The sequence below is a fragment of the Vitis vinifera genome, chromosome 8 (genome assembly GCF_030704535.1).
Source record: "Vitis vinifera cultivar Pinot Noir 40024 chromosome 8, ASM3070453v1".
Taxonomy (NCBI): domain Eukaryota; kingdom Viridiplantae; phylum Streptophyta; class Magnoliopsida; order Vitales; family Vitaceae; genus Vitis; species Vitis vinifera.
Window position 1 is genome coordinate 2,170,500 of NC_081812.1, and position 268,570 is coordinate 2,439,069.

General features: G+C 35.3%; 7 protein-coding genes and 1 non-coding gene across 16 annotated transcripts in view; 5 read left to right on the forward strand and 3 right to left on the reverse strand.

The window, feature by feature from the left end:
• LOC100267295 (uncharacterized) overlaps positions 1 to 4,765 on the reverse strand; it is a 7,279-nt gene extending 2,514 nt beyond the window's left edge. The window contains exons 1-6 of the mRNA XM_002269732.4: positions 4,546 to 4,765; positions 3,448 to 3,667; positions 1,705 to 1,806; positions 1,257 to 1,426; positions 934 to 1,067; positions 631 to 808 (exon numbers count right to left, since the gene is read on the reverse strand). Coding sequence (XP_002269768.2) covers positions 631 to 808; positions 934 to 1,067; positions 1,257 to 1,426; positions 1,705 to 1,806; positions 3,448 to 3,667; positions 4,546 to 4,685 — 944 coding nt within the window. The 5' untranslated portion in view covers positions 4,686 to 4,765. The remainder of the gene's footprint in view (positions 1 to 630; positions 809 to 933; positions 1,068 to 1,256; positions 1,427 to 1,704; positions 1,807 to 3,447; positions 3,668 to 4,545) is intronic.
• Positions 4,766 to 9,702: 4,937 nt separating this feature from the next.
• Positions 9,703 to 9,904, forward strand: MIR3624 (microRNA MIR3624). Its single transcript, NR_127870.1, has one exon. It is a non-coding gene; the product is annotated as a microRNA MIR3624 (primary transcript).
• Positions 9,905 to 61,084: 51,180 nt separating this feature from the next.
• LOC100243370 (polyubiquitin-like) lies at positions 61,085 to 62,320 on the forward strand. The gene has a single exon (XM_002270097.4). The coding sequence runs from the start codon at positions 61,383 to 61,385 to the stop codon at positions 62,178 to 62,180; it is 798 nt and encodes a 265-aa protein (XP_002270133.1). The 5' UTR covers positions 61,085 to 61,382; the 3' UTR covers positions 62,181 to 62,320.
• A 2,319-nt stretch (positions 62,321 to 64,639) lies between these two features.
• LOC100265692 (probable polyribonucleotide nucleotidyltransferase 1, chloroplastic) lies at positions 64,640 to 165,430 on the reverse strand. 3 transcript variants are annotated; one of them, XR_009466326.1, is made up of 25 exons: positions 165,058 to 165,430; positions 163,201 to 163,269; positions 137,441 to 137,547; positions 137,304 to 137,346; positions 129,198 to 129,281; positions 125,794 to 125,858; positions 125,534 to 125,690; positions 123,353 to 123,409; positions 117,708 to 117,821; positions 107,170 to 107,433; positions 103,673 to 103,747; positions 96,274 to 96,387; positions 95,409 to 95,501; positions 74,357 to 74,535; positions 73,950 to 74,133; positions 73,763 to 73,810; positions 73,470 to 73,542; positions 71,477 to 71,550; positions 71,267 to 71,374; positions 71,088 to 71,182; positions 70,628 to 70,691; positions 70,002 to 70,055; positions 69,880 to 69,921; positions 66,013 to 66,530; positions 64,640 to 65,189 (listed from the first exon to the last, which is right to left on the reverse strand). XR_009466326.1 is itself a non-coding variant. In XM_059738873.1 (24 exons), exons 1-24 carry the CDS (start codon positions 165,319 to 165,321, stop codon positions 66,117 to 66,119), a joined length of 2,841 nt encoding a protein of 946 aa, XP_059594856.1. In that variant the 5' UTR covers positions 165,322 to 165,430; the 3' UTR covers positions 65,721 to 66,116. The 3 variants fall into 3 exon arrangements, 1 of the variants encoding a protein (XP_059594856.1); XM_059738873.1 differs by lacking the exon at positions 64,640 to 65,189 and having other exon boundaries at positions 65,721 to 66,530; XR_009466327.1 differs by lacking the exons at positions 69,880 to 69,921; positions 70,002 to 70,055.
• Positions 165,431 to 167,865: 2,435 nt separating this feature from the next.
• Positions 167,866 to 197,418, forward strand: LOC100853402 (protein EMSY-LIKE 4). Of its 6 annotated transcripts, none has more exons than XM_059738875.1 (8): positions 167,866 to 168,079; positions 170,568 to 170,767; positions 170,941 to 171,050; positions 171,339 to 171,531; positions 180,164 to 180,394; positions 196,443 to 196,514; positions 196,654 to 196,711; positions 196,822 to 197,418. In XM_059738875.1, exons 1-8 carry the CDS (start codon positions 168,052 to 168,054, stop codon positions 196,836 to 196,838), a joined length of 909 nt encoding a protein of 302 aa, XP_059594858.1. In that variant the 5' UTR covers positions 167,866 to 168,051; the 3' UTR covers positions 196,839 to 197,418. The 6 variants fall into 6 exon arrangements, with proteins under 6 accessions (XP_059594858.1, XP_010653183.1, XP_010653184.1 ...); XM_010654881.3 differs by having other exon boundaries at positions 167,893 to 168,079; positions 170,565 to 170,767; positions 196,777 to 197,418; XM_010654882.3 differs by having other exon boundaries at positions 167,893 to 168,079; positions 170,565 to 170,767.
• Positions 197,419 to 225,512: 28,094 nt separating this feature from the next.
• On the forward strand, positions 225,513 to 228,046 carry LOC100246655 (cation/calcium exchanger 1). Its single transcript, XM_002270476.5, has one exon. It carries the CDS (start codon positions 225,752 to 225,754, stop codon positions 227,531 to 227,533), a length of 1,782 nt encoding a protein of 593 aa, XP_002270512.2. The 5' UTR covers positions 225,513 to 225,751; the 3' UTR covers positions 227,534 to 228,046.
• Positions 228,047 to 255,290: 27,244 nt separating this feature from the next.
• LOC100241525 (uncharacterized) lies at positions 255,291 to 261,988 on the forward strand. The gene is made up of 3 exons (XM_002276046.4): positions 255,291 to 255,580; positions 259,080 to 259,341; positions 261,715 to 261,988. The coding sequence occupies exons 1-3, from the start codon at positions 255,428 to 255,430 to the stop codon at positions 261,780 to 261,782; spliced, it is 483 nt and encodes a 160-aa protein (XP_002276082.1). The 5' UTR covers positions 255,291 to 255,427; the 3' UTR covers positions 261,783 to 261,988.
• A 74-nt stretch (positions 261,989 to 262,062) lies between these two features.
• LOC100263795 (protein PNS1) lies at positions 262,063 to 263,978 on the reverse strand. Of its 2 annotated transcripts, none has more exons than XM_059738877.1 (3): positions 263,808 to 263,978; positions 262,508 to 263,657; positions 262,063 to 262,428 (listed from the first exon to the last, which is right to left on the reverse strand). In XM_059738877.1, the coding sequence occupies exons 2-3, from the start codon at positions 263,618 to 263,620 to the stop codon at positions 262,291 to 262,293; spliced, it is 1,251 nt and encodes a 416-aa protein (XP_059594860.1). In that variant the 5' UTR covers positions 263,621 to 263,657; positions 263,808 to 263,978; the 3' UTR covers positions 262,063 to 262,290. The 2 variants fall into 2 exon arrangements, with proteins under 2 accessions (XP_059594860.1, XP_010653185.1); XM_010654883.3 differs by having other exon boundaries at positions 262,508 to 263,667.
• Between the last annotated feature and the right edge of the window lie 4,592 nt (positions 263,979 to 268,570).

The following is a 268,570-nucleotide window of genomic DNA, read 5'->3' on the forward strand; positions in this document are numbered from 1 at the left end:
TCAAAAGAAACTCTGTTTGTCAAATTGTTTTTTGTGCAGTAAACTAGACTTCAAGATCTTTGAAATGGGATACGACCAAACCAGTCAAATTAGTTGAGCAAGGCCAAATTCTAGTTCTTCAGTTGCTTCGGCTCTAATCAAGAGTGACATTTAATCTCTTTTCTAGAACTTATAAGACCATGACCATTCCATAATTACCATCTCTGATGAGTTCAAATATTAACTTGCAAGCGTTTGAAATAGTTACAGCATTCAGCTTAGAGATGAGTTCTTCCTTTTAGTGCCCTTACCCCCTACTGAAGTATGTAAGTTGACAAGTAATCTGTTTGCAAGCTATTATTTTTGTTTTCTCCTCCGTTTTCCATTTTTGGGGCCTGAAATCTATATTAAGTTGGTTAGAACTTAACCCTCATTTCACGTCTAGCCTCTTCTCCTTTGTAGGTTCAACAAGTACAGAAACAAACAAGCAAGAACTCATTACTTTGATATCATGTAAATTATCGGTCAATCCAAAAATTAAGCTACTAAGAATGACCCAACAATATATATCAAGTTGGGTAACACCCAAACATTATGACAGTAGCTGCAACAATGACAAAGTAAACAAAAGTATAGAGTTAGCATCCTTACAACTCAGGGGACTCATAGACGATGGCCTTGTCAAAAAGTGGAGCACCCCATGGGCCAGTGGCACCTGATTTCACATGGTGGTCAATGTCCTTAGAAAGGTCAATTTTGAATGCATCTTCATAAGAAAGTACTCCCATTGCCTCGAAGTAGAGCGCATAGTTGGTTATTGTAAGCCTACCTACAAAAGGATTATAATAAGGATGTGTCAGAAAAAAAAAATTCTCATATTGCTTAACCATATAAAGGATCACAAACTTTAAAACTTCATTTTCACACTTGATCATGTAGATTAGTAGGACAAACCCGGCCAACTCGCTCCTCCAATATGGCGCACAACTCTCTGTGTGCTTGCAGTTCCCTCCACGTGCAATATAAATTCATCATCTGCTAGCTCGACACCCTTTGGGGTTGCTTGCTTTTGCAAATGTTTTATGCACCTAAAAAAATAAGTGTTCCACATAAAGAAAAAAAAGGAAGAAGAAGAAATGGTCCTATTTGAACTGATGTTTAGAAACCGTCAGTTTGATATATTAAATGCACTGTAGTATTTGATCAGCAATATAATTGTCATGTAGATGCTCAAGTAGGGAAAAAAAAAAAAATCAGAAATAGAGTTTGTTCCTTACTTGTCAATTTCTTTTAGAAATTTATCATAAGCAGGAAAATGGAGCCGATTGCCTGTAGGGGCAGTAAGTGTTTCGAAGGTAAATCTCCCATTGACAATATCTGCAACTAATGGAAATAATGATCCCAACCACGCAAATGCATCTTCTCCAATGCTTGGCTCGTTATCAACCTAATAAAACAGTGCACTAAGTATCAGTTCACTCAGATGGCACAAGATTTAACAGTTTTATTATAAAACCAACACTAAATCAACTATATCAATGAGTATTTGAGACTGCTTTCTGTCATATTATCTCATTTCTCGAGTTATAAGATTCTTAGTAAGCCCCACTAGCTTATGCTGGATAGTTCCTGAGCAAAGGCTAATAGTATTCACAGCTTAAAGTAAGCTTGCCAAGGCAGTATACTAGCATCAAAAGATTAGGAGATAACATAGAGTTTCCTTACAAGTAGAGGCATGAGGTCTGAATAGAAAAGCGGGATTTCATCTTGTTCTTCAGTCTCTTTTGGTGGCCTCTTCCTCTCTTCTTTCTCCTTTGCTACACACTCCTGCACATCAAATGGGAAAAATATACAGAGTAAGAAAAAAAACCAAATGTTCATTTCAATTCAAATCATACACGCATAAAAAATTCAAAAAGACCAACTTCAAACATTAATGCAGAAAAAGGATGTGACAAAAGAAATCTCTTGGGGCATTGTTTTGCTCTGTGAAGATGAAGAAAATATAAAGGTGTGCCGTTTCAAAATTGATTAATTGCAATGCTAATGAGCAAAGCAGTGATATGGAATTCAAGCCTAGTAGAACTTTAATTTTCCTAAAAAATCCTGTACCTACATTTATACAGAACTAGGGAACAAAAATGATCTTTGTACTTCATTTTCACCTGATAAAATTTAGTTATTATTGTTAGAGCTGTGTCTTCCCATGTCATGAGATCAGTCAAACCACCCATCAAGACTTCTTAGTTCAGCAATGAAAAACTAGATAAGCATCCAATTTATCTGGAAATTTTCCAGGTGGGAGATAGATAAAATTTTCATTATTCATTCTTCCTTGAGACTTCATTAAGTAACAACTTAACCTTCTTATATAAGCATTTTTTTTTTTTTTTGATAAGTAATTTACTTGTGCAGCATATTGTATGAAAAATGTGTTTGTTTACCCTGCTATGCAAGGAAACAGCTTCAAGAAAGGGCATTTCACACAGTGATTTTCATCATTTTTCGATACTTTTCCTTTTCCCAAAGCAAAAGAAAATGAAATTAAAGGAATACTAATAATTTCTTTTAGGATCACCAAAATAGAAACCTAAAATGGAAATGTATCATGTTTTGAGTCCTTTGACCCCAAACTTGGATAAGGCAACAGATTGAGTTAGAGCAAGGGGTTTGGGTTTTAATTTACTAGTGAGAGAGGTTGGATGCATTTCAACATGTTAGTATAAGGTACGCTTTCCCATGCATAATAGTCATGTGTGTATTACCAATGCAAATTCGGTTCTTATTATTTTCATTAAATTTTCCCTGATGTATTATTACACAAATCAGTAGTTTTTTCACGGATGAATAAAATCAAGAACCTAGATTGCTCTGCATATTTGTTTGCCAACAGTTGGACTTACAAAGGCATGGGCTTTTGCAGACAAACATTTGATGGACCTCGAACAGAAATCAGATGAAAGTCAAAAGATCTCTTTAAGCAGAACTAGAACTCGATCTTCTTTATGGTATATTTGGCTAGATTAAACTTAATGGTTCTCTCTTCTTAACCATTAGAAACTCATTTCTTTTACTGTTTCTGTCGCTTAGGCTCAATAGTCATGTCCTTGTAGCCAAGACCAAATAAACATTTTTAGGATACGAACCCTGCATAATGTATTCATGTCACTAACCCCAATTTTTTCAATTATGTTATTGTCTAAACAGAAAAATTATCCTCAAAACCAGGCCTGATGAATAGAAAAACAGAAGAAACAGAGTCATCAACAAATCATAGCCTAAAACTGAACATAAATATTGCCAATGTAGTCCTAAAACTTCCCATCTCCATGAGATACCTGAATTTTCTATGCAAAGAAGCTGCTCAGTAGATAAGAAATTTATATGCTGAACTAATGATATAGTTCTTTATCAAATGCAGATAACATTTACATTGACAAGTTATTTTGTAAATTAACTGGAGCATACTGTGTGGGAGTCCTCATCAGCAGAGTCAGGCATCTCCCAAGCAAGCATCATGTTGAATGTGAACCGACTCAATGAACCATCACCGAGGACTTTTGAGCACAACTCATTGAGGGCTTTTGAGCTGCAAAATTCCACTAATTTCCTCGAGTAACCGGTTGTTTCAGGCTGCCATCCGGCCTCAAACTCTTCCACTAATCTATCCACAGAAGTGCCTAGTTTCCTGGAAGAAATTTATGGTTTCAAAACAATAGATAAATTACATCATGGCTTCTGAAAAAAAAATAAAAATAAAAAATCCCTCAAAGCATCCAAAATCATTAGATTTAAGTTGATCCATTTCCTAATAGCTCAAGAGTTATGAAATAACCTGTGCACAACACAATTCATCCATTCATAAAGCTAGCTATTATCTAAACAAATAGTTAGCCTAAATCAAATGAAACTTGAGCTTATATAATTAGCTTCCGTTAACCATCTAAAACCAAATGCGGATAAAGTTGAGAATCCAATGGTTGTTCAATTTATTTCATTTCCAATTCTTATCACATTTTTCTCCAATACTTCTACATCTTCTCACATCAATAGGACAACAATGGAGATGAATCACAATACCATGTAAACCTAAGGAATCAAAATCCTTTCGGATTTGGTTTCCATGCTAATGAATTCTTATTCCAAATCAGAACATGTTCATGAATGAGAATGGAATTGATTTCCCATTCCCATTCTCTATACTAACATCCCAAACATTTTTACTTAATGCATGTATAATACCTTTACAAGGCACACAATTTTGATTTGGAAGATGAAGTCGAGGTTTGTTTGGGCATTTCCTCATGTCTCTCGGCTGCGTTTACAAGATTTATGTTTGTATTTAGGTTTTGTTCATTAGACAAGTAATGTTTCCCCACAATGTTTCCAACCATTTCCTAAGTTATGGACCCCTTTCCTATCTCAGTTATTGAACCTATAATTAATGCATCCAAAGCTGGCAAATTAAGAAATACTATTACACAATGATAAATATTTCATGTGAAGATAATAAGAATCCCCAAAATTGACAGAGAGAGAGAGAGAGAGAGAGAGAGAGGAGGTTACAGAGCAGATGTGGAAAGGAGGTCGTTGGCAAAGGCGGAGAGGTGCTTCTTGTGGGTGGTGGCCATGGCGGTGGGTGGAGTGAGAGCCTGAGAGGCGTGAAGAGAGGAGGGGGTTGAGAGCTGGATGTGTTTTTTTCCCATTTTTTTGTTTGTTGATTAGAGAGTGCTACGTGGGAGTCATGCATGCGCCCCTCCAACTCCTCCCCACTCTCCACGTTCCTCTTCTCCTCCCACTCTTCGCATCTTCACACCTGTTCTCCTTTGTTATTTATTTATTTTTTTAAAATTATTTTTAATGTTTATTTTCTTAAAAAAAATATATATATATATACCAATATTATTTTTAAAAAAGAACAAAATATTATTTTGATTATGCAATTATTTAGATAATTAACTATTCCAACTGCAATACCCATCGAAAAAAAGGGACTAATAACAACACATACATATCTAATCTTATTATTTTGTACTTAAAATTAATCCAATTGGTTTATATCTTGATTTTATATATATTTATATTTTTATTTAATAACTTAAATTTCATATTTAACTATTCGAATTTAAAGTTCTATTATTATGGTAACTTAATATTTTTCATACGTGTACGGGCTTCTCCCCTAAATTAATTATTAATTGGTTTTTGTATCATTTTAGAAAAGTTTTAAATACATCCTACTAAACTCTTTTTGCACTTAAGAATAAAATTTATATATTCAATACCCAAAATACCCTCATCTTTAACCTCATCTCATATACAGCTCCAAAACCTACTAATCTTTTTCCCCTCCATTTTCATTTCTTTCCCTATCTTCTTTTTCTTCCTTCATTTTCTTTCCCTTTCTTCTTTTTCTTCCCCATAAAGTTTTTTCATTAGTGGGTAGCGGGCCAGGCTGCTGGCAGTGATGGCAGTGATAGCAGCAGCGCCCGGAGACGCAGCGGTTGTCGGTCACTGCTTCGTGCCCAGGCTGTTGGCGGTTACCCCAAGTGGTTTGCTCCATTTTATTTATTTATTTAAATGTTAAAAAAATAAAAATAAAAATAAAAATTGGGGATGAAGATGTTCTAGTACGGAAATGAAAGGAAAGAGAAGGAAAAAGAAAGGAATAAAACAAAAGAAAAGAGGAGAAGAATTGGATTAAGGTTTGGAATGGTAGGTATTTGAAGGTTGAAGAAGAGGATAATTTGGTCATTTTATATATTAATTTTATTTATAAAATTAGGTGGATGCAGAGAGAAATGAGGTGGATATGTATAGCCCATGAAAATGGGTAATTTTAAAAATCCACGTGGACAAATAAAATAGAATTATGCCTCTTTGCATGCTCTGTTCTCCCATTCACAACACAAACTAAATTCAGAAGAAAGAAAACAAAGAAAACAAATCAATTAACATCAACACATAATATACCCATCCAATACATTTCATTTTCAATTAATTTTGTCCCTTTTAGCAACTTGTAAAATCATACCGAAGTGGAAGGAGTAAAAAACGAAAAGAAAAATCAGAGTGTATAGAAAAACAAAATAATTTTCAATAAAGTTCTCTGAGTTATAAAAAGATATACATGAAAGATGATTATCCACAAATTCCATCCGATAAATTTTCATATTTTGTAACAATGTTTTAGCCTTTTTTTCTTGGTTGTTAATAGTTGAAAAGATAAATTTTAAGCTTTTTTTAATAACTAAATTTTCTTAATTATGTTTATTATTATTATTATTATTATAAAAATATTGATTTCTAATTAAAATTCCTTTGTAAAAAAAATAAAATCACCATTCATCAAATCCATTTATTTCACCTTTTATTTGTAAATAATCTTATTTTTGCAATAATCTTGTACATAAATTCCTAAAATGTTTTGAATGCTCTAATATATATATATATATATATATTTTTTTTCTTATGTGTTCATTTAAAATATTTTGTTAAGGTAAATAAAAATATTTTGATTTGAGTAAAATATTGTTTATAATTAAATTTTACAACGATAGTTATTTTGTAATAAAATTGACCCATTTTATATTATTTTTCAAATATAAATTATTTTTAATTAATAATTAACAAAATTCATTTTTTTTGTGAGTCATAGAATATAAAGTGTTTTTCTAAAAAATACTATAGTCTGTAAGTAATTTTTCAAAATTTTAAAAGTGTTTTCTAAATTTTACTAAACACTTTAATATTTTTTTAAAAATACTTTTTAGATTAAAAACGCTTTATAAAATTACTAACAAACAAACTCTCATACAATACTTTTTTTTTTTATTTAAAATAATTATATATTACTTTTCATACTTTGCAAATTTTCGGGCTTTTAGTGGGCATTGCAGTTGCAATTAGATTGATTTATATCAAACATTTGGCCATCAATACTATCTTATTTTACTCATTATATAAAACTTGGATGAATTAAACTCTTAAAATTAGTCTTAGGTCAGATTTTGATTATCTCATTTGAAAATCAATTGCAATCCAATGCTAGTAAGGTAAGCTTTTTATGACATTCGACCATTTTCATTTGGGTGGATGACCATCCATCGGGTTTAAGAAAAGCTTAAGAACAACATTGTTATGCCTCAACAATCTCTTTCCTAACAAGATACTCTCGTAACTCTAACCCACAACCATGACTCTGATACTAATTATTGGATTGAGTTTTGATCATTTAAAAATTAATTGCTATCCAATGAGGGTAAACTAAATTTTTTATGACATTTGACCAGTGACTTATCCATTGGGCATAGTAGCAAATATTATCACACCCTAACAATTAGACTTATCCCTAATATGCATACATAAAAATATACTTATTTTAATTAAAATCTTGGTTATTGGATTTAAAAAAGCAAGGGATAAGCCATTAATACTTGTTGCCTTTGGTGGGACCATATATTTGATCATGTGTCATTATATTGAATTTAGTTTCCTTGATCGTCATTTTATGAATATTGAAAAATAATCATTTCTATATATCTCACTAAGGTTGAGTAGATTTTGTAGAGAAGTCTTTTTTCTTAAAAATCATTTTAAGATAGCTATATTTTAAAATCATTTTAATGTATGATATGTGAAATGATCGTGAAACCCTAATCTCGAAGCTAATGAAAAAGAATTATAAAAACATTTATTATTATTATTTTAATGAATATTATCATTGTGTTCATGGTAGCTTGTCTTGGGCCTCTTGGCAGGTTGTAGGGAGAGAATAAAAGTAAATTAAACATTGCTTCTCTAAAGCAAAATGACAGCATAATAATGAATTATATTTTCATTTTTGAAATTTATCTATGGAAGTATATAAAATATATCCATCGTCACCACTGTTTTTTAATTGACAAAGTCGGTGGTTTTAGGCAAAAGAAATGGGCTTCCTCTCAACTGCCCACCATGTACACATAGCACTCGCATGCATAGACTTTTTTCTCCTTTCCACACTTAACAACCAACATACTTTACCAACCCAACTATCTTACTTTTCATATAAGGAAATGAGAAATCTTGTCCTATCATGGATGAAAATATTGATAATTATGAATGTATCAGTGCTTCGATTTTATGAATATATCGGATATATCGATAAATATTTTGACACAAAATATCAACAAACCCAAATTGATAAAAATTTATAGATATACTTTTAAAAATAAAATTAAAAGTATAATAGATATTTTAAAGTTGTTTTCTTTAATAAATTGATATATGTATGATATAATTTATCATATTTCATAATAATATTGTATGTGTCCATAAAAAATATAAATTTTATAAATGTACAATTATTATTAAATTATATAAAATATTATTTGATAATAATATTATGATATTTTATTATAATATGTCTAATTTTAAAATATATTTAATATTAAAATTATAATCCATTTAATTCAATTGTATTAAATAATATAAAATAAATGATATATATGTATATATATTTAATATTTAATTAATATATTAATGATATTAAAAACACTATAAAAAAAATTATCATGATAATTTTTATATTTTTGGTAATTAATTAAATGATTTTTTTCATTTTATTATCAAATAATTATAATTAATTTGTTCATTAAAATATTCTTTTAATATATGATGAGTTTTAGTCCATATATATTGGGTGCAGTATACATAACAATGGATAAGCTCGCTCCAGTGGTTGGTTGAGCTGCGTGGTCCACCAAAACATGATATTTTAATCCCTACAACAACCATTCTTCTTTCATGGAAAAAAAACTCTAGTGTGGAACGGGAGAATTTGAATATGATAGAAATGAGAACGAAAAATCATCTTACTTTTCAAACAAGGAAATGAGAAACCTTGCCATAACTGTTCTTCTTTCATGGAAAAAGTTATGGAGTGTGGAATAAGAGAATTTGAATATGATAGAAATGAGAATGAAAGTGAAGTATCTTACTTTTCATACAAACAAATGGGCAGCCTTGACATGACCATTCTTCTTTCATGGAAAAAGTTGTAAAGTGTGGAATGAGAAAATTTGAATATGATATAAATGAGAATGAAAGTGAATTAATTACCCTAAAATGTGGCAGAGAGAAATTAAGAACTTGCTTGGTAATAGTTTTTAAAAATAGATTTATGTTTTTTAGAATAAAAAATAATTTTTTAATTTTAAAAATACATAAAATTTTGATAAAAAATAGTTTTTATTTTATTTTATTTTATTTTAAACATTTTCAATTATTTTTATAAGATGGAAAGTACCCCGAAGATGTTGGATTGAGGATAAGTATTGTGTGGATTAGCTTCATTAAGACTAAGTCAAAAAGATTGTTTTTATATTTAAATCCTCAAGAGAATTTTATTTCGAAAAACAAACAATTGAGAACAAATATTTTAAGAAAACATCACTAAACAAATTTCAAAATTCTTGTGAAAATCAAATTACTTTCGATAGTGATTTTAAAAAGCATTTTTTAATCAAGATAAAAAATTTTAATTATTAGAAATATTTAAAATAGTTCCTAAAATAATTATCAAACACAGATTTAATGAATTTTGGTGTACGGGGAAATAAGTAATTAAAATATAGAGAAATGATATGAATGCCCTATTTATATTCCCTGTTCTAGGGTTATAAACATGTCCCAAAAGTGGCCCAGCTTTCAAGCGAAACAAGAAGAAAAAAGTGCTAATCAGGGTAGTATGCTGCTGTCTTTAGAATATCTGGATGAAGTTTATCTCTGCAAGGTGGCAAGAACATCAAGAGTACTATGGTGGCTTCTCTGCTGGGTTAAGGCTTCTTCTGGGGTGATTTGATATCAATACTCTTGATGGTTTTGCCACCTTTGCAGATCATGAGCTCCATTCTCAGCTTCTCAGGGCAGCAGCATACTACTTTGATCGTCACCCTCATCCTTCAACTTATCAGTCAATGATGCAGCAGGCCTCCAGATGATCAGGAAAAGATGGGATATATTAAACCCCTTTTCCTAATAGTCTTGCTCTATCATTTTAGAATCAAAGATTAGGTTGAATGCATATAACAAATAATTCATGTTAATTATTAATAATTAATATTTTCTTTCATGGTTTTGCAGATTATGAGCAGTGGAGCTAATCACGACATGGAGCATGGTGCTCTCAGCCTCATCACTTCAGAGACTCCACAACTGTTCAGAAGAGCCGCTGTTTCAGATCTCCATATATGTTGGGTGTTAATCAACGGAAATTTAGAAAATTCTGGAATTCGATTTGAATATATTACTTAAATTTCAATTGTTGGATGATGGGATTTGAGTGTTGGAATAAGGTGAATTTGGGTAATAAAAGGTTGAGAATTTATTTCCTAATTAATTGATTTAATCTGGTTGGATATGAAGATTTAATTATTGTATGGTTTGTAAAGGTTTATTAATTAATTAATTTTGTGGGTGGATCCATTTGGGTTGCCTAAGTTGGAAATTAATTGTGGAATTATTGAAGATATATTTAGATCATGTTTGGTTCCTCGAAAATACTTGGAAAAGACAAAAAGTGTTTAGGAAAATGGTTTTTTTATATTTGATTTTATTATAAAAAATATAAAAGAAAATCAAATATAATTAAAATTAATTTGAAATTTATATATTTTTAAATTATTTAATCTTACTATAATAAAGAGAAATAAGAAAAATAAGTTTGAAAAAAATATATAAAAATAATTTATTAAATTTAAACCAATTTTTATTTTTCTTCACTTTTTATTTCCTTCTATTTTTCCTCTTTTATTTTTTTTTTCCTTTGTATTTTTCCTCAATTTTTTTGGAAACCAAACATAGCTTTAAGATTAGTATGAGATGGGTTGAATTAAATTGGGAGTATAAGGTATGATTTTGGATTGATTATATGGGGTGGAAATTAATTAAATAGATAGGAATGGTCTTGATTTAATTGAATGATAAGGGATCAAACATTGACTTTACATAAGACTCTAGGAATTACTCCCAAAATCCCATAAACCTTGGGCTTTTAAAAGATGGAACTAATCACTGAAATAATGAAGTTGGGAAATTGAAAACTTATACTAATAAACAAAAATTAAAATACTTTGGAAAATGTAAAACATAAATGACTTTGAAACTAAGAACATTTATGTTGATTTTGACTTAGACTTAGAAAAAAAAAACAATAAATAAATGACTTTGAAACTAAGAACATTTAGGTTGATTTTGGTTAGAATTAGAAAAAAATAAAATAAATAAATGACTTTGAAACTAAGAGCATTTATGTTGACTTTGACTAGACTAAAATAATAATAATAATAATAATAATAATAATAATAATAATAAAATATACAATAAAACTTAGGTTGAAATCCACATTTAATTGAATCAAATACCAACTAGGCATATGTGGATACCGTACTTCGCTCGATGCGTTCCCATTCGATGGTGAAACTCGCTTTTTATTTGAAAATGATTTATTTTTGAGAAAATGACTTAGTGACTACTTATTTTTGTTTTATTTTTGAAGGGAAAAACAAAATAAGATAGAAAAACTTCAAGTGTGGTTCTTGAAGGAAAAATAGGTCTGTGAAAAACCAAGTTTGGGTCTGAGGGTTAGGTTATCTATTGAGAAGGTATGGTGATGAGCCGTAATACCCCTCTAAACCCCTAAAAATGGGTTTCTACTAAATAAGGTGAAACAAACATGACAATTAACTAGAAAATCAATGGATACTAATGAAATGATCAAATAATAAAATGAATCACGCATAAAAGTAAGCGAAGTGGGAGTGTAACTTGGTAGCAAGTAATAGTGCGCTATCATGGAAACATGATTAGCTCAAGCATAAAATCATCACATGCATATCAAAGAGTAAGACAAAGATCGAGCAATATTTATTAAACTTAACAATTAATAATCAGAAGAGAATGCTTTTATGTAGGGTCCCCACCAAAACCCAATTGATCTTGCGTGAATTAAACTTACAAAATCTATTATTTTAGAATTATGAAAATTGCTTTCACGCTTATTAAAAACAGTGAAAAATGAGGAAAATTATTAAACCAAAGAAAATTGCAAGATGTATGCCTGAATAAAAAATGATAGCAAATTTATTAAAAATTAGGTTTTGTTGAATCAGGATTTGAATGAAGAAAAAAAAAAAAGAAAGAGAAAATAAAATATCGATAATAATAGTAATAATGATAAATAAATAAATGAATAAAATAAAGTAAAATAATAATATAGATAAATAAATGGTTAGATGAGATATGAATATGTAAAATAATTTAATTAGGTGAATAAACAAATTAAATAAATAAATTTAAAAGATTTAAAACCATTTGATTTTTTTTTTTTTTCAAAAATCAAGTTTTGAAGCTTATTTGAAAGTTGAGGTTTTAAGAACTAAATTTGAAAATGGGAATTTTAGAAAAAATAATTTAAAACTGGAAGTCATGAAAGTTGGAACTTGGAAAATTTATTTAGGAATGAGATTTCTAAAAAATTAAATATGAAAATTGGGATTTTGGAAAGTTATTTGGAAATTAAAGTTTGGAAAATTAAATTTGAAAATTGGATTTTTGAAAATTATTTGGAAGGAATTGGAGTTTTGAAAATTGAATTTAAGAATTGGAATTTTAGAAATTAAATTTGAAAACTAAAGTTCGAAGAACTAAAGTTTCGAAAGTTAAACTTAAGAATAAGAGTTTTGAAAATTAAATTGAAAATTAATTCTGGAAGTTGAACTTCAAAAGATTATTTGAAAACTGAAATTTTGGGAGAATTATTTAAGAATAGAATTTCTTTTTTTAACTAAAATAAACCCTTAACATCAAGAGGTAAAGGAAACAAAGAATGGCAGGTGGCTACTTAGTTTGCGTGCCAAAGGTGGCCATGCACAGGTACAGAAATGGGTCCAGGGTCATTGAGACTACTCTATAAGGATGGGCCCAAGGTGGAAAGAAGCCCTTAAGTGATGTTCACGGGCCTTGAGCATCTTGGCAGCCCAAAAAAAATAACATTGCAACGCGTGCGTCATGCTTGCAAGCGCGTACTTTCCCGACAACTTTGTTCTTGGTGCTCCCATTCCACGACCCCCTGAACTGGAAGCGCATCCCTATCGACCCTGACGGCAACAAACGGCGAACCGCCGGTGCCCACGGTGGCTCGAATCTCGATCTTCACCTTTAGAAGACAATAGTTGATGTCCACCTGAGTCGATTCACGGCGAATCAATCAGCTGGTAGTGAATTCCTCGAAGAACAAGCTCCGGATTCTTGTGGATCCTCCTCTTCATGCCTTCCAACCCCTCCGCTATCTTTGGATCCAACATACGGAAAGGCTTCCCCGCTCCAAGCACCGTCAACCTCCGAAGACTCGACATAGTCCTCTATTTCCGGCATAGAAAAGTAGAGCGGTGACGGGATCGATGCTAACGCGTACCGGGTGCTCATGTGGAGTGGATCTCTTGCACAAAGCTTTAATGCAATACACATCTACTCGTTCCAGTTAATAATTTACCCATTGTCCCTATAGGTTTCCTAGCCCTTAGGTTTTCATGCTTCAAGCCCCAAGTTGGCTATTAGCCTTTCATGGAGGTGATGTCACATTCACAATCCATAATAGGGTAAAAATCCATAATTTGAATCAAAAGAAACTAAAAACAATATATTTAATAAAGAAGAAAAAGAAAATAAACCAAAGTTCTCGTCTTCTTCCACCTTCAATGTCAAACTCTCCGGAAAAAGATCCAAGATCCCTAAAACCTAGAATTGAGAGAGTTTATATAATACCATCAATTACCTAACATGTGGCACACTCTCATTGGCCACTTATTACAAAATAATTTCCTAAAAATAATTAAAAATAATAATAAAATGGTGATTTCTAGTCGTGTGGGGTCCACTTAGGGTGGATGAAGTGCTCTAGATACAATTCTCGAGGTAGAGGAGGCGGAACATCAAAGTGGCAGTGGGTGAATTCGAAATTGGTGTCATTTTGAAGTGGATTTCGAATTCATAAGTTGAATTTCAAAATCATAAGTTGAATTTCGAAATCATTTCGAAATGACTCTCCAGCTTGGTGCAGTTGTCTTCAAATGGCCACAACTTCTTTATTTCAGCTTCTATTTGCACACTGTTTGAAGCGTTGGACTCTTGACTTCCTGATCTTCGAAATGATATATAGTATGTGTATAATGGACTCCATAAAGTGCACTAAATTTGTCTTCAAAGTCAAAGTATATAATGCCATCAAAATTTTGAGTTCTAAATTTCCATGCAGCTGAATCTTGCTTCATGCCTCATTTCGCATGATTTCTTGCCTTCTTTCTTACTCCATAATGGTCATTTCTCATATTTCAAACTCATGATATCCTCGTCTTGCCTTTTCTTATGGTCCATGAGTCTTGACTCACTTATTTCCTCATTTAGCCGTTTCTTGATCTTTCAAAATCTAAAGTGATTCAATTTGCACCATTTTCTTCCCTTGAACCTAAGATAAGTCTCCAAAGTACAAATTAAACTCATGGCTAAGGCCTTAGCATTGATTTAGGTCAAGTTGGGTGATTTGAATGCCCTTTGGTGCACAAATCATATTGAATATATGCCATTATAGTATATATTTTGGCTCAAATCACCTATTCTTAACCTCTAGCTCGATCAGAGAAACAAACACACAGAAGGCCTCATACTTGCAAAAGTAAGAGCCAGAATGAAAGAAATGACCAAAACTAGAGGGTTGGAGGTAAGAGGATAGATGTGTAACCCACACGCACAAGCGACATGCAATCACACAGAGGAGAGCGGTCATGCAACATACAGTCAAGCAGAGTACATATAAGCTATGACAATCATGATGAACGGTGACAAAGACAGCATGCTCAAAGATGATCAAGATAATATGCAAGCCAGAGAATCAAACCATCAAGTCAAATGATATACAACATACATGTGAGGTGAGCAGAACAAACATGGCAAAATCAGAGTCACTATGCTAAGACAAGCAAGACAATCAATCAAGTGAATCAACACAATCAACATATCAATGCTCCAAGTGGATACAACAATGAAGCACAGAAAAATCGATACATCAGAATCCTCAATCAAGATAATCAATCATCATAATCAAGCATGTCAATGTCCCAAATGAATATAATAACCAGACATGCATCCAATGATATCAAGAGCTCTTAATGTGCAATCAAGAGTCAAGTAAACCGAAGCTCAAAGAGAGGTGGGTATCCACTGATCGGCTAATCAAACACCACGTTTGATTCATCTTAAGTTCAAGCTTGACTCTTTAGTATTCCCTAGTGGAGTCGCCATTTTGTGGACCCCGTATTTTGATCGATGCGTTCTTACTCGATGGCGAAACTCATTTTTTATTTGAAAATGATTTATTTGTTAGAAAATGACTTGGAGTCGTCACTTATTTTTGTTTTATTTTTGAAGGGAAAAACAAAATAAGAAAGAAAAACCCCAAGTATGACTCTTAAAGGAAAAACAGTCTGTGAAAAACCAAGTCTAGATCTGAGGGTCAAGTTACTTATTAGGAAGGTACGATGGTGAGCCGTAGCACCTCTCTAAGCCCCTAAAAATGGGTTTTTATTGAATAAGGTGAAGCAAGTATGACAATTAACTAGGAAATCAATAGATACCAATGAAATGATCAAATAATAAAATGAATCACGCATAAGAGTAAGCAAAATGGGAGTAGAAACGTACCTTGGCAGTAAGTAATAGTGCGCTATCATGGAAATAGGGTTAGCTCAATCATAAAATCATCACATGCATATAAAAAAGTAAGACAAAGATTGAGCAATATTCATTAAGCTTAACAGTTGACAATCATAAGAGAATGCTCTTATGTAGGGTTCCCACCAAAACCTAATTGATCTTGCGTGAATTAAACTCACAAATTCTATTATGTTGGAATTATGAAAATTGTTTTCACGCTTATTAAAAACAGTGAAAAAATTGGAAAATTATTAAACCAAAGAAAATCGCAAGACGCATGCCTAAATAAAAAATAATAGCAAATTTATTAAAAATCAGGTTTTGGTGAATCAGGTTTTGAATGAAGAAAAGAAAAAAGAAAGAGAGAAGAAAATATTGATAATAATAGTAATAATGATAAATAAATAAACGAATAAAATAAAGTAAAATAATAAAATAGATAAATAAATGGTTAGATGAGAGATGAATAAGTAAAATAATTTAATTAGGTGAATAAATAAATAAATTTAAAAGATTTAAAAGCATTTGAAAAGCAAATTTTTGAAAATCAAGTTTTGAAGCTTATTTGAAAGCTGAGGTTCTAAGAACTAAATTTGAAAATACGAATTTTAGAAATAATTTAAAATTGGGAGTCATGAAAGCTGGAACTTGGAAAATTTATTTGGGGATGAGATTTCTTAAAAATTAAATATGAAAATTGGGATTTTGGAAAGTTATTTGGAAATTAAAGTTTGGAAAATTAAATTTGAAAATTATTTAAAAGGAATTGGAGTTCTGAAAATTGAATTTAAGAATTGGAGGTTTAGAAATTAAATTTAAGAATTGGAATTTTAGAAATTAAATTTGAAACTAAAGTTCAGAAAATTAAAGTTTCGAAAGTTAAACTTAAGAATAAGAGTTTTGAAAATTAAATTGAAAATTAATTCTGGAAGTTGAACTTCAAAAGATTATTTGAAAACTAAAATTTTGGGAGAATTATTTAAGAATAGATTTTTTTTAAAAACTAAAATAAACACTCAACATCAAAAAGTGAAGGAACCAGAGAATGACAGACGACTACTTGGTTTACGTGCCAAAAGTGGCTATGCACAAGTGCAGAAATGGGCCCGAGGTCATTGAGACCACACTATAGGGATAGGCTCAAGGTGGAAAAAGCCCTTAAGTAATGTTCACAGGCATTGAGCATTCTTGTAGCCCAAAAAAAAAAGACATTGCAACATGTGTGTTATGCCTGTAAGCACGCACTTTCCTGACAACTTTGTTCTTGGTGCTCCATTCCACGTCCCCTTGAACTGGAAGCGCATCCCTGTCGACCCTGACGGCAACAAACGGGGAACCACCTATGCCCACGATGGCTCGGATCCCGGTCTTTGCCATCGGAAGACAATTGTTGATGTCCACTTGAGTCGATTCACGACGAATCAATCAATTAGTAGTGAATTCCTCGAAAAACCAGCTCCGGATTCTTGTGGATCCTCCTCTTCATGCCTTCCAACCCCTCTACCATCTTCGAATCCAACATATAGAAAGGCTCCCCCGCTCTAAGCGCCGTCAACCTCCGAAGACTCGACACAATCCTTTGTTTTCGGCATAGAAAAGTAAAGCTGTCACGACCCAAATTCCAGGCGACCCAAAATTTGGCCCGTGACCCCAGGTCAAAGGTTTGACCCTAAGGGTTTCTCCTATTCCATATTGGCAGTCAACTAAAACACTCTGAAATTTTTTTTTTCACATATAAGTCCCACTAGGGTTCTCACCAACTAACAATATTTTAAAACCTTACTCAAACACATCAAGATTTAATAAACATCATTGCATCCCAAAATAAAGTTTCATAAAAATCCCCTTCATCAAACTAAGGTCTTATTACATTATCCATAATTCACTTATTACAAGGTCTCAATACCACAAACACAATAAAAAAATAAAACCTTTCCACTAAACCGCTCCAAGGGCATCCTGAAGTCTTCCCTGTCCCATCTGTGGATCCTTAGGAGTGATATCTGCATCTAAAAAGATATAAAAATGAAGGGGTGAGCATTTCCACATTGCTCAGTAGGGTGCCTAACACCCACAGGGTTAATGGGGGATTACTATATTTTGAGAACCCAAACGCAACAGTTCACCAATATAAATCAAGTCACACAATTTAACATATAACATTAAACTCAATTCCACAACATCTAATCATTAAATGAATGCATATAAACGTATGACACACAATCATACAATGCATTATCGTTCTCAGGCTTTCATCGAAGGATACGCGTCCGCACCCAAATATACTCCCCATTCGGAGTCTTCCCGGGGTAAACTTTTGGGTCTTTCACCCTAGGGATCTCTCTCCCTTCTTAGTTCGCCTCACACGGGCTTTCACTTTTCATCACTATTTTATTTTTTTCCATTTCATACACTTTTCACAATTTTTTTCTTCTTCATACAACCATGATGCAAATGAATGCCACAAACTCCAAAATTCCTTAATAATTTCAACAATTCCAACATTTTCAATAACCCAATAAAATAAAATTTTCACATTAAAATTCCTGAAAATATACCAACGAATTTTCGGAAATTCACACATCAATATACTTGAATTTATATCACAATTTCAGAATTTTTCAATAATTCTAATAATTCCTAATATTTGAAAATAACTAATTTTTTACAATAAAATTGCCGCAAATATTCCAATCAATTTTCAAAAATTCATAAATCACCAGATTTGAAATCTTGTCCTAATTCTGGAATTTTCCTACATTTTTAACAATTTTTAACAACCTAAAATAATTATTTATCAATTACAAAGAATTCTGGAAATTACAAAAGAATCCAGAAAAAATCCCAAAATATTCCAGAAAATTCACCCAACATCACAATTACCTACTTAACTCATAATTATCAGATTTAGGGTTAGGGTCCCCTACCACAAATCTGAGAATTTGGCCGTTAAAAACGAAATCAGCCATCGTAGACTTGTTCCTCTAGTCGAATAGAGTATTTCCTTCGAATTTGAGCCGAAACGGAGATCGTTTGGTCATCCAAACGCCCGGTTAAAGATCTGGCGAGTATCCTAATTTATGCACAAGTAGCCTTTCTCTCTCTCTCTCTCCCCCGCGTGCTGCAGTTTTCAAAAACTCTTTCTTTTCCTTTTTTTTTTTTTTTTTTTTAAACCAAGGCTTCCTACCACCAGCCCATGTCTAAGCCCAACTCCATTAATTTTTTTTTTCTTTTACAACCCATTACCTTAACAACCCATATTCAAAGCCCATTGAATATATTTATTTTATTTATTTTATTTTCTTTTCTTTTGTTTATTCTAATTGTTTTATTTGATTTCCAATTCATTTTTTTAACACACAAATTTATTTATTAACACCAATTAAAAACTAATTTTCTCAATATTATTATTCATCAATTTAATTTAAATTTTCTTAATTAATTCTAATTAATTTTTTTTAATTAATTAATTTTTTTTTCGTTTCCAGAAAATTTCAATTTCTAAAATCCTAAGAAATTTTCTACCCTAAAGCTGACATGACATAAAATTTCAACTCGTTTAATTGACCGACACAATAAAAAGAAATTCACGAATCCGAAATTGACACGTGTTCTCCAAACACTTTTCTTTTTTACTTTTCAACCATCACACAAAATAAGACTTTTCAAACTAAAATTGCTAACGTGGCATAAAATACCCGGTCATTACAAAAGCGACGATGAGATCGATGCCGATGCGTACCAGGAGCTCATATAGAGTGGATCTCTTGCACAAAGCTTCAGTGCAATACACATCTACTCGCTCCAGTTACAACTCCACGTCGTCATGATAGTGAACCGTGGAGTTGACGTCGTGCCTAGCACGGATCAGTTTCTAGAACTTAGCTTCGGTCTAGTTCCCACATTGAGCACTTGGACATGCAGGATTTCATGCATTTTCCAGAGAGAGTGGGGATTTGAGAGTGAGAAAGATGGGTTTTAGAGAGTCGAATGGGATTGGGTTGTGAAGAGAGAAAATGGTAGGCTTGTTATGGGTGATACGTTGAAGGGTAAAAGAAAATGGGTCGAAGGTAGAAAGAGGCCATGTGCATGAGAACTCATGCTTGTGGAGAATGGAGGGGAAGATACTAAAATGGGTTAGGTATGAGGGATGATTGGAAGATATTGAGAGAAATGGGTATGAGGGGTATGCTGATGAAGATATGGGTGGTGATGGGCATTGGTGGGTATGAAAGTTGATTAGTGAAATGACTTATGGGGGATGTGTATATGGGTTCATGAACGATGGGGATGAATGGGCAGGCACGAATCTAGGATTTTGATGGAAGCTTTGGACGGATTATAAGAAACAAAGCATGCTCTAAAATTAAACTAAACTCATTTTCATGTTGTACGAAATGGATACAAGCGGGTGGAACGAACAGTGAACACTTGTGCGATTAAACAAATATCAAATTCTAAGAAAACAATTCAATATCTTACTCATTTATAGGAGAAATCAAAGAAACTAAAAAGAGAACAAAACAGAGCAAGTTTGAAGCAAGCTTAGATTCAACAAGATCCAATCCACAACAAACGATGTTCAAGATTAGCAAAGGCAATGAAGGAAAATAAAGAAATCCCAAAACAAAGGTACCCATAATGGCCATACTCGAGCTCCTCCGATGAAGCTCATTTCTCCAGAATACTCGTAGACCCTCACTCTGCTCGTTTTTTTTAGCCCTGCCCCCAATGTTCTCTTGAAAAAAAAAAAAAAAAAAAAAATCCTTACAAGCAATCCTTTTTCTACTTTTTCGTTCACCCCCGGAGCTAAAAAACAGCTCAACCATCTGTCTTATGGTCGCCCAGAACAGTTCACCCATAAATCTTGTGGCCACCCCGAACAACTCACTTATCCATCGTTTTTCCTTCACCTCCAGTCCTCTTTGGTTGCCCTAGAACGGCTCATTCTCGGGATGGCCAGAAAAAAAATAAAAAATAAAAATCCACCTATCCGAGGGGGTTTACAGCATATTGTCATGTACATTATAAAAAATCATAGCTTGGGTCTCTAAGTCTGATCTTTTACTTTTTTGATATAGTTTTACATGTGGTTGTCACTTGTCTTCATCAACTCCTTCAGATCTAGGAAAATTCAATCTTTATGTGTTAAATTCAGGCATAAATTTCTTATAAAAATCATAATTCAATTTATGAATGGTCATTTAGGTAAAATTTGAAAGTGACATTTCCCTCCATTTTATAAGAAACCTTTGATAACTTCCTCTTTTAGTTAAAACAATTTGATGACCAAGAATACCTTTAATCTCATCTTTCAAATAAGGTTTGGTTGGGAGTGTTGGGTTGGATGACCCATATGTTAAACCTAACAAAGCCCATTTAATATGGGCATTTTATCTTTTGGTGTAGGGTTTTTTTGAGAACCCAAAAAAAGGATTCACTTATCATAATACAAAGTGAGAAGAGTGTAGTTGATGCTTTTGAGAAGAAAAAATAGAGAAGAATAAGAAAGAAAGAAGAAAAAATTGAAGAATGTGAAGGAGTTGTTTTCATCTAATAAATAGATCTCCATGATCTATGGTTCGTTTAAGCCACAACTTTGTTAATTAGTTCATCACTTGTAGCTCTTGATTCTAGATGGTGGGATCATTGATTGGACTGCCTATTTCATTTTATAGTTGCCTAAACAAAGTTGGTCGGAAATAGAATTACTTCAAAGTAGTTTTGATCAATCTTTTTTATATTTGTTTTTCACCGTTAGATTGTGTTGAAATTTGGATAGTAACTTCGTCTCTTAAGCCTCTTGATTTTCATTTGTAGGATCATTGATTGGAGTAGTCAGTTATAAGTTATAATCATTTGAACAAAGAATGACAAAAAAAGAAAGGAGAATATCTCGGTTCTGTGCAATCTTCATTATAGAGCGATATCTCTTTGATCTCTGGTCTAATTAAGGTAAAATTTTAATAGAAGGTTTATCACTCGTGGTTCTTCAATCTGAAAGGTTGGATCATTGATTGAAGTTTTTTGGACAGATTAGTATACCCGAATAGAACATCGAATATGCGATCTATTTCTTTCACTCTTTTACCATTTGGTGTTTATGTTTGTGAAACCATTTTTTTTCTTGATGATTGTTGTTGTTGATGGTCCCTAATTAATGTTGGGATAGATTGTGCACTCTCACTTTGGTTGATAGTGAAGCTTTTTTGAGTGGACTCTAGTCCGTGGTTTTTACTCATATTAAGAAGGTTTTCCACATTAAAAATTTTTGGTACATGTGTATGGTTTATTTTAGTTAATAAATATTTTTGTGTTATTGTGTTGAATTTTCTCCCAACAAAGAGTGAGTGTTTGAACTATCATTTGATGTAGCGGTTTCAGGAATGGAAGAGAAAGTGAGGGTCTTAATGTTGAAGATGTTATTAGTGCCATAATAAGTGAAATACATAAGCTTGGAGCTTATTGCCTTCATAATTTTATAGGACCAACATTCTTTTGGTGGAGTTTTTTTATTGGCACCTCTATGGTATCATTCAAGACTTTTTTCACAAAATAATCATATCACTTTCCACAAATTTCATAAATTTTGTTTTCCCATCAAATTATGTCTTAATAATCTTCATTATTGAGAACAATTTTTCATTCAACAACATACTAAGAGTGCATTTGATAGTGTTTTTAGTAGAGGTGTTTTCTTTGGAACTGTCTTTAGGAGAATCACTTATCAAGTGTTTCTCCGGAAAACACTTTAAGTGATTTTTCAAAACTACAAGTGATTTTTTTTTTTTAAATATTTGTTAAATTTGGTGAAACACCTCATTTTTTTTCTTTATAAAAAGTACTTTTTAGACTAAAAGCGCTTTATAGAATTACCACTAAACGGACTCTAGGTTAGCATGAAAGAACTACTACGCCTCACATATGTAACTTACATGCTTACTAAAAGCATTAGCTTCACTCTAGGTTGTGCCCTTCATTAGTACAGGAAACAAATCATTTATGCCTACTAGGAAGCATTCCAATCATAAGCATAAATGGACAACGATCAGTAGACTTGTTCATGAAGCTATCATATGTAAATTTAGCCATTAGAATGATCTCTTTCCTGCTAATAACATGTTCTCCAACTAGGCATTAAAGTAGATCAACTAAGCTTCAATTAATAACTTCTATTGAAGAAGATGAGGTTGGAGTTAAGAAGAATTTTTCATTCAAGATTAAATCTTTTAGGCCATTTTTGGTTGATCAGATATAAGATAAGATAGAAGATATTAATCATATCTCATGTTTGGTTGGTGATGAGATATATTATTCACACTTTTTTTTATTTATTCATTTTACACGTAATATATTAATCGCATGCTAAGATATGGATATGCATATTTCATGTATCATAAATTTATTTTTTTATCAATTTTTTTTATATACTCATTTTGTAAAATAATTTTTTTATTATAAATTAAATTTATGTTTAAAAAAGAAAAACTAAAAAAATTTATAAACTTATATTAATATATAATATATAAATTTTTTTTATATATTGAATAACATAATTAATTTTTATTTTATTCTATAAAATTTAAATATTTTAATCATGAATATTGTTAAATATAAGAGAAATTTCAATTTTTTTTGTTAAAATATATTATATTATGGGCTCTAGGCCCAGTTAGGTTACTTGTATAGTACTTGTACTATACACTTGTACCGCACAGTACTTGTACTACACACTTGTACCGCTCCCTTGTACTACACCCTTGTACTACACACATATGCCTCCTATATAAAGGCACTGATGTATATTCTTTTAATCATAGAATAGAATACAATTATTCTATATTTCTAACATGGTATCAGAGCCACTGCTCTGAACTTTTTCTTAGCAGTCTTGTCTTCATTAGTGTGACTTCCTTCTTTCACTAAACGCTTCCGTCATCACAACTGTCGCTGTAGCCTCTTGCCGTTGAACCTCCGACGTCATCCAGTCGTCGTCCTTGGGTTCCGGACCTGCAGCCGCCGTCGTTAAGAAGTTTCACACTGCACAGACCACTGCCCTTTGCATCACCGCTGCGAATATTGCTCCGATTTCATTTTTGAAGGTACCACTGAGAATGTCCAGCGCCGATCTACACATCCGTGGATATCTCGCCGCCATCGGAGACCACACGAGCCCCCACGCACCGCTCAAAGATTCTGCGGCGCCTCCACGCGCTGCCACGTCAGCCCTAGCTGCGTCAGCATCCACTGATCTGTTGACGTTATCTCCACGTCATCTTCAGTCGTTGACCGTTGACCGTTGACCACCGTTGACCGTTGACTTTGACCCGTTGACTTCCCAGTTGCCCTTTTTCCCCGCCAGGTTCTCCTTACCCAGTTTTTCGTGTAGATTTCATTTCTACAGCCGGTTTTTGCATATTGTGTCCCTAAATGGATAAGAAGGATGTTTTTCTTCCTCGCCCCATCCATACTGTATTGGAGGGGACTAAAAATTACTTATCCTAGTCTCAAGCTATGCGCAGTTTTCTTAAGAGCCACATGCTCTGGCATTATTGTATTGGTACAATAACTATTCCTGTCAAGGGAGCAAGTGAAGAAGATGCTGCATTTCTTAGTCGCATAATTGAATGGGATAGTCATAACCACATGATCCTCACATGGATCCGGAACACTTCCATTCCCTCTATTTCCAATCTATTGGGTAACTTTGACGATGCAAAATCTGCATGGGATATGTTGACCAAAAGGTACTCCACTACTCATGGATCCATGAAATATCAGTTAGTGGTTGAATTGCATCAACTCAGGCAAGAACCGAGGCAATCCATCGATGACTATTATGATCAGCTTCGCTTCATTTGGGACCAAATTGACCTTTCTGATCCAACTTGGGCATGCTCAAAAGATGCTCAGCAATATGCTTCCATCAGAGATGAATTTCGTCTCTATGAATTCTTGATGTCACTTCACAAGGACTTTGAGCCCATTCGTGGTCAGCTGCTAAATCGCAGTCCTGCTCCCTCTTTTGATACTGCTATGAATGAGTTGGTTAGAGAAGAAGCTCGTCTTGCAACCCTTCAAGCCCATAATAAGCTCAATATTTTGGCTATTACTCCATCTACTCCACTCATAGAGCAACCCTAGCAATTAGATGATTTTTCTGGCTCTAGCAATTGTCGCAAGCAAACCAACAAGAAGTTCTGCAACTATTGCAAGCGTCCTAGCCACACCATTGAGACTTGTTACCGTCGTAACAAATCTACTGCTGCTGTTGCTAATACTGAACCTACTCTGCCAACGGTTTCCACGTCCCAGTCTTCTGGATCTACTATCAACCTCTTCTCCACTGAACTACAGGAGATCATAGCTTAGGCTGTTCATATGGCTGGTAATGCATCTTTTTCCACTGCCTTATCTGTTCTACCTGGTAAGTCTCAAACTTGGCTCTTTGATTCTGCCTGCTGCAATCACATGACACCTCACTCATCCCTGTTCTCCAACCTTGACCCTGCACCACATCCTCTAAATATTCATATAGCCGATGGTTCCACCATGCATGGAAATAGTCTAGGTTTTGTTTCAACCTCTACTCTTTCTGTTCATGGAGTCTTCCACGTACCTGACCTATCCTATAATTTGTGCTCTATGGGACAATTAGCTGAACTAGGTTATCGCCTTATTTTTTACTATTCTGGGTGTATTGTGCAAGATCCGAGGACGGGGCAGGAGCTTGGGACCGGTCCTAGAGTTGGGCGTATGTTTCCCGTGAACAATCTTCATCTTCCACCTGTTGCTCCTATTTCTGTTGCTGTTACAACAGCTGTAGTTTCTTCCTTACCTTCTCTTGCACTTTGGCATTCTCGTCTTGGTCATGCACCATCTTCTCGGGTACAACAGTTAGTGTCTAGAGGTCTGTTGGGTTCTGTGTCTAAAGACAATTTTGATTGCACTTCATGTCAGTTAGGAAAACAACCAGCTTTGCCTTTTAATAACAGTGAATCCATTTCTAAAAGTATTTTTGAGTTAATTCATTCTGATGTTTGGGGACCTTCTCCTATTGCTAGTATTGGTGGATCTCGATATTTTGTTGTTTTTATTGATGATTATTCTAGTTATAGTTGGATTTTTCCTATGAAATCTCGTTTCGAAATTTTATCAATATATAGCAACTTTGCAAAAATGGTTGAAACTCAATTCTCCAAACGTATCAAAACCTTTCGATCTGATAATGCTCTTGAATATACTCAACATGCATTTCAAGCTCTGTTACATTCCTATGGCACTATACATCATCTAACTTGTCCAGGTACCTCTCAGCAAAATGGTCGAGCCGAAAGAAAACTTCGTCATATTCTTGACACTGTTCGTGCTCTACTTTTTTCTGCCAAAATTCCTGCCCCATTTTGGGGTGAAGCTAGTCTTCATGCTGTTCATGCAATTAACCGCATTCCAAGTGCTGTCATCCATAATTAGACTCCGTATGAGCGTCTCTTTGGGTCACCCCCTAACTATCATCACCTTCGCTCCTTTGGATCCGCTTGTTTTGTTCTTCTTCAGCCTCATGAGCACAACAAACTTGAGCCTCGATCTAGACTCTGTTGTTTCCTTAGTTATGGCGAAACTCAAAAGAGGTATAGGTGTTATGATCCTGTCTCTCATCGTCTTCGCGTTTCTCGTAATGTTGTCTTTTGGGAACATCGATTGTTTTTTGAACTCTCTCACTTTCGTTCTTCCTTGACTAACTCCTCTGTTTTAGAAATATTTCCCGATGAGTCTATTGTTCCTTCTACAAATACTTTTGATCCTCGTTTAGACTTCTCTCCAGATATCTTTGATGTTTCTCTTAGACAGGTTGCAGATGAACAGATTAATCACGAGCTACCCCACTTTGAGCCTGGGTCCCCTGCTCCTGCTCTGCCTGAAGATCCTCCACAAGACATTCCACCTCGCCACTCAACCCGGGTAAGATCCATTCCTCCACACCTCCTTGACTATCATTGTTACACTGCCCTTGCTACACTTCACGAGCCTCAAACCTATCGTGAGGCCTCTACTGACCCTTTATGGCAGATTGAAATGAAAGAGGAACTTGATGCATTAACCAAAAACCATACTTGGGACCTGGTTACTCTCCCTCCTGGACAGTCTGTGGTTGGTTGTAAGTGGATCTATAAGATCAAGACTCGCTCTGATGGATCTGTTGAGCGCTATAAGGCTCGTCTTGTTGCCAAAGGTTTTACACAAGAGTATGAGATTGATTATGAAGAGACGTTTGCTCCAGTTGCTTGTATCTCATCTGTTCGTGCTCTCTTAGCTGTTGCTGCTGCTCGTAAATGGGATCTTTTTCAGATGGATGTTAAAAATGCCTTCCTTAATGGGGATCTGAGTGAAGAAGTCTATATGCAACCTCCTCCTGGTCTCTCTGTTGAATCAAACAAAGTTTGTCATCTTCGATGTGCACTTTATGGTCTCAAACAAGCCCCACGTGCTTGGTTTGCCAAGTTCAGCTCCACTATTTTTCGCTTGGGTTACACCGCCAGTCCATATGATTCTGTCTTATTTCTTCGTCGTACTGATAAAGGCACTATTTTGCTTCTTCTCTATGTGGATGATATGATCATAACTGGTGATGACCTTAGTGGCATTCAAGAACTCAAGGATTTTCTCAGTCAGCAGTTTGAGATGAAAGATCTTGGACATCTCAGTTATTTCTTGGGTCTTGAAATTACTCATTCCACAGATGGTCTTTATATTACTCAAGCCAAGTATGCTTCTGACCTGTTGTCTCAAGCTGGACTCACTGACAGCAAAACTGTTGACACTCCAGTTGAACTTAATGCGCATCTAACACCCTCGGGGGGGTAACCATTGTCTAATCTTTCTCTTTACAGACGATTGGTTGGGAGCTTAGTTTACCTCACAGTTACTCATCCAGACATCTCCTATGCTGTTCATCAGGTGAGCTAGTATTTGTCTGCTCTACGATCAACTCACTATGCTGCTGTTCTGCGCATTCTTCGATACCTGAAGGGTACCCTTTTTCATGGCCTTTTCTACTCAGCTCAGTCTCCTCTTGTACTCCGTGCATTCTCAGATGCTGATTGGGCAGGAGATCCTACTGATTGCAGGTCCACTACAGGTTATTGCTTCCTCCTTGGTTCTTCTTTGATTTCTTGGCGAAGTAAGAAACAAACTTTTGTGGCCCGCTCTAGTACTGAAGCAGAATATCGTGCCCTTACTGATACCACATCTGAGCTCCTTTGGCTAAGATAGCTTCTTAAGGATTTGGGTGTATCCACCTCCTCTGCTACTCCTCTTTATTGTGACAACCAGAGTGCCATTCATATTGCTCACAATGATGTTTTTCATGAACGGACTAAACACATCGAGATTGATTGTCATTTTATCCGTTATCATCTTGTCCATGGTGCTCTTAAGCTTTTCTCCGTCTCCTCCAAAGATCAACTTGTAGATATCTTCACCAAGTCTCTTCCTAAGAGACGCACTCGTGATTTAGTTGACAACCTCAAGTTGGTCTCACATCCACCTTGAAGTTGAGGGGGGCTGTTAAAGTATATTATATTATGGGCTTTAGGTCCAGTTAGGTTACTTGTATAGTACTTGTACTATACACTTGTACCGTACAGTACTTGTACTACACACTTGTACCGCACCCTTATACTGCACCCTTGTGCTACACACATATGCCTCCTATATAAAGGCACTGATGTATATTCTTTTAATCACAGAATAGAATACAATTATTCTATATTTCTAACAGAAATGGATTCACTGTTATTAAAAGGCAAAGCTGGCTGTTTTCCTAACTGACATGAAGTGCAATCAAAATTGTCTTTAGACACAGAACCCAACAGACCTCTAGACACTAACTGTTGTACCCGAGAAGATGGTGCATGACCAAGACGAGAATGCCAAAGTGCAAGAGAAGGTAAGGAAGAAACTGCAACTGTTGCAGCAGCAACAGAAATAGGAGCAACAGGTGGAAGATGAAGATTGTTCACGGGAAACATACGCCCAACTCTAGGACCGGTCCCAAGCTCCTGCCCCGTCCTCGGATCCTGCACAATGCACCCAGAATAGTAAAAAATAAGGCGATAACCTAGTTCAGCTAATTGTCCCACAGAGCACAAATTATAGGATAGGTCAGGTACATGGAAGACTCCAGGAACTGAAAGAGTAGAGGTTGAAACAAAACCTAGACTATTTCCATGCATGGTGGAACCATCGGCTATATGAATATTTAGAGGATGTGGTGCAGGGTCAAGGTTGGAGAACAGGGATGAGTGAGGTGTCATGTGATTGCAGCAGGCAGAATCAAAGAGCCAAGTTTGAGACTTACTAGGTAGAACAGATAAGGCAGTGGAAAAAGATGCATTACCAGCCATACAAACAGCCTGAGCTATGATCTCCTGTAGTTCAGTGGAGGAGAGGTTGATAGTAGATCCAAAAGACTGGGACGTGGAAACCGTTGGCAGAGTAGGTTCAGTATTAGCAACAGCAGCAGTAGATTTGTTACGACGATAACAAGTCTCAATGGTGTGGCCAGGACGCTTGCAATAGTTGCAGAACTTCTTGTTGGTTTGCTTGCGACGATTGCTAGAGCCAGAAAAATCACCTAATTGCTGAGGTTGCTCTATGAGTGGAGTAGATGGAGTAATAGCCAAAATATTGAGCTTATTTTGGGCTTGAAGGGTTGCAAGACGAGCTTCTTCTCTAACCAACTCATTCACAGCAGTATCAAGAGAGGGAGCAGGACTGCGATTTAGCAGCTGACCACGAATGGGCTCAAAGTCCTTGTGAAGTGACATCAAGAATTCATAGAGACGAAATTCATCTATGATGGAAGCATATTGCTGAGCATCTTTTGAGCATGCCCAAGTTGGATCAGAAAGGTCAATTTGGTCCCAAATGAAGCGAAGCTGATCATAATAGTCATTGATGGATTGCCCCGATTCTTGCCTGAGTTGATGCAATTCAACCACTAACTAATATTTCATGGATCCATGAGTAGTGGAGTACCTTTTGGTCAACATATCCCATGCAGATTTTGCATCGTCAAAGCTGCCCAATAGATTGGAAATAGAGGGAATGGAAGTGTTCCGGATCCATGTGAGGATCATGTGGTTATGACTATCCCATTCAAACATGCGACTAAGAAAGACAACATCTTCTTCACTTGCTCCCTTGACAGGAATAGTTATTGTACCAGTACAATAATGCCAGAGCATGCGGCTCTTAAGAAAACTGCGCATAGCTTGAGACCAGGATAAGTAATTTTTAGTCCCCTCCAATACAGTATGGATGGGGCGAGGAAGAAAAACATCCTTCTTATCCATTTAGGGACACAATATGCAAAAACCGACTGCAGAAATGAAATCTACACGAAAAACTGGGTAAGGAGAACCTGGCCGGGAAAAAGGTCAACCAGAAAGTCAATGGTCAACGGTAGGTCAAAGGTCAACATCTAGTCAACGGTCAACGGTCAACGACTGAAGATGACGTGGAGATGACGTTAGCAGATCAGTGGATGCTGACGCAGCTAGGGCTGAAGTGGCAGCGCGTGGAGGCGCCGCAGAATCTTTGAGCGGTGCGTGGGGGCGCGTGTGGTCTCCGATGCCGGCGAGATATCCACGGATGTGTAGATCGACGCTGGACGATCTCAGTGGTACCTTCAAAAATGAAATCGGAGCAATATTCGCAGCGGTGATGCAAAGGGCAGTGGTCTGTGCAGTGTGAAACTTCTTAACGACGGCGGCTGCAGGTTCGGAACCCAAGGACGACGATTGGATGACGTCGGAGGTTCAACGGCAAGAGGCTACATCGGCAGTGGTTAACGATGATGGAAGCGTTTAGTGAAAGAAGGAAGTCACACTAATGAAGACAAGACTGCTAAGAAAAAGGTCAGAGCAGTGGTTAATTTTTATTTTATTCTATAAAATTTAAATATTTTAATCATGAATATTGTTAAATATAAGAGAAATTTCAATTTTTTAAATAGAAAATATTGGAATGTGATATAAATTTTATTTTAAACATTAAAAATAATATATATATTTCCCATTATTATTTTTATTCATTTCACAAATTAAATATAAACATAATATAATATAACATATTTCATTGGATATGTTATCTTAGAATGTGATATCCTACATTGGATAGGATAAATTTTTTTTGGCGTTATATAAGTATAAGTTTCTCTTAACCATGTAGACATGTTTTAAAGCCGTGAGGGTCGTTTTAGGTCAAGAGTAGATAATATCTACATGGTTGAGATTAGGTCGTTACAAATGACATCGGAGATGATCCCTGACCCTAGTGTGGGGATTTGTTTTGGCCTCGTGAAGGGTGTCTGTTTGTTTGGTCTCACAATCCCGTGAGACACAATGAGGACATTGTGTCATGAAAAGAAAAAGTTCTTTGTATTATATAAGTACGAGTTCCTTAGATATATATATATATATATACACACATAAACATAGCCTTAAGGTTTTTTTATTTTATTTTTTTTTGGGATTTGGAAAACTTGGAAAAACTCAACCTTTTTTTACTTTCAAATTTTTTTTTAAAAAAATTCAAACAAAATCTCACTCCAATCCTAAACAAAAATAATATAACATAATATATCTCATTCAATATATTACCTTAAAATATCATGTTCATAAGATATGTATATCTAAGGATATCATATCTCATTGATAATCGTATCATAGGATATGTATTTTTTATCTAGTAGGATGTGATATCCTAAAATATACATATCTTATCCTATTATATCATATCCTCCAACACCTTAAGGTTTTTTATTTTATTTTTTTGGGATTTGGAAAACTTTGAAAAACTAAGGGCCTGTTTGGTTGCTGTTTTTGAAAATTGTTCTAGAAAACAGTTTTTGAGAGCAGTTTTTAAGAACAGTTTTTGGTGTTTTTAGAAAAAAAATTGTGTTTGGGAACTGAATTTTGGAAAATAGTTTTTGTTCTCAAAAACAAAAAAAAAACATGTTTGAAAGATGTTTTTTTTTTTCTTTTCCAATTAATAAAATATTTTCTTCAAGTAACTTTATATTATAAATTTATAAATATTTTTAAATACACAGTTTATTTAAATTTAAAAAATTATTTAATTTTAAAATTTTTATATTAGTTGATAAATTAAGATTGTTGACGTATAATGTAGTGTATAAAATTTTTATATAGTGTAGTGTAAAAAATTATTTAAATTAAAATTTTTAAATACCAATAGAATTTAAGGCTATGTTTAAATAAGAATTAAGATCGTTGACGTAGTGTATAAAAATATGAAAGAAAAATAAATAAAAATAAAAATAGATTTGATATTAATTAGATTTTAAAGACTTTTTTTTTTAGTTTTTATAAAACTTGAAGCAAAAATTGGGGAAAAAAATGAAAGAAAAGTAAATAAAAATAATAATAGTTTGATTAATTTTAAAATTAAAATATTTTTTTTATATTTTTTAAAAATAAATCAAACATGATAAAATCATTTTTATTGATTTAATATTTAATTTTATTAAAAATTATAGTATATTCTATTAAGATGAGATAAAAAGTTTTAAAAAGAATTAATTTAATATTTATAACTAATTTTTACCTAACAAGCTTCTAAATAAAATAAATAAGACATCAAAATAAATGCAAGTAAGGAGATGGTCACATCTCTTTCCACAAATTCTTCACCACCCCAAGAAAATAGATGAGTAACATCCAAGAGCTAATCACTGCAGAGTCCGAGTTTAAATCAGACTGCCCAAGTGGATGGAACCCCTAGCCCCACATCTCTTTTCCTCTCAAGATTGACATAGCCCTTAGAATATGCCGATGGGAATCCCTTTGACCGTTTGATTTCAATAATTTTGATTTCAATAATGTTAAAAAATTAATTTTTTAATGTTTGATTTATTACAAAAATATACCATTAAAATTAATTAAAATTTATATATTTTAAATTATATAATCATATGAAAAAATTAAAATAAGTTTGAAGTAGTATATAGAAAATAATTTAATAATTTTGATTTTATTTTTTATTTTTATTTTTTACTTTTTACTTTATTATAATTTTTAAATTATTTTTGCTTTCATGAGATCGGAAGGTGGGAAGAATGGAAGAAACAAAGAGTGGAGGTCCATGGTCATCAATTGGATTTAACTGGCCTTTGGAGTCCGGATGAGAGAGAGAAAGAGCAGATCTAGAGAGAGAAAGAGTTCTTGGTGATTCAACACCTCATCTTCTTCCGATTCTCTTCCTTTTTTCCATTTTCCTTGAGGTGTTTTACCCGTCAAGCCTGGATTTTCCCGTTTGATTTCCATGTCTTTAAGCAAGGTTTTTGTTTTTTTTTTTTTAATAGAACAACTCAAGAAAAATCAAAACGAGAAAAAATCAGGAATTTTTTTTTCTATTTTCATTCTCGTTCCCCACTCAGCATCTAAATAAGAAAATATAAACGAAAAAAAAAAACTAACAACAGGTGATAAAAAAAAAAGCTCAGATCTCATTCGAATAACATAACTGATATCTCTTTACCCAGATCTAGCATTTTTCTCAACAAATATTGCCAAAAAAGCCTGTTTTACTAGATCTATCAAAAATAACTTCAACATATGCGGAAATTACCTTTGTTTCTTGCTATTGGAGATGTTGCGACTGTGCTGGAGAAGAGATGAGAATGGGAAGAAAAAAAACACAGAGAATAGATGGGTTTTTTGTTGTTTAATTTTGTTCTGTAAACAGTAAAAAAAATGGGGAAAACAACATTTTGTTGTTATCTAAACAGTGCCATTTTGAGAACATGAGGAACAACAAAAACAAAAACGACTCTCTCAACCAAACAAGTTTTTGATGTTTTTTTTTTTCAAGAATAGAAAACACAAAAAACTTGTTTGGGGAAGGGGGTGTGTTTTTGTTTTTTTATGTTTTTCGTGTTCTCAAAAACCACTTTTTTAAGAACAATAAAAAAATATTTTCATTGTTTTTTCACTATTCAAAGAATAGATTGTTTTTCGTGTTTTCTCTTCTTCTTTTTTGTGTTTTCTTAGATGCTTTTTGTGTTTCCACAAAGGTGAGCTCCACCCAACCACCACATCCCTACTTGCAAACCCTTTCTTCTTCCTTAAATTATTGAAATTAATATACTTACACATATTACAAAGTCATCATTTGTTTAAAAAAATTATAACTAGTGTAAAAATTTCAAAATAGAATAATTTTTTTTAATTAAATGAATTATGCACATGAAAATTATTAATATATTTATAATATCAAATTAATGGAAGAAAACACTTTATTAATTCAAAAAATAAGTTTCAAACATGTTTTTATTTATTTATTTATTTTAAAAAACTTTTTTATCAACTCAACCAAACATGTTTTTTTTTTTAGAACAAAAATTGTTTTTCAAAATTCAGTTCCCAAGCACATTTTTTTTTTGAAAACACAAAAAACTATTCTCAAAAACTATTTTCTAGAACAGTTTTTTAAAAACAACAACCAAACAGACCCTAAACCTTTTTTACTTTTCTAAATTTTGAATCCCCACATAGAATCTCTCATTGCAATTCTAAACAAAAATAAACTAACATCTCTCATGTGGAATAGTAATAAGAAACTTTTTCCAAAAACATAATAGACTTTCGATTTTACCTCATGTTTTTTGAATCCAAGGAATAATGATCTTAGCATTTTTCTCAGCCAATATAAATCTCAAACAACATTCTTCTCAATCTTTATAAACATGAGGATGTAGGTTCCTAAAAAGATCGAATGAAATGGTTTTTCTTAAGGAATGCAATAAAAAAAAAGTTTGTGTCAAGCAAATAATTTCTTCAATGCCAATATTTTCATCATTACTTGTGTCAAGCTTGTGCGTCTAGTGCAACTAGTGTTTTTTGGGCAGGCCTTGTGCAACCTAAGCATGAAAGGTTGTGCAACATTGCGACTCTCCCAAAGGGGGAAATTAAATTTTCTTCAAATCTTTTACAACCTTCGCATATGCATTATGCATCTTATATAATAAGTATGACTGAAAACCTATTTTGAAGTTCATTTGAATTCTAGATTAATACATTTGATCTTATTTGAAATGATCCTCATTGACCCTTTATAAATCCTTGTGGTTTCATTTGAGAGCAATTTTTAGAATTTATTTAATAAAAATTCCTAGTGTCTCAATATATGATACAAGTTTTGCCAAAAATTAAGAGGGTTTTGTGAAACCTTACTATCAATCCACTGTTCCTATGTTTGACTTAACAAACATTAGAATTTTGATTCATTTTAAATGAATGATATTATAATTCACCTTCATTTTTATCGTGTTCCATCCTATTTCTACATGTTAAACACACCTTTAGTGTAAGCATATGATACACTAAAAAGTAAAGCTCAAATTAATTATTGTTCATTCCCCGTAAGAAGAGAGGTGATGACAGATCGCACTTTGTTTTGAGTATCTGGCAAGTTATTTTTAAAAATATTGTTTTTTAAAAAAAACTTGTTTGAATAATTTTTTTAAAATAATTTTTATATTTTGATTTTGTAAAAGCATTGTAAATTTAATTTATATAAAATTATTTAAATTTAATTTAAGTTAAAAATGATATAATTTTTAAATTACAAATAAATTTAAAAATATATATATATTTCAATAAAATATGGTGTGAACCTACATTTTTCACGTGTGTCCTCACTTGAATGATGCGACTTGCTTTTTTATTTGTGAAAAACTTATTTTTGTAAAAAAAATTGGAGTTGCCACTTATTATATATTTTTTTAAGAAAAAACAAAATAAAAAATAAAACTCTAAAAATGATTTTTTGTTTTGGAAAAGTTTGTCTTTAAAAACCGGAGTCTAAGTTCGGGGTCAGATTATTTATCAAGAAAGTATGGTGGTGACCCTTAGTACCTTTCTAAACTCGTATACATACGGTCTCTATTTATCAAATCAAGAAAATTGTGATAATCAATTAATTACTCATGAATATTAAGAAAATGAATCACACAAATAAATATAAGAGGAAAACAGTAATAAAAACAAATTATAAAAATATACAAAATAAATGAGAAGGGAATTATGCAAATTGATTTATTAAGCTAATTAAATGAGTTTAATAAAAGCAAATTTCAAATTTTAGTTTTTCAAGAGATTTCTAAGGACTTAAAAGAAAACAATTTCAAAGTAATGATTTTAATTTATTTATTTATAAAAAAGTTTCAATTCATTCACGTGTGATTTGATTTAATTTTATTTGTTTTCAATTTTCAAAAAAGTTAATTACGGTCATTATTATTAAAATAATTTATTAAAAACAATTTTTATGTAAAAGAAGAAACATGAATTTGACTTTATTTACGGCAAATGATTTTTATTTACCTTTCTTAGGAAAAAAATAAATTGGGACTTAATCTTCATTTCACGTCCACCTCCTTCTCCTACGGAGGTTATATATAAATTTTATTTAAAAAATTAGGTGGATGTAGAGAGAAATGAGGTGGATATGTTTAACAACTCTCATCATTCTTCAACCCATGAAAATGGGTAATTTTAAAATCCACGTGGACAAATAAAATAGAATTATGCCTCTTTGCATGCTTTGTCCTCCCATTCACAACACAAACTAAATTCAAAAGAAAGAAAACAAATCAATTAACATCAATACATTTCCTTTTCAATTAATTTTGTCCATTTTAGAAACTTGAAATAATCATATACTATATATGTTTAAGCCCCCCCTTTTTTTTTTCTTGGTTGTTAATAATTGAGAAAATAAATTTTAAGGGTTTTTTTTTCCTTGGTTTGAAGTTTTAATAATAGACTTTGATGTTTTGTTATAGTTTGTTTTTAAGGTTAAGTTTTATTTTTTAAAATCTTGTGCAAATATGGGAAATAAAAAATTTTATTTTATTCCAAATTTGAAATTTGAATGATATTTTTTTTTTTTTATCAATTTATATTTAAATATCAAACAAATTCAAACTATAGCAATTTGATCTTGTGCGAGAAATTTGTTTTTGACATAAAATATTTTTAATAACTAAGTTTTACTTAATTAGATTTATTATTATACAAAGATTAATTCTTATTTAAGATTTCTTTGTAAAAAAAACAAAAATCTAGATTCATCAAACCCATTTCTTTCACGTAAATAATATTATTTTTACTCGAAATATCTTTAATTAAAGTGTTTCTCAAAAAGTGTTTTTATCATAATCACCTATAAAGTGTTTCTCTTAAAAAAAAAAAAAAAACTACCAGTGGTTTTTCAACACTACAAGTGATTTTTAAAAAATTTAAAAATGTTTCTTAATTTTACCAAATACCTAATATTTTTTTAAAAACACTTTTAAGATTAAAAGTGTTTTTTAGAATCACTGTCAAACGGACTCTTAGAATGTGTTTGACAGTGATTCTATGAAACGTTTCTAGTATTTTTAACATTTAAATAATAAAAATTTTCAAGTATTAGAAATGTTAGAAACGTTTCCTAAAATTACTACTAAACGGACCCTTAGAATTTCACGTATTTTTTTTTAATTTAAAATAATTATATGTTACTTTTCATATTTTGCAATTTTGAGGCTTTTAGTGAGCATTATGGATGAGTTATATTTATTATATGTATAAGAAACTCTTAAAATTAGTCTTAGACCAGGTTTTGATTATCTCATTTAAAAATCAATTAATGTCCAATGATGATAGGGTAAACTTTTTATGACATTCGAGCATCTTCATTTGGGTGGAAGACCATCCATCAGGCTTAAGAAGAGTTTAAGAATAATATTGTTACACCCCAACAAAATGCTCTTGTGACTCTAACCCACATGACTTTGATATCAATTCTTAGATCGAATTTTGATCATTTCAATTGTTACTCAATGAGGATAAATTAAGTTTTTTATGACATTTGACCACTATTATTTGGGTGACTTATCCTCTATGCTTAGAAGTAATATTGTCCCGCCCTAAGAATTAGACTTATCCCTAGTATGCATACATAAAAATATACTTACTTTAATTAAAATCTTGGTTGTTGGATTTAAAAAAGCAAGGGATAAGCCATTAATACTTGTTGCCCATGGTGGGACAATGATATTTGATCATGTGCCATTATATTGAATCTAGTTTCCTTAACCACGGTTTTATGAATATTGAAGACTAATCATTTCTATATATCTCACTCAGGTTGAGTATATCTTGTTTAAAAGTAGATATTTTTTAATTTGTATTCGAAATAACTTCTGAAATAAAAGACCTATATAAAAGCCCATGTAATTTGGCTTTTTATTTTATTTTTATACAATTTAGAATTTTAAAATTATCAATCTTTGAAAACTTCAAATATACAAACATTTTTACTTCAAAAAATATATACGGGAAGATAAGTCTTTTTGTTTAAAAATCATTTTAAGATAGCTACATTTTAAAATCCCTTTAATGTCTGATATGCATGTGAAATGATTGTGAAACCCTAATTGAGAAGAATGAAAAAGAATTATAAGAAGAAATTTTCTTATTTTAATAAATATTATCATTGTGTTCATGGTAGCTTGTCTTGGGCCTCTTGGAAGGTGGTGGGGAGAGAATAAAAGAAAATTAAACGTTGCTTCTCTAATGGAAAATGACAGCATAATAATGAATTATATTTTCATTTTTGAAATTTATCTATGAAAGTATATAAAATATGTCCATCGTCACCATTGTTTTTTAATTGACAAAGTCGGTGGTTTTAAGCATAAGAAATGGGTTTCCTTTCAACTGCCCACCATATACACATAGCACTTGCATGCATGGACTTTTATCTCCTTTTCACACTCAACAACCCAACCCTCCTCTTCACACTTAACAACCCAACCATCTTACTAGTCATGAAACGGAACCTTGTCACGACCAAGGATGAAAATATCAGTAAAGATATATCAAAAAATATTTTGATACAAAATATCCCAAATTGATAAGAACTTATAAATAAATAAAAAAACTATTAAAAATAAAATTAAAAGTATAATAGATATTTTAAAGTTGTTTTATTTAAGAAATTGATATATGTATGATATAATTTATCATATTTCATAATAATATTATATATATCGATAAAAAATATAAATTTTGTAAGTGTATATTTATTATTAAATTATATCAAATATTATTTGATAATAATATGTTTAATTTTAAAATATATTTGATATTAAAATTATAATACATTTAATTCAATTGTATTAAATAATATAAAATAAATGATATATATATATATATATATATATATATAATGATATTAAAAACTTTATAAAAAAAATTATCATAATAATTTTTATATTTTTGGTAATCAATTAAATGAAAATTTTTCATTTAATTATAAAATAATTATAATTAATTTGTTCATTAAAATATTATTTTAATATTATGTTTATATGACAAGTTTTAGTCTATATATATTTGGTGTAGTATATATAAGAAGGGACAAACTTGCTCCAATGGTTGGTTGAGCTGCGTGGTCCACCGAAACAAGATATTTTAATCCCTTACCACAACCATTATTCTTTCATGGAAAAAGCTCTAGAGTGTAGAATGGGAGAATTTGAATATGATAGAAATGATGAAAGTGAAATCATCTTACTTTTCATACAAAGAAATGAGAAACCTTGCCACGATCATTATTCTTTCATGGAAAAAGCTCTGGAGTGTGGAATGGGAGAATTTGAATATAATAGAAATGAGAATGAAAATGAAATCGTCTTACTTTTCGTACAAGGAAATGAGAAACCTTGTCACAATCATTCTTCTTTCATGGAAAGGGCTTTGGAGTATGGAATGGGAGAATTTGAATATGATAGAAATGAATGAAAGTGAATTAATTACCCTAAAATATGGAAGAGAGAAATTAAGAGCTTATTGGTAATAGTTTTTAAAAATAGATTTATGTTTTTTAGAATAAAAATAATTTTTAAATTTAAAAAATACATAAACTTTTGATAAAAAACAGTCTTTTTTATTGAAAACATTTTTTTAGAATAAATTTGAAACATTTTCAATTATTTTTATAAGATGGAAAGTACCCAAAAGATGTTGGATTGAGGATAAGTATTGTGGAATAGCTTCATAAAGAATATGTCAAAAAAAAATTGTTCTTATGTTTAAATTCTCAAGAGAATTTTACTTCGAAAAACAAATATTTTCAAAAACATTAGTAAACAAATTTCAAAATTCTTGTGAAAATCGAAGTACGTTTGATAGTGATTTTAAAAAACATTTTTAGTCAAAATAATAATATTTAATTATTAAAAATATTAGAAATACTTCCTAAAATCATTATCAAACGCAGTATTAATGAGTTTTTGTTTACCGGGGAATAAGTAATTAAAATATAGGGAAATCAGATGAATGCCCTATTTATATTCCCTACTCTGGGGTTTACAAACATGTCCCAAAAGTGGCCCAGCTTTCAAGCGAAATAAGAAGAAAAAAGCGCTAATCAGGGTAGTATGCTGCTGTCTTTAGAATATCTGGATGAAGTTTATCTCTTCAAGGTGGCAAGAACATCAAGGGTATCATGGTGACTTCTCTGCTGGGTTGATGCTTCTTCTGAGGTGATTTGATGTCAATACTCTTGATGGTTTTGCCACCTTTGCAGATCATGAGCTCAATTCTCAACTTCTCAGGGCAGCAGCATACTACTTTGATCATCACTCTCATCCTTCAACTGATCAGTCAATGAAGCAGCAGGCCTCCAGATCAGGAAAAGATGGGATATATTAAACCCCTTTTCCTAATAGTCTTTCCTCTCAATTTATCATTTTAGAATCAAAGATTAGGTTGAATGTTTATAAAAAATAATTCATGTTAATTATTAATAATTAATATTTTCCTTAATGGTTTTGCAGATTATGAACAGTGGAGCTAATCAAGGCATGGAGCATGGTGTTCTCAGCCTCATCACTTCAGAGACTCTACAACTGTTCAGATGAGCTGCTGACAGCTGTTTCAGATCTCCATATATGTTGGGTTTTAATCAATGGAAATTTAGAAAATTCTGGAATTTGATTTGAATATTACTTAAATTTCAATTGTTGGATGATGGGATTTGAGTGTTGGTATATGATGAATTTGGGTAATAAAAGGTTGAGAACTTATTTCCTAATTAGTGGATTTAATCTGGTTGGATATAAAGATTTAATTATTATATGGTTTGTAATGGGTTATTAATTAATTTATTTTGTGGGTGGATCCATTTGGGTTGCCTAAGGTGGAAATTAATTGTGGAATTATTGAAGAATATTTAGGCAATGTTTGGTTCCTAGAAAATACTAAGGAAAATAAGTATTAAGAAAAATGATTTTCTCATATTTGATTTCACTATACAAAATATAAAAAAATAAAATATAATTTAAATTAATTTAAAATTTTTATATTTTTAAATTATTTAATCTTGTTATAATAAAAAGAAATAAGTAAAATGAGTTTGAAAAAAATGTATAAAATAATTTATTAAATTTAAACCTATTTTTATTTTCCTTCTATTTTTTCTCTCTATTTTTTTTTCTTCGCATTTTTCCCTCAAATATTACGGAACCAAACATAGCTTTAAGATTAGTATGAGATGAGTTGAATTAAATTTGGAGTATAAGGTATGATTTTGGATTAATTGTATGGGGTGGAAATTAATTAAATAGATAGGAATGGTCTTGATTTAATTGGATTATAAGGATCAAACATTGAATTTACATAAGACTCTAGGAATTACTCCCATAAGTGTGGCTGAAAGCTAGAAAGTATTGTGCTTTCTTTCCTTGAATCTTTTACAAGATGGAACCTATCACTGAAAAATGAAGTTGGGAAATTGAAAACTTAGATTAATAAACGAAAATTAAAATACCTTTGAAATTGTAAAACATAAATGACTTTGAAACTTAGAAAATTTATGTTGACTTTGACTATACTTAAACTAAGAACATTTTTGTTGACTTTGACTAGAAGAAAAAATTAAATAAATATACATTAAAACTTAGGTTGAAATCCACATTAAATTGTATCAAATACCAACTAGGCATATTATCATGTACATTATACAAAATCATAGCTTGGGTCTCAAAGTTTAATCTTTTACTTCTTTGATATAGTTTTACGCGTGGTTGTCACTTGTCTTCATCAACTCCGTAGGAGAACTCAATCTTGATGTGTTTAAATTAAGACATAAATTTCTTGTAAAAATCATAATTTAAATAATGAACGGTCATTTATGTGCAATTTGAAAGTGACATTTCCCTCCATTTCATAAGATACCTTTGATAACCTCCTCTTTTAGTTAAAAAATTTGATGACCAATAATATCTTTAATTTCATCTTTCAAATAAGGGTTTGGTTAGGAGTGTTGGGTTGGGTTTCCCTCAAATGTGGAGGATGACTCATATATGTTAAACCCTACAAAACCCACATGATATGAACATTTTTGTCTTTTGGTGTAGGGTTTTTTCGAGAACCCAAAAAAATGATTCACTTCTCAGAATATAGAGTGAGAAAAGTGCAGTTGATGCTTTTGAGAAGAAAAAAGAGAGAAGAATAAGAGAGAAAGAAGAAGAAATTGAAGAGTGTGAAGGAGTCGTTTTTATCCAATAAATAGATCTCCATGATCTATGGTTCGTTTAAGCCAAAACTTGGTCAGTTGGTTCATCACTTGTAGCTCTTCATTTTGGATGGTAGGATCGTTGATTGGAGTTGCCTATTTCATTCTATAGCTGCTTAAATAGAGTTGGTTGGAAATAGAATTACTTCAAAGCAATTTTGATTAATTTTCTTGATCTTTGTTTTGCACCATTGGATCATGTTGAAATTTGGATAGTAGCTTCGTCTCTTATATCTCTTGATTCTGGTTGGTTGGATCATTGATTGGGATAGTAAACTTGTAATGACCAGGTATTTTATGCCACGTTAGCATTTCTATTTTGAAAAGTCTTATTTTGAATTATGGTTGAAAAGTCAAAAAGAAAAGTGTCTGAAGAACACGTGTTAGTTTTGGATTGGTGAAATTCGGTTTATTGTGTTGGTCAATTAGGTGAGTTGAAAATTTTATGCCATGTCAGCCTTAGGGTGGAAATTTCTTAGGATTTTAGTAATTGGGAATTTTCGAAAAAGAAAAACGAAAACAAAAATAAAAATTTAATTAATTAAAATTAATTAGAATTAAAATAATAATAATAATAATTAATTAAATTAAATTCCTTATTAATAAAAATTGAGAAAAATATTAAATTGTGTGTTTTATAAAAATAAAGAGAAAAGAAAAAAAAATGAAAAGAGAGTAATTTGGGCTTGGATGAAAAAGAAAAATGGGAGTTAGTTATTGGGTTTATTTTGAACTTGGATTGGGCTTGAGTGGGCTGATTAAAAGGAAAAGAAATGGGCTTGAGTGGGTTGTTTAAAAGGAAATGAAATGGGCTTGAGTGGGCTATTTGGTAAGTGAATTGAAATGAAAAGAAATGGGCTTAAGTGGAAAAGAAGGGAACAGTAGCAAATCTGGGAGAAAGGGGGCGGCGGCACTGTAGAAAATTTCACCTCGCCGGAGCTTTGACCGACCGCTTGGGTGGTCAAACGACCTCCGTTTCAGCTCAGATTTGGAGGGGGTGTTCTACTCGATGAGGGGAACAATCCTACGATGGCCAATCGTATTTTTAGTGGCTGAATTCTTAAATATGTGGTAGGGGACCCTAACCCTAAAACTTAAATTTTTATGTTTTTCCCTTGAAAAAAAAATTGTAAATATTGTCATTATGAGTTAATTAGGAATTATGAGGGTTGTATGAATTTTTCTAGAATATTTGGAATTTGTTTGGAATTTTTGTAATTGCGGGAAATTGATTTTGATTGATAATTAATTGTTTTGAATTGTAAAAAAAAATTATTGGAAGGGTTGAAAAATTCCAAAATTAGGGTTAAATTTCAAATATAGTGATTTGTGAATTTTTGGGCATTAGTTAGAAAATTTTTGGAATTTTTATGATAGAAAGTTAGTTAATTTCGAATATTAGAAATTATTATAATGGTTGAAAAATTCCGTAAGTGTGGTAAAATTTCAAGATTTTTGATATGCAAATTTTTTATTATTTATTTGGGATATTATCAGAAATTTTAATGTGTGAAATTATTTTATTGGATTATTGGGGAATGTTGAAATTGTTGAATTATTGAGGAACCTTAGAATTGTGGCATTCATTTGCATCATGGTTATGTGGAAAATAAATAAATAAATAAATAAATAAATAAAATTATGAAGATTGTGAAAAATGTATGAAATGGAAAAAAAAAAAATTAGTGATGAGAAGTGAAAACCGTGTAGGGCGAATTAAGAAAAGAGAGAGATCCGTAGGGTGAAAGACCCAAAAGTTGCCCCGGGAAGACTCCGAATGGGGAGTGTATTTGGGTGCGGACGCGTATCCTTCAGTGAAAGCCCGAGAACAATAGTGCATTGTATGACTATGTGTCACATGTTCATATGCATTCATGTAATTGTTGAATATTGTGAAATTGTGTATAAAATTATATATTAAACTATGTGGTTTGATTGATACTGTTGAATTGTTCCTGTGTTGTTGAAGTGTTCTTTTCGTATTCTTTGAAACTTAGTAATCCCCTTAACCCCTTGGGTGTTAGGCACTCTACTGAGCAATGTGGAAATGCTCACCCCTTCCTTGTTACACCTTTTTAGATGCAGATATCTCTCCTGAGGATCCACAGGTGGGACAGGGAGGACTTCAGGATGCTCCTAGAGCAGCCTAGTGGAGCGTGACATTTTCTGTTATTGTGTTTTTGTTTGGATTTTGGGATTTGTTTTAGTAATTATGACTCATGGATTTGTTATGAATCTTTATTTTGATTAAGTCGTTAATTGTGAACTTTTATTTTGGACTATAATGAATATTTATTTGATCTTATTGTTTTGAGTAGTTTTGGGATATTGTGGTTTATGAGAATTCTAGTGGGATGTATATAAAAAAAAAATCCAGAGTGTTTTGGTTGACTGCCAACGTGGAATAGGAGGAACCCTTAAGGTCAAACCTTTGACCTGGGGTCACGGGCCAAATTTTGGGTCGCCCGGAATAAGGGTTGTGATAGCGTGGTATCAGAGCCAAGGTTGCAATAATACCTTGGGGTCAATGTTTGTGGGTGTTTATGTGTGTTGTGATGTTATGATTTTTGTATGTGTTAATTAACAAGTTGATGATTAATTGAATTATGTATTGTGAGTGTATGAAAGTGAAAGTTTTGATAATTGTTGAAGTTGCTAAGTGTGTATATGTGAAATTTATTTTTGCTCACCTTCGTAATGTGATGGAATTAGGGATTGTTAAATTTGAAATGGCGGGAAGGACCAGAGGAGGAAGATCAGAGAGGAATGAGGAGTTGGAGATGGTAAGAAAAGAACTCCGAGAAGTAAGAAGAGAGTTGAGAGAAACTGTTGAATTGATGAGAGGCTAGGGTTCTAGGAGATCAGGAGGTACCTAGGGCCATGAGGATTGAGGCCACTCACATAGGAGGAGCCGCACTAAGAGGCCAGTAATGAGCCAAATGGAAGCAGTGAAGAGGTTCATGGTGATGCAGCCTCCATTTTTTAATGGAGAGCCTAGTGCTAAAGCAGCTGAGCATTGGTTGAGGAGGATGAGAAGAATTCTGGTGGGACTAGACATACCTGAGGAAAGAAGGGTAGGTCTGGCAACATATATGCTTGTTGATAAAGCTGATTTCTGGTGGGAATCAATGAAAAGGGTGTATGACACTGAGGTTATGACCTGGGAGGAATTTGAGAGAATCTTCCTAGGCAAGTATTTTGGGGAGGTGGCTAAGCATGCCAAGAGGGTGGAGTTTGAGCACCTCATCCAAGGAACCATGTCGGTGCTGAAGTATGAGTCACGTTTCTCAGAGTTGTCTCGTTTTGCTTTGAGGATGATCAGTGAGGAATGAGAAAAGGCTAGGATGTTCCAGCAGGGGTTGAGGCCTGCTATTAGGAACAGATTAGTCCCACTGGTAATAAGGGATTATTCTGAGTTGGTTAAGAGGGCTTTGTTGGTGGAGCAGGATATTGAGGAGACCAACCAAATTCGGGAGCAAAGGGGGGATAAAAAAGGGAAACAAAGAATGGGGGAAAGTTCCCAGGGGAGATCTCAGGGCCCGCAGCAAAGACAGAGGACTCAACAATCTGAGAGGCATTCTTCATTTTATGCAGGAGGTGAGCAGAGTGCTCAGAGGGTGGCTGCTAATAGAGTATGTTATGGTTGTGGAGCGGGAGACCACTTATGGAGGGCTTGCCCATTGCGGGGTGTATAGCAGGCTCGACCTCAATCTCAGGGAAGTTCTCAGCAACAACTAGTAGTGTCTTTCTAGCCCCCCCAGTTTCAATTGCCTTACTACCAGATGCCATAATTACCCCCAGCAACGCAGGGAACCAGGACAGCTACTATGAGTAGTCAGAACCGTTCTTCTCAAGGGTCGAATGCTAGAGGTAGGGGAAGGTAGGCAGCAAGAAGAGTTTTTGCCTTGACCCCAACAGAGCCAGAGGAGGATGCCCTTTTGGTGGAAGGTATGATTTTGGTATATAGTACTTGGGTGCGTGTTTTGTTTGATACTGGTGCAACTCATTCTTTCATTTCTGCATCTTGTGCTAATGCATTGGGGTTGAAAATAGAAAGGGTAGAAAATTTGTTACTTATTGAGTCCCCTATGGGTACGAATTCTAAAGTTGATAGAATATGCAAGAGGTGTGTTATTACCTTGGCAGATAGAGCACTAAATGTGGATTTGAGGATTTTGGATATGATTAGGTATGATGTTATCTTGGGAATGGATTGGTTGACAGTGTATAGAGCGGTTATTGATTGTCATCGCCGCATGATAATATTTTGTCTACCAGAGGGATTTGAGGTTTTCTTTGTTGGAGGGAAGTGTGTTAGTTTGCCTTTTTCGCAGTCCGATCCGTGCTATCAGTATGTGTTGAGGAAGGGATCAATAAATTTCCTAGCTTGCCTTCGTGGTAAGGAGAAAGCTCAAAAGGACATTACAGAAATTCCAATAGTGAGGAAGTTTCAAGATGTGTTCCCAGATGAGTTACCAGGTTTACCACCGCATAGAGAGTTTGATTTCTCTATTGAAGTATACCCAGGAACTGATCCTATTTTAGTATTCCCTTATAGGATGGCCCCTCTTGAGTTGAAAAAATTGAAAACTCAGTTAGATGAATTGTTGGGTAAGGGTTTTATTTGTCCAAGTACATCGCCATGGGGAGCCCTAGTGTTGTTTGTGAAGAAGAAGGATGTCACACTAAGGTTATGTATTGACTATAGGAAGTTGAATAGAGTTACTGTGAAGAACAAGTATCATCTTCCAAGGATAGATGACTTGTTTGATCAGTTGAAGGGTGCAAAGTATTTTAGTAATATTGACTTGAGAACTGGGTATCATCAATTGAGGGTTAGGGAAGAAGATGTTTCTAAAACCGCTTTTAGAACGAGATATGGGCATTATGAGTTCTTAGTCATGCCTTTTGGGTTAACTAATGCCCCCGCTGCTTTCATGGATTTAAGGAACAGAGTATTTCGTGCTTACTTGGATCAGTTTGTGATTGTCTTTGTGGATGACATCTTGATCTACTCCAGGAGTTTGGAGGAGCATAAGCAGTATTTGGTGACCACCCTTAGAACTTTGAGAAGACATCAGTTGTATGGGAAGTTGGAAAAAAGTGAGTTTTGGCTTATTGAAGTGAATTTCTTAGGCCATGTGGTTTCTGAGGCAGGAATAGCAGTAGACCATTCCAAGGTGGAAGTTGTACAAGAGTGGCAAAGACCTACTAATGTATTTGAGGTTAGAAGTTTCTTGGGGTTGGCTGGATATTATAGGAGGTTTGTGGAAGACTTCTCTAGAATTGCAGCACCAATGACTTGGTTGACTAGAAAAGAAGTGAAGTTTGATTGGAATGAGGAGTGTGAGAATGCTTTCCAGGAGTTGAAGCGGAAATTGACCACTGCTCCAATGTTAACTGCTCCTATTAGTGGAGAGTTGTTTACAATTTATTGTGATGCTTCCACAGTGGGGCTAGGGTGTGTGCTAATGCAACAAGGCAAGGTGGTAGCTTATGCCTCAAGACAGTTAAAGCAGCATGAGCGGAATTATCCAACACATGATTTGGAGCTTGCAGCAGTGGTGTTTGCCCTTAAGACTTGGAGACACTATTTGTATGGAGAGAAGTTTGAGGTGTACTCTGATCACAAGAGTTTGAAATATATTTTCACTCAAAAGGATCTAAACTCTAGGCAAAGGAGATGGATGGAGACATTGGAAGATTATGATTTTGCTCTTCATTATCATCCAGGAAAGCCGAATGTTGAAGCAGATGCCTTGAGTAGGAAGAGTGTTGGCCAGTTGTCTAGCTTGGAGTTGAGAGAGTTTGAGATGCATGCAGTTATTGAGGATTTTGAATTATGTCTTGGTTTGGAAGGGCATGGTCCATGCTTGTACAGTATATCAGCTAGACCAATGGTTATCAAGAGAATAGTGGAGGCCTAAGTTCATGATGAGTTTTTAGAAAAGGTTAAAGCCCAGTTGGTAGCAAGTGAAATAGATGAAAATTGGTCTATGTATGAAGACGAGAGTGTGAGGTTCAAAGGGAGATTGTGTGTGCCAAAAGATGTGGAGTTGAGAAATGAACTTCTAGCAGATGCTCATAGGGCGAAGTATACCATCCACCCTGGGAATACCAAGATGTATCAAGACTTAAAGAGACAGTTTTGGTGGAATGGGATGAAGAGAGATATTGCTCAATTTGTAGCTAACTATCAGATTTGTCAGCAAGTGCTGAACACCAGAGGCCTGCAGGGTTGTTGCAACCTTTACCTATACTTGAGTGGAAGTGGGATAATATCACTATGGACTTTGTGCTAGGGTTGCCAAGAACTAGAAGCAAGAAAAATGGGGTTTGGGTGATTGTGGATCATCTTACTAAGTCAGCCCATTTTCTAGCCATGAAAACTACTGATTCCATGAACTCTTTGGCTAAGTTGTATATACAGGAGATTGTGAGATTGCATGGGATACCTGTATCTATAGTGTCTGACAGGAACCCTAAGTTTACTTCTCAGTTTTGGTAGAGTTTACAAAGGGCTTTGGGCACCTAACTGAATTTTAGCACCGCTTTTCACCCTCAGACAGATGGTCAATCAGAGAGAGTGATCCAGATCTTAAAAGACATGTTAAGGGCTTGTGTTTTGGATTTTGGAGGAAATTGGGCAAATTACTTACCTTTGGCAGAGTTTGCTTATAACAACAGTTACCAATCTAGTATTGGCATGGCACCTTATGAAGCACTCTATGGGAGACCTTGTAGATCACCCTTGTGTTGGATAGAGATGGGTGAGAGTCGTTTGTTGGGACCTGAGATTGTCCAAGAGACTACAGAGAAGATACAATTCATCAAGGAAAAACTTAAGACTGCCCAAGATAGACAGAAAAGTTATGCAGACAAAAGGAGAAGGCCCTTGGAGTTTGAGGAAGGGGATTGGGTGTTTGTAAAAGAGTCCCCTCGAAGAGGCATATTTCGATTTGGGAAGAAGGGGAAGTTAACCCCTAGGTTTGTGGGACCATTTCAGATTGATAAGAGAGTTGGCCCAGTGGCATACAAGTTAATTTTGCCTCAATAGTTGTCCCTTGTGCATGATGTTTTCCATGTGTCAATGCTAAGGAAGTGTACTCCAGATCCAACTTGGGTAGTGGACTTGCAAGATGTTCAGATTAGTGAAAATACTTCTTATGTGGAGGAACCTTTATGAATTCTGGAAGTTGGAGAGCATAGGTTCAGGAACAAGGCGATTCCTGCAGTCAAAGTGTGGTGGCAACACCATGGGATAGAAGAAGTCACTTGGGTACCTGAGGAAGAAATGAGACGACACTATCCGCAACTCTTCTATGAATTTTAAGGTAAGCTAGTTTAAATTTCGGGACGAAATTTCTTTTAGGGGGTAGAATGTAATGATCGGGTATTTTATGCCACGTTAGCATTTCTATTTTGAAAAGTCTTATTTTGAATTATGGTTGAAAAGTCAAAAAGAAAAGTGCCTGAAGAACACGTGTTAGTTTTGGATTGGTGAAATTCAGTTTATTGTGTTGGTCAATTAGGTGAGTTGAAAATTTTATGCCATGTCAGCCTTAAGGTGGAAATTTCTTAGGATTTTAGTAATTGGGAATTTTCGAAAAAGAAAAACGAAAACGAAAATGAAAAGTTAATTAATTAAAATTAAATAGAATTAAAATAATAATAATAATAAATTAATTAAATTAAATTCCTTATTAATAAAAATTGAGAAAAATATTAAATTGTGTGTTTTATAAAAATAAAGAGAAAAGAAAAAAAATGAAAAGGGAGTAATTTGGGCTTGGATGAAATAGGGTTTTAAAAGAAATGGGCTTAAGTGGAAAAGAAGGGAACAGTAGCAAATCTGGGAGAAAGGGGGCAGCGGCACTGTAGAAAATTTCACCTCGCCGGAGCTTTGACCAACCGTTTGGGTGGTCAAACGACCTCCGTTTTAGCCCAAATTTGGAGGGGGTGTTCTACTCGACGAGGGGAACAATCCTACGATGACCAATCGTATTTTTAGTGGCTGAATTCTTAGATATGTGGTAGGGGACCCTAACCCTAAAACTTAAATTTTTATGTTTTTCCCTTGAAAAAAAAATTGTAAATATTGTCATTATGAGTTAATTAGGAATTATGAGGGTTGTATGAATTTTTCTAGAATATTTGGAATTTGTTTGGAATTTTTGTAATTGCGGGAAATTGATTTTGATTGATAATTAATTGTTTTGCATTGTAAAAAAAAAAATTATTGGAAGGGTTGAAAAATTCCAAAATTAGGGTTAAATTTCAAATATAGTGATTTGTGAATTTTTGGGCATTAGTTAGAAAATTTTTGGAATTTTTATGATATAAAGTTAGTTAATTTCGAATATTAGAAATTATTATAATGGTTGAAAAATTCCGTAAGTGTGGTAAAATTTCAAGATTTTTGATATGCAAATTTTTTATTATTTATTTGGGATATTATCAGAAATTTTAATGTGTGAAATTATTTTATTGGATTATTGGAGAATGTTGAAATTGTTGAATTATTGAGGAACCTTAGAATTGTGGCATTCATTTGCATCATGGTTATGTGGAAAATAAATAAATAAATAAATAAATAAATAAAATTATGAAGATTGTGAAAAATGTATGAAATGGAAAAAAAAAAAATAGTGATGAGAAGTGAAAACCGTGTGGGGCGAATTAAGAAGAGAGAGAAATCCCTAGGGTGAAAGACCCAAAAGTTACCCCGAGAAGACTCCGAATGGGGAATGTATTTGGGTGCGGACGCGTATCCTTCAGTGAAAGCCCGAGAACAATAGTGCATTGTATGACTGTGTGTCACACGTTCATATGCATTCATGTAATTGTTGAATATTGTGAAATTGTGTATAAAATTATATATTAAACTATGTGGTTTGATTGATACTGTTGAATTGTTCCTGTGTTGTTGAAGTGTTCTTTTCGTATTCTTTGAAACTTAGTAATCCCCTTAACCCCTTGGGTGTTAGGCACTCTACTGAGCAATGTGGAAATGTTCACCCCTTCCTTGTTACACCTTTTTAGATGCAGATATCTCTCCTGAGGACCCACAGGTGGAGCGTGACATTTTCTGTTATTGTGTTTTTGTTTGGATTTTGGGATTTGTTTTAGTAATTATGACTCATGGATTTATTATGAAGCTTTACTTTGATTAAGTCGTTAATTGTGAACTTTTATTTTAGACTATAATGAATATTTATTTAATCTTATTGTTTTGAGTAGTTTTGGGATATTGTGGTTTATGAGAATTCTAGTGGGATGTATAAAAAAAAAAAAAATCCAGAGTGTTTTGGTTGACTGCCAACGTGGAATAGGAAGAACCCTTAGGGTCAAACCTTTGACCTAGGGTCACGGACCAAAATTTGGGTTGTGACAAAACTTTAAGTTATAATCATCTTAATAGAGCAGGATGGAAAAGAAGAGGAGAACATCTCAATTCTTTGCAGTCTTCATCAAAGAGTGATATCTCTTTGATCATTGGTCTGATTGAGGTAAAATTTTAACGAATGGTTCATCACTTGTGATTCTTCAATCTAAACAATTGGATCATCGATTGGAGTTTTCTAGACAATTAGTATACCTGAATAGAGCACCAAATTTGTCATCTATTTCTTTTACTATTTTTTAATTTTTTATTTTATCATTTGGTGTTTATGTTTGTGAAGCCAAGATATATATATATATATATATATTGTTGTTGTTGATGGTCCTTAATTAATGCTAGGATAGATTATGTACTCTCACTTTGGTTGATAGTGAAACTTTTTTTAGTGGACTTCGATTCATGACTTTTACTCCTCACATTAAGGAGGTTTTCCACGTTAAAATTTTTTTTTACATCTGTATGGTTGATTTTTGTTAATAAATATTGTTGGGATATTATGTTGAATTTTCTCCTATCAGGGAGTGAGTATTTGAACTATCATTTGATGTAGTGGTTTCAAAAATGGAATAGAAAGTGAGGGTCTTAATGTTGAAGATGTTATCAATGCCATAGTAAGTGAAATACATAAGCTTGGAGCTTATTGTTTTCATAATTTTATAGGGACCAATATTCTTTTGGTGGAATTTTTGTATTGGCACCTCTATGGTATCATTCAAGACTTTTTCACGATATAATCATATCACTTTCCATAAATTTCACAAATTTTGTTGTCCCATCCGTAGTTTTAAAAGGCTCAAAGCGCACCAAGGCGCAAAGTAGTCATGGAGCCTGAGGCGCAAGGCACACCTAAGGCGTGGGCTTTAGTGAAGTGAGACGCACCCTAATTTACATATATATTTGTATGTAATATAATCAAATTTAACAATCATTTATTTGTCCTAACACATAAATCATCAAATATCATCCAAAACTTCAATTTAATCAACAAAAAACATAAAAATAAAGAACTCCAAGCATAAAAACAAATCCAAATCCATATTACTAATAGCCTAATACATATCCAAATCCAAAGTTTCCAAACCAAAAGTTCCAAAACATGAAATTTGTTCACAATTCAAAAACATCATTAAAAAACACTTAAATAACAAATTTGTCCACAATAAGCAATCATCACTCCTCCTCTAAATCAACAAATTAAATCATCATCATCATCATTTCCATCACCACATTTGTAGCCTTCCCCATCTTCTTCATCTGCTGAATCAACCATGTCTCCATCTTCATCTTCATCTATTAGTGAATGCGAAGGCAAAGTTCTAGAACTTGAAGCTATCCCCCTCATTGGTGGTATTATGCTTGAGCTTGCTCTAAATCTAGCTCTAGTATCAAACTTGGCCTCCTAAGCTCCAATAGCTCTAGCAACATCACCCCATGTCAAATTATCATCATCAAATACAAAATCTTCTTGTGTACCTCCATGAGAATCCTCATCTTCCATTCTTCCTATCAACCATTCATTGCTATCATCTATATCTTTCAAAGAAATTGGGTTAATGGTGTTATGTTCATTGTATCTTCTCTTCAAGGCTCAAATATACTTAATGTATACCAAATCATTTAAGCATTGATGATCTAACCTATTTCTCATCTTGCTATGAATATGCAAAAATTCATAAGCTCATAAATATATTTTAAAGTTTTAACTTTTAAGTTACATTCAAAACTCTATTAGACTATTACTTGTAATTATTTTGGTCACTTACATTTTCAAAGATGCTCCAATTCCGTTTACAACCTGATGCACTGCATGTTAAGTTGAGGACTTTCATTGCAAACCTTTGCAAATCTGGAGTTGAAGCTCCATATGCAGCCCACCATTCAGTTGTAGTATAGATATTAACAATTTAGTGAAATAATTCACCTATTTTAGCAAAAATACAATCTAATTATTTAAATAAATAAAACTAAATAACTAACCTAGTGCTCTAGTCTTCCTTATCCTAACAACTAACTCATTCTCGAATAGTCCTTGGGCATTTGTGTACAAACTCACTTCGGCCACAATTTTTTCTTGCTTAGCAAGGTCTCTTGGTAGCCTTAAAAGGCATTTATACAAATCACTCATAATCTCTGCATCATGCTCTATTTCTGTTTTATCATAGAAGAATTCCGGGTTCAAAAAGTACCTTGCTGCATGCAAAGGCCGATGAAGCTAAATCTCCCACCTCTTATCAATGATGTAGAAGATTTCTTTGTACTTTTCTTCATTTCCATTAAAACTTCTCACTATTGTATTCTTAGCTCTATTCATGGCCTCATAGATGTATCCCATGTGAGTTTTTTTTTCACCATCAACCAAACGAAGCACACGAATTAGGGGACCCGAAACCTTTAAGCAAAACACAATAGTGTTCCAAAATGAAGGCATTAGAACTATGTTGGCTATAGTTTTCCCCTTCTGCTCTTTTGCCCATTTACTATTTGACCAATTTGAGCTTGTAAACATCTTCCTCAAGTTGTTTTTTTGTTCATGCAATCGCGATAATGTGATGAAAGCAATTAAAAACCGAGTCTTAGCAAGCCTAAGCAATTCCCTTTGTCCAGTAAACCGCCTCATCATGTTGAGTAGCCCTGAGCGATTATAAATATACCCATTTAGTGATATAGCCCTCTCCAATGTTCTCTTGATGTTTAGTAGTTTTCCAATATCTTCCAACATCAAGTCAAGGCAATGTGAAACACATGGTGTCCAATACAAACACGAGCGCTTTAATTTTAACAACTTCCCTATGTGACATTGTAGATAATAAATTTATATAAGTTCTCAAGATAAATAATTCAAATTTTAAAAGTAAATAAAAATTCAAGAAATAGTATTTATTATCTGCCATCTCATAACTTGAGTGATTATATGTTATAACTTGAATAACATTCTCCTCACCAACTTGTTCTACCCATTTGTCAAGTAACTCAAACATCTTTTCTCTCATCTTAATCATTGAAGAAGCATCAATGGATTGCATGAACATGGTTCCCTTTGAACAATTAACCAAAAAGTTCACCAAATTTCTCTATTTCCTATTGGTCCATCCATATGACATAATTGAACATCCATTTTTTCCCCATTCCACCATATGATCTTTCATCAAATCTTTTGTGAGAGTCAATTCTTTCTTAAGGTTAGTAACTCTTACCCCATGAAAAGTTGGTCCCTTCATACCCACACCATATTGGCCAATAGCCTCAATCATTGGTTGGAAACTCGGATATGTGACTGTATTAAATGGAATAGCAGTCTCATACATCCACCTTGTGATAAGCATACAAACTCTTTCTCTTGCTTCCTTTTTGTAGGCATCATTGGTGGTAGTTTGATTCATTTTCCCACTCCTTCGATTTTGAACAACCATCTCTGCATTAGGAGTGAAAAAAAATGATCCATAGGACCTTTTTGTTTTGGTTTTTTTGAAGAAAACATCCTACCTCCACTTCCTCCTCGGTTACCACCTCCACTAGAAATGTTGGTGACATTCATTCTACTATTAATCTCCTCACCAAAATCTTCATCTTCCAAACCAAACAAATCTTCATTAACATCTTCGCTCCCCATATTCATTTGCTTTTTTTGATTTTTCTTAGAACTCATATACTCTTCCATTTCTTCTCTAACATGTTTCGAACATATTCTACACTTTTTAGCATTTCTATATCCACCAACAAGATGTTGTTTGTGTCTATATATGCCTTCTTTGGTTACTTTATCACAAAAAATGCATATGATGGTGTTTAAATCTTTTTCATTAATAAAACGAGCATATTTCCATCCGGGATCTCTTCTTCCACTTGCACTAGAATCCACTTGAGTTTCACTCTCATTATCCATCTTGCAAACAAATTATCTATACTACAATAAAATAATTATAATTAAATTAAGAAAAAAACTTGAAAAAAAAATGCATATCACATTAAGAAAAATATGCATATGAGTGTTTTTTGTTTATTTATTTTTATTTAGTAAAATTTTCATGTCAAAATACAATATTTATATTTTAAAAAAAAATGTCAATGAGAGTTATGAGATAAGAATGGAAAAAAAATGCAGAAAAGTGAAGAAAATAGAAAAATACCGAGGTCCTGGAAGGTACGTGACTATTTTCCCCCTATTTTTCCTCTTCTTCTTCTTCTTATTCACTTCTCCACTGCATAGCTAAGGATAGGGCACGATTGGGAGTGGTGTCAGGTTGAAAAATACTAGAAAATGAGGCTGCAAAGTAAAACAGGGCCAAAATGGCGTCGTTTTGATCTGTTCCTTTTAAAATTATAAAGGGTCAAAACGACGTTGTTTTGGACCCACAAAGTAAAAAAAAAAAATTAGAGCTCAGCCCCAACCCTCTGCAACCCGACGGATTGAAGAAGAAGAAGAAGAAGAAGAAGAAGAAGGAGGGGTCAAAGGGTGTACCTAGCCGGAGGCAAGTTAGGCGACCGCGTTGCGCCTTGTCAGAGACAAGCGCCTTGCGTGCCTAAGTGTCGCCTTCATGAAAGGGTGTCGTCTACCTTCAGGAGAGGCACCGGAGGATGGCGTCGCGCCGCCCTGAGCCTAGGCGCGCCCTTCACAACTATGGTCTCATCAACGTATGTCTTAGCAATCTTCTTTGTTGAGAGCAATTTTTTATTCAACGACTAAGAGTGCATTTAACAATGTTTTTATTCGAAGTGTTTTCTTTGGAAGTGTCTTTAGGAGAATTATCTAGTTTTTCTCCAGAAAACACTTTAAGTAATTTTTCAATATTACAAGTGATTTTTCAAAATTTTAAAAGTATTTCTTAAATTTTTTTCAAACATTTTTTTTTTCAAAAAATACTTTTTAGGCTAAAATTTCTTTCTAGAATCACCACCAAATGAACTCTAACTTGGTATGAAAGAAATACTATGCCTCATATATGTAACTTACATGCTTACTAAAAGCATTAGCTTCACTCCAGTTTGTGCCCTCCATTAGTTCAAGAAACAAATCAATAAGTCTACTAGGAAGCAATCCAATCAAAAACACAAATGGACAATGACTAGTAGACCTGTTCAAGAAGCTATCATATGTAAATTTAGCCATTAGAAAGATCTTATCCCTACTAGCAACATGTTCTCCAACTGGGCATTAAGTAGATCAACCAAGCTTTAATTAATAACTTCTATGGAAAAAGATGGGGTTGGAGCTAAGAAGAATTTTTCATTCAAAATTAAATCTTTTAGGTCATGTTTGATTAACTGGATATAGCATGGGATAGGATAAGAAATGGGATATTAATCATATCTCATGTGTTAGTTGGTGATGAGATATGATAAGTTCTCCTATCACTTATCCTATTCAATATTCAACCAAACATGAGATAAGATAAGTGATGGAATATATTATCCACACTTTTTTACATATGATATATTAATCACATACTACGATATGAAATATGCATAGCTCATGTATCATAAATTTATTTTTTTATCAATTCTTTTTTTATATACTCATTTTGCAAAATAATTTTTTTATTATAAATTAAATTTATGTTTAAAAAAAAACTAAAAAAAAATTATAAACTAATATTAATATATAATATATAAATTATTTTTATATATTGAATAATATAATTAAAAAAATTATTTATAAAGTTTAAATGTTTTAATCATGAATATTGCTAAATATAAGAGAATTTTCAATTTTTTTTAAATGGAAAATATTGAATTATGATATAATTTTTATTTTAAACATTGAAAATAATACATATTTCACATTATTTTTTTATTCATTTCACAAATTATATATAAACATAATATAATATAATATATCTCATTGAATATGTTATCTTAGAATGTGATATCTTCACATTGGATAAGGGAAAAAGTTTCTCGCACTATATAAGTATAAGCTTCTTTTAACCATGAAAACACGTTTTAAAGTCGTGAGACCCCCTTTGGGTCTAAAGTAGACAATGTTTACATGGTTGGGAGTAGACCATTACAAATGGTACTAGAGCCGATTCATAATCCTGATGTGGGGGTTTGTTTGGCCCCACAATCTTATGGGATACAACGAGGACAATGTGCTTGCATGGAAGGGTGTTTGTGATATCCCACATTGAATACAAGAAAAAGTTATTGATGCTATATAAGTATGAGCTCCTTTTAGTCATATATAAACGTGTTTTAAAGTCATGAATGCCATTTTGGGCCAAGAGTGGACAATATCTATAAGGATCGACATAGCCTTTGAAACAAAATCCAAACACAAAATATCACTCTGATCCTAAACAAAAGTAATGTAACATAACATATTCCATTGGATACACTACCTTAGAATATCATGTTTTTTTTTACCTTTCTAAATTTTGAAAAAAAATCCAAACACAAAATATGACTCCGATCCTAAACAAAAATAATGTAACATAACATATTCCATTGGATATGCCACCTTAGAATATCATTTTTTTTTTTATCTTTCTAAATTTTGAAAAAAATCCAAAAACAAAATATCACTCCGATCCTAAACAAAAATAATGTAACATAACATATTCCATTGAATATGCTACCTTAAAATATCATGTTCATAGGATTTTTATATTTAAGGAGACCATATCCCATTGAAAATTGTATCATACGATATGTATTTCTTATCTAATAGGATGTGATATTCTAAAATATACATATCTTATACTATCCTATCCCGCCAACCAAACATAGTCTTATAGTTATTTATTTATTTATTTATTTTTTTGGGGATTTGGAAAACTTTGAAAAACTCAACCTTTTTTACTTTTCTTCTAAATGTTGAAAAAATACCCCATAGAATCTCACTTCGATTCTAAACAAAAATAAACTAAAATCCCTCATGTGAAATAGTAATAAGAAACTTTTTCCAAAAATATAATAGAATTTCAATTTTACCTCATAATTTCTAAATCCAAAGAAGATTCTATGTAGCTTAAATCATGATCTTAGTATTTTTCTCAGCCAATGTCAATCTTCGACAACATTCTTCTTAGTCTTTATGCACATGAGGATATAGGTTCCCTAAAAAGATTGAATGAAATGGATTTTCTGAACGAATGCAATAAAAAAGAAAACTTGTATCAAGCAAATATTTGTGTCAAGCTTGTGCAACTAGTGTTTTTTTTTTTGGGGAGCCTTGCACAACCTAAGCAAGAAAGGTCGTGCAACATTGCAACTCTCCCAAAAATGGAAAATTTTCTTCAAATCTCATACAATCTACCCGTATGCATTATGCATCTTATACAATAAACTTTAGAAAAGAAGAAAAGAAACCTCCGTTTGTACAATATGCATAAAGAGCTTGTACATCATACTTAAGTATGACTAAAAACCTATTTTGAAAGTTCATTTGAATTCTCGATCAACACATTTGACCTTATTTGAAATGATGCTCATTGACCCTTTATAAATCCTTGTGGTTTCCTTTGAGAGCAATTTTTAGAGTTTACTTGATGAAAATTCCTTGTGTCTCAATGTATGATACAAGCTGCAATCCTAGATGTACTCTGAACTATTAAATGAAACCTTTTTATTTTTTTATTTTTTTAATTTCCCTTTGTGAAAGATCATGTTTAGTAAATTTTTTATTAAAAAATTATTAATATATTACATTTAGTGCATGTAGTTTTAGATTTTAAAGATGTTAGAATCAAAATATCCTAATCCTAGTTTCCGAAATCGATAATAAACCAATACGAATAACAAAGCACAAAAGTATACAAGATTTATAGTGGTTCCCTCTCAATGTAAAAGTTACATCCACTTGTAGCCGCAGTAGATTTTCACTATAATAAAAAGAAAGTAGAACAAAATCTCAAATCGCCACCTTAATTTAAAATACCTTTACTATTAGGATAATAATTAAATTCCACACATCTTAACAAAAGATTCTAAGTTATTAATAATTATGTCATAAAATTCCTTCCAATATGATTGAAAATAATTTTTATAGAATTCTCATTAGACATGAAATTTTATTTGGAAATTCTTTCTATAAGTCCAAATTTAATATTTTCCTATAAATTTTCCTCCATGATCTAAATTAATTTTAATTAAAATATTTTTTAAAATGTAATTTTATGTTTGGAATAATAGAATAGGAAATGAGAATAAGAAATTAATAGTATTTCTCCTTTTAGAATATACATATTGAACATAAATAGGAATAAAGAAATTTATATATCATCGTGGGAATCAAATTGCACTAGCATTAGAATTTTGATTGAAAAAAAAAAAGAAAAAGGAAAAAAGAAAAACTGATAATGCTATTTATATTCGTATATTACATCTTTTGAAAAATAAGTTTGGATTTTAAGGGTCTATTTGGGACATGTTTTCCTATATTTATTTTTTTTTAAATTGTTTTTAACTTAAAGAATAGAAAGAAAATTTTTAATATTTTATAAAAATAAGGGTATTTTAAAAAATATTTTTCAAAAAGCAAAAAGTTTGTTTGAATAAGTTTTTTTTAAATAATAATTTTTCTATTTTGATTTTGTAAAAACATTGTAAATTTAATTTATATAATATTAATTTAATTTAATTCAAATCTTATTAAAAATTAAATAATTTTTTTAATTACAAATAAATTTAAAAATTAATAAAATATGGATAGTAATATTATAACAAAATTATAATTTTTTTTTATAAAAAATACAGAATATTAACATTTTCATAAACCTATCATTGATTTTAAATAAAAATAAATAATAATAATTGTTAATAATACTTTATTTCAAATGAATTTAAAAGTAAATAAAGTTTTAACTTTTTTTCATTATATGCATATATTTAGTATTCAGACACAAGATTGTGAAACACTTTGATTTAATCTAAAATTAATTGGATCAGCTTTTTAAATTTCAAATTTATTAAAAAAATATTAATAAAAATTTAAATTATTAATTATGTCTCACTTAATTTTGAATTTATTTACCTAGTGGAAAAGGCAATATCGATTTTAGTCTATTATTTTATTATAGTGATTAGATTTAATTTTTAGGTTTTAAATTACTTAATTTTAAAATTAGCTTCAAATAAGTCATTGGATGAAAGTGTAAATAATAGTATTTAAGGTAAAAATAATAATAATAATAATAATAATAAAAGGAGATGAGTATATAGAACAAGAGTAAGATACAAATAATCGAGAGTAATGTAGGAGCATAAAGAACAAGAGTAAGATAGAAATAAACGAGAGTAATATACAAAACAAAGCATTTTGTTATAGTCCTAATCCCATAGAAAGCATATTTTTGGTGTAAAGAATGGATGGCCAAGAGTAGATTTGAACGAAATTAATGGCAATAAAATCTGTGATCCAACAAGATCCCATACGATTCTCACCTTTTAACACAAAAATCTTGAGGATTATGTTACCAACTTTTTCTATCTTATTCATAGATAGAACAATATCAGCATCGGATCCTTTAAAACCATCCATGTATAGCACAACCCCATTTATCACATTCACTCACCCAACACTCTCTCTCTCTCTCTCTCTCTCTCTCCTCTTATATATATATAAACACACCCACCCACCTTCACCTATTAATCTGCAATGGACATCTTCTTCGAACCCTTCAGTGGGGAGGGATTCTGCATTGAAGTTGGTTTTTTTGACACAGTTCTTGAGATCAAAGAGAAGATTCAAAAGTACCAAAACATCCCAGTTGCAGCACAAACCCTAATCTTCAATGGCGAGGTTCTTCAAGATGAATCCAATGTTCATTCCAGTGACTTAGTCCACAACTCTTACATACAGCTCATCAGCAGCTGCCCGGAAAAACCAGCAACCAAGGCCGAGAGCTCACCGCCACTGTCCCCGGCGGCCAGCAGAGTCCAGCTCTTGATAAACATTCCAACGTCAAAGTCACAGCAGTTCCCTCTTTGCATGCACAGCAGAGGCACCATAAGAGAGTTGAAGGAGAACATCCATGCAGTCATGGAAACGCTATGTGTTCAACAGTTGGTGCTGTATTCAGATGGCTCAGAGTTGCAGGATCATTGGTCTTTGCATCAGTCTGGGCTTTCGGATGGTTCGGAGATCGATGTCGGGTTTATGGCTGGTGCAATGGGGAGTAGTTGCTTTAAGAAGCTGAAGGTGATGGTGGTGCTGCCAAGATGTGGAGGAAAGAAAACTGCAGTTGAAGTGAACGGGTCAGACAAAGTGAGAGTGCTGAGGATGGAACTGGACAAGTTGCAGAAGTGCCTTCAATTTTATCTCCCTAAGGATGGCTACTACTTCATATACAAGGAGCATGTGATGGACGAGGATCGGTCCTTTCGATGGCACCATGTTGGCCAAGGTGATACCATAGACATCTCCCCTACAAGTATAAGCACCCATTGGCCATGAAATTTATCTTGCTTCGTCTGTTTTGATGATGATCGTGTAATGGCTGCTTGTGTAATTTCATGTAAAAATATAAGCTAAGTAAATAAGAATAGAGTGTAATAATAACTTATGTCTAAAATATACTAATTCTTATATAAAAAGTATATATTTAGCTTATGTTCTTAAAAATTACTTCTAAAATTTTTAAAATTTAGGACACAAAAATAAGTCTCAGAATTCCTACATTTTCAAATAATTTTTAAAAATAAAAACTATTACCTTTTTAAGATAAGTCTCAAAGAACTCTTACATTTTCAAAACGACTGCTAAGTAGTTTAGAGTCTATTTTCTTATTTTATAATAATAGAATCTAAAAAAAATCACCATACTTTGAATGAAATTCGATGGATAGGCATTAAGAACAAAATTTCACTCTTGTTTATTCCTTAAAAGGAGGAAATGAAAAAATGAGAGAAGATAAAGGAAAAAGGAAAGACAATGGAAGTGAGCACACGAATAAAGTGAAACGTGATTTAAGATGGATACCAATTTCATAAAATATGATGCAAAATCTAATACAATTAATCATTTTTTTTTAAAAAAAATAATGAAATTATATAAATTTCAAAATGCAATTAGAAGTTTCGAGAATAAAAGCATTTTTAAAAAATAAAGTAGACGAAACATGTCTCTCCGACAAGGCACATGCCTTAGCAACAAGACATTATAACTAAGGAACGGTTGCGCCTTGGGACTAACACATTTGTAAGTGTGCCTTTTAAAACTATGGGGAAGTTTGGTGATGTCATTAATAAGAAGGTACCATAAGTTGGATGGACTTTAGGATTACAAGGACAAGGACGTTGCCTCTTGTTAAGAGGGACCAACTAAAAGAGTAGCAAGAAAAAGTATAACAAGTGAGTGGAAAAAGCTACATTAAGGCAAAAATCTAGAGAAATTTGGATAAAGGAAGGAAATGCAAATTATGAAGTTTTTTCTCAAAATGACTAATGCAAGGAGGAGAATTCGTATGTCAAGAATTAAAGTAAATGGTATTTGACACTTTGAAGCAGATGAGATATAGGGGGCTCATCCTTTTGTAGCTTCTTTTCAAATTGGGGGAATTGAAGACCTAGCACCAATAAGATGCCCTTTGGATCCTTGAGCAGGGAGGATGCAAGGGGTTTAAAGGCATCACTTTCAAAGCAGGTATTTTCTACTATGTGAGATTTGAGTGTAAATAAAGCTTTAGGGTTGAATGGATTCGATATGGATTCTTTTCAATATTGTTGGGACTGTAAAATATGAAATAATGCATTTCTTTGGGGAGTTCTATACGCAAGGCTCTTAAGAAATGAGGTATAGAGGACTTGAAAGAAACCATACATATAGGCTTGGTGGGTTCTACATAAACTCGTAGCAAAGGTTTTGGCAATAAAGTTGAAGAAAGTGATGGTTAGAGTAATCTCCAACTCCCATATTATCATTTTACTCACGATATTGATTCAAAGTTGAAGAGTTCATCTAGTAGAGTAATCCTGACATTAAAAAGGGCACTATGACAAATCAATTGACGTTTGTTGCTAGCAATTCTTATGCATGCAATCATAATATGTTTATTGTTGCATTCCAAATATATAGTAATTTAGTTATGAAATTAATTAAATATGGATATCTATAATGAATAAAAGCATGTGATAAATTGGCATATATATTGTTAGATTCCTAATTTGTACACATTTCTATAGATACATATTGAATGTAAGTATCAACAATTAATAATACTTATATCTGAAGTAATAAATTAAAATATTTAATATATAACATATAATTTAATATCATAAAATTGAAAATAATATTTTAAATATATTATTTTAAATTGAAACTTGAGAGCATTTAAAGAACAGTACTTGGTGAGGAATTATCGATAAAAAGTCGTGCATGGTGAAATTGTCGATTACCTACATGGAAAAGTGAAAAATGGGATGTGGCATCAACAATCTTTCCATCCTCAAGAAGGCAATTTATCAACAAATGGAGTTAGAGATATCCTTTAGGAAGTAAGCTCTTGGAAGCGAATTATTAATGGGAACTATGGAAAAGAAGGCGGGATTAGGCGGTGGCTTTAGGATAGGGTTGTGGACAATTAAGAGAAAGCGAGGATTAAGAGATGCATGAATAGGACGACGACTACGTCTATGAACAAATTTTGGGATTAAGATAAATGGGACGACTATGTCTAGAGCAAATTTTGTGGATTGGTTGGGTTCTCACTAATAGGACGGTGATATTTTTTTCTCTCTTTTTCTTTGCCCTTCGGCACATTTTGTATACACCAGTGCATTTCAGTGCGCTTCTTTGCTAGGCACTGTTAATAATAGTTTTATTATCAGGCGATATGAAAGAGAATGTTGAAAAACATGCCCATCAGTTGTAATTGATGCATTCAAAACTACAGTGCTAGGGTTAAGGAGAGCCTATTCCTGTAAAAGACTGTACCCCTTGATTCAAACTGAAAATTGAATGCGATTTCCATGATATACAAAATGAACACCCTAGAATGAGCACACAACACAAGTACAATAATGAACATACAACAATGAAGTTGGCTACGCAAACCCTTACAAAAGGGCATGAAGGACCAACAAAAATGCACCTTAATCTTTTGGAGATTCAGTCGAAATGGCAAATAATTATCATGTTGAGAAGGGCAGGATGCAAATTGAATAGGAAAAGCATCCTTGAGATGACAGTCCAAAATCAATTGTTATGAAAGCAGCAAGGGATGAAAGGCCGCACCTCTCTAGCATTCTAGCATGCAAGTTTAACCCCTGAACTGAAAATGGGAGTTTTCTCGTCAAACATTGACCATTGATAAGATAAACCCCTTGCTATGAGCCTTTTTATCCCTAAGATGAACACACCATGAGAGGCTACATTTTATTAGGTTCCTTCTGCTCCAGGTTAATTTTCAACACTATCATTATAATGGCAAGCTTTCAGGGGGGAAAATCATGTAAGAATCCCTTCCTGCAAAAGACAGATTCCATCATCAGAAAATAATTGGAAATATTCTACGCATGTATTAGAGTTTAAAAACATGCCAGTTTTAGCTTGATTCATGAACAGAAACATTTGTAAGCAAGGATTTTCTTCATTTTGGGCAATCAGACTCATAGACCAACAGGGCGATGGTTTAACAGAAAGAATACACAATTAAACATCAAGGTATAAGGACCCAGAATCACAAATGAGGCAGCTTTTTTGGCATGAAAGTTCTGCAGCTGAAGGTTAATCCAATCATCCATGAAATCATTAGTTCACAGGGATGCTGGAAATGCAGACCCTGAATTGGATCTCAGAAGGATCTGCTGGGTCATTACCAAGCATTCAGTGAATAAATTGCAATTGGATCTCAAAAATAAAAGTAAAGGAAATATGTATATACAATATTAACTTATGTTGTTTGGTTATAATAGAAAATGGAAAGTTACGAAAATATAATGAAAATTAGTACAAAATTTATACATTTTGAAGCAGTTTATTTGAAATAGGAAAGAGTGAAGGAAAGGTTTCTTGCATTCAAACTTGCATTTTATTTTATTTTTCTCCTTTTCTTTCCTCTATTTTCTATCAGTTTCTAAGAACCAAAAGGAGCTTTAAGAACATGATAGAAGGAAAATGCACATCATCCTCTGAACATCAGATTCCAAGAATGCAAGTAGGGAGATAAATATTAGCTTCTTATTAGCGAGATGCTTAAGTATAAGGTTATATATAAATAAATACAGAATCATGATGATGCCATCACCAACACATCAATTAAATAAAAATAGGAGTTGGGAGCTCATACCTTTGAGTCCTGTTAGCATGAGGGACCTTCAACCAGCACTCTCTCCGTAGAAATAGGTTCATGCAATTCTTCATCACTAAACCGAGAATGAGATATACTTGGTATCAGATTTTCGCTTCTCCATTCACTAAACTACTTTCATCTTTGTTGGAGACACTGGTAACTGCTTTACTAATGCTCTTCTTTGGCCTCTCTTTGTTAGTATCAGGTTCATCTCTTCCAGAGCTGACTAATCTCTTAATAATCTTCTGAGGGAGTGCATCACCTTCGGCTGAATTAGTTGTATGTGAGCTCACAGGTTTTGGGTTGCTACTTGTATCATTGGACAGCTCTACATTCACTTCTCCTAATCCATCCTTTGGCATGTTCACAGCCTTTTTAGTTGTACCCTTATCAGGAGCTTTCTGTGAAGCAGCATTTTCCTTACTACTTGTACGTTGCTTCAAACTGGGTTTCTCTGGATTTGCATTGGGAAGTAATGCTTTCCGGCTAAGGCGAAGCTGTCCTTTATCATTTATCTGTTTTACACACCAGTAACAATCAATGAGATTTTTTTTCTTTAGTGTACATAATTGAAATCCTATAAAATCAAATTTCAACAGGATGTAAAGTGCCATATAGCTATTGTGCTGGTCACTTTAGCAGTTTGTTTATTCAATTCAAAGGATAAGTTTAATGCAAGTCTAAGAATTAAAAAATAGGGAAAGGGAAATTCAACAAAATTCTTTATGATAAAAAAATGTATGCTTCTAAAATTTCAAAAAGATGTGAGGTGTAATTTAGCCATATCAGTGGTCACTTTAGCAGTATACTTATATGAAGTCTAAACAGCCAGTTGCCGGTACAAAAGACATAGAAAGGTGGTCAATAGGTCCAAATAATTTTTGACTAAATTTCAATTTTTTTCTGATCAATGTCAATAGCCCTAGATTATTTTCATAAATCCTAAAATATCCTGAATTGATTTATTTTAAATTTTATAAACTCTTTCATAATTTAATTGTTTTAGGGCAAACCAATTCAATTAATTAGAATGACAATAAATTTTACAGGGAAATCCTATAAAGAGGGACAACAACCAAGGACCAGAATTAATAGATCATAAAGTCAAAGGTACACACATTCAAAGAACTATTAGAATCCATCTGAACTAATCCGAACCTTCTATCAATGTGCATGATCTATACCATATTACATTCTTGAGTGGGTTACCATCTTACTTGAGTCCAACAAGTTTTCCACCTTCTGTGCATAGAGCCCCATACACTTTGTTTGCTCTGCCCAAGCATTGCATAGCTGTGCCTCCTTGCACCTCATTGAACTTTTCAATTTTTATGAGCACACTCCTATTGCATGTACATTTTAGAATAAAGACACTCAAGATTTTTATGGTAATAAGAATCCCTTCAATTTCCTTAATAAGAATCCCTTCAATTTCCTTAATAAGAATCCTTCAATTTCCTAAAGAAGTGGATTTTTTATGAAAGAATTATCTCTTTTTGATATCTCACTCAAAAGCTCTGACATAACTATGTCATTATCATATAAAATATAAACAAGTCCTTAAACCCATTAAAACCCTTTGAATATTTAAGGCTTAAAACCCAATAGCCTGGAGGTTATAACATCAAAGTTAATTTGCCTCAATAGCATTTTAAAACACTACTTCTTATGGAATTGCTAATACATGATTTTCATTTTATGACAAACCACAAAAGTTATCATTCTTCAAAGTGTTAGCATCCCAAAAATCACACTATAAAAAGAATGAACTAGTAAAAGGTGCTAAAGTGAAGAAAACAAAATTTTTCCCATTCCTTAGGCCCCAACATTGTTCTATAGCTTCTCCTACTTTGTTTTTAAATTACACCATGCAACCAGCAAGAAATCAAAAATTTTTGCCTTTTCAAAATGACACAAATTTGTACTGGAGACTAAAACCTGTGTCTATTCTGGTTAAAGAGGGATCCAAAAGAGGACCAAGCATTGTACCTAAAGATATCATTGGATAAAGCCCGCTAAACTAGAAACACATTGGGGGCTGTAAACCAAATACATGAAAGCATTCGCCCTACTACCCTGACCAAAGTTTTTCCATGGCCCACATATTTTTCCATGACCCACATAAATATTGTTAAAGTAAAAAGAGAGAAACCCTCCTATCTAACAATATTTTTCCACAGTCCACATAAATATTGTAAAGGCATTCCTTCATCTCTCTAACCAAAGTTTCAACCTATTCAAAGATCCCTCTATCATGATCTTTCCAAATTCACCAAGAAATGAAAAGAGGGACACTTCCCACACTGTTTCGTTGCTCTCCTGTGCTGGTTCCATGGCCAGCAAGAGAGCAGTTCACAGTCCTCTGGAACCAGACCGGGAAAATATCACTGACCATAATTCCTGAGCATGCAATAAATCAGAATATGATTTGTTGGTTCCAGTTACCAAGAGAAGGACCCACCCCCTCCTTAAAGTTGATCAATAATGGGATCCTTTTGAATTAAGAGGGAGTCACCACAAAAAATACCAGATCAAAGTTTGAGACACCTCCTCCATCTCTTCCAAATTTTCCCCCAAAGCCTTTTCATATGATCCTTGAACCTCTTCTGTTCACCAGGCCTCCTTTCCCTACCACCACTTTCCTGTTAAAGTCTCCCTCTCCACTGAGATTCACCATAACCATTTCCCTAGCATTGCCCAATTATCTTTGCTCAAGTCTCTAATCCTCCAATCACAATCTCCTCAACACCTCCATTCTCTATCTAAAACTTTTCCAATGTATTCCTCATTGCTGCAGCAAAGATGACAAAGTTGAATGGCAAACATAATAAGCTACTTTGGATGAAAGCCATTTTTGCACTTCAAAAGGTGCTGCTTTTTCCACATAACCAACCTCATGAAGAATATCACAATCACTAATTCCAAAATTGCCCAGCATGAAGAGCTTTACCCCCACCACAATGCCCTACAGACCAAGCTCAAATCTCTAATCCTCTAACCACAACCTCCCCACCAGGCACAGCAAACCACAAACTTACAACCTCAGAAAATCAATAACCTGTCAATGTCCGTGACCTAACCTGATAACACAAGCTCATTTTCATACAAATTAACCTTCAATCTTGAGACTGCCTAAAAAACAAGCAAAATCAACAGCTACTATCGAAATTAATAATTCTGATCTGCTTTGCCGGACAAAATCCTGTCATCAGCATAAAGCAGATGATAAACAGAAGAGCTCAAGCCTCCTGGCAACCAACTTGAAAGCCCCCCACATAATGCCTCATCCACCACCTTTTGAAACAATTCTCAACACCTCCATCATGACAATCGTAGAAACAGAGACAAGGATCTCATTGCCTCAGGCCCCTGGAACTGTTGGAGAAACCTGTCTTTCCACAATCTAGCTAGCAACACCGGAAACTGTACAGTCAGAATGCATATCCTGGTTCAGGCCATCATAACTCCCCAAGTTCTTGCTTTCTCACCTTCCCACTGTATTTACCATATCCTTTTGTATCATCAATAAATCACATACAGAACATGCCTGATTTTACATCTTCAATTATGTTCTTCTTGTAGTCTTTTGGAGCTAGGTTCTTCCACAACAAGGTTTCTTGTCCAGTCAGTATTGAAATGCTTGCTCACATTATAAATTCATAAGTCAATCTAAACCAAGTCCCACATGTAAGATGAAGGTAACACTCCACTTAGGGGTGGATTAAAAACATTAGTAAAAAATAGGAACCTTTTATATAAAATATTTTGAAAAAGAAAAAAAACATTTATGATACAACCCATTTGTAAATGAAGAACATTTCATGCTATAAAAAAAATAAATGGATAAGATAGGAAGCTCCTAACCTCAATAAGTTTAACATCGAGGCGGTCTCCAACTTTAAAAGCCTAAAATGACAATAAAATGGAAAGTTATTTCACCATGATTTCCACATATTACTTGGAAAAATAAAGAATCCTGAACTTACATCTTCCGTCTTTGCCAGCCAACTTGGACTCAACTCACTAATATGACAAAGTCCCTGCAGCCAATTGAATATTTTGAGACAGCTCTTAAGTATCTACCCCATTCCAATACAAGAATACTTTCACTTAGCAAAGTTGCATTAAGCTTAATATAAACTATAGTAAAACATTATACAATGGTGAAAGAAAAGTCTAAATTATGATATTTGGTTCTCTTATCCTGTTGAATCCTTCATTGTTGGAACTTGCAACTTCAAGAACTTATTCCTCATCAGAAGATTTTACTAAAGGAGAAAAAAAACTGGTTGATACAAAAGGATGAACTTCAAAATGGAATAAAATTTCAATTTTTGTAGTAAGAAATAACGAGGTACAATATTAACATAAATAAAACTTTCAATCAAAATTACAATATTTAGTTCTCTTATCCTGTTAGAACCCTTCATTATTGGAACTTGAAACTTCAAGAACTTATGCCTCATCAGAAGATTTAAGGAAAAAAAAAAAACTAGTTGATACAAAAGAATGAAATTCAAAATGGAATGAGATTTCAATTTTTGTAGTAAGAAATAACATGGTACAATATTAACATAAATAAAGCTTTCTGCCACTAGGGATAAATATATACCTCACGGCCTGATGCAATCTCAACAAAAACTCCATAAGGAGCTATTGATTTGATCTCACAATTCCTGAAAAGGCACCAAAGAGTCAAAGAAGTTTCTAAACTTTGTAAACAAACCAAGCAAGCAGAAAACATACAGTTCTGAAGATCCCAGGGAAGATGATATTAAGTATCAAGAATGAGTTGCCCACATCTAAAGAGACTGATGTCTAGTGATAATACAAAAGGTCAGAATATCCAAAGAGCTTAGCAGATTAACCATGGGAAGAACTTCTGATGTATGCAAGACTTTGACTAAAGAAAACTTAATCATGTGACCCTGTCACTCAAATAATTCAGGAATTCACCATGTCTTCCTTAACAGGACAACAATTAAAGATGAAAATTCCAAGTAGAATCTTTCTAATTTAAAAAGCATTAAACAAGAATGAAAGAGAAAAAAATAACTTAGAAAAGAAGTGACCTGTAAATATCACCAACAGTTGGAACCATTGTCAGGCTACTAATAATGGTTTTAGACTTCTCCAGGCTTGTCAAATCCTTTGCAGTGATTTTCACCTGCAAAAGCCATAGACAACTAAAATTGCAGTAGCAGTATTGTCAAACAAATAAATCAAAGTTAAGGTAATTGTCTAATCTTACTATTCCATCATCTTGTGTGTCAATAGCTTCTACTCCAGTTTCTTCAATAATACTCTTCACTTTCTTCCCACCAGGACCAATAATGATGTTAATTTTCTCTGGCTTGACCTATAAAATAGCAATGTAGTAGGTAAAAGGTGCATTTCAAATTCTAGAATGCCAGTTTTAACTGGTCAAGCAATGAAATAGGTACTTTGAAGACAAACAAACCTTCATAATGTGAATCAGGGGAGCATATTTAGAAAGTCTTTTTGCAGGTAGAGGTGAGCATTTTGACATCTCAGCTGAATATTTTGAAGATAAAAGAAGAAGCAAAGTTAATATTTGAAATAAAGGACCAGATAATATAATTTCTATACAAAATGAGTACTAGATCTTTACCCAAATGCTAATTCTAAGACTCCAAAAGACCCAGGAAACTAGGAATTTGAGTGACAGTGTCAATCAGAGCAGAGTCATAAATACAGAACACTTGTAGAACATATCCCTGGATTTAGGTGTGCATTTAAGGCAAGTAAGGAAATCATATCATGCTCAGCAGTGAAATTTTTAATGTCGAAGAATTTATCATCAGCATGGTGGAATTTAACGTTAAAATATTACAAATAGGTTAGTAAGTCATCCACCCTTTATTTGACAGGGCCACCTCCTTTAAAGTGAGGAATCAGAGGCATAAGTTAGACTTTAATTTCAATGAAAAAAAGCTTTCTCTGTAAAGAACACAATATATAGACAAGGCATGGGTGTAATTCTTCCAGACATAAGAACAGGATACAACTCCCCAGAAATATAGTAAGTGGAAGAACCATCCGGAGTGATATAAGATGAGAGGTGGCACAAAAGGCTAAGGGGGTTTACTAACAAGGAGTTCATGGATAAATGATTTTGGAGATTCCCTAGGACCAGCCCTTTTACCAGCATTCTATTGTGTAAGGAAATATGGGTTTCAAACTAATGGTCTGAGATGCCAACTCTAGGGTCAAGATATTTGTCAGAGATACAGGTTTCCCTTCATCATGTCTGATTCAATGTCAATCATAGATCTAAGGTCGGATTTTCAGAGCATATTTTGCAGCTAGATCTTCCTCCGTGCTCTTTCCCAAGGTTTTAGCTCTTTCAAGGTGTGACGAATAGCCCATATCCCCCTTTTCTACCTTCTTCAATGCCCTTAAGGCATTTTGATTGTTAGAGTACATGATATACATTGTGGGTCTAAATCCTACAAATATTAAGCTTTTAGGAAAAGAAGTTGTTCAACACTGATTTTTCTAAAAACCTCAATATTGCAAAATTGCTATTCTGATTTCCTTCTTGTTGTTCCTCCATAATACTCTCTTATTCCCATCTTTCCCGGATGAGAGCAACATAGTTAGACTGACCGATTTTATTTTTCTGAAGCCCTTCTATCTTTTCCCTTCCAAGAAGGAAATGGCAACCAATTTTTTTTCAGTTGGATTTATTCAGACATCTAAAGCTTGTGTGAAACTCAAACCTTTTGCATGGTCAGTGACTCATAATAAAGTGAATGACCAGAACTTGCCTCAACTCAGAAGACCTCACAATTGGTTTTATACACATCCGAGGAGTAAATAATAGGAGTTTCTTCCATCAATGTCCTAACTGGCACTGAAAATAGATAGGAATGGCATTTTCACAAGTATTTGGAACACCAGTACGTCATCAAGATACAATCCTAGCATAAAGGTAATATAGTCTTTCCATGTATTATCAAAGAGGGACTGGGCCATCCGTCAAGTACAGTGCATGTCCATGTGAACAACTACCCTAAATTATAGCAATGAAAGAAAACAGTGATTCAATGGAAAATCTTGAGCCATATTGCTTTTATTAATCATAACAAGGAAGAAATTGAGTAAGATGTTCCCCATAGAATCTGAACTTTTAAAGTAAACTTGATTATGTGATTCCACAGTTAAATCACACAAAGAGGCCAATCAAGTCTTGAGAGAGGGGGGGAGAGAGAGAGAAGGCAACCATAAAAGCCATCATGCTATATGGAATAGAAGATGAAACCTACAAAATAGAAGATTGAGTTATCCATAGCACAGATAAGAATGCTGTAAGAAAGAGTTGAAAGACTAGAAGAGAAAAGGCTTCAGCACATAGGGAGGATTTATTAGCAACCCTAAAATCTGACAACAAGGTCAATAATTTGCTAGTAATAAATGCTAGTGAGCTTTACCAAGAATCTGTTTTCGGCCATCTTTTGCTTGTAGGAGTGCCTGCTTCATAATTGGTAACGTAATTCCCCCTACCTGTCACAGAAGAAAGTACATCAATAATAGCTTTTAACCATCAAAAGCAACTGACCAAAAAGCAAGAAACAAAAAAAATAAAAAATGAAATAATATAAGCTGTCTTCACAGGAAATATGTGAATCATCAAGGACCAAAAGGGGGAAAAAAATAAGACAGAGAAGAAACAACAACAAAAACATATCTTGAACTCATAATATTAATTCATGAGATAGGCAACCTTTATGTCCATCTGAAATGCAGTTATACCATCTTCAGTTCCAGCAACCTGCAGAATTAAAATATTTTATTTAGTATAACTACAAATTTTGCACTCTGCAATGTGGCAGGCTACAGAGTTTGCAGTTCATCTTGACAAAAGAAATATTTGAGGATTTTAAATTTAGACAAAATTAAGTAACTAAGACCTTAAAATCCATATCTCCAGATGCATCTTCAGATCCAGTTATGTCAGATAGAATAAGTGGGGTTCCATCTCCACCAAATTCCTCTGTGTTCAAAACCATACCCATTGCTATTCCAGCAATGGAGTATTTTACTGGAACCCCAGCATCTTGCAAAGCCAAGCAACCCCCACAAACAGATGCCATGCTGTTTAATAATAGAACACAACTTTAGGAAGTAAAATGTTCAGAGCTAAATCACAGAGCAAATGACAAGAAATGCAGTTTGATAAGAAGGGAAAAAAAAAAAAGTATCATGCACAGGAAACCCTACACAAATATTTGACCATGCTCTCAGAGATTTGGAAGATACACAAAATTAACAAAATCTGTTTTCCTTTCTGATTGAGAAACTTAAAAGAATAATTCACCTTGAAGAGCCATTGCTTTCAGTAATAGTGCTCTCAACACGTATAGTGTAAGGAAAATCATCTTCAGAAGGCAAAATTGGCTCAAGTGCTCTCTCTGCAAGCATACCATGACCAATTTCCCTTCTACTGGGTGCTCCCATCCGTCCTACCTCTCCAACACATGAAGGAGGAAATGAGTACTGAAAAATTGAATAAAAGAATACTCAAATAGTTAGCTGCTTTCTGAGAGTTTACTGGAATGAAATAGCATTCTAAGCTTGTAAAACAAGAAAAGAATTTCTAACTAATAGGGTTATTGACATTAGAGCAATCAAATTATAATACAAGAGATGCATCGAATCAATTATCATGGCCAAGTCATTCACAAAGTGAAGCATGCAGACAAGAACACAGGACAAGGACAAAAGAGAGTTCTGTCAAAGACAAGGTTAATCAAATCAAACATGGCATATTAAACTCAGAAGCACAGATAAATTTCTCACCTTAACAAAGCCAACAGATAGAACTTTAGTCAAAAACTTCATATGCCCAGGTCCTATATGAAAATTCTAAACTACAATTTAACTACTGTTTTTTCTCCAAGCTAAGAACCAATCTATGTTATCAAAGTTAACTTTATTTAATCATATTAATCACATATTTCCCCCTAATATTTTAATGATGATGAATTTGAGAATAATTAAATCAGAACGCACATCAACTGCCAATGACAAAATGCTTAGGATAAAATAACATTAAGTTATTGTCCAATAACATGCTGAATGAGATTCCAAAATGTTCCTCACATATTCACCTAGAAATCAACACTTCACTGAATTTTTTTTGCAGAAAACATCTTAAGCATATCTACAGGCATGTTCATGCATACACATCCAGACATGACAGAAAATAAAAAATATTCACATATTCACCTAGAATTTTTTTTTTTTTTTTTTTTCTCTTTTGGATATTCCACAGTTTAGATATTTGGAGTTCCCCCATATGAAGGAACCACATGCAGTGTTTGGTCCCACTACAGAGTTCCAAGATGCAGGGTATCATGAATCCATGGTAATAGCAGTGTCCTTTGTCTTTTTCATGCAGAAAATACAAATAAAAATTAAAAAAAAATAAAAGACAGAAAGCAGGGGGTTGCAATTTTAAGGACCATACTTAGGAATTCAAACCAATCTACCGATATATTTACAGTTGAACGAATCTTTTAAGGCACAGGAAATTTCTTCTGCAATTTAGTTTTTTCATGGCCTTTTTTTTATTGTTTGAAGAAACAAAAATTACAATTTAAATTGCTCCAGAATTAAGTAAAATGTATTTGAATAAAGTTAATCAACATTTTATTTATACAAGCATGTGTCAGAACTGGAGAAGGATATGGAATGAAGAATTCTAGATCCATGAAATAAGATTCCTGGTTCCCACTTAAATTCAAAAATTGACACAGAAAAAATAAAGCTACTCCTATTAAATGTATTGTATGCTCTTGTAAGATTATCAGCTTGAATAAGTTTATCATATTCATGCCAATGTTATATCTTGACTAATTACCTGAAAATAGGTGAAAAGACCTTTTTTAAAAGGTGCCCTTCAGGAAAATAGTGAACTACAGACACAAGAATTTCAGCAAAACTTCTGAGCCTAAACATCAAAAAAGCTAGTAGGAATTCAGAAACCCTGACAAGCCCTTACAGGGAAGACCCCAACTCATTTCTTTTTTTCCTTTTCATTTTTTTTATAAGAAACGAAGATAAATTTTATTGATATAATAAAAAGAGAAGGATGAGGGGTCCTTCTCACACACATACAAAACCTGATAGTAGAGTATACCCACTATACAATGAGAACTACACAAAATAAAAGAAAATTGAGAACAAACTTCTCACAATGTTATCCACCCCCTATGAATTACAAACTGAAAGCCAACTTAGTTGCATAACATTAAATGGAACTCCCTTAAAAGCGACGGAGCAAGAGGCCCAAAGGGAGGAATATAAATGAAGTAGATCCCACAACGTCTCTTATGTTCTCCATCTTTCCTCAAAAATCTTAGCATTCCTCTCTTACCATACAATCCAAATAATCATGAGGCAAGCAATTTGCCAAAGAGTCTTGCCTCTCAATGAATTCCCCACTCATCTAAAAGAGATAATCATCATGTCTCTAATACTCCTTGGCGGCATCCAATCCATAAGGGCCAGCCTAAAGAACTTATGCCACAGCCCCAAGGCTAATGGACAATGTAGAAAAAGATGGTCAACCATTTCTCCACTTCCTTTGCATAAAATGTACCAATGCAAACTAAGGGATTTGTAGAGTATTCTCATCTGTAACAAGTCATTGGTATTTACCTTCTTGTGCTCCAGTAACCAAGCAAAGGCCTTGACCTTTGAAGGGGCTTTTGATTTCCAAACAAAATTGGTTGAAAAGAAGGGAACTGGAGAAAGATTTAACTGAAAATAAGCTAGAGGAGGACAAAGACCATGCCCTTAAATCTGCAGTATTGCAAGACAACCGCATCAAGGTGAGTGAAGACATGCGCCTTTGGAGAGAATCCATTTAACATCAATGAAATTACGGTGGAAATTAAAATTCCAAGGCAAGTTGGAACTACCAAGGACAGCTAAGATGGTGTGATTTTTCATTAGAATAACTCAATAAAGTCCTGGAAATTGGGAACACAAAGGTTGACTCCCCACCATAAATCTTCCCAAAACGTGATTCTCTCCCCAAACACCGCTCCCCCCCACCATAGCGAATGTGTGGGGCAAATTCTTGAAAGACTTATGCAATAGCCTTTCAAGGACATCTGTATGACCATCTAACCATAATGCTGACATTCCATCCATTAGGATGTGTCCCTAAATACTCACAATAACATGATGCCAAATACCACAACTTTCCTTAAGAAACCTCCAAAACCACTTCCTAAAAGTGCACTATTTCTCAAGGAAGTCTTCCCTAACCACAAACCTCCCATCTCCTTTGGCCTACACACCATATCCCAACTAATAAGATGATATCTCTTGCTATCCTGATACAGTCAATACTAGACAATTTATAGCAGTTTGAAAACATAAAGGATTTGCATGGGAAAGGTTTGTTATTAAATTAGAAGTCCAAAGGTCAATTTTTGTTATTAAAAATTAGTTGAGGGTTGTCATTATAAAAAAGAAGAACTTGCTTATTGTAAGAACTTTTGATGATTATCCAAAAAAATATATAAAAAGTGATTAACGAGAAGTTCCTGGTTTCAGCTTTTGCAAAGGGTTTTTCCTATATTTTTCCTTAAGAAATCTTGGCTCTGACGGTGTTTGGAGTAACTTGGTTGTAGTTTACTTGGATAATAGCTCTAATAGCTTTTCAATTTTCATCATATCCCTAGCCCCAAACCAAATAAAGTCCCTTTGCAATTTCTCAATCCTTGAGGCCATTGATGTTGGGATCTTAAAAAAAAAAGAAAATAGCTAGGAATGTGAGTCATATTACCAGTATCTCTTGTTGGTTTCAAACTTATATCCCTTGTCTTGGCAATAAAAAGGTCCGAATTGCAAATGGTAGTCTCTCATCCATTGCAACGAAAGGCTAAATTTGTATTTCAAAAAACATTGTACTTCAATAAGTTCTACATGTTCCTAAACTTACTTGCAATTTGTTGTCTGTGAGTAAATTGTCTAAAGACTCTAATTGTTGCATCGCCCTTTTTTTATTCTCATTGTGAATTTTAGGACCGAAACACGAGGAAGATGATTGGTAATGCTAGGATGAAAGATGGTCTCTATTATTTTGATGAAAAGGTCTTCAAAAATAAACAAGTCCAATGGTGCTAGTGTTAGTTCTACTTCTACTTATGATAGAATAATGCTTTGGAATCTTATACTAGGACATCCCTGTTTTTCCTATTTAAAACATTTATTTCCAGGAATATTTAAGAGGAGTTGATTGTAATTTGCTGCACTGTGAACCTTGTGTTTTATCAAAAAAAATCATTGAACTTCTTATAAAATAAAGGCATATCCTCCATCAAAACCTTTTTATTTAATCTATAGGTGATGTGAGGGGGCCCTCTAAAATTCATAATTTGAAGGGAAAAAGATGTTTTGTGACATTCATAGATGATCACACTCAATTGTGTTAGGTTTACTTAATGAAAAATAAATCAGACGTTGAACAAATCTTCAAAGATTTCTATGCTTTTGTTGAAACACAATTCCAAATAAAAATCAATATTTTAAAAACTGATAATGGTACAGAATATTTCAATGATTGTTTGGGGACTTTTTTTGAAGGAAAAGGGCATTCACCATCAATCCACTAGGAGGGACACAACCCAACAAAACAATATATTTGAACGTTAAAACCATCACTTTTTAGAAGTGGCTAGGGTCCCTCATGTTTTCCATGCATATACCAAAATATTTGTGGGGTGAAATGATTTCAACTTCTTGTTATTTGATCAATATAATGTCTAGCCCTATTTTAAAATATATACACCCCTGCAGTGTTTGCAAAAATTATTCCCTACAAATCAACTTACCATAGAATTATCCTTGAAAGTGTTCAATTACATTGCTTATGTTCACATAACTAGTCATCTAAGGAATAAGTCAAGCCTAGGGATGAAAAATGTGTTTTTGTTGGTTATGCCTTGAATAAAAAGGGTTACAAATGTTTCAATCTAGTAACAAGGAAATTTCATATCAGTATGGATGTTCATTTTGTTGCAAATACCTTTCTTTTTTTTTTTCACAAAACTTCTCTTTAGGGGGAGAGAGAAAATGAAGATCAGTTTTGCCAAATTTCTTCTCCAACAGCAAATATTTCTCTTAATGATACTTGTTTTATTGTTGGGATTGAATTGTTTGATAGAGAAAAAATAGAAGAGCCTAGTTTACGTTAAAGGATAGTGAGTTGCAAGCAGGGGGAGAAACACTCCAAAATAATAATAATCCTATTGAACTACATGTTTATACAAGAAGAAAATTTCATCAAACTACTAGAGACAATCCAGCTGTTCTGGAAGGTCAATCATCAGCCCCACTGATTTCTTAAGGTCCAGGGATATCAGATTCCTCTTCTAATCCTATTCAATTCATTGATCTCGATGTTTCTATTGCTCTTAGAAAAGGAATTAGAACTTGTACCAAACACCCTATTGCAAATTTTTTATCTTACCATAAACTGTCTGAAAATCATAGCACCTTTACTTCTAAAATCATTTATCTGTTTAATCCCAAGAACTTATCATAGAAAAGGAGGAGAGCGAGAGAGAGAGAGGGCTGGAGAGAGAGAGAGCGAGAGCGATGGAGGAGAGCGAGTGAATCTGTGTGCGAGCGAGGGTGCAGAAAGCAACGTCCGCTTGGAGCCTCGAAATAGCTTGAGGAAGAGCAGCTTCGATGTGGAGTCGAAGACCTTCGAGATCGAGGTAGAAAAGAAGAAGGGCAAAGTGCAAGTCATTATTGTGGAAAGGAAAAGAGGGGTTTCTTCATGGGTTAAGCTAGGACCGAAGAGTCTAGGGCTCTTTGTAGAAAGTCCGGTTCTGTGCATTAAGGACACGCGAACTAGAAAATGGGAAAGAAATTGGAAGGAAAGAGGGAGGATCTACTCGTTGCTGCGTGATGAAAACAAGGGGGGATGCTTCATTTGTCTGGGTGTCGTGGATCTGGAGAAGAAAAGGTTCAACATCTTTATCCCAAAAGGAAAAGGAGTGTAAGGGGGCTGGGTTTCAATGGTGGAGATGCTTCGGGGCTTGGGTGTTGCTACCGAGAGGAAGGAGAGTCAGAAGGACGAGGCGATGCCATCAGAGCCCATTTTGGGGAAAACTTTTGCCGAAGTGGTTAAGCTGCAAAGTCGCAAAGGCAGATCAGTGGCTAAGGTGGAAGTCAGCCATAAGGACCTTAGCCGCAATTTAAAAAGGTTGGATCACTACCTCGTTGGCTCTTGGGACCCAAGATCAATGAAGGGGGATGACTTGAGAAGTTGGGGGACCCAAATGGCACAAACTTGGGGGTTGAAGGGCAACTTAGGATTGGCTAAGTTGGAAAAGGGTAAGGTGCTACTGGAATTTGAGATGTTTGTTGAAGCCAAAAAAGCTCTAAACCTGGGAAGAATTTTGGTTAGGGGGATGTTTCTGCGACTGGAGAAATGAAGCCCTAAAACGGGGTGTCTGATGGAAGGAGAGAAGAAGAGTGAGGCATGGGTGAGAATCGTGGGTTTACCCATCTCTTTATGGGATTGGGCCATCCTTAGAAAGGCAGGGGAGAAATGTGGGGGATTTTTAGCTATTGATTCTCAAACGGAGAAGCTGGAAGAGTTGCAGTGGCAAGGTGATGGGGGAAAGCCTTTTAAAGTTTATTCAAGGAAGAAAGGGAAGACCTAAGTAAACTTTAAGTAGGATTAATATAATTAGAATTTGAGTCATGATAGGTTATTAGAGTCCTAGTAGAATAGGTTATTAGAGTCCTAGTAGACTTTGGATTTCTTAGAGAAGCCTATAAATAGGCTAATCAATGTAAATCAAAGGAATGAATTTTGATGAATAATATTATACTTTCTTTCATTGCAAGGTTGCAACCCTCAATGGTGAGACTCCATTGATTTTCTTCTAGGTGAGACTCCTAGAAGGTCTTAGTGAGACTCTAAGATTTTCCATCTTTTCTTCATTGTTTCTTCTTTCTCTCTATTTCTTATCTTATAATTTTCTCTACCATAAAGTTTATTCCTTGTTCCTCTCCTTACACCCTAAAAATAAAACCCTAGCCCACCTACCCTTGAGTGTAGGCAACCATCCTAGGGTTGTCCTACATCACAAGGATTCTGGTGAAGCTAAATGGTGAGGAGATCCCTAGCGTGGTGGAAATTTGGGTCAAAGGGGTGTGTTATTCAATAACCTTGTGGTGGGAGGTAAGGCAAGGCCGGTAATGAGATCGATGCCGACAAAGAAGAGGGGGAAGAACAGCGAAGCAGAAGGAGAGATTGAGGGTGATGTCTCTGCACGCCCGGGCAAGCGCGTGTTGGAGGAGGTTGAAGACGCAAGGATCGAGACCCACTTGCAGTCTGCTGATGGGACGCAAGGGCAGACAAGTGGGTCGGGGCACCATTTGGGTTGGTCTCGGGGCCTTATTGGGTCGTTTGTGGGGGCCCAGGGAGGTCTGCAGTTTCTGGGGGGACCCATTAAGCCTGGCCCTTCTAAGGCCCCTCGAAGCTCTAATCTGGGCTCTGGGCCCGTTGGGCTAGACCCAGTCTTATCCCCTTCTTCTAAGGCTGGGGCATCTTCTCCTGGGCCTTCGTCTTTGGAGGGCACTAAGTGGGTTAAGGCCTTGGAGGCCTTTGGGGCGCCCGGGCCGACTAGGCTGGACGACTGCCGAGGCCCATCCCAATCTTTGGTGGGCAGCTTTGGTGTGGCCCTGCCACTGGTGTGGGCTGGCCCAAGTCCTTTGAGGGGTCCAGACGCTGAAAGCTCCCCTTTCTGGGTGAAGGATGGCCGGCGGAAGCAAATTGAGGAGGAGCTCCAATCCGTGGAGAGATCAAGGACTAACATTGCCCTAATTGAGGAAGCGTCGAGGTATGAGAGTGCTCCTAACCCTTGTGGTTTGTTGGCTTCATTGGGGGAGTATTGCAACTATTCTGGGGACGATAGGGAGACATTCCAGAGAGAAACCCTGTTACGCATGCTCTTCACTCCGGGGCCCATAGAAGAGGAGACTGTCAGTCGCTGGGAACTGACGGAGGTTAATAATGGCCACAATGAAAACTGTGGAAAGGAGTTGTGTTTAGTTCAATCTATGCCACAAGAAGGAAAGGGTTGGGAGGAGGATAGTTGGGAGGAAAGTGATTTGGCCAAATTTAGTAAGTTTTTGGGGTTTCCGACAGAAGGACTGGAGAAAGACATTTTAGATTTTTTGGTTAAAATCCGAAAGAGAAGGGAAAGAGTCCACAGCAAAACCCTTCTGGAAAAATCTAAGTTCAAAAGGGAATTGAAAAGATTAGAGTGCTCAATTAACTACGAGGGGGGAAAAAAACAGAAATGTGGAATGCAAGTAAGAGGGTGTCAGATCAAGAAGGTTAAATGAAGCTAAGACTCTTGAGTTAGAATGTTCGTGGAGCTAACGACAGTTCCAAAAGAAAGGTGATTAAGGTCGTGATCAGAAGTCAAAGGGTGGATTTGTTCTGTCTCCAGGAGACCAAAATTCAGGCAATGATAGAGGGGCTGGTGAGAAGCTTGGGCATTGGTAGATTTCTCGACTGGGGTACCCTGGATGCCCATGGTTCTACAGGAGGTTTATTGATTTGCTGGGATAAAAGGACCCTGGAGGTGCTTGAAATGGAGGTGGGAAATTTCTCAATTTCCTGTAGGCTGAGGAACGTGGAAGATGGGCTAGTTTGGATGTTTACTGGTGTGTATAGGCCTTTCTCTAAAGAGGATAGGGAGTGTATGTGGGAGGAGATAGGGGTGATCAAAGGCATTTGGGATGATCCTTGGTGTTTACGGGGTGACTTCAATGTCATTCTATCCCAGAGGGAAAGGAGTAATCAGGGAAGGCTAATGGGAGCAATGAGAAGGTTTGCCCAAATTGTTGATGAGTTAAAGCTCATTGATCTTCCTTTGCAAGGGGGTGTGTTTACCTGGAGTGGGGGGAGGAATAATCAGGCCTGGGCCAGACTGGATAGGTTCCTAGTGACCCAGAATTGGCTTGATCATTTCAATGGGGTCGTTCAAAGCAGGTTGCCCAGACCTACCTCAGATCACTTTCCTATCTTATTGATGAGGGGTGGGTTAAGGCAGGGCCCTTCCCCGTTTAGGTTTGAAAATATGTGGCTTAAAGCTAATGGTTTCAAGGACCTTCTTCGGGGATGGTGACAGGGGTCTGAGGTGAGAGAGAGGGTCAGTTTCAGCTTAGCCACTAAAATGAAGGACTGAAGCAAAAAATCAAAGTGTGGAATAGGGAGTGTTTGGTAGGCTGGAAGCTAATAAAAACTCAGCTCTTCAACAAGTTGAGTTCTGGGATGGGGTGGAAAGTGAGAGGAGCCTTTCTGAAGGAGAAACAGAGATGAAAAAAGAAGCCAAGGAATCTTTTAAAAAGTGGGTTTTAATGGAAGAGATCCACTGGAGACAATTGTCAAGGGAGTTGTGGCTTAAGGAAGGGGATAGGAACACTGGCTTTTTTCATCGAATGGCAAATGCCCACCGAAGGAATAATTCCCTGGATAGAATTAAAATTAATGGGGTGTGGATAACTGAGGATCAGGAGATGAGGGAGGGGATTGTGAATGCTTTTCAGCATTTGCTCTCAGAAGAGCCAGGCTGGAGAGCTGATATTGAGGGGTTGCACCTCAATCGCCTCAATTCCAATGAAGCTGAAGTTTTGGAGCTGCCTTTTACTAAAGAGGAAATATACTCTGCCTTAATGGAAATGAATGGTGATAAAGCTTCAGGTCCAAATGGGTTCACAGTGGCCTTTTGGCAATCATGCTGGGAGTTTGTGAAGGAGGAGATTGTGGACCTGTTTAAAGAGTTTTATGATCAAAGATCTTTTGCTAAAAGCCTTAATACCACCTTCTTGGTCCTCATCCCTAAGAAATGAGGTGTTGAAGACCTAGGGGATTTTCGGCCTATCAGTCTGTTGGGGGGTTGTACAAGCTTTTGGCTAAGGCGTTGGCGAATAGGCTGAAGAAGGTGTTAGACAAGGTGGTTTCTGGGGATCAAAATGCCTTTGTGAGGGGCAAATAGATTTTGGATGCGTCGCTTATTTTCAATGAGGTGATTGATTTTTGGCACAAAAGAAAAGAGAAAGGGTTGATCTGCAAATTAGACATTGAAAAAGCCTATGATAGCATCAACTGGAACTTTCTCATGAAAGTTTTGTTTAAAATGGGCTTTGGGTCGCAGTGGATGGAGTGGATTTGGTCGTGCATCTCAATCGCCAAATTTTCAGTCATGGTTAATGGGGTGCCTGTTGGCTTCTTCTCGAATTCCAAGGGGTTGCGGCAAGGAGATCCTCTTTCTCCGTATCTCTTCGTATTGGGCATGGAAATGCTAAGCAATCTTATAAGAAGGGCGGTTGATGGGGGCTTCTTGTTAGGCTGCAGACTTCAGGGGAGAGGGGGAGTGGAGATGATAGTTTCCCACCTTCTTTTTGCTGATGATACAATCATCTTTTGCGAAGCTAGGAAAGAGCAACTAACCGCTTTAAGCTGGATTTTGGCTTGGTTTGAGGCGTCTTCCAGTCTCAGAATTAACCTAGATAAGAGCGTCTTAATTCCGGTTGGTGAGGTGGAAGAGATTGAGGAAATGGCAGTGGAGCTTAGGTGCAAAGTGGGGTCTCTACCCACTGTTTACTTGGGGTTGCCCCTTGGAGCCCATCACAAAGCTATTTCTATGTGGGATGGGGTGGAAGACAGAATGAGGAGAAGATTAGCCCAGTGGAAAAGACAATATATATCTACGGGTGGGCGTATCACCCTAATTAAGAGCACACTGGCCAGCATGCCTATTTACAATTTGTCCCTCTTTCGAATGCCTAAAATTGTTGCAAAAAGGCTCAAAAAATTACAAAGAGATTTTCTTTGGGGAGGGGGAAGCTTGGAGAGGAAAATCCACTTAATTAATTGGAAGGTGGTATGCACCCAAAAGGAGAAGGGTGGTCTAGGCATTCGGAAGATTGATCCGTTGAACAAAGCCTTGCTGGGTAAATGGATCTGGAGATTTGCCTTTGAAAAGGACAATCTTTGGAAGATGGTGATTGGGGTGAAATATGGTCAGGAAGGCTTTAGGTGGAGGACTAAAGAAGCCCGCGGGACTTTTGGAGTGGGGGTTTGGAAGGAGATTTGAAGTAGGCAAACTGGTGCTGGGATAGCATAAAGTTTAAGGCGGGGAAAGGGACTAGAGTTAAATTCTGGACTGATCAGTGGTGTGGCAATGCGGCGTTGTCCCAAACTTTCCCCCAGCTATTTGCCTTGGCGGTCCATAGGAATGCAACAGTCAATAAGATGTGGGACTCAAGCCTTGGTCAAGGAGGTTAGAATCTTAGATTTTATAGAGATTTTAATGATTGGGAGCTGAACTTGAAAAGAGGATTGCTTAATATGCTCAGGGAATTCAGGATATCTTCAGAGGAGGACTCACTGCTATGGAAAGGTGGGGGTCGTGGCATATTTGGAGTTAAGGATGCTTATAATTTGCTAGTTGTTCCCAATGCCTGCGCCTTCCCGATTAAATGCATTTGGGTGAATAAGGTACCAACCAAAGCTGTTTTTTTTGCTTGGGAAGCCACGTGGGGGAAGATTCTCACTTTAGATAGGCTTCAAAAACGGGGGTGGCAGCTCGCTAACCGTTGTTTTTTGTGTGGTTGTGAAGAGGAAAATATAAATCACATTCTTTTACACTGTATAGTGGTAAGGGCCCTCTGGGAGATCGTCCTTGCCCTTGTTGGGGTTTAGTGGGTGTTCCCAGAGTCAATTAAAGAGGCGTTACTCAGTTGGAGGGGCTCTTTTGTGGGGAAAAAAAGGAAAAAGATTTGGAATTCCATCCCGTTGTGTATTTTTTGGACGGTATGAAAGGAAAGGAATAGATTAGCTTTTAGGGGGGGATCTTTAGCTATACAGAAACTCAAAAATTCTTTTGTATGTAATTTGTGGAATTGGGCTAGGGTGTATATTGGAGAGGAGTCCTCTTCGCTCTTAGGCTTTTTGGAGTGGCTAGCGGCCACTTAAGGGTGGGTGAGGTTGTTTTTTGCGTTCTTGTTTAAGGCTGCTTTGTATACTCCCTGTAAGCTTTGTGGCCTTTTGCCCTTTAATATATTTGTGTTTATCTATCAAAAAAAAAAAAATCATTTATCTGTTTGTGCCAAGGAATGTTCAAGAAGCTCTTAGTCATTCAGATTGGAGGACAACAGTTTTAGAAGAAATGAACGCCCTTAAAAGAAATGGAATATGGGAGACCGTAGAATTGTCCGAGGGAAAGAAGACTATGGGCTATAAGCGGGTGTTAACAATCAAATACAAAGTTGATGGTAGTGTGGAAAGATACAAGGCACGTTTAGTGGCAAAGGGCTTTACTCAGGCATTCGGGATAGACTACCAAGAAACTTTCGTACCAACGGCAAAGATCAACTTAATTCGGATTCTACTTTCTCTTGCAGTCAAATCAAACTAGCCTCTTCAACTAGATGTGAAAAATGCTTTTTTGAACAGAGATCTAGAAGAAGAGGTATTTTGGACTAGATGTTGGGGTTTGAAGAGAAAGGAGGTAGACAGAGAGTTTGTAAGTTGAAAAAATCCCTCTATAGACTTAAGTAGTCACCTAGAGCTTGGTTCAAATGCTTTGGGAAAGGAATGACGAGTCACAGTTATACCCAGAGTCAAGCAAATCATACGATGGTCTTTAAACATTCTTGTGAAGATAAGATTGCTATCTTAATCGTTTATGTGGATGATATTATATTAACTAGTGATGATAGCTTGGAGATTGAGAGATTGAAAGGGTTGCTTGCTCAGGATTTTGAGATCAAAGACTTGGGAACCTTGAAGCATTTCCTTGGTATGGAATTTGAAAGATCAAGGACAGGAATTTTTGTTTCCTAGAGGAAGTACGTACTGGATTTACTTAAGAAGACAAGCTTATTAGGGTGTAAAGCTGTCGAAACTCCTATTAACTCTATAACTTAAAATTGCAACCAATCAAGACCGAGGATGTTGTTGATAGAGACAAGTTTCAACATTTGGTAGGCAAATTAATCTATCTCTCCCACACACGTCCAGATATAGAATTTGCAATGAGCATGGTTAGTCAATTCATGCACTCACCAGGACAGGAGCACTTCAATCTTGTTTATAGGATCCTTAGATACCTAAAAGGAACTTTAGGAAAGGGTCTTTTATTTTAAGACGGGTCATTTGAGAGTTGAAGTTTACATTGATACTGATTGGGCTAGGAGTGTAACGGATAGGAGATTTACTTCTGGGTATTGCACCTTTGTGGGAGGAAACTTGGTTACATAGTGGAGTAAAAAGCATAATGTAGTTGCTACGAGTAGTGCAGAAGCAAAATTCAGAGCAGTTGCTCATGGTATATGCAAGACCCTTTGGATCAAAAGAATACTTAAAGAACTCAGGGTAACTAGTCTTCCTATGAAGGTGTTTTGTGATAATAAGGCAGCAATTGCAATTGCTCACAATCCTATCCTACATGATAGGACAAAGCATGTTGAGGTTGACAAGCATTTTATGAAGGAGAAATTGGAGGAAGGACTCATTTGTACGTCCTACATTCCCACTGATGAACAAGTAGCTGATATACTCACTAAGGGACTACCAAAGAAGCAATTTGATAAGTTAGTGAGCAAGCTGGCCATGGAAGACATTTTCAAGCCAGCTTGAGGGGGAGCGTTGGAAATCTCGGGAGATCCTAGGAGCTGTTATCCTAGATGCTAGCTGTAAATATTTGTACAGCTGTAAAGATAATTGCTAGTTGTAAATATTTATACTGCTGTAGAGATATTTTCTAGCTGTAAATATTTGTATAGTTGTAGAGATTTTTTCCTATCCATTCTTTCCTTATCTATTCTTTTGTAATCTCCCTATATAATGTATTCTTGTACATGTATTAGAAATATATCACCAGAATATTTTCTTAATTAGCCCAAAAGGGATTCTTTATTTATCATTCTAAGTTCTATCAATAAAGATTTTAACCATATTAGCTCACAAATGCCATGTGCCATTGACTTGAACTCCGCTTTAGCACTAGCTCTTCCCACAACAGGTTGTTTTTTGCTTCTCCAAGTCACTAGATCGCCCCTATAAATGTAAAGTAGCTTGAAGTTAACCTTCTATATACCTTTGATCCTGCCTAATCAGCATCCTTTTCTAGGGGTTCCTTCTAAGTAACTGAAAATTACCATGACCGTGGCTAAGCGGTCTTCATTAGGATTATGCTTGAATTGGCTAACGACTCCCACAACAAAAGCAATGTCGAGTCCGGTGTGAGACAAATAGATTAACTTGCCCACTAGTCTCTGATATCTTTCTCCATCCATTAGAGTCCCTAGTGTGCCAAGATCAAAATTATGACTGGCCTCGATCAATATACCTCCTAGTTTGCTTCCAAGCATACCTATTTCTTTCAATAAATCTAGAACATACTTCCATTAAGAGATGAAAATCCCTCATTTTGATCATTCCACTTCAATTCCCAAAAAGTATGTCAAGTTGCTAAGGTTCTTAATTTCAAATTCAACAGCCAACTTACTTTTTAGACTTTCCATCTCATAAATATCATTTCTAATTAGAATAATATCATCCATATGCACAATGAGAACAGTCATTCTCCTCTCTCTCTCGTGTTTGTAGAACATTGGATGATCCCCTTGGCTTTGTCTATAGTCCAATTTATCCATGGAAATTGTCTATTTGTCAAACCAAGGTCTTAGAGATTGTCAAAGAGTGACTTCTTTAATCTGAAAAAATTTCCTTTTCCCATATATGTTTTAAACCCGTGCAGGAATTGCATAAAAACCTCTTCTTCAAGATCTCCATGAAGAGAGGCATTCTTTACATCAAGTTGTTATATCGACCAATCATAATTTGTTGCAATTGAGAGCAACACTCTTATAGTGTTCATTTTGCAACTAAGGCGAATGTTTCTTGGTAATCAAATCCCCCACGTCTAAGTGAATCCCTTAGCTACAAGTTGGGCCTCATATTTCTCTATGGTTCCATCAACCTTGAACTTAACTGTAAACACCCACTTGCATCCAAATGCCTTTTTCATCTCTTCGAAGTTCTACAATTGCCCAAGTGTTGTTTTTTCCCAGAGCCCTCATCCCCTCTAAAACATCTCTTCACTTTGGATTTTCAAGTGCCTCCAATATATTCTTTGGGATATTCACACCAGAGAGATTAGTAGCTAAGGCTTTACAAGTATAGTTAAAACAACAATAGGACACAATTTTCAAAATGGGTTGTTGAGTACAAGATCTAACTCCCTTCCGGATGGCTATTAGGATATTAAAATCAAATGGAGTAGGAACTAAAATAGGAGAGTTAACACTATTGTTTCCTAAGTTAAGAATTTTTGGAGTAGAGAATTGATTGTGCATTTGATGAATGGTCTCTTTATTCCTTCGAGAATATAAACTTGGAGTTGTGTAGTTTCCTTCTCGGATTGGGACTGTTCTGGTTCTTTCCCAGCTTGCTCAGGGTATCTCATTAGTGAGAACTACAATCCTTCTCAATTGCTCCGCCCCTTTAGAAATTCCGCCAACATTTTGTTCCCCCCCTCTTCAGAAATTCCAGCAACATTTTCACTTTCTCAACAGATTCTAGGAGACGGTTGTAAAAGATTCCACCACAAGTAACACATTCAAAAACTATTCTTCATCAACCTTATTCTTCCCCTGAAGAACAGTCTGGGAGCAATATGGTTGTTATTCAAAGAAAGTGACATCTGTGGACACATGAAGCCTTCTTGTTGATGGATGAAAACACTTTTAGCCCTCTTTTGTTGGTAAGTCCCTTACAAATACACACTTATGAGCTTCTGGGTCTAGTTTACTTTGTCCCTGGCTATGATCATGAGCAAATGCAGTAGAACCAAGCATCTTGGGTGACATTGAAGAAATTAAGAAACTAGCCATGGGAAAAAAACTCTTTGAATGTATTTAAGGGGGTATTGAATTTCAGAACATAACTAGGCATCCTATTGATCAAGTATACCATTGTTAACACAACCTCACCCCAATAGTGTTTGGGAACTCTCATTTGATGCCTTAAACTCCTAGCCACCTCTAGGATATGTCTATTTTTCCTTTCTGCCAATCCACTGGTTAAGAAGTGTTGACACAAGAGGTTTGGTGCATGATCCCATTATTAGCCAAATAGTCCCCTAAAATTTCTAGGAGATATTCTTTTCCATCATCTTATAAAAATTTTCTTTGTTTCATACTTGTCTTTTAGAAGTTTTTTTTTCTTTTCTTTTCTTTTTTTTTGATAAATAAACACCAAATTCATTATAAAATAAAAAACAACCCAAGGATGCCACAAAGTACACAGAGAGTATACAAATAGCGCCTAAAGCATAGAAATTGGAAAAGAACCCCAACAACAACACCCTCCCTAAACCAAAGCCCAACCACTCAATAAAATCAAAGAGAGATGAAGAATCTATCTCTAAGTACAGCTTTATCCAAAAGAAAAAAATCCTAAGAAAGAACATCTTCAAAAAAAGAGCAGAATGCTCCTCATTGTCAAACACTTTGAGATTTCTTTCCTTCCAAACCGTCTAAAAAATATATAAAGGAGCAGCTCTCCAAACCTTTTTCCATTTTTTTCCCCACAAACGCGTCATGCCACCCAAATAAAGCCTCCTTAATTGTAGTAGATTGCACCCAATGGATACCAAAAAGATCAAACAATAACTTCCAAAGCATTCGAACCAATGAACAATGAAGGAGAATGTGGTCTATGGATTCTTCATCTTCCTTGCGAAGAAAACACCTATTTACCAAAGACCATCTGCATTTCTAAAACTAATCTAAAGTCAAAACTTTTCCCCACTACACCTCCCATGCAAAAAAGTTAACTTTAAAAGGTACCCAAGAATTCCAAACTACCCATGTTGGAAAAGAAACAACAACCCTCGGTTCCAAGACGACATATAAAGGCTTAATAGAGAACTTATTAACATCCAAAGTCATCCACACCCTCTCATCTACGCCCTCTCTATCAACTGCCAATCCATGCAACCTTAAAAATAAATCCATAACTTCCTCCACCTCCCAATCATTCAAAGGATGAGAAAAACAAGGGTTCCAATGCCCACTCTCTTCTAACCGAACCTAAACATTCGTCACCCAATCATCTTTTGATACAGCTAAGACAAATAAAGGTGGGAAGGACAACATAACAGTTCGTCACCACACCATTTATCAATCAAAACCTCCACCACCCTTCTCCCATTACACACCACAAAAGAAAAACAACCCAACAAAGAGATTTGGTCCTTCATAATGGATTTCCAAAGCCCAACTCCATACCCATCTTTAACTTCACCTGACCACCATCCACCCTCTTCCTCTCCATCTTTGCCCCTAATCACTCATGTCCAAAAGGCACCTTTATAACAAAGGACGTCAAATCCCTAACTACTCTTGCTCTTCTCCAAACACACAGTGGACCACTTCACAAGATGTATCTTCTTCACTAACCTTCCACCTCCCTAAAGGAAATCCCTCTGAATTTTCTCCAATGGCAATCTGACTAACCTCAAAATAGGAAATAAAGACAAAGTAAATGGGAATGCTAGATAAAGTGCTCTTAATAAGAGTAAGCCTCCCCCCTTTAGGGATGAACTACCTTTTCCAAAACAAAAGTCTTTTATCCCCCATCTTATACTGCCATAGATCTAAAAGGAGCTCCAAGAGGCAACCCTAAATAGGTAGAAGGAAGTGTGCTAACTTTACACCCAAGCACTAAGATCAACTCCTCAACCTAGTCCACACTACCAATAGGAATTAGTTCGCTTTTCTCCAAATTCACTTTCAACCCTAAACAAGCTTCAAACCACATGAGCAACCAACATAAATGAACCAATTGATTTAGGGAAGCCTTAAAAAAAACAAGAGTATCATCAACAAAAAAAAAAATGGGACACCTCCAGCCCATGGCCTCCTCTCCTCCTAACCTTTACCACTTAAATATAACCACCTTTCGTAGCTCTTTGAAGAAAACAACTTAGAGCCTCCATTGCTATAACAAATAAATAAGGAAATAAAGGGTCCCCTTGCCTCAAACCTTTAGAGCTTGGGAAGAAACCCATAGGAGAACCATTAACGATCACAAAGAACATGGCAGAAGAGATACACCATTTAATCCAACCAACCCACCTTTGTCCAAAATTCATCTTCTCAAGGACAACCAACAAAAAGTTCCAATTCACATGATTGTAGGCCTTTTCAATATCTGATTTGCACAAAACCCCACAATTGTTATTCTTGAGCATAAAATCAATGACCTCATTTGCAATTAGCACCGCATCAAGAATCTGTCTACCTTGTACAAAAGCATTCTATGACTGTGAAATCACCTTACCTAATACCAACTTGAGTCTATTAGCCAAAACCTTTGCCAAGAGTTTATACAAACTACCCACCAAACTAATAGGTCTAAAATCCTTAAGATCCTCTACACCCTCTTTCTTTGGGATTAACACCAAAAAAGTAACATTAAGACTTTTCTCAAACCTCTCAAGATCATAAAATTCTCTTACTAAACCCAACACCTCATCCTTCACAAAATGCCAACTAAAATGCCAAAAAGCTAAAAAAAACACATCCAATCTTGGAGCCTTATCTCCATTTAAATCCACCAAAGCACTAAAATCCTCCTCCTTTGTAAACCAACCCTTTAACGCTACAGCATCAAAGCACCTAAAACTTTAAAATCCAGAGCATTGATTCTAGGTCGTCAATTTGGAAGTTTAGAAAGAAGGGAAGAATAAGCTCTAACTATCCCTTCCCTCAACCCATTATCCTCAAAGAACCACTCCCCATTAATTTTAATCCTAGTCACACACTCTAGAATGATCATCCGTAAGAGTAATAAACCATCTAATCCCAGTTAAATTTTTTTACGTACGATGGCCCCCATTAGTCATTATGAATAAGAACAAACGGATTGGATTTTTCATAAACTTGTAATGAAAAAAGGCATGATGATGTTTAGAAATCTCACAAGTATCACACTAAAAATCAATAATCTTTTTATTCTCTAACACAGTTGGAAACATCAACTTTAGGTAAGCAAAACTAGGGTTGACCTAACCTACAATGACACAAACAGATCTCTTCTTCATTAGCTATATAAGCTTAAGGTTTCCTTTCTTCAAACTTCTCATTTTCTTTCTCTAATTCCTCTTCCAAGACATAAAGACCATTCACCTCTACCACTTTTAATCCTTTTCCCTATACAATGGTTCTGAAAGTCGCAATACGCAGGGAAAAATTTCACCACAAAGTTTAGATCATAGGTCAATTTACTCATAAATATAAGGTTGCATGAAAGATTAAGGACATATAATATAAAATTTAGAACCAATTTATCTAAGATTTTAACAAACCCTTGACTAGTAACCGAAGACAACATTCCATCTACTATCTTAGCATTTTTATGAATAAAACACGGTATATAAGACATGAAGAGATTGGACAAAACTATCATATGATCCATGCCCCCTAAATCAATTATCCAAGGGTTGGGTTTTGACGTATGGAAAGCAATGATAAGAAAATTACCGGTTTGGGCGAGATGTGATGAGGAAGGTTGTTTCTAAGATTGACACATGAACTTGTAATGTTGCTACATATATTCCTTTGTGAAGAAAGGCACCTCTGCATCTGTTGCATTTGTTGTTTCAGGAGCACTAGGAGGATCTAGTGTCATTGCTTGTTATCAATAACCACTATTACCTGCATTTTTTTTTAGGCATTCCATGAAGCTTCCAACACATATCACAACTATGACATGAGACAATGATCACACTACAACTTATCTTTTTCATCATTTTTGCATCTTGGTCCTCCAAAAACAACAGCTTCAGATTTCCTAACTACAAGTGTTGAGTCTTCCAACATTGTATTCCTTGTGGTTGGTTGAAAATTTGACTTTCTCACCATCAATTGAAGTCTGCTTGCGTCTTTCCCAATTGTGGCAAAGACTTCTCTCATGGACAGGATTGGCTCCTTCCCCAAACCCCAACTTCTTGCTTGATTGAATTATGGATTCAAACCTTTCAAAAATCCAAAGACCTTATCCTTCTAATGAATAGGCTTAAACAGCACACCATCTTTCACATTTTTCCACTCATAATCTTGGTATGTATCCATCTCTTGCCAAATTCTATTTATCTCGTTATAGTAGGCAGTTACACTCATAGAAGCTTGACGAGTATTGTGTACCTTTCTTTTCAGTTCATACAACTATGCGCCATTTGCCTTATCTAAGTACATAAGTATCACGGCCTCCCAAATTTTTCATCCTGTGGTATAGAACATGTACCCTTGAGTGATGTCTAGCTTGATGGAGTTAACAAACCAAGACATCATCATAGAATTCTCACACCCCATGCTCTAAAATCGGGGTTTCCAAGCTTAGTGATTGGTTAGGATTCATCAAGGAGTCCCATCTTTCCCTTGCCTCAAACAAACATTTCACTAATTGGAACAATGCAGAAAATTAGCACCATTCAATTTACAAGTGGGGATCTGTAGAGAATGGTTGTCATTTGGAACCATCTCCTTCTCAGTTTCTTTTCCATTGTTTCCTGATGTAACCCCAGCCATGGTTTATTATGGGAGAACTAGCAACAAGCTGGTTAACAAACTCAACTATGGTAGTCAAGAGAAAAAGAAGACGTAAAACCTTAGAATGGCTCTAATACAATGAGGAAATTCTGAATTCTTTCCATTGATTTTTTAATGGTGATGGTTACACATGTCTATAGTTACAAAGTCTAATCTAAACTAAGAAATAAAATGAAGTGCAGCTGCACAATTGAATTCTACCTAAGAAGGGGAAAGTCAACAACCAAATTCTATACATAATTTTAGGGAAAGAAAAAAGGAAAAGGAAAGAAAAAGGAAAAGGAAAGTATCTAGAAAACAACATTCAGTCATTAGAAGACTGATTCATGCAATGTTGGTCATTGCAATGTTGGTACTTGAATTTTTCAACAAAAAGAAAGAAAGAAAGAACAAATATATAAATGAAAACTTTAACCACTAATAACAAAAATAGTAACTTATTGACATTGAAACATAATTACACTACAGAGCAAACTTTTCACCAAATACGCAATCAAATAGGAAAGAACAAGTTGCCTACAGTGATGAAGTGATCATGTCAATTATTCTAGAAACAAGTCACAACATAATAAGTAGAGAAATAATAGGTAAGAAACATTCATGTAAAGCATTCTTAGAGCTTTGCTTAAAACCATAAATAAATAAGAAAGGATTTTCACTCCTCTACATAACTAAACAAAAGGAAAATTGCTTTTATAAACCTGAAGATAGAACCTCTTCAATTCATCTACATCGACAAGGTTGTCTATCCTTTGTGCCATTTGTCTATCACCAAGTGTAACCACTGCTAATGACTGTAAACAGGAAACACAAGAGATGAACAAATGTAAGGAACATTCAAAACCTTATTCTATTTAATAAAACTGCATAGCCGGTTCATTTAATCACTAAATACACAAAAATTTCAATTCCCTGAATGTTGGCTGGCAGGTGGTGCCTTTGTTTGTTGACTGGGCTTGAATAAACTTAATAGTGACTGAACAACAAGATGAAACTTCCACAATGACATCAAAAGTGTTGAAGTAGCTGCATGTGGATGACCAAGATATAAACTAAAACCTCCAACATAGTAATTCTGCTATTTGGAAGGGGTAATATTGATAAATTAATAAGTTAGCATGGGATTATACCCTGGTTGAACATGAGCCACCCAATTGTGAAGTGATGAACATATACCAATTAACATTTTTGAGATGAAAACAATGATAAGACCAGGTATGCATATAAGGCATAGTTTTCAGCCGTCAAGAAACATAATTATATATGATGTTTAACAATGTTTAGATTGTCTAGTGGAAAACAGAATAAAGATAAGAAACATGTGTAATTTTAGAGCTGACTGACTGCCTAACAACACCAGTAACTTAACAAGAGTGCCTGGAGATGGGATATTAGTATTTGAAATAAAGAAAAAACTTGAAAACACGTGCTGATAAGAAAGTGGCAACTACTTATCCATGAGACCACAGTTGGAGGAGAGGCAGGCACAAAAAGATAAATAACATGCCTGCAATCGCCTAATCACCATATGCAAGCTTTCTATAATAAATTTAAACTTCATCAAACCTGAGTTTCCCCCCGTGTGAAAAGAGCACTTCCATGTGCTCTAGGAAGTAATCCACATTGCGAGTTGATTAAACGTATCCCATCTGGGGTTCGACCATCACTTCTTTTGCCACCCTGTGGGAGTCACAATAAACACTGAGTATAAGAAATTGACATTCTTAGCTTCATTTAATTAAGGTTCTGTTTGGCTAACAAGAATTTGATTTCACAGTCAAGGAAAAGGTCCATCCCATTCTGGTAGTGTGTATCCTCACATGATTTAATGCTGAACACAAAATTCTTGTGTTAGGTGCTTTTGATATAAGGTTCTAGTAATCAATAAAATTTCAGATAAAAAGTTCTAGTAATCACTGGACTTCCAATTTCCAAAATTTCAGCTAAGTTCACCAATACATTATGCAACACCACATGCACACTGTATTTGTGATTCTAAATTATTATCCTAATAAAGAGTTTGTCCTTTCAGCAGTTTTAAGGTTCGCCTCTTAAAATTTATTGTATAAAGTTTCACTTTTATGAAACACAGCTCAACCAATTTACCATTCAGAAATGAGCAACACAAAAATATAATTGGAGTGCACTGCTCTCATAAATAAATAAATATACCACCTTTTAGCAACTCCTTCTCCTTCTTCAATGAAGCGTTCTTACAGGGAAGAAAGAAAGCTTCATAAATAAATAAATATACCACCTTTTAGCAACTCCTTCTCCTTCTTCAATGAAGGCTTCTTACAGTGAAGAAAGAAAGCTAAGGTGTCACACTTTTCAAGAGCTTGCACGAAAGATCTGCAAAATTTTAAGCAAATCTTGCTGGTCTTTGGGCATATTTTAGGCCTCAAGATAAATTTACATAAGAGCATTCATCAAGAATCAATACTAGTCAAAATCAGATCATAAGGTTGGTTTCCTTACAAGAACATTAAGTGTCTGAGGCCTTTGACCTATTTGGGACTCCCGTAGGAGGGGAACCCTAAGGCTATTATTTTTTGGGACCAAGTGATTGATTGGATTTCTCAGAGATTATATAGTTGAAAAAAAGCTTTCTTGCCCGTAAGGGGTAGAATAACTTTTATACAATCTTGTTTGTTTCCCATCTCTAATTACTTCATTTTGATGTTCAAGATTCCTTTCACTACAGCATTTAAGATTGAGAAATCATAAAGGGACTTTCTTTGGTGATGATGAGAGGGGGATAAGCGAGACCACCTTATATGTTGGGACCAAGTGTGCAAGCCTAAGGAGAAAAGAGGATGGGGCACTAGGTTTAGGCAAGATTTCCTTAAGGAGTAGAACTCTCTTAGGGAAGTGGCTATGAAGGTTTCTTAGGGAAAGCACTGCACTATGGCATATCTACTAGTCACACTCCTTTTTGGCTTAGCCTTTCAACGTCTGTTGTGCATATCTTGTGTACTTCGACGCGCTATTCTTTTTGGTACTTTTAATATCTATTCCCATATCATTTGCCTATAAAAATATTTTAGTTAGGTGATCACATTGTTGTCCTTGGAAGGTCATTGCACAAATTTTCTCATATTTCTCTCACCGTGCTCGATTTTTGGAAGGTGATGTGTTGATACCGCTAAGATTTGTTTGTCAGAAGACTTGTGATGGCCATTAGGTAGATCAACAACTTTGCTCTCAATTCCCAAACCTTTTCAAAGTAGTGACAATTAAAAATTTTATTATTTCATTGATTCTCAATTTCTCCTCTGTCTCAGCACTGTATCTTTTGCAACCTTATTAACTTGGAAATTAAGGATCTTGAAACTCTCATGTCAACTCTCATTCATATGTACTTATCATTGTCTTTTCCAAATGTGAAAGTTTAGTTACTAATGTCCGTAGGCTTGCTTAGAGTAAAGTCTTTCTTCTTTGCTTTATGTAATCCTATGACCCCATCCCATTTTTTCCAAGAAATTTCATTTAGAAAGCTATACCACATATCTAAGAATTCAGCCACTAAAAATACGATTGGCCATCGTAGGATTGTTCCCCTCGTCGAGTAGAACACCCTCTCCAAATCTGAGTTAAAACGGAGGTCGTTTGACCACCCAAACGGTTGGTCAAAGCTCCGGCGAGGTGAAATTTTCTACAGTGCCGCCGCCCCCTTTCTCCCAGATTTGCTACTGTTCCCTGTGAAGGAAGGCTTAAATGTAAGCTCTCAATGTGAAAAAGGTAGCATCTTTCAAAATAAGGGATACTTACTCTGATCCGTAGCAATTTATCTAGTTTGTCGATTTACTTCACGTCTTTATTCACATCCTAGTAAGATCATATCAAGACTTTAGAAAATTCAAAGAGATTTCCTAAGGGGAGGGAGGAAATTGGAGAAAAAGTTGCACTTAGTGAATTGGTCAATCATATAATGAAAAAAGAGAGACACATATCAAAAGCCTTTCTTTGCTTAATAGGCCCTATTGGGAAAGTGGAGTCAAACATTTACCTCTCAAAGAGATGCCTTTCAAAAGCAAGTTATTTAAGAAAAATATTAAGAGGAGGTAAGAGGCTACAGATCTTACATTGTGAGAGGTTAGTATAGAGTCAGGCCTTGGAAAGCTATTACAAAGGGTGGAACCTTATCAACTCTACAGCTTCTTTTGAGGTGGGGGATGAGAGGAGGGTGAAGGTTTGGGTGGATAGATGGTGGCGAGAGGAACCCTTACATGTGTTTTTCCCACCTTGTACGCCTTAGCGTTGAATAAAGAAGCTTGGGTAACAAATGTTTACAAGGAGCAAGGGTAGAAGGGGCACTAGAACCCTTATTTTGCTAGGCATCTAGACATCATGTAGTCGTTTTTCTCAAGATTGCATGGGAAGTTTGTAAAGAAAGGATAGAAGAAAGTTTGGTGTGGGTGGGCCTAAGGATGGTGCTTAATAAACTTTGTATTCTATGTTGGAACTAAGGTGCTCAAGTATTTTGCTCGTAGACATTACTTGGAATTCATAGTCCCAACTAAAATGAGTTTTTTTGCTTAAATAGCTTGCTAAGGGAAGGTTTTGACTTAGAGGAACTTAAGAGGAGAGGTTGGCCCTTAGCAAACAAATGTTACCATTATAAAAGCAAAGTGGAGTCTATTGATTATGTCCTTCTTCACTACCCTAAAGCTAAGGAGCTATGGTGCTTGCTTTTTTGCTTTATTTGGAGTCGTATGGATTCTTCCTTTGTCGATTAAGGAAGCCCTGTTAAGTTGGCATGGCTTCTTTGTCAAAAGAAAGTGAAAGAAGGTGTAGAGAGTTGCCTCAATGTATCTTTCCTGGACTTTGTGGAAAGAGAGAAACAAAATAACATTTGAAAATGTAAAACAATCGGTTCATTCTTTGAATAGTTCATTTATGATTGATCTATCGTCCTAGGTTAGGATGTACATTCCAAAGAACTTTGTTTTTATTTAAGTTTGTAGATTGGATAGGATCTAATTGAGAGAGGGAGCAATTTTTTGTATTATCCCTCATTTTGGCTAGGACTTTTGATTTCCCCTATATATAACTTTTGTACCATAGTGTACAAGCCTTTTCATTAATATATTTTTCCTTTTGCTTACTAGTAAAAAAAAAGTATGCACAAGTAAATTAAATTAAATTATATATAAAACTAAAAAAAATTCATTTATTAAAAAAAATCGAAAGTGCCTTCATAAGATAATCATTTTTATGATCTTGTCTTCTAATGTGTTTTATTGAAGTGAATTCTTATTTTTCATATAATCAAATCTTTTAGTTTTTTTAATCATAATTTAACACCAAAATTATAAAATAACATTCTAGCCACGAATTTTTACCTTCAAATTTTCATATATCAATTTCTCAACATTTCTTCAAAAGAATAAAAATATCATTTAAATTTAAAGAAAAATATGAAATGGAACCCACAATATATTTTAAATAAGAAAACATTTCTTTAAAAATCAAACTTTAATTAAGATAAATATTGAAACCCAAAACTCAATTCCATACATCATTGTTCTTCCAAAAAAAACTTAATTTTAGAATTTCAAGACTAATAGGATTTTTTTTTTTTTTTAAATCATTTTGCTCATACTTGAAATCATTCTTTATTTTAAATTAAAATCTTCTTTCAAAAAGTCAATTTTTAGATTATTCTTGGTATGTAAAATTCAAATTAAGACATGCATTAATTTTGAAATGTAAAATTCAAATTAAGACAAGTGTTAATTTTGAAACCTAAAATTCATAAAATATTTCCTTAAAAAAATTTTATTCTCCATATTCAAACTTACAATCCTTCATAAATGATTTAAAAAAAAAAAACTATTTTAAAATTTATAAATATTTAAAATTTAATATACATATTTTTAGATTTTCATTTTTTCAATTTTTTGTGCTAAATCCTAATTAATAGGTATATTTCTCAAATACACTACAAGATTAGGTGACAAATAGTACCAAAAAAATAAGAGTCGTGATGAACAATTCAGATTTTTCCCTTAGAAGTGATGTTTCCAAAAAAATCTCAAATGTTAAGGCAATATTTTCAATAAAAAAAGGGCCAAAAAATTGATGATATATTGGCAATTTTTCAATCAAAATTGCCCTAGACAATCTAATCTTCTCTTACCACCGATTTACTTATTAATTGTTAATTTTTTTCCGATTTTCACGATTTTTTCTCAAAAACTTTGCAATATGACACCAATTCGATTTTTTATTCCTTATTTCATTCCAATACCCTTTATAGAATCTAAAGAAGAATTGAAAGGTAAGAAAATAAATTTCCTCCTTCATTTTAATTTGTATTGATCCACATATTTATATAAGTATTCCTAACACAAAAAAATAGAAACTTTCCTAACCTAATTCTATCAAATCCCCTTGATTACAGAATTGTTCTAATTCTCTTCTCAATTACAAAAATATACAACTATAAGCTTTCCTAATTACATTCTTCCACACTCCCCCTTAAGATAGTGAATAGATGTTCTCCATTCCAAGCTTCGATACACTTTCTTGAAATATTGTACTGCTTAAACTTTTGATGCGTATATCTGCAAGTTGGCGATCAATAGATACATAAGGAGTACAGATCAATCAACTATCTAGTTTCTCCTTAATAAATTGTTTATCTATATCCATGTGTTTTGTTTGATTTGAACCAGATCATGTGCAATATTGATTGTAGCTTTGTTGTCATAGTAAAGTCTCATTGGGTCATCCCATTTAATCTTCAAATCTTTCAAAATAACCTACAACCATAATAGTTCACAAACTCCTTGGACCATTGCATGAGATTCTACTTTTGCACTAGACCTCGCCACCAAACTTTGTTTTTTACTTCTCCATGTTACCAGATTATCACCAAGAAAAGTGCAATACCCAATGGTTGTTCTTTTGTCAACCACAGATCCAACATAATCTACATCTATGCATGCTTTAAGTAGTAGTCCCAAGTTTCGTTTAAATAGGATGCTCTTTCCTTGAGACCCCTTAAGGTATTGCAGTACTCAGTTACCAACTTCCAAATGAGCCTCTTTTGAGTTGTGCATGAACTGGCTAATCATACTCATAGCATATGTTATATTTGGTCTTGTGTGAGAGAGATAAATGAGTCTTCCTACCAAATGTTGATGCATCTCTCTATCTACAATAGCATCTTCCTCAGCCTCTCCAAGCTTATGATTAGGATCTATTGGTGTGTTTGTTGGTTTTCACACCAACTTCCATGTTTCCTTGAAAAGGTCTATTACATATTTCCACTAAGAAATAAAAATTCTCTACTTAGAATGTGCAACTTCAATTCCTAGAAAGTACATCAACCTTCCTAACTCTTTAATCTCAAATTTCTTAGTCAAGCATTGACTCAAAGTCTATCTCTCTTTTCATCATTTTCCGTCACAATGATGTTATCTACATGTACTAGAAGCGTTGTAACTTCTTATGAATCTAAATACTTGATGAACGATGTATGATCTCCCTAATTTTGTCCATATCCCATATTTTTCGTCACTTTAGCAAACATTCCAAACCACACTCTTAGAGATTGTTTCAGCTCATATAAAGTTTTCTTCAATTTACACACCTTTTTGTTGGTTACGTCACTTCCAAATTCAAGAGGGACTTCCATATAAATCTCTTCTTCCATATCTCCATTCAAAAATGCATTTTTAACTTCATGAAACAAACAAATGGCTTTATTCTCTCCAAACTTAATGATTGAAGGAAAATTAACAATTTCCAATAGTGTCAAAAAGGCGAGCTTTGTTCTCTTCGAACTTTCTTTTCTTTTTCTTTTTTCCAGGACGATTTGGTTGTTATTCTTAGCTTCATGAAACAAACAAATGGCTTATTGACCCCTAACTCCCACCCACTCACAACAGATAAAAAATAAAAAAACACACGCACACAACTTTCATTTATATTTATGGCCAAACTAAAATTTCAATAGCAAACAAAAAAACAAAAGCTCATAAAAAAATTTCAAGCATCCCCATTTCCAAACTTAATTTGTGATTGAGTTTATGAGGTTCATTTAGGAACGTGAGGGAAATGGCATGGAAATCTTTTATGTTGTAAGGATCAAGAAAGTTTGCATCAAAGTGGAAGATTATTGAAAAGTGTCTCAAATTCCTCTATGACTTCACTTTCTAATTCTTTAAAAGTTTCCTATTAGAAGATATTTTGGCAAATGCGCCTTACTATTATTATAAAGGTCTCCTATTGTGAGATTTCTTTATGGTAGTTCGTAATTAAGGATTTAGTTCCCTATAATGTATATCCCTAAGTGAAAAAATATAGAGAAAGATTTGACAAAAAGAGTCCTTCAATGTAATTGGCCTCGGAATTTGAGAATTCGAAATTGTAATCTTATTACACAAGTGGAAATTCTTTGTCATTTTCACATGGATGTAAGCTATTGGGTGAACCAGGTAACTCATTATATAATGTATATTATTAATGTTCTTATATTCTTAATTTCTTCTCCCTAATTATTGTCGTTTGTCATGGTCTGTCACAACATTGCACTTTTTGGTCACTAGGAAGTTTTAAATGTGGTTACTCACCTTGATGCAAGGGCCTTTCCTGTGGAACAGGATTCTCCATTATAATATTATTATATCATGAGCCTCCTTGGGAGACCAACATCCTTGACAGTTTGCCTATTAGAAAAACAGAATTATGCTCTTCTTGAAGATATTGTTTCTGTTCCTAGTTGGAGACTCAGCTAATCTATGGCTAACTTGTCCCAGATCTTGACATAATAACCAACAACACCAAGCACCCTTGATGATTTCAAGCCTTTCACTAATTCACTGCTTTGCATTTTTGCTTATGCTGCCTTTTGTTTTATGCATGTGCGGGTGTGCAGTGTGCACACACAAATGGGGTAGAGTGAAAGGAAAGTTTTCATCTTCTTTTGATTACTTTGCAGGACAAACATTCATACCTCAACAATACGTCTCCGTAGAAATTTGGATGTAACTTCTTTAAATACCAGCTTCACATCTACCTCAGAAAAAAACTGGCAGCACCAATTCATTTGTCAGAACAAAATCCTTAACAGAAAAACTAAAATGGTTATAAATCAAAGATATAGAAACAAATCAATAATAGTTTAACAGACTTAAAATCAAAGCTCCAACATGCAGAATTTTTTACCACAAGTGACCTGGCAGTGTAAAGTACTTGGAATAGAAAACAATGTATGATTGATGAAATTATGCAGCATCAAGTATGAAATTATTTATTCTACAAAATAATTTCCATACTAGGTTCTATATTTTAAGGGCATAATAGTTTTTTCAATACCTTTTCAGGTATTTAGCAAATTTAGAGAATAATTAATTCCATATTTTTGGAAGTACAGAAATTATTCTAGTCCACAAGTTTCAACAGGTATCCTTAAACTACACAATTTGATTGCATGTTGTTGACTTGTGTCCTTGCTGTGACAAGAAAGAAGAAGAAATGAGAATGAGAATCATGATTGGGTAAGATCTTCAGTATTTGTACAACCTCAAGCAAAACCACAGCAATCTTATGATTCCTGTGCTTTTTTTATTAGAAATAAAGATATATTAATTATGGATAAGAGAATGATGAGAGATACTCCTCACAAAAGACAAGAATTTGATCAAAGTATGACAAACCACCCCACTATACAAGGAGACCTACACAAAAAATTTAGTCCACTGAAAGCTATATATCAATTCCAAATAAAACTCCTCTCATTGCCGTCCAGCCCTTTTTTAATTACAAACCAAATGTCAAGTGAGTTGAATAACATTGAGAAGAGTGCCTTTAAATGCAACAATACAAGAGGCCCAAAAGGAGGAATGGAAGTGAAGTAAATCCCACTAACATCTCTACCTTCCTCCACTTTTCCTTAAAGATCCTAGCATTTCTCTCTCATTACATGATCTAAGGCAATGTAAGGCAAGTGATTTGCCAAAGGATCTTGCCTCTAATGAAACTCTTCAATCCTCAATAAGAAATGGTTATTATGGTGCATATACTCCTAAGCAAAACCCAATCCATCATCACTAGACTAAATAACTTGTGTCATAGTCCCAAAGTTATTGAACAATATAGAAAAAGATGATCGATGATCGATCGACTCTCCACTCCCCATATATGAGATGCACCAATCATGACTAAGGGATTTGTAAGGTCTTCTTAACTGTAGCATGTCATTGGTATTCACCTTCTTGTGCACCACTACCTATGTAAAGGCCCTAACTTTAGATAGGACTTTAGATTTCCATACAAATTTGGCTGGAAAGAAAGGAACTAAATTGATAAATTGGACAAAGCCAAAGAGAAAGATTTTACAAAGAATAAACCTAAAGAGCATAGAGAATAAGTTCTTGTGTCTAAGATGGATGGAGACAAGTGCACTAAAGTGAGGACATAAGTCTTTCAAGGTTCTCAATTTCCAAATCTGTGAGGTTGCACGAAAGTTCAGGTTCTAAGAAAGAAAAGGAGAAGAAGAGTTATTAGGGATAGTTGAAATGATGATATTTAACTCTGTAAAGATTTGAAAATTGAGAACATAGAGGTTGATTCCTCCACAAATCTACCTAAAACCTAGATCTGAAAATTAGTGTACTTTTCCTAACAAAATATGAAAAGATACATCTTACAAACTCCTATTGTTGCTTTAAGAAGTAGAATCTTCGTTACAAATGTCACAAGTTATCTGAAGAAAAAACCATCTTTCTGTTATGGGGTGATGCTCAAGCAGATAAGATCCCCATGGTTAGGTTGTTAAACTGATGTGCTTGCAAAGCTACCACCCAAGTTTGATCCGATTTCTTTTAATTTGTTTCTAAGAGGGGTATGATTCAAAATTTTGTTCATGGGAGAATCTCTGGTAGGTATCAACCACTTTGCTGCATTCAATACCCTAGTCCTTTATCGCATTTTGAGGGGTTAGGGTTCACTCTATTTCTCATGTTTTAAGCAGTCACAATTTTCCCTTTCCAGGAAATTTGATTTTCGATGCAATTTATTAGATCAGAAAATTGACAATGTATCTTCTCTTTTTCTCTCTTTGCATATTATGCATCTCTCTTGGTTATTTCTTAATAAGAGAGTTTCGATTTTGGTTCTTCTAAGGTCATTCTCCCACAACACTTCAAATAAATTTCCTTATGTTAACTTCATTTGGAAGTCTAAAGTTCCTCTCCAAGAGAGCCAACACCAATATTTTGATACACAAAAGAAGCCTTTAGAGCTCTTAACCTGAGTGTTGTGTTCTTCATTTGGACAATGGATCATCTCTTTTTACATTGTACTATGACTTGGACCTTACAGAATAGGCTATTTCAAGAGGTGGATTTTCCATGGGATCCCCCTAGAGATGCAGCAAACATGATGTTTAAGGTTTCAGAGGTTTGGAAGACAGTGTTTTGATTGGAGCCATGCTTGCTCTTCTTTAGGTGATTTGTCAAATGGGAATCTTAGGATTTTAGAAGATAATTGGAGGCCATTTGAGTTCTTCTGGAATGCTGTGTAAAATTAGACTGCTTGAGGGGATCACTCTCAATAGAGTTCACAGGCATTCCTATCATCCTGACTGTATTGGATTGGAGGAAGGCATACAACTAAGCATTAGTAGCAAGAACCAAAATGAGGTCAGTGCAGTATGGGAATCCCTACCATCAGCTTTTTTCAAACTAAACTTTGGGGAATACTAACTAAGGAATCTTGGTTAATTGAGCATTGTGGGAGCATTCAGCAATCATATTGCCACTGTGGTTAGAGATTCTTCTAAATCAACAGGACTTGGATAGGCAAAGAGTGAGATACTGACCTTGTTGGAAGGTTTATGAGAAGCAGAGACTATGGGATTATTAATTTAAAATGGAAGAGAATGTGGTTGGTATCTCATGTGTTTCTCAGGGGAAGAGAGGAGCACAGAATTGGACTGTGTAGATTAAAATGATTTGAGAAATTTTAAGACTTAGATTACTTGTTCTCAGTTGGTCAAAAGAGGAGTTATGTTTAACATCTTAGTAATCTAACTCTCAAAAGTTGTCAAATCATTCTAGCCTACACAGTCCAATTCTAAAAAAATTATCTTAAGAGAAAAATATGAAATATTTAATAACAAAAAGGAGCAAGAATCAAGAAAACCTGAACATGATTCAGTACACAAGTTTCATTCTTTATATTGTTATGGAAGTAAATAGTTTAATTTGTGCTTAAAGTGACTAATTATTTCATGGTTACACAGCATGGCAAACAAACTTAAGGTTATTCTCCAGTAATTTAATTACAAGTCAGCAAAAACCTTGACCTTCAAGATCCTTTTAAAAGCCACAGCCAACCAATAAAAGGTGCTACGCACCACCAAATAACCAAGATGCAACAGAAATTACTATTCAAGCATAATCACATAAAATACACATGAAAGTAGTTTACAATTAAGTTAAGCTTTACCAAAGGACTGGATTTCCGTGGAATTGGCTTTATGTGAACATCACCTTCATCTACTTCACCATCCACAACCACTTCTTCATCCTCATCTTCATCCTCAAATAAATCCTGTATTGTTTCGGCAGTTCCCAAGGTTTCATCCTTACTTACATACCCCTCTTCTGTAAGTATAGTTAAAACTTCTTCTTCCAATGATATAAGGGCCTTTCTTCTCGGTATTTTATTCCTAATTTGAAGCACCTTACCCAACTGCTGCCCTGCAATTTCCTGTACATGATAAAAGATTTTACCACTTACCATTATTCCAGAGAAGATGAGATCACTAAGAATAAAGCTCAACAGGGAAATAGGAGTTTCCATAGTTGGAATCACAAGATATAGCATGGTGAACTATGATCAAGGATTTCAGAGCACGAAACTTCCATATTAAATAGTCGTGTGAATTTTATATTGCAGATATTGCCATACTATAGTATCATTGCTTCATATATACCTTCTTATTTATTTATATTATTAGTAATAGAAATTATTACTGATAAATAGGACTGACCCTCTAAATGATTGCAAAAATACTCTGAATAACGAATACCTAACAACTAATAAATAAAATAGCTCTTAAACATAACATACCAAAATAAATCAAACTCTAACAAAGTTAACACTTTAGTCCACATTTCACTGGAATATGTCAACTAACCATCTTTGTTACTCATTGCTCTACAGCTTTAAAGCTATGGCAAAGACTGCACTCTATGTTGATATTAAGTGGGTGTCCGAGCTTTCAGCTGAAGCTAAAAACAATGCGCTGTCTCAAATGAGCCCTACTTCTTTCATTATCATACACGTTGCTGAATATAGCCCTCATGGATGCAACTTTGAAAACCCAACTGTTTCCAAATGAGATTTTTGTTACTGGTGAACATCTAACCATTTTTTGTTGAGTAGATAATGAAAAGTGTTTCTGGAAATGGGGAAAAGAGGAGGGAGTTGCTGGTTTGCAGTGGACTCCAAGTCTTTTGAAATATCTGTGGATGTGTTTGGGAAGAAACTAAAGGGGATTATTGTGGAAAGAAGTAGAGGTTTCACCTCGTGGATAAGGTTTGGAAGGTCCAGTTTGTGCTGGCTGTTGGAGGCAGTGGAGGCAAACTGTAGGGGGGAGTTTGGGCAGAGATTCGTCAAAAGCTGGAAAGATGGAGGAAGGAGGTACAAACTAGAATGTCGAGCAAATGAGGCTGGCAGATTTTTATTGTGTTCAGTGATTGACTCGGATGCAAAGAGACATTGTTTAGTGTTCCCAGAAGGAAAAGGTTTCTTGGAAGGTTGGGCTTTGTTGGCTGAAAAACTTTGTTCACTCGGAATATTGACATGTGATGAGCCTAGGGAAGTTTCTGAATCTTTTAAGACTGAGAGTAGAGATGGGGATTCGAAGGGGAAGAAAGAAAAATCCTACGTTGATGCGGTGAATACAAGAGGAGTTTCAAGAGTGAGAAGGCTAAGGGAAGCAGCATGGCTACAACTTGGAGAAGAAGACGTGTCAAGAGGAAGGGAGCTGCTGGACTGATGTCTTGTTGGGAGATGGGGAGAAACGTTGGTTTCAGTTCCACACCTGTGTGATCTGGAAAGATGGGGAAAAAGTCATTGGAAACTCAAAGGAGGAGTAAAGTTCGCGAGAATGGGGGGCCCCTTTATTTTGATTGAGTTTGAGAATAAAACAGAGGCAGACAAAGTGTTATCAAGAGGTTTCCGATGTTTTAAGGATTCGGTTCTGCACTTGGAAATGTGGGACCCAAAAGTGGGTTGTTCTCAAAGTTGTGAACATCTTAAGGAAGTTTGGGTGAGAGTGATGGGATTACCATTGCATCTTTGGAGCCAGGAAGTTTTTAAGAAGATTGGAGACTGCTGTGAGGGTTTTGTTGCAGTGGATGAAAGCACTATTGCTTTCAAGGAGCTCCAATGGGCCAGATTGCTATTGAAGTCGGAGGGGACGGAATGGCCAAGCTCCCTACAAGTGGTAATCGGCAATCCTTGTTTTGCTTTGCAACTGTGGTGGGAGGTGCTGCCAAGAGTGTCTGAAGTGCTTCCGGCGATTAGAAATGGGTCGGGGAAGGAACAAGAGGCTAGGGAAGAAGAAGGGGGGACTTCACGCACCGGCAGAGTGGGGAAGCAGATGCAGCCAAATGAACAGCCTGAAAAAGGGGTTGTGCCGTCTGAAGATGGTGAAAATCTCTGTAGGACAGACATGGAGGCTCCTCTTTCTAACTTAATGTCGACAAGAGGGGCAGAGGCAGACAAGACCAAAAGATGGCAACAGTCTGATTGGGGGATTAATTCAAAAACTGGGCCTGCAGCTAAAGCCAAGGCAATTTTGGGTTGGGGCGTGGAGCTGGAAGTGGAGAGGAGGCCCATTGTGGAGGGCCTGATTTGATGCAAAGAAGCTTGTGGGCCATCACACTTAAGCCCAATATCTTTCAGGTTGGAGACAAATCTCTAGACGAGGCCCATTAAGGAGGACCATTCAAGTTCCATGGAGGATGGTGGGCTGCCCCAATCAGGCCCATTACCAAACACGCACTTAAAGAGTTGCGTGGAAGTGGGCCGACCCACTCTGGAATCTCATAAAGGCCCAGTTGTGGGACGACACACTGTCGAAGACCCTCTTGAGGCTAGGGCTTGCGAGGGTTGCCGAGAGGAGATATGGGGGTGTCCAGACGAGGCTGATTTGGGACTCCAGCAGGCTTTGTCTCCTCCGATGCCAAAGACTAGAAGGCTCACCAACAAAGCTTTGATGGAGGAGGCGTCCAAGTACATAGGTTCTCTTTCTCGGCCTTTTTTCTCGTTAGGGAAGGGGGTTCTCTCTTCTTCTTCTTCTCTTTCTGGGTTGGATGGGTTGTTTGAAGCCACAGAGGAAGGTTGCAATCGGGATTGTGGATCGGAAATAGCTGGGGGATTAGAGTTGGGTCCTCTTAGAATGATTTTGGCGGTTGGTAGGGAGGCGGAGGTCTCCAGGGTGTCGGGTTTGGAAAACGAGAGGACCGAGGAGGGGACGGAGGTTGTTTTGGACAAGGCTCCTCAAGAGATGATGGAGGAAGGGGACAAAGGGGGTGGGCTGAGTTGGCAGTCGAGTTGTTTGGCTAAGTTTAGCCGATGCCTCGGAATGCCGACGGAGGGCTTTGAAGGGGAGATCCTGTTTCTGCTCAGAAGAATGAAAGAAAGGAAAGTTCAGAAGCGGAAGAAGAGGAAGCTGGAAGGTATGAAAAAGAGAAAATTGGAATCTTCTAAGTTTGAAAGGGAGTTGAGAAAGCTAGAATGGATTGTGAATTATCTTGGAGGAAGAGAATGGGGGGGCAACTGCTCTAAGTTTAGATGAAGATACGTCTTCTTTCTTGGAATGTTAGAGGGGCTAATAATTGTGATAAGAGGAAGGTGATCAAGGCCTTGATTAAGAAGAATAGAGTGGACATGGTTTGCTTGCAGGAAACAAAAATCCAGGAGATGTCAAGGGGTCTAATTAGGAGCTTGGGAGTGGGAAGATTCTTAGATTGGGGAACTGTGGATTCAAGGGGCTCAGCGAGTGCTATAGTGGTGTTCTGGGATAATAGAGTGCTGGATTTGATAGAGTTAGAAAAGGGAGAACATTCAATTTCCTATCATTTTAAAAACTTTGAGGATGATTTTATGTAAACTTTTATAGGGGTTTATGGTCCAACCATGAGGAGAGACAAGGAATGTTTGTGGAATGAGTTGGGGGCCATCTACGGTTTTTGGAATGGGCCGTGGTGTGTAGCTGGTGACTTTAATGCCATCTTAAGCCCTGAAGAGCGCAGTAGAGGAGGAAGCTTGAATTCAGACATGAGAAGATTCTTAGATGTAATAGAAGATTTACAGCTAAAGGATTTGCCCCTGATAGGGGGTCCTTTTACTTGGAGTGGAGGGGTGAATAACCAGTCTTTCTCAAGGATAGATCGATTTTTGGTCAATGAGGGGTGGGATTATCATTTTAGTGGTTCAAGGCAATGTGTCCTCCCGAGACCAGTGTCTGACCACTTCCCAATTATGTTAGAAGGAGGGGGGTTGAGAAGAGGACCATCTCCCTTCAGATTTGAGAATATGTGGCTCAAAGTGGAGGGGTTTAAGGAGCTGTTGAAGGCTTGGTGGGAGGGGGACAATTATAATGGTTCTGCAAGCTTCATTCTGGCCGAAAAACTAAAGGTTGTAAAGTCTAAACTAAAGGAGTGGAACAAAGATGTCTTTGGGAGGGTGGAATATAGGAAGAATATGGCTTTGGATTAGCTGCAGTTTTGGGATGCAAAGGAGAAGACTAACAGACTGTCCTTGGAAGAGATGGATGCTAGAAGAGAAGCGAGGGAAGAATACAAAAAATGGGTTTTATTAGAAGAGATGAATTGGAGACAAAAATCTAGGGAAGTGTGGTTGAAAGAGGGGGACAGAAATACGGGATTTTTCCACAGGATGGCAAACGCTCACAGAAGAAGAAACAATGTGGACCAAATTAGGATTAATGGTGTTTGGCATTCGGAGGAGAATGGGATTAGTGAAGGAATAGTGAATGCCTTCAGATCTTTGCTGTCTAATCCGGGGGACTGGCGCCCTCCTTATTCGGGCTTTAGAGCGAAACGTTGTAGAATTTGGATGTTGATGCTTTGGAGGCGCAATTCACGGAGGAGGAGGCGCAGTTCACAGAGGAGGAGGTGCATGGTGCGCTGTTGGGTTGTAGTGGGGATGAAGCACAGGGGCCTGATGGCTTCACTATGGCTTTCTGGCAATTCGCTTGGGACTTTGTGAAGGAGGATGTGATGAGTTTCTTCAGGGAGTTCCATGATCACAACAAATTTGTTAAAAGTTTAAACACTACTTTTCTGGTTTTAATCCCAAAAAAAGTGGGGCCTGAAGATTTGAGGGATTTTAGGCCCATAAGCTTAGTGGGAAGCCTATACAAGTGGTTGGCAAAGGTTTTAGCTAATAGACTTAAAAAGTTGGTTGGAAAGGTGGTTTCTAAGGCTCAAGGGGCCTTTGTGGAGGGCAAACAAATTTTAGATGTAGTGTTAATAGCGAATGAAGTCATTGACTCGATTTTGAAGAATAATGAGAATGGTTTTATGTGCAAACTTGACATAGAGAAGGCATATGACAATGTGGACTGGTCTTTCCTTCTCACAGTTATGCAGAAAATGGGCTTTGGGGAGAAATGGATAGGGTGGATTAAGTGGTGCATATCCACTGCAAGTTTCTCTGTGTTGATTAATGGAACGTCTAAGGGTTTCTTCCAAAGCTCAAGGGGATTGAGGCAAGGTGACCCTCTATCGCCTTATCTTTTTGTGATAGCCATGGACGTTTTTAGCTCATTTCTTGAAAGGGCTGTGGATGGAGGTTTTATGTTGGGTTGTAAAGTGAAGGGAAGGAATAGAGAAGGGGTTCAAATTTCACACTTGTTGTTTGCTGATGACACCTTGGTATTTTGCCAAGCTTCCCAAGACCAGCTGACTTACCTAAGCTGGTTGCTTATGTGGTTTGAGGCCGTATCAGGTTTGAGAATTAACTTGGAGAAGAGTGAACTCATTCCAGTAAGGAGGGTAGAGAATATCGATGATATTGCCTTGGACTTTGGTTGTAGAGTGGGTAGTCTCCCGTCCACTTATCTGGGCCTCCCCTTGGGTGCTCCATTTAAGACAGTATTAGTGTGGGATGGAGAGAAAGAGCGGTTCCGTAAAAGATTGGCCATGTGGAAGAGACAATACTTATCAAAGGGGGGGAGAGCAACTCTAATTCGAAGCACTTTGTCGAATCTCCCTATTTACTTTATATCCTTGTTGAAGTTACCAAGTTTAGTTAGACGAAGACTAGAGCAAATCCAAAGGGACTTCCTTTGGGGTGGTGGCAACTTGGAGAGAAAACCACACTTAGTAAGATGGAAGGTGGTGTGCTTAAGTAAAAAGAATGGGGGATTGAGGGTCAAATGTCTTTCCATTCTCAATAAGGCTCTCCTTTCCAAATGGAATCGGCGATTCGCAAATAAGAGAGATGTTTTGTGGAATCAAGTGATTAGAAGAAAGTATGGGGAAGATAGAGGGGGTTGGAGCTCTCAGGAAGTGAGAGAGGCACACGGTGTGGGGCTTTGGAAAGGAATAAGGATGAATTGGGAGTTGGTGGGCGCTCGAATCTCTTTTAGAGTTGGCAATGGGAGGAGGGTGAGCTTTTAGAGGGATAGATGGTGTGGGGATTCCCCCTTATGTGAGTCTTTTCCTTCCCTCTTTGCCTTGTCTGCTGAAAAGGAAGCTTGGGTGGCGGATGTTTGGGATCCCTTGGCCGAGGGGGTTTGGAGCCCCTGTCTTTCAAGAGCTCTAAATGATTGGGAGGTGGAAGAGGCGGAAAGATTTTTGGAGCACCTTCACGGGAAGAGAGTGCTTGGAGATGTAGAGGATATGGTGGTTTGGACCGAAACAAAGAGCGGAAAATTTTCAGCAAAGTTTCTCTACCTTGCTCTAGAAGCGGACTACCCTGTTTTGTTTCCTTCTAGCTGTATTTGGAATGGGTGGGTACAACCCAAAATCAGTTTCTTTGCGTGGAAGGCAGCATGGGATAAAGCTTTAACCCTAGACCTTGTTTAGAAAAGGGGATGGTCCTTGGCAAATAGATGCTTTATGTGTCTAGAGAAAGAGGAGACAATAGATCATTTGCTTCTTCATTGTTCAAAAACAAGGGCCTTATGGGAGCTACTCTTTACTTTGTTTGGGGTGTCTTGGGTGTTGTCCTCCTTAGTTAGAGAGACTCTTCTTAGTTGGCATGGTTCTTTTGTGGGCAAAAAGCGCAAGAAGGTGTGGAGAGCGGCTCCTCTGCATATATTTTGGACGGTGTGGAAGACGATAAATAGATTGGCATTTAAAGATGACGAGTTGTCAATCCAAAGATTGAAATATTCTTTTCTTTTCTCTCTTTGGTCTGAGGCTAAATTGTTTATAGTTGAATGTCCTATAACTATAGTTAATTTTATTGATTGATTGGGATCCTATTAAGGTCGTTGTTGGGCTAGGTGACTTTTTGGGCCTCTTTATTTTTCTTAGCTTTTTGGTGGAGGGTGTTTAGGTTTGTATACCTTGCATAGTTCTGTATACCTTGAGTCGCTTTTCTGACGCCTCTTTTTAATGAATTATCTTTACCTATCAAAAAATATTAAGTGGGTGTCCGAAAAAAAAGTTTTAGATATATTGATTATTTCTTTCCAAATTGGAAGCAAACCTAGGAGCAAAACGTCATTGTATTGCATTGTCCTAACAACACTCTGGTTTAATGCCAAGATATATTCAAGGATAAAGAGAAATCAGTAGATGAGATGCAAGATAGTGCTCATTATTAAACAACCTTTTGGGTTTCTATTCCTAGAAGATTCATGTTTGGTCATATTGATGTTATCTTCATGATCTGGACCAGACCTCCTCAGCCATCCCACTCAGTGTGCTTTCCCCCCCACAGACTGCCTCAAGCTCAACGATGGACGCTTGCTCAGACACCCTTAACTGGATGCAAATTAGAGGCTCATTCAGAGACCATAGTGTTGAGATTCTTCACTACTTCTGTGAACTAGCTAGAAGCTATTGTTTTGGACATGAGGCCAAGTTCTTAGCTTTCCTGGAAAGTCTTAAAAAGACTTGTCTGGTAGGGACAATAAATATCAAGGTGGAGGGAAACGGGTTGCTGTATTTTTGTGCACCTTGAGCTGAAAGATGGTCTTGGAGATATGTTCACTGGAAGCACCAAACACTAATCTTTTCAAAAGACATGGATGCTCCCCTCTATGGAAATTAACATCAGCTAACCAGTCATCAGTAAGCTAACAGATTGGTCTGTGACTGATTGTACTGTTACAGGCAGAAATTTCAATAGCAAGATGAAATCATTCTTCAAACCCTGCTCTCAATAAGTTAAAGTCCTTGTTTCTACAATGTATAAGCATCAATCCTCAAGCATCCCATGCTAACCAATCACAAGGTCGATGGACTCAATGATTCACAAGAGGGCCTTTTTCTTTTTCCATTTTTCAATTACAGAATTTTTATTTGTTTATTTGTAATAAAACCTGGAAATAATAATACCCGAGCACAGCACAAACAAAACCTATAAAGAAGGGATAAATTGCCTTCTCTTAAATAAAGAAAATCCCTTCCTCTTGTAAATGAAAAATTAAAAGATGACAAAGTAATAAAAAACATTTTTTTTAAAAAAAAAAAGGTCCAATGCAAAATGAGGCACTTCACTCGCTCCTAGCTGCTACACCAGATCACTTCTTCACCCAAGTTCTCCACCTTAGACATCCTATGTTAACCCTTTTATAGACATACATCAACTTTTCTAGAAACCAGACTTTTTGTTGGAAGATTTGACAAATTATGTTCAGATCTGAATGGCTATAATTTGTTTGTAAAAATTGGATATAAATGCTAACAACCACCTACTTGATCAACATATGTCATCTCCGGTTCTTGCATTCAAATCTCCTATAAATACTCTTTTAGAGTTTCATTTATTCATGTTCATAACCCCTTGAGAAGAAAACTTCATCCGAAGGCTCTCAAATGCATTTTCACGGTATTGTCACACACAAAAGGGATATCAATGCTACCATCCTCCCATCAAAAGGAAATACATCACCATGGATGTTACCTTTATTGAAAACAAACCTTATTTCTCTGAAACCTATCTTCAGAGGGAAGAGTAACAAGATCGTGGAAGATAGACGGTGGGATTCTGGTCAGGTTTTAGAGCAGGATTTTGATTCTGGTTAGGTTGTAGAGCATGATTCTGGTCCCTTTTTACATCACATTTTACCAAGTGCTACATCTTATCATTTGTCTAATCTTTATGATCATTCTCCTTCTAATCCTACTCCAGTCCTAAAAAAATCAACTTGAAGGTCTGTCCATTGAAACTGAACAGAGTCCAAGTTCCAAGTCTTGATCAGAGCTCAAATTCCTCAAAACCTACATTGCAAATTCAGTCACTTGAGACCGAGCACAAGAGACCTGAAGCACCAAATTTCAATGTGTATTCTAGGAGAAAAAGATCCACAATACCTGCACATACTCCAATCTTTGAAACTATTACAGGTAATAGAAATGTTAATCCTAGTCTTGATACTAATAGTGATTTGGATTTAGTCCTAGAAATCTACTGTAATTAGGTTCCTTGATTTAGTCCTAAATTAGCTATAGCCTAGTGAACCTTGTATCCATATACATTGTACTCATCCTTTTTGAGAATCAAGAGCAAGAAATTATTATGTCCTTCACTTTTCTAATTCCTACGCACCTTAAAACTACTAATACCACAACTAAATTCATTTTCCAAGTATGACTACGAAAATGTATTTTAAAATATGACCATTAAAATACCTGACCACATTGACTCTAGACTCATCTAATATCCTATTAACTCTAATAGATAAACTTCACTGTACTCTAAGGTCATTGTCTGAAGTACTTTACCAGACCTATAAAATGGCATTGATCTACTCTAGATCTTCCCTTGAAGTACAGCATGCCACAACTGCTGCCTTTGAAATCCCTTTTGAACCACCAAGTATAGTCTCTCTCCTTCTCATAAATCTTAAAACAATTATTCACTGCATCAGATATGGCTGGTCCTTGTACCAGCTTCAGCAATAATTGTGACATTTAACAACTACATTATAAAGATTTTTTTTAAAATGAACATAGATTGCCCTAGCATTAAGTAGTGGAACAGAATAAATGAATTCTAAGTATGTTGAAGTGGGTCCAGCAATTGACACTAATATTTTAGCAGTGATGGAAGGATTAAAGCTTGCTAAAGTTGAGGGTTCATCCAACCTTCTACTAGAACGGGATTCTGCAACAGTCCTATATAGGGAAAATAAGGAGCAAAGCTCAAGGAGGTTTGATGCATGGCTAAGTCAAATTTTGTACATTACTCTTAAGTTGTCAAATTTAATACATTACTCTTGAGTTAGGATGTTCATTCTGCTGCAGTCCTGGGGCAGCTAATCAAGCAGTGGATATGTTAACAAAATGAGGAGCTAAAAAATAGATTCTTTTGTATGAGATTTTCTAAAGTTTTTGAGTTCATATCTGTAACCATTTTTTAATGTGCACCTCAAACAATATCTAGAGTAGATAGTGTTTTCTGTTTTTAACCATAGCTATGTAGTCATGCTCGGGGGAAGGATTTCTCATCCTGCTTTGTACTTGCTAAATCCATGATATAAAATGTTTGTTTTCAATCAAAATAATAATAATAATGGAATTTCAAGAGACTACACAGTGAAGGCAAATTCAATCAATCCAAAAATAAAGGATTGTTCAATGAAAAGAGAACATAGAGGCATCTTCAACATGCCCATATGCCCAGAAGAAGATAATGAATAAAAACTACACCCTTGCATTAAAAATGGAAGCAAAATAATAAAATTCTAAAAAGGACTACAAAACCAAATACTAATTCAATAAATCCAAATATAAAAGGATTAATAAAAATAGAAGGTGGAGACATACTTCAACATGCCTATATAGCTCTGGAGGAGGTAACTTTATCGCATCAAGCATTTTTGGTTTCCCATATTTCTTAGCCAAAGCCTCCACTTCATTGCAAATTGCCCGTACTGCATCCTGATTTTTCAACAGCCAAAATTTTATGCACCTATGTAGATTTGTTTACTGTTGCAGAATACTCATAAACATAAAAGCAACAATTTTAACTTAGCTTTTGCCAACCCAAGTACACAGTCACAGGATATTCCTAATACAGCAAAGTAAAATTTATCTAAGATTTTTTTTTTCCATTCAAAACCATATTTGTTGAAAGGCCATATGGATGATTTCTTTTGCATCCAAATCACCATAGAACTTAAATTCTTGCTCCCAGCACTGACAGAAAAATCAGTAGTGATGACAACAGAAAATGTAAAAAAAAAAGTTAGATGGAGAGACATGGAAGGAATAAAAGGTATAAATTCTTTTCCATGATCTTTAGCCCATACAAAGACTCTCATATACATACAAAATTCCTAGCACCGAAATTAGGAACCTTCCTAACTCTTTAATCTCAAATTCTTTGGTCAAGCATTGCCTCAAAGTCTATCTTTCCTTTTCATCATTTCTCGTGATGATGATGCCATTTGCATATGCCAAAAGAGTTGTAACTCCCCCTGAATCTAAATGTTTGATCAACAACGTCTAATCTCCCTAACTTTGTCCGTATCCTATGTTTTTCATCACTTTAGCAAGCCTTCTAAACCACGCCCTTGGAGACTATTTCAGCTCGTATAGAGCTTTCTTCAATTTACACATCTTTTTAGTGGCTAAGTTACTGCCAAATCCAGGAGGGACTTCCATATAAATTTCTCCTTCCAGATCTTCATTCAAAAATGCATTTTTAACATCGAACTGTTGTAAATCCCGGTTACAATTTGCTACCAATAATAACAAAATTTTGACTGTGTTCATCTTATTAACAAAGGAAAATGTCCATAGATAATCCATGTCATATGTCTGAGTGTACCATTTAGCCACCAATCTCACCTTGTACCTCTCTAATGTCCCATCCGCTCTATACTTAACAATATAGATCCCACTAGCCTCTTTCCTACAAGCAAACCTACCAACTCCCAAGTTTTATTTTTCTCCAGGACCACTATTACTACATTCATGGCTTGTCTCCAATTTTCATTAAATAAAGCCTCAAATAAAGTGGTAGGAATATAAATATTGTTCAAACCTATAAGACAACTCTTATGGGATGGAGACAACTTTTCGAATGACACAACATGGGAGAGTGGATACAAAGGACATTTAGTGCATTCCCTCGCTCCCTTCCTAATGGCAATAGGAAGATTTTGATCTATAGGTTTGTCAAACTAAAGTTGTGACTCAGTTTGTAAGGAAGGATGAGAGACTATTACCTCATTTCCAAAAGTCGGTTAAGATTCTTGTACTTGTACAAGTCTAAGGGCCACTACAGCTTTCTTCCTTGAGTACACTTTGCCAATCATTTGATTCTCAGGAGTAGGCTTAATGGACAATGACTCAAGTTCAGAGAAAGAGTTACAGATACTAAATCAAACGCTAGACCAGAGACTTTAAGAGGGTTAATGAGAAAGGAATCAATGAAATAGGAATTTTGATCCTTGTCTTCCTCAACGAAATTCACTCCCTGAAAATAAGGAATGGGAAAATAAGACTCACTTTCATTGAAAGTAATATCCACTAAGACAAAAAAAAAATTTGGATGGTGGATGATAACACTTATAATATCCCTTTTGAGTTGAAGAATATTCCACAAAAATATATTTGACTATTTTGGATCCAATTTTCCCTCATTTGGATTGTGAACATACACAAAGGACACACACCTAAATATCTTAGGAATGAGATGGTTTATGGTTCTCATATTAGGATAAAACGATGAGAGTATTTTCATGGGACTTTTGAAACCTAAGACTTTGAAAGATAATTGGTTTATGAGATGTGTGGTTGTTAGGATGGCTTCCTCCCAATACGATTTAGGCGCATGTTTTTGAAACAAAAAATCTCATGTTATATCTTAGGTGACCATTTTTCTACTCAACAACTCCATTTTGTTATAAGTTGTTGGTAGATGATGACTCAAATTATTTTCTCATGTTGAAAGTATGGAGTTAGGACTTGATTGAAATAATCTATGGCACTGTTAGACCGAAACCACTTGATAGTGACACAAAACTGGTTTTTTATCATGTTATGAAAAATTGGAAAAACAAAACTCACATCAGATTTGTGTTTAAGTAAGAAAATCCCAAGAGACCATAGTACAATCATCGATGAAAAGACACAAATCAATTTGCCCCAGATATATATTAGGGATACGAGAAGAGCCCCAAATATCACTATAAATTAGATGAAAGGCTCTAAACTTCTTTTATTATTGGTGGGGAAGGTTGAACGCTTATTTTTGGCAAGTTCACATACATCACAATGGAAGCTCTCAACATTTAATTTCCTAAATAGAAAAGGAAACAATATCTTAAGAGTTCTAAATAATGGATGTCCAAATCTATAATAATCAAGCCAGATTTTTTCTTTATTGAAAAGGTGGTGCTCAGAAAGAAAAGATACGGATGACTTGCTTGGTGTCTCAACATAACATAGCTCGATTCGTTCCTTAGAAAGTCCAATCATCTTCCCCAAGACCTAATCCTAAAATACACAATGAGTAGGGTAAAAGGTCATATTGCAATCCAAATCTTGTGTAAGTTCTTGTATAGAGACAAAATTAGTAAACAACTTTAGAACATGAAGCACATTTCTAAGTGTGAGCGTAGGACTAATTTGAACATCTCCTACACCTATGACAGTGGTTAATGAACCATTTTTTGTGGCTATTTTCCTACTGCTTTGGCAAAGGCTACAGTCATTAAATTAGTGTGATAAATGAGTCATGTGATTTGTGGCACTTGAATCTATAACCCAAGACTTGGCAAAGGTTCCATCCAGGACTTTTAATCCAATGGAAATAGGAAACTTACTTGAAAGTGCAATAAGCAGGTACCTAAAGGTTTCTCAAGAGTTCCCAATAAAGCTCTTAGTTTTTCTATTTCCTCCTAATTGAATCCGCCTTGTTCCTAGGATTTCTCTTCAACTATCTAAGCAAAAGACAAGTTTGCTTTCCCATATTATCCCTCTGCTACCCTCCATTGTAACCTCACTCTTTGCTGGATATGGTTACCTCACCATGAAGTTTCCAACATTTTTCCCGTGCATGTCTAGCCTTCTAACAATAAGTGCACCATAAGTTATCCCTATTATCATGGTTTGAAGCCCTTGACTGATCAATCCTTCTGTCATCAATAGTGTTAGTCTTCTAATCACTACCCTTGTTAACAACCATAGCCAAGCCCTCCATATTTTGAAGTTCAAGCATAACACTTCTCTTGCTTTCTTCTACTTGGATAATAGATATAGTTTCATTCAAAGTTAGAAGCTCTTTGCTAAGTATTTGAACTCTAACTTGGTCAAACTCAGCATTGAGACCAAAAAAGAAATCATCAACTCGATCCTTTTTTATATAATTCTTCAAGATTGTTGCATCCTCAAGACATTTTCTCTCAATGCATTAATAATGATCACGTTCTTCTCATAGACTTTTCAACATATTGGCATGCTCCATGACTGTCTTATTTCCTTGTTTCACTGCTCCAGTCTTAACTTTGATTTCATACACTTGGGTTGCATCTAATGCCTTCGAGTATGTCTGGTGAACAGCATCCCAGATGTTTTTAGCAATTGTTAGGAATCTATATGTGTCACTAATTTCAGGCATCATTAAGTTCCACAACTATTCCATAATCATTGAGTCTTGCTCATCCCAAGAATCAAACCGAGGGTCTCCTCTCCTTTGGTCTAGTTCCCAGGAGGTGACTTAATTTCCTTTTTCCCTTCAAAAAGGTACAAACAAGTTGTGACCATTTTAAATAATTCTTTCCCTTAAGCCCATGTGAGGCTTGAATATTCTGCAATTATACCGTGTTATGGCTGGTAATCACTCCTTTAGATTGAGCGCTGATAGCAGCAGTTTCTGCTATTTTATATTTATTTTTTTTTCTCTCTCTTTCTCCTTTTTTTTTTTTTGGATAACCATACGACTTAAATAGTCAAGCTTAAATACAACTTAAATAACCAAACTCAAAAAAGGAGAGGCTCGTAGTGGAACCCTAAATGAAAATCAGAGGTGGCAGTGTGAGGTTGAGACAAGGGCGCGACAAGAAGGCTAAGAGGATGATAGTGCGAGATCGAGCCAAGGTTGATAGCGAGGCAGAGAGCACAATCTCTATCCCGCAATTTGTAATGTGACAATGACGATGGTTGTTAAGGTCTCTAGCTGCTTTCGTGGTGAGTTCGAGGTCGGGTTTTTGTTGCGTCAATGTAGGGTTGTGTTTGCAATAATAGCGTGATTCCAACAAAAGGAAAACTCTTAAGGTCAACAATGAAGGTCAACTCCAATCTTCAAACTTAGCAATGAAGGCCAAAAAATTCTTCTCTTCCCAAATTCATGAGCTTAGGGCTCTGATACCATGTAGAAGAAGAGAGATGGAAGGAATAAAAGGTATAAATTCTTTTCCTTGATCTTTAGTTTGTAAACTCTGTATAGAGACTCTTATATATGTACAAAATTCCTAGCACCAAAATTAAGAACTTTCCTAATTTAATTACGTCAAATCCCTTTAATTACAGAATTGCCTAATTTTCTCCCTAATTACAAAATCACAACTTTCCTAATTTCATTCTTCCACAGTACTATTTGATAACAATGAATAGCAAGATAGTATTCATTTCCTCCAACACTTCCTCATGAAAAAGCGAGCAAATTATCACACTATTAACTGAATAATTATTAGCCATGATCACAGCACCTATTTGATGCATATCTCACTGCTGTATTTAAAAAATTGAGAATTCATTTGAACCAAAATATATAGATATCATCTTGAAATAACATCTCTGGCATGTCAATCCACTCACATGCAATGTCAAGAAGTCTAGGAAACGTGTACAGTACCTCCAATTATCCAATATTTTTTCCACAGACCACAACTATCAAGAAATACTGGATATCTTCCTCTTGCGATTTTTGTGATAGATGTACTTTAGGCAACTCTTCTTCTTGAAGAGACCCAAGAGGTCATCACTTTTGTCTATGCATAAAGTCTTTTTAAATAATATATTAAGAATTTAATAACAATTACACCCTCAACTAACAAATTTAATATACTCTCAACACAATAGGTACATGCGCATTCACTTTGACCTTTTATTGCACTTAGCCTGCTTAAGTACAACATGACAAGAGTATAGTGTCATTAACTAGTCATATAGAAGTAAATATGCAAAGAAACTATAAAACATCGAACATGGCTGTGATAAGAAGAGTAATAAATATCCAAATACTCAAGAGGACTGGTATAGTATTAAGGAATATACACAAAATATAAAGTTTAAAAAACAATACAAATGTTTCAAGCAGCAGATAATCATCATTCTACATAGTCACAGACTAACAGACAAGATAAAAGGTACGGTAGCAGAAGTTCCCTAATGGAAAAAGATCAAAATTTACACGAATGTGACCGAAAAATAATCAACATACTTCAAAATAAATGAACAACCTGCCCAACTTCTACAGCTTGCAATAACTTTTCTTCCGGGAGAAAATTACAATAACCCTGCAAGCACAGTGTGTTAAAAACAAAGTAGCTTCCAACAGTACAAATAAAGAATTAAGTAGTGTTTGTTAAAGTCCCATTCACTAAGAGCCACTAGTATGGTTTGGGGCTGGGTGTAACTACATTAATGAAATTATACATGCATTTCAGCTTTTTCTGTGTTATATCATATAATGTCACAAAGTATCTCATAGTTTTTTGTATAGCAAGCATGGAAAATATATTTAGAAACTCCAAAATGTACATAACAGCAAAAAGTATCTAATATCTCGTGTAAACAAGCATGCAAACTATATTAAGAATTCCAAAAAAAAAAAAGTATAACTACAGATCAGAGGAAGGATGCAAGTTACACCCAAAATCAGAAAGGGAAAACAACAAAAGATATGTGCAAATATATGTTTCTCGCCTTACACAGACTACATGTTTGATAAAATCTTTCAGCTTCCTTTCTGGGAATTGAACCCTTTCAAAAGATTGCTTCATCTGCACAATCCATATGGTCCATTCCGAACAAAGGAGCTGTCTTCCATATTTTCCTCATGTTTCCTCTAGTGAACTTGCCTTGTCAGCTTGAGAACACCTCCTTCATTGTTCCCAAGGGAACCCATGTAACCAAAAAGCAAAAATATCATCAACCAGAGATCCTTGGCTATTAGGTAGTAGATGAATAGATGAATGATAGGCGTCACATCTCTCTCCGATAGAACAATTTATGAGAAGTCTTCTCTTTCTCATTAACTAATCAATGATGGGGAGGCTTTCCATATTCCTGTAAATAACAAGAAGGTTGCTTTTAGGGAAGTTGGATCTTCTCATATCCCTTTAACTGTGAAGCAGATCTCTTCCACATTTGGCAAAGCCTTGAAAAGCGATCTGACTGCATTCCCCTGCTTGTCTACCTCCAATTCTAGAGAATCTTGCCTGTCTTGTCATGGACTTGGTTTTCCTAAGCAAATCCGTGCAGCACTTAGGCAACCTCAACTCACTTGGGGATGCTAAGTCAGTCTTGCCCAGAAGCAAGCTAGCTATGCTAAACAAACCAAGTAAAGGAAGTTTCAAAGCAAACCAAGGAAAGGAAGACTTAGAAATTTTGGAATGGAAGCTTTGTATTACACTAGATCTTTACAACTTACAAGTGCTTAATTGACTCAAAACTTGGTGTCTTGACCAGATGAGACCATCAACTATTTATAAGCACCCAAAAAATCATCTAGAACCTATGAGGTTTTTGGAAATTTCCATAACCATCCAACAATTATTTTTTGATAAGTCATAACCTTCCAACAATTTCTAACTTAAAATATGTATTTACAATATACAAGGAATACTTTAGAATTCTCTACACCCTTCTAGAGACCTCGGGAGTTCCTTAGGGACCGATTCACTCTGCGTAGAATGTTTCCTGAGAGAGGCCGCCTTCTCTCAGGCCAGCAGTCTTCCTGGGCTCTGCTTGCTCGTCTATGCTCCGACGGGAAAGGGTACTGGCACTAAAGAGATTACCCTAAAGGAGACGACTTATATTAAGATTGCCCGGAAACTGGAACTTCACTCAACTCCAGAGAAACCTAGAGAACTCTTGATTCCTCTAGAAGCTTCCAGAATATTTCAACCATCTAAAGGAAACTCCTGTCTAAAGGGAAAACACATGCAGAAATTAAGCAGCTAGCCTTAAAAGTTGCACATGGTCTTCTAAAGGAGCAGAAAATTCAAAATCAATGTCATGAACATCAACTATATGGCCCACAAAGAAACAGGAGCAATTTTAGAAAGACAAAACTCCAAATTCCATCATGGTTACACATTTAAACTAGAAAAGGCAAGAGGAACTATGTTGTTCCAACAGTCTGCTGTTGCATCTGCTTCACATCCCACATACCATTACAATTATGAAACAGTATGACAAAGGAAAGTTAAAACTGGTATTACTCTCAAAAAACCACTAGAAGATAGAACAAAAACTTCAAAGGATGAGATACACATAATCATTTAAGTATTTAACCAAGCAACTATTATATTCTTTGTGTGACAAAATGAGTGTGAACATGCAGGTACATGCTTATACATACATCCACAGATAGAGAGATAGATCGACAATTGGTAAACAAAGGATGAAGAGTTGACCTCTATCATCAATATTGCACTATCTGTCCCTGCGACCAACAAATCCAACTCTGAGTCCTCCATCTCCTTGGTTGTTGGGTTAATGATAAACTTATTCCCGACCATACCAACTCGAACTCCTGCAACTGCTTTTGATATTGGCAATTCTGAAAGAGCTCTGTGGTATTTATAATTATGAATGAGAACAGATATCTCAAATAGTATAACCATGAGCCCTAATTGCTTCACAGAACTATGATGGAAGAAATTGTCAGACTTACACTGCTATTCCAGCTGCCGTAACTGCTAAAGAATCAGGGGAGTGCAGTCCATCATAGCTCAAAACCTGTAAAAATAAGGTGAAGGCAGAAATTTTTAGCAAGATGAGATAAAAACCAGTAACAGAATGACACATCGCTTATTAAGAAACAAAAAAAGACTTGGAGCAAGCATTTTAAAGAAAAAGAATGCAAATATTTATGAACAGGTTCATTTAACAGCACCAGAGCACACAATGTGGAAAATGATAGTACAAATTCATAGTCAGTAAGAAAAAGTTGATTAAGTCCATGGTCACAGAGGATTGGACAGTGTTAGAGAACCAAGATCATATTTTTCACTCTGATTAAAAGAAAATGTATGTTTGAGGAGTCCTTAAGCTTTTTATTTATCCCCATAAAATGCCAAGTGGCTAGTCCTTGAGGATCAATGATTTGAATATGTCCGAGGAAGAAATAGGCTGTATCTCAAATGGATAAGAAAAAACACGTCTCATATGGTTTCTCTGTAACTTTTTAGCAAGAATATTTGCCTATGAAATAGGATTTTTTATTTTTTTTGGCAGTTTCTAAAACAATGGGATCATAGTTACAAGCACAACTGTTCCCATTATCGCCCTTGTTACCAAGAAAGCAAACATTACAACTAATTCAGATTTAAGCAAATTAGTTCGGTGACCAAGCTCTGTAAGATCTCTCCAAGCTTCAAACAATTTCAGCTGGAACTACATGAACTCTTTAATCTTCACAAAGAGCTTTTGATAAGGGAATACAGGTCTCCGATGCATTGTTAATCATTCATGAGCTGGTGGATGAAAAACTAAACTCAAGAGATAAGTTAGTGCTGCTTAAAATTGATTTTGAAAAAGCATATGATATGACCATGTTAATTGGGGTTCTCTGGATCATGATTTGCCCAGAAAAGGGTTTAGATCCAAATGGAGGTTATGGATTCAGGTTGCTTGTTTTTAGTTAGTTTTGGGCTGATAGTAAATGGTTGAGAGAAATGTTGGTCCAAGGTGTCTCAAGGGCTCAGGTAAGAGGATATACTTTCTCCCTTTCTATGTACAAATGTGGCAGATGTATTGAGTAGAAAAATGCCAAGAGAAGAACAGAGAGGTACCTCCAAGGGATTCTTGGTAGGACAAAGCTGCATCCAAGTGTCTTATTTCTAGTTTGTAAATAACAACATTTTTTTCTCTAGAACCAAGAGAGGAAAACAGTAACCTTGAACTCATTCTTTTAGTTTTCAGTGGAGTGTCAAACCTTAATGCACACCTAGAGGGTGTCAAACCTTAATGCACACCTAGATAGAAAGCACCCTTGTTTGGTATTAATGTGAATATTGATCATCTTCATAGGGTAGCCTCTCTTTCAGGCTACAGGAGTTCAAGTTGACTCTCTCTCATCTGGGACACCCTTTGGAACTGAATCCGGTATTTTTCAATTTATTAGATCCATTTTGGAAAGGATTTCAAGAAGATCATTTTCTCCAAAGAACATTTAGGAAAACAGATGGAAGAAAGTCTAGCTTCCCTTAGATGTAAGAATCACATTGGTACGGTCTCATTAGCTCATAATCCCACATACTTTTTATCCACTTTTCAAATCTTGACCAAGGTCCCTTCTAGGATTGAGAGAATCTAGGAAACCTTTCCAAGGTTGACCATCCAAGATGGCATAAGCCTCAACTGGGTGATGCTTAAGCCTTGATTACCTTATGTTGAGGCTATAGCCTGAAGACTAATTTACATAATCTCACCATGAGGTGAGCCTCAAGCCATAAGCCTAAATAGCCTTTTAAAACACCGGGGACATCAATGCTTTATGGCATAGGGTTATCTTAAGCATTTATAGGTCACACTCTAATGGTTTGAATGTCAACATTATAGTTAGATGTGACACAAATGACCTTAGAAAGTTATTTCTCAAGTTTTTCTTTTTCTTTTTCTTTTTTTGATGAGAAACAACAATGTAATATATTAAATAAGGATTGAAAGGTATAAACAAAGTATGAGAAATCCTCCCAAAACAAAGAACTTAACAAATGGGACCTCCAAAATACTAAATAAACCTATGCATCATATGGAAAGACACAAAACAACCTCTCCTTGCTAGCCCACACCATTGAACCTACACATCAACATTCAATCAAGTTGAATCAAATTAAGGGAAATGCCCTTAAAATTTGTGGTGCAAGAGACCCAAAAGGAAACAAGGAAATAAATTGTATTCCAAAGAACCTTTTAAGTCCTCGTCGTATCCCCAAAAATTCTGGCATTTCTTTCCCGCCACACAACGCAAATCAAAGTCAAACAAGCATTTCTCCACAATACCAATCCTCTACTGGAGCTTCTCAATCCTTATATGCAATGGTCATCATGTCACAAATACTCTTAGAAGGAACCCAATCCAACTTAGTCAATCCAAATAATTTGTGTCACAACCCCACAATCAAAGAGCAATGTAAAAGAAGATAATCTACCGATTCTTCATGCTCCATACACAACATACAAACATCAAGACTAAGGGCTTTGTAGGATCTCTTCAGTTGTAGCATGTCATTGGTGTTTACCTTCTTGTGTGCCACTAACCAAGCAAAGGACTTGATCCTAAGAGGGACTTGAGATTTCCAAGCAAAATTAGTAGGGACGAAAGGAACTGGTCAAAAAGACTGGACAAGGCTACAAAGAAAGACTTTACTGTAAATAAACCTGAAGAAGATAAAGACCATGCTCTCGCATCTAGAACAGATGGAGATAAATGCAAGCGAGTAAGAAAGGACATTAATCTTTCTAGATCCTCTATCTCAAACTCAGAGAGGTTATAACGGAAGTTAAAATTCCAAGAGAAAGGATAAGAAGACCCACGAAATGATGAGATGGGAAGGTTTTTAATTATGACAATTTTGAATAGACTTAGGAACAGAGAACCCAAAGGTTGATCCCCCCACCACATTAGTCCTTCTTTTGTCTTGTTTTCTCCTGTTATTTTTATATTTTTAAGTAATAAGTAAGATTTGACTATGTTCTTAGGGAATCATCTGAAGGAGGTTGGGACAGAACCTGCTCAAACATGCTCAATTCAGTGTCAGCTAATGTTGGCAGCAACACCACACAATAGAAGTTAGTATTTGAAAACCTTCCACATGCCAAACAATCGTCTGCCCACCACAAATGTTTCCAACAAATTCTTGAGCAATTACCCAACTAAAACAATTAAAACAAGCAAAGACATGAGATCCATAGGAAATAGCTTCCCCTGGAAACTGGTGAGGACCACCTGCTTATTGGAAATCTTTTATCCCTTTGAACTACCAAAACATCGGAGACCAAAAACAATTTATAGAAGTAACAAGAGAAAGATGAGTAATGTAAAACTTCAAGAGGAGTACATGAGGACCGTACCCAAGATAGTATCTGAGTTTCATGGTAGAAGCCCTTAAGCATAGTTGGGCGCAAAGGCCTGTCAATCAATCTACAAATGAGAACCTATACACAACAAAGAATCTAATTTCAGAAACATAAAGAAAAAGATTGAGTTGTCAAAATGAATAAAGCACAACATATATTTATTAACAGAACTAGATGACTTCTTTGCTAAATTAACCAAGTCAGACAGCTGCTTTAGGTGTAAAATAAAATTAAAAAGATATTTTGTGAACTTATCCTAGCTGATAAGTTTATCAGATAAAACAGGATAAGAAAATAATAGACATTAAAAAAATAATTAGCATCACATGAATCTCAATAGAAGAACAACTAAATTAAGAAGACCAACCCAACATCTGCAGAGCAGAAATCTGTGAAAGAGAGTGTGTCAAAAATGGATTGTAGGTAGTAAAAGATTATAACCATATTTGTAACTGCACATAAGCCCATTTATCCAAAAGAAAAAAATCATATTAAATTAATGCCCAGTTATTCAAAATATTGTATATCTATACAAATAATTACACAAGGACAAGCAGCTTCTGTCTGTGTTTTAAACTTCAACTTACTTTCTTCAGCTCTCGTCTTCAATTTCATAAAGTTCTTTCTTAGAAAGTCACATGGATTAGGGCAATGCTAGTACCTTTAGTTTAGGTCCCTGATTTATGTATTGTTACAATTTTATCTTTTGTGTTTTTATTATGGTGCTGCAATGTTGAAGCATCTGTATGTTAGGGCTGTGGTGAAAATAAAGAACAGCTCATCCTCTTCTTATTGTTTTGCTGAGGTGGTTACACTTATCGTATGGGTTTTTCATAGTTTAGAGTGGATCAGTTCATCCTTCATGTGGTAGTTACCAAGCTTTTCATTTTACTTTTTCTTTTTCTTTTCTTAATTAGAAACAAGATAAATCATTACATTGAACTTGGTAAGTACAAAGAATACAATGAAGGATGAGAAATATTCAGAAGATCTAGAAAAGAGAAGTGATCAAAAAGGAAAAAGTACTTGTATACCTGGAAAAGAAAGCAAAACAAACTGCATATCTGATAAAGAAAACCAAAAAAGTCCCCCACAGAGTACTACATGTTCAGCCCTTTGCTTGGCTATCCACTTCTTAGTTAGCAACATGTGAACTTCGAGAATAAGAACATTTCAAGTTGCTCAGAACATCAATAAGTTGTGGGATCCACCCATTATACTTTGATGGGCCTCTTTCACCCCTAGGCACCAATGAAAGGACAATACCAGAGTCATCCTTAACCCATAAATCTGAAAATCTCAAATCATCACGGGATCCAGAGATACATGGAGGAATATTCTAAACCTTGTTTAGATTCCTTAAAAAAAAAAAATTCTATTTGTCATGAGATTGCTTCAACAGGTTAATAAAAAAAAATTTTGATCAGAAACAAAATATATGTTATACTAAAAGGTACAAGGATGAGAGGTCCTTCCCGCAAAATACAGAGTCTGATCAAAGTAAGAAGACACCCCTCTATACAAAACTATATACAAAGTAACCCCCAACTATCTCAAACTTTTGAATCACAAACTGCAAGTCAGTTGAGTTGTATAACACTAAATGGAACTCCTCTAAAAGCAATAGTACAAGAGGCTCACAGAGAAGTGAAGTAAATCCCACAACATCCCTTTTGATCTCCCCTTATCCTCAAAAATCTGAGTGTTTCTCTCTTGCCACACAATCCACAATAAAGTGATGCAAGCAATTTGCCAAAGAGTCTTGCCTCTAATTGAATTCCCCAAACCTCTAAAAGTAATAATCATCATGTTTCCAATACTCCCTAGTGGAACATAATCGAACCTTACTAGACAGAAGAGCTTGTGTTGTCCAATATTTAATGGGCAATGTAGAAAAAGGTGGTCGATCGATTCTTTATTTCCTTTGCATAAAATGCACCACTGAGGACAAAGGGATTTGTAGAGTCTTCTCAACTACAACATGTCATTACTGTTTACCTTCCTATGTGCTACTAACCAAGTAAGGGCCTTAACCTTTGAAAGGGCTTTTAATTCAACAAAAACTTAGTCGAAAGAAACAAGATAGGATCTCAGAAATTGGACAAGGCCAAAAAAAAAAAAATTACAATAAACAAGTCTGAGGAGGATAAAGACCAAGCTTTTGAATCTAAAGCAGACAGAGACAAATGCACTGAACTAAGGGAAGACATAAGTCTCTGAAAGAGTTCAATTTCTATATCAGTGAGATTACGACGAAAGTTAACATTCCATGAGAGTGGACAGGAATTGCCAAGGATAATTGAGACAGTAAGGTTTTTCACATAAATAACTCTATAAAGACCCGAGATTGTAAGTACAAAGGTTGGTCACCGATGCCAAAGACCACTCCTTTTCCTAAGGAACCTTCAAAGTCGCTTCCCTAAAAGAGCATGATTTCTCAAGGAAGTCTTCCCAATCCCCAAAACTCTCAACTCCTTTGGCCTACAAATAACATCTTAACTGCTAAAATGATCTTTCTTTCCTTTCCTCGCCCCTAACCAAAGGACATCCTTTTGCTATTTCTCAATCTTTAAGGCTATTAATAATGGGATCTTGAAGAGGGAGAAGAAATAGCTAGGGATGTGAGACAGACTTGATTGAATTAAGATAATACTCCCCCTCTCCCAGTGACAAAAAGGCATCTTTCCACTCATCCAATCTCCTCGAGATTCTCTCAACCATCGGATCCCAAAAACCTATCGTCTTTGAATTCCCTCCTAAGGGAAGACCCAGATAAGAGAAAGGTCACTATGACACTCTACAATCAAGGATCGAAGCCAAACTAGATAACAACTCCTGGCTTGTATTAACAACGGATAGGGTGTTTTTTTCTAAATTGATTTTCAATTTTCATACTTGCCTAAAAACCAATAGGATTAACTTAAGGTTTTGTAGATGTCCCGGAGAGACTTTAGAGAAGAAAATGGTGTCATTTGCAAACTGTAGTAAAGACACTCTAGTCCTATCCCTTCCCACAATGAAGCCCTCAATTAACCCACTTTTTTCCTATCTGATCATCATCCTACTTTAAACATCTGCTACTAAGGTAAAAAGAAAAGAAGAAAGGGGATCTCCTTGTCTCAAACCTCTAGTGGCCTTAACCCAACCTTTAGCATTTCAGTTAACAAAGATTGCAAAACTTGTTGAAGACGAGCATCCCCTCATCCATGATCTCCATTTTGGGCTGAAACCCTTCCTTTCTAGCACATGGTCCAAAAAGCCTCAATCTACATGATCATAGATCACCTCAAAATCAATTTTAAAGACCACCCCTTCCTCTCTCAACCTCCTTTTCTCATCCACCACTTCATTGACTATCAACACAACATCCAAAATTTGTCTTCCTTCAACAAAGGCTCCTTGAGAACTAAAGATTATTTCATGGAGGATTCTGCATAATCACCCTGATAAGACCTTAGCTACTATCTTATATAAACTTGTAACCGGGCTAATAGGTTAGAAGTCTGATATCTTAAAGGTTTGACTCTTCTTGGGCACCAAGGCAATGAAAGTGGTATTAGTACTTTGATTTATTATCCCATTACTGTGGAACTCTGGAAACACCCTCATAAGGTCCTCTTTGATCACATCCCAACACTCTTGATACATTGCAATAATAAACCCATCAGGGTGCATGGGGTTTTTTCCTTATTCAATTGGAAAACTGTAAGGAGTACCTCCTCTTCAAAAAAGGGTCAATCTAGCCAATCAGCACTCTCTCCAGAAACAAGGAACCAATCTAAACTTTCAACCCTCCAAGAAACACCTGCGGATTTGGAGAAGAGCTTCCCAAAAAATTTACCATCTCCTCTGAAATAATTTCAATGTTGCTTAGAGTCACGCCCTCCTCAGAAACCAATGACTTTATGAATTTCCTGTTTCGCCTTCCATTGGCCACTCTGTGAAAGAACTTAGAATTACAATCCCCTTCTTTTATCCACTTAACCCTTGATTTTTGCCTCCACTGGACCTTTTCCTTTAACAACAATTCCTTTAACTTCCTTCTTCTTAAAGTCCTCTCAGATGACAGATCATGATTCAGATTCTCTTCTTGTTCGCTTAGATCAATTCTACCTATGTCCCAAAGAATCAAATTTTTCCTCTCTCTTAAATCTCCAAAGGCTGCTCTATTCTAATCTTTCAACTTTGATTTAACAAACTTTAGTTTCCTCATGAACCTATGACCTTCCCAACCATCAACTTCACACTCTTGCCACCAAGCACTAAAATTGTCCTTAAACTCAAGATGGAGCAGCCACATATTCTCAAACCTAAAAAGAGTCGTGCCCCACTTAAAAGGATTAGTCTCCAAACAAATTAGACTATGATCTGAGGTCCATCTAGGAAGCGCCTCTTGGAGACTTTGAGAGAAGAAATGGTCTCACTCAATTGACAACAACAATCCGTCCAACCCCTTGCAAATAAGAGCATCTTGCATGTTTGACCAAGTAAAAGCCGCATTTCTGAGAGGGGGATCAATCAACTCAGTCTCTCTTATAAACTCATCAAAACACCCCATGTTCAAGGTTAACCTAGAAGCACCTAATTTCTCGAAGATCCTCCTTATTTCATTAAAGTCCCCTACTACACACCACTTTGGGAATGTTAGACCAAATAGGTCTTGTAGCTCCATCTAAAAATCCCTTCTCCAAATAGGCTTGTTCAGAGCATGAACTAAAGTTAACCAAAAGGAACCATCTTCATCAAAATTCAACTCCACAATTAACGAAAAAGACCCTAACACCTTCTTTGTACACTTGAACTTATTTGAATCCCATAGGATCACAATGCCCCCCGATGCCCCACAAGCTAGAAGATCAACCCATTCTTTGTTTCTTCCTTTCCAAACACTACCCACAAACCTCCTATCCCAAGTTTCTCTCTTTGTTTCACAAAGCATCACAATATCTAGTTCTTGAGAACTCACAAAACCTTTGACAATCCTCCTTTTTCTTCTTAAAACCCAACCCTCTTGTATTCTAACTTATGATCTTCATGTAAATAGAAAAGAGCCCGAAAAAAACCTCAACAAACCTAAGCCTCCCCCTAGGTTCCGCAAAAAGTCTTTCTCTTCCTTCTGAAATAGACATTGTCTGCAAGTTAAACACTCCTACTCTCCATTGCCAAACCTTTCTCACTTTCTTTGACAATTCTAATCCTCAAACTCTCCAACACCGAATGTACCTTGACCATTTTCCTAGGCATTAGGCCCTCAACATGAAAACCTTCCAACGAGAGAGGTTCTAGATCTTGGGACAAACCTCCACCTGAGACACAACACTCCTCTAAGCTACTAAGTGGTGTCTTATGGAATAAACAATCTTTTAGTTTTTGGTTAAAGACTACTCTAAGGGAATCCACACCTTCCGAAATGGGAATGCCAACAATAAGGCTAGACTCTGCACCAAGAAATTTCATTTGGGGAACAGCCTAAGTAGCTAGGCTTGACTCCAATGAGTCCAACGAGAGAGGCCGATATCGAACAAAGTGAACAGTAGAAACAGAAGAGATGGGAAGGGAGTTTGGAGCAAAACCCCTGACCAAAGGTTGGCCCTTCACAAAGGTTTTTGAGCTAAGAAGACACCTGATTTGACAAACTGCAATGCGAAAGCTCTACGCCTCCCCCTGTCTCCACGATGATTACTTGGGAAATTTCTTAGAGAGAAAACTTATCACCCTAATTGAAGACCAAAGTGCCTCAACCCTTTACTAGACTTGCTTCAGTCGAAACAACCATATCCATTTTGCCCTTCAACACAGAAGACGACGCCTTAAGGTGCGGAAGCCAGCATTTTGTTCAGCGCCTCGTGACAATTAGGGATGCTCTTCTCTTAGACACAATTGAAAGGATATCCATTGAAGAAGAATTTGAGCCCTAACATTTTGGAGACAAAGGCTCTGATGGTCCACCCTTGGAAGACCCAATTGTACCCCTTTCTGTCTCATGGGCTTGTTTGACAACTGCATTAGCAAGAGACCCAAGACCAACTTCTCCACATAGGCTCGCTCCATTCTGGGCCCTAACCGAAGACTAGACCTTTTAATTTATAGCTAATGGCTTAGTGGGCCTAGATGGGCTTCCCACCATTAGGCCCCTCTGATTCCCTCTTAGACCTTTCGTTCTTTTTAAAACACCAGACATATTTGAATTTGAAATTTGAGAAGGGGAGAGAGAAAGAGGCTTACAGTTGTAGGCCTCATTCACTCTTGTGATGCCCCGTGTCCCCACTACTTGTTTAAGCCTAGGAGAAATGCCTCCTCCTACTAAGTCAAACTCACCCATAGTTTTAAAAGGCTCAAGGCGCACCAAGGCGCAAAGTAGTCCTAGAGCCTGAGGCGCAAGGCGCACCTAAGGCGCGGGCTTTAGTGAAGTGAGGTGCATCATTCACAACTATGAACTCACCTCTACTACGAGTTGACTCAAAGTCCTCAAATGGCGGTTTTCTTCATCTTCTCTGATGACTGTAACTATAACCATGAAAGTCCAAGCTCCATCTTCCACCTTCGTCCGCGCAGGCAACACGACATTTAGGTGCATTCCACCCACAACTTTACCTTCAACAAATCTACAAGCCTAAAAAAAGCCCGCACCACCTCCATTACCTTTCCCCAATTCTTCATAATGTAGCACAACTTATTCTCATTCCACAAATGAAAATGAAGACCCCTTAATTCTATCTAACCCCTTCTGCATCATCTCCATCAAAACTCCCCCTTTTTTTTTATAGGTCTCAATCAATACTTGCCTTCTTTCTTTCTTTTCCTCCAAGGTCCAAATTTTTTAGTTATTATAAAGTTTTCAAATGCTAAAGTTTAAACTTGTCACTTAAAAATCTCAATTTTGCTACACCGCATCTCTTACATAAAGAGAGCTTAAGAGTTTATTCCTCTCACCACAACTCCTCTAAAAATGGATCATCTATCTCCCACAATAAGCCAAATATAACAAGTAAGATCACAAGTTCATGATAACTCTAAGTTATAGCTTATCAGAGACTTCAATGCAAAGCTCTAGTCATGATGTTGGCTTTCCATTTATTATTTTTTACAAACTGTCAATACTCTTAATCACCCAATGTCATAATTAGTTGTTCTCTTAAGGGAACCATCACAACAATTTTCAAATGAAACCATTCCTTATAGAAATTCCTCATAAGCCCCAATTTCGCAAATTTAGGCCAAAACACATCCTTAAGTCTAACCAACTGGTCTTCCCAACCTTTTCAAACACTAAACAACAAAAAGTGCTAGTAAATTTTCATGATTGGCAATGTCAACCCAATAGATTCTATAGCTAGATAGGTAACAAATTTGTCTATCTATTAAAAACTTCATTCCACTTCCAAGATAATATCAATATTTCCAATATCCCTAAATATTAAATCTTTCTTTCTCTAAGATCTAAAGATTCTTGTCCCACCTTTAGACTTTGATCTCATCCTATTACCCAAAATCTCTTTTTCAAAAGTTGGATGTTGTTGTCACATATTTCCAAAACATAACAAGAAAGAGTCTTTCTTTGATTCCAAAGGTTCAAAAAACCTCCCCCTCATATCTTATGTTGGTGTTTGCTTTGGCACCAAGAAAATGTCAAATTTGAATGTTATTGTCAAAATTGAAAACATACAAAGATCCTAAAGTATCAATGTGGGAAGCAAAATGAGTGTGATTAATCGCAAAACTCTAGAAGGTAAATTCAGAATTCTTTACACTCACAATGCAAGGCATGCACAAAAAGTATATACACATACCTCTCATTGAAAGTTTCATTAAACTTTTTACATTCATGCTTCTAAACAAATTATGGTAGCCAATCATAAAAATAATCTAATTCTGCTACTTTCATTCTTAGAGCATAATTCTTTTTGGAGACTTATGAAAGCAAACCCTTCTAGGCTTTCCAACACATGGTGATTATCAGAAAAATAAATTCATTAGAATGAAGTGGAAAAAACAATCCCATGAAAACATCTCAGATTTATTTCCACAGTTTTGCAATATAACTTCTGCTGTCAAGTAAGATTAAGGGTGTTCTCATACTCAAATGGTTGTGAATCGTACCTCATGATCTTTTGTCCTCCCTTCTCGTTTGAAAAATCCCCCACTGGATCAATGGCAAACAAAAGCATGAACCAAAAGCTTTTGATGGTAATTAAAAAAATAAATTATAAAAGAAGGGAAAAAAATGGAAGGCATACCTAGTCCGACCTGCTGCCGAGAAGCGTTCTTGATAATTTACGGAAAGAGGGAAAAAATCAGAAGGCTCGCTAGGAACATCAGCCAAGCAAACAGATGTATAGACAATCTAAAAGAAGAAAAATAAATTTGTTATTTCTATATAAGCATAAATGCCCAAGGTCATTTACAATATATCCTACTCACAATTTTTTTTTATCGGAAACAAAATATGCATTGATATAGATAAACAATACATGTGAAGGATGAGAAATCCTCTCCAAATTTACACAACACACACGCACACACTTTCATCAAAATATAGATGACTGAACCCCCTTCAATACAAGGAAGACCTACACATCAAAGTAGTACCATATGAGGATATACAAAAACAATTCATCACTTTATAAAGGTTAACACATCTCCTTCAAAAAGAAACCGAATCAATGCTCCTGTCCTTGTTATCCAAATCCTTTTGATCTGCATACTGCATATCAATCGAGCCAAACAACATTGAGAGGAGTGCCCTTAAAGGTTATGGTACAAGGGACCTAGAAAGATGAAGAGAAATGAATTAGATTCCATAGTGTCTCTAAAGTCCTTGTACTCAAAAATTCTTGCATTAAACCAAACCCCCTCCATGAATGTTTTTATATATAAATTTTCTCTAGATCTTGGATTTATGGAGCCCTAACCTGACCTCCAACAAAGTAACACAATTTAGATATAAGGTTAGGTTGGTTTCCCAATAGCTTGTACAACCTATAGGATTGAAAGTGGAGTCCATGAAATAAAGAATTCTATCTGAATGTTAAAAGGGGCAATGATGAGGAGGTAACCAAGGCTCTAATTAGATCCCAAAGGATTGATCTTGTTTGTTTGCAAGAAACAAATGTTTAACAAATGAATTCTCAGTTTGTGAGAAGTTTGGGGGTGAGCAAATTTCTAAAATGAGGAATTGTGGAAGTCGGAGTTTTAGCTAGAGTATTCTAGTTTTCTTAGTCAACAAGGTGCTTGACTTGATTGGCATGGATGTGGGTACTTTCTTTATTTCTTGTCATTTCAAAATTTGTGAAGAAGGCTTCATTTGATTGTTCTTAAAGGTGTACAATCTAGTTCAAAGCAAGGGGACAAAGAGAAGTTTTGTGCAAAGTTAAGAGCTATAAGAGGGCTTCGAAATGACCATTGGTGCTTATGAGGTATTGTAATTATGTTAAGTTCCTTTGGGAAAGAAGAAATTGCTCAAGAATGTCTTTAGAAATGAGGCACTTATAGAAAATCATTGAAAAGATGAACTTGTGGGATCTCCCACCAGCTAGTGGGCCCTTTACTTGGTGTGGAGGTTAGTCAAACCAATCTTCTTCAAGATTGGACCATTTTTGGGTTCAGAGGAATGAGAGGATCATTTTTCGTGCCTAATCCAAAGTATTCCACCAAAACCAACTTCTAACCATTCCCTTATTATGTTACATGGCGGTAAGTTGAGGAATGGCAAGTCTCTTTTCATATTTGGGAATATGTGGCTTTAAGCTGAAAGTTCAAAGACCTAGTGAGGACCTGCTAGATGGGTTATAACTTTAGAGGCTACCACAATCAAATTCTCGCAGCAAGGTCAAAGGCCCTCAAGTAGAACCTCAAAAAAAAAGAACAAAGAGGTTTTTGGAAATTTCAACGCCTAAAAGGTGAGACCTAAAAGCAAATCAACTTTTAGGACTCCAAAGAAAGGGAAGTTGCTCTCTCCATCAATGAGTTAGAAGCTAGAAGGTCAACAATGAACGAATTTAGCAAGTGGGCTACGTTAGAAGAAACTATGTGGAGACAAAAATCGAGGGAATTGTGGTTAAGGGATAGGGATAAAAATACCACTTTCTTCCATGAAATGGCCAATGCATGTAGACAAAGAAATTTCTTAGTCAAATCCAGAGTAAAAGGTGTTTAGCTTTCTAAAAAGGGTAACATAAAGAAGGGGATGAATAGAGCTTTTCAAAGTCTCCTGTTCAACACTAACATCAATTGAATGAGTTTTGAAGCAATGAGGAGCGAGGAAGCTACAAGCCTAGAGACTCCATTCGCTAAGGAGAAAGTTTGGACCATTCTATCTAGCTTGTGTGGGGATAAAGCCTCAAGGCTAGATGGCTTCACCATGGCATATTGGTGGCTTTGCAAGGACTTTGTTAAGCAAGAAGTGATGGTTTTTCAGGCAGTTTTTAATAATAGTTCCTTCAAGAGAAGTCTAAATGTCACTTTCCTAGTTTTGATCTAAAAGAAAGGTGGAGTAGAGGACTAGAAAGATTTTAAACCAATTAGCTTAGTTAAGGGGGCTCTATAAGGTATTGGTGAGAGTCTTAGCTAAAAGACTCAATAATATGGTGGGAAAAGTAGTAACAAACTATTAGCACACCTTATGAAGGGTATACAAATCCTAGATGTAGTTCTCATAGCTTAAGAGGCCATAGATTCAAGGATGAAAAGCGTCAATAGTGGAGTTATTTGCAAAATCGATATCGAGAAGGACTATGATCATGTCAATTGGAATTTCCTAATCACAATCTTGAAGAAAATGGGTTTTAGCAAAAAGTGAATTAAATGGATCAAATGATTCATTTTCTCGACTAAATTTTCAATTCTAGTCAATGGGACCCCATCTAGATTCTTTAAGAGCTCCATACGGTTAGGACAAGGGAATCCTCTTTCTCCTTATTTATTTATATTAGTCATGGAGGCACTTAGTCAAATTCTAAGGAGAGTTACAAAAGGAGGCTTCATCTCGGGCTTGAAGGTGAGTGGTAGAAGTGGTAAGGGTTGGAAATGACTCATCTTCTGTTTCGTAAGTCACGAACAGTTGGAGTATCCGAGTTAGTCTGTTATGTGGTTTGAAGTAATATCCAAATTGAAAATTAATATGGAGAAAAGTGAACTTAATTCTAGTTGGAAGAACTTAAAATGTGGAAGCTCTAGCCACTGCTTTGGAATGCAGGGTGGGGCATCTACCCACCACATATCTAGGCTTGCCTTTGGGAGCTCTTTTCAAAGCAGTGATGGTTTAAGACAGGGTATAAGAAGGATTCCAAAAAAGCTCACTAAGTAGAAGAGGCAATATATTTCCAAAGGATGAAGATTCACCTCGATAAAAAACACTTTATCAAGCCCACCAATCTACTACTTGTCTTTATTCATCATCCCAAAAAAGGTGAGTCTCATATTGGAGCAGATTCAAAGGAACTATCTCTGTTGTGGGGTTACATTAGTGAAAACATCTCATCTTGTTAATTGGTCCATAGCTTGCTCAAACAAAAAGAATGGGGACCTTGGCATTAGAAATCCCACTACTCTAAGTAAAGTATTCCTTGGCAAGTGGAGTTTGAGATGAACAACCAAGACGAAAAGTATTATAGGACAAAGGTTTAGAGAAAGAAAAAAGGGCATGTTGTTCAAAGGTTGTAAGGGATGACTATAGGTTAGGCGTGTCAAAGGCCATTAGAAATGGGTGGGTGTCCTTCATGAACAAATCTTGTTTCATAGTTGATACTGGAAAAAGGGTCAAATTTTGGAAAGATGGATGGTGTGGTGACTCATCTTTGTTAGAGTCCTTCTTAACTTTATTCTTTACAGCCAACAATGAAGACTCATGGACAACAAAGGTATGGGAGCAAAAAAGGAGAGGGAGGTTAATGTAGTCCCCGCTTCTCTAAACAATTTCATGATTGGGAGATTGAAGGAGTGACGATATTTTTACGAAATTCACAAAAGAGCCCAGTAAGGAGTGAGTAAGATGACAAAATGGGGTAAAAGGAGTTCAAGAGTGGTAAGTTCTCAATTAAATCCTTCTACAACTCCTTAGTCCGAGAAAGAAGTGAACCTTGTTCAACAACCAATTTTCATAAAAGTTTAAACTTGTAGGATTTGAACCCACAATTATATTATACACCCTAACACCCTCCCTCACATGTAACCTTCCTTTTTAGGTTTACACGCAGGCTTAATAAATTGGAGAAATAAAGTAGCCTCCTATGGGCTTAATAAATTTGGGAAATAAACATGCGATGTGATTTGAATACACAACCTCCTACCAAATGAGGTTTTGATATCATGTTGAACAACCAATTTTCCTAAAAAGTTAAGTTTTTAGGATTTGGGCCATAATATACATCATGCACTCTAACAACCCTTTTCCCTCAAGCACAATTAGAAATTCATGGGTACCTATGAAGATGGGATTCTTTGCATGAAAAGCAACATGGAGTCCGATGTTAACGTTTGATCGACTTAAAAGGGGGAATGGACAATGCCCAACTGATGTTATTTGCGAAAGTTGAGGAGGAATCAACTTATCATTTGCTTCCTCATTGCTCTAAAGCAAATATCCTAGGCGCAATTGTTTTCTCTATGTTTGGCATTATTTGGGTGATGCACTATAAAACAGGAAATTTGTAAAGTTGACATAAATTTTTTAAGGCAAAGAAACACAAAAAAAAAAAAAAGGCTTGGAAGGTTGCCCCTTTGCGTTTGTTTTATATGTTGTGGAAGAAAAGAAATCGTCTTTTCTAGAATGGGTTAGAGTGTACATAAATAACCATTCTTTGTCTATAATAGGCTTTGTTGATTGGCTTAGCTCAAAGTAAGGAATTAAAGCTTTTTTTTTTTTTATCAATGAATTAAAGCTTGTTTTTTGTTATTCTCTTCTCCTCAAGCGTGTTTTTTTAGGCATCAATTATATACATCGTGTATATTTTGTTGTGTCACTTGCTTAGGCGTCATAAATATTTATATTATTTGCCCATCAAAAAAACAACCTAACTCATTCCACCCAAAGTCACAGTAAACCAATTGATTTTGAACTTACAAGGAAAACTACACTCTTTCTAAGCTTTTCACAACTCCCATTTTATTTGTGAGTTGCAATGTCTTGGTGAAAAAGTATCTCAAATTTCCTTTTAGACCTATTTCTTAATTTTTGATATTTTCCTATTTGGATAATATTTTATAAGGAATTTTCCTATTATTACAAAGGAAGGTTTATCCTAATATAAAATATTTAAAAATAATATAAGATGATGTTTAGACAAAAAATGATTCCCTTTGGGTATAATTAAGACTTTTCAAATTAGAGAGCTTTAAGATTGTAATTACTTCTTCAAGTATAGCAAATTGATTTCCCTTTTTCCTATGGATGTAGGTCAATATCAATGACTTGCTACAAGTGGCAAGACCATACAAAGCACTTAGGCCTACCCTTTGCTCTATGTATATGGGGAGTGAGGAATTGATTAACCATCATTTCTTAAATTGTCCTATGACTTTAGGGCTATGGCACAGGCTTTTCAAACTAGCTACGCTTGATTGGGTTCCTCCTAGGAACATAGGTGGCATGATGACTATATCCTTTACCAGTTTGGGAAGTACAACTAGAGGCAAAGTTTGGTGGCAAATTGTTTGTCTCACTCTAATTTGGATAGTATGGAAAAAAAAATGCAAGAATTTTTTTTTAGATAGGTGAAGAACTACAAAATCCATATGGGACCTAATTTATTTCTATTCCTTTTTTTGAGTTTCAGCAACAACAGCTTTCAAGGGGACTTCCCTTAATATAATTCAACTCAATTGGATTTCAATGTGTGAATCATTAGGGTTAAATAGCTAAGCCTAAAGCATCGCTTCAACTTAGAGAGAGTAGAGTAGCCTTTCCTTTTTCTAGTCTCTTTTGGAAATATATTAGGTATAAGTCTTGTTTTATATTAGGGAAATTTATCCATTCGTTCGATTTGATCAAAGTTTGTATCTTCAAAAAGGATTCCTCATCCTTTATATGTATTTTTTTCTTTTTTTTTATGAGAAACAATAGTTAAGTATATCAAGATAAGTAAAAATAAGTACAAAAAAAGGATGAGAGATCCTCTTAAAGGAACACAAAAAGAAAGCAAAAAACCTTCAAAGCCCAAGAATCTATACACGTATGAGAATCAATAAACTATGTCTCATGCAGGAATATACATAAATAATCTATCCTTGCTAACCCCCACCCTTGGAACGACACACTAACCTCCAATCAAGTTGGATCAAATTAAAGGGAACGCCCTTAAAAGTTGAGGTGCAAGATGCCCAAAAGGAGGCTAAGAAATGAATTATATCCCAAAGACCCTCTAAAGTTTTTTTTTTTATAAGTAAAAGTATTGTATAAAAACCACCAAAGCAGTGGAAAAAGAATTACAAGAAAGAACACACCCCCCACTCCCTAGCTGAAAGCCAAGGTCAGAGGAGCAGCCCAACACACACCCTTAACGGGTTCCCACCCAACCAACAAAATCAACTAAGGTCGAGGGACCATCTTTTATAGACAATTTCGTCTCTGACCAAAGAAAATATACAAACGAATACTTAAGCCTTTGAATAGATAGCTCTTCTTCCTCAAAGACAATTTTGTTCCTTGCCTTCCAAACCATCCAAAAAAGACACAAAGGACTTGCTCTCCAAACACCCTTCCTCTTTCTTCCCACAAAAGACCCATTCCACCCCCAAAAGCATCCCCTTAACAGTGGCTAGCAGCACCCACTGCACCCTGAACATAGAGAAAAGCAACGCCTAAAGAGTCTTTGTCTATACACAGTGGAAGAGAATGTGATCTATTGATTCTTCATGCCTTTGACATAGGTAACATCTGTTCGCTAGAGCCCATCCTCTCTTTTGAAGTTGATCCAAGGTAAGAGCCTTCCCCCAAGTTGCTTCCCACCCAAAAAAACTCACTCAAGGCTGCACATAGACTTTCCAAATGGTTGATGAAGGGAAAGAGGCTGGAGGGCCTGATACTAATGTTTTGTAAAGAGACTTAACTGAAAACTTCCCACATTTAGTCTCTCTCCAAATCACCCTATCATCCACTGCTTGTTGAACTCTCTTTCCATTTAAGGCCAGAAAAAATCTGCAAACCTCATCCAACTCCCAATCATTAAATGGTCTAGAAAAAACCGGGCTCCAACTCCCCCCACCCTCATTGCTACACCACACATCTTTAACCCAAGCATCCTTGAAAACAGCCAAAGCAAATAAGAAGGGAAAAGAAACGCAAAGAGGTTCGTTCCCACACCAAAAATCTTTCCAGAATTTTACCCTTTGTCCATTCTCCACAACAAAAAATAGTCTACTTCTTACAACATCCCAATCCTTCCTAAGAGATCTCCACAACCCCACACCATACCCCCCCCTCCTCCTTTGCTTGCTTAGAACACCATCCCCCTTATTTCTCCCCATACTTTCCCCTAATCACTTAATTCCAAAAAGCCTCTCTCTCTCAATAGCAAATCTCCAACTCCACTTACACAAGAGAGCCTTATTGAGAATAGAAAGGCACTTTACCCCCAACCCTCCATTACTCTTCTCAAGGAAAACCAAGCTCCACCGAACAAGATGAGGCTTCTTTTCAAGGACCCCACCTGCCCACAAAAAATCCCTTTGAATCTGCTCTAACCTCAATCTGACTTTTCTGGGTATAGAGAGCATAGACATATAGTAAATGGGCATACTCGCCAACGTACTCCGAATCAACGTGATCCTACCTCCTTTGGAAATGTATTGGCTCTTCCATCTAGCCAATTTCTTCCTCATTCTCTCCTCCACTCCATCCCAAACAGCCAACGATCTATGAGGCGCACCTAATGGCAATCCCAAATAAGTGGTCGGAAGACTTCCAACCTTACAACCAAGAGCTGCAGCCAACTCCTCCGCATTTTCGACACTACCCACCGAAATTAGCTCACCCTTGTCCAAATTAATTCTCAAACCCGACATGGCCTCAAACCACATTAAAATTCAACTTAAATACAGCAATAGCTCCTCGGAAGCCCCACAGAAAACCAAAGTGTCATCAGCGAACATAAGGTGAGACACCTGAACCCCCTCACCACCCCTAATCCTCGCCTTGCATGCTATCACCTACTGCACTCTTTAAGAGACTACTAAAAGCTTCCAAAATTATTACAAAAAGGTACGGAGCCTCTAGAGCTTTGAAAGAATCCTAAAGAAAACCCATTGACCAAAACAGAAAAACCGGTTGTGGAGATACACCACTGCACCCACCTGATCCATTTCTCCCCAAAACCCATCATGCTCATGACTGAAAACAAGAAGGATCATTCCACATGATCACACGTCTTTTCTATATCCAGTTTACACATCACCGCCTCTTCATTGCTCTTTAATATTAAGTCAATAACCTCATTAGCAACAAGGACAGCATCCAGAATTTGCCTTCCTTCCACAAACGCATTTTGAGCCTTAGAGACCACCTTTCCCACCACCATCTTTAATCGATTGGCTAGAACTTTAGCCAACCACTTATACAGTCCTTCCACCAAACTAATAGGCCTGAAATCCTTTAAATCTTCTACCCCCCCCCCCCCCTCTTTCTTTGGAATCAAAACAATGAAAGTTGCATTCAAACTTCTAACAAACTGGCCATGGTTATGAAACTCCCTAAAAAAACCCCATGACCTCCTCCTTCACAAAATCCCAAGAAGCTTGCCAAAAAGCCATAGTAAATCCATCAGGCCCAAGCGTTTTATCCCCACAAAAGCCCTTAAGAGCTTCCAATACCTCCTGCTCCGAAACGGCTCCTCCGGCCTAGTTGTATCCACATGCTCCAACATCTCAAAAGACATCCCCCTAATGCTAGGTCTTCAACCTTCAACAACAAACAACAATAATTTAAACTCATTCACCACCCCATTTCTAACCACATTCTCCTCTGTTAACCATGAGCCATTTATTTTGACTCGGGATAACAAGTTCCCCCTCCTGTGAGCATTAGCCATCTTATGGAAGAAACTAGTGTTCCTGTCCCCCTCTCTCAACCAAACTTTCCTTTATTTCTATCTCCACGAAATTTATTCCAATAAAACCCACTTTTTAAAATCCTCCTTTGCTCCACTCCTTGCATCCACCTCCTGAACAGAAAGAGGCCGGGTTAATTCTACTTTGTCCCAGAAATCCACCTGATTCAAGCCCATAGCCTTATTGACCTCCACTTTACCAAATTCCAATCTATTCCAATCTTTTAACAGCAGCTTCAGAGCTTTCAGTTTAGCTACCAACACAAAGCTAGCAAACCCACTAAAATTGAGCCCTACCCACCACACCTGCACCTTTTCTTTGAAACCCTCTTCCTTCAACCACATATTTTCAAACCTAAAAGGCATCGGACCTCCCCTTACTCCTCCCCCATCTAAAAGAATTAGGAAATGATTCGAAACCAGCTTAGGTAGGACACTATGCACAGTCCTAGAAAAATCTTCCTCCCACTCATTCGAAACCAGAAACCGATCAATTCTTGAATGAGATTGATTATTCAACCCACCCTTCCAAGTGAAAGCGCCTCTGTGCAAAGGCAGATCCCTCAACTCTAAATCCTTAATAATCTCCGAAAATCTCCTCATTGAATAAGTTAATCTATCTCTCCTACTGCTTTCCTCAGGGAACCTCACCACATTAAAATCACCTGCCACGCACCAAGATCCACCCCATAACCCTCTCACCACACCTAATTCAGCCTAACAAACCTCCCTCTCTTCCTTCAACGTAGGCCCATAGACCCCAGAGAAATTCCAACAAAAATCATCCTCACAGCTTTTGAATCTGCACAACACCGAAAAAGTCCCCACTTCCGCTTCCAATAATTGTAACACCCTCTTATCCCAGAACACCAGCACACCACCAGAAACTCCCCTCGAGTTTAAGGCCCTCCAATCCAAACATCTTCCCACGCTAAGGCTTCTAACTATCATCATTGACATCTCCTGCATCTTAGTCTCTTGTAAGCACACCAAATCCACCTTTTGACCCTTAATCAACGCCTTAATCACATTTCCCTTCTCACAATCATTAGCCCCTCTAACATTCCACAATAAAATTCTTAATTTCATATCACCAACCTCGAAAATCCCCTCTCAACTCCCAGAACCACCAAAACCCCAACTTCAGTTAACAATCTGAAGTACCCCCGCACTTCTCCTAGCACCACAGTAATTCACTGAACTCTGCAGTTTTTTCAATTCTCTCTCTGATCTAGAAACCTTTTGAAACTTCCTTCTTTTTCCTGTCGCAACACCCTTAAGATTTTTCCTCTCTTCCATTTTTCTCAACGGCTTCAAAATTTCCCCCTCAAACCCCTCAATAGGCATACCCAGACATCGGCAAAGTTTCACCAAATTACCATTCATCCACGAACCCAAAACGCTTCTATCTTCCTCCTCTAAAACTTTTTCCACAACTTTTGTCGGCATCTCTCCCCCCTCAAACTCCTTAACTCCCTCCTCCAAAACAATCGGAGCTTCCCTCTTCCTCCCATCTGCCCAAATAACCCTCAAGGGGTCAATCGACCCCTCTCCGTTCACAACAGAGGGCCCCTCAAACGCCACCAATTCCCGATTAGCAACAAACACATCTTTTTTTTTTTTGATAGGAAACCACGCATGAATATATTGATAGAAAAAAATAGAACATAAGGAGGATGAGAAATCCTCCCGCCAAAAGAAAAACTAAACAACACAAAAAAATAATAAGACACTACACCGTCCCATTGGAACTACACACTGCTAGCCAATCTAGTTGTAAAACATTAACGGGAATGCCCTTAAAACCCGCTAAGCAAAAAGCCCAAAACAAAGCGAGGAAATGAATGGAATCCCAAAGATTCTCTAAATTCCTAGCTTTGTCCTTAAATATCCTAGCATTCCTTTCCCGCCACACAACCCAAATTAAAGCTATGCTCGCGTTTTGCCACAAAACCAACCCTCTCTTGGACTTGCCAAAACCTTTATAATTGATGAACATCATATTTGAAATGCTTTTCGGACGAACCCAATCCATCTTGGCTAGTTAAAATAGTCTGTGCCACAACCCCAACATCACAGAACAATGAAGGAAGAGATGATCTGCTGATTTTCCTTGCCCCATACACAACTTACAAATGTCAAGGCTAAGAGCTTTGTGGGGTCTCAATTGTAGCAAGTCATTGGTATTTACTTTCTTGCGTGCCACAAGTCAGACAAAGGCCTTAACTTTGAAGGGGACTTGAGATTTCCATACAAACTTAGTGGGGAAAAAAGGAGATGAATCAGGCAGTTGGGACAAGGCTATAAAGAAAGACTTGACTCTAAACAGTCCTAAAGACAACAGGGACCAAGATCTCGCATCTGAAGCGAAGGTGGATAAATTCATACAATCAAGAGAGCGCATGAGGCGTTCTAGATCTTCTATCTCATAATCGATTAGATTACGACGGAAATTAAAGTTCCATGAGAAAGGGCGAGTCGAACCGAGAATTAAAGATATAGGAATATTTTTATCCGGTACTACTCTAAATAGTCTTGGATATTGGTCTTTGAAGATTTGGTCCCCCCACCACAAATCTTCCCAAAAGCGAATTCTTTCCCCATCTCCTATGACAAACCGAGTATACTTGGAAAAATCCTGAAAGACTTGTGCAATGGCCTTCCAATGACAACGATGTGACCACCTGACTAAAGTGTTGGCATCCCAACCATTTGAGTGTCCCTCGTAGATGCTAAGAATGACCTGATGCCACAGAGTTGTACTCTCCCTAGGATACCTCCACAACCATTTCCCTAAAAGAGCACGATTTCTTAAAGAAATCTTCCCAATCCCCAAACCCCCTTTTACCCTCGGCTTACACACTGCATCCCAACTAACAAGATGGTCTCTTTTACCTTCCCCAACCCCTAACCAAAGAATGTCCATTTGCATCATCTCAACTTTTGCAGCCACTGAAGCAGGAATCTTAAACAAAGAAAGAAAGTAGCTAGGGATATGGGATAGGCACGAGTGTATGAGAGTTATCCTACCGCCAAAAGATAAGTAAGCATTTTGCCACCCGTCTAATCTCCTAGAGATTCTCTCAATCACTGGATCCCAGAATTCACAAGCAGTTGGATTCTCTCCCAAAGAAAGACCCAGATAAAGTATAGGCCAATCTGAACCCTTGCAATCAAGCAACAAGGCTAACCTAGAGAGATGATTCTGATCAGGGTTAATGCCAAAAAGATTACTCTTGTCAAGATTGACTTTAAGCCCAGAAACTTGACCAAACACTAACAATAAACTCTTCAGAGTCTGCAATTCTTCCTCACTAGAGCTAGCAAAGAGGATGGTATCGTCTGCGAATTGCAGATGGGACACCCTACACCTATTTCTACCTACCCTGAAGCCCTCCAGCAAACTTCTTTCCTCAACTTTCAACAACATTCTACTCAACACATCTGCACCAATAGTGAACAGGAAAGGGAATAAAGGGTCACCTTGCCTTAATCCTCTAGATGCCTTGACCCACCCTTTAGCATTACCATTCACTAGAATAGCATAAGAGACCGACGACAGACAACCTCTCATCCATTTCCTCCATTTAAAACTAAATCCCTTCTTCTCCAACACATGATCCAAAAAATCTCATTTAACATGGTCACAAGTCTTTTCAAAGTCTAGTAAGGAGAGAGCCCCTTCTTGTTCATTGGCATCAATGTTAGCTATTTCATCCAAGATGGTTTTTTTCCTTTCCTTAAGCATTCCAAAAGTATTCTTATTCCAATCTTTCAATTTTGCCTTAACGAATTGTAACTTCCTCATGAACTTGTGAGTTTCCCAACCATTTCCTTCAAATTCTCTCCACCAACTGCTAAAGCACTCTTTGAAACTATGATGTTGCAACCACATATTCTCAAACCTAAAAGGTGTTGGACCCCACTTGAAAGGATTGGTATCCAATACAATCGGCCAATGATCTGATGTCCATCTAGGAAGAACTTCTTGAAGGCTTTGAGGAAATGAAAGCTCCCACTCATTTGAATAGAGAAACCGATCTAATCTCTTACACACCGGTGACTCTTGCATATTTGACCAAGTAAAAGAGGCATTTCTTAATGAGGGATCATGTAATTCACATTCTCTTATAAAGCCATCAAAATCCCTCATGCTAGAAGTGAATCTAGAGCCTCCCAGTTTTTTTGATCTTCTCCTTATAACATTGAAGTCACCTCCCACACACCATGAAGGAAAAGTAAGGCCAAAAAGGTCTAATAGCTCCACCCAAAAATCCTTCCTAGTTAAGGGACTGTTTGGACCATAAACTACGGACAACCACAAAGGTCCACATCCATCCAGCAAGAACTTGACTAAGACAGAAAAATATTCAATTACCACGTCCTCACTGCTCATTTTCTTTGAGTCCCAAATGATTAAAATCTCTCTTGATGCCCCGCACGCCGGGAGAGCAACCCACTCCTTATTCCTAACCGACCAAACACTTCATACAAACCTTCTGTCGCACACCTCTCTTTTTGTTTCCTGAAACATCACTACATCTGGATTCTGAAAGTGCAAAAAATCCTTAACCACCCTTCTCTTTTTCCTAGATCCCAACCCCCCGATATTCCAACTTATGATCTTCATAAAAACACCTCACTAACCCTATACCTCCTAACCAACGTCAACAAAACTCAAATGTCTGTGGCAATTCTGTTCTTTCGCCTTGAATACAACTTAATATCCAAGGAGCTTAAGACCTCACAAACTTTAGCCATTTTTCTAGGGGAAAGACCTTCAATTTGGAACCCACCCATCTGGGAGAACTCAGTGTCTCCCTGGCTAACTAACTGTACCCAGAATAGGGGCCCCATGAGGCGAGCTGGGTTTGGTCTTATCATAATTAAAGCTTTCAGACAAAAGATTCAATTTAGCCAGCCGGGGCACCGCAACATCACGGTTAGGAATGCCAACAAACCCAAGACGATAAGTCCCAACGTCATCTTTTTTTGAAAAAATTTCAGGTAACACTCGATTTTTCGTAGGAAACTGGGATTGAAAGGCTGGAATGGAGAGATCGATAGCAAAAGAACTCAGGTGTGGAGGAGCCACGCCAAAGAAAGGAGAATGAAAAGGCAAAGAAGGCTGAGAAAAATGATGAAAAGATACCTCGAAAATTTCCACTTCCGTCATTCCACAGTACCCCTCAAAGTTGAGCCCTTTTTCTTTGGTTGCGAGATAAGAAAGATGATCCGTGACTGAAGATCCACTATGAGAACAACCCACAAAACCCTTAAAACCTGCTATGTCTCCTCCTTTAGCAGTATTGCGCATTTTCTCCTTCCCTTTTGACTGAAAAGAAGCCCTAAGAAGATTCCTTTGCTCCGCTTTTTCCTTTGTCGGCGTCGTTCCTTCCTCGGAACACCCTTGAACCAACTGTATTCCCGCTTCGGGGACGTCTTCCAATGGAAGAGTATCACTGACTGGCGTCGATCTCTCAGTCGTGAGTGGCTCGCTTCGGCTTCGATCCCCTTGTCGGCATACAGAACTTGATGGAAACAGAGCATTTCACAGCTTCCTTGAACCGCACTTCATCGCGGAGCCCCTCTGTTGATTTTTAGGATCCTCGTGGCCTATCTTCGCCTTCCCCTTTGCAGAGAGAAAAACTCTGTGAAAAGGGCCCTTCGAATATCGAATATCTGTCTTGATTGATTGGTATTGATTGAGCAAAGGATTCTAGAACCATTGCTGCACCAACACAAGCTTATGCTGAGTGCAGTCTGCTTTGCTGTTCGAACTGGCAACACGTTCTTGGGATCATTAATGTGAGTTATTTTTTTATTCCATTATGAGGGTTCTTGAGAGGAAGACGGTAAAGGTCTTGATTGAGAGGAAGACCTTCTTGATTAGGCTGGAAGGTGATCAAGGAGGTGAATGGTGTTCGATGACAGAGATAAGTAGAGGCTTGGTTTTTGCATTAGGATTTGAAAAGGAAGCAGTTGGGTGGTTGGTTGAATACTTGAAGAAAGCCATAGCATTGAAGAGTCATATGGGGTTCAACAAAAAATTCAGGGGAAAATGCAGGGCTCATCTGTTGGAAGTTGGCTTCAACAATCATGGAAGGTTCATAAGGATCTCGGAGTTTGCTACCAACAGAAAACCTTCCGTTCTGATCATTCCTGAGGGCGACAAAGGCAGAGGTTGGGAGAGTCTCAAAAAAGCGTTAGATACAATGCTGGTGGTCCCCTATCCGTATGCAGAAGAAAAAGGAAGGAATTTAAGAGGGGAAAGCTGGCCTCACTACAAAGTGGGCTCGATGCACAGATCCTACGCGAAGATAGTTAGTGACGAAGGACCAAGAGGAGGTGGTCTAGTTCCAGTGGGGAGGTGGGCGCGTGCTGTGATATGTGAAAGCAAGTTTGACAGGGAGAATTGGGCTGAGGTTGGAAGATTGGTGGCGAGAAGCTTAGGGAAGAATGGAGTTGTAACGATCGTACCCTTTTCAGCTAGAAAAGGTGTATTTTTTGTTGAAACAACCAAGGAAGCCTTATTCCTCCATGATTTGAGGAAGTTAAGGGTTGGGGAAAGGAACATTATTCAGCTGCGAAGATGGTCGCCGAAGGAAAATGCGGAAATAGACCGGAAATTTAGAGAAGGATGGATCGAATTAAAGGGGTTGCCATTTCACCTATGGTCGGAGGTTCACCTGAAGAAGATTGTGGAGCAATGGGGGTCTGTAAAAGAAATTGATTGGCGGACGCTGAAGTTATTCGATCTCAGCAGGGCGAGATTAAAGATTGTAATGAGGGATAGGGCAATCCTTCCAGCCATGTTAGAGGTGACGGATGGGGATTGGGTGTTCACAGTCGTCGTGGTGGTGGTCGGAGATGAAGAAAGACGGAGAGGTAGCGAGAAGGGTGAGTCGACTCGGGTGGCTGTCGCTTCTCACATGGAGACAGGTGGAGGAAGGCGAGGGGAATGCGGCAGATCAACGGAGAAGGGAAGGTACCATGTCGGGGAGGATAACAGACTTTGGAAGGAGGGAAATAGGGGTAAGGGCTGCCAGATCCCGTCACAGTCTCGTTTGAAAGCAACAGATGGGATGGACGGGATTGGAGAAGGAGGAGTTTGGGCCGGAGAAGATGAGGATATTGCTGATGTGGGCTGTCGGGCCCGAGAGAGGAAGGCCCAGCTGATGGTAAAGACTGATCCAAGTGGAGATGTAATGGGCTGCAAGATTAAAGACCTACTGGGCTTGGGCCTAAGCCCAGATGAGGTTACCCCAGTCGTGACAGTGGCGTCGTCACGCGAGGAAGAAGAAGACGCATCTTCTGCAAACGAAAAGGTGAAATCAGCTCCTGGACTCCTCGAGTTTCAGTCGAGTAGGTTAGCGGAGAAGAAGGTGGTGCATGGTTCAAGGAAGCGGTGGTCAACTTTCTTTCCCCCAAGCTCAGAGCATCGACAAGGTATCCGGAGCAATAGCGAGTCCATTTCGCGCGGAAAAATCAAGGTGGACAGCGAAGAGGACCCAAAGACAGATGATTTAGGAGCCGAATCTCAGGCAAACAGAGGACTAAATGCAAGCCCTCTCTTTTCTCCGTGTTTATCAAGGCCGCGCAAGGAAAATATAGGGGAAAGGGACTCGTCGACAAGAAAGGAAGCAGATCTGGAAATGTTTTCATCCAACGAAGATATGGAAGGTTCTTTGGGCCGAGTGGGGTCTGATTCTCGTGGCTCAGCAGCCATGGTTAAGCCTTCTTCGCCAGAAACCAGAGGCAAAGGGCCTAGCTTGATGGGGAACTGTGTTCCGAGGGTTGCGGAAAATCTGGAGGTAACGCCTTCATTTTTTAATTCCATCCACCCATTTATACCCTCTTCTAGTGGCTTCTCTAATTCCCTCTTGAATCCTCCCGTACACATTCAGTGTCCCTCTACCCCCATGTCCCCTGACTCATCTTCTCAATCTCTGGCACCCATGGAAAATCGAGTAAAATCTAAATTTTTTTCCAAAAAAGGCAACGATGAAGGTCATTTTCCGGTTGATATTCCTAGTTTAGAAATGGAAACGGAGGTGATCCAGCCTGCTGATCCTTACCAGATGTCTGAGAGTGCCAATTCTCTCTCAGCTAATTTAAGATTGCCTTGCAAGGAGTCCAGTAAGGCTACAGTCCACTTGGGAGGTATTGCGGGCTCTCCTTCGGGCGAGTTCCAAATAGAAGGACTATCTCCTAGGAAAATGGCAAAAGTTCGTGAGGTTTTAAAAACTCTGGATATCAAGGTATATTCAAGGAGGAAGAGCAGATGCTCCACAGGATTGTGAGACTATCTGGTTTTGGTTCGGAGATTAGGGTCACAAAGTTTCACATGAAGATAATCAGTTGGAATACCAGGGGTTTGGGTTCAAAGAAAAAGAGAAGGGTGGTCAAGGATTTTTTGAGATCAGAAAAGCCAGATGTAGTGATGTTTCAGGAAACAAAAAAGGAAGAGTGTGATAGAAGATTTGTGGGTAGTGTTTGGACAGCCAGAAATAAGGATTGGGCAGCCCTTCCGGCATGTGGGGCTTCGGGTGGAATTTTGATCATATGGGATACTAAAAAATTGAGCAGGGAGGAGGTAATGTTAGGTTCTTTTTCGGTCTCAATCAAGTTTACATTGAACGGTTGCGAATCTCTGTGGCTATCTGCAGTTTATGGCCCAAACAACTCAGCTCTCAGGAAGGATTTGTGGGTGGAGCTTTCAGACATTGCTGGGCTGGCTTCTCCGCGCTGGTGTGTGGGAGGTGACTTTAATGTCATAAGGAGAAGTTCAGAAAAATTGGGCGGTTCTAGATTAACCCCAAGCATGAAGGACTTTGATGATTTCATAAGTGATTGCGAACTGATAGATTTACCTTTAAGGAGTGCATCATTTACTTGGTCAAACATGCAAGTGAATCCAGTTTGCAAGAGATTAGATCGTTTCCTGTACTCAAATGAGTGGGAACAAACATTCCCTCAAAGTATTCAAGGAGTACTACCAAGATGGACATCGGATCATTGGCCGATTGTCTTGGAAACTAATCCGTTCAAGTGGGGTCCAACGCCGTTCAGGTTTGAAAATATGTGGTTGCAACATCCTAGTTTTAAGGAGAATTTTGGAAGATGGTGGAGGGAGTTTCAAGGAAATGGGTGGGAAGGGCACAAGTTCATGAGGAAATTACAGTTCGTTAAAGCCAAATTGAAAGTGTGGAATAAGGCTTCTTTTGGAGAGCTAAGTAAAAGGAAAGAAGATATATTATCTGCTTTAGTTAACTTTGATTCATTGGAGCAAGAAGGGGGCCTATCCCATGAACTTTTAGCCCAAAGAGCTATAAAAAAAGGGGAGTTAGAGGAGTTGATTTTGAGGGAAGAAATACACTGGAGACAAAAAGCTAGGGTGAAATGGGTAAAAGAAGGGGATTGCAATTCAAAATTTTTTCATAAGGTGGCCAATGGCAGGAGAAATAGGAAATTCATTAAGGAGTTGGAAAATGAAAATGGCCAAATGATGAATAATTCAGAGAGCATAAAAGAGGAGATTTTAAGGTATTTCGAAAAGCTCTACACGAGTCCTTCTGGAGAATCTTGGAGAGTGGAAGGCTTAGATTGGTCCCCTATATCTGGTGAGAGTGCGGTTAGGTTGGAATCCCCCTTTACTGAAGAAGAGATTTGTAAGGCTATATTTCAGATGGACAGGGATAAGGCTCCGGGGCCGGATGGCTTTACCATTGCAGTGTTTCAAGATTGTTGGGAAGTGATAAAGGAGGATTTAGTGAAAGTGTTTACAGAATTTCATAGGAGCGGAATTATTAATCAAAGCACCAATGCTTCCTTTATAGTTCTGTTACCTAAAAAAAGCATGTCTAGGAGAATCTCAGACTTCAGACCTATTAGCTTGATCACTAGTCTTTACAAGATAATAGCCAAAGTGTTAGCAGGGCGTATAAGAGAGGTACTTCATGAGACCATACACTCTACTCAAGGAGCCTTCGTACAAGGGAGACAAATTTTGGATGCAGTTCTCATAGCCAATGAGATAGTGGATGAGAAAAGAAGATCGGGGGAGGAAGGAGTTGTGTTCAAAATTGACTTTGAAAAGGCGTATGATCATGTGAGTTGGGATTTCTTGGATCATGTGATGGAGATGAAAGGGTTTGGTATTAGATGGAGGAAATGGATGAGAGGTTGCTTGTCCTCGGTTTCTTTTGCAGTCCTAGTGAACGGAAATGCGAAAGGGTGGGTTAAGGCATCTAGAGGTTTAAGACAAGGAGACCCTTTATCACCGTTCTTGTTCACTATAGTGGCAGATGTGTTGAGTAGGATGTTATTGAAAGCTGAGGAGAGAAATGTCTTGGAGGGTTTCAAGGTGGGTAGGAATAGAACAAGGGTTTCCCACTTACAATTTGCAGATGATACCATTTTCTTTTCCAGCTCTCGGGAGGAGGATATGATGACCCTTAAGAATGTCCTGCTAGTGTTTGGGCATATTTCCGGTTTGAAAGTTAATCTTGACAAAAGCAATATCTATGGTATTAATCTTGAGCAGAATCACCTTTCTAGGTTGGCCGAGATGCTTGACTGCAAGGCTTCTGGGTGGCCTATACTTTACCTCGGTCTTCCTCTGGGAGGGAATCCTAAGACGAGTGGCTTTTGGGACCCTGTGATTGAGAGGATATCAAGGAGATTAGATGGGTGGCAGAAGGCATATTTATCTTTTGGAGGCAGAATTACTCTCATTCAATCTTGTCTCACCCATATGCCTTGTTATTTTCTCTCCTTGTTTAAAATTCCCGCCTCTGTGGCAGCAAAAATTGAGAGAATGCAAAGAGATTTTTTATGGTCAGGCGTAGGGGAAGGCAAAAGAGACCATTTGGTTAATTGGGACGTGGTGTGTAAGCCGAAATCGAGAGGGGGATTGGGTTTTGGAAAGATATCTATAAGGAATGTCGCTCTTTTAGGGAAGTGGTTGTGGAGATATCCTAGAGAGGGTTCTGCTCTATGGCATCAGGTGATTTTAAGCATTTATGGATCACATTCCAATGGTTGGGATGTCAACAACATAGTTAGATGGTCTCATCGTTGTCCTTGGAAGGCTATTGCACTAGTCTACCAAGAGTTTTCCAAGTTTACTCGGTTTGTGGTAGGTAATGGGGATAGAATTCGGTTCTGGGATGACCTGTGGTGGGGGGAACAACCTTTGGGTGTCCAATATCCAAGATTACTTAGAGTAGTCACGGATAAAAATGCTCCTATTTCATCAATTCTTGGTTCTACCCGCCCTTTCTCTTGGAATTTCACTTTTCGCCGAAATCTTTCTGATTCTGAGATAGAAGATCTAGAGGGCCTTATGCAGTCTTTTGATCGTCTACACATTTCATCTTCGGTTCCAGATAAGAGATCTTGGTCCTTATCTCCTTCAGGTCTTTTCACAGTCAAATCTTTCTTTCTGGCCTTATCCCAATATTCTGAGTCGCCTCCAATTTTCCCTACCAAGTTTGTCTGGAATGCTCAAGTCCCTTTTAAAGTCAAGTCCTTTGTCTGGTTGGTGGCTCACAAGAAGGTTAATACTAATGACTTGCTACAATTGAGAAGACCTTACAAAGCACTTAGCCCTGACATATGTAAGTTGTGCATGAAGCATGGAGAAACAGTAGATCACCTATTCCTTCATTGCTCTTTGACGATAGGGTTGTGGCACAGATTATTTCAATCAGCAAAGATGGATTGGGTTTCCCCAAGGAGCATCTCTGACATGTTAGCTAGTAATTTTAATGGTTTTGGTTTTTCCAAGAGAGGGATTGTTTTATGGCAAAACGCGTGCATCGCGTTAATGTGGGTGGTGTGGCGGGAAAGAAATGCAAGGATTTTCGAGGATAAAGCTAGGAATTCTGAGTATCTTTGGGATTCTATTTGTTTTCTTACCTCCTTTTGGGCTTTTTGTTCTAAGGTTTTTAAGGGGATTCCTCTTAATATGCTACAACTTGATTGGTTAGCGGCGTGTAACTAGAGTGTCTACTTTTCTCTTTTTGCACTTTCTTATATTTGATTTCTTGTAATCTTGTTTTTCTTTGATGGGAGGATTCCTCATCCTTCTTTTGTACCTTCTTTTTATCAATATTTTCCTTTGTCGTTTCCTATCAAAAAAAAAAATATCTGTCTTGATTGTCTCCCATCTCTTGGCCCAACAACTAAATCGGGCCTTTCCCATGGACTTCCCTCTTCCAGCCCACGTCAATTTCAGACCGTGGGCTAGGCTTACTAAAACGATGGGCTCTTGTCAAATATTTGGAGGCCTGAAACCCATCCTAGCGGGTTGGCTGGGCTTTGACCCCTCCAGCCTGCTTTGGCCCAGCAGATCCATCTCTCTGCCTTTTTGAATTCGAATGCAGTGGAGGTTGGGACCAGCTGTTTCCCACTGACATCTTGTTCTTTCCACATGTCCTCCCAGGAGCGTTCTCGGCCTTTTAACCACCTCTCCACTCCATTGTTCTGCCAACTGCCCCAACAAAGAACCCCTTTCCAGCCGTTGATCTACCTTCCTCTTCCCTCTTTCTGCCAACTGTTCCCATGTGAGCTTCAGCCAATTGTCGAGTTGACTCACCCATCTCTCTAACTTGCCTACCGTCTTCCTTCACGACTACTACGACTAAAACTGTGAAGTCCCAACCCCTATCTAACACCTCAATCAAAGTCGGGAGAACCGATCATTCTTTCATTACCACTTTCACCCTCGCTTTGCTTAGATCAAAAAGTTTCAATGTTCGCTAATCGATCTCTGTCACCGTTCCCCACTGTTCCATAATTTTCTTCAAGTGAACCTCAAACCATAAATGAAATGGTAAACCCCTTAAATCTATCCAACCTTCCTTGAATTTCCCCTCTACTTCTGAATTTTCCTTTAGCGTCCATCTTCTCATCAAGACTGTAATTCCACCCTTAATCCTGATGAACCTTGAATCGTGTAGTGATAAAGCTTCCTCAAGGTTTCTACAAAAAACAATCCTTTTCCTCTAGCGAATGGGACGATTGTCACCACGCCTTTGTGCCCTAGCCTTCTCGCCATGGCCCAGCCGACCTCAACCCAGTTAACAGCACCATCTTGACATTCGCACACCACAGCCCTCACCCATCTCCCAACTAGAATAAGGCCGTCTTTCCTCGGACCTTCGTCTCTGACTACATTCGCATAGGACCGTTGCAAGGGACCCGCATTTTTGTGCAAAATCCTTCCTTCCCTGCTCTACCTTCCCTTTTCATCAAAACTCGAGGAGGGGACTACCAACATTGAATACAACGCAGACTTTAAAAGTTCCCATCCCCTGCCATTATCTCCCTCAGGTATTACTAGAAAGGTTGACTTCCTGTTGGAGGCGAACTCTGATAATCTTACAAACCTATCATGAACATTGAAGCAAACCTCCAGTAGATGTACTCTGGTCTTTCCTCTAAATTTTCTGTTGAAACCCATAAAAATCTTCATCTCAATGGCCTTTGTCAACTGTTCTATCAACCAACTAACCTCCTCCTTCTCAAAGGCTAAGACAAAAACAGAGTCTTTACTGTGCTCTGTTATCGAACACCATTTTCCTCCGACCTCACCCTCTAACTTGACCCAGAAGGTCTTCCTTTCCACAGAGACCTTCAAGGTCCTTACCATTTTTTCTAATGCTTCTTTTTCCCCCCACAAAAAGAGGAAGAAGAAGAAAGACCCCGACCCCAAAAGCTAAGGAAAGAGCAGGTTTCGAAATGGGGGTACCTGGAAGCTTCCTCCAACAGGGCCTCATCTACTCCAATCTTCCCTCTTACTGCAACCAACGACGCAACACCGACGATGGCCTCAACGAGTCTCGGCTCCACACACGAAGAAACAGGAGCCTTAACTCTCTTTAATCCTTCAATGTTATCCAACTAGGCCAAGCCTTCTTGACAAATGGGCTAGCCCGAAACCCTAAGCCCACCGTCCTCTAAACCCCCCGAAGAAAGACGTTGGCCCTTTTGGGCCAAGGACTCCTTCAAGCCCACAACTCGCTAACAGACTTCATAGGCTCCCAACAACTTAATGTTTCCCCCCTTAACTAACTCGGCCCAACGCACACTAAGCCCATTTCCTTTCCCCCTTAAAACCACACCCTCTAAACCATCTCCGGACACCTTATCTACTCCCTTCCCTTTCCCATCATTTCCTTCACCTACCTCGGTACCCCCTGCCATACCCAAGCCATACTCAACAAAAACAGCTCCAACTTGCTCAACTCTGTCTTCCTCAACTGCTCCTTGTACCCCCGAATGTCCCACGCTGCTTCCCACATGTGAATCCATGCATCCTTTGTCACCCTTCGACCACCCCCTTCCTTGCACCGCCACCGCCACTGAGACCCAAGGTAGCACTTCCCACCATAACTGGATTGCGAAGCATAATGAACCCACCACCAGATGTAACGACCCGGGTAAATCCTTCCCATCCGTCTTCATTAAAAGCCTAGCCCACTGAAGTTGTGTGAAATTAGCTATGTCACCATCTACAGCAACCAACCCTCCACAACTATACCCCAATTTCCTAAACACCTCCTGGTTCCAAAAATTTAGAGAAAGCCCCACTGCCCTCACCTAGCATTGATCTGCATGAACTCCAGGCCGGGAACAACCTACTTTGGGTCCCCATCTCTCTAGATGAAGAATCCTATCCTGAAAGCGTTGATTCCCCCTTCGCAGCACTCTTTCAGCTTCCTCCGCAACCTCAAATTCTGCAAGAAAAAAGCCTCCTCCCAGAAACGAAAAACACACTCCCCCTTTCAAATTCCATAGCCTCCTCCCCCAATTCCTTAAACAATCTAAATCCGGACACCGGCCATCCTCTGCTTCCCACCTTCCCACAAGACAACGCCCTAATTGCTCCTCCCTGCTTCTCAAAGCTCTGCCCCCAAGTTGAAGCCACACTGCATCTCCTATTCTTCCCACCTTTGCCTTTGCTACTTCAACAAAAGACTGATTTTTCTCCTCTTCCTCCACCTGTGCTTCATCTCTCTTTCCTTCCTTGGCACCTACAATGCCTAAACCCACATTGTCTTTAGAATGTAGAGCAACACCTAGATAACGAAGCTTGTCTGCTAGCAAAACCCACTCCCCTAATATCACTCTTCCCTCCGAAAACACCAAACTGAACCTTTTCACTTCCAGATCACGTACAGAGCAGATAATGAACTTCCCCGCCTCATTAGCACGTCTTTCCAGCCTAAATCTCCTCCCTTCCTCTTCCCAACTTTTAAGAACTTTCCCGAACTTCTCCTCCCTACAACAAGCCTCCACTCCCTCCAACAAACACCTCAAACTAGAATCTCCAAACCTAATCCAATTGGAAAAACCTTTACTTCTCTCCAAAATGGTCCCATGAAGCTTCCCCCTAATAGAACTGATCGAAATCTCGAAAGATTTCGAGTCCACAGCAAACCAACTTCTACCACCTCCCCTTTTCCCCTTCTCCATGCTTAAAAACTGAGAATATTTGAGAAAATCCCACCACAAGATGCATCCCAAAGACCCTCTAAAGTTCTCACATTGTCCTCAAAAATCCTAACATTTCTCTCCCGGCACACAACCCACATTAAAGCAAAACAAGCAAACTGCCACAACACCTTGCCTCTCCTGGTATTTCCCAATCCTTTGTATGAAATAATCATCATGTCACATATACTCCTAGGAGGAACCCAATCCATATGAATCAAGTTGAATAGTCTGTGCCAAAGCCCGAAACTAAATGGCCAATGTAAGAAGATATGATCCATCGTTTTACCACTCTTCATACAAAACAAACAAACATCAGAACTAGGGGCTTTGTAGGATCTTCTCAATTGTAGCATGTCATTGGTGTTTACCTTCTTAAGTGCCACTAACCAAGCAAAGGATTTGACCTTAAATGGGGCTTGTGATTCCAAACAAAATCAATGGGAAATAATGGAGTTGAATCAATATGATTGGACAAAACTGAAAAGAATGACTTTATTATGAATAAACCTGAAGAAGATAAGGACCAGGCTCCCAAGTCATGAGCAAATGGAGATAGTGCAAGTGTGAAAGAGAGGACATGAGTCTTTCAAGATTTGAAAGATTACGATGGAAGTTTAGATTCCAAAAGAAAGAATTAGTGGACCCAAGAGCTAATGAGATAGTGAGGTTTTTAACTATGACAATTCTAAATAGACCTGGGAATTGAGAACATAGAGGTTGATCCCCCAACCACAAGTCTTCCCATAACCGAATTCTTGTCCCATCTCCCACCACCAACCAAGTGTATCTAGAAAAATTTGGAAAAACCTGTGCAATGGTCTTTCAAGGACAACAATGCGACCACTTGACCATAGTGTTGGCATCCTACCCATTAGTATGTGCCCCATAAATGCTTAGGATAGCCTCATGCCAAAGAGCATACCTTTCTTTAGGAACCTCTAAAGCCATTTCCCTAATAGAGTACACAATTCCTTACAAAAATCTTCTCAAACCGTAATCCCCCTTCCCCCTTAGCCTTGCACACTAAGTCTCAATTGACGAGATGAAATCCCTTCGCAATTTCTCAATTTTCAACGCCACTGAAGAAGGAATCTTGAACATGGAAAGAAAGTAGCTAGGAATATGAGATAAGCACGAGCAAATAAGAGTTACCCTCCCACCTAAAGACAAGTAGGCTTTTTTCCACCCATCCTTCATAAGTATTTTCAAGTCCTTATCCATGAATTTCATTTCTGATCAATATATACAAGTATATATGCTTGGGCATATTAAAGACCTTTGGAATGTACCAAAAATAAAATAAGTTGCATGTGGAACTCAATTGAATAAACAGGTTAAAGCATGACAAGGAACTCCACTCAAAATGTTGGCTAACCAATTGAAATAAATTTACAGTTTCACCATCTGCTACTGTAATAGGTAGAAATACACTTCATGAGGGATACAAAACTTACAGTTTCACCATCAGTTACTGTAACAGAGCCACTAGCTTGTCTCCCTATATGACCTGTCTCAACTAAGATCTGTAAAAAAATCAAAATAAAAATTAAAAAATTAAAAGAAAAGATCAAATAAAAATAATAACAACAAAATTACATATTTATCCAAATGAGCATAATTTAATATAGCACTTGATCCCGTCAAAGGGCATTCATGCCACAAGTCTACATGTGGAATTAACCAATCAATAACAAATTCCTTGAAATTAAGGACTTTCTTTCCAAAACTTTGTACTCAAGGAAATGCATCTAGAGGAAGAAAATTGTAGTAGACTATAGAAAGCCTTTGTTAGGAGCCAAAGTGCCATTTGTTAACCATAAAATTGTCGGGACCTTTTTGCTATTCTACTTATAAAAGTAATCAATGAGGATAAGTTTGCTTTCAAGAGAAAGCAATATGGGACATCCCTCTCATATCAACTTTCCATCTATTGATGTCTAGTGAAAGTTGATTCAAAGTTCAAACCATACAAATTTTAAAATAATAAAAAAGATTCTCATTCAATATAATACTCATTTTTTTAGCAACCATGCGCCTTACACGATCCATAAGATCATGTAGATTCTACCACAACAGAACATAGGCAAACCAAATAATCCTATAGAAACCCACTAAAATCATGAAACTTAGGAATTTCTAAAAATGAAATACCATTAGATTAGTTAGCAACACATGGATAACAGTACTATAAGACATCAGCATCCATTTGAAATTTTCCTTAATAGATTTCTCAAAGGACCATTAGAATGTGATGATCAAGGGTTTCTTGGGGGATACCAAATTTTTGGGTAGTACTTAGCCAAAAAATCAAGCTGATTTATTTTGTGTCCCTGAGTCAATGAGCAAATAGTTTTCAGAAACGATGGCACGGTCCATACCCTTCACTCTGTTTGAATAATTTTTTAGATGAAAACCTATAGGCTTAATGAGTGATGGAAGGAGTGACTTTGTTCAAGTTGAATGTCCTACGTGAACTGGAGGAGAGCCAATTAATTATCAATTGAAGCCATGAAAAAACAAATAATGATAGATGATTTAACAGAACATGCTATGCAAAAAAAGACTCAGGTACCCGACTAAAAGAAGATGGGTTGACTTGTTTGTTTTTCCTGCCCGATGGGCCTTGGCTGAAAGTGCAAGAAGGTATTTATCACTTTATCATAGCATGTTTTGCATAATAAATTCATTTCTTTGTAATTTCTATCATTTATGTGACCCCAACCCTCTTCAATTTTCCAACTATCCTATGTAGCACTGGCCAGATGAGCATCCAAATTCTCGTAATTCTTATCATACAAAACTCAAAATGAAAAGCAAGATCCCAACTTCACACACAAACTCGAAGATGAAAAAAAATGGAGGATAAAAATGAATTCAATAAATTTTCCTATATTCCTTAGTTTTACTCCCCTTTTTGTGGAGGATAAAAAATTTGAATGTGTAAGTTATTAATAATTTTCGTTATATTTCATTTCCTCTGTGTTTCACATGACAAACTAAACAGCAAAATTCGGACATTCCTTCCTAATTCTTTTTCCTCGCCATACTACTTCCCCAAATCCAAATGGAGTGTTAGAAAATTACAGTCAAAGTTCACCAAAATGGGTCTGAAAACCCATAACAATATCAGAAAACGAAAACTACCCATCATTCAAAAGCAATATATATGCATATTTTGACAATTTATGCATATTTTTTCATTTTCCGGCAACTTCCGAGTGTTAATAAATTAACAACCAAAATTCAACAACCCCGGAAATCCATCCAAAACGCAGAAAAAACATGGAAATACAAATAACACCGCAACTCACGTGTCGATCGCCGACCGGAATTTTCACTGAGAAGGGCTGAGCAACTCCCGGCGGCGCCTCGACCGATGAAGGATTGATCTCGGAAGCTTGGGATTCGGCCAAAGCCCTGACACCAAAACTGCAGGATTTTGAAGAGAAAAGCAGAGAAGAGGAACTGCGTGGGGCCTTTTTGGGGCGGAGAGAGCGGTGGAGATTGCAGGAGAGAGGGAGCCTCCACCGATTGGTGTGAAGCAATGGAGCGTGGATGCTAGGGTTTGCTAGCATTTCTTCGCCTCCTGTTGAGTAAGGACTGGTACTGAATATGATGGAGAAGAGCGGAAAGAGAGAGAGGCTTTATCCGTTTTTCTCTCTCCAGAGCTCAGATTTTTGAGCGTTTGCGTTATTATTATGGCGCGGTGTGATAAATGAAATGTTTTGGGTTCTAAGGTTGGGCTTCGTCAATGGGCCTCCTCCCCTCGCTCTACGGGTCACCCACGGGTCAAATTTGCCATACAAGGGTCATCCTTTTTTACGGTTTGCAAAATATACAAAAGATAAAAAATAAGTATATCCTTCCCTTTTTCACTTTATTTTTATTTTATAATTCTATTATTATTATTATTATTATACAAATATAAAAAGTTATTATATATTACCTATCAAATAATAATAATATTGATATACATATAAATAATATAATAATTAATTTACAAATAATAAATATAAAAAATATTATATGTAGCATATCCAATAATAATAATAATAATAGTACATAATATAATAATTTCACAAATTATTATTTCATTCTTGTAATTAAAAAAAATTAAGTTATAAACTTTATCAAATTTGAATTTTTTAACTTTACAATGTAACTATTAAGAAGATATTATAATAGAAATTTGTTAAATCACAAAACTCCCAATAGAAATGACATCCCAATTACCAAAATAAGTAATTCCTTCAATTAGGAGGTAGTGTATTATGATCTTTTAGTGCACTGTCCAATTTCATTAATTGACTGAAAAATACTTATCATTCTGTTAAAAACTCATAACTTTTATTTAATGCTAATATAAGTAATTAATGCAGAAAATTTAATCTTCACCATATTCCCCGTGCACATGCTATTATTACATGTTGATACGAAAACATATTATGCTATACTATGTGCTCTTAGTAATACATGAATTGAAATTGATAAGGATAGGGTAATTTTTTAAGATATTCGTGCTAAAGTTATATTGCCACCTAAATTTAACAACCGATAAATGAAATAATTTGTTCAAGTGGAGAGGATAAGAACGCATAATGTTATGGTTGTTGTGGTGATTATGAGCATAACAAAAAAGCATAGATGACCAATCCCACTACATCCTAGGGATGACAATAGTTATGTTAATAATATCGAGAGCAACATTTGTTGGCATTTTAGGTACGACACAATAAAAGCCATAATAATTAAAAATTAGACATTTGACGTTAAAAAAACTATACCTTCGAGTTTTGATGTTCCCATACCTTATTTTTCCAAATTGGTAACTCTTAAAGACCTTATGTGTCTTCCACTTAGTCTTCTCTCCACGGTGAAGATGGATATTAGAGTTATTTTAAAATGTATAAGAGTGAGAATTAGTCTGACCTTGAATTATAAAAGGGTTTATAAAGATTAATTATGGATTTAAGTGACTACAACACCAGGCATAGATTAAGGTCACATTACATAGTTCATTGAGTCTTATTTAATTAACTAGCTCATAATATAAGGTATAATTAATTAAATAGCCCAAATAAAAACAAATAGTCTATTTATGCTAGAGTGTAGCCTTGTGCAACTTAATGTACATGATATAATTAATTTTATTAAAATATTATTTATTCAACAATAAGTGTTATCAACAGTATGAATTTGATTGGAGACTATCGAAACTCATAGGAAGTGCTAACTCATTTAAAATTATAATTAAAAAATTGACTAATTGTTCCACTAAAAATAGTTAATGAAAATAATGTATTAGAGATGTGGGCATAGTTTATAACTGTCATCTTAAATTATAAGAATCAAACTAAAATATGGTGAGAATACATATAATTTTTGTAAATTCACTTCATTAAGTTCAATTTATGAAAAAGTAGGTCTCATTATGATACCAAATTAGTAAATATGGAAAAACATGATCAATCAAATCGCAACATTTGTATATTTAAGTCTCATTGCTTTGTATCGAGTTTACCTCATTATTTTGTGCATTTGTTTTATTATTTATATTTGATCCTACTTTTTTTTTTAGCATGATCCCATTATTTGTACTTCCATCAAATGATCCGATTTTACCATGCACTCTCAATAGTTCAAATTACATGTTCAATAAGTATTGATATGGTAAACAAATGTTAGGAAAATACTCGAGTATCGAATTGATACCTACCAAACTTTAAATCCGAGCCATTAAAAATGTACGTTAATATTTGGACCATTGAATAAATGTGCAAATATACAAAAACATGATACAAATAAAAAAATAAGGTACAAATAAATAAAATTAAAATATAATGAGATGAATCAAAGTACAAAATAAGTGACTTTATTATTAAATAATGAAATATGAGCTATACATGTGTTTAATAATTGATTGCTTTTGTTTTTTCCTATCGGTTTTTCTATTTGTTTTAAAAAAAAATGTCTATCATGGTAGGATTTAAGAGTTTGTTTGACATTATTTTTGAATTTTTTTTTAATATAAAAATATTTTTAAAGAAAAATAAAATATTTAATAAAATTTAGAAAAGATTTTTAAGTACTCAGGGATAGATATTTTTGCCAAAAAAAAAAAAAAACTTCAAAATATTATTTCAATTGAAAACACTTTCCATAAAACACTCTAATGAATGTTACTGACTTTGAAAATGATAAATAAAACCAGTAGAAGCAAAAGGCTGGAGACGACCGCCGGAAAATTGAGAGGATAGGCGTTGCTAACATAGTCACCGGAGGGCGCCGGAGTGCCTACTCTTCACATGGATTACACCGGGCACAATGCCCTAGGTATGTTCTATCTTGTTTGGTTCCCGATAAAACTAAGGAAAACTAGGTTTTGGCGTTCTTCAAATTTTCTCTACAACTCAGAAGTTTTGAGTCTTGGGAAAGGAAAGGAAACATGCCTAAAAGTGATGTTTAAGTTTTTTCCTTTGGTTTCTCGTTACTTGTTACGACCGGAATAAAGGATCCTAGGATCCCTCATCCCTAGGATTAGTTTATATTTTATTTAGTTTCTATTTAGTTTAGGGAATAAAGGATCCTTAGTATTAGTTTTTATTTTATTTAGATTCAATTTTATTCGGTTTCTATTTATATTCAGTAGTCTATATAAAATAGGGAGTATGTAATGGGAAAGGGATAGAAAATTGTTCTCAATAAGAAAATTGCATCTTCTCTTGGGTCTTGGTATCAAAGCACGGTCTTGGCATCAATCATGGCAGAAGGGACTAGAGGGCACGAAAAATATATTCTTGAAGGTACTGTTAAACAGTTGAAGGAATCATCGGATAAACAAGCAGCCACCTTATCAGAACTGTCGAAAATGGTTGCAGCCACAAACCTAAAATTTGAACACATGACTTCAAGAATAGAGGAATCATGTAATGGGAACAATGCTTCAATCAATAGAAGTGGGACAAACTATCACTCATACTGTACAAGCTCCTTTCAAACTAAGTTTTCCAAACTCAATTTTCCAAATTTTGAAGGTGAGAATTATAGTGGGTGGATTTACAAATGTGACAGATTTTTAAAAAATTAATGGAATTGGGGACCAAGAGAAGGTAGGATTGGCTTCCTTACATTTAGAAGGAAGGGCCTTGGAATGGTTTTAAGGGTACGAGGCTAGTAACAAGGAAATCAATTGGACACAGTTTTCTATAGATGTTGTTTTTAGGTTTGGCCCCTAGTGTCTATGATAGCCTTATTGGGCAAAAAACCAAAATGAAATAGGCTTCTACGGTTAGGGCATGAGCAGTTTGAAGCGTTGATGGCCAGGAATTAGCGGGTTGTCAGAGGTAATTTATTGTTCAATGTTTCATTAGTGGCTTAAAATAGGCAATTAAAAATCAAGTCACCATATTTTGACCGAACACACTAGCCCAAACCATTGGGTTAGCCTTGTTGTAAGAAGGGACAATGGAGGCAATTCTCAAGGAAGTCAAGGATTCTAACGAAAGTAGGGGAGAGTACAGTGAACTCTATGGAAATTATAATGAATTGGAATAACCAATTACCACCCATTAAGAGGATTTTAGCTAGGGAAAAAAGGCTTTGTTATTATTGTGATGAGAAGCATGAACCTGGTCATAAATGTAAAAGGAAGCAAATTTTTTTATTAGATGGTCATGAAAGTGAAGTGGACGTGACATGTGAAGTTGAAAATAATATCAGGGAGGCTTGAGAAAAATAAAATCGAAAAGGAACAATAGAACCGTTGTCCAACTTGCTTCTAAGAGACGCAACATGGGAAGATGCTTACAAGATTTAACAAAAGTTTCCACAATTTTAGTCTTTATGACAAGGCTTCTTTTGATGGAGGAGGGAATGTTACTACTTGAATAAAGGATCCCTAGGATCCTTCAATCTTTGGTTTCTATTCCTAATTAGTTTAGGAAATAAAGGATCCTCAAGATTAGTTTATATTTTATTTAGTTTCTATTCCTAATTAGTTTCTATTTAGTTTAGGGAATAAAGGATCCTTTGGTTTTTATTTTATTTAGATTCTATTTTATTAAGTTTCTATTTCTATTTTGTAGTCTATATAAAATGGGAGAGTGTAATGGGAAAGGGATTCGAATTTGCATCTTCTCCTTGGGTCATAAGATTTCTTTCATTTGCTTGGAAAATGGAAGTGGAATAAAACACGAATCAACACTCAAAGTAAGCCTTATTTTGATATTTAGCTTGGTGGAGTTAGGTTTTTCATTTATCTTTGGGAAAACAGAATCTACAGCAGAAAGGGTGTTTTGGCAGGGTTTAAACAATTATAACCCTTTCAAGAATGGAAAATTTAAGAACATTGTTCAGAAATGAGAACAAATTTAAAAAAAATTAATTCTCGTTTTGCTACCAATCAGCCTTTGATGTTTAACAATTTGGGTTTGTTTGGCTGCAGAAGTGAAAATAGATTTTTGAAGAATGTTCAAATTTTTGAGAATGAAAACTAAGAACATGTTCACTTTTGGATCATCCTCAGTTGTTAAAAGGGCTGGCATTTTTTAAAATAGGAGAAATAGTATCTTGACTCTTAAATGATTTATTTTCAGGAACTGTTTCTTAAACATGTTTTTAGAAATAATTCCTGGAAACAACCTAGCAAAAAGGTTTTCCATGTCATTTTTGAAATTTCTATTTCAAAAACTGGAAGGGGATTCTGTTTTCTGCTGCTGAGCAGGCTCCCTAGCAACTCAAAATGTATTTTTTAGCTTCTTTTGTTATAATTTACATAAGAATTTCTTAAAAGCATTAGTTTATATTGTGGTGTGTTCAGCAGGAACCTGCAAAGGTCTTCAAATGCAACGTACTAACAGTTCCAGATGCCATCGAGCTTATGGAAGTACAAAAATGGCTAGAGTAAAAGAATCACATGGAAGGGATAATATGGACGTGACTTGTGAAATTCATAGAATGGAGATGGAAGCATACAACGCTGTCTTGAGGGCTTTCATTGCTCAATCTAGTGTTCTTTCCTGGGTATGCTTCAAGCTTTTTTGATTGGCATTTTCCCAGTATTTTTAGTGATTTCAAAAGAGGGCATGGAGTTAATTCTAGCAGTTAAAACTTACTCCTTTTCAGGTTTGTTTAGGTTACACGGGTAGCATTTTGGATATTACCTCACTTGTAAAAAAATCATCCTTGATTTGCAGGGTAAGGAAGGGCTTATTACGGAGCTGCGGAAGGAGCTCAATGTTACAGATATAGAACATCGAGAACTCCTTATGAAAATAGATTCAAATGAATCCATCAGAATGATAAGGTGCTCATAATTCTATTCAGAGCAGTGCTATACAATTATAAAACCATGTTCTTTCATTCCAAAGCAGAATGAATAATGTTATCCTATTAATTGGAAAAATGTTATCCACATACCATTCATTTGAACTTTTATATAAACTCATAAGAACATTGTTTTCCTTATATTTTGTTATCTTATAAATCATATGGCCTCCTTTTAATATCTTTCATTCAGGAGGTCCTAGTTATGAGGGATGATGTCTCTGTACAAGGATTTTACTTATTACCTCTTTTACTATATATGTTACAGGGAATGGCGGAAGGGTACTTCCTACGCTCAAGAACCACCCCCCTCTAAAATGAACACTGCTGGTATTGTTCCTAGTTCAGAAAGATATGCTGCACAGAAAAAACTGAAGACTTCACATACATCTGTTCCAATGTCTCAGAAATATATATCACACGGTCAGCCTTCTTCACCAGCTGATCCTGCTTCTGTGCCGGTAAATAGAAAATCATGTGCTCTAGATGAATTTTTATGTTGCGCTATCATTTCTTCCCTTTCTGTAGAATAGCTTCAACTTATATGTATAGTTGGGAGGGTTAGCTGGATTGGAAGATGAACGCGAACTAACCTATGCATGCGATATTGCTACAATCATACTAAAAACTACTTTCTTTTCTCTATGTGAAACCTAAGAATGCCTTGAACCATATTTACATAGTGCTACTTAGTACTATATATATTTTTTGGGTTAAATATACTTTGCGCCCTCAACCTTTGGCGCGTTTTACACTTTACTCCTTCACATTTAAGACCCAACATTTTGCCCCTCAAGTTTGCTAAAGAGCAACACTTTGCCCTCAATTACAAACTCTCCATAAAATTATAAAAGAGATTGCTCTTTTTTGTGTTCAAGTTTGAACACTGGTTCGAACTTAGATAGAATTAGTTTTGAATTAGCAACTTTGAAGTGAAATTTCTCAAATGCTTTCAAAATATGATAATCAACAGTTTTGATTTTTGTTTTTAGAGAGCTGTTCACACGACTCTTCTTGATTTTCACATGTAGCTGTGAAGTGTGACAACTTCGAATTTGGACTAGTATTTTTCTTTGTATTTCAGCTTTGTTTTTTTTGACTTAACAAACTGCTTATTGACTTTTAAACAAGTTTAGGGGATAAAGCGTTGCTCTTTAACAAGTTTAGGGGGAAACGCGTTGGGTTTTGAATGTAAGGGGACAAAGTGCAAAACATGCTAAAGGTTAAAGGGGTAAAGTATATTTAATTTTTTTCCCCTTTACAATTGCATTCCTCTATATATTCCTTGTCTCTATTTAGACAATGTGTTTGTCTCTTTGATCAATATTCAACATTTTGTATTAAGATTCTCAAATCCCGTGTGATGTGTTCAACATGTGTTTATACGTGTTTGATTAGAAATGGCCTTTGATAGGACACATGTCCTCTGTTGAACTGTTCTTGTAGCATAGGTTGTAATTAATGCTAATACCCCCTAATTGGTACCAATCCATGTTCTGAGATGACTAATTGTTTTTGCTTCTTAAAGTAACCTTCATTAGTCATTGTCTAGATTTTAGCCAAACTACTTTGTTTTCTGCCTAAATAATGAGATCAATGAAATTAGTCCCTAGCAAACTGGTAAAAGGAATTTGGATGGGTAGGGCGGGTCTTGATTGTAGTTTTTTTATATTGACCAAGAAGAAAATTTTGGTCAAGTTTTCTGGCCACATCATAAAAATGTTTCTCAAACATTGTTTGCCATTTTAATCCGTATCCTAAGGAATTTCAAGTATGGTTTGGAATTGAGTTGAGTTGGACCACTATAAAAATTAAAATCTCCTTTTTGTGTCCTAATTGGCATATCTTTGTCTAAATGCCAATTTGATAAAAAAGAGATGCTTGTTTGAAAATTTTGAAATCCTGATTGGAATTTCTAAAATCAACAGAACCCCCATACTTTGTATCAAAATCCACTAACTCTCTTAAACAAAGAGAATGAGAGCCTCCAAGGTTTAAATTTTAGTTGTTGAACTTATCTTCTTACTCTTTGCACATTATAAACTCATTTTTAGTGTGGTCTTAAAAGATGCATCACAAGTTTAGATTTTGAACTGCCATATCTGCCAAATGCTAACAACTAGAATAGTTGTCATCTTAAGAAAACTAGACTAGGGAGGTTTTCTATTTCTGCACACTAAGGTCAAGTTTGGTTCATTGGACATGATATAGGATAGTATAACAAGTGAGATAGGGTATTCTATTTCATATTTGGTTAACAGTAAGATAGGATAAATGAAGAAATATGAGAAGGAAAAATGATTCTATTTTCCAGTTCTTGAGAAGAAAATACATTGCTATTCTATTTCATATTTGGTTTACAATGAGAAAGGATAAATGAAGAAATATGAGAAACAAAAATGATTCTATTTTCCATTTTTTGAATGGAGAAGAAAATACACTGCAATGAATAATGGAGTGGCTGAAAATACCATCCCATTATTCACAAGATACAACTACTAACTTACCTAGAAAGACTCACAAATTTTAGGAAACAATCTGCCTATGAGATTAGGTAACATGCTACTAGAATCTCCTTATTATAGAAAATATTAAGCCAAATAAAAGCAACCAATTTACAACTGTTAAACTCCTAGAAATTAGAACAATAGCTGAAAGATTTCCACACTCCCCCTTAAGCTAGGTTCTAGATGTTGATCAAGCCTAGCTGGGTATTAAAATCTTCAAAGTTGATCCCCAATAGAGCTTTGGTGAGGATATTTGCTATTTGAAGGCATGTTGGTTTGTCTACCAACTGAATTATCCCTTTATTTTTTCCTTTATGAAGTGATGATTTGCCTCTACATGTTTCATCTTGTCATGATGAATTGGGTTCTTAGCAATGCTTATAGCAGACTGATTGTCACAAAACATCTTCATAGGTTTCTCAACTGAGATACTTAATTCTCTTAGTACCCTTCTCAGCCTCATTCCTTCACACATGTTGTGTGCTATGCCTCTAAAGTTAAATTCTGTACTACTCCTTGACACAACAATTTGTTTCTTTCTTCGCCATGTAACTAGATTTACCCACACATAGGTCCAATATCTAGATGATGATCTACGGTCAGTAACTAAATTGACCCAATCAACATCAATGAAGTTTTCAATATCTTTGCTTGACGTCTTCTTGAAGTATAAAACCTTCCTTGGTGTCATCTTTGGGTATCTTAGGATTTGATGTATAACCCTCCATGTGTTCTTTGGTTGGATTGTTCATGAATTGACTTACCACACTAGTAGAAAAATTGATGTCGGGTTTAGTGTGAGAAAGATATGAGTTTTCCCATTAGTCTTTGTATCTGCCTTTGTCTACATGTGCACTGTCTTCTTTTGCTCCTAGTTTAGTTGTTCAATCCATCGGAGTATTAGCAGGCTTGCACCTGAGCATCCCTATTTCCTTTTGTAAGTCGAGGACATACTTTAGTGATTCAACTTGAGGAATTTGAGAATAGGGTTAGTGTATGAATTTGAAGGATTGTGAGACAAGTTTGGAATATTGGCTTCAATATCCTAAAGCTGGTATTCCTGTGTGTAATTCTCCCCCTGATTATCAGATTTGAGATAGTAAGGTTGTTCAAAAAATGTGACATTCATAGAGTTGTAGTATTTTTTTGTGATTGGTGAATAACACTTGTACCCTTTTTGATTTGGAGAGTACCTAATGAATATGCACTTGATTGTTTGGATCAAGATTGTTTCGGTTTTGTTGATGTATGTGAACAAATGTAGAGTACTCGAACACTTCCAGGGTGGAAATAATTCGAGTTCTAGGATACAAATTGAGAAGAACTTGGCAAGGATTTTGGAAGTTTAAAACTCGAGAGAAGGCATTCTATTTATAAGATAAGCTACTGTAAGAACTGCCTCACCCTATAAATGTTTTGGAACATATGTAGAGAACAGTAGTGATCTAGCAACTTCTAGAAGATGTCTATTTTTTCTTTCAACGACCCCATTTTGTTGAGGAGTATCTACACAAGAACTTTGATGTACTATGCTCTAACTTAAGAGATAATCACCAATGATTGATTTGAAGTACTCTTTTGCATTGTTAGCTCTTAACACTTGTATTTTGGTTTGGAATTGAGTTTGAATCATATTGTTGAAAATTTTAAAATTCTAACCAGCTTTTGATTTTTCTTTCATGAGAAATAGCCATGTAATCCTAGTGTGATTATCAACAAAAGATATCAACCATCGAGTTCTGGTGATATTTTTGATTAGAGAAGGCCCCCACACGTCACTATGGATCATTGGGAAAGGACAAGACACTTTCTATGGTTGATTGGGGTAGGAATTATGGACATGTTTTGAAAATTGACAAATTTCACAATGAAAAATTTTGGACTTTTATTATTGAATAATGAAGGAAAAAGTTTCTCTAGGTATAAGAAATTTGGATGACCTAACCTATAGTGCCGCAACATTTCTGCACTATCATTATCAGAATTATCAACTGAAAAAGAGCTTTTATGAAACTGACCTTTTTAAGAGTTTGGGAAAAATTTAGTAACACAACTGAGTTCTCAAGTGAGTTTGCTAATAGACAGTAGATTACAGTCCAAATTTGGAACATAAGGAACAGAATCCAGGGTTAGATTCTTTGAAATAATAATAAAGCCTATACCAACCACCTTTGAGAGAGATCCATCTGTTATCCTGATAGTAAAATTTTCATGTCATGGGCTATATTTGTGGAAAATATTAGCATTTCTAGTCATATGGTTTGATGCTCCTGAGTCCACAATCCATGGACTCATCTTCTCTTTATTAAACAGTTAAGGCATTTAAAAAATTACCTTTTTGTGCCAAGGACCTAGTTCCAATTTCAGAGGTGACACGAGCTTGTTGTGATTGATTGAACGTTTTTTGCAGAACTTTCAGTTGTTCTTTGCTGGAAAGACTAGGTTTAGATGGTGTGGAGTTCCCATCAATTGAGACCAAATTGCCATGACTTTCTTTGTCAATAGAAGGACGTGTAGGCTTCCAATCTGCTGGTTTACCATGAATCTTCCAACAGGTTTCTTTGGGGTGTCCAGGTCTGTGATAGTGATCACACCATGATCGTCCTTTTTTTTGCCAATTATCATTGCTATGGTGCTGAATCCCTCAAGCAACAAGGGCAGAATTTTCTATGGTAGGTGTGGCATTTTGTGATCCCGTCATTTTCTTTTATCGGCTCTCTTCTCTGTGGACTTTTAAGAAGGTTTCTCAGATAAGGTAGAAGCTTTGATCCCAACAACGTCCCTCGAACTTCATCAAGATTCTTAATGAGTCTCATAAAAAACTTGAATCTTTTTCTCTTTTTGATGATCTTCTTATACCTGATTCCATCTTCTGGGTAGTCCCAATCATGTTCTTTGAACATGTCCAACTGTTGCCAGTGACGTGTGAGTGTGTTGAAGTATTGAGTGATGGACATGTCTCCTTGATATAGGTCATGGAGAATACTTTCAATTTCAAACAATTTTGATGTATTTTCATTGCTGCAGTAGGTCTCCTTAGCTGTATCCCATATTTCCTTCGTAGTTCCATAGAGCAAAAAGTTTTCTCCTATATCATTGATCATGGAGTTGATAAGCCAGGGCATGACTGTGTTATTTTTTGATTTCGATGATTTAAATTTTGGATTTCTTTCTTAGGAGGAACTACAACCGAGATGATCATCTTTCCCTTTTCCGCAGATGAACATCATGACAGATTGGGACCACTGGAGATAGTTGTGCATATTCAGTTTGTGTCCTGTAATGGGAAGATGATTGCCATATGATCCTCCATTGTTGTTTGAGACGGTGACTTCATTATTGGAGGTGACTTTGGAGATTGAGCGTTGCCTTTCTGTGGCCATTTCGTATTTTGTCATTTGGAAAACTAAGGTTTCAGAGGAGGCTCTGATACCATGAAGAAATATGAGAAGGAAAAATAATTCTATTTTCCATTTCTTTAATAAAGAAGAAAATACACTACTATAAATAATGGAGTGGCGGAAAATACCATCCCATTATTCATAGGATACAGTTACTAACTTACCTAGAAAGACTCACTAATTTTAGGAAACAATTTGCCTATGATATCAGGTAACATGTTACAAGAATCTCCTTACTATAGAAATTACCAAACCAAATAAAGGCAACTTATTTATAGCTGTAAAACTCCTAGAAATTGGAACAATAATTGAAGATTTCCACAATAAAGAATGAGATAACTTATTCAACCTTTCTCTGATATACCTTCTACATGAGATTTAATAATTCCATGGAAGTACACACACACACACACACACACATGTATATCCATTGCTTCCATCTTGAGGAAAGGGTATGAGGTGAAGCTATCAAATGTGGGTGGGAAGACTTTAAGAGTAGAATAGTTTTCAAAGTGGAAAATGGGTAGAGGGTGGAGTTTTGGATGGATAAGTGGTGTAGAGATGGACCTTTAGGTGTGACTTTCCCCGTGTTATTCTTAATAGTCACCACTAAAGATGTTTGGGTAGTTATGGGAGCAGAATGGGGAGGATGGGTGTTGGAACTCTAAATTCACAAGACTATGATTGGGAAATAAACAAGGTAGAGGTTTTTTTCAAGAGATTACAAGCATAGTCAATTTTTGAGATATGGAGGATAAGATGGTTTGGTAGAACACAAGATGTGACAATTTCTTAGTTAAATCTCTTTATTCCTTCTTATACATTGAAAGATTTGTGGCATTCCCTATAAGTATGGTTTGGAATCCTTGGGTTCTGATGAGGGCGGGCTTTTTCATGTGGGAAGCTACATAAGGGAAGATATTGACGTTGTATTGGCTTAAAAGAAGGGGATGATGAATCTTAAATAGATGCTATTTGTGCAAAGGAGAAACACAAACCATTGATCATATCCTCCTTTGCTAATCAAAAGCAGTTATGTTGTGACAAATTGCTTTTTCTTTATTTGGGATTGAGTGGGTGATGCACTCCATAGTAAGAGAGACCCTCTTAAGATGACTTGGATCTTTTGTGAGGAAGAAAACTTGAAAAGCTACTCCTTTGTGCTTATTTTCGACCATCTGAAAAGAAAGAAACAGGAAAGCTTTTGAAAATTTTGGAAAAGAGGACTAAGTTATCAAGCAATCGTTCATGTATATTTTTTGAGGGTGGGTTTGAGTGTATGTAGGTGATAGCTCTTTGTCCATGTTGGACTCCATTGATTGGCTGAGCTCCAAGTGAGGTGGGGGAGTTGTTTTTTGTTTATCTCTCAACTTAGTTGGCCTTTTCGTGCCTTTGTACGCAAAGTGTATAATTTTGTGTGCCCTTTTGTTAGGCACTATTAATATATTTTATCTTTCCCTATCAAAAAAAGAAAAAAAGAAAAAAAGTTCATTGCTTCCATCCATTCTCTCTCACTTTAGATTTTTTTTTCATGTTAATCACTCCTGGAAACAAAAAGTTTTTAATTAATATATATATACCACTTAAAATAGTTTTAATTCATATGTCATTTAATATCTAGAAAAAATGCTTTAAATATATTATTATTCAACACAATGTGATATTTTTATTTATAAAATTTAACATAAAGTGCAGAGAGCTGTCCATATAATGCTAAATAGGAGAGGGATTTAACATTTTTTTAACACCAAAGATTAAGATGCTAGAAATAATATCATAGGATGTGTATATCCTATCCTATTAGTAAACATAATATGGTCTAAGGCTTGTTTATCAAGTTGAGCTTGTAGGATTCATTTGAAGCTTAACAGACACATTTGAAGAAGTTGAAAGCTATCAAATTTTTGTTTTTACTTTTTGAGTTATCTAGTCTGTGAATTTGTCTCATTTTTCCTCTCCCTTTTCCCTCTTCCTTTTATAGGCATGAACCTTGATCAAACTTGAATTTTGACTAATTTCCTTAATAGCATTGGAATCATGTAGTCAACAAATTACATTAGAAGTCAATAAAATTAGTTATGTTTTCTGTCTACACCCCTTCCTTCAGGAAAGGGACATCAGCCTATAGGATCTCCATCTATCACTGTGGTCTATATGTGATTTAATTTGGTTCAACTTATAATTCAACTTATGTAGTTCTAAACTGTTTCAAATTAGGTTCATGGCTTTAGTGAATGGAAATCCAATTTTCCTCTATCGAATAAGAATTTGAAATTAGAATTTTGATCTATGAAAGGTTATGTTCAGATTTAGATCCTTGTATTCCTTATTGGGTTGCAATCCACATATTAATCCCTAGATATCATGTGATCCCTTATTGTTTCAGTCAAGAAAGTCCCATGATGCAGGAGCTTGTCTATGTTAGATTTTATTGACTGGTTGAGTTCTGGTTAATAGGAGGTGCTGTTTTTATTTATTTATTTATTCCTTTCTGGCTTTGGGCGCCCTTTATACACTTCCCATGTTCCTGGGTTGCACCACTTCTTTTTTTAGTTGCATATTAATATATTTATCTTTGCATATTGCAACAACATTAATCTGTAGATATAATTTAACCTAAAATTTGGATTTGGAGTCTTTGTTATTAAAATCCTGTCGAACTTTTCTCTCTCTCTCTCTCTCTTTTTTTTGGTTTTTGTTGATATTCTAAACATCAGGATTGTTATGAGAATAACAATGACCTATAAGCCTATAATTTCTTTCTAAATTGACGTTCTTTCATTTAGGATATGCCAATCATTATGTATGTTTTAGACTTGTGAGCTTTATGAGTTCCAGTGGTAACTGATTTTAAGATTGGTGATTGTTACCTTTCTCCCATAACCTAATTCCAAAATTAGTTCTAATAAGGTGCTTTCTTGGAGTCAATTTGAAGCAGCCCTTAGTTTATATGTTCTAATCTTGCTGCCAATCCGGGTGACCTTTTTGGTAAGGATTCTGTATTTCTGAAACAGTAAAAAGGCTGAATCTTTTTGTATCCATACACGGTTGCTTATTTATATCCTTTGTTGTATATTTGTATAATTATCAGATTTGTGCTCAGTGCCTTCATTAGTTCATTAAGATTTGGAAAAAACACATTTTGTTTTTGCTTGTAATGTCAGATGTCCCTTGATTATGTCTAGGCAAAATTGAAGGATGGTGAAAACCACAGAGAATTGGTTGTTTTCTCCAGTGGGAATGCTGGGCTGCCAATGAATGCAGTTGGTCATAAAATTCAGGCTCCATCTTCAATCAAAGGTAGAGCTACAGGGGCATCACAAACAAAGATGGCTTTTCATGCTCCTGATGGTGGTAATTTCAAGAAAAGATATGATCTTATTGAAATCCGTGAAACAGATAAGCTAATTCAAGAGGTGAGACTAGATTTTTCTAGTTTTATATATATTTCCATTGGATGCTGAAATATTTGAACTTCTATTGAAGTTAGATGCTGAATTGCAGATAATTAAAAGGCTAATTAAACTGGCACCACTTGGATGTAGAATTTATGTGGTTATTATTTGGGTATTGATGGACTGCATTACCTGAATCCTCGAATCCATTCTATCATAAAACTTTGTTAAGCTTATGTTGTTCATAGAAGGCATGGCTACACCAAGCTCAAATAATTTTTATTAAATACAATTGGGAATGCATAATGTTTTTAAATTGAAGTAGAACAACAAAAATGTGCAAAAATTCTTGGTTTTGCTTGGGAGATGCTTCATGTATGAGGTTTGTTCCATTTTGCTTGGCTGATGCTTGATGTATGTTATACATTGGAATGGTGTTTAGAATGAGAAAAAAATTATAGTAAGTTTGATTGACAGAAATATCTTTTACTTTTTCATAATATTGTGTGCTATTTCTCTAACTTTTATGCTTGGAAAAGTATGAAATTTGGACTTTACCCATATCCATGCAAGGCTGATGTCTCTTATTGTTTGTGCTCACTTGTGAGGGCAATTTTCAAAAGTATAGAGAGGATGCATTGTATCACTTTCCAAATATTTTTAATGCTATTTGTGCCATAGGTGCATCTCTAAACTATATATTTTCAAACCTATTTTTGAGTAATGCTAGGAATGGTTAGTGGCCCATCAACCTTGTTTTATCAAGAAAAATTGATTTTTTTTTTCTTCATGTTTTAGAAGATTGTTTAAATCTATAAGAATCAAGGCTAAGGCAAAATAATTCTTTGGAAATTTTCATAGTAGCCTTCTAGAAAAATTTCCTTAATAACATTTCAAGAAGTTTCATGACTAATATTTTGGTTCCTAATGGTGCATTATAAAGGTTTTTGTTCTAATTAAAAGATCTTTTAAGGAGATCTAACCTTTTAGAAATATTTTATTTTGTTTAACCTATTAGGAAATATTTTTTAAATTGTTCCAAATAAGACTTGTTTGTTCTTAAATAAGAAACAGAGAGGGTTATTTTAGATATTATTTATGTGGGGTCTTAATTATTGTAGGCCAGACACGTCTTATGTTAGGAGTGAACCAATAGACTTAGGAGTTGAAGTGACGTACAAGAGTAATGGCAAACCAAGTTTTGGAGTGACCATCTTAATTGAAGTCAAAACAACCTTAGTTCTTTCAAAAGCTTGTTGATATCTAGATTGTGTTTGTCTTCAATAGGTTATAGACATGGGAAAAACTCAACTTATTTTTTTTTTTTTTTGATAAGTAAACAAGATATGCATTAGAAAAGGCTAAACGCCACAAAGCATACAGGGAGTATACAAGACGGCTAAAGCCTCAAAAAGAGAAAAAGGACCAAAAAGAACTACCTCCCCTTAAGTGGAAGCTATCCACTCCAAAAAACCTATAAGGGAGAAAGACTCCTCACCTAAATACACTTTGGCCCAATTCCACAAGTTACAGACAAAAGAATTCTTTAATTTCTGAATATTCAACGCACCCCCCCTAAAGGCTAATCTATTCCTCTCCTTCCAAACCGTCCAAAAAATACATAACGGAATGAATTTCCAAATCTTTTTTCTTTTCTTCCCTACAAATGAGCCCCTCCAGGAGATTAAAGTCTCCTTTACAGTTTCTGGGAGGACCCACTTAACATCTATCAACCCAAAAATAATATCCCAAAGGGCTCTAGTCACTATACAGTGTAAAAGAATATGATTTACATTCTCTTCTTCACAACCACACAAAAAGCAACAATTTGGGAGTTGCACCCCTCTTATCTGGAGTCTATCCAGAGTGAGCACCTTCCCCCACGTAGCCTCCCAAGCAAAAAAGCAGACTTTAGTTGGCACCCTATCCACCCATATTCTCCTTGCGGGAAATACTGTGGCATTAGGCTTGTCTAGTAGCCTGTAAGCTTCTTTGACTCTGAAAAGACCATTTCTTCCCTGCCTCCACATAATTGAATCATCCTCCAAGGAGGGCCTATGACCCCTCAAAGTATGAAGCAGCTCCCCAACCATATCCAACTCCCAATCATTGAAGTCCCTCACAAAAACGAGATTCCAATCTCCTTGGCCCGAATCCTGGTCCCACATCTCCTCAATCGTAGCATCCCTATGCATGGCAAGGACAAAGAGGTGATTGAAGCATTGGGACAACGGAGTGTCAGTGCACCAACTATGTTTCCAAAATTTGATTTTTGAACCCTTCCCAACTATAAAGGCCAAATTTTCCCAGCACCAATTAGATTCTTTCATAATCTCCTTCCAGACCCCTACTCCAGCCGCCCCACTAGCCTTCTTTGACCTCCAACCATAATCCTCTTGCCCATATTTCGTAGTGATCACTTGTTTCCAAAGGTTATCCTTTTCACAAGCAAACCTCCAAATCCACTTGCCCAGCAAGGCTCTATTCAGAGTGGCTATTCTCCTTAATCCTAGCCCTCCCTTGTGTTTTTCTGTACAGACTGCGTCCCATTTAACTAAATGAACTTTTCCCTCCTAGTTTCCTCCCCCCCATAGGAAATCTCTTTGGGTTTTCTCCACTCTTTTAGCAACAGACTTGGGCATTCGGAAAATAGACATTTGGTAAGTTGGCAAGCTAGCCAAGGTGCTTTTTATGAGAGTGATCCTCCCCCATTTGGAAATGTACTGTCTTTTCCAAAGCGCAAGTCTCCTCTTGATCCTCTCTTCCACTCCATCCCACATAGAAGTAGCCCTATTGGGAACCCCTAAGGGGAGGCCCAAATAATGAGAGGGCAGAGACCTCACCCTGTACCCTAACTCAGCTGCCAACTCAAGAATTTCCTCCACTTCTCCAACTGGAATGATTTCGCTTTTGGCTAAATTAATTCGAAGACCCGAAGCCGCTTCAAACCAAAAGAGAATCCTGCTTAGGTGAGAGACTTGCTCTTTGCTCGCCTCACAAAACACAATTGTGTCGTCAACAAAAAATAGGTGGGAGATATTCAAGGAGGTTCTATTACCACCCCGAATGTTGCATCTTGAAAGATATCCCCCCTCCACCGCTCTCCTGATAAGGACATCCAAAACCTCCATTCCCATAACAAAGAGGTAAGGGGATAGAGGATCCCCTTGACGAAGCCCTCTAGTGCTAGGGAAGAACCTAGTTGGCACTCCATTAACAAGAACAGAGAATTTAGCAGAGGACACGCAGCTCCACATCCATCCCACCCACTTGGTCCCAAAGCCCATTTTTTGAAGGACCTTCATTAAGAAATTCAAATTGATGCTGTCATAGGCTTTTTTTATATCCAATTTGCAAATAAGACCCTTTTCTTTTCTCTTCTGCCACAAATCTATCACCTCATTAGCAATTAAAGATGCATCCAGAATTTGTCTTCCCATTACAAAGGCATTCTGAGCAACAGAAACCACCTTACCAATCACTTTTTTGAGCCTATTAGCTAAGACTTTAGCCAAAAGTTTATAGAGCCCCCCCAATAGACTGATAGGTCTAAAGTCTCCAAGATCCTCAGCCCCGCTTTTCTTAGGTATCAACACCAAGAAAGTGTTGTTAAGGCTCTTAACAAAGGAATTATGCTCATGAAATTCTTTAAACATCGCCATGATCTCCTCTTTGGCAAAATCCCATGCGTTTTGCCAAAAGGCAACAGTAAAACCATCCGGGCCAGGGGCTTTATCCCCATTCATCTCCATCAGCGCCGAGTGAATCTCAATCTCTGCAAATGGGATTTCCAGACTCTCTGCTTCTTGCTGGCTGATGCAACCCACCTGAATTCTACCAATATCCGCCTGCCAACCCATATCTTCAGAAAGCAACTGCTGAAACGAATTCACAACACCTTTTCTCACCTCCTGCTCCTCTACTAGCCACTCCCCATTAACCTTAATTCTGTCCATAGCGTTGTTTCTTCGATGAGCACTAGCCATTCTATGGAAGAACCCCGTATTTCTATCCCCGTCCCTTAACCAAATCTCCCTTGAGTGCTGTCTCCAATGGGCTTCCTCCAACAGGACCCATTTCTTAAAGGAATCTTTAGCTTCCTTTTTTAATTCAGCTTCCTCCATAGACAAAATTCTCTCACTTTCCACCGATCCCAAAACTCTACTTGTTGTAAGGCTGAAGCTTTATTAGTTTCTAGCCTCCCAAAAACCTCTTTGTTCCACACTTTCAGCTTCTTTTTAATTTCCTTCATTTTAACAGCTAATCTATAGCTAGCGCTGCCCCTGACTTCAATTCTCTGCCACCAGGTTCTAACAATGTCATTAAATCCCTCAACCTTAAGCCACATATTTTCGAATCTAAACGGGGTTGGGCCTCTTCTTATTCCACCCCCCTCTAACACGATTGGAAAATGATCAGAAATTGGCCGAGACAACCTGCTCTGAGTGACTCCACTAAACTGATCTAACCAGCTAGGGGAAACTGAAAATCTATCTAGTCTCGCCCACGCCTGATTATTAAGCCCCCCATTCCATGTGAACTCTCCCCCCTGAAGGGGCAGGTCCACCAGCTCTAGATCTTCCACAGTCTCTGCAAATCTCCGCATGGCTGAGTTGATTCTTCTTTGGCTGCTCCTTTCTTGTTGAAACAGAGTGATATTAAAATCCCCACCGAGACACCAGGGATCATCCCAAAGGCCTCTTATTGCCCCAAGTTCTTCCCACATACCCTCCCTTTCCACTTTGGTAAAAGGACCATACACTCCTGTAAAGACCCAAGTAGCCTCATTTTCTGTGGTCTTGAATCTACAAGACAAAGAGAACTGACCCTCCTCCCAATCCAAGATATCCAAAACCCGCTTGTCCCAGCATATCAAAATGCCACCTGCAGCCCCCTCCGCATTTAGGGCTCTCCAATCTATGAATCTCCCCGAACCCAGACTTCTCACAATACCCTCCGACATCTCCTGAATCTTGGTTTCCTGAATACACATTAGGTCCACCCTTTGGTTCCTTATATAGTTCTTAATAATTTTCCTCTTAGAGCTGTCATTAGCTCCCATCACATTCCAGGTAATAATCTTCAGCTTCATTGGGCAACTATCAACTGGTTCCCTTTGCCCTGTGAAGGACCTTTCTGCTTATTCCCCCCCTCGTAATTGACAGAGCATTCCAGCCTCTTTAGTTCCCTTTCAAACTTGGACTTTTCCAAAAGTTCTTTGCTATGAATCTTTTCCCGCCTCTTTCTGATTTTAATCAAAAAATTCAATATCTCCTTTTCCAGCCCCTCTGTAGAGAATCCCAAGAATTGGCTAAATTTTTCTAGACTACATTCCTCCCATAGATCCTCTTTCTCATTTTCAGTATCTTGAGAACCAGAGACACCAGTGTTCTCCTCCTTGCCCCTAACCTTGTCTCTGTTTTTGTTGTCCTCTCCCAGCTTCCAGGATCCATTTTCATTCTCAACGTTCCCCTCATAGACTGTTAACCAAGTTGACATATCCCCCCTTAATTCCTCCTCAATTCCCCTTGGGCGATCAAAAGACTCCCCCTCCGGAGCCCGATCAGAATTAGAAAAGAGAAGAAGAGGTGCTCCCATAACCCGTTTTCCTTTAGGATGGGAAAATAGGACATACCTTTTAGCTTCTTCTTCCAGCGCTCGGTCAGTCATTGAAAAACCATCATCCCTCTGTTCCCTTCTAAGTTCCTCTGACACCCAGCTCGTCAAAGGATCCTCTGAAATGGGTCCTTTTCTGGAGCTAAAGCGGCCCAGAAATCCAACCTTCTCTAGGGGAACAGTTGGGCCCTCCCTTTCCAAGCCTTCCACCTCAATTAAATGATAGCAGCCCAGTTCAGCAGCCCAACTACTAGACGATGGGCCTGCCTCTGAATCGCCAGCCACCTTTGACTTATTTTTTAACTTTCGGCCCAAAGGCCCTTCTATTTTGGTCAGCCCACCATCCTTCTCCAACCCATTAAGGCCTATATTTGGGCCACATGCGGTCGACCCAGCCACTCTACCATCTGAATAGACCCAATCCCGGGTTACCGGGCCATGGGTCTGGTTCCTGGGTGCTAGACCCGGCCCATTCTCCTGCAAAACACTCCCATCATCTGGCAGGTGCAGTTCCTCGTTTCCCGCGTCTACCAGTTCCTTTCCCACGCGCTTCTCCGCGCGTGAAGACGAGTCACCCCTGACCTCATTTCTCCTTCTGTTTTCCGTCGTAGAGGAGAGCCGTCTCACCACCGGCCTAATCTCCCACCACAAAGCCACAGTGTATACCTCTTCCTCTACCTCAACTTCTAACATACTCGGTCTAAAATCACCTCTTATTTTGACCAATATCCTAGCCCATTGAATCTCCCCCATCGACCTTGTGCGCTCGTCAATATCTACAAAGCCCCCACATTCCTCCCCTATTTTCTTCAGAATCCCTGGGCTCCATAGCGAAATTGGAAGGCCGAAGATTTTAACCCAAGCTTCCTATTCCATCTCCTCCTCTACCCGACATCCCGTCTTTGGATTCCATAGATTCAGCCCTAAATGGGCTCCTCCCATCAGTCTGCTCCTCGAGGAGACCACACGGTGTGCCTCTCTTAGATCTTCAAACTCCAACAAAGCGTTACCTCGTTCCAACTTGGCCAGCCCTAGCTTGCCTTTTAGGCCCCAAGAATTCGCCCAGAGACTTCCCATCCTCTCCAAGTTGTCTTCTTCCTTTTTGTTGGGCTTCCAGCTCACGACAAGGCAGTGCTGCAGCTTCTGTAAATTACCAGCAATCTCCTCCCTAGTGACCTTCATCTTGATTGCGTTTAAGCCATCCCGATTTGTTCTCATGACTGCTTCTGCGTATGATTTCGCCGGAGTAACTTTTCCAACGGTCCTTACCTCATGCAACTCTGTTCTTCTACCAGCCAGCTCTTCCATTTGACGAACCATCTCCACCATAGCCGTCCATCCTCTTTTGTCCCTCCTACCTCTCGGTAAGAAGATACAAAACCTTTTTCGATCTAGATTCACAACCCCCAACCTTAAAAAACCACCCGCTCTGTTGAAACCCCGAACCAAAGTATACAGCTTACCTCTTTCTTTCCACTCCTTTTCCCATCTCCCTTCTTTTTCGTCTCGTATACAATGGATTAATCCCTCCTTGAAGAGCCCTAAGCTTTCCAGCCCTAATCGAACCCATGTCGAGACCCCCCGCTTCTTCTCCACAATGCGAATCTGGCGTTTCCCTTTCCTATCATCCAGGGCAAGCTCAAAAGTCTTGGATTCCACAGTGAAGCTTTGCTTTCGACTCGCCTCGCCGATCTCCTCGTCGTCGCCGTTGCACGCGCTCTCACGCTCCCTCTCGCCCTCTCTCTCTCTCTCACCCTCTCTCTCTCTCTCTCCCATTCCAATCACCTTTTCACCTTCTATGGAAAAAAAAAAAAAAAAAAAAAAAAACTCAACTTATTGTTATCCAAGGGAAATGAATCATGGTAAAGACAAGATAGACTTTGACCAAATGTGCTTGGACTTTTTTTTTTTTTTAACTCCTTTTTTTTTGGACACTCCTTCACCACCTGTAAGGTACATCTCACACCTATGGGCTGCTATAACCATCCAAGAAGACATTTAAAATTGGAAGGATAAACAAATCCACATAGTGGACTATCAAGCTACAAGTCCTACGACATAGGAGCAAGATTCTCTCAAAACCAAGGTGTTTCCTTAAGTAATGGACCAAAAAGCGCAAGGGTTCAAGATAAAGCAAGTATGAAGCAATGCATCTAAGATACTTTGCCTAATGAACTTTTTAATTGCTCCTGGATCCAAGGTGGAGGCATGTCTATGATGCCTTGGCTTTAGATGGGTCAATGTCTATATGATGGTGGTCTACCACAAAACCAAGGAATATATATATATTTTGATAAGTTACCACAAAACCAAGGAATATTCTCATAGTTAAACTGAATTTGAGTGGATTAATTAGAAGTTTGTACTAGTAGCAACCATCCAAGGCATGTCTCAAATAAGAATCATGGTCATGAGAACAATCTCACTTTGCTACAATGTCATCAACATCATATTCTAGAATTTTGAAAAGCATATAAATGGAAAGAGCAGTCCTCATTTTTTGATAAGTGGTCGTGGAGTTCTTAAGTTTAAATAACATGACTCTATAATAGATTTTGGGTTTTGAACTTTCTTAAAAGCTTAACTTGTTAAGATTTGGGTCGACAATGTATATCATTCTCCAACACCCTGGCATGTGTGACCCTATGCGTACATGTGGGAGGCACATATAATGCTAGTAGTTGACAAATTGCAAATTTGTGATCACAAATATAAATTGATCAATAGATGGGGGGAGAACTCAAACTTGAAACCTCTAGTTAACAAAAGCTTTGGTACCCTATTGAGGTATCAACACTCTTAAAAGCTTATATTGTTAGGATTTGGGCCTATAATATATCAAGTTCCAAAAATAGAAATTTCAAAGTATTGTTTGAAAAGTAGTCTTTGGTGTATGTTCCATTACCATTGAATAGGGTTTTAACCATTGAAACCATTTGTGAAGAACATTTCATGCCTTGTTGTGGCATTAACTAATGTGTCAATGTTTGGGAGAGGGAATCCATTTTGCCCAAAAAAAAGAGAGAGGAAATTCATCCTATGGGCATGCTTTGTTAAGATTAAGAAAGTCCATGCAACATCAAATTTGACTGTTCGTTTTTGTAGAAACCATACTAGTTAGCTAAGTTGGATACTAAATTGGCTTTGATAAACCCTTCCTCTGAAAGTTTCTCAAATTTTGCTGTTGTTTTTATTTCCAATTTAGGTGAAAAGGCAAGAGAAGGTTGCCAACATGGATTGGTGATCATGGATATACTTAATTTATAAGAGGTAATGAAAGGGTTAAGATTTGACATCTTAGAATGCTTATAAGCAAAAATGTCAATATATGTCTTTTGAGAGATGAACCTAATGCACTTAAATATTTGATGATAATTGTTTGTTCATGTAAATTGGTCAAGCCCATATCCTAGCCTAGAGAGATTAACTTCTTCAGGTTCTTCCTTAAAGAATCTTGGAAGGAATAAAAAGAATGAATTTTTCCTTGACTTCAATCTGCACAGAGTGTTAAATCCCTTTTATTCCTTCAAGGAAAGAGGCTTATTGTTGGGATGGAGGATAGAGTGTTGTGGAATGATTCTAAGAATGGGATTTTCTCTGTAAAATCCCTTTACAATACTCTTGATTCTAGTGGTGCAGTCCCGTTTCCTTGGAGAATCATATGGAGCCCTTGCGTGCCTACTAAGGTGGGTTTTTTTTTGCTTGGGAAGCTTCTTGGGGGAAGGTGCTAACCCAAGATCAACTCAAAAGGAGGGGCTGGATTTTAGCAAACAGGTGCTTCTTGTGTTGTGATGATGAGGAGACAATAAACCACATCCTTATTCATTGCCCCAAGGCGAGGGTGTTGTGGAATCTTGTGTTTTCATTGTTTGGGGTTAATTGGGTCTTTTTGCTTAAGGTTAGAGACACTCTCCTTGGTTGGTCTGCTTCCTTTGTGGACAAGAAGCGTGGAAAGACTTGGCGGACAGCTCCCCTTTGTTTATTTTGGTCGGTTTGGAAAGAAAGAAATAGGATAGTTTTTGATAATGAGGCTTTATCGATCCAAAGATTGAAAAACTCCTTCGTTTGTAATCTTTTCTCTTGGTCTAAGACTTGTTTAGATGGAGAACCCCGCTCCTTAATTAACTTTGTTGATTGGTTGGGTTCTAATTGAGGGTTGGTGAGTGTATGCTTCCTTGTGTTTTTTGTTGTGGGGCTTCTCGTGTATACTTCCTGTATGCTTTGGGTTGCCTTCTTGCTCCCTTCTTTTAATAAATTTTCTGTGTTTATCCATCAAAAAAAATCTGCACAGAAACACATATATAATACAATTATTCCTAGCACCAAAAATAGGAACCTTTTTGACCTAATTATATTAGATCCCTTTGATTATGGGATTGTCCAATTATTTTTTTAATTACAGAATTATATGTATGGAATCTCGGATTTCTCCATTCCCTGTCCCAAGACCAGGTTAGATGCATGAAAACTCCCTAAGGCTTTTAGATTCTAAGCAACGAAAGCAAAAATAACACTTTTTAACAATCAAAGGATCTAGATGTGTGCATTAGAAAACTTTACCTTTGATTTGGATGTTCCCAAATCAATTCCTTTCAATGAATATGCAAATCAAAGTAGTTGGAAGCTTTGTAAACCCATGATCTTTGGTCCGATAACTCAACCTCGAACCTTGGCACTCAAATGGTGGAGTGTTTAGGAGGGTGGAGGCTAAAGCTCTCTACTCTCTGGATGATGGAAGACGACTAACTAGAAACCCTAACCCTTAAGAGGGTATTTATAGGGTTTCTTATTGGGCTTAATTGACATGAACTCGTTAAGGGCTTAGGTCACTTATTCTAACCCCAAAAAGGTTATAATTGATTAATTGATCCAACAAGGCTATCCAATTAATAAATTATAGCTTAATCTAGAGATACTATTCACTAACCCTTGTTCAACCTTACAGAATTACCAAAATGCTCTTATGCACATAAAGTGAACCTAGAGCTTATCCAACCTTCATAGATTGTGCCATATAGGTATATGAGCTCAATTGGGACCACTAAGATCTATAGGACAATACTAACTCCCTCAGAATTTAATTCAATATTCCACTATAAAAAATCAATTGCACTCTAGAATCTTATGTAAATAATAATGAGATGAAACTTGAGTCCATGACCTACTATCCATTATATGAAGACTCCCCATGAATTGGTGTCTACAATGTAATAAGGTAGCACTATCACCTATCAAGATTATCTCTCAAATCCTTGAGTTATAAAATTCTACCTATTATGTGATCAATTGACATACTCTAGCTCTACGGAATATATGTCAAATTTACTAAAGGAAATGCCATGATCATAGTCTTCTAGATCACATATATATATATATATATATATATATATATATATATATTTTATGGGTAAAAGCAACTAGATCACATATCCTTTGGATCATCCAAAGGAACACATTGTCTCAATCCTATGAGATGTTATGGGGCCTATATTGAGAATACTTGTTACCATTAGCCTTCATCAATAGTGACTCAATCCACAGAGATATTGACTACCTTAGGGTCTCACGCATCGATCAAAGCCTCCTATTGATTTTGACACAGATTCAATACCCTCTTAAGATTGAAAGTCTATACAGTATAGTAATTTGACGAATCATGATAATTGATAGCCTTGCGTCATGATTCATTGTAGGTCTTATCTTATGTGTTTGTACACACCAGTGCACTCGCCATAGGAAACTCATCTTGACGGTCAAGACAAACCATTTCTCCAATTAGAAAGTAGCACATTACAATCTCTACTAGGTTGCCTAAATTCATGAACTGATTGTGAACAACTTATCAACTTACAAGGAACCATGACTCGTATCTGCTGTGCAACTCTTAATGCACTTAAGTGATGTACAATGTAAGTGATATGAGTGTGTATGCTTAGATGTTCAATTAATGCATATGTGATAACAAAGGGAAACCATAAGAAACATAAACAAATAAATTTATAAATGAATCTCTATTTGTTACATCATATCATGCTTTTTAGGCTCAATCCCAACATTATACAACTATAACCTCCCTAATTTAGCCGATTTGCTAGCCTATGTACAAATTACATTCTTCCACATTCCTATTGTAGCCTTGACCATCTTGTAGGGCATTTAAGAGCTACCTGTGCTTGTGCTAAGGGAAACAAGGTGTGGTTAAAGAATGGGTATCAAAAGTGGTGACAAACTTGGGTTGAGTATTGAAGATGTTGGCCCTAAGAAGTAGGAGTTCAACCCTTGTGCTTTCATAAATGATACGCTACCTTCAAATATTGGTGAGATCCTTTAATTATAGTGTTAGGCTCAACTTGTTTAGTTGGTATTGTCTCTTTTATATGGAGATCACTATCCTTCTTCTTTAAAAGGGGTGTTGCAATGATTCAAATGGAGTCACCTCACCTTCAAAGGTGACCCTCATCAAAGAAAGTTGACTTGTCATATAAGTTTCATGCTCTTTAAAAGGAGATGTAGAGATTGGTATTATAACAAGTTCATTGTTCTAGATAATCTTCATGTGTTGATGGAATGAAGATGGTATGACTTTATATTGATGAATCCATGGATGCCTTAGAAGAACATGGTATGAAGTTTGTACGTCTATCACATAGAATAGGGTATAAGACTTAACGGGACCAATAAAATGATGAAGATTAATATGATCCTTGGAAAGCTGTCCTCCATTAGCAGAACCTGAGATCTAAGCAGGTTGAGAGTGTATCTTGTGAAGAAAGATGCCAATCACTTGACGAGTGGAAAAGAGCATGATTTTCAAAGAGACCATTAGAGCCCACTTCACCTCTATATAACATTAATGGTAGCTGAAACATAGTATGTTTTGTTCTGGTTCAGGAAATGTGAATCCAAGTTAGAATTGAATGTGAGAATGGTGCTATTTTCTCGAACATTGCAACACTCCTCATAACACGCATGAACCATTTGGATAAGTGCCTATGTTACCTCACAATACATGTATTTGGAGTGAACCCAAGAAGATTGAAAAATGCTCAAAAATTTGAATTTTCCATTACCTTAGTGGCCTGAGACTATAATATTTAAGCTTCTGTGGTTCTCTACTGAGGGGATGTATGACTCTTTGAGGGAAGCACCGGTCAAAACTTGAGCCTTCCTTTTGTCATGTCAGGATAAGGTTCAAGATTGACATTAGCATCATGATAAGAAAGAATTTCAAGTTCTCCACTCTTTAGGTTTTATTAGGAAAGTTTATTGGGAGTTCAACAGTTTTTTTATGGGATGCTTGACATAATGGTGAAGATGACAATCATTATGGTGCGTCTTCTCTTCTATTGTTGGCTCGCGAGCTATAGGAGGGAAGGTCACCACTCCATCTTGGATTCATTAATCAAGACTGAGAAATGCTTCCTTTGGAAAGCCCTTACCAAGACCTCTTGATTGATGGGTTCCTTCAATGGTGGTAATGCTGCAACATTATACTTTCTATTGCAGTTTCATGAGTCTTGAGTCTGGGGTGTTCTGGATTCAAGCATGGGTTCAATGCTGGAATGCTGAGTAATCTTTCAATGGACAGTTTCAAGAGCTTGTATCGACGAGGAGACTTAGACATCCTTCTTGAGGAGACTGAGAAATCCTTCTTTGGAATCACCCCTAACAAGAGCTCTTGATTGACAAATTCCTTCAATGGTGGCAACAATAGATTGTCTATTGCAGTCTCATGAGTCTTGCCTTGGGGGTCATTGGATTCAAGCATTGGTTTGATCAACTTCATAAAGCTTTTAGAATATGGAATAGGAATGTTCTTATGGTGAACCTTGTAATAAAATATCATTTGTACAACACAAGTTCCAGCCTATGTATCTTCAGAAATGGGCTCATAGCACACTCCATTGTTCGCTCATTGAAAATTTTAAACATAGACCATAAGGTCCTCCCCATGACATTGATGCTTTTATGATAATGCAACAGAAGTCAAACATGATAATACAAGAAAGTCCATTTTGTATGAGAAGCAATTGGATGAAAATGCTTGGTTTTTCTTTGGAGCTGTACATACATGCCATTTAATGTAAAAGATTCGGCTTCTTCTCACTTTAATGTAGTTCAAAAGATTGAGTTTGGCATTGAAGAGTTTTTTCTTGTCATGTCATGGTAGATAACAAAGCTTCATTAAGTATGAAGATAACCATGCTCCCAAAGTGCTTGGATTATGGTTACAGACTTCAGAGAACTCAAACTTGAGCTATATGAAAGTATATAAACCATCTAACTAGCCAAAATTGAGTTTTTTCACAACTAAGGAATTAGAATGAAGCCCTTAAAATTATGCTTATAAAAGAGAAAAGTGGATGGACTAATGGGTTCCACCAAAGTTGGCACATGTTCGAGGGCTGGATGTGGTGAGGTATAGTTGAATTTACTTGTTCTAGCCATGGGTCTAGGGAATTTAACAATTTGAGAGTCATTGGTATTTAATAGTTTTTCTAGATTTACCTGTTAGGTTGTTTGGTTGCAGAATTTGTAGCATTTGGTGTGGGGTTGATTTGTTCTTAATTTGGGTACTATGTTTAGTCATAAATGTATCTGTTAGAAGTTGTCATTAGGTGTGCAGTGTATCATCTAGTTCAATGCCCATAAAAAAAGAAGCATATTGTCTAGTTTGACATGTGCAGGTTTAACATAGACTTCAATGTTCTCTGCTTATATGAATCACCAATGCACTGGCCTCAGCAGATGCAGCCATGAAATGACAATTGTTATAATTATTATCAGTACTTACTAGTGAAACTATTCATTTCTCATTCTGTCCTTGTCTTGTCACTCATTTTCCTCAGTATCCTCATATCAGCTACTTATTTTATGAGCATATTTCTAATAATGCCCCTGAACCATGGCTAGCTTTTAGGTCCTAGTACTTGGGCATGTGCATGACACTCTAGTTTGTGTACAAGTGTCACTTGGTAATTCCTGAACCTTGGGACAAGGACACTGCTGAATCATTGAAGTTTCTACTTTCCATTCTTCTATGGCTTATAAAAAAAATGAAACATATGTCTATACAGTGCTTGTCTTGTCAGAGTAGTTCACTATGATGAGAAGTATTCTACATGAAATTTTAGGGAACTTGTACTGACAAGGAAGATCTTCCTCTCCTCTGTTAGAAATCTGATGTCACATATGCAACTGGTATTTAGGGTCCATATCAATATCCATGCCTATGTTGTCTCATGTCTGGGACATGATATATGGGTATGGTTGTTCATGTGAATGCTTAAAAAACCTGGCCTTGAAGAGCTGGAAATGATAATCGCAAGTATAATTTATGGGCAAAATCATGTTATGGCAAAATCAAGGTATATTTTAGGATCTTAGACTATTGCAAATTTTATCACATAGGTTTCCATTATATGGCACCACGGATGAAAATATCGGTAATCACGGATATATCGATACTTGGATTTTACGGATATATCGGAGATATAGCGGCGGATATTTTGACACAAAATATCGATAGACCAAAAATTCGTCAAAACTTATGAAAATATAAGAAAAAACTCTTAAAAATGAAATTAGAAGTATAATAGACATTTTAAAGTTATTTTGTTAAAGAAATTAATATATGTATGATATGATTTGCGACATTAAATTTAATTATATAGTGTCGGTTGATAAGAAATGTGAATTTTGTAAATGTAAACTCATTATGAAGTTAAATTATTACAAATATACTAATTATGTGATTTAAATATATTACTATGTTAAGTTAATTTACTTACCTCTATTGAAACTATATTAATTAATTATAAAAATGTACTAATTTAAATTCAATGTTATACTAAGTTAATTTATTCTCAATACATTATCATTACACTTGAATATCAAAATAAAATAAAATAATTAATTTAAAACTAAATTATTGCAAATGTACTAATCATGTTATTTAAATATATTTATGATTTTTATTTAAAAATATTGGTACATTTTGATACAAAATATTTTTATTTAAAAATATTGATAATTTTATTTATGATTTTATATTTGTTTTATATTTAATTAGTATACAAAATAAATTATAAGATAATTAAAATTAACTTATTTATAATAATTTAATTTTTTATCAAATTTTCACCAATATATTCAATATATCTCCAAAATTTCAGCGATTTTTTTCCCATTTAGGACCGATATTTTGCTTATATCATCGATATATCCGTGATTACTGATATATCGCAGATATTTACCGATATTTCCGTCAAACGATATATCTTCATCCTTGCATGGCACTATATTCAGTGGAATTTTCATATGTTCGGGGGATCTAGTGAACAATCATGATATTTCTTATGAGTTTCTAATAGTTTTTTTAGCATAAGAAACAACTGTTGATTCTTGCAAGAAGTTCTTTACTGTAGCTGTTTTTGAACCTGTTGTTTGGCAGGTGGAGAGGATGATCTTTGGAAGAGAGAACTCTGATCTATATCGACTTGAGAGTGCAAAATCAATCCTTCGAGTAAGTTTTACTTCATTCTTTGATGCGTTGCACAGATTGCTTACTGTTTGTGTCATGTTCTATCAGTATGATATGTGGTGGAATTTGTATTTGTTAGATTCTAATTAAATATGGCCAATATCTTGCTATTTTGGAGTAGGAGCATGAAGCAGCCATCCTTGAAGCACTTGCTAAACTGGCTGAAGTGTCAGATGCTGGTGAGTATATTATCTTTGTAATCCTTATGTTTTTCTGCTTTGGCTCATTTTCCTGTGAATCTTAGGGACGGATATTTCATCTTCCAGATGATCATCCCAATCATTTGCAGCATCACTTCTCCCATGATGAGCTTCCAGGAATTGAGCAGCAAATGGTGCTACGGAACAACTTCTATGGAGGGCACATGGATCGGCTGAATGGCTATTTTGGTGAAGGTTTTGTTCAAACTCATTTTGATAGATTTGGAGGACATTGCAACAACAATTTGCAAGATGATGAAGACACTCTTTGATGGGGCCTGACTAATTTACCACATGCAAGCTGATGTAGATATGAAGAAATGAAGATAGAGCATATCTCAGTTGTACAGGTTTCCACAAGGGAAGGTTGGTACAGTTTTCCCCCTTGTTTTGAGTTTCTGCTTTCATTTTGTAGGCAGTGGAATTTGGGTCCCTAACCTATAGCTTACTGTTACCAACTGAACATTTGATTTTGATTCTTCTGATCCTTCAGAAATTGCTTTCCGATCATTAGGGAATTAAATTACTTAGTTTTGTGTATCAAAGGCAACTGAGATGTGCTTTAGCTGACATTTGCTCTAGGTTTTTCTCTTTCGAGTGTATATGCTCCACTGGTTTGTGATAGCATCAAAATTAAATCCAACAGTGATCCTAGAAATGGGTTTGCCTAGTTGGGATTGTTTTCAGGTTCTGATACCTAGAACAAATGCTTCACAATAGCCTCTGGGTCGGTCTGTGGAGTGTTAGTGTTAATCAGTGTACTGCTTTAGCATGCCTGGAAACATGTTAGGCATCCCTGGGCATGTCCAGGATTCTGCTTAAGTAAACTTTAAACACTCTACTGCTCATATAGGTGATATGCATCAAACATGCATTGACCACGCTCTCTTTTACTATAGAAAATAAGCCAATGTGGTAGGAACATGCATGTAGGATGAGGCAGGAAACCCTAAAGCCTTTATTGTTAAATGTTAAAGAGTGTAGGCACAACTATACTTTCATCACTCCCCTTCGAGTTGGTTCATGTATATCTGGAATGTTCTAACTTGCCTAATGCCTAGTAAAATGTTCAGAGACTTGAGACTTCCTTAGGCATCCTTTGGGATACATTTTTGTTTTTTGTTTTAACTATACATTGAAACTGAAAGTTAAAGTTAAAATTTTTAAAGGACAATACAGGTACCATAAAAGTTTTATTAAATATGAAAGAACTTTTTGTAGAAACCAAAATAGGATTTCTACAAGAAGTAGCATTTTTTTGGCTTTCGTACTAAATTCTTTTTTAAATCATAAGCTTTTTAAACAAAATTAGGTGAAGAGTTATAAAAGTTATTATTAAACTGAAAAAAGAGGCTTGTGACTTATTAGAAGTGAACCAAACAGGGTTGTAATAGATGTCTATACAAGTTGATGCCTGAATTTCACAAATTAGAGTCAAGTTGTACGTGCCTAGATCTTTCCTTATCTTTCCTTAATGATAAAGTGTTGGTCCATTTTAACATGCACAGTCCTCCCAATATTGAAGAAGAATGTTCAGCTTCATGAGAGTAATAGTTATTGTTTATAATTGGCCTATATGGTAGAATCAGTTGCCTTGGTCCACGACATAGACATGCATAAAAGATTAAAGACGATTAGACATGTAATAAAGGTATACATACATAGCTTAGAGTCAATTGCACCTACCATATAGTTTTGTGGATATTTTTAATCTCTAATACTATTAATAATTTTTTTAAAGACTATTAAGAGTGCGTTTGAGAGTGATTTTAGAAAACATTTTTAGTATTTTTAACATTTAAATGATAAATTTTTTTAAGAATTAGAAATATTAAAAGCGCTTCCTAAAATCACTACCAAACAGACTCTAAATAAGTTATGGTTTGAGCACCTATCCAAGTCATAATGCATCCATCATGAAGCTCTCCATAATTTAATTTGCCAATTTTAACTTGTCATTGGCCTCCTAATACTAATCCTCCCATAATAATGTTGGGGCTCATTTTGGAATGATTTTAGTAAAAATACTTTTATTAGTAATATTTTTATAAAAAAAAAATGCTTTTATGAAGAATCCATTAATGTTTGTATATAAACTTAAAACAATGTTTTTATTTATTTGATAGCTAATTTTTTTAAAATCGTTATCTTTTTAATATAAGCTTTTATGAGTTCTTACATTTTATATTAGAGCTATTATTTTCTTGTTAAAGACAGAAAATGAGAAGTGTCTGTTTGGATACATGTCCTAATTTTTATTTTTTAAAATTAGAAACTTTTATACAAAAATATTACATCTTTGTATAAAAGTGTAGATTTATCTAAGAATCACTTTAAAAAATTTTAAAATTTGAAATATTAAATTTTTTTTGATCTCAAATTTTTTTAAAAATAGTTTTTAAATAATTACTTTTTCAATAGTGTAGACATAAAAATTTAGATGGATTAAATTATCACTAAATTGATTATCAAAATTGTGATTCCTTAATTTAATAGGTTTGGGCTTGACAAATAATGAGTCATATACATTGAATACATGCCCTACAATTCAAAGGTGATATGAGGCAAAATTTGGAAGATTAAAAAATCAAGTCTTGCAAAATAAAATCAAATAAAATAATTAAATTCCAAAGGAAATTAGAAAGAGATGTTTTCTTATTAGCAAATTTCCTAAAAAAGGAAATAAATTTCCTAATTGAAGTTAAAAGGGAACTAGAAATAAATATTCTCTTGATGAAAAATTTTCTAAATAAAGGAGACAAGTCAATAAAATCAAGGAGCCAAATTCTTTGAGTTAAGTAATTAAGTTTTGGAGATTCAAAATTTAATCCTCTAACTTCGCCTACAAATAATGGTCACCTCATTCAATAGAGAGGATGGAAAAAGGGTTTCACAAGGATAATAGGGACAAGGAGAAAAAGGTTTCACAAGGCATCCATACAAGTCTGAGAAAGCACACAAAGTACCACACACATACTTTTCACCATCTTTGAAGTTTAACAAAGTAATTTGGAACAAGCCATACTAGGCCCTTGATTGAACTTTAACCAAGAAAACACTCTCATTGCCATATATAGGATTGTGATCAAAGTGATCGAATTAGAGGCAAATATTTTTTTGTAGAGAATGTTATAATAGAGAATCATACCCCATAAATTTTCTAATACAAATAATATTTTTGTCAGCATATTTTTCTTTTGATTTTGTTTATTTTTGCAGGATTTTCAAAATTTGTGTATACAAAATTTTGGCACGCCAATGAGACATGTTTGTCTCTCACATTTTTTGCTAAAAAAATCTACTTACCATTAAGATGATGATGTCCAAAAAGACTTAAGCTACTCATATCAACAAGGGTAATAATAAGATTATCATTGCTCAATAGATGCATGACGACTCCATCAATGGCATGATTCATAGCAAAGCAAAGACATCTATTGTATCTTTCGTAAAACAAGAAAGTAGGTACACTCGCTTGTTAAAACCAGTGGAGACACATGATCACTAGCCACTCATCATCTTTGCCTCATTAGGGAAAAAGACCAAGGTCCTCATGGTAGGAAAAAACGTCTCTTAAAACCAAAGGACTTTAGGGAAAAGTCTCTTTACTTTATTGATGATGCTAACTCTAGTATTGACTCATGTTTTGAATCACTAACTAGGATGTCAAGGGAGGATGACTTGTTAAAACATTCTAACTTTCTCACTTTTTTTTTTCTTAGTAATTATGTTGGTAATGACAACAAACATTACATCCTTAGAAGAACAATTAGCTAAGATGACTTGTGTTGTCACCAAACTAACAAAGACTGTTGAGGTGAAAGATTTATAAATAGCCTCCTTCATGAAGAAGGATAGGGCACAAAAAAATAGAGTTTAGGTTACAGATTCATCTATCCTCGAAGATTGCTTCTCAAGGGTATGCATTTAAGTTGGTTTAGGTTAGAAGGCAAATTGTTGAATCTAACTCAATAGTGTTGCTATCTATCAAACAACTTCAGGACATGATAACTAATACCATTATAGTATAGTTTGGTGTACCATCTGTTGGCATCTTAGATAAAAGCAATGTAAGCAATACCATTTTTTTTAAAATGATCTTTAGGGTTAAAGTACTAACCCTTAGGTTTGGATTGTCCAAAACCTTAAATTCCAAGTGTTGAAGACAACCTTAAAATTGTTGGAAGTCTCGTAAACCTACGATCTTTCGCCTAATGATTCAATCTTGTTCTTGGCACATTTACGTTGGAGAGGAAAAAAGGGTGGAGGTTATGACTCTTTCTTTCTTTATGGATGGTGGAAGATAAAAGTGATGGAAACCCTAACTCTCAAGGGGTATTTATAGAGTTCCTAATTAGGCTTTAGTGACTTGAGCCCACATGGGCTTGAGTCACTTAATTTAGGCACATTTGGGTCTTAATTGATTAATTAACCCAACATGGCCTACTAATTAATCAATTAACCCAATCCAAAGAGCTTGTTCCCTTAGTCCTGTGCAACCTTGTGTAATTGCCAAAATGCCTTTATGCCCAAGTTATGTACAATGCAAAAGATATAGACAAGAATGCTCATAAAACATGATGCATGGAATAAAGATTGATAAAAGTGAAATTGGAATATCATTAAATAATGAATTCTAAATTTATTACATCATGTCATGTTTTTAAAGGCTTCATCCTAACACCATCACAAAGTACACTCATGTACTTTAAACTTTATGCTAAGAGGATTGATAAACTACATATGCCTATGGGTTATCAACCTCTAAAATTTCAATCATTCAATGAAAAGGGAAATTTGAAGTAACACATTGCTCACTTTGTCAAAACTTACAACTATGAATGCACAAAGAATGACCTCCTTATCAAATCATTTGTTTATTTCCTTAGAGGGAAACACTTTTGATTGGTACATAAATCTTAAGCTTAAATACATGGACAGTTAGGATTAAATGAAGCATGAATTCCTCAGTTGCTTCTGTAGTACCCAATGAATGGTATGCATGATGAAGCTCACGAATACTAAGCAGTGAAAGGATGAGATAGTCATTAACTACCTCAATTGTTGGCGTTCTTTAAGCTTTGATTGCAATGATAGATTATTTGAGGTGTCAATTGCCGGGTACTCTGGATTTCTCTATTCCCATACCCTGGATCGAATAGGTGCATGCAAACTACCCTAGGCTTCTAGATCCTATGCAATGGAAGCAAAAATAACATTTTTAACATTCTACGACCTAGATTAAAAGCATTAGAAAACTTTACTAATGATTTGGACATTCCCAAATCAATTTTGTGTGGTGAAGAGGACGTCTGATGTATTCAAAAGTCTTATACCCTTAAGGTCTTCCGCCCGATGACTCTTATCATGATCTTAACACTCCAAAGTGTGGGCTTTGGAAGTGAGGAATCCTAGGCTCTCTCACTCTTTGGAGTTAAAAGATGACTGTTTCTCAAAAGGTGATGGAAATCCTAATCCCTAAGGGGGATTTATAGGGTTCCACTATTGGATTTAAGTGACTTGAGCCTACCAAGGCTTGAGTCATTTAATCTAGCCCAAACCGGGTTTTAATGAATTAATTAACCACACATGACCATTTAATCAATCAATTAGCCCAATCCAGAGAAATTGTTTACTATCCCCGTGCAATCTTATGTAATTACCAAAACACCTTTATGAACAAGAATGAACCTAGAGCCAATCCAATCCTCATAAACTGTGCCATCATGGTATATGAGCTCAGAGTGGGCACCACTAGGACCTAAAGGAGTATTGGATCCCTTAGAATCCAATTCTGAAATTGATTCAACATTCCGTTAAAGAGAATCAACTGCACTACAATATCTTATGTAAATAATAATGAGACGAAGCTTGGGTCCATGACCTACTATTCACTGTATGTAGACTTTCCATGAACTAGTGTTTATAATCTAACAAGGTAGTGCCATCACCTATCAAGATTACCTATCCAATTCTTGAGTTATAGATCTCACTTATTATGTGATCAATTGACATACTTTAACTCCAAAGAACCTATGTCAAATTTCCATTAAAAGAACTGCTATGATCATAGTCTTCTAGTTCACATTTCCTTTGGATCACTCAAATGGACACACTATCTCAATTCCATGAGATATCATGGTGCCTCTATTGAGAATACTTATTGTCACCAGCCTCCATTAACAATAACTCAATTTGTAGCAATAAATAACCACCTTAGGGTCTTACCCATAGGTCAAAGCCTCATGTTGACTTTGACACAGGCTCAATATCCTTTTAAAGTTGAAAGTCCATGCAGTATAGTAGTTTGGTGAATCATGACAATTGATAGCCTTATATTATGATTCACGGTAGGTCCTGTTCGAAGTGCATCACATAGATTAATGCACTTACCATGGGAAAACCATCCCGATGGCTAAGACAAGTCATCTCTATAATTAGGAGGTAGTGCACTAGAATTTCAAATGGATTGTCCAAATCCATGAATTGACTATGGAGTACTCATCACTTTGTAAGGAACCCATGACTTGGATCTTCTATGTAACTCATAATGCACCAAAGTCATGTACAATGCAAGTGATGTGAGGTGTGTATGCTCAAATAACTAATTAATGCAAAAGATATAATAAATAAGAAACTAAGAAACATAAATAAATAAATTTATAAATGAATCATTTTTTGTTACATTATGTTATGATTTTTAAGACTTAATCCTAACAAACTACCCTAGTACTAAAGCATGCTAGGAACACATCTAATACCTAAGTTATTCCTATTATCATCAAAGAATTTAGTAAAAAAAGTCTTTGTGAAGGGATCTGCAATGTTCTCTGTAGAAGTGATCATTTCCACATCCACATATTTTCTCGATACTATCTCATGTATTAAGTGATACTTCCTCTCAATGTGCTTACCCTTTCAATGGTTTCTTGGTTTTTTAGATGGTGCCACCGTTCCACTATTATCACAAAATAATACTAGGGGTGATACAATTAAGGGTATTACTCCAAGTCCCATCAGGAACTTTCAAAGCCAAATGACTTCCTTTTCTGTTTCAGAAGCAATAACATACTTAACTTCCATAGTAGAGTCAACAATACAAGATTACTTCACACTTTTCCAACTAACAACCTTACCACCTAAAGCTAACACAGACCTAGAGGTAGACTTGCGAGAGTTTCTATTAGATTGAAAGTTCAAATCTGTATATCTAAGGGGTTGATTAGAGCCAAAATATGGCTCTAATGACACATATTTGATATGATTTGTGCACCAAAGGACACTCAAATCACCCAACTTGACCTAAATTGATGCTAAGGCCCTAACCATGAGTTTAACTTGTACTTTGGAGATTTGTCTTAGATTCAAGGGAAGAAAAGGGTGTAAGTTGAATCACTTTAGATTTTGAAAGATCAAGAAATGGGTAAATAAGGAAATAAGGGAGTCAAAACTCATGGACTATGAGTAAAGACAAGATGAGGATATCATGAGCTTGGGAGATGAGAAATGACCATTATGGAGTAAGAAAGAAGGTAAGTGAACATGGATTATGAGGCATGAAGCAAATTCATCAAGTTGCATGGAAGTTTGGAACTTAAAATTTGGTGGCAACATATTCTCACTTTGAGGCAAATTTGGAGAATTTTCTAAAGTCCATTTTAGGCATACTATATATCGTTTCAAAGCTTGGGAAGTCAGGAGTCCAATGCTTCAAACAATGTGCAAATTGGAGTTGAAATGAAGAAGTTATGGTCATTTGAAAAAAAACACGTAAAGTTGAAGGACTATGGATTTTTACCCTATTATGGATTGTGAATGTGACATTACCCTCATGAGAGGCTAAAAAGAAAATTGGGCTAGAAGCATGAAAACCTAAGGGCTAACAACTTATAGGAATAATGGGTAAATTATTGTAACAGTGAGATTGATTATTGGTTGGATTATAATTTATCAATTTTTATCTTATCCTTGTGTGCCAGTTTTGGGAATGATACACTAGGTTATTACTCGATACTAGTGATTTTTGGTAACTCTTGATCATTAGTTATCATAGTATTCTCTATCGTTATTTGCCCCAAAACAAAACTATAAGGAGTAGGAAGGGTTAAAAAGCCAAATCTTAAACCGATAATTAATCTAATTCATTTGATGGTTTTAGGAATCTGTTTTAAAAAGGAAAAATTAGGCTTCAGATGCAATTTTGAGTTATAGAATTCAATTTGATCACAAATAACCAAAGATCCCAAAACCTTAAGATCATATTACTTAAAAGACCCTTGTTTTTTCTAATTTTTATACCTTAAGTTGGATTTTGGAAAGCCCTAAACTTGAATTAATCGAATTTAAAATCAATTCATTTTGTTATTAGTTTAATTTCTTTTACTTAGTTTCACTTTATTCACATGTCGTTTTCCACTTTAAGATTCAAACAAAAACAATTCATTTATCCTAGTATTGACAAATCCCATAAGCCAGTCTTTGAGGATGATACCTAAAATACAACAAAATCCGTAGTAGTTTTTTCTCTGAGTTTTCTTGGCTAGAGCTACTACATATTAGGCTTAAGTATTTTGGTACAACAAAGAAGATCGGTCAGGGTTAACAACTCATCACAATGATATACCAACATATAATCCCTTGTTCTCCAAAGATACTTAAGTATATGCTTGATTGTTGTCCAATGCTTCATGCTAGGATTGGATTGATATCTATTCACCATCTCTATGCAAAACAATTGTATGATCTTGTTCATAGTATCACATACATAAGACTACCCACTATTGAAGCATAAGATACTACTTTCATGTGATCTTTCTCCTTAGTCGTCTCAAGACATTGATCCTGAGAAAGAGGCACTCTATGCTTGAAGAGTAGTAGACCCTTCTTAGAGTTCTACATCACACACTTGACCAAAAGCTTATCAATGTGGGTGGCTTGAGAAAATGCAATTTTCCTATTCTTGCGATCCCGAATGACCTTTACCCCAAGAATATATTGTGCCTTACCTAGATCTTTCATTTGGAATTGAGTAGATAACCAGATCTTGAATGATGACAATAACCTTACATCATTCCCAATGAGTAGAATTTCGTCAACGTATAAGACCAAAAACACCACCATGATTTCTTGCATCTTTTTGTATACACAAACCTCATCCCTGTTTTGATCAAAATCATGAGTTTCGATAGCTTGATCAAAATGCTTATTCCATAAATGAGATGCTTGCTTTAATACATAAATAGATTTATGCGACTTGTACACAAGGGGCTCTTGACTTTTTTCTATGAATTCATTTGGTTACATCATATAGATGCTATCTTCAAGATCATTGTTCAAGAATATTGTCTTGAGATCCATTTTTCATATCTCGTAATTGAGATGCGACACAATAGGTAGGACTATTTTGATAGAGCATGGCTATTGGTGAGAAGGTCTTCTCATAGTCGAAACCAAGTTTTTGACTATAACCTTTCATTACCAATCTAGCCTTAGTTGTCTCAACCCTTCCATCCACCCCTCTCTTCATGTTGTAGACCCACTTGCACCCTATGAGTTTTATCTCTTTAGGTGCTTCTATAAGACCCCAAACTTCGTTAAAATACATAGATTCTAACTCTACCTCCATAACTCCTTGCCAAAGAATAAAGTCATTACTGCTCATAGCTTCATCATAATTTATGGGATCGATTTCTTGTTCATTTGGAATTTTCTCGAAAGACTCCTAAATACATGAACCTATTTGGTTGTATAACAACCCTCCTACTATGATGAGACACTAGTGTATTAGAATTGATTGGAATGGTAGGTGTAGCAATCCTTGGATCTATAGTTTTTTCTGCTAATATAAGAAAGCCTTCAAGTGTTTTCCGCTAATATAAGAAAGTCTTCAAGTGTTTTCCAATCCATATCACGTTTTTCCATATTACTCATCACATAGTTATCTTTTGGAAATTTATTATTTGTACTGACAAATACCTTCTAGTTAACCTGACTATAAAAGTAATGCCTTCTTGTTCCTTTTGGATGGCCTGCAAATTGACATATCTCAAACCTTGCTTCCAACTTGTCTACTTTTGATTGTAGCACATGCGTTCAACACACCAAATGTGAATATGTTGCAAACTAGGTGTGTTCCTAAAATTGATGAACCTATAAGTCATGAATGTATATAACTAAGATCTATGATCCAACATATCGAGAATCATGTGGAGTCTTTTCTATCAAAAGTAACCAGACAATATTATATGAAGACAATGCTGCTTGCATTGCACAAATAAAATGAGGTTATATTAAATGAGATAGCGCCAAACACATTTATACACATGAATTTAATGATATTGGCATGAGATGGGGCATGTTTATAAAAAGATAATACTATACTGTACTCTTTTTTCTTTCATCTAAGTTTTGTTTTATTGGATTTTACTAGCAAAGTTTTTAACGAACAATCCTAATAAACTAAGAGTAGCTTAAAGAATTAGAAGAATATTGTATTTTTTTTCCTTTGCTAGATTTTTCCCATTGGTCATGTTTGGTCCTCGAAAAATACTTAGGAAAGAAAAAAAAAATGGAAAGAAAAATGATTTTTCATGTTTGGTTGTTCTATGAAAAATATAAAAGAAAATCAAATATAATTAAAACTAGTTAAAAGGTTATATATTTTTAAATTATTTAATCTTTATATCAATGAGTTAAAATAAGTAAAATGAATTTGAAGTACCAAATAAAAATAAGTTATTGACTATTAATCTATTTTTTTTTATTTATTTTTACTTTTTCTTTCATTCTACTTTTCATTCGTATTTTCTTTCCTTTGCCTTTTCTCTCAAATTTTTTGGGAACCAAACATAGCCATAATATTTTTTACTAGCAAGGTTTTAACAACGCATATTCTTTTAATTCGGTGGACATTCAACGGGTAGTGTAGTAAATGATTAGGTAAATGACCACCATATTGTTAAGTACTGATTAAAGATGATTAGAGACTTCCATTTAGTCATAATATTTATGAGTATTAAATGGAAGTCATTTGGAAAGCCTATAAAAGGCTTCCTATCCTTTGCACAAGAACCATACCATGCAAGAAAGTCTTTTCATATTCTTTCTCTCATTATTTTATTTTATTTTTTATTTTACATTTAGTATATTCTCATTTTATAACATGAAGTCATTTATATTGTTTATTAACCCAAATGCTTTAGATTTACCATTATTATCAGCAATGCCCCCTTTGGAGTATATTTCTAGCTTGGCCACGGTTATGTAGTGAGCAATGTGAGGAAATAATAATAATAAATCAATGTGGTTAGGAAAGGTATCATGATCTTAACATAAATATAACTTACCATAAAACAAATTTATGTATTAAATGAGTTGATACTTGATATTAAAATTGATTGCATGGAAATAATATATATATATATATATATATTTTTAAATTTATATGATATATTTAATCATTATCTATCACATCAACATACATAAAATTGGTCTAATTATTATTATTATTAATAAAAAATTGATAGTTTAAATTATGATTTTTTAACCTTACATTATATATTTGATCATTATCTATCACATCAAGAGATATTAAATTTAATATTATTATTACTATTGATAGTATAGATAATGATTTTGACAATTTGTATTATACTTTTAATCATTATTTTTCACATCAATATATGATAAAATTCAAGAATAATTTTTGCTACAATTCACTATGGCATTGCCATCCTGAATTTCCGTAGGGATTACTTGATTGATTAAGAACATTACATGTAATGTTGAAATTAAGAATTGTTGTTATGTTTTTTTTTTTCCTTCAAAATATTCATATTTATGAAAAATTGAGTAAATTGAAAATTTCTTAAGAAACCTAAAAATTGCATAATAATAATAATAAAAATTGAAAATTGCATGACATAATAATAATAATAATAATAATAATAATAATAATAATAATAATAATACTAGTAATAATAATAATAATAATAATAATAATAATAATAATAATAATAATAATAAATTGAAAATTGCATGACATAATAATAATAATAATAATAATAATAATAATAATAATAATAATAATAATAATAAGTAAATAAATTGAATATTTCTTAAGAAACCTAAAAATTGCATGACAATAATAATAATAATATATGCTACATAACAAGACAAATTTAATCAATTTTGCTTGTTTGTGTCTTATTGCCCATTGCATGTAACTCATTATAAACCGGTGTCCGTATTCTAACAAGGTAAATACTGTTAACCTTTCAAGATTACTTATATAATTCTTGAGCCTTATATCCTCATATTATGTGATCAAATGAAATGTTATAGTTCATGAAGAGTGCATATCAAATTTCATTAAAAGAATTACTACGAGTGACAAATTTCATGATCATAAATTCTTAGGATTACCTAAGGAGACATATTATCTCAATCCCATGAGATATCATGATACTTATTTTAAGAATACCTGTTGTTACTTACCTTAATCAACAATAATCCAATCTATAGGGAATATATGACTGTCTTATAGTTTTACTTATAGGTCAAAGCTATTGAAGACCTCAAAACTAGCTCAATATTCTCTTAAGGTTGAGAGTTCATGTAACATAGTAGCTTGGTAAATCATGACTCTCTGATAGTCAATGTCATGATTTAACACAAGTCATGTCCAATGTATACATACTAGTGCACATGTCCAATGTATACATACTAGTGCACTTACCATGAGAAACTCATCTTGATTATTGAACACAAATTTTTGTTGTAACTAAAATACAAAAGAAATAAATAGAGTTACCAAAAATGAGTAAAATTCCAAGTCATCATCCTCCAGGATTAGTTGTAATGTATTCAATTGTTTTTAGGTTGAAATGATTAATTATTTGCTAAAGGTAATAAAATTTAATTAAATAAATACAAATAAAACATGAATAAAATTTTCCTAACATATTTAATGAAATAAATCAAACAAAGAAGAATGTCCCAGTTTCACAATCTAGCATCAAATCTTCAAAGAGAGAGCATTATAAAATCTAGGTTTTAAGACCAAAGTTAATCCACGATCAAATTAAATCATATGATCAATATTGTATCTGAAACTTAGATTTTTATTTTTAAAACATAGATCTCTTAAACCAATTAAAATATGATAGTTAATTTTGGTTTTCAATTTGATCTAATAGAGAGCATATATCCATTTTGTAGATTCAACTCTTAGATTCGTTAATAGTAGAATCAAATTGAGATAACTAATGATGAAAGTCTTTCCAAGAATCACTAGTTCTTTGGTAAGAATCTTTGTATCTTAGCTAGGGCGATGAACTAACTTAGAGGATTTGTTCTTATTAATTATATCTTGAAAACATAAAGAAAACCATAACTTTATCGTGTTCTTACTACTCATTTGGATTCTTTACCTTTATGTTAGCATATTTGAAAATCATAAAATTAAACAGACATAGTGGAAGATATCTCCACACAACCCATGTTTGGTTTCAAAGAAAATAAAATAGAAAGATAGAAAAAAAAAGAAAATATGAAGATTTATTAAAGAAACTCAAGAAGAAAATATTAATCTCTCCCATTTTGTTTTCATTTTTTTTTCTTAAAACAAAGCTAATATTTATAGCCTAATCCTAAAAGAGATATGTGACAATGAAAGACTTCAATTTTGCACAAGGAATACCAAGCTCATATAAAAACTTCAAGTTTTGCATGGGTATGTGAAATGATAAGTGGTATGCTAACTAACTGTCAAAGACTTAAAGAAATAACTCTATCCTAATCAATTTTTCATAGGCATGCGAAATGTTTGCCAAAACTCTCTAGAATTGCACATTTTCTAGTTCAATTCACATGGCTATGCAAACTTGTCATTCTCCTCATTTCTCTCAATGCGGTTCCCTTAAATTGTTGATATTTTCCTTGTTTTAGCTCCGATTTGCAAATTGTTGAAAAATTGGATTATTGGCTTCTTAAGCTTCAAAAGAGTATGTGGTTTACCCTAAAAAGATTATAGAAAATTCTTTAAAATTCATGTCAAAGTTAGGATATGTGTTGTTGTTAGGTTTGAATTCCAAATTCCATTATGAACTTTATTACATTTGCTTTAAACCCTATTTCTCATGGTTTCTTGCTCTTTTAACTCTCTCCCTAACATTCTTTGATCATCTTTCATGCTAATGAATTACTCATTTTGCCCTTACTTAAGGTCTTCTCATGCCTCACAAGTCTTGAATATCTCTTTAAGCGTAATTAACCCCTTACTCTAATTTAGTTGAAAATGACTTTTGCACTCAACATTCTTCCCACCTTTTAAACTTGAAATTAAACTTAAAATAAAAGTTAGATCTATAATTAGGGTCTTAGCATCAACTTAAGTTAAGTTGAGTGATTCAAGCCTTTTATAATGCATAAACCATAGTGTTTATGTGTCATTGGAGCATATATTTTGGGTCCAATCAATGACAAAGACAAGTCATCCCTCAAATTATGAGGTAATGCACTACAACCTTAGATGTATTGCCTAAGTCCAAAAACTTACTGTAAATAACTTATCAATTTACAAGGAACTCATGACTTGGATCTTCCATACAACTCTTAATGCGTCTAAGTCATATAGAATGTTAGCGATATAGAGCTAAATGCTTAAATAAAGATCAATGCAAATAAAGATAAAATAGTGGGAATTAGCGTTGTTGCATCATGTCTTGTTTTTTAAAACTCCATCCCAACAACAAATACTAAAAAAATACATAAATAAGGAGTATTATAAATGTTTAGGTCATAAATGGAATGCTAGCATGATGCTACTTGGAATGGTGACATGCAAGATGAAGTGGTAAATAAAGGTATAAAGGAAAGAAAATCCAAGGAGATATGATAGATGAAAATGCTAGAAAAGACCAGGCAAAAAAAGAAAAAAAAGAAAAAAAAAGAAGGAAATTATGGCAAGTGAAGATGAGCGGTCCGACCGTACTCAAACTCGTCATGATCTCAGTGCACTCTCAACTGGAGACTAAACAGAGGGAAAATCGGATCCAAAACTGCGACTACAGAGGCACGGAAAGCCCTCAGATGCACCCACGTGTAGGGAGGGAATCCTAATAAAAGGAACTACAGCTCAACCTACAAGGTCAAGGTGGCTCTAAATGGATAAGGGTGGACTTTAAAATATCCCTAGCAGAAGCGATCATACCCTCCGGCGGTACGCAACCCTCTGCACGCCTCCGAAGAGACGGGGCGCTTCCATGCAAGGTGGTCATTACCTCCACACATGCACTACCTCGCATCCCAAGGGGTTTCCTATGGTGAAACCTCTCAAACTCTCAACACTCAATAGTCTACTAGTGTGCACAGTGATGGTGTGGGTGCATCCGAAACCCTAAGAAGCTAAAACAGGATATGAAACACACTGGCCACACAAATATCCATGAAACCTAGCTCCGAGCTATACAGGTCTTCAATGATCGGACTCCAATCGACATCAAAGTGCCGCTCTCCTCCAGAATGCTCCCGTACATCGATATAGCCCGTCGCTAGACCCTACTCCTAATCTCTGGCTCGGTCAGAGAGCAAACACACAGAAGGTCTCACACTTGCAATAGTGAGAACCGGGATGAAAGGAATGACCGAAACCAAGAGAGTTGGAGGTAAGGGGATATAAGTGCGGCCCACACAGACAAGCAACATGCAATCACACAAAGGAAGGGTAGTCATGCACCATACAGTCAAGCAAAGTACAGGTATATCACTCATGTCCACACAAACCATGATAAACAGATAAAAAAAAACGATAAATATATACACCATGCTCAAAGACGATCGAGAGGATATACAAGTCAGAGAATCAACATGTCAAACTGAGTGATATACAGTGGTGAGTGTATGCATGTGAAGTGATCAAAATAATCAAGGCAAAATCAAGATCAATACGCTAAGCAATACGAAATGATCAATCAATATAATCAGCATGTCAAAATCTCAAATGAATATATCAATGAAGCACAGAGAAAATAGCTATCTCGGAATCCTCTATCAATACGAATCAATCATCATAATTAGCATGTCAAATATCTCAAACAAATATATCAATGAAGCACAAAGAAAATCACTGTGTCAGAATCTCCAATCAAGATAATCAACCAATACAATCAATCATGTCAATGTCCCAAGTGAAAACTCGGGAACCCTCAATGTGCAATCAAGAAGTGAGTATCCACTAATCGACTCATCAAAAGCCACGTTTGCTTCATCCTAAGTTCAAGCTTGACCCTCTAATGATCCCCAGCGGAGTCGCCATTTTGTGGACCCCGCATTTCGATCTATCTCAATGCGTTTCCCACTCGATGGCGAAACTCGATTTTTATTTGAAAAATTGATTTTATTTATTCAAAAATGACTTGGAGTCGCCACTTATTTTTGTTTTATTTTTAAAGGGTAAACAAAATAAGAAAGAAAAACCCTAAGTGTGACTCCTTATTTTGGAAAAGGTGGTCTGCGAAAAACCGGATCGGGTTCGGGGGTCAGGTTACTTATCGGGAAGGTACGGTAAAGACCGTAGCACCCCTCTAAGTCCCTAAAGTCGGGTCTCTACTAATAAGATGAAGCTGACGTGGCAGTCAATAAGAAAATCAATGAATACTCGAATCAATCTTGCACATATGAAAATCAAAATGAGCATAAGGAGTGCGTACCTGGGCCGCGAGCCGTAATGCGCTATCAAAATCCGGGTTAGTGAACAAATACAGAATGATTATGTGTATATCAATGATCAGAATGAATCAATCGTGCATAACAGTCAAATCAATCAGTCAATCAATCAATCATGAAGTCACATATGTCGGGCCCCCACCAAAGCCCGTTTATCTTTGCATGAATTAATTCCATAAATTCCATCACCCGGAATTACGGAATTTAATTCTTACTTATTTTTAAAACATTAAAAAAAACGAGAAAGATGTGGAAAAGAATTGCCGAAGAGAAAATGGCAATTTGTTTTATGGAGAATGGGATTTTGGGACCTAGAAACTCTAAGAATGAAGTTAAACATGGAGTTGGAATTATTTAAAGACTAAAACCCAGAGATTTATTTGGAGAAAAGGACTTGGAAAATTATTTTTAAAAAGTTAAAGATGGAAAAATGGGAAATGGCACTTGGATCAAAGGTGGCCATGCAAGCACCGACCTCAGAGGCTTGACTGGATGTAGACATCCCACTGCAGTTACTGCATCCCGAAGAAATGACACGTGTCTAAAATTGAGAGACTCCACTTCTTTGCTTCCTAACAAAAAACTATCTCAGGATGCATGTAGACAACCCTACAGACCATATCATAGTCCACATGACCTTCTTTGCCTGCTATCACCTCTACACATGCCACCTCATCCTCCTCTGTCTTGTGAGTTAACATGGAACCTGGAATCACTTCATCAATAGCTCAGACGCCAGCTGGGACAGGAACAAAATCAGCTTTAAGTATGTTCTGCTCGCCACTACTGCTGGTTCAAGTGTCAACTTAACAATGTCTCCAGATGTGGCAACATTTGCCACCTTTGTTCTGAGCATGAACTTCATCTTTTGTTTCTCGAGAACACGCTGAAATTGCCTTTCCATGCTTGGAGCAATGTCTGGAACAATGTATTTATATCCCATGGAATTGCTTAAGATCATTCAGCATTTCCAAGTCAACTAGTATCATTGACAGAAGAAGTTGGTGCACTGCGAATAGGCTCGGTGTAAAGGAAGCCCGGAATGAGTCTAGAGACTCAGAGCGTGAATCATAACCCGGTAAAGCCTTCGTCATGACAAAACCATCCTCTCCATGGTCATTTTGGCTATCACCGTTCATTATCCATTTTCTGACTTGTCTCTTCTGGCTTGAAGTCTGGGATTACACTTCCATGAACCTGTGCTCGCTGTTCTCGGAATTTGTTGAAGACGCTATTCTGGAGATTCCTTCAAATGACCCGGTATCCAAATCTGATCACCTTTCATAACCAGGAAAACCGGCTGGACAGAAGTAAGCATCGGGCATATGTGGGCTATACATATCTTCATTCTTCAGGGGTATCTTCTCGGTCCAGCTCATGGTGGGGAACTGGCCGTGCATTGACAAGGCCAGTAGCTGAAATCTGGGGACGATAATAAGGAGACGGTCCCATGGGAAAACCACCAGGAGTAAACGGTACGACATATGGAAGACCTGGAGGTCCTCTAAACTAAGCGCCACCTGGAAAGGGTGTTTCATGACATGTAACTCCTCAATATTGACCACACATCCAGTCTCTAGTGACTTCAAGATCGCATCAAAGCTTTCAATACCGTGTAGGGCGACAGCTTCTGCTGTAGCAGCCTATGTCAAAGCACTGGTAATGCTCACTCTTTTGAATCTCATCACTGGGCCCATGTTCAAAGATTTTGACAGGAGACCTCGGGCGTAAGAGAACAGCGTAATTAATCAAAACTGCAATTTGCTGTATGATTATGATGCCGTGATGACTGTGCAAACGTGAAGTTCCCACCCAATACTGCCACTTTGTAACGCACAGGGAGTTTTCCTTGCATATGGGCTGTTGGAGGCTTGGACTTTTCACTTGGGTCTCTCCATAGTCTCAAACCCAAATCAGTGAGAATAGCCCAGACTTTCATTGGGCTTACTTTTTGATGCCCATGACTGTATATATAAAAACAATGGAGGTTCGGCTCTCTAAGTCACTTCAACACCTTGAAGACCTTTGCATGAATGACTTATTCTTTCTCCAGTAGAGATACCGAGGACAAACCTGGACCTTGACACCATCTCTTTGGGTCTTGGAACTTCTTCCGTGAAACCATCAAGACAAGGGATGACAGTGATATATTTGTTGGACGAGGCGGCTGATGAAACACTGTGAAGTGTACAGTGGAGAAGCTAGTATGAGGAGCGTGAAAATGGGTATAGGTATGAGAGACAAGAGAATGGGGAATTGAAAATGGGCACATGCATGGAGCCTCATATACGCGGTCATCAAATGACACATTGGATTAAGGGTGGAACCGATGATAGATATGGGTACGAATGGTGTTTAATGGAAGATAGGTGGTTGGGGAAAAGTGTAATAGACATTAGGGGAGACACTTAAGGCCATACATCAGGAGAAAGAATGGGTTTGAAATGTGATAGAAGATGGGTATATATGCTGAGTGATGATGAGAGAGAAAAGGTGGCGGGGAGAATACGAAGGTGATGAGAGAAAGAGTTCGTGGGGGATATGGAATGTGGGATAGTAATGAGATGAAGGAAAGGCTAGATAGAGAAAATGGGTTTGGTGTTGTAGTGAGGTGAAGAGAGAGAAATGATGATATGGGTATGAAAAATATGGATGTGATTGCAACATGCGCATGATGGGTATCAATGCGAGAGACGGTGAAATGAATATAGCCATATGCATGGAATGGGTATGAATGGTTTAATAGGTATGCAGCAAATGGGTCGAGTGAAAGCTAGGATGGGTGAGATGGTGAGCATCTATTCAGAAATTCAGTAGCCTTTCTCCTTCAATGCATATTCCCTTCAAAATTCACAGAGAAGCTTGACCTCCACTTTCTCAATCTGGTTATACAAACTACTTCCCCAAAGAATAACAAATCTCCCACTGATTGTCAACCTTCTTTGCTCACTTGGTCATTTTAGATGACTGAGAGGATCTTTACATGAACAGTATATATCCTTTTGAGGTGACTAAAGCGAGTTGATAGCGAGTCTTAAATCTTACCATTGCCTTCAACATTCAGAATAGCCTGAATTGGTGTGATCTTCACAAACCACAAGAATCATCACACACTGCACAGGTTGCTGTCTGCTTGCCACCTTATTCACAAAAACTCCTCTGAATTTCTGGTGGGGACTCAGGCAGATGCCCATAAAGGAGATGTCATGGAGTCTTGTGAACTCATCTATCCCAGAACCCCATGTCCATAAGCACTCAAAAACTCTTCATGCCGTACATTCACAGTGCCCAACTCTCCACAGGTAAACATTAGAAACAGGGAAAAGAAGAAAAATACACCCAGAAAACAGAGTGTAGGTGAGGGAAGACATAACAAAACAAACATAGCCTCACGTTTCATACGATATCCATGGGCTAACACAGGTGGGGAGATCTCAAAATAGACTTATAGAATATATAAGAAACAAAGCCCCAATGATCTCAAGCCAAACCACAAGAATAACAGAAAAATCAACAACGATGGAGTATAAAGATGACTCAAAAATCAACAAGACGAACAATGTAAAACAATCCAAAATGAGAAAAAGATAAAGAACCATATGAATCGAGGTGAATCATGAAAACTCACTCCAGTCTCGCCTGCAGCCACTCTCGTCTTCTCCTTGCTTTCTCGTCTCTCCAGGTAGCTCCCTCTCCCTTTGCAGCTCAACTTCAAACCTCTCTGTTCTCTCTCTCTCTCGTTCTCTTCTTAGTTCACTCCCCCAGAAAATCAGTCTCCTTCCTCTCAAGCTTTTCGCTCTCCTCCTCTTTTTCTCCTCTGTAACAACTTTTATTTTTTTTCCCGGATTTGCCCCTCCAACCAACTCTGTAGCAACAGCCCACCTTCCTCTTCCAGGCCCTCTCTCTCCACTACTCTGCAGCCTTCCAAAAACACTCCTCCAACGGCCAGACAACCTTTACAGGTGTCAACCCTTGATTGCTCCTCCAAGCCACTAACCTGATTCCTCACCAACCAACCATGCATGGACACGTGGCTCCTTGAGATTGTGACACTTGGCAAAATCAAGATGCAGAAAATGAGCCCCCAAATGGGGGTCTACAGTTGTCTATTTTAATTAACTTCAATATTTATTTCAAATAGAAATTTTAATAAAGCAAGACTTTGGGAATAGGAAATTCATCCACTAATGTAACTTGTTGGGAATCAAACATTGCTTAACTTATAAGTGTAATAAAGTAGTGTTAGCCCAAGGGTTCTAATTGCATTTTGATGATAAAAAACTATGGTTAAGTGGTTATTTGGTTTGAATTATAAAGAATTTTAGGCGTTAGTTTGGAAATTCATCAAAGGACCCAATGGATGCAAGATCAAGACTTTTGGAAGACCTTTAATCATAGGAAACATATGTAAGATGAATGTATGAGTGCACTTAGGATTTTCATATATTTTCATGCATCTTTAAAAACTGGATTTATACATTAAAGTTTCATTTCCATCAAAACTTGAGTTTTATCAAATGAACCTTAGGCAAATCGTTTCAAAATTGGCATATTAGTTTACCTAAAGACCTTGCCTAAGTGTTAGAAGAGAAAAAAAAGAAGAAAAAGATGGGTTTTCGGGCCAAAAATGGTGAACCGGTCAAGACACTAGCCAACTAACTCAACCGACTAGGTTACTGATGGATCAGTTATACCTTCTCAGTTGAGGTTCGATCGAAATATGCAAAAATCTTCTCTCTCTTTTAGTAGCCTTGCATTCCCAGTCGAAGGCTATGCCTTCCCGGTCGAGGTCCGGTGAAGGGCTGGTCGAGGCCTAACGATCACCTGCCACACATTTATTGCCCAACGGCTAGTCAACCGATTGACCCCCAACTCGAGTGATCGAGGTTGTTTTTTGGAATTTTGGCTCCTGAAGTTGAAAAACTATAAATTGAGAGCTTCACTTCATTTATGAGTAAGAGAACACCTGCATTTACTTGTCAACCTACTTGTTCTTGACTCAAAAGTTCTCATTATTTCCTTGGTGCATTAAATATCTATTTACACATTCTTTAGTGCACCATTTGTGATTCATTCTAGCATTTGAATCAGTTAAGGTTTGGTCGACCGGTTCGTCGAGACTAAGAACTTTAAGAGTCTCCCGCACTTCATTTTCTACATCGTTTCCTCTGGTTCTTCAAGGGCTTCGCCGATTTAGTGGTCTAGAAGAGATTTTTGTTATCGTTGTAGCATATTGAAATATTTTTGGATGACATTTTAGGATATTGGAGTCTAGGGTTTCAAATTTGGGTTGTTTTCTCTTCCTTCCATGCATCATAGCCAACTCCAGCGTCAACTCCTCTCCATTTTTACATGTCCAGGATTTTTGGTGTGAGGTATTACCATTTTCTCATCTTCTCCTTGCTCTAGCTTCATCTTCCATGGCCCATAGACGAGAGCCTACTACTTCTAAGGCTTAGGGAAAATGCCCAATTGAGGCGTTTTAATTAGAGGCACGGCGAAAGGCATGTTTTAACACCACTTTGTTCAGTATCGTGGAGGAGTACCAACAGTACAAGCATCATTTTGCTCAGAGATGGGTAGTTCCAGGGAGAAACATGAACTTTCCTTAGCTTCAGCATTTTGGATTTGAGGGATTTTTCACTAGAATGGGCTGGTTGTCAGTTGTTATTCTGAGCTAATTTTTTCGACATTGGTATGAGCATTCTACTCGGGGGTGACTTACGACATAGGTGACCCGTTCATATCTAATGTCAGAGGAGTTGAGATTTACCTTGACTTGGAGAGCATTTTTCATATCTTTGATATTGCTCTTGTTGGACTTAGAGTATACGAATGCAAAATGTGGCCCACTGTGCCGAGATTTGAGCTTAGAGAGGTTATTAAGAGGATTTGTGGACTATTGGATGCCCATGGGATGAGCAAGCCATCAACACACAATTTGATGATCATTAGTAGAGTGTTACATCATATGCTATGCTTCATTTTCCTACCATAGGGTGGGCATTGAAATGAGGTCTCTTATTAAGAGACATTCCTTATAGATTCCATTTTGACTGGGAGATAGATCCATTTAAGATATCTGATGATGATGCACATGATTGCATGTTGCAAGAGCACCACTTGAGTACTCTTCTATGGCCGCTTCCTTTCCCGAGTATTCAAGGATGCCAACATTGACCTTAACAGAGAGACGGACTTTGAGGCCCCTAGTATATATGATATATATGATGATTAGTTCATGAAGCGGATGAAATTTGAGAAGACTCTAGATGGTTTTTAGATTAGAAAAGTAGAGTGAACACAACCGCGGGGATAAGGACAAACACACCCTGAAGTTGAGGAAGAGACAGAGATTAGGGAGATGGAGGGTGGGGTAGACTCTCAAGGTGGACTAAACCCTCAAAGTGGTCACCAATAGAGGGGGTCCAAGCTTGATATTCTCCCATTTCAGGCAAAGATTCCTTCATAGGCTAGGGGTGTTCAATTTGAGTCCACATTCTTTGAGTTGACTTTTACAGAGGGACCATCTACTCAGCCAGTATTCATCGAGCCCACCTATATTGAGATACCACCTCCTTAGGCACCTCCTGTTCCTGACCATGCTCCATGGATGGACTTATTAGTCTAGATTAGCTCTCTTGGCACTCCCATGGAAGAGCTTGCAGTGGTTAGTGACATGATTTTATTCTATGGAGGATAAGATGGACCAATATCAGACTGGTTTAACTTCTCAGTTTGAGTATCTCCAACAAAGGATTGATCGCATTGAGGATCGCATGGAGTGTTAACATGAGGAGATGATGGTCTACTTGTGTTCCATGTTTCCACCTTCACCTCCTCAACTTGATTCGTTAGATACCCTCTTTGTTCTTTTTTGATGTTGCCAAAGGGGGAGATATTTTAGGATCTAAAAGGCTAGATATAAGAGACTCATACATGCATATCATTTTTTTTGTTGGATCGTATATTACTTATCTCTAGTTACTTTAGCTTGTTGGAGATATGATGTACTGATTGATACATTTGACATGATATATAATATGCGTATATATTTGATGACTTACATTGTTTCTTGTTGCAATACTTTCAAACATGTCTTGATCATCTTTTTTTTAACTTCTTAAAATATTGATTGTTAATCCATGATTGGTTTGAGGGAGAGATTTTTTTTTTCCTTCTAGATAACCAAGGTTTGTCATCATAAAAAAATAGGAGATTGTTAGCCCAAGGGTTCTCTTAATCACGTTTTAATGATAACAAATAATGGTTAAGTGGCTAATTGGTTTGAATTATAAAGAATTTTAGGTGTTGGTTTGGAAATTCATCAAAAGACCCAATGGATGCAAGATTAAGACTTTTGGAAAATCTTTAATCATAAGAAACATATGTAAGATGAATGCTTAGGTGCACTTAGGGTTTTCATATCTTTTCATGCATCTTTAAAAACTCAGTTTATGCATTAAAGTTACATTTCCATCAAAACCTGAGTTTTATCAAATGAACCTTAGGCAAATCGTTTCAAAATTGACATATTGGTTTACCTAAAGACCTTGCCTAAGTGTTAGAAGAGAAAAGAACATAAAAGATAGGTTTTTGGGCAAAAAATGGTGAACTAGTTGAGACACTGGCTAACCGGTTCAACTGGCGAGGTTATCGGTCAACCGATTATACTTTCCCGATCAAGGTCTAGTTGAGAGAGAGTCGAGAAATGCAAAAATCTTCTCTCTCTTCTAGTAGCCTTGCATTCTTGGTCGAAGTTCGATTTAGGTCTGGTTGAGGACCGGTTGAGGCCTAACGGTCACCTGTCACGCATTTATTGCCCAACGGCTAGTCAACCAATCAACCCCCAACTCGAGCGATTGAGGCTGCTTTTTGGCATTTTGGCTCCCGATGGTACAAACCTATAAATTGAGAGCTCCACTTTTTTATGAGTAAGAGAACACTTGCATTTACTTGTCTAACTACTTGTTCTTGGCTTAAAAGCTCTCATTCTTTCTTTGGTACATTAAATCTCCATTTGCATATTCTTTAATGCACTCTTGTGATTGATCTTTGCATTTGAGCCTTTGTTGAGCTAGATTGAGAGATTCAAACTTGTTATTAGAGTATTAAAAGCTTTAAGTGAGTGAGACTTGAAGGGATTGTGTAAAAGCCCATTGGAGCCGGAATTCAAGTGTAAAGGTGATTAGAAGCTTGGTTGAAACTTCAAGTATAGTGGAACCCTTACTCGGTTAGGAGTTTGAGGAGAGTGGACGTAGGTAAGAAAGTGCCGAACCATTATAAATTTTGAGTTTGCTTCCTCTAACCTTATCTATTTATATTTGTACTTCCTTTGCTTGAATTTGTTGTGTTTGAAAAATATTTATATAAAACCCAATTCACCCCATTCTTGGGTGTTTTCTCTATTAAGATTGGCCTTTATTTTCTCAAGTAGGACTCTGGCATAACTTCATCATCCACACCATGTCTTAGGGAGGGTTTGCTTGTGTAATATTTTGCAATATGTTCATAGGGTTTGCTTGTGTAATCTTTTGCAATATGTTCATATGTTTTTAATAAGCTAACATTACATAAGATACTACTAGTTAGCATTTCTACATTGTTTTTATAAAGCATTGAAATTTATTAGATAAAAAGTAGACAACAATAGTCGGTTAGCTAAAATACAAGATAAACATAAATTTAATCGATTTGTCATTGGTTCATGTACATTAATACATGATATAATGACTTCCGACTAAAACGGATGATATTGCATGAAGTATAAAAGTGATATTTCATTAATCCCTCTCATGTTTATTTAAGTTATGTTTGGTTCTCAAAAAGTACTTAAGAAAGAAAAAAAATATTAAGAAAAATGATTTTCTCGTGTTTGGTTGTACCATGAAAAATACCTAAAAAAAATCAAATATAATTAAAATTAATAAAAAACTTATGTATTTAAAAATTATTTAATTTTTATATAAAAAAGTTAGAATAAATGAAATGAGTTTGAGGTAGTATATAAAAATAAATTATTTTATTTTTGCTAATTTTTCATTTTCCTTGACTTTTTCTTTCCTTCTAATTTATCTTTTTATTTTCTTTTCTTACATTTTCCCTCAAATTTTTCAAGAACCAAACATAACCTTAATATGTGATAAACTAGTAACACATTTATAATAATTATCATTACATATAATTAAACATTATATAAAATTTATATTTAATATCTATTATAGTAATTGAATTGCCCTAAATAGCATGCATGGGGTTAACAATTTTAAGAATACATTCACACTACATTATTACATATTTATCTTACCAAAAAGGCATGAGAAATGATCGGATTTAGTAAATCCTTAGTTTGGAATAGGAGAAAATGTAGACAATGATATAATTAAAGATAATAACGCTATGTTTGGTTTCCACAAAATATCAAGTAAAAAAAAAATGTTGAAAAATTGATTTTCTTATATTTAGTCTTGCCATAGAAAATAGAATATAATTAAAATTTGTAAGAACCTTATATATTTTTAAATCCTTACATAGAATATTTAAGTAAAATGAATATTATATATATATATATATATATATATATATATATATATTCTTTTACTTTTTCTTTCTTTCTATTTTTTTTTCTATTTTCTTTCGGTCGCATTTTTCCTAGAACTTTTCAAGAACCAAACATAGCCTAAGTAAATGCATAGGTTGATATTTGGAATTAGAGTATGAGTTTAACTGCCTAATATGGCCAGAGTGATAGTTGTAATGAGATGAAAATGTGAACTGACGATGTAAAAACCCCTTACTTTCGTTAAAAAACAAGATTTTCTACTCCCTTTATACTAGAGGTAACTTCCCTTTCCATAACTATTTTTGTTGTTGCTATGGACTTTTTCTTTGTCCTAGGTTTGCCGTTCTTAGCTTTTTGTCGACCATACTTTATTGCTTTTGGGTCGGGTAGGTTTTACTGGTTTTTGGGAGGGTGGTGCCCTTGAAGGTCATTTGATTTTATGTACCTAACCTCCATGAACAATGACTAGTGATAAGATGATGAACAAAGCAATAAGAACCAGTCGAGCACTAACCATGTTTTATTTTGAGTTGAGCACTAAACAAAATTTCTTAAAAGAATAATAAAATGACTATTTTTCTTAATAAATAATCAATCTTGCATAATCGATAATATTGCATGATGCCACGGAGACTGAAAGGCAAAATGAAAGACATATACAACATTTCATGATCGCGGAAATATTCTCCTTACAAAATATCGATAATTAATAACAAATAATTAGCTCAATGTTAAATGAAAATATCATTTTTCTTTAATTATTCAAGTTACATATTGTTTTAAGAGGTCTTATGTTATTGGTTTGTTTATTGTAATATATTATTTTTGGCAGTTTTTAAATATTTCAAACATTAAATTCCAAAACACAATTGGAAATTTCAAAATCAAAATTAAACTTATAAAAAATATGGTGTAATTTCAAAATGCATATCTAAATTGATAAAAATATGGCACAAGTGAGACATCATAAATCCTACCAATACTATATATAGTTTTCCATTCAAAATCAAAAAGTTGATTTTTTTTTTTTTTTTTTTTTTATCGTTTTGGAAGAAAAATTCTACTTGCACATACTCACACACACACACACATGTAAATGAGTACACCCCCATGTGTGTATTTGCATGAATACTTATAATTACTTTCCAAATAAAGTTAAATGGAAGAGATCATTTTCACCAAACTCATTATCTTATCCAAGAATCTTTGCTTTTTAATTTGACAATCTTGTCAGAAAGAGCAACCCACCAATGTTATGGTGCCATGTATCATCATCAGGACATTGCTGGACCCCCACCAAAGTTTTGTCCTCCTCTCCTCCTCTTTTTCTTAACCTCCTTTCCTCCCTTGCTGCTAGGAAGTTTCCTCCTCTGTACTTTACCCCAACGTTCACACTTACAGCCCAATTCCTTAATCAGAAACAAGACACAAGGGAAGGGTGCATGGCATCCAAGATTACTAGTGAATTCATGGAACTATAGGGCTAGCTTCATTATGATCTGATTATGTCTTCATGTTATTTTCAGGGAGGAATCATAGTACTTATGAACACTCAACATTGCCCTCTTCTTCCTATCTCTTTCTCAACAATGATTGAGTAAAGGGCACGGACTTGATCCCTGTTCAGCCTTATCACCACTTGAATGGAAATATGCAATATTACCCTCTTCACACATAGTCTCCTCCCCCATTTAGTACAGTGAACATTTTCTTAAATCTTGATATGTACTAGCTTGTTCTGTAATAGTTGAAACATTTCATACATTTTCCCTTCGTCTCATTCTACCAGAAGGGTAGCTTCTGTTCTATGTATATATATACTGCCCAGCTAAAAGATCCTTGTACTGCTTTGAAACTAATTGAGTCAACCAGGAGTTCAGCTAAAAGGTTTTACACATCTGTACATGGAAGTTACAGTGATGCTGTTGAATACATTAATCACATATAATACAATATTTTACCAAATAAAGAATATTCATATACAAAGAATGAATTTTTCTTTTGGGTTTTGTATCATGTCATGAAGTATGTACTTAAAATTTTTTGAGTTCCAGTAGCCCATGAGCTGAGTCAAGGTATCAACTCAACACAACTTTTGCAAAAAAAATATTTTACCAAAAAATGAGTATATAAAACTTTTTGAGTCAGCCGGATAGATGAGTTGACTCAATGGATCAACTCAGTAACTTTCATGATGATTCAACTCTTATTTAATAACATGCAATATCATATTTCATCAGATTAAAAACATTTTATATACTATTAATCAAATTTTTTTGGTTTATAATTATAGCTGACTGTCTTCAAGTGAATATAAAAAAATTTTGGAGTCACCTTAGGGTCTCGTCAAGGAATCAACTCAACAACTGTCAAAATGAATTGACTCAAAATTTAATTAATCTGGAAAATAATTATGAGATAGGTCTTGAGGTGGGTGTATAGAATAATAGCCCAATGAGTCGAGTCAAGGGATCAACTCATCAACTTTGTGGCTGAGTTGACTCATACCTGGCTCGAAGTTTTGCCTATTCTGGTATTACTTAGCTAGGGGACAAATTCATAGCTCACATCCACCAAAAGTTTTGCTTCATTTGATATAAACTGTTCCATTTGAATTTACTCAAAGAAAAAGGACAAGCTAGATATCTTTATAATTCAATATCCACCATCAGCTTCTCTTCTCAAAATCTGTACCTCCAGCAGGGCCGCTACCACCGGTGTTTTTTTTTTTAATGGCAGCCTTCTCCTCCTCCATATCTCGACCCAGAAAAATCTCCCTCTTCCTTAACACATCCTTCCTTTTCCTCCTCTCATTTTGCTTGAAAATTCACTTCTATCCCTCCACCTCCAGTTTTCTTGATCAATCCAATGAGCATACCAAGGTTTTCTCTTACGCCCGGGGCCTGCGGATGAGCAGCGGCGGCTGCACCGGCATCCATGAATGCACCGACTATGAAGCCAAGTGTGCGTACGTGAAAACCCAGAATGGGTGTCTCCCGAATGGCTACATCAACTATCTTCACATCTTTTACTGCACTTGTGGCCGGTTTCCGGCGTGGGGTTATACCGTACTTCTGTTATGGCTTGCGGTATTGTTCTATCTGTTGGGGAACACAGCTGCGAATTACTTCTGTTCTTCCTTGGAAAACTTGTCAAGAGTGTTGAAACTGTCGCCTACTATCGCCGGAGTCACCCTCCTTTCACTTGGAAATGGGGCAGCCGACGTCTTTGCTAGTATCGTCTCCTTCACGCGGACCAGCGACGGCGATGTCGGCCTGAATATCGTCTTGGGCGGGGCGTTTTTCGTGTCGAGCGTGGTGGTTGGAATTATTAGTATTTTCATCGGCCCTCGTCAGATTTCAGTTGATAAGCCCAGCTTCATCAGAGATGTCATCTTCTTCCTCATAGCTCTTGCCTCTCTTCTTGTGATCATAATTATCGGAAAAGTTAGCTTCTGGGGCTCAGTTTGTTTCGTTTCAATCTACTTTTTCTATGTATGTGCTGTTTCCACAACACACATCCTCTGGAAAAGGGAAGAAAGCGTAGTGGATCTATACGACATTTCTCCGGATTCAAGGAGCTTCTTTCTGCGCAGCCACGACGAACTGGGGGAGAATGGGACTCCATTACTGGGTTATGTTGATGAGGAGAAGCCCAATTTAGCCGAAAGACGAGATCCCGAAGGCGAGAAACAATCGAAAAGGTTCTGGAATCCTGATTCATCGACCTGTTATTACTGGGGTTGGTTTCTGTATGTATTAGAGTTTCCGCTTTACTTGCCAAGAAGACTTACCATACCTGTCGTCAGCGAAGAGAGATGGTCTAAGCTATATGCAGTTATTTCAGTTACCTTGGCGCCACTTCTATTAGCAGCTCTTTGGAACACCCAAAGGGGAAGCGCCGGCTCCAAATCCAGCATCATAACATTCATGATTGCAGGTCTGATTGGGGTGATATTTGGGAATCTTGCCTTTGTTGCCACCAAGAAATCGAGCCCACCAAAGAGATGCTTGTTCCCATGGCTGGCCGGAGGGTTTCTAATGAGCGTGACATGGACATATATCATTGCCGAGGAATTAGTCTCTTTGCTGGTTTCATTTGGGAATATACTCGGCATAAGCCCTGCAGTTCTCGGCCTAACAGTCTTAGCTTGGGGCAACTCGCTCGGAGACCTAATAGCCAATGTGGCTCTGGCGGCCAACGGTGGACAAGACGGTGTCCAGATCGCTGTATCAGGGTGCTACGCAGGCGCCATGTTCAACACACTGGTGGGGTTGGGCTTGTCAATGGTGTTCTCAGCTTGGCATGAATATCCAGCTCCTTACATCATCCCTATCGACCCTTCTCTCTATGAGACAGTAGGGTTTTTGATGAGTGGCTTGCTTTGGGCCCTTGTAATATTGCCAAACAAGAATATGAAGCCGGACCGGTTTCTGGGAATAGGGCTCTTGGCCATATATGTTTGTTTTTTGTTTCTAAGGGTGGCCAGGACTGTTGGCCTATTGAAACTTTAAGGATCCCGGCCCATCCTCCTTCAGACCCTCAAACCAAGGGGATCCTACCTTTTTGGCGTTAGTGCTTTCAGTTCTGTTTACATACTGATCATATCAGAATAGTCAAAAATCAAAGGCCGTAGAGCAGACCATTTCAAGGGTAGCTTGTTGGGTGTTGGAGCAGCAGAAGCAGCAAGCTACAGCTAGGAAGATGCACATACTGTGGAGAGCTTCATGCAAGTTTTCATCATCTGAGCTGGTGAACATTCAGATATTTACCATTACAATCCTGATCATACCCTACTGCAACCCTATTTATTGCATGCATGCCTTCTTTCATTATTCAAATTCTACCAATTTTTCAGTTATCATAGGATGGATGTATTTAGGAGATTTTACAAGATTTTCTCTTCTATTTTGCTGTTGGAAGCACTCTGGCTGTCATCACCATGTACTAGTTTGAGCCTTGAAGTTTTATAGGGTTTCTTGGCTCTGATTTGGGAATAAGTCCTATGATTTTGTGGTTAAATTGCACTTATCTTCTTAAAGTGACATCTTCTGAAGTCTTAACTCATTTATATTGTTAACATTTAGCCAAAAAAAAAAGGGGGGGAGTGTTTTTATTCATCATGAAAAAATAAATTATAGACTTTACTTGAAAAATATTTTCGAAAACAATTCTAAAAAACAGTTTTTAAAAATTATTTTATAATATTTTATAAAATAAAAATATGATTTAAATTTAAAATATTTTAACTTATTTTTTATATTTTTTAAAATAGTTCTTGAACAAGTTTTTCCTTTATTTTATTTTTCCTTTTACCTTTTTTTCTTTTCCTTTTACTTGAAGAAGAGTTTTGCATCCAACCTTCAACTCATCCACTAGGTGGATGACAAATCAAGAATAGGGTGGGGGCTTCCTTTTTGAAATTAAATTTTAACCACTGATGTTGATGTCCTGTCATTGAATTTAACAACAATGAAAAGGACTCTACCCATTACCCACTAAAATCAATAATATAAAGGAAAGGAAAAAGCCAATGTACCATGAGACCCAATTTGTACCAAGTGTATAATATAAAGAAATTGAGCAAGGTAGGTGAAAATGTAATGAAAAATAAACCTAAAATAATACTACTATTTATAAGCATTCCATCTTTGTACCTAATCACAAAGGTGTGCTTTTTGTATTTAATCTACTTTGATAGAATTTATCTATACCCTTATTATTTAAATCTTGTCATATAAAATTATTGGTCTAGATTTTTTTGTTTGATAATAGCATTTTTCTTTTCAAGGTATAATATAATATTAGACCAAAATCGGGATTAAAAGTGACCTTTTTATGAAGATCTTTTAATATAAAACTATTCTCTCAATTCTAACTTTGAATGTGTTTGATAAAACTTAATACTTATTACTTAATTTTTACTTTAAATATTAAGATTGTTTGATAAAATTAACTTAAAATTTATTCTAAATCATCAAATCGATATATCTATCCTTACAAATCATAATTAGGGTAAATGAGGTGAATAACAATGAAAATCGTGGAGTAACAAAAGAGATCGTGAAGGTAATTATAGTAAATGAGGATAAAAATGTAAAATAAATATGCAAATTTCAGAATAAGTTAATTTCTTTTACTTATTATTAAAAATTGTTTTTGACTTTATAATAGATTATTAAGTTATTTTATCAAATATACTTTATTTACTTAATAACTTAAATTAAGTATTAAATCACTTTAAATTATTAAATTGATTTAACAAATACCAACTTTATAATAAACTTAAAACTTAAAATTAATAAATTACTTTTACGTCTTATTTTCCTCATTCACATAAATATTATATAATTGGAAAATAAATAAATTTCTAATTAGTTTAACTATATACATTTTCATACTACGATTTATTTTTTCTTTCATGGTATTTTTCTTTATAACAAATATAGCATCGAGTGCAATATTTGTTGAGGCATTCCCCTTCCGAAAGACCCACCAAGGAGAGAAAGAGTCTCTTCAACTCTACCAATGGATGTGTATGTTCAGTCAGTAATATCCACTTCCTTCTGAATAAGCCATGGGAATGTGGCCCCTCTACACAACACATGATTCCCTCCTTTGTCCCTTGCCAATAATGTTGAGCTCCGAAATTTCCCAAGTCATTGTCTTAAATAATGGAATGTGTGATTCATGATGGACGTTGTTATGTGATGTTATAGAATTAAATTTTTGTAATTCATTAATAATTTTAATTTTAAAATATAAGTTTTGGTAAACAAAAAATTTAGGTTCTATTTGAGAAGTGTGCTTTTTTATTTTTTATTTAAAAAAAAAAAACAATTAAGAAAATATGTGAAAACAATGAAAAAATGTTTCTTAAAAATATCATGTTTTCTATTGTTAAAAATAGAAAAACGTTTTAAAAAATAATTAACAAACGAGGCAAAAACATCTTTCACAAAAAGTATAGACTTATTTTAGATTTTTAAAAAAGATTTACAAAAATTTTAAATATGAGATGATAAAAAAAATTTTACCTCGATTTTTTTAAACATTCCAATTAGACACATAATAGACTTGGGTGGTATTTTCTTTTAACTAAAAGAAAAAAATAAAATATTTTGGATTTTTCTATTTAGCAAAAAAACAAACACTATCTTAATATGATTTTTTAAATCTATTTTCTATGTTTTAAAATATATTTTAAAAATAACTTTTATATCTAGTATTTTATTTTTAATAATTCTTCATATTTACATAGTTAGTTTTTAAAACAATCTTTATAAAATAATTAAAAACAACTTAAAGATATTATCTAAAAATACAATATTTTCTATTTAAAAAAAATAAAAGGTGTTTTTTTTAATGCCTTCTTTTAAGAGAATATTTTTGATGTAGAAAGTCTTAAATTCGGGATCTTTTGATGTACAAATTTCTTGGAAAACAAAGTCATAGGCATGTAAGTTTAGAAATGGATCGACTACCCTAGGAGCACTCATCCATAAATCAGTTACGAGTACAAACAATATAAAAAAATATAACCAACGATTTATTGGAAAAAACAACCCCAAAGATTTGGAACCAAAAACGATTAATGAAAACATCTTCAATTTGTGTTGGATTAAAAATTTAAAAACTAGAATGGATTTGCACCATCACCATCTTCAAACAACTTATTTGAAATAATTTATCAAAAATTTAAAAAGTAAGTAGCTATAGAGATGTGGATGTTGTGCCCTCCTCATCAATTAGTCTCATCCATCTGTCATTGACTCACTGCATCCTCCATTATTGAACCACCTAACACTTTTACTCTATGGTAGTGGTTTAGTTGAGTTTGGCAGCCACTAATCGGTATGAATGTGGATGTTTCTGGGATTGGGAAACATGTCAGACTTGAAGCATGAGAAGATGGTACACGTCTCTCATTCTAATTGGTCAGAATCCAAATGGATTTGTTGTGTGATGTTCATGTATAGTTCAATTGGACATACCTTTTTTTTTTCATTGATTATCAAGTTAATTAATTTGGATAAATTATTTCACAAGTATTGTTAAATTAGGTTTAATAATTTTAGAAAATGATTGAAACCAATATTAGCTATCTAGATTATTTGAAAGCTTAATAATAATAATAATAATAATAATAATAATTTGTTCATGTTAACAATGAAAGTTTTAGGAGATTGTGTAAATTTACTGAATGACTTATAATTTATTAAAGGTTTGTTTATGAGGGGTTTTGAGAGGGTTAGAAGTGTTTCTTAATATTTGAAATTGGTATATTAAAAAAAATTAAGGGTTTATTTGACAACTATTTTCGAGAACAGTTTTCTATTCTTTAGAACAAAAAAAAAAAAAAAAAAAAAAAAAAAAAAAAAAAAAAAAAAAAAAACAAGAAAACATGGTTGACAACCATAAATTGTTTTATGTTTTCTGTTCTTAAGAACATAAAATATAATGTTTTCAAATAACATCTTTTAATTTTTTTATATTATTTTCACTTGTTTTCTGAAGGTTATTTTATAAAATAATTATATAAGACGTAAAATGATTAAAAAATAAAACATTAGATATAAAAATTATTTTTAAAATATATTTAAAAATATAAAAAAGAGTTAAAACATTTCAGGTTTCCAAATAGACTTTTATTTTATAAAATATTCGAGAACGGTTTTTAAAAACTGTTCCTAAAAACTATTTTTTAAAACTGTTTTTGAAAATAGTTACCAAATAGGGCCTAAATGTTTGATGAACTTTTGAAAATTACTCTTAAGTGATACTTGAATAATGACTTGGTAGATAATTAATTCTTTTAAAAAAATTATTATTTATTTTTAAAAGTAATCGTTGAAACTTTATTAAGTGTTTCTAACTCTCCAAAATGAATTTAATATATGTGACCTCACTATTAAATAATAGGTAAATAAAAATGTTCATGTTATAAAACGAGGATAAATGTGACTCAAATAAAAGTGGAGACAACTATATATTACTTTAATAATAAATATAATGGGGGGAAGGAATCAGACAAGATAAATGAAAGAGTTGAGAGAATAAAAGTAATGGAGAATACAAGAAAAAAAGAATTTCTTTCTTTTCCTGGGATACATATTACAGGGGATGAGAAGCATTTTTATAGGCTTTCCAAATGGCTTCCATTAATATTCCTATTAATGAATATTAATGGAAGTAATAAATAACATTAATGGTTTCCATTAATGAGTATTAATGGAAGTCATAAATAATATTTAATTAACATTTATTATAATTAATAATGTGGTGCATTTATCACTTCAATTATAACCAGCGTTTACAAACTAGACTGGACCGATTGGTCAAACTGGTCAAACTATCGATCGGTGACCTTTCTGGTTCAGTTCCCTCTTTTAGGCTGGCTATCAATTGGATAGATGCTGAACCGCTTAAGCCGAGAGTTGAATTGTCGAATCGTTGAATTGTTGAACCGCTTGGGACCAACGGTTTTTGGAGAACCAAACGGTTCAACACCCCTAGTTTTTTTTTTTTTTGACTAAGTAGGCCACTTGCTCACGACCCAACATTAATTGCCTACATTTTTTTTATTTTGACAAAATGGGCTATATTCTCTCCACGACCCAACATTAAATGTCAACAACCACTTGGCTTGACCACCTAACTTAGGTTAGTTGGGAATAGGTATATAAAGCACTTTATTTTTCCTCTTACTTCCAATGTGGGATAAGGTAAAGGGATTTAAAAAGCAAAAATCAACTTTGTTCCTGTAGGCTGCAACAAGAGGGTTTGAACCATTAACCACAAGATCATAATGGCATAACCACTTTGCTATGCTGCATCATTGTTTGTGTTAATATTTAATAGAAAATAACTACATAGGCTATTTAAAAAAATAATATATATATATATAAATCACATTTTTTTTTCATTTTCAATTTGTTTTCATAATTAAATGCTACTTATTATTATTATTATTATTATTATTATTATTATTTTTACCATTTTGAATATATTTTCCTACTTAAATATTGTATATATTTTGTTTAATAAATTTATATTAAAATGAATAAATAATATTATAAATATTATTTAATTTTTAATTATACATTTTAAATATTTTATATTTATTTTTAATTTTAATAAAATATAAAATATATATTTATGACGTCACTGGTTCGATCGTGGTTCGACCACTAGTCTGACCAGTGAATTGTGAACCGACAACTTTTTTGGTTAAATATACGGTTTGGTTTTGAAAACATTGGTTATGACACTCCCTCTTAGATGTCCACCACATTAAAATAATATGCTTCATTAAAACCTTGCTAGTAAAAAGCCTTGTGGGAAAAACCTAGTAAAGAAAAAAAGAGTACAATATTCTTATAATTCTTTAAGTTACTTTTGGTATGTTAGGACTACCTCATTAAAAACTTTGCTAGTAAAACCTAGTGGGACAAAACCTGGACGAAAGGAAAAAGAGTACAGTACACTAACACCCTTTTACAAGCATACTCCGCCTCATGTTGATGTCCTTGAGTTGACGCATTCCAATCTTGTGTACTAACTTCTTGAATGTTGAGGTTGTTAATGACTTTGTGAATAAATCTGCTAGATTATCACTTGAGCGTATTTGTTGAATATCAATTTCACCATTCTTTTGGAGTTCATGTCTACAAAAGAATTTTGGTGAAATGTGTTTAGTTTTTTCTCTTTTAATATAATCTATTGTTATATGTGCAATGCATGCAACATTATCTTTAAATAATATCGTCGGGTCACCTTTGATGGAAGGGAGTCCATATGAGTCCTGAATATGTTGGATCATAGATCTTATGTATATACATTAATGACTTACTTTATGAATTGCAAGTATTTCTGAATGATTTGATGCACTTTATCCAGTGATCAGACAACCATTGGAGAACTTAAAGGATGCACTTTATCTACATAAAAACACTTCAAAACTTTCTTAATTTATGTTGATTAATGTATTAAAACTTCATTTGGGAAATGTTCAATCTGCAGGTTGAGACAAAATTTTGTTTTTCCAAGATCTTTCATCTCAAATTCCTTTTTCAAGTAATTTGTTGTTCTTGTGAGCTCTTCAGGAGTTCCAATGAGATTTAAATCATCAACATACAATGCAATAATTGCAAATTCGGTTTCTGATTTCTTAATGAAGAAGCATGGGCATATAAGGTTATTTAATACCTTTCTTTTAGCAAGTATTCGCTAATGTGATTGTACCATATGCATTCAGATTGCTTTAATCCATACAAGGATTGTTGTAACTTGATTGAGTACATGTTGTGAGACTATATATTATTTACTTTAGGCAATTTAAATCATTCAAGGACTTTCATGTATATATTATTATCCATGAATCTGTATAAATATGCTATAATGACATCCATGAGATGCATATCTAGTTCTTTTGAGACTGCCAAACTAATTAAGAATTGAAATGTGATTGCGTCCATGATGAGAGAGTATGTTTCCTCGTAGTCAATACCATGTCTCTATGAGAAACCTTATGCTACTAATCACGCTTTATATCTTATAATCTCATTATTATCATTATGCTTTTGTAAAAATACCTAATTGTACCCAACAGGCTTTACATCTTCAGGTGTTTGGACTATAGGTCCAAAAACTTCTCATTTTGTCAATGAGTTTAACTCTGCCTGCATAGCTTCTTTCCATTTTGGCCAATCATTTCTATGTAGTCATTCTTCCACATTTCGTGGTTCGGGATGTTCATAATTTCTTAAGATATCATAGACCACTTGGAAAACAAAAATATTATTAATAACAATATTATTTTGATCCTATTTTTCTGCCGTGTGTACATAACTTATTGAGATCTCACAACTTTCAGGTACATGTGCCTCTTCAGGGGCTTTTTATTTAATATGTGCCTCTTTAGGGGCTTCTTATTCAATATGTGCCTCTTCTAGGGTTATAGGTTTATCAATTTTAAACTGATCAGTCATTTTGATGACCTCTTCTAAAATGCCAAGTTTTTCTTGTGTTCTCTTCTTCTGGGGAGTTACATCATTTGAGTCGACATGTTTACCACAATTCAGGCGTATCTTAAATCCATTTGTTAACTGTCTTATAGGGACATCAATCTGTGCTGGAGTATTTGCAGCCAGGATATGTGACTTTATCACTTTCTTTGTATCAATGAATGCATTTGGTAGTTGATTTGCAAGATTTTGCAAATGAATGATCCTTTAAATTTTTAGTTCACATTAATTTTTACGAGGATCAAGATGAGACATAGTAGATGCATTCCAAGTAATTCCTCACCGTTCTTCAGATATCAGTTTTCTCCTCCTAATGACAGGAAAACACTCTCATTAAAATGACAATCCGTAAAGTGGGTTGTAAAAATATCGTCTGTCAAAGGTTCAAGATATCTTATGATAGATGGAGAATCAAAACCTACATAAATCCCAAGTTTTCGTTGGAGACCCATTTTAGTGCATTGTGTTGGTGCAATTGGTACATATACTGCTCAACCAAAGATTCGTAAGTGAGAGATATTTGGTTGTTTTTCAAGCACAAGTTGTGAATGAGAGTATTCATGGTAAGTTGTAGGTCAAATACAAACTAAAGCTACAACATGCATAATAGCATGTTCCCATGCAGAAGTAGGTAACTTGGTTTTCATTAGTAATGGTTGAGTTATTAATTGAAGACGTTTGATAAAGGATTCTACTAAACCATTTTGGTTATGAGTATGAGCAATAGGATGCTCAATAATTATTCTTACTAACATGCAATAGTCAATGAATGTTTGAGAAGTAAATTCGCCAGCATTATCAAGACATATTTTCTTAATTTGATAGTTTGGAAATTGTGCTTGTAATATGATCATTTGTGCAAGGAGCCTAGCAAAGGCAACATTATGTGTAGAAAGAAGAAAAACATGTGACCACCTAGTAGAAACATCTATTAAAGTTATAAAATAATGGAATGATCCATATGGTGGATGGATAGGCCCACATATGCCCCCATGTATTTTTTCTAAAAAGACTGATGACTTAGATATGACTTTAGTAAAAGATGGTTTAACTATCAATTTACCTTGTGAGTAGGCAACACATGAGTATTCATTAGGCAAAAAAATCTTCTGGTTCTTTATTGGATGCCCATGTGAGTGTTTGATTGTTCAACGCATCATTGAAGACCTTGGGTGACCTAGCCTGTCATGCCAAATGACAAAAACTTTTGGGTCGTTGAACTTTTGGTTCACTACAACATATGATTCAATAAGCTTTATAGTTGTATGATACAACCCAAAGGAGAAAACTGAGAGTTTTTCCATTATAAGCTTTTAGCCAGATATAATGGAAGTAATGTAAATATATTTTAAATTATCTTCATTCATAGTTTCAATATGATATCCATTTCTGCAGATATCTTTAAAACTGAGTAAATTCCTTTTGGATTTGTGATTACTACTTAAAAAGTGCTATTTTATAGCTTGTAATTAACTCTTTTAAACACTTTTGATTAGTAGTTATTACCTTTTAACTCAATTGGAATGTTAAGGACCTTTGCAATAATTTCTAATCAAATTGTGTTAAGTTTTGGTGTTTTTGATAGCTTTTTGATTACCAAAGCAATCTAAGATGAGGAAGAGTTCTATATAATCCATGGAAAAGCAAATGGAAGCTCATTTATAAGAAGAATCCAAACTTTGGAGCTTTGTAGTCCTTTGCCAAAAGCAAATCAAGAATGCAAGGAGGAAAAATAGAGAGATGAATCTAACATGAAGAAATCCAAGAGAACAACAACTATAGGACACATTTCAAGCACTTCTTGGAGTCCATTTTATGCATACTATATGTCGTTTCGAAGTTCGGGAAGTCAGGAGTCCAACGCTTTAAACGATATGCAAATCAGACTGAAATGAAGAAGTTATGGCTATTGGAAGACAATCACACCAAGCTGAAAGACAATTTCGCAAGCTGCGAAATCACAAAATGCAAGCTGCGAAATCAACATTTTCTTGCAAAATGGACACTTTCAGCTTGCGAAATTTTCGCAGGTCATGTTGCAAGTTGCAAAATTCACCTGTGTGCTCCCAGATATTTGCGACTGACCCTTTTATATTTTTTTCTTAAGATATTTGTTGTTTAAATCCTTATTTTCTCCTTGTAATCCACCAATTATAGGATTCCTTAGTTAGAAAGTAAGAAGAAAGGGTGAATAACATCCTATATATCATTTGTAATTTTCTTTTTATAAAGATCTCGGGAGTTTGTTCTCAGAGACGAACTTTTTGTATAGTTTGGAAGAAAGTAATACACAGAGCTTTTGCTCTGCCTTACCTACTCGTTTTGATTGTATTTTTTTTACTAGCCAAACAAGCTCTGAGGATGTTTCCTCAGAGAATGAGTGGCTAGGCTTTTTGTCTCTTGGAGTTAAGGAAGCAGGGTAAGGTGCCGAATGCAAAAATTGGAAGTTTTGTTGTTTCAGATTTTAATGAAGAGAAAGTGTGACCCGTTAATGGTTTTTATGTTTTTAGTTAACTTAAAATGCCTTAAACTTACCTGGGCCAACACTTGGTAAGGCAAGTGGTCTCCGTCCATTGAGATACACTAGTTTATCTCTTGCGAGCCTTTGAGAGGTGGTTTAAAGGTAGGATTTTCTAGAATAGCCAACACTTGGTAAGCTTTGGGACTCTAAGGAAACATCCATTAGTTATCTCTTACGAGCTTTTGACGGATAATCCAAGGTTAAGAATCACCTTGAATGACCAATACTAGGTGAGAGGTATGAACCATTGCAAGATGATTCAGTGACAGGGAATTAGTGTTTGAATCCATAAGAGGGAAGCATCTGTACCACACCGGTTCGGGAAATAACTATATGTTAAATCCCCAATGCGAGGAAAAGATTCAAGTGACCGAAACTCTCTTTTGTAATAGGAACCTGAGCCTAGTGATCCAAAAACTCCAAGAAACACTTTTCTTTGTAAGTAATTTCCGTTACTTTATTGGTTTCACTTTAAAACCAACCTTTTCAAACATCTTTATGTTTTCTTTTAAAGCTAACCTTGAAATGAAAAAACACCAATTTAGCTTTGAATTAATATCAGTTGTAATTTGAAAACCCATCCCAATGAACGATCCTAGAGCCACTATGCTATGCTAGTTGAGGCTATCCTAGTACATGGTGAAATAGGTTATAAATTTTGTTGATTACTCCCGTCTGAGGACCGAAATCAAGGTACACCAATTGATTGATCACCAATCAATAGGACATAAACCAGTTGGGCACGAAATCAATTTGCTAGAATAGAAAGCGTCATTTATATGGAATCTAGTTCAATTTGGTAGCATTATGCTTGCTCTTCTAAAGCCTTCAACTAAGTTTATTGTGCCAGATATGGTACTTACATGAGCTTTTATTAATGTCAATTCAAGAAAGTATCTTTTTTCTCAAAGATTGTGTGTATGGTTGCACAGTCTATGAGACATACATCATCCTCATTCATCTTGAGACCAAATAACACATGAATTTTAGATACAACTAATATTTAAAAAACAAAGCATAATATAATTAACAATATAAAAGAAAATGTAATAATTAAGTATAAATATAAGACATAATAATATATTATTTGATATATAAAGTAATATTAATCAGTGTTAGCATTCTCATCATTTATTAAATGATCTGTTTTTTCACTAGAACCTCCAAAGAAATCAATGTCATAGTAGGTTATGTCAAATCCATCACCATTGGTAAAGTTCATTTCTATCTCTTTTCCTTTTGCTTTTATTGATGCTTGGTAAAGGCTGACCAAATGTTTGGGTATACGATAGGTACATGACCAATACCCTTTCATACCACATCTATAACAATTATTCCCATGGTCCTTGGAAGGTTTATCTTGTAAACACTTCTCATTTTCTTGTTTTGTCTCAGTATTATTCCACTTCTGGTGGTGCAATGAGGCTTTTTTTTCTCTAAGAATTTGAATTGTCACCATAAGAACCATGGTATTAGGGATTTCTTCCACGACCACGACCATATCCTCATCCTCGTCCACATCCACGAGTTTGAGATGATATTGCATTCACTTCAGGGAATGATTCAGATCTAGTTGGACGAGACTGGTGATTTCTCATTAAAAGCTTTTTTTTTTTTTAAACCTTCATGGAGATGATAACGAAGGAAAATCAGTGTTTTTGCACGATCCTGTAGGGATGCTTGATTTCTTTCTTTGTTCATAGCTTTAAGATTCATTGCATGAAGATGTATTTCAGTATTAAGAATCTAAGATAGATAGTTCTTTCCCGAAATGTCAAGTGTCATTAAGTTGAGTTTTGTGAGATTCGACATTGTCAAATAATTTCAAATATATGACAAAACAATATTATTAGAATCAATTATAATAAATTGATAGCATTCGTATAACTTTTGATTATAAACAAAATCAAATAATTTGCTTATAACTTTTAACAATATATAACAGAACAAAATCAACAGTAATATAAATACGTAAAATTTATTTTATATAAACAACTTCAAGTTTAAGATAGGAGAATTACCTTTAAAGCAATTTGTGCCGATAACGTGTTGTAAAACGAGAATAAATGCGACTCAAATGAAAGTGGAGACAACTATATATTACTTTAATAATAAATATAATGGAGGGAAGAAATCAGAGAAGAGAAATGAAAGTGTTGAGAGAATGAAAGCAAGAGAGAATAGGAAAGAATGAGAATTTCTTTTTTTTCTTGGGATACATATTACAGGGGATGAGAAGCCTTTTTATTGGCTTTCCAAATGGCTTCCATTAATATTCCCATTAATGAATACTAATGGAAGTCATAAATAATATTAATAGTTTCCATTAATGAGTATTAATAGAAGTCATAAATAATATTTAATTAACATTTATTATAATTAATAATATGGTGACATTCATTACTTCAGTTATAACAGTCTAATTCAAATAGAATATTACAAACAAAAAAAAAAAAAAAATAGAGTAAGGGCCTGTCATGGTGCAACCAAAATAAATTGTCTTGGATTTAGGCCTAATCCAAATTGGTAACAGTTGGGCCATAATTTAGGTGGTTATTTGTGGAAAAACAGTAGCTTTAGAAAAATTTATTATTCTTTTTTTAAAAAGTGGATGAAGAAAGGGTTAATTAGTTATTAAGGAATAAAGTACTAAAAAGGTTAATTATTTATTAATAAAAATAATATTTAAATCTCCAACCTTTTTTATTTAACTTTTTTTTGTTGAACAATAAACAATACTAAATTATTAAAAATTAAGACCAAAACTCATCATAACAATTTTCTTAAATTAAGATTGAGGATCATAAAATCAAACTTAAATATAGGTATTTAGTCATGATTTAGAACTTGTTAGGAAATGATTCTAGGAAGTGTTTTTAGTATTTTTAATATTTAAAAACATTTTTTTTTTGACAAAAATTTAAAGTGTTAGGGGGTGTTTGATAAAAATTAATATTTATTACTTAATGACTTAAGTTGATTGTAAGTTAAATTACACTTAAGTTGTTAACTTAAAATTTGTTGCTTAATTCTTACTTTAAGTATCGATGTTGTTTAATAAAATTAACTTAGTTTAAATCATAAAAAATTGACATATTTATTCTCATGAATATAATAATGAGGGTAAAGGAGGTTGAGTAACAATTGGGGTCATGGAATGGTGAAGGAGATTGTGGAGGTAATTATGATAAATAAAGGTAAAAAAGTAAAATAAAGATGTGGACTTAAGAATAAATTAATTGTTTTTACTTATTACTTAAAATTGTTTTGGACTTTAAATCATATTATTAAATTATTTTACCAAACACACTTAATTTATTTAATGACTTAAATTAAGTTATTAAATCACTTTAAGTTATTAAGTTGGTTACTAAATACTCACTTAAAAAGTTTAGAAGTGTTTTTTAGAATCACTATCAAACGAATTTTTACTTAAAAAAAAAAAACTAGGATAAAGTATCGAAAGTTACAACGTGCTATATAAATAAAAAAAAAACAAAAGAAAAAAACAAAAACCATAGCGATAAGCATAGTGGATTTTGTTATCTTTTAACACTTTTGGTCGAGTAAAATCGTGAAATAGACGGAAAAAAAAAAAATCATGGCGAAAAACTAGTTTTCTAGTAGAAGAATTTCCTTAACAATTAGAATGAGATTTCAAATAATTTAAAACTTTGTATGAAATGCGTCATTAGTAATCTTTAGGTTGGAGTTGATATAAACTTGAAAGCACTTGTCTTATGAAAGAAAAAAAGTAAAAAGTAAAAAAAAAAAAAAAAAAAACTCAAACTTGTTAAAACTGAAGTAATGAATGTCACCACATGAATTATAATAAATGTTAATTAAATATTATTTATAACTTCCATTAATACTCATTAATGGAAACCATTAATGTTATTTATGAGTTCCATTACTATTCATTAATGAGAATATTAATGGAAGTCATTTGGAAAGCCTATAAAAAGGCTTCTCATCCCTTGTAATATGCATCATAAGCAAGAAAAAAATTTCTTACTTTCTCTTATTTTCTCTGTCTTTCATTCTCTCAATTTTCTCAATTCTCTTTTGTGATTTCTTCTTCCATATTATATATTATTATCAAAGTAACATATAATTTATCTCTACTACTTTATTTGCGTTGCATTTATCCTTATTTTACAACATGTTATTAGCATGAATTGCTCTGAAGGTAATTCTCGTATCTTAAACTTGAAGTTATTTATATAGAATAAAATTTTATATATTTATATTATTGTTGATTTGTTTTGTTACATATTGTTAAAAGTTATAAACAAATTATTTGATTTTGTTTATAATCAAAGTTACACTAATGCTATCAATTTATTATAACTAATTCTAATAATATTGTTTTGTCATATATATGAAGTTATTTGACAATGTCGATTCTCACAAAACTCGAATTAATGACATTTGACATTTTAGGAAAGAACTATCTATCTTGGATCCTTGATATTGAAATACATCTTGATGTAATGAATCTTGGAGCTATGATCAAAGAAGGAAATCAAGTATCCCTATAGGATCATGCAAAAACACTGATTTTCCTTCATCATCATCTCCATGAAGGGTTTTTTATTTTTATTTTTAAAAGTGCCTTTGATGAGAAATCACCAATATCATCCAACTATATCTGAATCATTCCCTGAAGTGAATGCAATATTGTCCCAAACTCATGGACATGGATGAGGACGTGGTCGTGATTGTCGAAGAAATCCCTAATACCATCGTTTTTATGGCGACAATTCATCAAATTCTCAAAAAAGGAAAACCTCCTAGGAACCATGAGAATAATTTTTATAGATGTGGTATGAAGGGGCATTGGTTGCGTACCTGTGGTATGCTCAAACATTTGGTCGACCTTTACCAAACATCAATAAAAACAAAAGGAAAAAAGATAGATATGAACTTTATCAATGGTGATGGATTGGACTTAACATACTATGACATTGATTTCTTTGGGGGTCTCATTGGAAAAACATATTATTTAATAAATGATGACAAGATTAACATTGATTAATGTTACTTTATATATCAAATAATATAATGTCTTATATTTACATATGATATTCTTTTGTTATTTACATTATGCCTTGTTTTTTTTTTATTTTTAATATTAGTTATATCTAAAATCCATGTGTTATTTGGTCTCAAGATGAACGAAGATGATGTGTGTCTCGCAAACTGTGTAACCACGCACACAATTCTTCGAGATAAAAGATATTTTCTCGAATTGACATTAATAAAAGCTAATGTAAGTACCATATCTGGTACTACAAACTTAGTTGAAAGCTTTGAAAGAGCAAAAATAACGCTACCAAATGGAACTAAATTCCTAATAAATAACGTTTATATTCTAGCAACTCCAGAAGAAATTTGCTCAGTTTTAAAGATATCCGCAATGTTTTAAAAACCGGACCGGACCGGCCGGTCGGACCGGTCCAACCGTCGGCCGGTCACCATTCCGGTCCGATCCGGTCATTTAGACCGGATTGAGATCGAACCGAGGTTAAACCGTTCGAACCGGCGGTTCAACCGGTGAACCGGACGAACCAGCCGGTTCCAAAAAAACCGACCAATTCAAAAGATTTTAATTTTTCTTTAAAAAAAATTAGAAAATGAAAATATTACCATGGAACTTAAAATGGATTTTACTAAAGGATGTTGGGCCTGTCTTATGACACAACCCACAGCCCACAACCCACATACCCATTCCACTTTATGTGGGCTGAGTTTTGAGCCCAAGTTTTGAGCCCACAAGCCTATCTTAAGCCTTTGTTGAGGATGGCTTTTATAGGAGTCATTTGACTCCTTGTTCCTCTTTCTTGCCGATGTGGGATTGCTAAAAATCAAAGAAAAAAAACATAACAAAACTCCAAGAAGGTTTGAACCTTGGACCACCCCTATACTAAAGTCCACATAGAACACCACTCGGCTACATGGATTTTATTATCTAATATGCCAAACAAAACAACACATATTAGATTTTAAATTTTTTTATAATATTAAATAAAAATAATATAATATTTTTAAAAATTATGAAATTAGTTTAAATTTTCATTTTTTTATATATTCACATTTAAATATTACACATATTTCATTTAATAAAATTTAAAATATTAATATGATTTAATTTGATAATATCAAAGATATAAAATAATATTATTGATGTTTAATTTATTCATATATATTTTAAAATTTTTATAATTATATTTAATTTTAATAAAATATAAATTATATATTTATGACGTCACCGGTTCGATAGCGGTTCGACCGCCGGTCCGACCAGTGAACAGTGAACCGGTAACTTTTCCGGTTCGATCACTGGTCCGGTTCTGAAAACATTGGATATCCGCATAAATGGATATCATGTTGAAACTATAAATGAAGATAATGTAGAATATCTTTACATTACTTCCATTATATCTGGCCAGAAGCTTATAATGGAAAAACTCCCAACTATCTCTTCTGGGTTGTATCATACAACTATAAAGCCTATTGAATCATATATTGTTGAGAACCAAAAGTTCAACGACCCAATTTTTTTTTTCATTTGGCATGATAGACTAGGTCACCCAGGGTCTTCAATGATGCATTGAATAATAGAACACTCACATGGACATCCACTAAAGAACCAAAAGATTCTTTGCCCACTGACTATTCATGTGTTGCTTGCTCACAAGGTAAATTGATAGTCAGACCATCTTTTACTAAAGTCATATCTGAGTCACCGGTCTTTTTAGAAAGAATAAATTGGGACATATGTGGGTCTATCCATCCACCATGTGGACCATTCCGTTATTTTATGATCTTAATAGATGCTTCTACTAGGTGGTCACATGTTTGTCTCATTTCTAAACGTAACATTGCCTTTGCTAGACTCCTTACACAAATAATCATATTACGAGTACAATTTCAAAATTATCCAATTAAGACAATACGTCTTGATAATGCTGGCGAATTTACTTCTCAAACATTCATTGACTATTGCATGTTAGTAGGGATAAATATTGAGCATCCTGTTGCTCATACTTATACCTAAAATGGTTTAGCAGAATCCTTCATCAAACGTCTCCAATTAATAGCTCGACCATTATTAATGAAAACCAAATTACTTACTTCCGCCTGGGGATATGCTATTATGCATGCTGCAGCTTTAGTCCATATTCGACCTACAATTTACCATAAATACTCCCCTTCACAACTTGTGGTTGGAAAACAACCAAATATCTCTCACTTAGGAATCTTTGGTTGTGCAATATATGTACCAATTGCACCTACACAATGCACTAAAATGGGTTCTCAATGAAGACTTGAGATTTATGTAGGTTTTGATTCTCCATCTATCATAAAATATCTTGAACCTTTGACAGGTGATGTTTTTATAGTTCGCTTTGCGAATTATCATTTTAATGAGAGTGTTTTCCCGTCATTAGGGGGAGAAAAGTAGATTCCTGAAGAACGACAAGAAATTAGTTGGAAGACATCTACTATGACCCATCTTGATCCTCATACAAATTAATTTGAACTAGAAGTTGAAATGATCATTCATTTGAAAAATCTTGCAAATCAATTACTAGATGCATTCATTGATACAAAGAAAGTGACAAAGTCATATATCTCAGTTGCAAATACTCCAACACGGATCGATGCCCTTGTAGGACAGTTAACAAATGAATCTAAAATACGCTTGAAGCGTGGTAGACCTGTCGGCTCAAAGGATGTAACTCCCCGGAAGAGGAGAACCCATGAAAAACTTGGCACTCTAAAAGAGGCCATCAAAATGACTGATCAGTTTAAAATTGATAAATCTATAACCTCAGAAGAGGTGCAAATAATGCAGAAAGCCCTTGAAGAGGCCCATATTGAACGAGAAGTCCTTGAAAAGGCACAGGTACCTGAAAATTGTGAGATCTCAGTAAGTTATGTACACACAGGAGAAAAATGGGATCGAAATAATATTGTTATTAACAATATTTTCACTTTCCAAGTGGCCTCCGATATCATAAGAAATGATGAAGATCCTGAACCACGAAATGTAGAAGAATGCCGACATAGAAATGATTGGCCAAAATGGAAAGAAGCTATGTAGGCAAAGTTAAACTCATTAACAAAACAAAAAGTTTTTGGACTTGTAGTCCAAACACTTGAAGATGTAAAGCCTGTTGGGTATAAAAGGGTATTTGTACGAAAGCGCAATGAGAATAATGAGATCATAAGATATAAGACGCGATTAGTAGCACATGGTTTCTTACAAAGACTTGACATTGAGTACGAGAAAACATACTCTCCCGTCATGGACGTAGTCACATTTCATTTCTTGATTAGTTTGGCAGTCTCAGAAGGACTAAATATGCGTCTCATGGATGTTATTATAACATATTTATACGAATCCATTGATAATGATATATACATGAAAATCCCTAAAGGATTTAAATTGCTTGAAGCAAATTGCACAAAGCCTCGTAGCATGTACTCAATCAAGTTACAACGATCCTTATAGGGATTAAAGCAATTTAGGCGCATGTGGTACAATCGCCTTAGTGAATACTTGCTAAAAGAAGGGTATGTGAATGACCCTATATGCCCATGCATCTTCATTAAATAATCAGAAACCGGATTTTCAATTATTGCAGTGTATTTTGATGACTTAAATCTTGTTGGAACTCCTGAAGAGCTCATAAGAACAACAAATTACTTGAAAAAGAAATTTGAGATGAAAGATCTTGGAAAAACAAAATTTTGTCTCGGCCGGTCGAGCATTTTTCAAATGGAGTTTTAGTACATCAATCAACATACATTAAGAAAGTTTTGAAGCGTTTTTATATGGATAAAGCACATCCTTTAAGTTCTCTAATGGTTGTCTGATCACTTGATGTGAAAAAAGGACCCATTTCGTCATTCTGAAAAAAATGAAGAATTACTTGGTCTTGAAGTACCATATCTTAGTGCTATTGGTGCACTAATGTATCTTGCTAATTGTACACGACTAGACATTGCTTTTTCTATCAATTTATTTGCGAGATATAGTTACGTTCCAACTCGAAGACATTGGAATGGTATCAAACATATATTGCTTTATCTTCGCGAAAGTAATGATATGAGTCTATTTTACTCAAATGAATCAAAACAACAATTGCTTGGATATGCAGATGCATGATATCTTTCAAATCCCCATAGAGGTAGGTTACAAATAGGGTATATGTTTAATTGCAATGGTATTATTATTTTATGGAGATCTATCAAACAAACAATTGTGGCCACATTATCAAATCATTAAGAAATACTAGCAATTCATGAAGCAAGTAATGAATGTATATGGTTAAAATCTATGATCCAACATATTCGAGAATCATGTAGACTCTCCTTTATCAAAGGTGACCCGACAATATTATTTGAAGATAATTCTGCATGCATTGCACAAATAATATGAGGTTACATTAAAGGAGATAGAACTAAACACATTTCACCAAAATTCTTTTATACACATGAACTCCAGAAAAGTGCTGAAATTGATGTGCAACAAATACGCTCAAGTGATAATCTAGCGGATTTATTCACAAAATCATTGTCAACCTCAACATTTAAGAAGTTAATACACAGAATTGGAATGCGTCAACTCAAGGATATCGACATGAAGAGGAGTATGTTTGTAAAAGGGTGTTAGTGTACTATAGTTTTTTTCCCTTCGTCCAGGTTTTGTCCTACTGAGTTTTACTGACAAGGTTTTTAACGGGGCAATCCTAACATACCAAGAGCAACTTAGAGAATTATAAGAATATTGAACTCTTTTTCCTTCGTTAGGTTTTTCCCATAGGGTTTTTTACTAGCAAGGTTTTAATGAGGTATATTCTTCAATGTGGTGGACATCCAAAAGTAATGAATGCCACCACATTAATTATAATAAATGTTAATTAAATATTATTTATGACTTCCATTAATACTCATTAATGGAAACCATTAATGTTATTTATGAGTTTCATTAATATTCATTAATTGGAATATTAATGGAAATCATTTGGAAAGCCTATAAAAAGGCTTCTCATCCCTTTTAATATGCATCATAAGCAAGAAAGAAATTTCTTACTCTCTCATTTTCTTTGTCTTTCATTCTCTCAACTTCCTCAATTCTCTCTTTGTGATTTCTTTTTCCCTATTATATATTATTATCAAAGTAATATATAATTTATCTCTACTACTTTATTTGCGTTACATTTATCCTTATTTTACAACAAAACTTATTTTATATAGATTATTTCATTTTCGGTTGAGTAACATTTTATTATATGGATAACATAGAATGTAAGAGTGTGAGTAGGGACATAATTCGTGTAGGTTGGTTTGATCAAATCTGAACCTGATTGGGTGTTTGAATAAACTTAGACAATAATTTTGAATACTTGGATTGAGCTTGGGTCAAGACTCGGACAACCTGAGCCTAACCCAAACCAAATTGATTGTTTTGGTAAATTTATAATGTATATTATTTTATATAATAATATTTATTTTTCTTATATATATATATTTTTTAAAAATATCAAATTACATTATATTGCATACTTTTTATTTTTTTTGAAAGATATATAAATTTATTTTTTTACTTTTTTTTTGTTATCTTGAAATTTTATCCTATTTACCATTTAATTTTTTTTATATAAATATATGGAATTAAAAATAATTATAAATGGATTTCGACTTATGCAACTCAATCAACTTGATTAATAGGAGTTTAACTCAACCAACCTAAACTCAATCTAATCAAGTTTGGCTAGAGTTGTTATTTCTTAATTTTAGTTGAGTTCAAGTCAACCGTCAATTCAACCAATCCACCCAAGTTACATTCCTAAATATGATGCACTTAATACCATAAATATTGAGTTTGAAGGACTATGTTTGACTCAACCTACTTTTGGTTGGGCGTTAAAATTAGCCTAAACTCAACCAAATCTATTAAAACTTTGAGTTGGGTGGGCCATCACTTCAAGATGTATTAAAACTTCGAGTTGGACGGGCCATCACTTTGGGTTGAGCCAATTTGCAATAGAACCTTGATAAATTAATATTCAGTAATATAATAACCTTAATTAAATAATATTTTTTGTTAGTCCCAACTTGGTCCAACTTAATAAATTTATAAGATAATACAAGTTCATATAAAACTTACTACACAAATTCATAATTTTCTAATATGCTATTAAATCTATTTGATCTGTCTAGGAAGCCTTTGTAAAATATATGCCCATGTTAGTTTTTATGTGAACTTTGACTTATCATAATACATAATTTTTATTTTTTATTTATATACATGATGTTCTTATATTGCAACAAGAAATTATTCAGTGTCATTATTGCTTTGAGTGTTTTTTTACGTGAGAAGAGTTTCATAATAAAATTATTCAACAAGTGTAGCTGGTAGGAATACCTTGATATATTAATAATTTCATTTAATTCAATTGTTTAAGGAATGATTCATTGTTATGGAAAGTCATATGTTTTTATTACAAAAGTTAATAAAATAAACACCGCAAGTCTAGCATAGTGAAGTTTTGTTGTAGAAGATGTTTATAAAGAAGAATACCAATGTTTTGAAATTCAGATTGGATCGATCAGTCCAATTGGTTAGAATGTTGACCGAAGAGTTTTTTGGTCTGGTTTACATCATCAACTTGATCATAAGTCAAATCGGATGTAAACCGCTTGAATTGATGGTCCAACCACGAATCAGATTGAATTGGGCGAGTCGGTGCAAATCGGGCAGGCCATAGGAGATCCCATTTTTGCCCAAAATGACGCACTTCATAAGCCCACAACTCCTTAGTCCAATGTTGATGTCCCTTATGCTTTTCTGGTGAGTTACCCCTCAAGCTGTCAAAATTCCGATGTGGGATGGGTTACATGGGTATAAGTAGAAAATAAAAGTGGCATCGACGAAAACATAAGAAATCGAACCTAGGTTGTAGCACTAAACCAAGGAGATAGCTAGCTACCACTAGGCCATAAGTTTTTTTAACAAAAACTTTACAAACAAGAAATCTAACCTTGGGTTTTTGTTTTTTGTTTTTTTATTAAGATTCATTAATTTAAATTCTTAAATAAACAAAAATATTTAAGTGAATATTTATTTTTATAATGATAAATATTAAAATAACATAAATTAAATAATGTAATACTTTTAAAAATTATAAAATAATAAGGTGTGTAATTTTTTTATATGTAAATGGAATTAAATATTATATTTTTCCTTTTATTTTAAGTATATCTCCGTACTTAAATATTATATATTTTATTAAATAAAATTTAAAATATTAATATATTTATATTTAAATTAATCATCATTTAATTTGATGATGTCAAATATAAAAGATAAAATATTCTTAAAAGTTTGAATTATATTTATATTGCTAATTTTTTTGTAATTCGTTTTAATTTTATATAATATATAAATTATATATTTATAATATCACTAATTTGACCACAGTTCAACCAGTAGTTTGACCACTAGTCCAACTAGTGAATCGAGTTCAACCACTAGTCCGAGTAGTGAATCGTGAATTGGTAATCAATAACCAGTCTGATTATGAAAATATTGATTTTTATTTATTATAAAAATAGATTTTCTACAAATGTAAAGAAAGATATTTACATAAGAATTTTTTTTAGATTTCATCTAGAAAGAGATTCTTTATTATCAATTTATTAAAAAAAAAGTCTTTTAAAAGGTTTTCGGCTTCATTTAGAAAGAGATTATTATAAATTATTTTAAAAAAGGTTTTTACAAATTTATTTATAGAAGAATGTTTCAATTTGATTTTATTTACAAAGGAATTTGTTGGTGCACAACCAACAAGGAGAGTTCAGCTGGCCTTCGAAGCTTAGATTGCAATTCAACCTGGACACATGAATGTCAGGATGGGTTTTCTGGGCACACCCCTTTGAAGTTTAAGTTAGAGAGAGAGAAGACTTGAGCAAGAAAAAAGTTTTTTTTTTGGAAAAATGGCAACATATCTTTCTTGCGGTTAAGAATGACTATTTATCTCTACCTAAATGTAACATCTTCTCAAGTGCCTTAACGGTGCCTTTGATTGTGCATTACCGTCTTTAATGTCAATGATTGTTTGCCCATAATGGCTGTCATGCCTTGATGAGCCTTTAAGATTGGCTTTTTAGCCTTGTAACGGTTGCGTCAATCAATACACTTAATGCTTATTGCAGTTAATGCTTGTCAGGTGTGAATGCACAGTGCTTGACTGGTTTATGTCTGTCTGGTATCCTAGGGCCAAACTGATAGAGCTACATGGCTCTTACATAATCATGTGTGCCAAAATGTGCTTTGGAGACGGCGATGAACGTCCCACAAAATTGATTTTTCTACAAATTTTATTTAAGAAAATATTTTCAATCTAATTTTATTTAAAAAAAAAGATTTCTAAAACCCTAATTTAATAAAATGACTCATATTGTATTTGTTAGCCTAAGGGTTCTTGTAATTGCATTTTGATGATAACAAACCATGGTTAAGTGACTAATTAGTATGAATTATAAAAAAATTTAGGTGTTAGTTTGAAAATTCATCAAATGGCCTAATGGATGCAAAATCAAGACATTTGGAAGTCCTTTAATAATAGGAAACATATGTAAGATGAATACATGGGTACACTTAGGATTTTCATATCTTTTCATGCATCTTTAAGAATTTGGTTTATGCATTAAAGTTACATTTCTATCAAAACTCGAGTTTTATCAAATGAACCTTAGAAAAATTGTTTCAAAATTGGCATATTAATTTACCTAAAGACCTTGCCTAAGTGTTAGAAGAGAAAAGAACACAAAAAGATAGGTTTTCAAGCCAAAAATGGTGAACCAGTCGAGGTACTAGCTAACTTGCTCAACCGGCTAGAGTATTGGTCGACTGGTTATACCTTCCCAGTCGAGGTTTAGTCGAGGCTTAACGGTCACCTGTCATGCATTTATTACCCAACGATTAGTCAACCGATCGACCCCAAGCTTGACTGTCGAGGTTGCTTTTTGATATTTTTGGCTCCCAAGGCTAGAAACCTATAAATTGAGAGCTCCACTTCTTTTATGAGTAAGAGAACACCTGCATTTACTTGTCTACCTACTTGTTCTTGACTCAAAAGCTCTCATTATTTTCTTGGTGCATCAAATCTCCATTTGCATATTCCTTAGTACAACTTTGTAATTCTTCCAAGCATTTAAATTGTAGTTGAGCTAGGTTGAGAGATTCAAACTTGTTATTTGAGTGTTAGAGCCTTCAAGTGAGTAGAGACTTGAAGAGATTGTGTAAAAGCCCATTGGAGTCAGAATCCAAGTGTAAATGTGTTAGAAGCTTGGTTGAAGCTTCAAGTATAGAGGAACCCTCACTCGGTTTAGAAGCTTGAGGAGAGTAGACGTAGATAAGGAAGTGTTGAACCACTATAACATCTGAGTTTGCTCTCTCTAAGTTTATAGTTTTATATTTGTACTTCCTTTGCTTGAATTTGTTGTGTTTTGAAAAAGATTTTTTAAAACCCAATTCATCCCCCTCTTGGGTGTTTTCTCTATAAAGATTAGCCTTTATTTTCTCATTATTCTTATTAAAAAATTTATTAAGACCTCTATTTTCTACAACTTTAATTTACAAAAATGACTCATATCCTATTCTTATTAAAAAAACATCATTAAGACATCTATTTATAAAAATTGCTTTTAATAACATTCTTATTGAAGAAAGAAAGTTTTATTTAAAAAATCATTGTTTGGACGATTTATTAAAAATGAACTTTTTGGACAATTTTATTTAAAAATCAATTTTTTTGGACAATTTTTATTAAATAAATAAATTTTCGGATAGTTATTATTGAAAACAATTTTTTTTTTTAATTCTTATTAAAAATAATTTCTGGATTCCTCTAAAAACATTTATTTGAATTTTTTATTAAGAAAATTTTCTTTTATTAAAAAGAATATTTTTTTGAACTATTATTTTATCAAAACATGATTGTTAAACTGTTTATTTTATTAAAACAAAATTTTTGGACTATCAAATATTCAACTATGTAAACAACCAATAAATATATACAAAATGATACTTACAAGAATCAGAAATGAAACTAAATAGAAGTAGGGAAAGAAATGTGTACCTATACAAGTCTACAACAAGCTCAATATCCTTCTTTTACCTTAGTTTTTATGCCCTATTTATAGCCTTCCTGAGTCTCATTTTCTTTGATGAAATTCGGTCCTTCACGTGTCACAAATCCATACTCCTCCAAAAAAGTCTCACAAAATGGGCTCATGTGTAACAAAAAATAAAGCTCAAATCAAATAACATGAAAGCCCAAATCCAAATATGAAAACCTCTAACTTAACGGGTATAAATCATGCAATTCAACAATTGAAAGCCCAATAATTAATAAACCCAACAACAAGCCCAATCAAATAAGTCCAATGAAATACCAATGGTCCAAACTCAAAATAATAGTCAATAAACTCAAATAAAACCTAAGCCAACAAACTCAAATCATAGATATGAATTAGTAAGGTTCAAATAATATCTAAATCACTCAAACTCAGCCCAAAGTCCACCAACACTATCCAAATCAAGTAAATGCAAACCTAAAAGTAATAAAAATTAGCTCAAACAAATAAACTCAATAATAAAGAACAAATTATTTTAGTCATTAAAAAATAAAATAAATAAATAAATAAATATGAAAAAAAGAATTTTATCAATTTCTTGAAAAAACCATGGATGGAAGGTGGCAAAGGAGTGGCATGTGGGGGGAAAGAGAAAAAAAAAAGAGTAAGGGGGAGACCAGAGAATGTGTGAGAGAAATGAAAAAAGAGAAGAGAGGGGAGGGGAGAAGAGTGTGGGGAAAACAAGGAAACAAAGAAAAAATAAGTAAAAAAAAAAAACTAAGATTCAAAGGGTATGAGTGAGAAAAAAAAATCAAATGTAACTGAAATTGAAATCTAAGGATAAAACTAAACTCAAAATCAATATAAAATAAATTTTGGACAAATGTTAGGGTCTACACGTACCTTCACTATCGATAGATGAAAATGATCTTTTATTGCATGAAGAAGAAGAAGATAAAAGCGAATTGTGAGAATAAATGGGGCACAAACATAAAATAATAGTAATTATAGAAAGGGAATATATTAATGTAATTTGAAAAGACAGTAGTTGCATATAAGGGAAATGAATCATTATTGAAATTAAATGACAGTATCAACTATTGGGAGAACCTTTTGGCTTAGGGAGTATAAATTTTTAGAAGGGGTTTTTTTGGGTAAAAAAAAGTCTTAAACAAGGCCATACTTTTATATATAGTATAAATTGTTTTATTGCTAGTTTAATTAAGGGTGTTTTCAATTTTTTTTTTATATAAAAAAAGCAGTACAACCAAATTTACCCCACCAAGTGTTCTACTTAATCAAATTAGTTTTGTTTCATAGTATCTTTTGTTCCCCATAATAAAAACATTGGTTGCAGTACTATGAGTAAAGGAAAAAGAAAAAGAGCAACCAACAATTCATTTTATCGCAACTTGAGCTCTAACCTTAGAGTGCTAGTCTAGTAGAGAAATAAGTAATTTTTTCAAGTGAATGGGTAGGAAATTGAGGAAATAAGTAAAAGAAAAATTGTAAAATCTAGAACTGAGATGTATTATTGCTATGTTGCTATGTTGCTGGATCCTCTTAAAAAAATATGCATCTTCTTAGAATCTTTGATTGAATTAGTATCATCGAAACATAATACTAAGTTGATAGGTTAGATAGTAATTGGTGCCACACTTTGAATGTGATTGTTGATTTCAACCTCTATTAATAAGGAAAAACACGAGTTACACCAATAAATGAAGGATTAAGTCAAAGCACATAGAATATTAACATGCGTCTTCCATTTGGACGAAGAACCTAAAAAGATAGATGATTATGGATAAAAAAAAAAAAGAAACAAACAACATAACCTTAAAACAAGATTCAAATAATCATGCCACGAACAATAGGCAAACTAGATAAAATGCACATCCAAAGATAGATCCATAGATAAACACATCCCGACCCCCTTCAAGTCAAACTCATCAATTTAAACCATAACTATGAAAACCAAGTGAAATTTCAAACAATGCCTCAAATTTTAGGGTTTCTAATCGGTAAAACGAATCCACACAAATCCTAATAATTTATTATTTATGATATGTTTAAAGCAAAGGAAATGGGAGAAGAGGAGTTATCCTGTGATTGAGAAGGAACCCTAAAAACGTAGGAAGAAGCAAGTATTATAGAATGAAGTTTGTTTTTGGTATTTTGTAATAATTAAGGGTAAATAGATAAATTTATATATGGGTTACAATAAGATAGATTGGTACAAAACTCATACTTGCCTCTAACTTGATTAAGGTTTTGAAAAACTCTTCAAGCCCATTCAATACTCGATCATCATATCCCAGGACACATCTCAATTGGGATGAAACGGGGCATCTAATTAGTATACAAAATTGTTATCCTATTTTCAACAATTACTATTAATATTAATATGACTTATAAGTATATGAAATTTAGAAAAATTGTTCTTAAATTAAAAACATCTATGTAAAAAATAAATAGATTTTTTTAATAATTTTATATAAATAAAACATTTTAAAAAATTATTTTCTAAAGGTATTTTATAATTTTAAAAGTTATTTTCTAAAAACCTCACTCAAAATAAATTTCTAAAAATATGTCATCGTTAAGACCGAGGCGGCAAACGGCGGTTTCTTCAAAGTAAGGGCCTTCTCTCCCAGTCAATTCATCGTTCCACCACCCTTAAACGACACCGTTTCGAAACTCCTGGCATGGCTTCAATGGATTGCTCTCTGAAGATGTCATCAACGGTAGCCTCTATCATCCCTTCACCCAAAACCCATCTGTGTAGCAATTCCAGGTTTCGTCTCCAACCCTCTTCAAACATAGCTCACGCCTCTGTTTCTTGCTCTGCTTCACGCCGGGTCAGTTTCTTTTTCTTTGCTCCATGTTTGGTTGCTGAGAAACTTATGCAAAGCCTGTGATTTTGTGTGTTTGTGTGTGTGTGTGTGTTTTTTTTTCATTTATTTTCCTGCATTTTTCTGCTACCAAATCGAGAATTATGAAAAATGCAATTGGGGTATTATCTATTAGGCGGTTTGAAATACAATTGAGGCCGGTCTTACCATTTAAGCTTTTGGTTAATTGATATTTCAATATGATATCAGAGATTTGGTTGTTGGAGGTCATAGACTCTAACCCTTTTGTTATTATGTCTATTTCCATTTATTAAATCCCAGCTGTCTTCTACTTTTGATTAGCTGATAGTTTAAAAAGTAAGCGAGGCTGGTGTTACAAATCAGCTTAATATTATCATGTTTTTCTTTTCCATTTTTTCCCTTTTTAATGGATGCTATCCCGTAGGAATTTTCATGGGAATGTAGCTTTTTTACTTTCTTGCTTAGCTTTAATGGGAGATTTTGCATTGGCAGTACAGTGGGTGTGTTCTTGATTTATCTATATATTTTTTTTTGAAAAAAGTTTAATTTGCTTCTGTTTGTGGAAGATTGGTAGTACATAAGTTTAATTTTGTTAACGGTTTCGTTTTTTATTCATGTAAGACTAGATTGATCATTGTCTTTGTTTTGATGGCATTTAATGGAGTATTGAAAATCTATTACAATTTGTAGCACTTATTGCTTGGTCATGAGTTACAGTTTGCATTGTTTATACCTTCATCAACTGATTCAAGTTGTGCAACTTTTAGCTGTCCCTATGATGTGTTTATTGACTTCAAATTCATTTTTTCAGTTCTGAGCTGTATGATTAACTTTGCCTGGGGTGTTCTCAAATCTGAACTATTTCATGCCACTGTTGTTTGTGTTGGTTGAATTTTCCATAATTATTGAAATAAGTATCGGCTGTGGGAAATAAAAATGGAATCAAGGTAGGTAGGAAAGTTGGAGTAGGAAGATCAAGAGAGATAAGGCTTGATGGTAAGAAAAACCATAAATTTGTTGTAGCAGTGTGCCTCAGATCAAAGGAATGAATGTGGAAAATCTTATTCAGAGGGGTGTGTGTGTGTGTGTTAGGGTTTGGGCTTGGGGTGGAGTGTGGTCAGGGGTCACTAGACATAAAGGTTGTTTGTATTTATTGGTTGTTGGGTCTTCAGGTGAGATTGTTATTTTTTCAAAAGAGAGTGATGGTGGATCAGGAGAGATGGGGGATAAGGAGGTCCATGTTGAGAATATTCTATTTCAGTTAGATTTCAAATGTTTGAGGTGATAGGGTGGCAGCTGGTATGTATGAGCCTGAAGTGTTGAGACTAAAGAGGTATAAACAAGCCCAAATCATTCATGAGGCAACATGTAGATGGAAGAGACAGCTTGCATGTGGTTTGACGGGAAGTACAGCATCAGCTGGCCCCCTCAGAGAAATACCTGAGTCAAAGGGCTTGGAAAGAACTGAGTTCTCCAATTCAGTTGGATTTAGAATATTTGACAAGGTGAGTGACTGCTGGCTGGTTTATTTTGGCCTAATGTATTGAGACTATATGGGAATAAACAAGCCCCAACCGTTCATGTACCAACAAGTAGATGGAAGAGACATCTTTGCCTGGGGTTGCAGAAGTCAGTGCAGCATCAGATGGCCATTCGAAAAATACCTGAATCAAAGGGCTTCAAATGACCCAGGACCAAGGCACCTAATGGTCAAAGATTGGGTCCTGAAAAATTCTCTTAGGAGCTATTAACACCAATTCTCATTTGTCTATAAAAAAATCGGGTTCTGAAAAGATGGTAGGACAAAAATGAACAGATAGGTTAGTTTCATCTTCAATAAGATGAACATAGCATCAGACCTTACACTGGTGCAACTCAGGCTGTTTTGGGGGGAGTCCTAGTTGTTGCTGTGGCAGGGAAGAATTATCACCATAAGAACCATGAAGGAAGTGACTATTTACTATTCTGCTATCTAGTTAGGTTGATGCTCTTAAATTGTAGATGCATAGTGTGTTGGAAATTGTAATTTAAGGCATGCTTATAAAATAAAAATAGGAAACAGAATCTGTAGATTTACCTATCCAAGCAATAATAAATTGGTAAGAGTGTAACATTATAAAGGTTCCCATCACCTTTTGCCTGTGCACTCCATAGTGTGAAACAACACATCCTGTATGAATACAAAGGATATGGACTGTATAAGAAAAATGAATAGCGGAAATAGATCCACTAGTATAACAATATGTAATGAACTATTGTCCATTGTTGGTCTTAACAAAACTAATACTCACAAGAGTGATTGTGATTGATAAAAGAAGAATGAGCTATTGATAATCCTACAAGAATGACCGAAAATTATTGGAGGTTTGTATGCATGTTGAAACTCAACTTTGGAATGAAAAAATGTGAATTGGAAAAGATGAGAAAATGAAGTGTCAGAAGCGCAGTTTCAAAATTTGATTTCTCAGAAGCTTTGAAAACATTATTTCCATTTCTGAAGTGTGCTTATGTGGAAGCAGGAAATAGTCCTACTTTTCAAATCATAGGAGAACTTTTGAACCTTTTTTTGCTGCAAATGTGAATGAAAATTATAGTGTGACTATAAAATCAAATAAATTATAACAAAGTGCACTATTTATGTCTAATTTAGCTAAACAATTGCTCAAAAAGAAAATTGGAAGAATGTGGGACAAAAAATGAGAGGAAGAAGATAAAGTTGGTTCATTTTCTCTTACAGACTTCCCCTAAGAACTGAATCATTTAAAGGAAGATACAAACATATGGAAATGGGGAAAAAAATGCTGCAGTCTTAGTGACACAGTTAATATACAGCTACAATTTGGTAGAAAATGACACTTCAATATGTAATGCATTTCAATTCCATTGTCACAGTCAGTAAGAAAACTAAAGTTTACAGCTCACCATTCCTCAACTGTTTATAGAGTCAAAAAAATCTTATGGACTGAACTCACAATTTGAATTAAAGCATGAAAAAAAAAAAAAAAAAAACAGGTGCATATCCATGATTACTGAGCTTGCTGTTTGTTTCAGGCTGGCAGTCATTGTCTGTTTTTAGGCCCCTCCTGAGATAAGTTCTTTTGTTACTGACTTTGAATATCCATCCCAATGCCTCATGGAACTTTTAGAAGAAGGTGTCTTTTTAAATCCTTTATGAGTGCATTCTGAAGGTCCTGATACCTTTGTATTCTTGTTCTTTAAAATTATGAATATTGATGAGCCTTAGAAAGTCGGTCCCAATACCTTTGTATTGATTTCCTTTAAAATTATATTGATGATCTTTAGAAAATTTCATGTCTCTCTCTCTCTCTCTCTCTCTCTCTCTCTCTTCTTTATTTGTATGGATCTGAAAGTGTATTGAAATTACACAAACTTGTATAGTGAGGCTTTCAATCCTTTTCTTGTTTCCTGAAAACAAGTCAGTTATGGGTAATAATGGCTTAAAAGAAATATTCTGATGTTGCAGGCTGAGTCAAGTTCAGTTGGAGATGTGCATAGACGAAGAAGCAGTCTTGAATCTCTATTTTGTTATGATAAGCCTATACCAGAAGAGATCATTGAGAAGCCAATTGGTTTATCTTTGGCTGAAAAAGTAATTGGAGATAATCCCCGCTGCATCGATTGCCAAGCCAAAGGGGCAGTCCTTTGTGCCACTTGCTCCGGTTCGGGTTTATATGTTGACTCCATATTGGAGAGCCAGGGGATAATTGTCAAAGTCCGGTGCTTAGGTAAAGTTATTTTTACATCCAAACAACCTACATTTCAAATGTACGTTCATAAAGATGGGCTTCCATACACTAGTCATCTATATTCTGTTGTCTTAGCTGCAAAAGTCTCCTAAACTAGCTGAAGCTCTTTCTCTGGAACTGTGTGGGCTTTAGCATTGGCTTGATATGCGTTTTTACTCAATTACTTAATAGTTTAAGCTTTTGGGTTAGTTGATAATTTAACATAGTCTCTGACCTTGGTTGTTGAGCAGTTATAATCCCATTACTTGATTTTGTCCTCCCTTTATTAAGCCTGTGTGCAAGCCTGAGGAAAGCTGCCTGTGAGGTGGGGATAACGGCTTTTAACCCAAGTTGGTTTGATGTATGTTATTAACTCATTACATGACATCTCAAGTGTTTGGGTCAATCAGTAGCTTAACAGGAACCGAGATGCTGTTTTTCCTCCATAGAGGCTTGTAAGTGTTGCAACTCTTGGAAGAGCATGGGATGTAAACCATTTCTTTTAATTATTTTTCCCTTTTTCTGCTTCAAATTCTCAAATCTAGGAAGAGAGTTAATTGCCCAATCTTAGCCACTAGAAAGAAAAACAAACAACTACAGAAAAAGCAACACACTTGGCAGTGCATCCTGTGGAATTCCTTTGGAAACTTCTTCCAGTCTAATCCTTCGAACCTCATAAGAAGGAGCTTTGCGTGTTCCCAACCCACAACACCAGAACCCTTTCCTTTCCAACTCACAACCACCCACTAACCTGCTTGAACATAAACCCACATATATATGTATGGGTGTTTATATATGTGCGTATATAGAGATATAGATTGGGGTAGACATAATTATATGGTTATAGATATGATTGCTCCCAAAGCTAAACCCATTCTCCTCACCCCGATACACTCACAAATGTATAGTAGATGGAAAGATGGATGGACAGGTGGGGAGATCTTGAGAGATGCATGCCAAAGAGCAATGCGATGACCTCATTTTTCCTGTGGGGAGATTCAGAGAGATGATTGCTAGAGAGTGATGCAATGATCTCTTGTTTTTCTGAGAGGTGGGAAAGCTTGGAGGATATTGTCCTCAATGTTGATGGCATAAGAAATAAATAGTGCAGGCACTTAAAATGAGGGCATTGCAAAAGTCCCCTTGAGGTGGGTTGGTTAGTGAAACTCAAAGATGTATGTGTATGCTACGAAAGAGTGGTTAATTGCTAGGAACTCAGTGATCTTCCTTTTTCTTCATTTAACTGATTCAGCCTAATATAACTTGGATGCAACACATAAGATGAGGAACAAGGCTCTGCACAGTTGTCCTTGTACGTATGACAGAAGAAAAAGAATGTTATGAATTTTATTAGTTTGAAGTTTCCCTTGATGTACAAATATCTGATTGAATTTGGAGCAAGTTGCTAGATGTGAAGCCATAGCCATTAGGTTGAGTGACTATCAAGGTTAGGGAATGATAGATTTTAAAGTGGGAGGCCAGACGTTTCAATTGCAAGGTTAAAGCCACAATGCAAGATTTTAATGTTTCCCCCCTTCATATGACCTGTTTAATTCTCATATTGTTAATGATATTTTTCATTTGGATATATTCATCTGATTTTAAAAAATCCCTTTACTCTATGTTTACATTTTCCATTTGACTCTAGTTTTTACTTATTCAGTGCAAGAAGGATCCATTGAAAAGCACTTATATGTAATTTTTTTTTTCCAAGTGTTCACTTGTGTACTTAACAAACACCATGGATAAAAGTGGGAAAACCTCCCCATTTTGGATTAAGTCAACCTGCATCAACACATAGGATCATAAGGCCCAATGTTGAATAAGATAGCTTTTCAAATTTGTTCTTCAGAAAGCCATAGCCTTCCTAGAAAAATCAGAGAATTTGTAGCCTTTGTACCATCCCTACTGCCTTTTCATTGTTGGTATTGGAAGCCTGTTAGTAGATAGAATTATTGGAATTAGAAAACCTTGCCTGAATTTATGCTTACATTTTACAAGTTTTTTAACATCTATTTCTGTATTAGGAACAATGCCCTTCAATGATAGTTTTGAATGGGGCTGCTGTTCACAATAGGGAAAAGCCATTAAATGAAAGTTTTGATTCTGCTGTTTCTCATAGGGGATTTGGATTTAGTATATTGTTAGATAATTGATACCCAAATTCATATTCCCTTTTAAGAAAATTAAGATGGTTGCATAGTTGTCAATTATCTGCTTCTGCCGCTTTGCTTTCTCTCTCTCTCTCTTTTTTTTTTTTTTTTTTTGGTGATTATGCTTTAATAATTTTTTCGAATTCAATGGTTCAGAATTTCTTAATCATGATGCTGCTTTGCTAGGGACCAAGTTCTAATGTGTATTATTACCGTGTAGGCTGTGGGGGAACCGGTAACATTATGTGCTCAGAATGTGGTGGTCGAGGTCACCTTGGACTTAAATGACTTACTGGGTTTGTTTTCATCCCTTTCTTTGATTGTGGCCTTGTGTTTTGTATCCCCTAGTGTGACATTGCAGATTGAACTTAAGTATATTGAAGTCATGGAGCTCTTAATTTTTATTTTTTATTTTTAATCCCATGGGCTCCCAATTTGTTGTGAAATTTCATGAGTTTTATATTAATGTATGTAACTCAATTCATTCCTGCGAATAACTTTTTTTTTTTTTCCAAGTATTTATCTCCCTTTCTGAATTATATAAACGCAAATAGCTGTGTCTGCAATCTTAGCTGACAATCATGTTTCCGATTCTAGTCCATTACCTAAGTATTCTATGGAATATACATCAATAGCGAAAGCTGAAAACATCTGATCTACGAGAACACTCCTCTATTCACACAACAAAAGAACAAAAAATTTTAGCAGTTCGTATACTGTTGAGTTTTAGTGTTGAGTCTTTAGCCAGTGGACCAGGGTGTTCCTCATGCAGCTAGAACTGCTTCTAATTATATTGTTAAGCTCGATATCTTTGGATCCTATGAATGCAATCTTGGATAGTAGTTGAGTCGAACCGTACACTCTGTGGGTCCTCTGAGTAAGCAACATAGTATGCTGAAACACAAGCTTGTGGCCATGCCATAGCTATTCGACACTGAAACAACAATTGATATCAAAGTTAGAACTGTCTCTAGGTTTTATTGATGCTATAAGAGATGGGTTAGGTTTCTTACTATCAAATAGCCGATTAAGAAGGCGTATATAGATACTTCTGTAGCGTAGCTCTTATGAATGACTAGAGCCCATGATCCGGCCACGAGGGTGCATATTGCACCCACTGCCACCCCAGAAAGGAAACAGAATGAACCGGTGAGGTCATAGTTGATCACTGGTTCCAGCTCAGCTCGCTTGAACATTTCCCATGTCTCGCCTGATGCCTGCACAAACCCTTTATTACAAACCCCCACATGCACAAAACCCCATCGGTTTCCATACATTATCAGCGTTGAGGCAACACCTGAGTAGCAATTAGCACAGGAGAACATAAACTCATCCGTGTCCCCTGCAACCAAATTCATGGCTCGGGCTGATCCTCGAATGACCCCAAGAACCGGGGCGAGAACTGAGCCAATGCAAATGCTTCCCACTAGGTATCTAATCGTGTCTAGGAGAGCCACTTGGGTGTCAAACTCGATCCCACACATGAATTTCAGGAACACAATGCGTGCCATGGTGACATGCAGTATGTTCCTGATCACATGCATTGTCCAGGCTAAGCTCAGTAGGATTACCAGGATGAACACGGTGTCTATGCTGGTTCCAATGGCGGTGGCTCCTCCAATGCCAGCCACCAAGAAAGTGGCATAAACCGTGCCAGAAACAACCGATAGAAAGACAAAACCAGTACTTGGGGGAGAGGGAGCCATCGAAATCGATAAAACCTTTGTAGCATATTCAAACCGGGGATTCACCCAACAGGCGTAGAGAGACTGGATTACCGAAAAAACAAGAACAAGAACTCCCGCTGCCAAACTTCCCGTAAAACCAATAGAAACAAATAGCACACCAACCCCACATGTTAGCAGAGGGCTAAGCCAAAAGGCCGCCCTCACAGCGCCGGAAGGGTTGCAGCGGGTGATTGACTGCCATGCTAGAGCAATGGCTCCTCCGCATGCTATAGAAGACAGCAGTGGAGCGTACCACTTCAGGTGGTGAAAACGGCGGTCTTTCCCAGCTGAAAGGAAACCGCGGATGGTAAGAAAGATCACCAAGACTGCGATCAGGAGCAAGTGTAGGTAGAAAAGCCCCCGAAACAGCCTCATGAAGAAAAATTTTCCGGTCACCATAGTGATGGAACAAAGCTGGTTTCCATCTTCTTTCTACCTAAAACAAGCTAAGCAGCAAGTTGATTGGAGGGAGATGAAGAAGACAGAGCAAGAACCACCCAACAACCAGTCAGAAAATCCAAGTTTATGAGAGGAATTTGAAGGAGAAGACCTAGCAAGAAATGGATTTGAAAGAGAGTGAGAGGACCTTGATTCTTGGCATGTGAAGGTGATTTTCCTTCAGTTTCTCTCACTTTCTTGGCAGCCAAGCATAACAAAAAAAATGAAAAAATGAAAAATTTCAAAGACTTGATATCTTAAGCAAATCATATGTTCATATATATGGTTGACATAAAGTCACAAGTCTTCACCTATCAAAAAAAAGTATATTCACAAGTCTTCACGTTTCTATGGTTAATGCAGTTTGGGTGTTTCGGTTTTGCTGAGGTGGCATTGGTGGCGTGGCAGATAAATACAGCTCAGATGGTTTGGGGCTTTCCCATGAAATCATAAAAAGAGAAAAAGGGGGTGTGTTTGGTTTGACTGCTAACTAATTTTAGTTTCTAAATCACTTTGAGGGAAGTGATACTGTTACAGGCTGTGTGCCAATGACTTTGACAGCCCAACTAGCTTTTTCTTTTTCTTTTTTTCTTTGGAAATATTACAATAAATTCATTTTCTCAATTACTAGAATGACCTCCTAGTAATGACCGAGATTCAATAAGATTTGAACCACGCTTGGATTGGCTTGTGAGTCGAATACAAGTTAGGTTAGGGATGAGAATAGGACTGGCTTCTTCGTGTTGGGCAGGTTTAGGATTTTTTTTTAAACTTTGGAGCAGATTTGGGTATTACCTTGTTTTGTCCTAATTATATATAAAATTAATTTAATTTAATTTTTATTTTCTAATCATAAAACTAATAGAATTACTTTTCAATAAGATGAGTCATAGAAAATTATAATATTTTATTTATTTTTAAAATATATTTATTTTAATATAATTAAAAAGTTTTAAAAAATATTTTCAAAAAAAAATTAAATGGTGTAAGACGTGGCATGGCTTTCTCATACCCGTCCACTTGTCCGTTCCCTTTAATTTTTTAATGGGGTAGGAATAAAAATTATTTTGACTAAATGACATGGGACTGAAATAGGGGTAATCCGATTGGTCCGTTGTCATCCTTATTAATATTTCCAAGTTTAGGAACTAAAACGAAAGTCATAATTTTAGAAGGGGAATATTAGAATTATCAAGAGTTTATTAAATAGAAAATAATTTTTTCCATAAGTCTAGTCCAAAAATAGAGAATTTTTATGAAAAATGTCATTTTTTTATCTTCATATTAAATGTACTTTTTTATCTCCATATTTTTAAAATGATAAAACTTTAAATAAAATTAGCTAAATTTTAAATAAAACATTGACAGTTTATCGTCACGAAATCCCCTACTCTTCGGGGGTGTCCTCAACGTCGAGAAACATGTACTAGGGTGTATGTGTGACTTGTTCAGATCATGGATTGGGACAAAAAACAACTTTTCCAATATCAATGATCAGTACCAATGAATAAAATGAAAGAACTTCATTCACTATCTAAACCAAAAATAAAAATAAAAAGATCTGTCATATTCCCCTATTGTGTATTGTGTATGAAATTTATGGTTTTCGTGCAAACACAATCACCTAAATTTAAGATGATAAGCAAATCCCCATTGGCAAAAGGGCTATCCATTAAGCAGAAAAATCAGTAAAAAGATTAGACTCTCACTCTTGCAAGAACGGACTAATAGGGTCAGCTACTTAGGTAACCTTTATAATTAAATACCGTTACTATATAGGTAGATCTCATTGTGAAAGACCTATTATTGAATAATTCATGGGTAGAGCCAAAGAGTGTGAACTGTACAAGTTGCCAAATTAAATGAAGGAAGGAGCTCCGGTGTATAGAAAGGACCTCACCTTTTAAGAAGTAACCATAGAAACAATGGAACTCACTATTTCTTTATCCATTTAATTTGATTATTTTATATTTTATATTTTGTTTATGATTGAATTTATTTAAAAATAAATAAAAAATAAAATAAGAGTCAATTTCAGTATATTTTTTAAAAACTTCAGCCAAATAATCTGGACCACGTCAAAATTCAATTAGAAATATGCCAACTTTAAGTAGTCAAATTTGGAAGAATTTTTTCTTCGATACATTATTACACTGGGAGAAAAAATGGGTTAACTTTAATGAAAATTATATTCTATTGGTCCACTAAAAAAAAAGGTAAATTCTAAAAATTAATTTCATATTTTTATCTGATAAAACTTAATATTTATTACTTAATAATTTAAGTTGATTTTAAGTTAAATTATATTTAAATTATTAACTTAAAATTTATTACTTAATTCTTACTTTAAATATTAAGATTGTTTGATAAAATTAATTTATAATTTATTCTAAATCATCAAATTGACATATTTATCCTTAAAAATTATAATTAAGGTAATGGAGGTCAAGTAACAGGTGGATGAGTGAAGGAGATTATGTAGGTAATTAGGATAAATGTGAGCAATAAAATAAATATGTGAACTTAAAAATAAGTTAATTATTTTTACTTATTACTTAAAGTTATTTTTTATTTTAAGTGTACTATTAAGTTATTTTACCAAATATACTTAATTTATTTAATGATTTAAATTAAATTATTAAGTCACTTTAAGTTATTAAGTTGATTTATTAAATACCCACTTAATTTAATCTTAAGCTCTTTTAAGTGATTTTAACCTAAAATCTAGCCAAATAATTAAATAAATCATTTTGTTAGATTTTTTATATAAAAAACTTTAACGTTATTTCGTATAGACAATAATGTTAAGAATCAAAGGCCAAACGAAACTACTCACTAGTTTCCAACAAATGACTTGCCACATAAGTTAGAGACTTTACTTAACCGCTTATTTCTATTACTTTTAAACTTACCCACTTTAGCTCTTACGTTTAAAGAGTTAAGGCTTTATTTGTGTTTTTTTATTAGGCTTTAAAATAAGGGGGTGTTTTTATTACTTAATAATTTAAGTTGATTTTAAGTTAAATTATATTTAAGTTATTAACTTAAAACTTATTATTTAATTTTTACTTTAAGTATTAAAGTTGTTTGATAAAATTAATTTAAAAATTATTTTAAATCATCAAAGTGACATATTTACCCTTCTAAAGTATAATTAAGGCAAAGAAGATTGTGTAACACTGGAGGTTGTAGAGTAGTAAAAGAAATTGTGAAGATAGCTATGACAAATGGGGAGAAAAAAAAAAGTAAAATAAAGATACCGATTTAAAAATAAGTTAATTGTTTTTACTTATTACTTAAAGTTGTTTTTGATTTTAAGTCATACCATTAAATTATTTTACTAAACATACTTAATTTACTTAATGACTTAAATTAAGTTATTAAGTTATTTTAAGTTGTTAAGTTGGTTTATTAAATATCCACTAAGTTACTTTCAAACTTATAATGTTTCTAAAACAAGTTGATTTTCAATTTTTTTTCATTTTTCTTTAAAATAATTTTTTATTCATGGGAAAATTATCTTTTTTTTTCTCTCTCTTATCTTTAACTTTATTAAAACACTTAGAGTTCTTTTGATAATGATTTAAAAAAACATTTTAAGGTTAACGAGTGTTTTTGAAAAAAAATTAGGTGTTTGACAAAATTTAGAAAACGCTTTCAAAAATTTGAAAAATCACTTATGGCATTGAAGGATCACTTGTAGTGTTTTTTGAAGAAACACTTGAGTGGTGATTCTTTTAAAAATACCTCTTGAGAAAACACTTGCACTAAAAACGTTTCAAGTAAAAGAACTCCCAAACGGGCTCTTAATATAATTTTACATGCAAAATAAAACCAAATTCATTTTTTAAAAAATTGGATCATTCTTGACTTAAAAACAAATCAACAAATGGTCTTGTTTGGTTTTTTATTTGAGTCTTAGAACAAATTGATTTATATAATATTAGGGATTAAGGTGATATGAGATATTGAGGCAATCAAAACTTGATTCCATAACTAATCAAATTTGATGTTAAAAATCAGGATTTTATTTTACAAATTAATTATCATAGAATTTAAATTAAAGAAATAAAAAATTTAACCTTTAAATAGGTCCTTACAAAATTGGTAATGATAGACTTAGAATTTATTTTTTAGATTCGTAAAAGAAAGAAGTAGGCAATCTCATAAATTAAGTACATAAAATTGACATTAATGAAATTATAATTTGATTATGCAAATTAATTACTACAAAATTGATAGTAATAAAAGCAGAGTTTTTATAATATAAAATGTATATTATGAGGCTAATATTAGGGACATTAAAGTTCATTTTATAAGTTGAGTGTTATAAAAAAATTGATTCTCATAAAATTGTTATTGATAAAATTAGAATTGATTCAATAATTAGGAAATTATGATTTTATTCCATAATTGATCCCAATAAAATAGATATTGGAGAAGATTAGAATTTGCCCTTCAAATTGAATTTTGTTCATTGTGTCAATGATATCTATTAATTAATTGACAGAACACCTCAACTTAGCGTATTTTTTTAGCTTAAAGGAGTGCTATGATATTAGATTGTTGTACATATTCGAGGAGTAACCTAACCCCTAAATCTATTTCTCATTCTCAATTAGTAGACTTTGACCAATTTGGATTTTATTTGTTATTTTGTTTTTATTAAAAAATAATGAAATAAACGATGACTCTAAATTTAACAAATGGATAAAAATCATTTTATGATTAAATAGTCATTTTTCAAAATACAACATAAAAAATATGCTACACCATCACATATCACGTTAACAAAATAATGACTCTATTGAGTATATGTTAGAAAATCAAATAATTGCAACATTTGATTGATTGAAGATACTTTTATACATGTTTTTAATGTTTATTATTATGATTGTTGTCCTTTTATCG

Coding starts and splice junctions, on each gene's coding strand:
- LOC100243370 (XM_002270097.4), top strand. CDS start 61,383: ATGGACATCTTCTTCGAACCCTTCAGTGGGGAGGGATTCTGCATTGAA.
- LOC100265692 (XM_059738873.1), bottom strand. CDS start 165,321: ATGCTAGCAAACCCTAGCATCCACGCTCCATTGCTTCACACCAATCGG. Junction 129,282..137,303: donor GGAGGACAAAAGATCATGAG/GTACGATTCACA, acceptor TGTTGTGTATAG/GTTCTCATTTGTAGATTGAT. Junction 71,183..71,266: donor ACACACAAGATGATGGAATA/GTAAGATTAGAC, acceptor TGGCTTTTGCAG/GTGAAAATCACTGCAAAGGA.
- LOC100853402 (XM_010654879.3), top strand. CDS start 168,052: ATGGATTACACCGGGCACAATGCCCTAG. Junction 171,532..180,163: donor CTGATCCTGCTTCTGTGCCG/GTAAATAGAAAA, acceptor GATTATGTCTAG/GCAAAATTGAAGGATGGTGA. Junction 196,712..196,798: donor GGCTGAAGTGTCAGATGCTG/GTGAGTATATTA, acceptor TTCATCTTCCAG/ATGATCATCCCAATCATTTG.
- LOC100246655 (XM_002270476.5), top strand. CDS start 225,752: ATGGCAGCCTTCTCCTCCTCCATATCTCGACCCAGAAAAATCTCCCTC.
- LOC100241525 (XM_002276046.4), top strand. CDS start 255,428: ATGGCTTCAATGGATTGCTCTCTGAAGATGTCATCAACGGTAGCCTCT. Junction 255,581..259,079: donor CTTGCTCTGCTTCACGCCGG/GTCAGTTTCTTT, acceptor CTGATGTTGCAG/GCTGAGTCAAGTTCAGTTGG. Junction 259,342..261,714: donor TGTCAAAGTCCGGTGCTTAG/GTAAAGTTATTT, acceptor ATTACCGTGTAG/GCTGTGGGGGAACCGGTAAC.
- LOC100263795 (XM_059738877.1), bottom strand. CDS start 263,620: ATGGTGACCGGAAAATTTTTCTTCATGAGGCTGTTTCGGGGGCTTTTC. Junction 262,429..262,507: donor TCTTAATCGGCTATTTGATA/GTAAGAAACCTA, acceptor TTGTTGTTTCAG/TGTCGAATAGCTATGGCATG.